Source organism: Salvia hispanica, chromosome 1 (assembly GCF_029641045.1).
Source record: "Salvia hispanica isolate PSC_SH4W2 chromosome 1, Shi_PSC_v1, whole genome shotgun sequence".
Lineage (NCBI taxonomy): Eukaryota > Viridiplantae > Streptophyta > Magnoliopsida > Lamiales > Lamiaceae > Salvia > Salvia hispanica.
In genome coordinates this window covers 20,336,718-20,580,003 of record NC_142692.1, presented here as the reverse complement: position 1 = coordinate 20,580,003, position 243,286 = coordinate 20,336,718, and the positions used below count along the sequence as shown (strand labels likewise).

General features: G+C 36.4%; 27 protein-coding genes and 2 pseudogenes across 41 annotated transcripts; 11 read left to right on the top strand and 18 right to left on the bottom strand.

Annotated features, from left to right (window-relative positions):
• Positions 1-3,366: 3,366 nt before the first annotated feature.
• LOC125218383 (putative WRKY transcription factor 70) lies at positions 3,367-5,139 on the bottom strand. The gene is made up of 3 exons (XM_048120035.2): positions 4,796-5,139; positions 4,271-4,375; positions 3,367-3,945 (listed from the first exon to the last, which is right to left on the bottom strand). Exons 1-3 carry the CDS (start codon positions 5,074-5,076, stop codon positions 3,576-3,578), a joined length of 756 nt encoding a protein of 251 aa, XP_047975992.1. The 5' UTR covers positions 5,077-5,139; the 3' UTR covers positions 3,367-3,575.
• A 3,457-nt stretch (positions 5,140-8,596) lies between these two features.
• LOC125222325 (phospholipid-transporting ATPase 1-like) lies at positions 8,597-14,959 on the bottom strand. Of its 2 annotated transcripts, none has more exons than XM_089062561.1 (9): positions 14,781-14,959; positions 14,520-14,618; positions 12,422-14,224; positions 11,454-11,799; positions 10,435-11,227; positions 10,092-10,215; positions 9,670-9,889; positions 9,072-9,530; positions 8,597-8,990 (listed from the first exon to the last, which is right to left on the bottom strand). In XM_089062561.1, exons 3-9 carry the CDS (start codon positions 13,734-13,736, stop codon positions 8,789-8,791), a joined length of 3,459 nt encoding a protein of 1,152 aa, XP_088918687.1. In that variant the 5' UTR covers positions 13,737-14,224; positions 14,520-14,618; positions 14,781-14,959; the 3' UTR covers positions 8,597-8,788. The 2 variants fall into 2 exon arrangements, with proteins under 2 accessions (XP_088918687.1, XP_047980812.1); XM_048124855.2 differs by having other exon boundaries at positions 12,422-14,077.
• A 2,270-nt stretch (positions 14,960-17,229) lies between these two features.
• LOC125222333 (uncharacterized) lies at positions 17,230-18,054 on the bottom strand. Its single transcript, XM_048124864.2, has 3 exons — positions 17,603-18,054; positions 17,464-17,526; positions 17,230-17,386 (listed from the first exon to the last, which is right to left on the bottom strand). The coding sequence occupies exons 1-3, from the start codon at positions 17,924-17,926 to the stop codon at positions 17,354-17,356; spliced, it is 420 nt and encodes a 139-aa protein (XP_047980821.1). The 5' UTR covers positions 17,927-18,054; the 3' UTR covers positions 17,230-17,353.
• A 122-nt stretch (positions 18,055-18,176) lies between these two features.
• Positions 18,177-20,455, top strand: STN8 (Protein kinase superfamily protein). Its single transcript, XM_048124860.2, has 4 exons — positions 18,177-18,778; positions 18,841-19,014; positions 19,096-19,500; positions 19,995-20,455. The coding sequence occupies exons 1-4, from the start codon at positions 18,260-18,262 to the stop codon at positions 20,343-20,345; spliced, it is 1,449 nt and encodes a 482-aa protein (XP_047980817.1). The 5' UTR covers positions 18,177-18,259; the 3' UTR covers positions 20,346-20,455.
• A 13,688-nt stretch (positions 20,456-34,143) lies between these two features.
• FER (Malectin/receptor-like protein kinase family protein) lies at positions 34,144-37,528 on the top strand. Its single transcript, XM_048124859.2, has 2 exons — positions 34,144-34,302; positions 34,649-37,528. The coding sequence occupies exon 2, from the start codon at positions 34,690-34,692 to the stop codon at positions 37,318-37,320; it is 2,631 nt and encodes an 876-aa protein (XP_047980816.1). The 5' UTR covers positions 34,144-34,302; positions 34,649-34,689; the 3' UTR covers positions 37,321-37,528.
• A 1,812-nt stretch (positions 37,529-39,340) lies between these two features.
• Positions 39,341-41,220, bottom strand: LOC125222332 (thioredoxin H9-like). Its single transcript, XM_048124863.2, has 5 exons — positions 41,071-41,220; positions 40,953-40,983; positions 40,757-40,879; positions 39,760-39,882; positions 39,341-39,675 (listed from the first exon to the last, which is right to left on the bottom strand). Exons 2-5 carry the CDS (start codon positions 40,971-40,973, stop codon positions 39,520-39,522), a joined length of 423 nt encoding a protein of 140 aa, XP_047980820.1. The 5' UTR covers positions 40,974-40,983; positions 41,071-41,220; the 3' UTR covers positions 39,341-39,519.
• A 2,746-nt stretch (positions 41,221-43,966) lies between these two features.
• Positions 43,967-46,695, top strand: LOC148933412 (uncharacterized; annotated as a pseudogene).
• A 1,421-nt stretch (positions 46,696-48,116) lies between these two features.
• LOC148933411 (uncharacterized) lies at positions 48,117-48,614 on the top strand. The gene has a single exon (XM_089059988.1). The coding sequence runs from the start codon at positions 48,117-48,119 to the stop codon at positions 48,612-48,614; it is 498 nt and encodes a 165-aa protein (XP_088916114.1).
• A 1,843-nt stretch (positions 48,615-50,457) lies between these two features.
• Positions 50,458-55,207, top strand: LOC125222331 (Mitochondrial ATP synthase D chain-related protein). 4 transcript variants are annotated; one of them, XM_089065232.1, is made up of 14 exons: positions 50,458-50,586; positions 51,232-51,474; positions 51,592-51,636; positions 51,731-51,793; positions 52,079-52,141; positions 52,271-52,333; positions 52,468-52,530; positions 52,728-52,790; positions 52,976-53,038; positions 53,165-53,227; positions 53,769-53,828; positions 54,183-54,293; positions 54,440-54,532; positions 54,612-55,207. In XM_089065232.1, the coding sequence occupies exons 2-14, from the start codon at positions 51,250-51,252 to the stop codon at positions 55,041-55,043; spliced, it is 1,407 nt and encodes a 468-aa protein (XP_088921358.1). In that variant the 5' UTR covers positions 50,458-50,586; positions 51,232-51,249; the 3' UTR covers positions 55,044-55,207. The 4 variants fall into 4 exon arrangements, with proteins under 4 accessions (XP_088921358.1, XP_088921367.1, XP_088921361.1 ...); XM_089065241.1 differs by having other exon boundaries at positions 54,682-54,832; XM_089065235.1 differs by having other exon boundaries at positions 50,473-50,586; positions 51,235-51,474.
• Positions 55,208-59,637: 4,430 nt separating this feature from the next.
• On the bottom strand, positions 59,638-62,322 carry LOC125222330 (26S proteasome regulatory subunit 6B homolog). Its single transcript, XM_048124861.2, has 6 exons — positions 61,755-62,322; positions 61,056-61,286; positions 60,761-60,919; positions 60,310-60,462; positions 60,099-60,182; positions 59,638-59,892 (listed from the first exon to the last, which is right to left on the bottom strand). Exons 1-6 carry the CDS (start codon positions 62,238-62,240, stop codon positions 59,758-59,760), a joined length of 1,248 nt encoding a protein of 415 aa, XP_047980818.1. The 5' UTR covers positions 62,241-62,322; the 3' UTR covers positions 59,638-59,757.
• Positions 62,323-70,337: 8,015 nt separating this feature from the next.
• On the bottom strand, positions 70,338-76,993 carry LOC125222326 (helicase-like transcription factor CHR28). Its single transcript, XM_048124857.2, has 12 exons — positions 76,862-76,993; positions 76,185-76,499; positions 76,019-76,093; positions 75,519-75,940; positions 74,809-74,880; positions 74,653-74,727; positions 73,656-74,544; positions 73,345-73,475; positions 72,312-72,533; positions 71,295-71,831; positions 70,747-70,956; positions 70,338-70,674 (listed from the first exon to the last, which is right to left on the bottom strand). The coding sequence occupies exons 2-12, from the start codon at positions 76,333-76,335 to the stop codon at positions 70,570-70,572; spliced, it is 2,889 nt and encodes a 962-aa protein (XP_047980814.1). The 5' UTR covers positions 76,336-76,499; positions 76,862-76,993; the 3' UTR covers positions 70,338-70,569.
• A 12,290-nt stretch (positions 76,994-89,283) lies between these two features.
• Positions 89,284-92,887, top strand: LOC125217764 (RING/U-box superfamily protein). The gene is made up of 9 exons (XM_048119291.2): positions 89,284-89,540; positions 89,616-90,199; positions 90,747-90,823; positions 90,918-91,086; positions 91,174-91,262; positions 91,372-91,536; positions 91,668-91,745; positions 92,323-92,426; positions 92,604-92,887. Exons 2-9 carry the CDS (start codon positions 89,647-89,649, stop codon positions 92,707-92,709), a joined length of 1,341 nt encoding a protein of 446 aa, XP_047975248.1. The 5' UTR covers positions 89,284-89,540; positions 89,616-89,646; the 3' UTR covers positions 92,710-92,887.
• A 1,503-nt stretch (positions 92,888-94,390) lies between these two features.
• On the top strand, positions 94,391-96,133 carry LOC125222398 (uncharacterized). Its single transcript, XM_048124977.2, has 2 exons — positions 94,391-94,609; positions 94,817-96,133. Exons 1-2 carry the CDS (start codon positions 94,466-94,468, stop codon positions 95,942-95,944), a joined length of 1,272 nt encoding a protein of 423 aa, XP_047980934.1. The 5' UTR covers positions 94,391-94,465; the 3' UTR covers positions 95,945-96,133.
• On the bottom strand, positions 96,096-100,160 carry LOC125222611 (Auxin efflux carrier family protein). The gene is made up of 11 exons (XM_048125320.2): positions 99,953-100,160; positions 99,631-99,847; positions 99,456-99,535; positions 99,084-99,208; positions 98,274-98,395; positions 97,758-97,961; positions 97,204-97,278; positions 96,941-97,041; positions 96,771-96,823; positions 96,469-96,663; positions 96,096-96,399 (listed from the first exon to the last, which is right to left on the bottom strand). The coding sequence occupies exons 2-11, from the start codon at positions 99,820-99,822 to the stop codon at positions 96,278-96,280; spliced, it is 1,269 nt and encodes a 422-aa protein (XP_047981277.1). The 5' UTR covers positions 99,823-99,847; positions 99,953-100,160; the 3' UTR covers positions 96,096-96,277.
• A 6,847-nt stretch (positions 100,161-107,007) lies between these two features.
• Positions 107,008-107,931, bottom strand: CML42 (calmodulin like 42). The gene has a single exon (XM_048122111.2). The coding sequence runs from the start codon at positions 107,762-107,764 to the stop codon at positions 107,210-107,212; it is 555 nt and encodes a 184-aa protein (XP_047978068.1). The 5' UTR covers positions 107,765-107,931; the 3' UTR covers positions 107,008-107,209.
• A 2,962-nt stretch (positions 107,932-110,893) lies between these two features.
• Positions 110,894-111,808, bottom strand: LOC125221056 (uncharacterized). The gene has a single exon (XM_048123186.2). It carries the CDS (start codon positions 111,683-111,685, stop codon positions 111,062-111,064), a length of 624 nt encoding a protein of 207 aa, XP_047979143.1. The 5' UTR covers positions 111,686-111,808; the 3' UTR covers positions 110,894-111,061.
• Positions 111,809-112,828: 1,020 nt separating this feature from the next.
• On the bottom strand, positions 112,829-118,796 carry GAUT7 (galacturonosyltransferase 7). Of its 2 annotated transcripts, XM_048121213.2 has the most exons (10): positions 118,493-118,796; positions 118,373-118,404; positions 118,231-118,278; positions 117,920-117,979; positions 116,959-117,004; positions 116,806-116,846; positions 116,419-116,717; positions 115,089-115,440; positions 114,427-114,972; positions 112,829-113,713 (listed from the first exon to the last, which is right to left on the bottom strand). In XM_048121213.2, exons 1-10 carry the CDS (start codon positions 118,647-118,649, stop codon positions 113,435-113,437), a joined length of 1,860 nt encoding a protein of 619 aa, XP_047977170.1. In that variant the 5' UTR covers positions 118,650-118,796; the 3' UTR covers positions 112,829-113,434. The 2 variants fall into 2 exon arrangements, with proteins under 2 accessions (XP_047977170.1, XP_047977171.1); XM_048121214.2 differs by lacking the exon at positions 117,920-117,979.
• A 1,346-nt stretch (positions 118,797-120,142) lies between these two features.
• Positions 120,143-122,776, bottom strand: LOC125221573 (bifunctional protein FolD 1, mitochondrial-like). Of its 4 annotated transcripts, none has more exons than XM_048123712.2 (6): positions 122,650-122,776; positions 122,121-122,305; positions 121,295-121,611; positions 120,870-121,106; positions 120,619-120,786; positions 120,143-120,543 (listed from the first exon to the last, which is right to left on the bottom strand). In XM_048123712.2, exons 2-6 carry the CDS (start codon positions 122,266-122,268, stop codon positions 120,361-120,363), a joined length of 1,053 nt encoding a protein of 350 aa, XP_047979669.1. In that variant the 5' UTR covers positions 122,269-122,305; positions 122,650-122,776; the 3' UTR covers positions 120,143-120,360. The 4 variants fall into 4 exon arrangements, with proteins under 4 accessions (XP_047979669.1, XP_047979668.1, XP_047979670.1 ...); XM_048123711.2 differs by having other exon boundaries at positions 122,121-122,365; positions 122,650-122,762; XM_048123713.2 differs by lacking the exon at positions 122,650-122,776 and adding an exon at positions 122,625-122,640.
• A 945-nt stretch (positions 122,777-123,721) lies between these two features.
• Positions 123,722-129,505, bottom strand: LOC125221572 (retinal-binding protein). Of its 2 annotated transcripts, none has more exons than XM_048123709.2 (15): positions 129,047-129,324; positions 128,843-128,970; positions 128,628-128,760; positions 128,272-128,428; positions 128,114-128,192; positions 127,902-127,942; positions 127,659-127,775; positions 127,485-127,565; positions 127,309-127,371; positions 127,181-127,232; positions 125,575-125,649; positions 124,916-124,963; positions 124,742-124,777; positions 124,590-124,664; positions 123,722-124,034 (listed from the first exon to the last, which is right to left on the bottom strand). In XM_048123709.2, the coding sequence occupies exons 1-15, from the start codon at positions 129,204-129,206 to the stop codon at positions 123,963-123,965; spliced, it is 1,317 nt and encodes a 438-aa protein (XP_047979666.1). In that variant the 5' UTR covers positions 129,207-129,324; the 3' UTR covers positions 123,722-123,962. The 2 variants fall into 2 exon arrangements, with proteins under 2 accessions (XP_047979666.1, XP_088918571.1); XM_089062445.1 differs by lacking the exon at positions 123,722-124,034 and adding an exon at positions 129,488-129,505 and having other exon boundaries at positions 124,584-124,664; positions 124,882-124,963; positions 129,047-129,259.
• Positions 129,506-132,848: 3,343 nt separating this feature from the next.
• LOC125223238 (hAT dimerization domain-containing protein) lies at positions 132,849-137,061 on the top strand. 2 transcript variants are annotated; one of them, XM_048126285.2, is made up of 8 exons: positions 132,849-133,035; positions 133,427-133,834; positions 133,895-134,817; positions 134,921-135,607; positions 135,720-135,803; positions 135,908-135,983; positions 136,063-136,379; positions 136,691-137,061. In XM_048126285.2, exons 2-8 carry the CDS (start codon positions 133,501-133,503, stop codon positions 136,901-136,903), a joined length of 2,634 nt encoding a protein of 877 aa, XP_047982242.2. In that variant the 5' UTR covers positions 132,849-133,035; positions 133,427-133,500; the 3' UTR covers positions 136,904-137,061. The 2 variants fall into 2 exon arrangements, with proteins under 2 accessions (XP_047982242.2, XP_047982241.2); XM_048126284.2 differs by having other exon boundaries at positions 133,427-134,817.
• An 838-nt stretch (positions 137,062-137,899) lies between these two features.
• On the bottom strand, positions 137,900-140,177 carry LOC125185449 (pyruvate dehydrogenase (acetyl-transferring) kinase, mitochondrial). Its single transcript, XM_048081983.2, has 6 exons — positions 139,861-140,177; positions 139,143-139,401; positions 138,852-139,032; positions 138,582-138,729; positions 138,275-138,488; positions 137,900-138,197 (listed from the first exon to the last, which is right to left on the bottom strand). The coding sequence occupies exons 1-6, from the start codon at positions 140,101-140,103 to the stop codon at positions 138,139-138,141; spliced, it is 1,104 nt and encodes a 367-aa protein (XP_047937940.2). The 5' UTR covers positions 140,104-140,177; the 3' UTR covers positions 137,900-138,138.
• A 1,945-nt stretch (positions 140,178-142,122) lies between these two features.
• On the bottom strand, positions 142,123-146,695 carry LOC125194538 (uncharacterized). The gene is made up of 7 exons (XM_089063100.1): positions 146,437-146,695; positions 145,702-145,843; positions 145,505-145,578; positions 144,954-145,427; positions 144,305-144,838; positions 143,958-144,170; positions 142,123-143,208 (listed from the first exon to the last, which is right to left on the bottom strand). The coding sequence occupies exons 2-7, from the start codon at positions 145,784-145,786 to the stop codon at positions 142,573-142,575; spliced, it is 2,016 nt and encodes a 671-aa protein (XP_088919226.1). The 5' UTR covers positions 145,787-145,843; positions 146,437-146,695; the 3' UTR covers positions 142,123-142,572.
• Positions 146,696-166,339: 19,644 nt separating this feature from the next.
• SCPL33 (serine carboxypeptidase-like 33) lies at positions 166,340-169,216 on the top strand. Its single transcript, XM_089066834.1, has 9 exons — positions 166,340-166,714; positions 167,080-167,187; positions 167,252-167,347; positions 167,440-167,621; positions 167,708-167,989; positions 168,094-168,254; positions 168,340-168,435; positions 168,683-168,788; positions 168,862-169,216. Exons 1-9 carry the CDS (start codon positions 166,474-166,476, stop codon positions 169,009-169,011), a joined length of 1,422 nt encoding a protein of 473 aa, XP_088922960.1. The 5' UTR covers positions 166,340-166,473; the 3' UTR covers positions 169,012-169,216.
• A 996-nt stretch (positions 169,217-170,212) lies between these two features.
• On the bottom strand, positions 170,213-172,518 carry LOC148933409 (Pentatricopeptide repeat (PPR) superfamily protein). Its single transcript, XM_089067633.1, has one exon. The coding sequence runs from the start codon at positions 172,234-172,236 to the stop codon at positions 170,233-170,235; it is 2,004 nt and encodes a 667-aa protein (XP_088923759.1). The 5' UTR covers positions 172,237-172,518; the 3' UTR covers positions 170,213-170,232.
• A 1,164-nt stretch (positions 172,519-173,682) lies between these two features.
• Positions 173,683-175,124, bottom strand: LOC148933408 (F-box family protein). The gene has a single exon (XM_089057827.1). The coding sequence runs from the start codon at positions 174,936-174,938 to the stop codon at positions 173,850-173,852; it is 1,089 nt and encodes a 362-aa protein (XP_088913953.1). The 5' UTR covers positions 174,939-175,124; the 3' UTR covers positions 173,683-173,849.
• Positions 175,125-199,118: 23,994 nt separating this feature from the next.
• On the top strand, positions 199,119-207,225 carry LOC148933407 (uncharacterized; annotated as a pseudogene).
• A 3,317-nt stretch (positions 207,226-210,542) lies between these two features.
• Positions 210,543-212,416, bottom strand: LOC125219751 (sequence-specific DNA binding transcription factor). 2 transcript variants are annotated; one of them, XM_048121800.2, is made up of 3 exons: positions 212,262-212,416; positions 211,521-212,102; positions 210,543-210,743 (listed from the first exon to the last, which is right to left on the bottom strand). In XM_048121800.2, the coding sequence occupies exons 2-3, from the start codon at positions 212,061-212,063 to the stop codon at positions 210,654-210,656; spliced, it is 633 nt and encodes a 210-aa protein (XP_047977757.1). In that variant the 5' UTR covers positions 212,064-212,102; positions 212,262-212,416; the 3' UTR covers positions 210,543-210,653. The 2 variants fall into 2 exon arrangements, with proteins under 2 accessions (XP_047977757.1, XP_047977756.1); XM_048121799.2 differs by lacking the exon at positions 212,262-212,416 and having other exon boundaries at positions 211,521-212,252.
• A 21,974-nt stretch (positions 212,417-234,390) lies between these two features.
• LOC125222018 (Pectin lyase-like superfamily protein) lies at positions 234,391-236,218 on the top strand. Its single transcript, XM_048124400.2, has 5 exons — positions 234,391-234,730; positions 234,807-234,969; positions 235,220-235,426; positions 235,501-235,751; positions 235,831-236,218. The coding sequence occupies exons 1-5, from the start codon at positions 234,483-234,485 to the stop codon at positions 235,982-235,984; spliced, it is 1,023 nt and encodes a 340-aa protein (XP_047980357.2). The 5' UTR covers positions 234,391-234,482; the 3' UTR covers positions 235,985-236,218.
• LOC125222017 (uncharacterized) lies at positions 236,173-241,814 on the bottom strand. 4 transcript variants are annotated; one of them, XR_016134458.1, is made up of 14 exons: positions 240,986-241,814; positions 240,308-240,728; positions 239,574-240,231; positions 238,999-239,039; positions 238,648-238,716; positions 238,200-238,300; positions 237,909-237,987; positions 237,480-237,578; positions 237,331-237,399; positions 237,194-237,243; positions 237,036-237,117; positions 236,863-236,957; positions 236,401-236,695; positions 236,173-236,322 (listed from the first exon to the last, which is right to left on the bottom strand). XR_016134458.1 is itself a non-coding variant. In XM_048124396.2 (14 exons), exons 2-14 carry the CDS (start codon positions 241,390-241,392, stop codon positions 236,575-236,577), a joined length of 2,292 nt encoding a protein of 763 aa, XP_047980353.1. In that variant the 5' UTR covers positions 241,393-241,412; positions 241,616-241,814; the 3' UTR covers positions 236,173-236,574. The 4 variants fall into 4 exon arrangements, 3 of the variants coding, with proteins under 3 accessions (XP_047980353.1, XP_047980355.1, XP_047980354.1); XM_048124396.2 differs by having other exon boundaries at positions 236,173-236,695; positions 240,986-241,412; positions 241,616-241,814; XM_048124398.2 differs by having other exon boundaries at positions 236,173-236,695; positions 240,986-241,381; positions 241,616-241,813.
• Positions 241,815-243,286: the final 1,472 nt, after the last annotated feature.

Here is a 243,286-nt window from a genome sequence, read left to right as displayed (position 1 = left end):
ATGATCTAAAATTTGAAAACTTTTCTCTAATAATAAGTGTAAGGTTATCTTATTTTTAAAATAGTAGTATTGCTTAAGCACTTGTTAACTTTGAGAGATCTTATTTTTAAAAATATATTTAGAAACTTTACTGAATTTGATATATTATAATTTTATAAGTATAAATAACTAATAGGTAGCAAATTAAAATAGATTTTTTTGACATTGCAATTACAGATTCTTCTATTGTGACAAAGTTTAAAAGTAAATTACAATTTCTGTTATTATTAATTAAAAATATAATTGAATTTAAAATTATTTATGGTTTTAACTTTTAACTTTCCATCTACTTTTATTATTATTATTATTATTATTATTATTATTATTATTATTATTATTATTATTATTGTTATTGTTATTATTATTATACTCCTATTTAAAAGTAATATATAAATTGTTTAGGCACTTTAAAAGACTTGAACTTTACATGATCTATATTCTATACTTTAAAAACTTGTCTCCAATAATAAGTGAAGGGTTATTCTATATTTAAAATTAAAATAGTAATTCTTAAGAACTTTATTGACTTTAAGATATAAATTTATAAGTATAATACTCTAATTGATAGTGACAAAAATTAAAATGGACTTTTTTGATATTGATTTAGACAAAATTTAGATATAAGTTACACTTTCTTCCATTGTGACAAAGTTTGAAGTAAATTATAATTTATTCTAGCATTAAATAAACATATAATTGAAATTAAAATTGAATTTAATTCGGTTACCGGTTATAACCGATCGTTATCGGTTATAACCGATAACCGATCGGTTATAACCGATAACCGACTTTTAGCAAAACTTAAAACCGGAACCGAACCGATAACCGATAACCGATCGGTTTCGATTCGGTTCTCGGTTAACCGATTAACCGAAAATCGTTTACCCACCCCTAGTTGCAGGTGATATCTTTTGAATAAGAGATGAAGTGAAAAGTAGTGTGAGCCAGTGAGCCCCATGAATAATGTAGTTAAGAGATGGATAAGAAATAGATAAGAGATTAGGTTGTTGGTGACTCCTACTCCACTTCTCACAATGCAATAGAATAATATTATAATTATGACCAATTTTAACAAGTGATGGTAGATTATTTGAGTAAAGGCCAAAATTGGTCGTGAACATATTGCAATTTTACCTTTTTGGTCATAAACTTTATCTCTTGGATTTTTTGGTCCTGCACATATGGCAATTTGATCATTTTGGTCATCCGTCAATAGCTCCGTTAAAAACTAACGGTCAACGGATTTAATCCCGATTTTGACCAAATTAAACTCTTAGTTCTGATTTGTAAGTCACTAATTAATCTCCCAATTATTTTAATAAATATCCATTTAAAATTAGAATTAAATAAATAATATACAAAATTAAAATGAAATTCTCAATCACTCCTTCTCTCAATCACTCTTGGATTCATCAAATTTGGGGAAAGTTTGAAATTAGGGTTGGGAGGCAAAGTGGTGACCGTCGAACCCCTGATCTACAACTCCGAAGCCACTGCTGCCGAAATCGAACTCTGTCGCGCCTCCTCCTTCGATTTGGATGGACTTGCTGAGATGAGGATCCTCCACAACACCCATCACCCAACGGAGGAAGGCCTGCTCCTGGCTGGCGGAGTCGGACAACACGCTCTCCCAGTCCTCCATGGCGAATTTCTCCGGGTTGGCGGTGGCTGCTGCTGTTCCGATCTCCAGATTCAGTGGCGGAACGGGGAGGAGTTCAGAGTGAGGAGGTCCGGCATTGGAGCTGGTGGCAGTGGTGGAGTCTTGGTGCCAGTTAGTGTCGGAAACAGCCGCCACGCCAGCCGTGTCGCCGAGAGAGGAAGACAGAGTTGAAGAGGAAGTAGGCCTACTCGGAATTCTTGCGGAGTCGAGGACGGATGTAGGCTCGCCGAAATCTAAGAGGAAATCTTTGTTCTTCGCTGCAAAATCGAAGTCTAACGTCCCCTTCCCCTCAAAATCAAAAGGTTAGGGCATATTATTTAATTCTAATTTTAAAAGTATATTTATAAAAATAATTAGAGAATTAATTAGGGAGTAAAAAATCAGAATTAAAAGTTTAATTTGGTCAAAATTGGGATTAAACCCCGTTGACCGTTAGTTTTTAACGGAACAGTTAGTCTAGGACCAAAATGATCAAATTCTCATATGTTCAGGACCAAAAAATCCAAAAGATAATGTTTAGGACCAAAAACGTTAAATGACCATATGTTCAGGACCAATCTTGGTTCTTACTCTAGATTATTTTATTGGATTGTGACTTGTGAGAGGTGGAGTAGGAATGGAATGGGAGGAGTGGATTAGGAGATTCTCTCCGCCTAAGATAACGAACACAAGGATAATTTTCTAAATTAAAAACTCATTCCACGAATCTGATCTGAACCTTAAAAAACTAGGTTGCACGAATACTAAACAAAAAAAACAACAAATAAACATTTAAGACCATCAAAAAGTAAGATCTAACACCAAGCACCAAATAACAATTTTTTTCCAAAACAAAACCTTCAAAATTACTTCCAAATATTAAAAGTTTAAAACTATTCCAACGATTGCAACAAGATTATACTAACTGAATTCAACCAACACAATAATACTAAATGACAAATCTCAATGTGTGAAACAGAGTATGTGTTTTAAAACCTAAGAATAAACTAAAACAAAGAATGATTGTTTTTTTCCAAATGCTATCCCATGGTTCTTTCTCTGCCACAGTTGAATAATTAAAGAGATGTTGGAGTGAATATTCTCCCTGCTCCCAGGTGTGAGAGCTCGAGTGACAATGTTATGTTGCTATTCAGCTAGTGTGGTTTTCATTTCTTTAGATTCCAACAACCTTTATATATTTAATTTTCTCATCTGTTCCAATTTCCAGTTTCACACAAAACATACCTCAAATGCACATTATATCCCATAAAAACAGGTAAACATATACCAAAATCCAATGTACTAAACAAGTCTTATCAAGTACCATAGCCCTTGCAAGTAATTCGGTGTTGCATTGACGGACAAAGCACATAGAGCTCGATTGTTCACTTTGTGCCAACGTTTGATCAAATTGAGGATGTTTCCAATATGAAAAGTTATCAATTATTCTTGAATTAAGCTAATTAGGAATAGCCTCGGTATATGTCCTTTATCTTCGTTCGAATTGAGGGGCAGTGTTACTGCTTCATGCTTGAGCATCCAAGGACATGAATTTAGGAAGCCCGTGATCATGGCAATGTGAAAGCAGATGAATCGTCGTCTCATAAAGCCACATCAGTTTAGAATCAAGAATTCATTTGCAACATTCAAGAAATTAAATGTAGCAAGATTGAACTAGATGTACGAAATGTAGAACTTGAAAAGTTTCATAATATGTAAAGATCTTGTGTCTAGCTATGTGCTACATGGATGCTCTATCGAAATACACAGTCTAAAGTAGTAGGTTATATATTTACATACACTAAAATTGTAAATAAGTAGAACATGAGTAGCCTAGCTAGCATGATCTCAACTAATTCTAAATTATTCCAAATCTAGAAAATTGAGATAGACAGATTCAACTCAAGGGTTGAAATTCAAAAAAATCTTCAATGGAGCCCACAACATCCTCAATGCTATGAGTGCTTGCAGTGCAAGAGTACACATCTCCGGACAAATCAAGGAAAGGTGACATGTAGTCGTCCTCCGGTGGTGATTTTATTTGAACTTCTTCTTGCTTGACCGAATCCGCAGGCCGATTGAAGCTCCAGATGATAGAAGAATCGGGTGGCGTGGGAAGGATGTGATGATGATTCAGCGGCGATTTTTCACACGTGTGCTGACCGTTGTACGTCGTCCGATACAAAGGTGGATCGTCTTGAATTTGTTGGACTTGTTTAGATGCTTGGCATCCTTGGTCGAATTTGTGAGTGCATCTAAAGTAGCTTCTGCACAAAAACACACACATATATATGTCAATGTCGAACTAATTATAAAGACCGAACTAGAGACCAAATCTCAATCATTCATTTTTCTAATCTAGTGGATAAAATAAATCAAGCAAATGATTTACTTCATGTTTAGATAGTTTTACTTCATTTTTTACGGATTTATTATTAAATCATTTTATTACATCGCAGAAAGTATACTATTTTGGTTCGATAGTTAGGCATTAGGAAAGAATTAGTTTTGCCTTTATTAATCAAGTAAAATACAACTTCCAAAGTAGTAGTAGTAGTAGTAGAAAAGGGAGTAAATTAAAAGAATCAAGACCTTGGATGTTTGGCGTTAAGGATGGCCTTTTGCCCGTATTTCCTCCATGCATGCCCATCCTCACACAAATCCGAGCTCATTTTTATTGTTGTCTCTGAACTTCTCCTGTAACAAATTAATCAATTTTTTTGTTAATTAATAAGTAATCTTCATCATATGTCTAACAAGATACCATACCATTATTAGTCGATTGGGTAGGACCATAGTCGCCTTTCACAATTAAATCCAAACAAGGGGAGTATAATACTACTAATTGCCTTTGTTAATTACAAAAGGACCACATCACAACTCTTCACTTTGTCAATTCTATAAATTACTATAGATCTTAAAAAATTGTTCAGCTTCACAAAATAAAATAGGTAGATTTAGATATAGAAACGAGTTAGTTAAATCTGAAGTCGAAATGAAAAATTAATTTTATATTGAATATACGAGTAAAATGAGTTAGTTAAATCTGAAGTCGAAATGAAAATTAAAAGTGTGACGGTATTTAATAAGTTACGAAGAGAGTAATTATGAACGAACTTTCTCTTGTAGCATCCGCGGCGATCCTTGGGCGGCCGCGGCTTGCAACTATCTTCCGATTTGGCAGCCTGCGAAACCTCACCGGAGTCGGCGGCGGCGTGAGTGAGCATGGTGAGGGAGTGATTGAAGGTGTCTAAGAGCTGCCTCACAAGGATCTGCACCGAACCACCCGACCCGGTCTGCCGGAGCATGACCCGGATCCGGTCCGCTATATCCCTGCCCCGGCTCAACTCGCTTATCACTTGCTCCACTCTCTCACTCTCGCTACAAGAAGATGCCATCCCTCTTTCTCTCTCTCTCTCTCTTTTTTTGAAGTTTTGCTATTCTAAGTATTATCACTAGTGCAAGACTCCTTTTTTATACGGTGATCAACTGTGTAATGGTTTTAGAAATGTCGGAAATTTGTAGGAAATTCATGGGATTTAATATCGCACGCGCTCTTTGGATTCGTGGAATCGAATAGCGTGCGTGTGCTTCAATGGGAGGAGTCGTGGTGTGGACGGTTGCTTGGGCGCGTGGGTTATTACTGTCGCGCATTCGAGGTGACGAATGGCTGCTTTGTCATGGGGTATGTCATCACCATGTGCAATTACGGCTGGCTCCTTTTTTTTTTTTTTTTTTTGTTTCGTTTTAATTAGTTGACTAATCAGCATATTTATGTGTGAACAGATCCACTCTTAAAATTTGATATTTTTAGTGATTTTAAAATAAGTTATTATTGTAGCATAGATTCAATGATAATCATGTCTTATTTATATATTTTTTTATAATATTTTCTTTTTATAAAGTTATTTAAGGGTTTAGACTGATTCATTTCTACATATATTAGAATTTATCAACGTCAATATGGATCTCTGTCTGTGTGTGGGACTCCAATCTGTATTTAGTTCATACGAACGAGGATGTATTAAATACCTTTATTATTATTTCATATCGACTTGATGATAATTCTAATACATCATCCTATCTTATGAATTTTTTATAGGGATGAGTGACTCAATTATACTAGCTCATAAATTGAACTTAATTAAAACATAATAGTCATTAATATTTTAGTGCCCGCCAAAGACCACTTTTTAATTTGTTAGTGTATCAATCATATTTTGATGTTCTGGTTTTGTTTGAAATTGGATTAAAGATGGTGGTTGGGGTTATCCAATAAAAAGGTTGGTTTGTTGTGAGGACCCATCAAATTGAAGATCCGGGTTGATGGGTTCAAAATCATGAAAGAATTAATTTTATGGGATAATATTTAAGTACATTGTTAGGTTACATGTGATAAGACCCTTGAGCTTCAGAGTTATGACTTATGTGTGCTCTAGCATACTTACTTTTTTTTCCCCACATTAAATCGAAGATAAGGTTTCTTGAAGGAGACATCAACGTCTAAAATCTAATTTATGTTTATTCGATTAATACATTATTAACTTGTCTGGATAAAGACGAATAATGTGGGGCACAATCTAAATTTTCAATTTATACAAATCAAATAAGTATATTAAGATCTATATATAGATTTTCAATTATATACATCAACTAAATATATTAAATGCCCTCTCTCAAATACATAATATAGAACTTTCTGATATGTTTATTTTTAACCCTCCTCAAGCAAAATCCCGATTACATCCATAGTACTCCCTCCGTCCCACAAAGATTGTCCCATTTTTCTATTTCGGGACGTCCCACAAAATTTGTCCCATTTCACTTTTTACCATTTTAGGTAGTGAGCCTCATATTCCACTAACCCATTCTTACTCACATTTTATTATAAAACTAATATATAAAAATAGGACCCACATTCCACTAACTTTTTCAACTTACTTTTCATTACATTTATTAAAACTCGTGTCCGGTCAAAGTGGGACAATCTTTGTGGGACGAAGGGAGTAATACTTAAAAAAAATTGTAAAATAAGAATTTTAGAAAGTTATACAACTTTTCTTATTTTAAGATTCTTATTCTAATCAAATAAATATCAAAATTTTAAAAAGCAACAAATCATACTTTCTATTTTACATTAAATATAAAATATTTTCTTTAGGTGTTCCATTAAAAATGAAATATTTCCTAAAATGAAACATCATTTCTACTTTTTCATTCACAAAATAACACCACAGAAAAATCTTATATTGAAAAACAAATATTTCGTATTTATTGTGACAGAGGGAGTATGCAATATTATAGCAACTGAACGGGATATCCTGAATTTTCAATATGTGATATTGTTTTAGACAATACATTTGATGTTTCTATACTTCACCCTTTTGTAAAATGTAATTTCATTTTAATTTTGGGTGTCATAAAAAAACCCTTCTCACTTTTAATCACTTGATTAGAGTATTATAAGCCACAGATGATGGAGTGTTAGTTGGGATGGAAAAAAGGTGCGTTCACACCCTTGAGGCAGAATATTATCATGAAATTTACAAATTCCATGTGCACAAAAAAGGTTGCATTCACACTGTCTTCTGCGTGGAAAGTTGGGGCAAACGACAAGCATTTATATCTTTTTCATTATAAAAGTATTCTTTATTAATTAATGTTATAAAATTTGTCACAATCTCAGACAGTTGGGAAGTGTCCTTGCCACTCAAGTATCTAGATTTTATAGTACTCCCTCCGTTCCAAGATAAGTGACCTACTTCTTTTGAGCACGGGATTTAAGGAATGGTATTTAAATAAGTTAAAGTGGAGAGAGTAAAGTATGAGAGAGGGAAAAGTAGAAGAGAGAAGAGAGAAGAGAGAAGAGAAAAGAGAGTAGGTGGAAAATAAAATAAGAGATATGACTTTTTGCTAAAAATAGAAATAGGTCACTTATAGTGGGAGACCCCAAAAAGGAATACAAGTCACTTATCTTGGGACTGAGGGAGTAAGTATTAAGATAAAATATAGTAGTAAAAATTTAATCAGATAAAAAAAAAGTACAGATAAAATTTAGTAGTATTACAAATTTAATCAGAGGACGCTGTTCCTCACATTCCAATTTTTTAAAATTTTTGTCTTTTTTTTGGTTAAGTTTAATCCCTCCGTCCCGGGTAATTCGGGTCACTTTAACCGGGCACGGGTTTTAAGAATTGTAATGAAAAGTAGGTTGCAAAAGTTAGTGGAATATGAGTCCTATCTTTATATATTAGTTTTATAATAAAATGTGAGTAGGAATGAATTAGTGGAATATGAGGTCCACTGCCAAAAATGATAAAATTGAAATGGGACAAATTATGTGAGACAGACCGAAATGGAAAACTGGAAAGAATTATCCGGGACGGAGGGAGTAAATTTTAAGTTTAAAAAATTATAATGTGAGGAACAGCATCCCTTGCTGTGATTCCTCCACAGCAGGGGATCCAAGCCCAAATATAGTAGTATTAAAAATTTAATCAGATAAAAGAAAAAAGTAAAGTACTTTTTTGCTCTTAAATATATGGCCGAAATACGAAATTGGTACATAATGTTCAATTTTTGAAAATTGAGTCCTAAACAAATGAAATTGTTGTCGTCGGCCAATTTTTTACGATTCCGTAAAAAAGAACGGTCAACGGACGATTAGTAACATTTTGACAAATCAGAATATTAATCCATGATGAATTAAAAAAAAATAGAAAATTAAAAAAAAATAAGAAATTCACTTTACCTCTCTTCTTCTCTCCCATCCCATCTCTATTTTTATTTTATTTCAATTAATCATAAATATTTTATTTGAATAGAATGAGTTGGTAGAAGAATGAGTTGGTAGAATATGGGGTCTTTTGCCATTTATGATAATTATAACCGGGACTCCTATTCATGGACGGACCAAAATGGAAAAACGGAACTCTTATTCACGACCGAGGGAGAGTAGTACTTTAGCAAACAAATTTTCATTTCATTCATCTAATCAATAGTAGTTGCCTAAAAATACCTATCCTCTATAGTAACACTATACAACAGGCAGGAACAAACTAGAATCAGCTCCACTGCTGTCTTCATACAACCAGCAAGCAGGCATGTATATCAGCTTGAATCCTGATCTGAATTCGACCCAAAAAAAGGTCTCCTTTTTCTCAATATCTCAGCTTCTCTAGCAATCTGGATATCAGAGGGCCAGAACATCTGACGGCAAACTTTGAAAATAAACCGGGGGAGCAATCCTATAACCGTTATCAGTAAGATAGAGAGCCAGTAAACCGGTGATTTCATAAGTTGGTATATTGTACTGCAAAAAACAACGGCAATTTCTTAGTGGTCGCAATAAACGATAATTTTCAAAAATATGAGGCTTGTGAAGTGGACTAACCCATAATTTGGGAAGACGGGTACAGAATCGAGCACCACCATGCAGCCATATGTCACAACGATTGAGCCCCATATAGCAGCATGAGTAACAAATACCCAACGCTGAATGTCCATTGCCAAGTGCATATTGACTAATATGACCACTGCTATTGTCCATAAGCTACCCATACTCCATATGTCGATACTGCTCTCTCTGTAGGTGAACAACGGTACATAGAAGAGAACAAGGCTCTGCCATAATGTGTCCACCATTGTAATCCAGAAGAGAGGCATATTGTAACTCTCTTGTCGGTGCCCTGCTGCATAGAGCTTTGGATATTTGAGTAATGTCTTGTGACTTAAGTCCTTGTCGAGAATACCAACAACAACGGTAGGTACTGAAGTATATATGACAGAGTAAAACACACTGCTCCAATCTGTCAATGCAGAAGTAGTAGAAAAGGCTGTACATAAGATATACCTGCAAAACCGATAGGAGAAAGCACTAGTTTGAGCAGGGAGATATATGTAGTTAAAGTATGCAAGCATATCAACTTGGAAAGCCTGAGATTTGTACGGAAACATTGTGCAATACATATAGATCAAGGATAGTTTCATACCAGAAAAGCATTAACACAAAAACAGCATTGCGATAAAAGTTGTAGAGAATGAGATAGCCAAGACGCTGGTAGTTCCAGTGCCCATGCACCAAAAGCAATCTTTTTAAAAATTTGAACTGCCCCATAGCAAAATCTGATGCCATCACTGCTTGGCGCCCTTCTTGACCACAAATTCCAACACCAACATCCGCCATTTGGATCATCGAAACATCATTAGCCCCTGTGCAAGCATTATTCATCAGCTAACGAGATTTTCATAAACCTTCAGGAATCATGTACTAGTTCATAAAGTTTACAGGCAGAAAATATGAAGCATGATGTGTTTTGAGTCACACTAGAGTACCAGCGTACTGGAATAACAAGTTTAGATTTACAAGCCAACTCAAACAAAGCTGATTGAACTGAAAAGATATCTGACTCACCATCACCTATGGCTAGTGTAAGATCATCAGTGCGTCTTTTAATCATGTCCACAATTCCAGCCTTCTGCAAGGGAGCAACCCTACAGCAGAGCACCACCTTACATGAAGTGGCAAGGTTGAATAGCTGAAGACATTGACAAATATAAGTAGTATGAGGTTCGGTCAATCTTACTACTTCAAAATAGCTTCCACTAAGATATCAAACACAGCTAAAAAATGCTGAGTTTAATCTTAAAAGTAAAACTAGTTCAGGACAGCTACACAAAAATTAATAAAATACATATAAAGAAAGACTCAAGAAACTGTTAAATCAATAAAAGCAATCGAAAAGAATGATACATGCCTCGTGCTCCAAGTCTTTCTCTAATATGTAAACCAGAGTGTTCCCATCAATAATAAGGGCTAGTGGGCAAAATGTAGGCCGGTCTTCCTTGCCTGCTATCTTTTGAGGCATATTGGAAGACTTTGTTTGGGAAGGCATTTCAAGAAAATTCTGTTCAGTCTTCCCCTGCAATTTTGTCATATTATCAAAGCAACTTGCAGAATTGACATTGTATTTGGCCTTGGCATCACATAGTAGTTTTCTGCATTCATGTTCTGAATTTCCATTGATAATGATCTGGTGCATATCTGCAGTCAAGAGTCGGCAAGAAAGTGCAATGGATATTGCTGTCTCTTGCTTATCACCAGTGAGAACCCACACCTTTATTCCAGCCTGCCGTAGGGACTCAATGGCCTCAGGTACACCCTCTTGTAATTTGTCCTCAATAGCAGTGGCTCCAAGAAGGGTCAAGTTGCATTCGATGAGAGCTGCAGTTTGGTGTAGTTTTACAACTCTATCTGTCAAAGATGTGCACGCATCTTCGTACATGTGTTGCCACTTTGCAAGGAGTTCACCATTAAGGTCCCTAGCTGCAACAACCAGGGTGCGTAAACCTTCAGATGAATAATCATCCAGATGTACTTGCGTTACATCTCTCATGTGATCATCACATGGAAGATGTTTTTTTAAGATGCTGAACATCGATGTATCAGCCCCCTTCACCAACACCTTCACACTACCATTGGGAAATCTAATGACAACAGACATTCTTTTACGCACACTATCAAACTCATGCAAACCCAATACATCCAACCTGCATCGCACAGGGTATATACTGTAAGCCACAAAAAACAACTTAAAGACTTACACGAGTCTAACCATGATAATAACTGCATATGAAAAATATTCATGTACTGAATTCAGCAAAAGAGGAAACAGTGAATAACAGATATTATATCGCTTATCAAGAAAAATATGCTTATTGGGGATCAAAAACATTTGAGGGGATTAAAACAAAAGTAACAAGGAGAGCTTACTACCTTAATTTCTCACCATTGGCATCAATCACAATATGCCCAGATGTCCGCTCAAAAAGTGTATAGCCGTATGCAGAGGCTGCTGCAACCAATGCCTGTTCATCAGGAGACTCACCTTGGTAGTCTATAGAGGTAAGGCCATCACTCAATGAAGTGCAAGAAATACTTGAAGGATTTCCAGTAAGAATGGGTATCACGGTGTTACAAGCTGCTAGCGTAAGAAAAAACTCATGCGCAGCAATTCTTTCTTCTCCATGAAGATCTTTGTACAATAATTTGATGAGTTCAGGATCTGTGGTGGTTTCAGATTTGAGCTTCCATTTTCTTCCACCCACCATAGGCTCTTCCACTGCACATATTATCACAAGGTTAAGACAAGATCATGAAAGAGAAAATGACACGACATGAACAAATGATACTATCTAAGTTATGCAACATGAACATGTACACACAAAATACAGCAGGTCTTAAAAAACATAGAGCACTACTATTGCATCATGTGCAGTGGAAAGAAGCCATAGGAGAAAAGAACAGAGCAGAAATAAATGATTAGACGATATCAGATTGACAAGAATATTAAATTGTGGCTCTCTCTTGGAACTCACGATGGAGGGCATTAAAAAGAATAAGGTGTGAATATAAAAAACAGGACAGGTGAACTGGTGAAGGGTGTCTGTTCTGAAAATATAGCAATGAGCTAAATGGCAGTCCTTTCGGGAGCATGTCAGATACAAGAAGCATGCAACTTTTTTGTCAATACACTATACGGTCAACTGGACTTCTACAAGTTAGATTCATAAAATTACAAAAGAATGAGTATCAACGGTAGACTCTTCTGATTAGCTATAGGAATACCCATAGATTGTTTTCCTAATAGATAAATGCATTAATAATTGAATTTATGCATAATAAAACAGTATCAACATAAATTCACATTATCATCCAAGTAAAGCAAGACATTCATATTATACCTCCAGCAACTGTATCATGTGAACCAGCTTTAGTGTCACCATAACTTTTCCCCCAGATACTTGCTTTCTTGAATTCCATCTTGTTTTCTGTTAGTGTGCCTGTCTTATCAGACAGTATGTATCGTATTTGTCCCAAGTCCTCATTAATATTCAGAGATCTGCACTGAAACCTAGAATTGCTCAAACTGCTGTACATATGCTGATCACCAATCATGAAATATGATTGCCCCAACCGCACCAACTCCATCGTAATATAGAGGGATATCGGAATCATTATCTGGAAAACTATGATAGAACTCAAGAACGAGAAAAATGTCTCCATAGGAATTCCATAAAACTTGTATTTCTTGCCATCTTTTCCCTTTTGGAAGTAAACTTTTCGGTAGTAAGGCAGTGTATCAAGCTGAGACTTGTGGCGGTTTAACCATAAACCCATCCCTAGGCCAACAACAAAGCACATGATTAAAAGGAAAACTGATAACCATAATGTCTCCCTGTTCATGTAGGTCTCCAGTCTGCTTCTTTTAGAAGGGGAAATTGCACTGTTCATCATAGCTTTCGTATCCTGCCCAGCATAAACCACAACCCCAACTGCCCATTCCGTGTTCTTAAGTTGACAGCCACGCAGAATGATATTGGATTGGCTAAGAGGAAGACAATGCCCATTCAGCTCCATATTAGCCATGAACTCATAGATATTCCTGTTTGGCTGCTCACAAGTTATGGTACCAGATATCATAGTCCCTCCAAGAAAAAGTTTATTAGTTTCTTGTCGAGCATACCTTGTTTTCAAGTTTGACTCACCATCCAAATTCATCGTCTGTATGTAGGCGATTCCACTAGGATCACTCGTTCCTAGCAGCACCATATCACAAGGAATAGTTTCATTGGAACTGATCTTCAATACCTCGCCAGCCTGAATCATCTTCCACCTTTTGGGAAGGAATCCATCTGATTGTAGCACTAGTGCCTCCCGATTATTCTCATTCCTGTCAGACCTGTGTCTCCGCCAGTCCTCATAGCCATCTTTGACAGCTGTGACAGTAAGCACAAAAAGAAGAGGGAACAGGGAAACAGTTCTGCCAAATACTGCAAGAGGTGGAAGTTGGTTCAAAGCGGCAATGGCTAAAAAATACAAATAAGCCAACCTGTGAAACTGAATGAAAAGGTTTTTGGGCAAGAAGTTAAGCAATGTGTACTTGCTCGTCCTAATCTCGTTCCCAGAAAATTGAGAGTTATCACATGTCTTCTTTGAATCATTTATATGTATCAACCTGGGGTTATCATGACGTGCTATATTAGCTTCAAGATGCATGCTTAAGTCAAGAAACCCCTTAGACCTCTGAGTTGCCTGAGGTTTCTCACTGCCTGTAATCAAGAAATGGGAGATGAAGCCCCAGAAATTTCAATGGCTTTATAGTTCTCTGCACATCTATTTCACCACCCCCTGAAGCAAAGCGTTCCCGTGCTCTCAGGGGGCATTGCTGACGAAGATCAAATGACAAAAATCCCTTTTTTCCAGGATGGAAAGGAGGGTGTTCCGGCCAATTTCCTGAAACAGCTTCACCTTCGATTAAAGCAGAATCTATGTCGAACTCCTTCAGATGATACAAATTACAATCTTGTGTGCCACCAGAAACCCAGGACGAGAACGATCTGCTACAATGCAAACATCGTAATGAGCTGAATCTCTAGGACGAGCGAATGCGCCGATTTAGGGGCTAGGAAATGGCTCAAACTTGGGCAGCGATAGCTTGTCAGAAGGCATAAATAATCCATCAATGGCATAAAGAATCCCCAAACCTGAACAATTTGCTAAAACCCTATAAAACCCAAACTACAAATTGACTCCCCTGACTGCAATAGTGTCCCCCAAGGATAAGATTAGAGGAGAAGATATTCCCTTGGCAAATTAACAAGACAAGAAGAGGCCCAATAAATGCATTACTTCTGAACCATTCGGATAATTCCAGAGTCAATTAGAAGACTTGCTTAAAACACGTCAAAATCAAAATTGATGCAAATTTTCCCCCTCAAAAAACTAATCTTCCTACAAACCTTAAACCCTAGTAGATATGAGGGCTAAACAGTAACACACCTTCACTTTAACAATTCAGTGATGAAATAGAAACTAAAGGCCAGCAAATGCAGCACAAGAAGAGCAACCCTCCACAGCAAATGCCAGAACTTCAAAATGCTAGTAGAAAAGAAATAGAGAAAACAAATCAGACACGAGATAAAACAAAATCGAAATTTAGAATCAGGAAATCATTGCCACATTGCTGTCAACAGAAATGTAAATAAATGCCAGCATGAATTAGTAAAAAAAAAAAAAAAAAAAAACAGAGAGAGCTCAGACCTGTGGAAGCGCAGAGGCGAGAGAGAGCGATGGGGCGCTAATTTATGGCCTAGGAAAGCGTGATTTGATGGAAACAAACGCATGAATGCACTGAATTCGAAATTATGGCAGTCGAAAATTTGGCAGATTTCAGATCTCAAATCCCTTTCTCTGTTTTTCGGTTTTTCTTTTCCGCCTAATCTCACTCACCACAATTAGCTAAATTAAATTGTCAATAATTATTGATTAGTCATAAGAAAATGTTTTCTTTTACAATCAGATTGATATTTTTACTGTATTGTCGTAATACCCCCGTTCTTCCAGATAATTTGGAACACTTTAACCCGTCACGTATTTTAAGAAATCTAATGAAAAGTTAGTGGGACGTGGGTCCTACTTTTAAAGTATTAGTTTTATAATAAAATGTGAGTAGGAATGAGTAGGGAAATATGGGGCCCACTACCAAAAATAGTAAAAATGAATGGGACAAATTATGTGGGACGATCCGAAATGAAATATTGGATCAAATTATCTGAAACGGAGGGAAGAGAGTAATAAATTTTTCATTTTTTCAGTTTGACTTATTTTACCCTTTTAAGTTTTAAATGCCAGCATGCCGGAGTTTATCACATCGAAAATACCAAATAAGCCTAACTTTTGTTATACTGTGTTTTTTATGGTACAGTGTGATATATTGTATGTGGTACCATACACTATAATAACATTGTATATCATGAATACCGAATATATTTATGTATAAATATATTTTAAATATGATATTATACTGTGTTATACCTTTCCCATATTTGGTATGTCGTTATAATCCAGTATACTGAATTTCGTTTAGGCATATAAAAAATTAATGCAGCATCAGTACTGAAATTGGTCATACCAAAAATTTGGTATACCCAAAGAAAATTTCGTAAGATAAAGGTATGGTTTTTACTCATACCGAATTTTCGGTACAATTATAGTAAGGAGAATATGACAGTTACATCATAGTACAATAAAAATAAAAAAATCACTAATCTTGACGTATCAAATTTGCAATAAGAATTGTTGTGTACAAGTATAATGATATCAAATGTGGAAAATTAAACCTAAAATATAGAAACTTTCCTCAATTTTTTGGCAATAATTTAAACTTTGTTAACATACTGTATTATTTAAGTAATTACAGTTGTTATTATTTTTTCTAACATATATAAAATTAAAGAAATATTCAAAGCAAGAAAATAAAATATAAAATACAGAAGAAACTTTTATTTTATTTACTTCGAAAAAAATTAAATGCACCAAAAAATTCAATAACATAGTTCAATATTTAAGGTGCAAGAAAACATTTTTTTTTATAACTATTAGTCAATTAATGAATGAATATGCTAAGACAATTTAAGATCATCATTATCCATTAATATACTAACAAAATGGTACATTGAAAAATAAATTTTATATGGATCAAAATATTTAATAAAAGAAACAAAGGCAAAAAAAAATTAAGGAAAGTTTTCTTATTTTACATTTAGGTTTTACATTATACTCCCTCCGTCTCACTTTAGGAGTCCCGGTTGATCAATTTCGGGCGTCCTGTTTTAGCCTTTAGGAGTCTCGATTGGGATAAACTAATAAAAAATGCCCACAAAATAAGTAAAAAAATGTTAAAAATAAGTCTCAACATCCACTACGACATTTATTTATTACACATTTAATTAAAAGTGGGTTCCAACATCCAGTACAATATTTATTTATTACACACTCAAACACTTTCTTAAAACATGTGCCCAACTCAACCGAGACTCCTAAAGCGAGACGGTGAGAGTATATAATTTCACTTGTCAAGAACATATTAGTTGGGACAGAGCAACTCATATTGCAAACTTAATATGTCTAGATTAGGAAACTTTTACTCATGAAATTAAGCTAATTGACAAGAACTAATCAAAACTAAAATTGGAAAACTAACTAATTAGTACTTAGTAGATATCGCTTCGGACTTATTATTTATACGGTTTGATTATTAACGGGTTGATCTGGTAATAATCCAACTCGTTAAATTCACACTCGAATACGACCTGTTAAGAAAATCCTCAATCTGAACACGATGTCGACATGCTAGATTCAAACACGAATATGAGTCACATACAACACTAACTTGTTAGATGTATGCTTTTATTTGAGCGAGAGACAAGGTTTTGCCCAAAAAAAAAAATAACTCTAACTTCTTACAGATAACCCGTAAAGAAATATGACTCAAGTACTTTGAAATTGAAATAAGTGAACATTAAAACTTTATTTTATCGATTTTATATTAAAACTAGGTGATACTCACTTAAACTATTTATTCATTTCCCGTCAATTGTGTTTAAATCTTGAGTCAAATATAAAGTGCATACATAGGTCAAGAAAAGAACTAAAAGTAGGCCCAATAAGATTTTAACGAAAGTATAGTGGAACATATGGAACTAATTAATAAGTCTCATGACAGTGAAAATTGAATTTCATTTCTCAAATGAAACAAGACAAGAAAAGAAAAACTCAATTACTCAACACAACAAATAGATTGATTCGAAATTGAAATCAAGCATCTTGTGGACTCAGACTCTCCCCGCCTTGAATATAAATATATGCTGAAATATTAAAAAAAAATAGGTGAGAAACTATTGGTGTAAAAAAGAAGTTGAATGCAGCACTTAAGAAGTTTTACCTTGTTCATTTTCATCTTCTTCTCTTCTTCCTTGTCTCTCAGTGATCGAAGACGAGATGTCATCTGCAGTAGCCACAGATATATATTGACAAATTTGTTTCGAATGTGATTGAAAATGATCAAATGAAATGGTTATTACCATGCAAGCTAAGTTGATTTGGTTGAGGCGATAGAGGCGGTCGAGCTCAAGCTCGAGCTGCTTCTGCGCCTCCCCTCGATTTAGAATCTCCTTGATTGCCGAATCCAGCATCAGGGACTTGTCTCTCAGTGCCTCCTCGCACCTTAGTGTCTCGAGCCTTTTCAAAGATGGATCAACCGCCTCCTCGTTGAGTTGGGCGGAGGGAGGAACATTCTCTTTGTTGGAGATGGAAATATCGACGCGTGGCTTTGGATTCGTGTCACCGGAGGAGGATCCATTCCTCGGTGCAAGTGCTCTCCGGTGGCCAGAGAATGTTAGAAACATTTTGATTTGCTATTGAGGTTTGGAATGTATTCATTTCCCTTAAAACAAGTTTTTTTTTGGAGGGAGAGTGGTTTGAAATATTAAAGTTGTGATTTGCAAAGCTTGGATTTCTACAAAGCAGTCTTCAAAATTCAAACATTTACCCATCCTTTTTCCTTTATTAACAGTAAACAAAAAGAGATGATTTTATAGGGGGGGAAAATAAGATTGAAAATGGTTAAAATTGAATGTTGGAGGAAAAGCATTGTTGTTTGAATGAAGTCCACAAACGGAGACATGTAAAGGATAAACTGATTGAGGCGCCAATTCCAAACCAAACAACGCCCAATTTCCATGGCCTCTCTCGTATCCCCCACCGCCACTGCGCTTCAATTCCGCCGCTCAAACCCTAATTTGCCTTTGATTTGGTCCATTACCAGAAGGAATTTCTCCATCAAATGCAATGCGCTCTTCAACGACAATCTGTTGACTTATAACTCCATCCAATTGGAGCAATCCCTCACCCAATTCCAGCAACTCGCCGCAGATCTCCCGGAGGTCGAGAAATGGGGATTGCTAGTTTTCGCCGGGGTTTCCTGGCTTTACTTGACGGCGAGGCCCGGGGTCCTCGTCGGAGCCATTGACGCGTACCTTTTAGCTCCCCTGCAGGCGGGAGTGGACGCGCTGAGCGGGCGGCGGAGTTTGAAGAGGACCGATTTCTTAGTCGGCGATAGAGTCGGCGAGGGCTCGTTTGGGATCGTCTACTCCGGAGTAGTCGTGCCCAAAAATTACACCGTTGATGAGAATCTCCGGAGTAAATCGAGACGGAATCGGATTGACGAAAGCTTTAAGGATAAGGTTATCCTCAAAAAGGTAATAGTTCAATCCGCCATTAATGTTAAATCGTTGCTCTATTGATGATCATCAGAATTCAGGTCAAAATTGGGGTTAAAGGCGCTGTGGAGTGTGGGGAGTTTGAAGAGTGGTTCAATTACAGGCTATCTCGAGCTGCTCCAGAAACTTGTGCAGAATTTCTTGGTAGCTTTGTTGCAGACAAAACCAACACTCTCTTCACAAAGGGGGAGAAATGGCTTGTTTGGAAATACGAGGTGATCATTCTTAATTTCCTTTGTGAAGATGAAGAATGATAAATTAGTTTTTGATTAATTGATTGAGTAATTTTGATTTAGGGAGATTTGGACTTGGGAGATTACATGAAAGATCGAAACTTTCCTTTGAATTTGGAGTCTGTGATGTTTGGAAGAGTTCTGCAAGGGGTGGAATCAATGGAGAGGAATGCTCTGATAATCAAGCAAGTAATGCGACAGATAATAACATCGTTGAAGAAGATACACAACACGGGAATAGTTCACCGTGATGTGAAGCCCTCCAATTTGGTGGTCACCAAGAAAGGGCGGATCAAACTGATTGATTTTGGGGCAGCCACGGATCTCCGCATAGGGAAAAACTACATCCCTAACCGTGGTTTGCTTGATCCTGACTACTGCCCGCCCGAGCTCTACGTGATGCCTGAGGAGACTCCCATTCCTCCGCCAGAGCCCATCGCAGCCCTTCTCTCTCCAATCTTATGGCAGGCAGGTATACTACATAGTACATTATTGGCAAAATTCTCAAGTAGATGGATATAGGCAAAGCATTCCGTGTTTGCCACTTTTTTTTCACTTCCGAGAAAGGGAAAGATGATCTCAATTTCGCGGAAGATGCATATGGATAGCACGTCTCTTAGTTCAAGTAGTTAGTGAAGTAGACTAGTGTTACTTATTACCCTGGGTTGGAGTCATCTTAGAGGCAAAATTTTACTAAAAACTTTAGAACCGACATGGATTTTAATTCGCAATTGGTAGAGTAAGAGAGATGAAAAAGTCTGGTTCTCCAACCACTTAAACATTGTTTGTGAAGGGATGCGACGCTATCCATATGCGTCTTTCCCTTTCTCGAAATTGAAAAAGAATTCCGCCAAACACAGAATGTTTAACCTATATTCGTCTACTTTGAGAATTTTGCCACACATCATTCAACACCGCAAACCCTATTCATTTCATTCTAATAGTAATCTTGTGGTTGGCAGCTGAATAGTCCAGATCTATTCGATATGTATTCTGCTGGGATAGTTCTGCTTCAAATGGCGACACCGGGGCTGAGGTCTGCAGCGGGGCTGAAGAATTTCAACAACGAATTGAAGGGGGCTGGATATGATTTGAATAGATGGAGGGAGAAGACGAGGATGAGAGCTGATTTGAGCATTCTAGATCTTGATTCTGGTAGAGGCTGGGATTTGGCAACCAAGCTTGTGTCGGAGAGGGGCGTGTTCAAAAGAGGGCGTTTGTCAGCAGCAGCTGCGCTCAGACATCCTTATTTTTTGCTAGGTGCTGATCAAGCTGCTGCTGCTCTCTCCAAATTCAATTTCATCAACCAATAGGCTTACTGTTGATATTGCCATGTGATTGTGAGTCACTGCAACTTTAAACAATCCAATTTTTCGTGTATATTGGCCTAGTATATATGTCTATTTCTTTTGTACCGCCTAAATTTTGAAGATTCCTTTAAGTAAACCAATGCAGCCACCTTATGATCGTGAACTTAGGGGTGGGGAAAAATATCGAAATATATTACTTATTGTACCGAAAAAAAATACCAAAACAACGGTTTTTCGATATACAGTAATTTTCGATATGGTGACGGAATCAATTTTTCTATACTGTGGTATACCGTGACATATTGAATTTTCGGTATATACCGTATATTCGATATATCGCGGTATACCTATCCTCGATACATACCGAAGATTGGTGTGTATATTGAAATATTACACATCCTCCGTGCCACAAAAATATGGAAATTTGAGATGCCACATGAATTAATATACAATTGGGAAAGTAAGAAGAGATAGAAAGAAATAGTATTTATATATATAGTATTTTAGTAAAGAATGTGGCCCACCATATTAGAGAGAAAGAAGCTACTCCCTCTATCCATGATTAAGAGTCTCATTTTAGAAATAAATCCCCTCTCTTATCTCTTTATTAAAATATTTAACTATTTTTTTTCTCTCTACTGACCACACCTAACAACTCCTCCTAAAATTACGTGTCACTAAAAAATGTGGAAATCCTGAGTGGGACGGAGGAGTAGTAATTTAAGAGAATTATCTAGATATGAAATTCTCTAGAATATACTCCCTCCGTCCCAAAGAAGATGACCCCTTCCTTGGGCGGCACGGGATTTTATGCATTTTTATTTTGTGTGTAAAGTGGAGAAAGGAAAGCAGGAGAGAGAGAATAAAGTAGAGATAAAGGTGTTTCCAATTTTAGTAATGAGTTATCTTGATTGAGACAAACCAAAAAGGAAAGTGGGTCATCTTTAGTGGGACGGAGGGTGTAGATATTATTTAAAAAAATATTTAGATAGTGAAAAATCTGTATATAGAATATTAAAGAGTTAGGTAGTTGAACCCCAAAACTGTAGTTCATAGTAGTTGGTAAGTAACTAAATGCTCAAACAAAGGTTTATAGCACGCTTCCATGGTAATCTCACACACTCGGATATGCCATACATGCTAGGTAGGCAGTGGTGTTGCTCAAAATATCGTTAAAGCAAGGCTCCGTTGCATTGTGTGAGCAACCAAGACAGCTGGTATTTGAATGAGCCGCCGACGAGAATCACATCTAAGCAGGGCTAAATCTTGAAGTTAAGTTCACTAACTGTTTCCTAGTTTACCATGTTTGCAGAGAGGCTATGGGACCTTATAGAAAACTAGCGAATGATTCATAGAAGGTCAAGAGTCTATTGTCGTATTTTCGATGTCTGCTGAATTAAAGGGGGAGTAGCTGCAACTCCATTGGATGGACCTGAGAGGAAAGCGTCTGCTTCATGTTAATTGTATAGTTTTGTTACACTCCCTTCGTCCCATAAAAATAAATTAAAAAAAAAACAATCACTAATTTGATTTGAACCATGGAGTAGTTAATTCGAAATAATAAAAATGAATTCAGGTAATTGATTACTACTAGTACAAAGGGAGTAGTAAAACATGGAGCTGCTTGGTAAAATTAATGAAATTGATAATCACATATTTTTAACTCATTTACTGCATATATTATTTTAAAGTTATATAGTTGATATTTTTTTTGTTTCTAAAATATTAGAATTTTTAGCCCAAATTAATATATCACGTAACAAATTAAAATTTGATATATGATATATTAATACAATTGAGTTTATGATTTAATTTTAAGAATTTTATATTTTTAATTTTAATACTCCCTCCGTTTCACCATAGTTGAGGCGAAATTTTTCGGCACGGAGTTTTAGTAAGGAATATTGGGTGTGTTAAAAAAATAGATAAACAAGTAATTAAGAGAGAGGAAAAAGTAGAGAGAATAAAGTATAAAGTGAATAAAGTAGAGAGAATAAAGTAAGAGAGAGTAAAGTAAGAAAGAGAAAAAAAGTTACTATATATAGAAATGACTCAACTATAAAGAAAATTCTTGAAATGGAAAAATGAAACATAGGGAGTATTTACTTTTCAATTTTTTTTCAATTCTTAATTTGAAAGTTACAATTGAATTCCAATGCGTAGGTGTTTTTTTTTTCAGCATCCTTAATTTCTTTAAATTCATTATTTTTCTTTAAAATTTAATTTCAACATCTTATATCCAAATTTAAAACACAAAACTCAATCTTTTTAGATTAAATCATAAAACCCTACATAAATTAGACTATAAATCTGATGCATAGTGGGTTTTTTTTTACACATTCTTATTCTCAATTTTTATTTTTTCTTTATTTTGTTTAAAAATATCGTTTTTATTATGGAATACATTTTCCTTTACAAATTTAAAATACTACTATCAAACTTAGTTGTATTAAAATACCGAAGGAAAACAAATGAATGCTGCAACTTTTATTCTCTTAACTTAAGTATTAATTTTGACAAGATTATAATTATTTAAAGAAAAAAACATCCCGTAATTAAAATAACCTTATTAAGTAAAATAAAGAAAAAAGGAAAAGAAAACTTACCTATGCGTTTCATTCTCAGCATTGCTGGGAATCTCCTCCCCTATAATTTTTAGAATCGTCCAATTAGAATAACGAATATGAAAATCATGAATATCTACATATGTGTATAAGCATGTATAAAGATTTTTATGTTATGTGAAAAAATCGTATTCTAAAAATAAAAATCTACTTAAAATAACATGAGTATATTAGTTCAAATATAAGTATACAATTATGGAAAATAAAAAAAAAGAGGATTATTATATAGAGACATTATGTCCTAAAATAATTGTGAAGAAATACAAATAAAATTGTAGGCCTGGAGATTCCATCCCAAAATTATTACTAGTACTTTTTTCACATTATTAGCAAATTGTGTTAACCTTGAATGTCACTATATAAACTCAATTGAATCGCATAACATTTTCATTTTTCTGCAAAATGTATCGGGGCGTGCGGAGAAGGTCAGACAAGTATAGAGCGCAGATAAAAGGGTTGGAGGAGAAGGGTAAGCAGAGTCACCTTGGGACCTTCGACACGGCCGAGGAAGCCGCCATGGCCTACGACTATGCAGCCCGCTCCCTCCGTGGCTCCAAAGCCTACACCAACTTCGTCTATCCTGACGGCAGGCAGAGTGGCTCCCTCACCAACATCCCTGCCCCGAAAGCTCTCGCCGGAACACCCCCCCGCCCCAGCCGCGGTGGATACAACTATGGCGGCGGCGGCTACAATGCCGGCCACCAGCAAGGCTACTACGGACAGGTGGATTACGGGCAAAACTCGGGGTTTGGGCAGGTGGAGCACCCGCAATGGGCTGAGCTGCCACCGCTGCCGCAGGACCTCACGAGCACCTCGGCGGTGGAATACGGAGGCCAGTATATGCCGCCTCCGGGGCCGGGCAGTAGCTACTCCGGCGGCGGAGGGTATGGGTATGGGTATGGATGGTAGTGAGTGTTTGGTGGTTTAGGGTTTATTAGTATTGCATGGTTTTTTGTTGCTTATTGAGTTATCAATTTTTGCGATTTTACTTAATTAGATTTACTTCCGTTGGATTTTTATTTAGAATCGATGTTTGCGTTTTTCTCCAGTAAACTTTTTTGTCTTTCCTTTTACCTAATCTACATTATATTGTCATCAGTTTAAATAATAGTAGTACTACGCAGTACTCCCTCCGTTTCTTTATAGTTGAGTCATTTTTCCATTTCGGAAAGTTTCTTCATAGTTGAGTCATGTCTATATACGGTAACTTTTTTCTCTTTCTTACTTTACTCTCTCTTACTTTATTCTCTCTAATTTATTCACTTTATACTTTATTTTAGGGGTGTCGAAACGGGTACCCGCACCCGATTTTAGCCGAAATGGCAGTCCCGATACCCGTCCCGCACTAAGTCGGGTATAACCCGATACCCGAATCGGGTATCCCGCACCCGACGCTGCGGGTACCTGACCCGCAACATGGTTTTTTTTTTTTTTTTTTTATAAATATTCTTCTCTTTTATTATTTATTTATTTTATATAATTTGCACACTTTCAAAATTCCAAAAGTTCATATGAGCATTTGTACAACTAATATGTTGTATCTTGTATATGTGCGGCTGCATCACATATTAAGTTTATGCATAAATGTAATTAACAATAATACAGTATATTAGAAACTGAAATATACTCCAAGACCAAGACAATAAGTATATTATAAAACATAGTACAAATTATTCATATGAGCCGCATAATAAGTATATAATAAAACATACAAATTATTCATATGAGCTTGCACAGATACTCATTTCTTAACAAAATATTATGAAATGCTCCAGAAACTAAGATATCATAAAAGCACGATGAACACAAATTACTAATAAAAAATATAGTATATTCTAACTGGAGGTAAAAAATAAAAAATAAAAAATTATAAATACTTATATAAATATCGGATATTTCGGGACAAACGGCTATACCCGAGCGGGTATTGGGTATACCCGATACCCGCAAAACCCAAAATATGAATACCCGACCCCGCCCCGTTTCCCGATTCCGTCGGGTAGCGGGTACCCGATACCCGCCGGGTATCGGGTCGGGTTGAGAATTACCCGTTACCCGCTACCCGTTTCGACACCCCTACTTTATTCTCTCTACCTTTTCCTCTCTCTTACTTTTTTATCTATTTATTTAACACACCCAATATTCATCTCTAAAACTCTGTGCCGAAAAGTTTCACCTCATCTATGGCAAAACGGAGGGAGTACTATTCTATAACATGTTTGAATGGTTTTTGGTGAGAGATATATGGCTATGTGAGTGGAGAATTCCATGTATAAATGATATTCCATCCGTCCCCGATTAAGAGTCACACTTTGACCGGGCACGAGTTTTAAGAAATGTAAAGAAAAGTTGGTTGAAAAAGTTAGTGGAATGTGAAACCCATTTTTTATATTGGTTTATAATAAAATGTGAGTGAATTGAGTTAATGGAATGCGGGACCTACTTACTATTTTATGGTAAAAATGAAGTGTGACTCTTAGTTGGGGACGGACTGAAATAGAAAAGTGTGACTCTTAATCGGGGACAGAGGGAGTAGTACTTAATAATTACTCCATAATTAAATTAATAAGATGTTTACTCTTTAATGCCTAAGTTTTAATGAATAAGTTTGAATGTAGAAGTTTTCGTGACCATAAGGGTATCTCTAACCATTTATATCAAATTTAAATTCATTTCTGAGTATATATCACACTAAAAAGTTACTACTATTTTTTTACTTCAATTATTTATACCAAATCAAATTTTACATTATTTTTCTACTATATGTCACAAATTTTTTGCAAAAGCTTCATATTTGGACTTTGGTATTGTTCCACAAAACAACACAAAAATGAGTTTGGGTTTATTAATATATATGATTAGAGAAGTTTTCTGCAACAAATTAAAATGAGAGTTGGTGTATGGTTAATTGTGAAAAACTCAAATGTTGAACATGTATTTTACATAGGATATATCATCATTTAAACGTTAAACTATATTGATGCGTTTAGATTTTAAAATATTTTTTTTTCAAATTATTACTGTTTGAGTTTGTATATAATAGAAATCACGTTTCGAATGATTGAATACTGTAAAACTCTTATTTTATTTTTCAAGGAATAAAACATATTATTTTTGTCATAATGTTGTTATGTTTTACATTTAATAGATGTTAATTGCATGTTTAAATGTATAAGTTATTAACTTAACAAAGTCTAAGTCTTTGTTTTAGTAGACTGGTTGTGGGCGGCGTCCACTTTAAGGTAACACGGTCAGTTCTAAACAAAGAGAAAGAAGAATTTCACAACCTAGATGGAATTAGACTATCCATCGTGAAAGGTTGCAATGTCAGTCCGCATATTTCTAAGCTTTACTGAAATAAGATGACATTGGTGTGGTATAGCACTGAACGGATCTAATAGCAAGACTTGTCCTTGGGCTATCTACTGGAAGGCGAGGTCTTGATAAATGGAGTATTTGTTTTTTAATCAATGTAGGTTAGCATTGAGCATACGGTATTGATTATGCATTACTCTGACTTATCAAATAGTGCGAGTTTTTCGTAACCCAATAATCCTGATATATTGGGTAGTGGTGATTAATATCTAGCGGTGCTAGGATTGCTATTATATTGAATCGTGCGCGAGGTGAGTCTCATTTGATAATGTCCTCATGAAGAGGAGCGCGAAACAAGGCTTTATTATTCGGAACCTAGCTAGTTGGAGTTTGATCACTCTATGAATAATAAATAAGCGTTCCATGCTGAGTCCACTCTTGGAATTAATAAGAAGTTAATTAATTAAGTCCATAGCAGACATTAATTAATTAATGGACATTTTTATTTTAAGCGCGGGAAATGAAAGTTAAAACGAAAACCCGGATTACTTATAATTTCGGATTTGGATGGGGAGAGTTCAATATTACTTCTGTAGTGGGTTGCTTGTAATATTCCAATTAAAGCTTATATTAAATTGTGGGTTCAATTTAATTAGTAAATAGTAAATTGGATGAGCCCATACCCAAAACCTTCCATAGATCCCTGTCTGGGCCCAAAAGAACTTAATATAAATAGGAGAATAAAGGAGACAAAAAATATAATTTTTACACCAAAATTTTCGTCCCCCCTTTATAGAGTAGGGTTCGAATTTTTCATCTCCTCTTAGGAGTAGAATTTCTGTCTTCTTTATTTAAGTCTTAGTATTCCGGTGAGATCAGCCCACACTGATATTGGAGTATAGTTCGGGAACCAGATAGAAGATCCGTGGTCTAGTATTCAAAGTAGCCATCATCAATTCTTTGGAGAATTAATTAGGTATTATTTCTGTTCCGTAGAAAAGCATGTTTTAGATTTCAATATTCTTAAAGCATGATTAATTCAAGTTATGAGTATAATACATATGAGAATTACGCGAATAGATTTTGTCTAAATAATCTGCTAAATAGATATGATTATTATGTGATTTATTTGCTCGATTAATAATTGTTAAATTATGATAATCAATGCATGTAAAAATCCGCTCGCTTCCGCTGCCAGTTCCTTCAATTACTTTGTCTCAAAATATTGCGTTTATTTTTGGTACCTGAAATCTTGAATACTAGTAGGAATATAATGTTGCCTTTTTCTGAAATCTAAATCTAGGTGGGATTCAACTTTTTTCTTGCCGGGGAAAATACTCTTTTAGTCGATAACTTAATAATTTTGCCATATTTACAAGGAAATAAAGATACAATTTTCCAATGATTCTCAACTTTTCCTAAATATATTTTTTTCCAATTTTATAATTCTGGTATTTAATGAAGTAAGAGTATAATTTAATTAATGATATGTTAACTATTTAATGCATAAATTTTTAACGAAAAAGTTGAAGATATAAGTATTTAATGAAGTAAGAGTATAATTTAATGATATATTAACTATTAATGAGTCATATTATAATGCTTATAGCACCCTAATCCAAAATTAAGACCAAATCTCTACCCTTAGATTTTAAAATAAATGAATGAGATTAAATCTTACGAATCTCAATAAATAGTAAATAAAATATCACCAAAAGGATAATATCGTCATTATGTTATCATATGATAATTTCTGTGAATATTTTTTCATATCAACATAGTGTATTACAAATATCAACAATATGACATAAGAATATATCAACACTAGTACAAGAAAATATCAACACATATTTATTGAGAGTTTTACATGGTTTTATTGAGATTTTTACATGGTTTTATTGAGATTTTTTGATGTATTTGTTGATAAAAATCTGGTTATCAACGTTTACGAAAACTAAAATAAAAAATATCAAATTTCATCATCCGAACGTCGTCGGAACATATGCAATTGAGATCTCGTTGGAATCCTTATAAAATATCTTTAATTTGATATATTTTTTGCGAAAAAAAAATTAAATCGAGAGAGTTACGTAAATTTAAAGTTTTAAGATGATTTTAATGAGAGAGAATTGACATTAATACCCTTTAATTTTATTTATTAATTTTCTTAATTAAAAATATAATTCATGTGACATTATTTCAATCACTAGATCTTCTAATCTTATAACTAAGATTTAGTTTTAGTTTTAGATTGCTAATTAGTTAGCAATTGATCACTCATAGTTTAATGCATAAATTTTTAACGAAAAGGTTGAAGATACAAGTTTTCATGGCATATTGAACGTGGATGTGTTTAAATAGGATATATCATCATTTTAAGCGTTAAACTATATTCATTTTATTAATAATGCGTTGAGATTTCAAAAATATTCTTTAAAATTATTTTTTATTTTTGTCTCAGAGTATGTTCTTTTTAGTATCTCAAATCTTGAATATTAGTAGGATTCTATTGTTGCTTCTTTCTTTTTTTTTTTTTATCGAAATCAAAGTGGAACTCAACCCTTTTATAATTGTTGGAAAAATACTCTTTAAGTCGACAACTAAACAATTTGGGCATTTTTATATGAGGGAATTCTCTTTGGAAAAATAATCTTATTTTTAAAAATTTAGTGTTTGCTTTTATTTTTAATCAAATTAAGAAAGTAATTAAAATTCTAAAAATAAGGAAAGATATACTACAAGTTTATAGAATTCTAATTCCCATATTTTTCAAGCTGTTATTTTTACCAGTTTTAGGATGGATTCTTACATATTTATGTATGCAATGCAGTATAATTTTTTATCATTTTATACAACAATTATTATCTTATAAGTTAATAATTAATTAATTTAATTTTTAATATAATTTAAAATTTTAATTCATACTTACTTATCGAAAAAAAAATAATTATTATATTATTATTTTATTGTTTAAATTAAATTTTAAATTTAGAATCTTGATAATATGTTAAACACGGGAAAGTGAAGTTGTTAGAAATCATTTCCCACGATTCATTTTCTCGAGAATCATATTTCTTGTCGAACTTTACTTTCTTGTAAAGCAAAGAAGTCATTTATGTATATTTTAATATCTCTTCAAATTAATAAAATCCTACTTTAAATAGATAACTTAACAATCTTTGTATCATTAATATCTCACAAAATTAATTGTAACTTGAAAACAATTGGCCCCAATAAAAAAACATTTACTAATTTGGGCTGCAAGTCTCAACTATAGCATGTACTAGTAATTGTTTCCATAAGTGTAGAACTCAAGATACAAAATTAGAATTAAGAAAGCTGGTAGACGTATTCATGTATTTCAGTTTCATACAAGAAATATAAATGAAAATTGTATAAAATTGTCTGGAACACTTGAGGTTAAAAATCAATACTAAAGTAGGAGTATATGAGGTCTCTTAACACATGAAAACAATAAGAAGTTGAACAATTTGCTAATAAAATGGTAAGAATATCTTACATAAAGGCAGAAAGAGAAAATAGTGTATCTGATCAAACACAATCCAAACTACCAGCTGTAAACTAGAGAAAATCCAAATGTTTATTAGTAAATTCTGCAACTAAGATTAATTACTAAGTCGAGCCGTAGGCCTTCATGCAATGTTGAATCTCCACACCAAAGTAGGGGCAACGTCTTCCAACTAGGACCAACTATCGTATATATGTAATGAAATAACACATGTTATGAAAGCCTAAGATCGGTTATTTACAGCCTAATACAAGCTTTCAGATCGTGGAACATGTGTGATGTGAAATCGGGTGTCCGAAAGAAGAATCGAATAACCGGATAACAAAGAAGGAGAGGATGATGTGAATCCGGGTGTTATCAATCATAGAATACAACGATATCGAGGGTCATGGGTTGACGAGAAACCAAGTGGAACTGGAGCCTGATTTCGAACAGTAATTTTCCTATCAATATGTCCAAATTCGATTCTACAATAACCATTGTCTTCGTCTTCGAAAGGGCTTCGCATGAGTACCTTGCACGCCCCAATCAAAGTCCGAGAGAAGAAGTTATAGCCAATTTAAGAAAGTCGCGCAGTGCAGAAAGAAATGCGCTGTCGGGGCTTTTATCCAACTAGAAACGCCCGATCAGGCGTTTTTGTCGAGTATCATGTTTTTTGTCTAGAAAGTTTGCGCGGGCGGACGTCAGGCACCTAGCAAAACGTTCGGTCAGCCGATTTGCCCAAAATGGCTCATTTTTTACCAAAATTTGTTTTATTTTTCTCTTTTTAGATTTCTAGTATAAATACCCATGTTAAGATTTTTACATGGCAACTTTGAATAATATTGTAAAAACACTCATGTTGAATATTATGTGGACTATTTGTGTTTTGGACCTGTATATTAATTATGTTGGGCTTGCTCATTTAATTAATATGTGGCCCAATGTTAATAATAAGTCCAGCCCGGTTTTGCAGGCCTGTTACTTATTTGATGGCACAGATGCATGCCACGTAGCAGCTCCACAAGGATCGTGCTTCTGAGCCGTTGGATTAATGTGTGTGTTTGTTATGAGTCTACTGACTCTTCGGTTACACATTATTCGATTCCAGAACTCCCTCTCTCTTGCGCCTTTGCTCTGCCTTCTCTCTAACCTCTCTCTAGATTCCGGCCTTGTTCGCCGGCTATCTTCTCCAGTCTTTTGTTCTCACCGTTGATACTTGGTTCTAAAGCTGTTCATCGGTTCAGATCTTGAGTGAAGTGAGACTTAGTGTATTCCTTCTCAGATCTAGGGTTTCATCCAACTTCTGTGTTGGATGTGGTGGTGACTGGAGGTTTCTTCGAGGTTCTTGTGTTGCTGAGTAGTGATCCAAGAGTTTGGTGTTGATCCTTGTGTGAGGAGGCTACGTTGGTTGTGTACTCAGTGAAACTGAGGTTTCTGGTCCCTGAGTTCTTTCGACTGATTCTCTCTTTGTGACTTGTGGTAGAAATGAGTGGGGAGGTCCTTGGCCTAGTGCAGTCACCGTTGTGACCTGAGCCATATTCCTACTGTTTCTTTCTTAGTTGCTTAGTTCTGTTCTGGATATTAGATCCTACGGGATCGTTTCTTGTGTTACTAATATCTTTACTTAAGTGTGCAGGATTCATTGAAGAAGATGAAGACTCAAGTTCTGTGTGATACTTGAACTTAGTCTAGGGTTCTTCCAATTGTAATTCCTTGTACTAGTGTAGAGTGTAATCTTAGTATCACTCTTGTATTGGCTTGTATCTCTGAGATTAGCCATCTCAGACTCAATCAAATAAAAGAGGTCCCGGTAATTAGCGAATCCCGAGTGGTCTGATCCCTACAACTCCAATACTCTTTTGAGAGCATTCCTCTTCATTTTTGAAGATCTATTCAAAATCTTTTGTGGTTGCATTTTAATCTATTGTCGACTTAGATTGGATATTAAGGAATGCAATTCTAGTTCTTGTGTTGTTAGTTTTGTGGAGCCATTAGATTCTTGCTTTGGTGAAAGTTGTCGTGGGTTGCCTTTAGTAGCGGATCCAAAGTAACGAATCCAATGTATAACAAGGGGATATAACTGTACACCCAAATATTTCTATTTTATTATATATGGAGACACTTCATACAAAAATCGAACTGTGCAGTGGTACGGAGTGGATCTCCTAATCCATTTTTCCTACTCCATTCCTAATCCACACTCACAACTTAATGAAATAATCCCACTATCACTTAACCATCACTTACATGTATAAGATTATTTTATTAAGTTGTGAGAGGTGTAGGTGTAGGAAAAATGGATTAGGAGATCCGCCCCGATGAAGGCGGTGGCCCAACACTTATCCTTGAAGCGGTCGCCGAATATCGCCTATGGATTTGGCATGCATATTTCGGTGTTGCCGGATCCAACAACGACTTGAACGTGCTCTATTCTTCACCACTCTTCAATGATGTTTTGAATGGTGTAGCACCGGCAACCGACTTCAATTTCAACGGAAATGCATACCACATGGGTTACTATCTAGCCGATGGTATCTACCCACTGTGGTTGACTTTCGTGAAGACGTTCAGCAATTCGCAAGACCCGAGACAGATTCTTTTTGCGCAACGTCAAGAGGCTGCTCGGAAAGACGTCGAAAGAGCTTTTGGGGTCCTTCAAGCCCGATTCAACATTGTAAAGGCCCCGTCTCGGCTGTGGTACGTTAAGAATATTGCCGACATCATATACACGTGTATTATCTTGCACAATATGATTATAGCTGATGAAGGTCTGAGGGCGGCTAACTTTAACGACGAGGATGAAGCCGGAAGCTCAACCACGAGGTCTCCCCCACGCCGAGGTGTGCATACGACGGTGGGCGAGAGGATCGAAACAAGACACACAATGCGCGGTAGCAGAATCCACAATGGGCTACAAGAAGACCTAATCAAACACATTTTGACGAAATTCGGCAACGCGTAGTGGGTTTTTTTAATTTTATGAATTTAATTATGTAATTTTAAATTTTTAGGATTTTAGTTATGTAATTTTAAATTTTTAGGATTTTAATTATGTAATTTTTAATTTATTTTAATTTGTAATAGTAATCCGGGTAACTTTAATACATTTTAATATTATGGTAATGTTTTTCTTTAAATTAAATAATGGAATGGTGAGACCCTTGAGCATGTCCTTGCGGAAGAGCATGGATATGAGTGTTGTGCTCTTGTCTAAGAGCAGGGAGTAAAAGTGGGTTTGGGCCACGTCCGTGCTCTTACCAAAGAGCACGGATGTGGATGCTCTAAGACATTCAAATATTTTAAATTAGTAAAATAGAAGAAAACTGATCGATTTTACACTTTAAAGCTTTATGTCACAGTCATACCCCCGAATCAAAATTCCAACAAGCTCAATTCTTTATATTTTACTTTATTTTCATTTTTTTCTCATTTTTATTACATTTTTTTGTGATTATTTAATTATTAAATAAAAATATATATTAAAAATTCTGCAATCAAATATGATACATCAAAATTGTGACCGAGCCATCTAGTTCTATGGAATAAGTAAATAAGGAAGAGGCGGTGAGGGTGGTCCCATGTATGGGAATGGGACCCACATCACAACGTGAGTTCCTTCACTTATCAGGGCCCACTTAACAACCATTGCACAACTCACTCTTACCTAAATTCCACTCATTTTAGACTTTATAAATATACCTATATAAATGTTTTGTTTAATTCATTTTATAATTTGGGTTTTCTTTCATATTTGATCTAAATAAAAATTGGTGTACACAAAACAAAAACCGCGTTAATCAAAACTGGGCCCACCCTTTCTTCTGTTTTTGACGCGTTCGCTATTCATCCAACCACAATCAATTTATTCCATTTTTTAAAAATCATAATGCCGAACTCTAAAATACTCCATTAAACTAATATTTTATAATGAAGTATACAAACTACAAAACTTGAAAATAAACTAGATATCAATTTGCTCTTCCACTTGCTGCAATAAAGATAATTTACCAACCCAATAAATACACGACTCCAAAACATTTAATATCTATGTCAATTATTTCAACTGCTGTAAATATAAAATAAGCTTACACGTCATCGCTTAAACTAATTCATTAACTGCTAATCCTGGGCGGAATGGATTTCCTGATTCATTTTTCTTACACCATTCCTAATCCACATTCACAACTTAATAAAATAATTCTACTATTATTTAACCATCATTTATATATATAAGATTATTTTATTAAATTATGACAGATAATGTATTAGGAATTAGGAAAAATGAATTCTATAGCGCTAACTGTCATCTCAAATCTCAAATATAAAAACATTTTTGTATTTAACCTCTCTCTATCCTGTTTTATTGTAATCATATTTCTCTCTCTAAAACGTCCACATTCAACTTCAGCATCTGCAAGCTCAGATTATCTCTGCTGGTTTTTTAATTTTTGTCACTTTCCATTTCTTGCCGAATGCTCGCATTTTTGGAGTTCTGCCGCTGATTTTTCAGGTATTTATTATTGCTTCTTCGTTTTTAATTTGCTTCGAGCTTGCTTTTGAGCTGGATTTCTTCTGGATCTGTGAAATTACGCTACATATCCTTTTTTTTTTATTTGCGAGAATGTTTTAATTTCTTGTGGAGCTGACCTGTTGTTAGATCTTAAAGTTGTATTTTAAGTTTAATGTATTGAATTTTATGCTTGTGAAGTTGAGAGCTGAGTTCTGAGCATTGCAGTAATGTTGAATTATAATCAATAATATGTTTATGTTTGGGATGATTTTGAGCAGTTTATAGATCTATTGGTGTGGTTGGAATAGAGGTTAGGGATTGATGTAGTTCAATTTAATTTTTGCAGAAAATAGGTGGCTAATTTCTAGGCTTTTCCAGCCATCATCTATGAAGAACAGCAATAAGCTTGTGGTTGTGTTGGTGGTATTTTTGATTGATGTAGCTTCAGCAGCTGATTACTCACCGACGGATAAGATCTTCTTGAACTGTGGAGGTCCTCCTGATTCGGCGGACACCGATGGCCGGAAATGGACATCGGACATTGGGTCAAAGTTTGCTCTGTCAAGTACCAAGTCTCAAACTGCAACCGCATCGGTACAGAAACCGTCTGTGCCGGAGGTTCCTTACATGTCTGCGCGGATTTTTCAATCCTCCTTCACCTACAGCTTCCCAGTGGCCTCCGGTCGCAAGTTCTTGCGCTTGCATTTCTATCCTGCGTCGTATAATGGCCTAAATGCTTCGGATGCTGTCTTCTCAGTAACTTCTGGAGAATATACCCTGATGAGGAACTTTAGTGCTGCTCTGACCACGGAGGCTCTGAATTACGACTATTTGATGAAGGAGTTCTCTGTAAATGTCCCGGATCAAGTGTTGAATGTCACATTCACCCCATCTCCGAATGCATCCAACTCGTATGCATTCGTCAATGGGATTGAGGTCATTTCTCATCCGGATATTTACAGCCCGGGTGAGACTGCAATTGTCGTTGGTCAGTCCACTGGGTTCAATATTGACAACAGCACAGCGCTGGAGAACGTTTACCGGCTGAATGTGGGTGGAAATGACATTTCCTCATCTGGTGATACAGGTCTGTTCAGATCATGGCGTGATGATTCATATTATATCTTTGGTGCAGCAAATGGGGTTACAGAGGTTCCTGATAACACGACGATTGCATATCCTCCTGACACCCCAACCTACATTGCCCCTCTTGATGTATACAGCACCCTGAGATCAATGGGCCCAAATTCATCTATCAACCAGAATTACAACTTAACTTGGCTCTTCGATATTGATTCTGGATTCTCTTACCTAGTTAGGCTTCACTTCTGCGAAGTTACAGATGTCATAACCAAGGTAAATCAAAGAGTTTTTAGTATCTTCATGAATAATCAGACTGCAGAGGAGCAGGCAGATGTGATTGCTTGGGCAGGTGGTAATGGAATCCCCATACACAAGGACTATATTGTCTTTGTTCCTAATGGGGCTCCCCGGCAGGACTTTTGGCTTGCATTGCATCCTTTCACTTCTATGAAGCCCCAGTACTATGATGCTATCTTGAATGGAGTCGAAATATTTAAAATAAATGATACAACTGGTAATCTTGCTGGTGTCAACCCACAACCTCTTCCACAGACACCAGATGATTTATTGATTAACCAGTCCTCTGGATCTGGTAAAGATAACAAAGCTATTATTGGAGGAGCGGTTGGTGGTGGAATTGCTGCACTTCTTGTTCTTGGTCTGATTGTCTGTGTAGTTGTCCAACGCCGGAGGCAGAAGAAGGATTCTAGCACTAGTGATGGCTGGCTTCCATTGTCCTTGTATGGAAATTCTCATTCTTCCAGTTCTGCAAAGACAAACACCACAGGCAGTTACGCCTCCTCCCTGCCATCAAATCTTTGCCGACACTTTTCTATTGCTGAGATCAAGTCTGCCACTCACAACTTTGATGAGGCTCTCCTGCTTGGGGTTGGAGGTTTTGGAAAAGTCTACCGTGGAGAGATTGATAGTGGCACGAAGGTGGCAATTAAGCGTGGGAACCCTCTTTCGGAACAAGGTATTCATGAATTCCAAACTGAGATTGAAATGCTGTCAAAGCTTCGCCACCGTCACCTGGTTTCCCTCATTGGGTACTGTGAAGAGAACTGTGAAATGATCCTCGTATATGATTACATGGCATATGGAACCCTTCGTGAGCATCTATACAAGACCCAGAAGCCCCCCTTGCCGTGGAAACAGAGGCTTGAGATTTGCATAGGTGCTGCTCGTGGCTTACACTATCTGCACACTGGCGCCAAACATACAATCATTCACCGTGATGTCAAGACAACTAATATTCTCTTGGATGAGAAGTGGGTGGCTAAGGTCTCAGATTTCGGTCTCTCAAAAACTGGCCCGTCACTGGACCATACACACGTCAGCACCGTTGTTAAGGGAAGCTTCGGTTATCTGGATCCGGAGTACTTCAGGCGCCAACAACTGACTGAAAAATCTGATGTTTACTCCTACGGGGTTGTTCTGTTTGAGATCATATGTGCTCGGCCAGCTCTAAACCCTGCACTTCCCAAAGAACAAGTCAGCTTGGCCGAGTGGGCTCAGCACTGTTACAAGAAAGGCATCCTCGACCAGATAATGGATCCCTACCTAAAGGGAAAGATAGCTCCAGAATGCTTCAAGAAATTTGCTGAGACAGCAGTCAAGTGCGTGTCCGACATTGGAACGGACCGGCCTTCCATGGGGGACGTCCTGTGGAACCTTGAATTTGCGCTGCAGCTGCAGGAGAGTGCAGAGGAGAGCGGGAAGGGTCTTGGCGAGATAGATGTCGACTCATACGACATCACATGCAAGGGGAAGAAGGACCCTGATTCATCCTCGGGCTTTGATGGAAACATCACAGATTCGAAGAGCAGCGGATTGTCGATGAGCATTGGTGGGCGCAGCCTTGCAAGTGAAGACTCGGACGGGCTAACTCCGAGCGCTGTATTTTCTCAGATAATGAATCCCAAAGGGAGGTGATATGATATGAGCAACAACTTTGCTTTGCCCTTTACTCATGGTATTCCTATAACTGCGGGAAGAGGTTTTCTTTATTTGTAATTTTTTTGTTGTATCTTATTTTTAATCTTCTACTTGAATATTTATTTATATTTATATCTCGTGTATCTGTTTGAGCCCAAAACATTTTACAAAACTTTATCCATACTGAAAGATTGTGTAACAATAATTTGTTCCTTTGTTTTCGCCCAATATAGTTGTGTTGTAATAATAGAATTTAGATATAAAGTGGATTTGGCAGAGGGGGAGTGTTCTATTGCTAACTCAATACCTAATTGCTAATTACAACTAAATAATAGTCATTAGATATTCAAATTAAGGGTCTAGATCATCAATCAAGAAATCTTAATACGATCAACAAAAAACAAAAAACGTAAATAAAGCCATAGGATTAATTTCATAAAATATCAATATGGGTATTAATGTCAACTAACTACATGTTTAGTTATAACTAACTTTTAAAAGAAATCCCAAAACTTTAAATTCATATAACATATATCAAATTAAAGATAATTTTATAAGGATTCCAACGATATCATATATGCATATGTTCCGACGTCAAAATTTGAAAAAAAATTTGAAAATTTTTCAATTTTTTCGTAAAGCAGAAATGTCAACATACTATATAAAATATGTCAATATAATACATGTAGAATGTCAATATAAGCAATGGGTTAACATTCTTAAAGCATCGTGTTGACATTCTCACAGCATTGTGTTGATATTTCCGAAACACTATATTGACATTTTCATCTAATACTCTAATTTGGCGTTTTTTTTAATCTTTTTTTATTTTATTAATAAAAATGAAAATTACACGTGGCAAATTGTAGACCGCACATTTTCTAAAATTCTATGGCCTTAAATTAGTTGTAGTTAGCAATTAAATGATGAGTTAGCAATTGATCACTCCCCTTTGGTAGAGATTGTATGTTATTATATGTGATGACGTGCCTGAGTGAAAGTTGTTAAATATGGGAACAAGTCATCTAATCGGAAATATAGGATCACATTATGGTTTTAACCTGATATTTAAATCTAATCGGAAATATAGGATCACATTATGGTTTTAACCTGATATTTAAATTTAAATTCATTTATCCATAAAAAAAAAAAAAAACTATAGGATAAGATGAATACTGAATCATTGCAATTTCGAGAATTTTTCTCTTTCGTCATACGTCAAGGGTTTGAAAATTAGCAGCAAAAACACATTGTTTGGCAGATTGAATAATCTTGCAAACACTTCACATCATATATATATACATGACATATTATTACCGAATGTCATGTTACCTATTTGCAATTAGAGTACAAAATATTCCAGTTTGTAAGAAGGGGTGATGCAGTGTTGTTAAAAGCGCACCCGGAGAGCAGGCACACTGGGCTCGGCAGCCATTGTCCCAACCACCTGGGCCCGGGGAGGCTGGGACGAGAGAGGTGCACACTGGGGCGAGGCTTGGGGGAATGAGGGTTTTCTGCTAAAGAAGATGAAGTAACTAACCTAAATATGTTTATATGTTTGAAAAGTTTCAGTCTGTAATTGATGCACAGTTTTAGGTCTTCAAGATGCATTTATTAGGATTAATTGAAAATTCGAATGTTTTTAAGTGCATGAATTACTTTCTTTTTAATCCGCCTCTAAAAATTATGAACTTTTTAATTTTAAAATAGTTAAACAACACTTTTCCCCTATACATTATTTTATTTACAATTTATGTCATTAAATTACACCACGGATGATATGGACCTCACTCACCACTAACATTACTTACAATACTCTTTATCTTTTTCCCTTTACCAATTATACATTACGGAACTAAACGTTCATACTTTTCTAGGACGGAGGGAGTACATTAAATAAGTTGGGGTGTGCAGTGTTCGAACTATTATTGGCTTATTGCACCCCGGGATTTTACATACTCGCCTCGGCGCACCCCGGACCCCTAACAACACCGGGGGGATTGATGGGACGTTGGGATGACAAAATACACTCTTTAGGAGTATGTTATAATAACCAAATCCTGAATATCTCACACATACATGATTCTAGCGGTACATAAACAAAATATACCTCTTTTGGATTTACAATTTATATGTCGAAAATGACAAGGAAAAGAGAAGGTATACCAATTCCTTGAGCTTAATGGCAGGAAGAAACTATGTTGGGCATGGTGGTGCCAGTGAATCTAGTATGGCAATCAATTTCTTCTCTAGTTCTGGTTTATTTGCACCCACGAGTTTGTCGATTTGCTGACCGTCTTTGAGGAAGAAGAAGGTCGGAGTTGCCTTTATATCCCATGATGTGCTGAATTCCTGAGAAGCAAACAACAAACCTCATACCATATCAGAGCTATTGCATGACCTGTCATTTTTGATCATGTAGGAGCAGAAACTTACTGTTAGTTCATCTACATCGACTGTGAGACACATTATTGAAGGGTGTTTCTCAGACAGCTCGACGAAGAAAGGTGCAATTATTCTACAAGGGCCACACCATGTAGCGCTGAAATTGGCTACCACCTGTCATATGATTAAATCCATGTTAGGAACCACAAGTGCTCCGAGCTTCCACATTTAAGTCAATTATGGTGGTTGGAGTAAAACCACAGATACTAAAACTAGTCACTTCTGCCATTTATGTTTACATATAGTCCTAATTTTTAGTGACCATATGGATGAGTTGCACTTGTGTATCAACACAAATAAAGAAGCTATTTCAGTGATCATTATGTGCCAAACAACAACGTAGACACTAACTAACTGCATCCTTCTTATACATTCTGTAACCCAAGCACACCATTACTAGGGAAGACGACGAGGAAGTTGATACTTGATACTACTACAATAATGTACGAGGCGTGATTGTATTAGATTAATTAATCAATCCTAAGCCAAAAAAAAAAAAAAAAAAGCAAGAGCAAGTAAAATAATAAGTATGGAGTTGTTTGTATGAGTTGCACTTTTGTATCAAGACAAATAAAGAAGCTATTTCATTGATCATTATGATCCAAACAACAACGTAGACACTAACTAACTACATCCTTATTCTCCTTTGTGTAACTCAAACACACCATTACGAGGGAAGATGACGACAACGTTGATACTTTATACTACAACAACAACGTACGAGGCGTGATTGTAATAGATTAATTTATCACACCTAAGCCAAAAAAAGGAAGCAAGAGCAACGAAAATAACAAGGATGGAATTGTTTAGGGAATAAAGTCCTACTTAAGGAGATTAAAATTAAGTAGTAGCAATTAAATGATTGTTTCTGTTAATTGAGAGCTACAAGATGTTAACTGAGAGCTAAATGATGTACAAAGGCAAATAAAAAACCTAAAGCCAAATTCCACATATGGATGGAATTTAGTGAGGTGAAGCAGATACTCACAAGCTTTCCATCTTTGTTTGCTTCATCAAGCTTTTGTTCCCAAGATTCCTTGGTAGTGATGAGATGCACATTTCCACCAGTGAATTCAACATTGTGATCGGACTCATCCCCATCATTATAACGCTGCAAGATTACATTTTTAGATTAAAAAAAAGGAAAGAGGAAAGCATAGAAACCTAATTTAAGAAGAGCATACCTTAGCAAAGCAATTCCCCATAAGGCTTTATCTGAGAGAAGGGGAAGAAGTATTATTAGGTTAAACAATGCAAAAAATGAAGAAGATGAGAGGGTTTTAGTGAGGAATATGGTTAAACCTTTGCCCACGACGACGGCTACGGCCTACGGAGTGGAGAAACAGAAGATTCCTATGAAATTGAGATGGAGATAAGCCAACCTAATGCGGCAGGGTGGGGCTATCTCCCAGCACCCTACCAAACGCAATTGCAATAAACAAACCTTTTTTAACTTCCGATAAACAGCTAATTATATTGGGAATTCACCACTTAAAACACTTCATTTAATTATTTTATACGCAACTTTTATTCTAACATCCAGTTGTATTGCTTTACAACTCATAATTCTCCTTTTCTCTCGACATTAAAAATAAGAAATACGTAATTATTGAGATAAATACGAGAAAGAATAAAATCCAAGAAATTAATAAACTGAAAAAGAGAGATAATAATGTAGAAGAGACGATGAAGTAATACATAACATAATATTCTCTCTTTTTTATAGGAATGGAAACTTTGGAGACCGGCTTGAATTTTAATTTGAAATTAGTAAAATAAGAGACAAGTAGAAGAACAAATAATTTTAGAATTGTTAGTGAAGAATGAGGTCTACCACGTAAGAGAAAAAATGTCAAAAAATAAAAGTAGACTAATTATATTGGAGGGACTAAAATAGAAAGAGAAGACTATTATGTGGGAACATGGGAAGTAGCTCACTTTTACCAAAATATGAAATGAGTCATATAATTTGGGACGTTATGAAATGTAATACTCCTATAAATCAATTAACTTGGAACGAAGGGAATATTAGTTAATGAGAGCAACAACAGCCAACACTGTCTCTCGTGACATATTCATGTGTCCAAGTCCCACTAATATATACTTATACAACTTAATTAACTTAGAATGGGTTCATCTTCGAAGTAATTAATCCCTTCCAATATTTTTCTATTGGAGCTCCCCTCGTTCCCTTTATTGAACATAATGATGCGAACAGAGCTTTAGTGAGTTCTAATATGCAACGCCAGACAGTTACACTTTTCGGTTTGAGAAATGCATTATTGGAACTAGATTGGAACGACAAGCAGCTCTATATTTGGGGGTTCTTGCTATAGCTGAACGCGGGAGAAAGATCATTTATGTAGATAATGACAAAATCCTTTTCTCAAGGAATAGAGATACTCCAAACATTTCATTAGTTTTGTTCATCAAAAACCCCATGTTCGGCAGAGGGAGTTTGATGTATTTTATAACTATATTTTAAATTTATAAAGATTTTTTTCAAAAAGAAAACTAGAAACCAAACATGTGGGATCATCTGAAAAGTAACTACAATTCCTAACCAGCATCATTTTAACGTTGAAGTTTATGTATAGAATTAGGAATGTGATTTAGAGTTTTAAGGCAACTTTTATAGAGCTCAACTCCAGTACCTACACACTATGGATACCTTACTCTCCTGCTTGTGTTTGTGACATCAACTTTCACCTACCTTATAAGATATTCTTACAATCAGTTTGATGGAGTAAAACAAAACATAAATTTCTTAGATTGAAAAAAATAGAAAGCATACACTTTCCAAAATATCAATCAAGATGCTTCCATTGATGTTAGAAGGGGAAAACTAGGGATTTTCATTATGAGCCTCCACTAAGTAGAATTCAACCTAGCTTAATTACATGGTAAGAAAACAAAACCTAATCTTCAAGAAGCATGCAAACTCATACTTAACAATAACTCAGGAAGACAACAACGAACTTCAATACTTAGATACTTCAAATCAAACATATAACTGCATTAGCTCACTTAATCCAACTATTTACTCAGTATGTCCAACTTAGGACCAAAAGCATGTTTGGAAAGCTGAATATAGAAACAATTATTGGGCGTAATACAACCCAAAATAGAGAAGGACGGACTACAAAAATAAAATAAAATACAATAAATTAAAACAGTCCATAAGGCGAGATGTGCTCTGATAATGCTATCAATTTAGGCAGATCGTCCCCAAAGATAAATGATCTCGTCTAGTTCATAGCAACACCTCAGTCCAAACGAGCTCTCGCAAGAACAAGGTTTTGACGATAAAGGATGCAAAGAGCTTTTGTATAATATGTTATGTAAACGAGGTGTGCAAACTGAATGCAATACTACCGTATATGTAAGCGTAGTCCACTGCAGGAGGGGCATTCAAAGAAATGGTCAGTCTAGTCATGTCACCTCATCATGGTTGGTGTGACCGTCGGGAGTTACAGATTTGTGTGGACTAGTTACGCACACAAACATGTACACACACATAGCGCACACTCATTTCACTATACAACCAAACACATAATGCACACAACGCACACTACCACACTACACACACAATACAGACATTTTAAACATACACACTATATATACACACACACCACCTAATGAAATTTTATGTAGATGACAAAGAAAGAAATAAATAATCAAATTAATTATTTACAATAAAGAACAAAGACGTAACAATAAAAATAGAAAATAATAATAATAATAATAGATTGACGTAAAATATATGACTGAAAAAAAAACACAAAAAAACAAAAATATTAAATACTAATTGAAAATAGAAAATACATAACATTAGAACAATGAGAAGAAAAAATAAGGAACTAACATAAGGGAAATGTGAAAAAAAAGAGAGAAAACTTCAATTGATTTAAGTGCATATAGTATGTATTGCGTGTATGATGTATGTGTGCATGTGTGCAATATGTATACTGCGATTTGTCTGATGCATGATAGAAGAAAGTAAGAAAATAGGAAATAAATGCTGAAGTGTTAAATGAAATAAACATGTGCATGGACACATGCACACGCGTGAAGTATGTTGCGAAGCTGAATACCAACACATAGCATAGAGTTTGTTACATCTAGATCTTTAATTAGTTGTAAATGCAGCTATATAAGTTGTTTTCCATTTCATTTGTAAGCTCATGAATTCGAATTAATGCAAAATTCCCCAGCTTCTCCTCTCCTATCTTCTCCGTGTACTTCAATTCGTGTGGGTGCAATTCCGGTGGCCGTTCTCTCTTCCGGCAACCCCAATTCTGCACCAAGTGGTATCAGACTAACCGATCCAGCTCCTGTGATGGTGGAGACTCGCTCTAGCGACTTCCGTCGCTTGGAGGAGATGCTCACGGCCGTCATGGCTGACTTCTCTGCGAAGGTGGCGGAATCCGATCGGAAGCGTGAAGAGCTTGATAAGATCCGCGATCACTCTAATGATGCGCGTGATCTCTCTATGAAGGAATTTCGAGAGGAACTTCTCGCTCTGCAACTCCAACAGAACGAGATCCTGACTCGTTTTGCTTCGGCTACTAATGGTGTTCCCGCTGGGCAATTCGTCGGGGGAGCTCCTGCAGGGCAATTCGTCGGCGGTCCTCCACCGCGACAGCAATACTTCGCTACGAGGCAATCGAAGGCAGGCTTTCCTATCTTCAACGGCGAGGATTTGGCTGGTTGGATCCTGCGTTGCGACCATTTCTTCACTGTAGATCTGACGCCGGAGGAATCGAAAGTGAGGCTGGCGGTAATCAACTTTGAAGGTCGTGCTCTGCAGTGTTTCCAAAATTGGTCTATGTATCAAGATCGAGCTATGTCTACTCCATGACCTCTGTTCCTTCAAGCGTTGGAAGGCCGATTTGGAGATCAATTGCTCGGCGATCCAATGACTGAGCTCCTTGCACTGAAACAAACAGGTGCGTTTGCTGAATATCACGATCGCTTTGAACTACTGCTTGGTCGTGTATCCTTATCTGAATCGTATGCTATTAGTCACTTCATTAATGGCTTGAAACCGTTTGTTCAAAAGGCTGTGAGAATGTTTATGCCTCAAACCTTAGTGCACGCATATGCTTTAGCTAGGCTACAAGATATGTCTGCCCCGGTCAGAGAGGGATTTTCTCAGCCTACTAAGAAATTTGTTCATAATGATGCTAAGTCTGCTTACAATACTAATCCTCTGCTGCCTACACCTACTGTACCTGCATTTAAATCTAGACGTTTATTGACTGATGAAGAAATGGCTGATAAACGGGCTAAGGGCCTTTGCTATGGTTGTGATGAGAAGTTTGAGCGTGGTCACCGCTGCTTTGGTAGGAAAATATTATACTTATTAGAGATTGATGATGGTGTGAATCCTGTGGAAGTTGAGACTGATTTGAACAATGTGGATGTATGTGATGAGGAGAATCCTCTTATATCAATTCATGCTATCAATGGCTCTTCTTCAAGAGGCTTTAGAACTATGAGAGTTGCTGGCCGGATGGGAAGGAAGGCACTCCATATACTTATTGACTCAGGAAGTACTCACAACTTCCTTGATCTGCAAGTGGTTAAGAAGCTGGGGCTATTACTCACTAGAGTGAACCCGGTATTTGTAGATGTGGCTGATGGAAACCGGTTGGTGTGTAATTCTATGTGCAAAGGGCTGAAGTGGTCACTGAGGGGAACTACATTTGTCACTGATGTATTGCTCCTGCCCCTTGGAAGTTGTGATATGGTGTTGGGAATTCAGTGGTTGGAGACATTAGGTGATATCCAGTGGAACTTCAAGAACTTAACCATGGATTTCACTTTGAATGGGAGGAGACACTTACTGCGGGGAGGCCACAATGAGCAGGTTGTACAGGCTGTTTCAGAGACGGAAATGAACAAAATCCTTGCTCACAATGAAGGTATTCAGCTGTGTTGTATTCAAGTGAATAATGAAGGGCATTCTGAGCTATTTACTGTCCAGAAAACTAGCAAGGAGAAGAAGCAAATCCCTCAGGCTATCCAGATGCTCTTGGATGAGTAGCAATCTGTTTTTGCTGAGCCAACTACTCTGCCTCCTATGAGGTCACACAACCATAAAATCATCCTTGCCCCTGATGCTGTTCCAGTAAATTCAAGACCTTATAGGCACTCTGCCTTGCAAAAGAATATCATTGAAAAGCAGGTCTCTGATCTCTTACAACAAGGTTTTATTCAACCAAGCTCTAGTCCATTTTCCTCACCGGTGGTACTAGTCAAGAAGAAAGATGGAACATGGAGGATGTGTGTTGATTACAGAAGGTTGAATAAACTCACTATTAAGGATAAATATCATATTCCTCTCATTGATGAGCTCTTGGAGGAATTGAGAGGGGCTACTGTTTTTTCTAAAATCGATTTGAGGGCTGGTTACCACCAAATCAGAATGGAGGTGCAAGACATTCCTAAAACTGCTTTTAGGACTCATGATGGCCATTATGAGTTTGCAGTAATGCCATTTGGCCTTACCAATGCTCCTGCAACATTTCAGAGTTTAATGAATGATGTATTCAGACCTTTTCTGAGAAGTTTGTTCTAGTCTTCTTTGATGATATTTTGGTGTATAGTAAGGATGTAGAAGTTCATCTTGGTCATCTTCAGCAGGTCTTCCAGAAGCTACAGGAGCATTCTCTATTTCCTAAAGCCAGCAAATGTGAATTTGCTAGAGACCAGATTGAGTATCTTGGCCATATCATTTCTGAGAAGGGTGTTTCTACTGACCCAAAGAAGGTGCAAGCTATGCAAGATTGGCCTATACCCTCGGATGTTTCTAAGCTTAGGGGTTTTCTTGGGCTTACTGGATATTATAGAAAATGCATAAAGAATTATGGCATCATTTGCAGACCTCTTACTGATCTACTTCGCAAGGATGCCTTCAACTGAAATGAGGATGCTAGTAATTCCTTTATAGCCTTGAAGCTGGCTATGATGTCTCCACCAGTACTTGCCCTGCCAGACTTTTCTATTCCATTTGTAATTGAAACCGATGCCTCAAGCTACGGAATAGGAGCTGTTTTGATGCAAAACAATCATCCTTTTATTAGCAAGACACTTTCCTCAAAGAATAGGGGATTATCTGTGTATGACAAGGAATTGCTTGCTATTGTCTTTGCAGTGACATACTGGAGTCATTACTTAAGCTCAAAGCCTTTTGAAGTGAGAACTGACCATAAAACCTTGGGTCATTTGCTGAAACAGAAGTTGACAACACCTGGGCAACTTAGTTGACTATCAAAATTGATGGCTTTTGATTTTGAGATCACATACAAGAAGGGTGTGGAGAATGTGGTTGCTGATGCACTCTCTAGAGTGCATTCTTCTGACTTATTCTGTATGGCCATCACTACTATTTCTACTGATATATATCCTTTGATTCAAGCTAGTTGGGATACTGATTCTTCACTAAAGGCTCAGATCACTGAGCTTCAGCAGAACCCTGCAGTTCAATCTAAGCAGAACCCTGCAGTTCAATCTAAGTTCTCTTGGCTGGGAGGTCAGTTGCAAAGGAAAGGGAGATTGGTGGTGGGAAATGATCAACCTCTAAGGCTAAAAATCATTGAACTATTCCATAACTCAAGTGCAGTGGGACATTCTGGAATTCTTGCTACATATAAGAGGTTATCTTCTCTATTTTACTGGCCTAATATGGAGAAACAAATCAGAAACTACATTCATAAGTGTGATGCTTGCCAACGTTTTAAATATGACAATAGTGCATCCTCTGGTCTTCTCCAACCACTTCCCATCCCTGAAGCTGCCTGGTCTCAAGTCAGCTTAGACTTTATTGAAGGCCTCCCTTTATCTCATGGGAAATCCACTATTTTGGTGGTGGTTGATCGCCTCACTAAGTACGCCCACTTTATGTGTCTTACTCATCCTTACTCGGCCTTAACAGTGGCCCAAGCCTTCCTTGATCATGTCTTTAAGCTCCATGGACTTCCTACTATACTCATTAGTGATCGCGATAGAGTCTTCATCAGCCAATTTTGGACGGATTTCTTTAAACTTCAGGGTGTGGAGTTGCATTTGTCGACTGCTTATCACCCTCAGTCCGACGGCCAAACTAAGGTGGTAAATCATTGCTTAGAGACTTATCTCCGTTGTATGTATGGGGATCAACCAGCCAACTGGAGCAAGTGGATCAGTTTGGCTGAATTCTGGTACAACACCTCCTTCCACACGGCTATTGAGACGACCCCTTTTGAAGCTTTGTACGGGTACCCACCTCCCCTGCATATTCCTTATTTTCGTGGCGATTCTTCAGTGCACGATGTCAATGAGAGCCTACTAGCGAGGGAGCAGTGATGGATGTCCTCAAATTCCATCTCGGTCGTGCACAACGCCGCATGAAGCAGCAGCATGATAAACACCGCTCTGACCGACGTTTTGCTATAGGTGATTGGGTTTATTTGAAGCTCCAACCTTATCGCCAGAACACTCTCTGTGATAGACAATTTCATAAGCTCAGCCCGAGATACTTTGGCCCATTTAAGGTGGTTGATAAGTTTGGGGAGGTTGCGTATAAGATCTCCTTGCCGACCAATGCTAGGATCCACTCCGACTTCCATGTGTCTCAATTGAAGAAGAAGATGGGCCCTTTGTCTCAGCTGCATGGCACATTGCCCACCATGGGTAACTCTACCTTCATTGAGCCGATTCAGATACTTGAACGCCGCTTGGTTAAACGCGGTAATCAGCCAGCCACCCAGGTTTTGGTCCATTGGTCGAACTCTTTTCCAGAGGATGCTACTTGGGAATTCCTTCACGATGTCCAGGAACGTTTTCCTCAATTCAAACCTTGAGGACAAGGTTATTTGAGGGGGGGGGGGGGGGGGAGATTTGATGCATGATAGAAGAAAGTAAGAAAATAGGAAATAAATGCTGAGGTGTTAAATGAAATAAACATGTGCATGGGCGTGAAGTATGTTGCGAAGCTGAATACCAACACATAGCATAGAGTTTGTGATACGATCATGGAAGCCGTGCGTCAAGGATTTCAACTACAGTTGGATTCAACTGGAAATCGTCCTATTGAGATTACATCCGAAAGCTATGAAACTACCACCATTGTCTTCGTCTTGGAAACAGCTTCGCGTGGGTATCTTGCACATCCCAATCGGAGTCCGAATGAGGGAGTTATGGTGGTTTTACGGAAGTCGCGCAGAGAAGGCCGAGAGCTTCGGGAAAAACGCCCGACCGGGCGTTTTGCTTGTGAAAATCGCCCGGGGACAGAGAAAACGCCCGGGCCGGGCATTTTGGCATGTGAAAAACGCCCGACCGGGCGATTATGCCGCTTTTTTTAGATTTTGTGGGCCAACTTTCTATTTTTGGACCCATAGTATAAATACCTCTTGATGTCATTTCTTTTCTTTAGATTTTGATGAAATTAGATGCTTGAGAGCTTTGTTTCCTCTTGGAGAGGGTTTCTATCCAATTCCTAGATTTAGGTTGCTTGAATCCATCAATTGCTAGTTCAAGCATGGGATTTCCATCAATTGATAGTTCAAGCATGGATCAAGTAGAGGTATGCTTTGAGGTTTGTGGTTCCCTTGAAGATCTAGCCATGGATGCATGTTAGTTATGTTGTAAGTGTCTTAGCTTGCTTCATCAATGACTATATATCTCAATTTCCACCCTATCCAATGTTATTTCCTTCTTTGTTTATCTTAGTTTCCTTATTTCTTGTTGGGTTGCCTTTATTGATACAATTGAAAATCTACTTCACAAAAATATTAGATCAATCACCTACAAATTGGGTAAATCCTTGGGAAATGGATCACAAAATACGTGGATCCATATCAGTTTGCTACATAGATCTTTAATTAGTTGTAAATGCAGCTATATAAGCTGTTTTCCATTTCATTTGTAAGCTCATGAATTCGAATTAATGCAAAATTCCCCAGCTTCTCCTCTCCTATCTTCTCCGTGTAGTTCAATTCGTGTGGGTGCAATTCCGGTGGCCGTTCTCTCTTCCAGCAACCCCAATTCTGCACCAACATTTGTGTGTGTTGTGCATCCACAATTTTTTCAAATTCAACTCTGTATAGATTACACCATTTCACCAAATGAAGGATTTGAAAGAATGGAATCAATTCCGATCACAATTTCAGTTGCATTTCTATTTGCAGTTAAATTACAATTACCAAACGAATCCTAATTAAAACTTCATAATATACTCTCAGTTCCATAATAAAATGGAGATGATGGAAGATTGCATAAATAATGTTATTGTACCGAAAACCCTCTCGATTTATCAATGTCTAGATTGCTATTTTATTCTCAATTTTTGTTTTGTAAGAACATCTTCAAGAGGAAAGGTAAATTGAAAGTATATGTTTCTCAAACTTTAAGGGAATAAGGTAAATTTAAAAAGGCAAACAAAATAAGTAGGAGTAATTTTTTACTTTTTGTATAAAAAAGAGATAGAAAAACATTTTTAAATTTGAAAAGGGTATAATACCTCTATTGAAAATTAAATTTTATAAAAAAATTAAATATAGTAGTTATTTCTCAATAACTATCCATTTAATTTAATAGATTCTCTTGGAGAAGGAAAAATAAAGGCCAATTTGAAAAAACCAAGGCAAAAAAAAGAAGGAAACAGTTTTCTTCTTTAATTACAATCAAGTGTATATTTTTTGATGTGGGAAATAATATCTCTAATTTATTAACACTGCGCCCATTTTGAAGCAAAATCTCAATATCACTCCATACAAAATCTAACTCGGAATTATTCAGATTTCAGAGACCTCACTTTCATAGCTTCTTCATTTGGTGTGTTTTTCTCCTCTTCTTCTTCTTCTTCTTCTTCTTCTTCTTCTTCTTCCTCCTCCGATTTACATCATGCTTGTTTACAAAGATCAGTACATGTATTACATCGATTTAGCCTAATGTTTCTTCATCGGATCTGATTATTGTTCAATTAGGCTGTAGAAACACGTTATAACCGATTCTCTGCCAAAACTGAATGCTTCTGTATGCTCATTTTGATTTACATTTCAGATAAATCTTAACTAAATTTCGGATCTTAATTTGTACAAGTTTTGTCAACATTAATCTTGAATAGTTTTGATGATGAACGCTATTGTTTCCTCCTACAGCCATACAAATCTTGAATAAACTGGTAGGTTTAGCTTTTATTTGGATTTTTGGATCTGATTCTCGTTCAATTAGGTTATTGAAACACGTTCTTAGCTCATTTTAGTGCTCTGCGTGGCCATTGAAGTGCAATTTCGTATCACATTTCTGTTTTTGTTCACTTAAATTTTTTGACATTTTATGTCTACATTCGAGAGGAGAAAATCTTGAATGGTTTTGATGTTGGCTTTATTAGTTTGTTCTTGAACACTATTGTTTCCTAATAACTGTTTGAGCATGTATGAATTCGGTTCGGATCGTTGACCCTTTTTAAAAATTCAGTAGCAGACTTATCCACTAATGGAGGATGACAAGAAGAGGAGGAAGAAGAACAAAAAGAAGAAGAATAAGCAAACAAACGAACCAACTGAAACCGACAAACTTGATGATAAGGAATCAACTTCTGATAGCCAGATAGGAGAGAAGTCTGATGTTAAAGTATCAGAGATTGCAGATGCGCCAAATGATGATATAGGGCACATAACTGCGGATGGGGATGGAGGTCTTGCCAATGGCACTGAAGTTGTAAGTTTGTTTGGATCTCCACATGTGATGTCATGGGTATCCATTATATCGAGTTGCTGAAAATGTGATTTTATTAAGTTTTTCATCTATCTTCTCTCAAACCAACTTTGTTTACAGATAAACCTGGCCGAAGTGGAGAAACAGAATTGTCTGGATAGAGAGGTAAGGACATGATTTTGCTTTCTATTGCTGTGAGTCACTTTCGTATGTGATTTCTTGTATTCAACATTTTTATTGAAGAACTGCTATCATACAGGGCATTCTTGAAGGAAAAGTTAACAAACTTCAGTCTGAAAAGGACGCTCAAGTACAGAAAGAGGTGGTCCGAACTTAGATGTTTTGATGTTTTAGTACTTTTGAAGTTTCATTTTTCTCTGTATCTAATCAGTGATCACTTAATTTGGTATATGTACATATGCTTGTCTTTTGTATTATCTCATGTAAAAATGTCCAGTTGATGAAGGAACAAGATGGATATTCACAAAAAGTAGTATTTGCATTTGGGTTACTTGTGAATGGAATTGTTTAGAGTTGTTATTATCTCTTTCAGTGGTATCCAATCCCTTATTCTTTTCTTGAGTTAATGACTATTTTTCTTTGCCAGGCTAGTCAAAGTGAAAAAATCAAGCTGTTAGATGACGAAAAGAACGCATTGGTGCAAAATGAGGTAGTGGAATTTTCACATAAATTAGCTTTCTTAATTATTTTTACTGTGGACGCGTTCAGTTTCAAACCTTTTTATTTAGACAAGAAACTCAATAGGGTAGTAGTATTTTGATCGTATTCTCTTTTACAGGCTAGGTTAAAGGAGAGACTAGCAGAGTTGGAAAAGGAAAACAATGCATTGATCCAGAAAGAGGTAATTTCATATTATAAAATTTAGGGATTTTGGTAAATTCGTTGAATTTCTTGTACTTACTCTGTTTTAATGTGTGATTTTTATAATTCTATGATAATTGATAGCCATTGATATAAATTTTGTGCTTGTTACAGGGTATCTGTGAAGAGAAAATTCAACAACTACAAAAGGAAATGAATTCTCAACTGCAGAAAGAGGTAATTCTACCTTGTTAGATTTTTCTAAGAGTGAAAGGTTTGTGAAGCCTCAAGTACATGTTCAATTAATGTTATTGATTTTTCACTTTTTCATGGAGTTACAGAGTTGAGACTTGACATTTTCATCTGGTTTATTTTGGGGTTTCTGCAAGGAGTTTGATACATCTTGATGATTTCCCGTAATTTTTAAATTTTAGGTTGGTCTGGAGAAGGAAATTCTAGAACTGAAGTCTGAAAAGGATTCCTGGGCCCAGACAGAGGTGAGGTGATCCTCATTAAAATCTTGTACTATGCTGATTTCTTAACGATTGGGACTATGCATAGTGAATTATTAGTAGCAATTTTATTGTTCAATATTTTACTTTCTAATTGCCACAATCACTTCTTTGCAAATAAATTTCACTTCTTAAATTCTATATGCTGATTTAAAACTTCTTCCATGCAGGCTGGTTTTGGGCCAAAGATGAATCAGTTGGTGGACGAGGCTTCATTATTAAATTTAAAAGTGGTAAAACTTAGTCTTGGTTGACATAGAAATTAATGATAGTTTTCCAGCCACACTTGAGATATTAGCTCTTTGTCTGAAATTAGTAGAGTTGTTTCAGTATACCAACTTACAGCTTCACCACAACAGGTGAGCCTAGAAGAAACAGTAAAAGAGATGGAAAGAGAGAGAGATTCCTGGATGCTGAAAGAGGTTCACACTGTTTTTATCTCGACTGTTATACTTGCAATGTGTTTTAGCTGTTGCGTTCTGAATATTACTTTGCAAAGAAATGCTCCTCGACACCTGTAAATATAAGCAAGGATGAAACTAGCCTAACCTTACAGTTTTAAATTAGTTTGGTAGCCGTGAAGCTGAAAGATTCTGACTGTGGTTGTTTTAGTGATACATCAATCAGTGTCCACATTTGCTGTACAGAAACCCTATCTCTCTAAAAGCACTAGACATGAGATGGCATTTATCAACTTTTTCTTGTGTAAATACTATAATTTATAAAAAATTGTCCAGAACTTTAAGAATTACTTTACTTAAACCCCAAACAATCACTTTTATATCAAAAATGTCTGGCGTCCATTATTCAACCCCTTAAATTGCAATATAAGTTTGACTCGATAAATTCTAGATGTCAAGTACTGTTGCTTCATTGACTTGTCCATTGTATCGTTCTTCCTTCCTTCCATGGCGATAAGTTTCAAAGGCATTAATTTTCATTGTGGTTATTGCAATGTGACAGAACTCAGCAAGGGAATCTATTTCCAGCCTGACCGCTGATAACACCAAATTAAGAGCTCAGGTACCAACTGGAGAATGTTTTCTCATATTATTCTCCGCTGATCTACTGCTTTTTTTGAATAGTTTTCAAAATCAGTAGGCATTTATTGAATTTCGTTCACTTATGCTTTACCTAAGGTGGCAGAGTAGTTTGGAAGAGAAAAGACGACTTCTTACTGGAACACTCTAATGCATGTAATGATCTGTGTGAAAAGACTAACATTTTCATGTTTAGTATACCTCATAGTATTTGATAAATTTATTTTGTGGAATTCCTGCTAAAGACTATAATGTTGCTACTTAACGAACATGGCACTAATTACTCATAAAAGTCCAATTTATTCTGATAATAGAAATTAAAATCAGAGTATTGCAGGTGGAGGAGCTGGAGCTATCCAGGGACACTCTCTTTAGCGAAACACAACAGTTGAAAGAATTCGTTTCAAGTCTACAGTTACAGATTAATAACCTTGAGATGGACAAACAGGTAGCAACTAGCAAGATGTTTTCTCTAATCTTGCTACTCATTATCTGTTTCCTACCTTAGTATCTCAATTTTCAAGAAGGAAGTCATTTTCTCACTTCGGTTCTGTAAATACTGTGTTTATTGGTGAACTTTATTTTCTGATTCAGACTCTAGAAAATGGTCATGCAAACTACGAGGCAGAAGCTGCTAGTGCACTGGTTGAGAAATTGGTTGCAGAAAATGCAGAGCTTGTTGAAAAGGTGAGTTACCTATCTATCTGAAATTATGGCTATGGTTTCAGCCGTGGTAGGATAATTTACGTCTGTGGCTGTTGTTCAGGTTAGTGAATTGCATGCTGAGCTTGAACAGAGACGTGTAAGAACTGAACAATTTCCCAATGTTGGCTCAGTTCCCGGTGCTGTAAGTGCTCAATCTGCTGAAGTATCTGGTGCTAGTGAGACAATCACTGTCTCAGGCGGCATCCAGTCTTTGGAAGATGTCATAGTCAAAGATGAGAGGGATGACGAGCTTGTGAACGTGAAACCTGGTGTTGCAAATTCTTCAGAAATAATAGAGGAAGACGAAATCGTGCAAATTCCATTGGATGAGAATGAAGCAGTGAAGGAAAGTAATATGGATGCTGCTCAAAATGATGACAATGTGGATGTCTCGCTCACTGATTCACCGTTGGTTGGCGCTCCGTTCCGTTTGATATCATTTGTAGCTAGGTATGTTAGTGGAGCTGATTTAGTGAATGCCAACACTGGCTGATCAGACTAGGCAGACTGAAACAGAGATTTTTGGAATAGATAGAGAGAGATACAGCCATAGAAGTTTTCTAGAAAGAGCTAGTTATATTTATACAGTTTTCTGTTATGTAGATTAACAATGTAGATTGATTAACGATTGATAAAACTACTGTTACTGACTTGTTACATACGAATATTTAATATAGAAATTGAATTGAGAAAATGTCAATGATGGTTACTGTGTTCTAAGCAAATCAAGAATCTTTCCAGTTTATTGGTGTAAAATGATCAGATAATAACTAACACTACCATGAACTCAGGTGGGGATGATCATCAGATATTAGAGAGAGAGAAAAAAGATAAAAGTGGGTAAAATATTAGAGAGGTTTAAGTAGAAAAAGAATAGGGCAGTAGAAAGGTGAAGAAAAAGAATAAAATAAAGTAGGAGAAAGAATAGAATAGAATAAAATAAAATAAAATAAAATAAAATAAAAAATTGTGTTTGATTTTGCTAAAAAATGATATATCCCAAAAAGGAATATGAGTAGCTTATGGTGAGACGTATGAAGTATGTAATAAATTGGAATTAACTTTCCATTTGTAGCACGAGACTAATTTTAGTGGGTGAACAAATAAAAATATGAGATTATTTTTTATCGACGGAGAAAGTATTATTTTTAAATTTACATATAAATATAAAAGTAAAATAAATAATGAATCAAAATAGATTTTCACTTAATAAAAATTTGAAAAAAATTACTAACGAAAATTGAGAACTAAATAACGAGAATTAACTTATTTTGAGTCAATCCCATAGGGCTCGAGTTAATTTTGGTTCAACCTTATTGAGTTGTGACGATTCGGTTTAAGGTCAATCGGATTCATAAACTTCTAATCATAACTCTATCACATTATCGAGCTATTCGGGCCAATTCGTGAGGTTTCGACCGAATTGATATCCACGGTTGTGTTTGTATAGAGATCGGTCGGGCCTCTTCACGACAACGGAGTATGTTAACGCCAATTTGTGGGGTTCATGCTCAACTATACCAATCTCAATATTCCATGTGTTTTTATATATCTGTTGATAATTAGTGTCAAAATAGGATGCAACTATTACTTCTCACAAATGTTCATTAGATTGCTATTATCATTAACTAGTATCAGTATCTTACAGGTGTGATCACCCATTTTATTTTATTCGCATTAATTTTTAATTATTAATTAAATAAAATTAAAATAAGTTTAGAAATAAAGTAATACGGACACTCATGTTGATTAGAATGTTGGATCACAATTACTAAGAAAGTGGTCATACATAAACAACATATACATCTTATCTTTAAATTATACTCCAATAAATTAAAGTAATATTATATAAATAATTCTTATTTTGATTTTGGTTTAATTTTGAAAAACAAAGCCACTTGATCCATATCATTCGAATTTTTTGAAATTAAATTTGAGTTGAAATGGAATTTTTTTTTTCAAAAAGTGAACTATATTTAACATTTGATATTCTTATTTAATTTTTAAACTGAATTTTAGTGTCCAAGTCTATTAATAATTCAATAACACATCCAAACTTTGCAAAAACCAACTAAAATAATTCGTAGATAACAATCTGCAATAGAATAAAAAATTATTCCTACACAAAGTATCCACATCATATATTATACTAATTGTAGCATCATTTGTACTAAAATGTAGAAGGCATATTTCATGGGAATTCAGTTGCAAAGATTTAGGAATGGGAAGTGTGAAACTTCATTTCCACGTTAGATTTTCAAAAATAAATACATGGACATTTCTGATTTTTTCCCAAAATTAAAGCTGATGCTTGTTTACCGGAAAGTTATGGCAGAATTTCCGGCAATCAAAACAACGTCATTTATAGTAAACGAATTAATTTGCTTGTAAATACACAAACATTTAAGATATTCTACTTTTTCCCTTAACTTTTAAAACTTTCTTGCATTTCCCCAAACTTTCTTAGCTAAATTCAATGTCTCCATGTTCATGCAAAATACTCTCTCCGTCCACAATTAAGAGTCTCATTTTTAAATGACACAGGTTTTAAGAAATGTTAAGAAAAGTGATGGAAGAAAGTTAGTGGAATAGGGGTCCCACTTGTATATATTAGTTTTAAATGATATGTGAGTGGAATGAGTTAGTGGAATGTGGGGTCTTTTTACCACTTAGGGCTCGTTTTGTAGCATGGATTGGATATAACATGATAGATAATTTGGGATAAAATTTTCGGGCCAAAAGCAGGATAGTGTATGGATATGGTTTTTATGATGTTGTTTTGTAGATTGGATTATTTTTAAGGTTAAGGTATGCAATGACAAAGTTGCCCTTCCTATAAATATTCTTATTTAGAAAAGAATTAGAAAAAGTGTAACCGAAAATTCATCAAGATTGTTCCTGCAATTCATCTTTGATTCTATTTTCCAACCCAAACTTCATCAAGGATCTTATATTCTCCAGAAATCAACAAAATTCACCAAAAAAAACCCAAAAAATTACTAAGAACCAATTAATAAACATAAAACTTAGCTAAATTAATTCATAGAAAATTAACATAGAAGTCAAATATAACAAGCAACACTGAAAAATTGATGCAAATATAGGTACAATTTTTTAGCAAGAATTAGATAAGGGCGAACAGCCGCTTGCTCGAAGATGATATGGCGCAAAGGTTGCAGATTACGTTGGGGAGGCTCACATAGAGAAGAAAATGGAGGGGAGTAAGGAGGCTGGAATCTCCTTTGGAAATTCATCACAGCCGGATTTTGCAAATTTCCAATTTGAGAATGAAACCCAGAAAATCGACTCACAAACTCAGGAACGAACACAGGAAATTTTCAGAGCAACAGTCGCCACCACTACAGCCCGGTCACAAACGACGGCGGATGAGGCATCAACGACGGTGGCTGATTCGTTGGGATCTACAACTTGGTGGTCGAGGCCCATCGCCGCCATTACCGTCGGCAGCCATGGTACGGATGAAGGCGAGGGAGATATGAAGGAGAGAGGGTTGCTGCGTAGAAGTAGCTGGCTGTGGCGGAGAAATCATTTGGGAGAGAAAGGAGGAAAGAGAAAACTCAGAAAAGGGTAGGAGGTAAGAGAAAGGGGTAGGAGGCGGAAACCTACTGAAACAGTGCATAAACCCATAAAATTTTTGGGATTAATTAACCAAGCCCAACAGTGAAAAATAGCATTATTCACGCGGGCCTAGCGGGCCGCCGTCATTTTTTTCGGGCCTTAGATTGCATTTATCCAAGCTACAAAACAGAGGTTTAATCCTGATAATAAACCTTTTCCATAGAAATCCAGTCTATAAAACGGACCCTTATGGTAATATGAATCGGGACTCTTATTCGTGGACGGACCAAAATGAAAAAACGGGACTCTTATTCATGGACTGATGAAGTATTATAAATAATTCATTCTCCTAGGGAAATGTATTTAAAAAAGTATTATACATTTTTTTTTTCATTTTAGAGATATCTTTACCTCTTTAGGAGATATGACTTCTAAATATAAAATGGATTTTGGTGTACAGTAGGAGATGCTTAGTTATTTCACATTTGAAATTATGCTTTTTGATTCGCCAAAATAAAAGAAATTACTTTGCCCAACACACGGGATGCAAACTAATTTATTCAACTGTCCGACTGCAAAGCAGACGTAGTCAAGCTTCTTGTGGTATGGCAAAGTTGAGGAATTTTTTAATCACTCTTTGACTTTGACGGAATGGGTGTTCAAGAGCATTAGCTCTAAACTTTTGTTGAGTAGTGGTATTAGATGGTGCACGATTTTTGGAGTGGGTTGTTGGTTCATTTGGAGGAGAAGGTGCCAATTTATTTTTAAAGGAAAAACGGTAAGTCCGGAAGGAATTATGGCTCAAATTATGAACATGGCCAAGACAATTGGGGAGCTCAGCTTGACAAATGGTATACGCATTGGAGCCGCACGTACGCCTATGCTGATTGGATGGCATCCTCCACACGATCAAGTTGAATACAGATGCTTCCATCGAAGGGGGCCTTGGACGAGCTTTTGGCGGAGGGCTTTTTCGAGATGAGAGGATTGGAGACTTGGATTTGTTGTTAATATTGGGAGCTGCTCCATCTTGATGGCGGAAATTTGGTGCATCTTCTATGGATTAGAGCTGGCCAAGGCTCGAGGATTTCAGAAGCTAGAGGTGGAGAGTGACAGCTTTGTTGGTGTGTCAATGATTATGGGTAGGTTCGAGATCTCAACCAATTGTCGCTTTTTAGTACAAAAGGTACGTGACACTCTTCAAGACTTTGACTCAGTCGTGGTTTGGCATGTATTGCAGCAGATTTTTAGTCCCATTTTGCTTATAACTTTTCTAGAGGAGTAAATGTTTTAGATACTCCGCCATTGGGGTTACGTAGTTAGTTGATCAATGATAGCATAGGTGTTTCTTACATCCAAACTAATTTATTCAACTTGCAAGTCCGATTGTTTTATTCCTTTTCGACTTATAAAAAAAAATGAGTGGTGAGTGAGATTAGAAGACTATTGTAGAAGCAACTGCATCTTTTATTATTAGCAGGAGGTGCATGCATTGTTGGATTACAAAATTCACACCAAACCCAACCAATTCTTCAACTCATCAGTTAAATAGATAACAGTATCCATAGTAACACAATTAAGTACTAAAGCCATAGATACAAATCCCAGCTGAAGAAAATAAAGTGCAATTACTTGTAAAACTCAAAATCAGTATCTGGCTTCTTGACATTGCCTCTGTATCCTTTCTCAAAATCCTTGGGAAGTATCACATACCGGTTTTTCCTCACCGCGTGCAGACCTGCCTCCTGACATATAGCTGCAATCTACACATTTACCACCAACAAAATTAAACTTAGCATGCTCTCTTTCTCATTATATATAGCACATAACTAAGCCTAGACATTATTTTTCACCATCTACTACTGATCAGTAATTAAAAGCACTTTCCATATCATACATACATTGATAAGTCAGCAAGTTGTAGACACTGTATATAAAACCAGAAATTTATGGAATCCAAGAAACAAACCTCAGCAGCACTTATTTTATCAGGTCGAGAGACATAGTCTTCCAAGTCAACTTCATCACTTAAGTTCATCTTAGCAGTACAAACCTGCCCAAAATAAATGGAGAAGATATAATATACATCCCAGTAAAATCATTACAAAACATTCAGGAATAGGATGTTCATCCATTTAAAGCATTTAGTGAATGCTGATATAATTTTCTCAAATACTAACCTGAAAAACAAGTCTCTTCTGGCGCCTATCAGGCAAAGGAAATTCTATTTTACGATCAAGTCTACCAGGACGGAGAAGTGCAGGGTCCAAAGTGTCCGCACGATTAGTGGCCATGATGACCTTTACATTCACAGTTTGATCGAAGCCATCCATCTACCAAAGCATAGATCAATGCACATAGATTAAGAAAACTGAGGAATTAAAATACTACCGCCAGTCCACCACTATTACAACTAATAACGATAACAATTATTAAAGGTGCACGCGCCCTTGAACTATATTGCTATAGGCACTACGCAAAAGGCACGCGGCGTGCGTTTAACAACAGTGGTGATAGAAGTATAATACCCCAAGTTCATTGTACAGGACATCATTAACTTATTAAGTTAGTGTATATACAGAACTTCAAATCAAAAGTGCTATCATGAAAGACTTGCTCTAAGTTAGATACCTGATTTAGAAGTTCCATAAGAATCCTCTGAACCTCTCTATCAGCTCCAGTTTGGGCATCAAAACGGGCTGTTGCAATGGCATCTACCTCATCTATAAAGATAATTGCAGGTGCATTCTCCTTCGCCAGACGAAATACATCACGGACCATTCTAGGCCCCTAATTTCCAACAGCAACATTACCATATTAGTTAATAATGCATACATCAATTGTTGAAATGGAAAGCAAAAAAATAAAGACTTTCAATATCACATTGAACCAAACTATAAGAAAGGGCTAAAATTCTTAAAAGTACCTCTCCAAGATATTTTTGAACAAACTCCGAACCCACAACTCTAATGAAAGCTGCAGTTGTGTGGTTTGCTACAGCCTTTGCAAGCATGGTCTTCCCTGTACCAGGAGGGCCATAAAGTAACACACCACGAGGAGGATCAATACCAATCTGCTTGTACAGTTCGTGGTGAGTGAGAGGTAACTCAACAGCTTCACGAATCTCTTGCTTTTGAATATCACATCCACCAATATCCTGATTACGTAATAAACAGGAAGATGTCATTTGAGAACATTGTTGAAGCATAGAAGCTAGAATGGAAAGAGGCAGCCATTAATTATAAAAAGTGTCAAAGTATCTTACTGTTAAAAAAGTGTTACAGCCAATAGCTATTTGATCTTACAATTCTCAATCCTAAATATAAGACTTCATAAACAGAATGAAGTAACAAGTTTTTCAGTTCTAAACTGTCCAGTCAAAAGTGTTTAAGAACTAAGAATCTGATTAAGTCTAAATTGTATTATCTGAAAGGCTCAATTATAGTGTTATCACATTTTTTTGATGTTGTAAAGGGAGTTCCCTGACCTAATTGTACAACACTCAAACAATACCAATTCCACCAGTTAAGAAAAATTAATCAAACAGGATAGCCCTAATTCACCAATCAACCCCTCAAAATTAAAACTCAACATGAAAACCAACATAACAGCAGAAGATACTGACAGTGTATGTGACATCAGGCTTCTCAGATTGGCTGAGAAGCGAGATGCTGGAGTCAGCTTCCGGGGGCAGGACATCGACCAAGGCGTTGGAATGGCGGTGGAGCGCGACGGAGGCAGAGGGTTTGAGTAGTTCGCGGTTGATGGTGCTCAGGATCCGGACGTAGTAATTCGAGCCGGTGGTGGAGCCGACGATGCCGTTGTTCTGATCAACCATCTCCATGAATTGGCCGATAACCAAGGGCACGGATTGAATCCGCTTCACTTCCTCCTGCGCCCTAAGAAGCTCCCGCTTTAGGTTTTTCAATTCGTCCTTGACGTACTCCTCCTGAATATCGATGAATTCGATCTGCCGCTGCAAGGATTTAAGCCGTCCGTACAAATCTTCATCGTCGACGGCGGGAACATCCGATTTGACGGCCGGATAAGACGGCGGAGGTTCGGAGATCGGTACAGGCTTAGGATCGAGCACCATTGCCGAAGCTGCCATTGCTTCTGCTCTGCAATTAGGGTTATGTTTCAAAATTGGATTTGGTACTTCTCTTTTAGAAATGATGACTTGATGCAGACGAAATCAATGGGAGGTGAAGGTATTTATAGGATTTGGGCCCTATATATGGGCCTCTGCTTCTTCTATATTTATCTCTTAAAAATATGTTAAGTTTCTATTTTAATTAAGGAAATTTTTGAATAAAACTATTCATTTATAATTAATATCATTAGAATTAACACTTTACTAATACTCTATAAATAAAAATTATCAATAATGTGAGCTACTAACACTAGGATTAGACTTTGCCCCCTTTTTGTTATAAACTTATTATCAAAGAATGAAATTTTAACAAATCAAAAGAAAAATAGTGAAATTTTATGTGATCAATGCAATTGAACTTAAATCAGAGCTGCATCACTCCAATGTTGATAATAATTTGAAAGGGCCTCTCTTGATAACCAGCATATACAGCAATCGGATTTCCCATTAAATAAACAAAAGATAAATTAGCCTTGAGACAGTTCTAACAATAATAAAGCAATTCAACATATATATACACTGCCATATATACCAGTTGCTACTTAATCAAGATTTTAACTAGTACAACTTTAGTAGTACTTCGTTACATGTCCCACTTTATAACACTGACTTCAAACTTTATACTGTATAAAAGATTAAGTGAAAGAAATTAACATAATATACTTTTATTAGTATCTATCTATACATATATAAAAGGCGAATTTTGATCTTCTTTTGAAATATTTATAAGTTTTGTCCTCATTTGGGAATATTAATAAGATATGGAATCAATTTGAATATTCATGAAATAACTAATTCCTTCCCATGGCTATTACATGCAGAAACATATAGTTATCACCATATTGTATATATGTATTTACATTACATTGTCACCACACCAAAGAGAACAATTTGTGCATTATTTTTCAAAAACGTCTAAAATTCCACCTCAAAAAAATATTTCCAAGTGTTAAGGACCAAAAATGATAGTTTGGGAAAGTTCACGACCTAAAAAAAATGTCCCCTCAAAAATCTAAATAAATGACATAAAAGGCAAGTTTTAGCCTTATTTTGAAATGTTTATAAGCTATGAGATGAATTTCAATATATATAAAATATTTTATAATCAATGTAGAAATGAATGAAATTATACTACGGCCAATATAATAGATGCTAAATATGAATATAGCTACGTGATTTCAGTTACAATGTAAGAGTGATGAGCGTTGAAACTCATTTTAATTTGGCCGTTACTTTTTTTTTTAATTAACTTGGCATTCAATCCACAAACAATATAATTTAGGGGTGTCGAAACGGGTAGCGGGTATTGGGAAACCATCAACCCGACCCGCTATCCGCCGGGTAATGGGTACCCGCTACCTAACGACAATGGGAAACGGGGCGGGATCGGGTAGTTTGTTTAAATTTTAGCGGGTATGGGTATACCCGCTACCCGCTCGGGTATACCCGGCTAACCCGATAATACCCGTTATTTATAGGGGTTTGAAATATTTGATTTTAGTTAATTAGCTTCAAATCCATATATACTCCCCGATGATACACTTTATCTCCAATTATTTATCCGCTACCAAACGAAGGATTGCAAGGTTGGTGAAAGTGAAACTTTTATTAGTTTAGTGTCTTTATATTAAAGATTTAAAATTTATAGACTTTTAGTTGAAGTTATATACATTTAGACTTTTGATGAAAGTGAATTATTTTTTATTTTATATTAGACTTTTGAATGGTGATTTAATTTTAGACATGCTTGATGTTTCTATCATATTTGCTTATTTGAAATTTGGATTTGCATTATATTTCATACATAGTCATATTATATTTAAGAGATGAGAAATCATCATATTTGTGCATAGTTAATAGTTGAAAATTATGCAAATACAACAAAGTAAAAAAAATATAAATCTAAAAGCGCAGTGTAGCAACTAGCAACAATCCCAAAATTCTATAATTTCAAATATGTACAAAAAATTATTGTATTAGATGACTAGCATTGATGATAAGTGAAAACTAAAAGCATAATACCGTTGAATAATATAATACACAATTCAAATTATGTGTGCGGGTTTGGGTACCCGCAACTGCGGGTTTGGGATACCCGATGCGGGTATGGGGTTACCCGTTTAACTATACGGGTCGGGATTGGGTAGTATAATATTGAAGTTTTCGAGTACGGGTACCCGCAAAATCGGGTTTGGGTACCCGCGGGTACCCGTTTCGACACCCCTATTCAATATATAACAAATGCCCATTATTCAACCATTGGATCCTTGAGTTGGATGGTTGTGATCAATGCATTATTAGTCTATAATGTTGCATTATTAGCCGTTGTGCATTATTAGAATGAAAATGTGCATTATTAGTCTATAATGTTGCATTATTAGCCGCTGTGCATTATTAGAATGAAAATGTGCATTATTAAATGACATGTGACATTAATCTAACCGTCAGATGACAAAATCGTGGGGCTAGGATTAAGAAGGAAAAAGGACAAAAGATATGAAAAGGATTTGAATACATCCATATATATATATATATATATATATATATATATATATATAGGTTTGTGTTAAAATGACAACCCCTCTTAAAATGACAACGTGACACCGCTTATACAACAACATTATAAACACTACACAACAATATTACAAACACTACATAGCAATCTATAGATTGTTGTATAGTGTGTCGATATTGTTGTTCAAGAAAAATTGTTGTTTAAAGACCAGCACATTGCTGCCCGTCTTTTTCCAGATTTTTTTTTTTTTTTTGCCACGTGACATCTTATTATTCGTCCACGTGTACAAATGATTGGCTAGAAATGGTGGTATGGTGTTATTTTAAGGGGTGGTGGCACCCTAACATGCCCATATATATATATATATATATATATATATATATATATATAGTTGTGATCAATGTCGAACCAATTTTAAAGACCGAACTAGAGACCAAATCTGGGCCACTAGATCTAGTTTTTTTGATGAGATGTGCTGCTGTGAAAATTTTTTCTGCTTCATTACTAGCCCATTTTACTTCATTGTATAGGTTTATTACTTCATTTTGTACATAATACCTTGAAACTACAACATGTTTTTACTTGTTTCCAGTAAGTTTTGAAATGATTCAACATATGCTTCATTCAAATTCATTGACGTAGGTTTTTGCTTGATTAACATTTAAAAATGCAATTTATTCAAGTGAGTTTATTACTTCATTCAGAAACGTTATTACTTCATTGGATAAGATTTTTACTTCATTCCAGTAGGACTTCAAATGCTTCTACACATACTTCATTCCAATAATTTATTACATTATTTCATGTGTGTGTTAAACCATATTAGCGTCATGGCGGTGGTGATAGATATTGTAGAGAGAAAGAACGGCACGCGACGGCAAAACCACATTTACGTACAGGAATGAAGTAAAAACCTACTGGAATGAAGTAAAATCCTACTAGAATGAAGTAAAAACCTACTAGAATGAAGTAATATATTCTGGAACGAAGTTAAATCTTCGTAACATGTTATTATGACTTATTTACCTTCGGATGAATTAAAATAGGCTCGTGATGAAGGCGAAAATAATTTATATCTGTATCTTATCCATAAAAAACTAGATCTAAAAGCCCTAATTTGGTAGGGTTCGGTGGTTCGGTCTTTAAGAGTGGATTTGTGGATAATGGGACTCTCTCTCTCTCTCTCTATATATATATATATAGGTTTGTGTTAAAATGACAACGTGACAACGTTTATACAACAATATTATAAACGCTACACAACAATATTACAAACACTACACAACAATCTATAGATTGTTGTATAGTGGTCAATATGGATATTGCTGTTCAAGAAAAATTGTTGTACAAAGACCAGCATATTGTTGCCCGTCTTTTTCCAGATTTTTTTTTTGCCACGTGGCAGTTTATTATTCGTCCATGTGTACAAATGATTGGCTAGAAATGGTGGTATGGTGTTATTTTAAGGGGTGGTGGCACCCTAACATGCCCATATATATATATATATATATATATATATATATATATATAGGGGTGCACTATGGTGCCACCATAGATAGGATAACACCATACCACCAATATAGTCCGTTAGATCTCATTTATGGACGCCTAGGATTATGTTTCGTGAAAAAACACGGGTTTGCAGTCTACTGTATTAGATATTGTAGTCTACTGTATTAGATATTGCAATCGTGGTAAACTGCAATATTGTTGTGGTAAGATTGCAATATTCAATGAACAGCACTGCAAACTGGTAACGTAAAATTAGAAATTTCCTATTTTACCCCTCCGTGTTTTTACACATGGCAGCATGACAAGCACACGATTTTCAGATCCAATGGCCTAAAATGGTGGTATGGTGTTACAATAAATAGGGTTGTCATCTTAGTACATCCCTATATCCATTTTAGGCCATTGGATCTGAAAATCGTGTGCTTGTCATGCTGCCACGTGTAAAAACACGAAGGGGCAAAATAGGAAATTTCTAATTTTACGTTACCAGATTGCAGTGCTGTTCATTGAATATTGCAGTCTTACCACAACAATATTGCAGTTTACCACGACTGCAATATCTAATACAGTAGACTGCAATATCTAATACAGTAGACTGCAAACCCGTGTTTTTTCACGAAACTTAATCCTAGGCGTCCATAGATGAGATCTAACGGACTATATTGGTGGTATGATGTTATTTTAACTATGGTGGCACCCTAGTGCACCCCTATATATATATATATATATATATATATATATATAGGATTGTGTTAAAATGACAACATCTCTTAAAGTAACACCATACCACCATTCCTAACCAATCATTTGTACATGTGGACGAATAATAAGCTGCCATGTGGCAATCATAAAAATTGCTCAAGGATAAATTTTCACGGACTGCAATATCCAATACACTAGACTGCAATTTTTCCCGACTGCAATATCCAATACGCTAGACTGCAATCTATAGATTGCAGTCTAGCGTTTATACTATTGCAGTCTAGCATATATAATATTGCAGTCTAGCATGGTGTCACAGTATCATTTTAAGAGTGTTGTCATTTTAACGCACCCCTATATATATAGATTGCAGTCTAGCGTTTATACTATTGCAGTCTAGCATATATAATATTGCAGTCTAGCATGGTGTCACAGTATCATTTTAAGAGTGTTGTCATTTTAACGCACCCCTATATATATATATATATATATATATATTCAAATTTATTCTTCAATTTAACCTTTCATTCTCTGTATTGATTATGACATGGAACTATACGATCCGTACTTTAAAAAATAAACATATCGATCATAGAAGCAAATATACTATTTTTTAATGTGCATCAAAATTGCACCTAGCTTATAATTAAACAAAAATTAATACTTCCAAGAAGAAAAGAAAGTACAAATATTAAGTTATATCTTATTATAAGAAATAAAATGTGTCCCCTATAACGTCTTGATCCCACCAATCAATGAAATTAATTATTCAGTTTTTTTAACATTTTTTTATTTATTTATAGGTTTTGATTGTAGGAAGTTAATTCCATTTATTTTAATTATAAGTGGAGGAAGTGAAAGGGACTTCTATTTTTCTACTATAAATATACGGTATTTGATAGCTTATAATCCATACATTTCTCTCTTTTTTCTCATTACATTCTTTGTTGATTTTTTTGTACAGATATGATCCGATTTTAGGTATTCTCTTGGATCTCCATCGATATTGTTTTAATATGAAGTTAGTTTTCTATATGATGATCTCCATCGGAGTATTATCTATCGTTTAGTTATATTTTATTACTATATATTGCATGCCTATTTTTTAAATTTGTTGTTATTAAGTGTGTTGTATATAACAAAATAGTCATAAGTTAAAGTGGTCTAATATTGATTTAAAATCTATTTATTTACATTATACAAATTCTCATAAGTTAAAGTGGTCTAGTATTGATTTAAAACCTATTTATTTACATTATACAATTTTTATATAGAAAGTAGTTCGTGAGATGTTATTGTTTCGACTGATTCTAATATATATATTTTATATTATTATGTTATATTTATTTGAGCATTAAATTAATGTTGTAACTATTATAACTAGGATATTTTGTTATAGGAGATGTGAGTGGATTTATTTTTTTCTTCTTAGAGCTTAATCAAATGATGTTTCAAATATCTCAATTCATATATTGTAAATTAGAGCTCTCCAAATTTTTATAATTTATTATTATTTATTTCAAGTTTATGGTATGTTTTAGTTGTATAATTCATAGTTATTTTATTTACAATTTTCATATAATGATATTGTTTCTAATTTTATTAATTAATTTACAATCTAAAATCAATGTTATTAAAATATTATAATTTGTGCATCGCACAAGTGTGGTATTAGTTAATTTTATAATATGCAAGTAAAATGAGTTATAACTTTAACACATCCACAACGGTTGTCTTTCATGACACTGATGTTCCGTGCTCAAGAAAGTTCCGCCATGAAGAGTTTATTTGTGCTATATTTTCCTTTGGCTATTTATAATTTTGTAGGTTTCACAACTAATACACATGTTTAGGCTATCTCAAACCATTTATATCACAAACTCATTTTTAAATATACATTACATCGAAATATAATTATTCCAATCATTTACATTAAATTCAAAATTTACACCATTTTTGAATTTTTGTCTCACAAAATTTTTACAGTAATACCATGTATGATGTTGTTCCATAGAAAAATCCAAAAATGGGTTTAAATTTGGTACTAATATATGTTTAAAGATACACCAAAAGTCATTTTTTATGTATGGTTGGAAATGCTCTTAGTCAAATTAGTTCGGAGGTGGTATTGGGTTTGAACCTAGCCAACTACAAACCATGTTTTTAATTTTATTCTGTTTGGTTTTAGTTTTTTTTCCCTATTTTTTTGCTTTCTTTCGCATTTTTGCTTTTTGAAATACTATGAATTAAATTTATTAAAATATATATTAAATGAAGGTAGTGTTTATGGAAAATTAATTTGATTGGATTTCATAAAATCAAATTGAAATAAAAATATGAAATCCACAAATAGTTAAGAATTAATGGTTAATTGTAAAGTGATGAATATGGTAGAAAGCACTATGAGTTCATGAATAACGTAGTGAATGAATGGTTTAAGGAATATGGTTGTGGATGCTCTTTAATGGAATGTGGAGTCCGGCCCCGGTTAGGGTTGTCACTCCGACCATCAATCCTCACTAACCAGAATAAAATAACCATTAATCCGCAAATTCGGTCGAGCAGGATTAGTCGGATTCTGCCAAAGGCGAGTTCAGTACACCTGTGATTAGGGATGTCAACGTAGCCCGTAGCCCGTGGGCTGGCCCGAATAGCCCGCCAAATTTATAGGGTTAGGGCTGGAAATTTCTAGCCCGATAAAATCAAAACCCAATTAGCCCGCACTCGATTAACCCGCAACCCGTTAGGGCCAGATCCGAAAATCCGATGGACTAGCCCGAAAACCCGATAAAATTTCTATTATTCTATATTTTTTACTCCTAATTCAACACTTCATTAATTAATTTTAACTAAAAATAACTTTTATTTTTATATTAAATATACAAATCATATATTAAATTTTTATTAATATAATAATTGATAAATAAATTAAAAACTTCACATTCACTAAAAAAATATTTAAATTTCTAAAACATGCATTAAAATTCCACGAAATATCTCAAATATTAGTATTTGATCATGTTTATGATTGAGTTTAAGCACATATCTCATATATATCATAATAAAATGTTTTCATTGTATGAATATTTGTCATTTTAATCATTATTTATTGAATTGATCGCATATTAATATTATTGGCAGCAACCCGATTAACCCGCTGGGCTAGCCCGAAACCTGAGCTTTTAGGGTTAGGGTCGAACTTTTATAACCCGAAAGATATCACAACCCGACTAACCCGTGCCCGATTGACCCGCAACCCGAGTAGGACCGGCCCAAAACCCGACGGGCCAGCCCGACTAACATCCCTACCTGTGATCAAACCAAAATAAAAAATAAAAAATCAACCCTTAATTTGGTCGTTTAAATTAGGGACAACAGGAAATTCTGCAAATACACATCCTAATATCCTAGCTTTAGTCAAGGATCATCCATCTGTGATCTGCCCCACAACCATTTGCAACTTCCCACTTGAATTAATATGTACACCACACATTGGGGTGCAATATAGCCTCAAAAATTGCCCATTGCAAAAAAAGAAAAACAACTTGTTCAACGTCCTCAGCCCTCAAACAAAAATCTCAGGTCTTCCATTGAGAGGCGAGCACCGTGGCTACCACTTTGATCTTCCCCAAACGCCGATGCAACCATCTTTCTCTTGTCATCCTGAAAACGCATCCACAATCCTTATAACCCCAACCCGAAATTCACAAACATCAACAAGGCATGAGGAAGTACCTGAAGACTCAGGATGCGATCTTCAACTGTGTCCTTGACAGTTAACCGTGATACAGTAACTGTACGAGTCTGCCCTATTCTGTGAGCTCTATCAACAGCCTGATCCTCTGTTGTCGGATTCCACCAAAGATCCAAGAGAATTACACGGCACGCAGCAACCATGTTGAGTCCTAGATTCCCGGCTTTTAAAGACATTAACATGACATCAACCTGCAGAGTTGGACAACAGCAACTTATAATTTAAAGAATACTCCCTCAGTCTCCTAAAAATAAAAACTTTTGAAATGACATAGGTTTTAATGTAAAATTGGTCAAAGAGATAGAAAGAAAAGTGTGTTAGTGGAAAATGGGTATCACCTCATTAGAGAGAGAAATTTCCTTAAATGGAAAGTTTCTATTTTTAGAGGACTGACCAAAAAGGAATGAGTTTCTATTTTTAGGGGACGGAGGGAGTATAACAAAGCAACTATTACAAGAAACAAAACTGGAGGATTCTTGAAAAAAATAAGCCAGATAGTCTTAACAAGAAATGGTATGGGGATCCCCACCTCAGGGTCAGTGTTGAAATCTTTTACGGCCTTGTCTCGAGCAACTATTGACATAGTACCATCAAGCCTCCGATAACTGATATGGTTGTTCTTCAGTGACATCTCGACTAAGTCTAGCATGCTAGTCCATTGTGAAAAAACAATAGCCTTTTCAGGTGCTACACTTGCTGCCTCAAACTCATGATCAGATGCAGAAACATCCTCGTCAAATATGAAAAAATCCTGCGACTCTGAACTCTGGCCTTTTGATATGCATGACTTGAGAATTTCAAGAGCGGACTTGATCTTTGATGATACGTAGTTTCTCTGTAGAACTGCAGATTCATCACGCAGTTCGTACTGAACAGGGCTATCACCATCCACATCAACACACAGGCATCTCCTCAGAGTGGATCTTGAAAATATAACATCGGCACCGAGTTGTTCTTTACATTGATGGGCAGGACATGTATTGTCTTCACCAGTTAACTGATCTGAAACACATTGATAACAGAAAACGTGCCCACACATTGTGACCACTGCATTTTCAGGAGGATCCTGTAGCACATAAAATGTATACATCAAATCCTTATAACCGACAGCACCATGAAAAAAAATATTAACCCTCAGATGGGGACTTTAATCCCAAACAATATAATTTTCCAGTCCCTTCCCTTATATGGACAAAATTTATCCGCAAATCAACATTAATTCTTGCGTTTTCTGTTAATTAAACCAAAAACTTGAAGAATTTGTGATGAATAAGGGAAAAAGAGGATCCCTAATGAAGATAACTCATAGGTACTACTTTCTTGTTCTTCTGGATAATCAAGTCAATATTTTTGAGCTATGAAACATATAATTGGGATACTACTTCAGGCAATCCGTTGCTACAATTAATTTTGGGCAGGTTATGTTAGCAGGGAGCAATACTTGAAGACTCTCATGCTTAATCAAACCTCGACTCCTTTGAAAAAATGACAGTTACCAAGAGATCAAATTAAGCAGCAATCAAAAGAAGTACAGAAAAGAGTGTACTTTGCACACAAGACATATGGCCAGGGAAGCTTCCAATGGTTTCAATAAATTAACTAGTAGTTCTCTGGGAAGAATCTTAGCCATCTCAGACGAATCCTTTCCAACAGGATCTGAGCTGAGCCCTTTGACAAGTAATGGGTGATCACAAGCTTGGCGAAGACGCAAAAGCATCAATAGGATATTTGCATAATTTTGACTGACGGTACCAGCAGCAGCATAAGCCTGCAAATATCAAAACCACAGCTCTTGTAACATATTGCAATCTCAACAATGACATGTTTTTCACATTTCAAGTTCTGGAAACATAATTCCCTTTTCACTATTATGGGGCATTTCTCTACAAATCCAGTGCAAGAACCAGATCCAGAATCAGTAAAACTGAAATTTTCTTGTACTAGTAGTATTCAGTACTTAAAAAGCATGCTAGTGGAATGCTGCATGAAGTTTTCCCTATTTTGATTCAGCCTTCTCCTTGCTTAAACATCTGAAGCCAATTTATAGGTGTATGTAATTGGTGGCTGTTCAGACTTCAGTTCATAAGGTAGATACTCAATAGTTCTAAACTAGCACAAGGAAATAAAATCCTCGAGATAGCAATGGTTACAACATCAAATCATTAATGCAAACAATAACCAGATATCAAACTAAGAAGTAACCACCCTGTAAACCAGAGTAGCTTAAAAAGATAGTATCCGCAGCAACAGCAACTGCAAATACAGGTTTTCATTATACAGGTATTGCAAGGTGCTAGCAACTGACTTCTATCATGGACAAGACTGGTAGACCAAGTCTAGGAAACTATAGCGGTAAGAGAAAACTTGACAAAGAAATTAACACATGAACTGATGAAATACCACTCCTAAAGAGGAAATACTGAATAAAGTAGCACATTTTGACTACTATCTTCAGGACTGAGTGACTGACCCAGTATCACCGGCACCGCCAGTTGCAACATTCATCTGCACCTACTACCTAGGCAAACTAAGATGGTACGGGGATATACGGATTGGGGAGACTGAATAAGGTGACAGACCTTGAATTGTTTGCGTGAGTCAAACTCAAGTTTCTCATAAAAAGCCCGTTCTTCCAAGGAAAAATCCACCCTTGTTAAGTGTACCTTTTTGGGAGGTAGGTTGATGATAGGCTTACCATCAATTAAGTCACCTATCACAGCAAGAAAAAGATTATGATGACCCTTAAAACATGAATCAAAATAAAATATTGCTGAAGTAAGCAAGTGAATCTGGAAATACAAAATAAGAAGTTTTAGGAAACTAGAATTTCATCAGTTACATAACACAAAAAAGGGAAATGAACGAATGGCCGAATAGTGCATAAAATCACCTTTTGTTCGGCGCAACATGATATTCCTTAAGACAAATTGAAGCTTCTTGTAGCCTTTAACAGAGTCCCTCAAAATAAGACCCTTGATAGAAGAACCAAAGGTTTTGTAATTATCATATGGTTCGTATTTTAAAAATCTGAAATAGCTGAATAATTCATCTATAGAATTCTGTATTGGAGTTCCAGATAAGCACCATCTTCGTTTTGCTTTAAGGCTACAACAGGCTCTAGCTATTTGAGTTCTGTGATTTTTTATGGTCTGGGATTCATCCAAAACAACCCTAGACCATATAACCTTTGCTAATGTGCCACAATTTCTATCCAAAGCATTCACATCATCCTTTTTTCCCTTCTTGAACTTCTTATTAACGGATGACTTTTTCTGCTTCTTCTCCATGGAAAATGCAGAAGATACTGCAACTCCATCCTTTAAATCATCATCATCCCCTTCAACCAAAGGTTGTTTTGGAAGTTCATTTGATACGATAGCATATGTTGTTAAAACAACATCATATCTTGCCAATGTAACAGGATTCTTGGTCCTATTGCCTCCATGATATACTAGAACACGAAGTTTAGCCTTTTTTGGGACTTTCTCATCCAGCTCCCGAGCCCATTGTCGAACCACGCTGGCTGGACAAACAATCAATGTCCCTGCTCTTGGCCTACTTTTGGGGGTTGAATTACTCGATTGTGGAAGCATTGCTAAAGCATCAGATACTTTTACCTGGATTGCATCATCAAGAGCAGCACAACCACTAACTCCATTATCATCATCCAAGTTAAAGGCTTCAGTTTTGGTAGAAGACGACTCCTTTGCTTTAGATTTGGCCTCCAGCCTCTTTTGCTTTTGTATGAGGGCAATCGTTGAAATAGTCTTGCCCAGGCCCTGGGGGTGTGAAAAATTATAATGTATATTGAAGGAAAAAAGATCCAAAAATGAGGAATTTTATTGAACTAGACGTGGGGAAATAAATTTGCTGACTAACATGCCCACCTGATCATCAGCTAAGATTCCCCCTATGCACAAACCAGACGATTCTTGACGAAGCATCCATGCCAAAGCAATTCTCTGAAAAGAGAAAATGCCAAAGCTTTAAACCATAAATACCCAAACGCAAGTAGAAAAGTACCATGAATAAGCAGACAGGACCTGGTGCCTAAGAAGAGAAACTGACAACAGTCCATCAGGCAAATCAGCTTCTTTTTGTTGTTGATGAAGATCCTGCAATAAAAACATATAAACTCCAATACACTAAAAATGAACAACTTTCTAATAACATATAGTAAGGCAATCAAGAAAATGAGAGTAAAATGAAACAATGATCTGTTCAGTATACACATTGAGCTTTAGCTTGAATATTTATCAGAGTTGAACTTGAATTGGAAGTTCCCCTGAAAACTAATATAGAAAGGATACAAACTAAGTGTTGAAGAGTACTATTGATGCTTGGAAAAAAAGTATTCATACTCTGCTGCTCAAGGTAAGCTAAGGAGTTTTGGTTATGGAAGGTTCATTACATTATTGATCCAGATAATTAAAGTTGTAAACCAAGTGATGCACTAGTGTGTTATTAATGTAATTTGTCCATGACTGCGCTTGTATGCCCAAGCACAACATGACTCCACTTCAGATTAGAATGAACATAAAAATGTTCCACTTTGGAGAGGAACATCAGAAAAAATATTATAGAAGCTAGAATAAACAATAACCCAAGTAAGATACTTTGGCTTCTGAGAGTTCAAGTAAATTACTACAAAAATAAGGAAATCCATGCAGTTTTTTTAAAATGCAAATTCATAATTGAGCACGGTCACAAATAAAGAAAAAAACAATAAAAATGTAAAATACACAGACAGTACCTGCACAGCAGCTTGAAAAACCAATCTCTCATCAGGTCCTACAGGCCTCTCTTCGCCTACCCCGGTTTGATAGAAAGGATCATTTAAAGCAACCAATGAGGTGGTTGAAGAATGTTTTCCAGGCATCATAGCCGGAGGTAATATTCTACTTCCATTAGAAGGATTTGACCACATTGATTTCCCATGTGTTTCGCGAATTTCACTGGCACTTACATTTTCTATTAGATTGTGTGGGTTAGAGGTAGAAGACTGAAAGCCAGGAAGGACTCTCTTCATAGAATGAGTATTATTGTCTATCCTTGAACTTGAAGTACCGGCAGTCTCTGCAATAGTTAGTCGCTTTTGTGGTCTTGATGGGATTTCATCAAGAGCAGTTCGCCTCTTAGAAGAAGAAGGGTCTTTAAGAGAAGGACCACTGTTACCTGCAATTGTGGAATACCTGACATATGCCACACGTTGGATTGCAATAAGTGACTTAGGACAAATAGTTTAGGCGGTACCTCTCAAATTAAGATGAGGGGTGGTGTCCCTCACTGGAGATTCATACTGAACAATTTGACTCTTGGAAGAAGGATCTTCACAAGAGAAAACAGTGTGAGCTGCAACTGGAGGATATCTAATGAGCAACACCAGAAAGTGACTAAGGACCAATCGTTTAGGTGCTACCTGTGGAGTTAGGACGAGATGAGGATGCTTGCGATGGAAGGACCCTATCATTGATAGTAGTGGCAGTATCCCTAAGTGGAGAGTCATCTCTATAATTATCTATTTCCCGGAAATCTGAATCTGAATCCGAATAATCACTATCTGAAGCCATTGAACGATTATCGGGTGTAATTGATATGGTCAACACCTATTGAGATGCAAGTGGCAATCTTGTGGGAGAAACATCTTGGACTTGCAACACACAAATAACGCCTCACCAACTACTGTAGGTCTCCAGTTGAATCCTTGTAATGTACCTCAATATACTGAAAACCCCTTTGGGAGTGGAAATGTAAAACAGTAAGAAACTAACAAAATTATACTAGTAGAATGTTTTTCAATCAATTAACACAACAACCTGGTACTATCGAATTAAATGAGGAAATGAAGAGTGAATACAAACGTAATCAAACTACACTAAATCGACATGCATGGAGATGGTGGGGAGCATAATTAATTGGGAAATGAGGGAGCATCTTGACGGCAACTCAGCAAGTAGCAGCCGGACTAGATTTTGATTTAGCGAATTTCGCCGTTGCTTTTGAAGTAAATTAGCAATAATTGGGCGTAAAATGAAAGAAAAAATTTCCTTGTGGATTCGGAGTTTGGAAAGTAGGAATTTTTAGGAGAAAACATACCTGGTTCGCGAATCTGCAGAGTGAAAGCGAGAGTCTTGGAAGCCCTAACCAGCAATCTACGCATCCTTTTTAGAAATTGAGTTTAATTCCTCGTAATTATATTTCCGTTACAGAAGTCGTCACCTTCAAACTCTCTAGGGAGAGGTAAATATATAACCAAATTTATTATGCATTAAAACCCGTGTCGTTTTAAATAATTCTATTTTTCAAGGACGGTAGTACTATATTTTTGAATATATGTCTCATAAAATTTTTGGAGTACCACCATATATGGTACTCCCTATGTCCCATTAGAAATGAAACGTTTTCCTTTTTGATCTGTCCCATTAAAAATGAAACGTTTCTAAAAATAGAAACAATATTCTCTCTACTTTTTCTTCTCTCTTACTTTACGCTCTCTTCATTAACTCACAAAACAACACTACATAAAATCATGTGCCGAAAAACAAATGTTGCATATTTAATGGGACGAAGGGAGTACTATTTCATAAAAAAAAAACTAAAAAAATTCACAGGTCAACCTGCACATTTAGAAATACATGCAGGGCTAAGTACATGAGTACTCAGCGGACATATTGCCCAAATATACAAATATACATTTGAAAAAATTTTGTCAAGCCATCATCCCTGTAATAGTCGAGAGTTTTTCTTAAAAGGCTCAAGCTTACTAAATTCTTAGCGAGCTAAAGTTCAATTGAGTAATCTAAGGTCTTTCTGGAATTCGTTATATCTGCATATCTTGTGTCGGGAAAATGACATAGTCAACTTTCCACGGTCACCAAACTAACAACCCTTACGATGACATAGTCCACATGTACACTAGTACGAGTAAGGGCTCTCCCCTTGCTGGGATCTGAATTCAACTTATACCTTTTGGTATAGCACATTCGGTATAACCTAAACAAATATGCAACATCACATAAAATACTTATGGCAAGACAACATAATTTGCATAAAATAAATATTATCTCAAAAATATTCCATATTTCTATCCACATTTTTATGTAGGATATAAAATTTCAGCTTATGCGCTTCCAAACACCGTAAAATAATATTAACTCATTTGGAGTTAAATTCCGTGCGATGTACTTATCCAATAAAAGATACTCCCTCCGTCCCAAGGTATTAGACCAACTTTCCTTTTTGGGATGTCCCAATATATTAGACTCATTTCTTTTTTTAGCAAAAAGCATCTATCTTATTTTATTCTCCACCTACTTTTTTCTCTCTTCTCTCCCCTACTTTTTCCCTCTCTAATACTTTACTCTCTCCACTTTAACTATTTAAATATCAATTCCTTAAATCATGTGCCCAAAAGAAGTGAGTCTAATACTCCGGGACGGAGGGAGTACTAATACTACCTGCGTCCACTAAAAATGTACTAACTTGTAAATGACACGAGTTTTAATTCATAATTGGTAAATAAGAAAGAGAGGGAGAAAAGATGGTGAAAGTAGTCTTAGTGGATTGTGAGGTCCACATTATTAATAGTATTTAATTAATTTAAACTTTTCATAGTTAGAAATTGGTCTAATTTTGGTGGACGACCCATTTTTGTGGACATATGCAGTAATCTATTAAGCTTTGTGAAATAAATAAAAGTGATAATATGCAGCCATCATTCAGCCTCCGTCCATGCTGCTTAACTATTGATGCCGCTCTTCCCTCTCGCTGGAGTCGAGCTCTACCCGAGCTCGAGTTCGATCTCGGTCCCCACCTTTTCCTCACGTCACAAGTAGCCCAACGTCCGGAATGCTTCCTGCTCGGCTTGAGCCCCACTGCTATAGTTATCTCCCTCCCCTCTCTCTCTCTCTTTATTTCTTTCTCTGCACTAAAGTTGATCCCCTCTTCCCCACGTGGTGTTATGATGTTATCAGACATATGATCTATCTGGTCGATTATAAGAATAATTAATTCATATGCTAAACAGTTACTTGCATTTAATAACATACATAAATCATGCTCAAGGAAATTTAAACCCAATGACATATTTGGATTTTACATGATTTTAGAAGGTGGTTTTGCATGAATTTGATCATATTTGTCTATTATTGGGTGTGTTAATATCTACTTCTCTATTATGTTGGTATGTTGACCATTTTGTTAAGAATGTATAGAAAAAAGGTACAAAATATGTGGATATGCAGCAGCCTTGGTTTGAGACAACTTTTACTAGAGATTTTGAAATCCAATGAGCCTAATGCATATTAATCTCTTCATCTTTGAAAGAGTTTCGCGTGGGTATCACGCACGCCTCAATCGGAGTTCGGTGGAAGAAGTTATGGCCGTTACTAGAACACTGCGTTGTCCAAAAACTTTCAAGCGGCCGGGTGAATTATTACACTGTAAATTCACCCGGCCGGGTACGGTAAATCTGCGCTGAAAGAGTCAGAACGGGGTCGAAAATCTTCACGCGGCCGGGTGAATTTATAGTGTATTAATTCACGCGGTCGGGTGCACTGTTTTGACGAATTATTTTTGCAGAAAACACGATTTTTGAGAAAAGAAAAAGAAGAAAAAGGCTAGGGTTAAGGATTATTCTACACACTACCGCAAGAACACTTTGAAGAGAGACTTGAAGATTGAAGACTACAAATCGAGAGATTGAAGTCTCTAATCCATAGAATCATTCCACGGGAGTATTTATTTGCTTTCTTTGATGTATTTGATTGAATCCATTATTTTGGTTTTCATGAAGAACATGAGTAGCTAAATTTATTGTGGAGTTTTGGTGAAGACTACAATGGATGTTTGTGATTAATTCAAGGACTTCTTTTGATTGCTTAGCTCTTGTGGTTTCTTTGTTCATTCTTGTGTTTTTTCAATTCAATTTCTTAGCTACCAATTGGGTTTGTTTACCTTTATAGTTGTAATTGAGAGATACCTATCTAGGTTTGATAAAAGAGTGAGCATTACTTTGACAATCTACACTCGAGAGAGGGGAACCTTAGTGAGAGCTTGGGTCTTTGTTCTATGGAGTTAATCTAAACATATTAGAAGGAGACTTCAATATTAAGGGTTGATCAACGTGGTGAGTACACTCGCGAGGGGGCTCAACCTAGACTAACGACTTTCCTAGTAATTCTAGAGACATAAAATGAGTAATCGAAGTTGTTGAATCAATCGCATGACAATTCTATTGTAGTTGGATCCAAAACTCTACTCTCATATTTGTGGTATCTTTTCACTTGAGTTGGATCCAAAACTCTACTCTAGATAGTAGTCGACATTTGTTCGTGGTACTTGAGTTGATACAATCTTGTCTCTGTGGGATACGATACTCTTGCTTGTTAATTGCTACACTAGCCCCGTACACTTGCAGGTATTACTTGTGTTAAAATAAGTCGAGTCACCCAAAAATATGAATTGCTACGGTCAGTGGCAGACGCATGATTTTACCGATGGGGGTCCAAAAAAAACATAAAATAAAATTAAAAAATAGTGTTTAAATATTAAAGTCAAATACAAGCATAATATTAACATTTATCTTGTATTCTCTATCTTCTGGAGTCGCTGCATAATAGTTTCATTAGTAACATTATCAAAAGACATTCTTTTTAATGTAAGGAATTAAGAGCATCTCCGGTGGCGGACTTCCCACTAGGACTTCAAAAAATCTTCCTGCCACGTCATCACTAGGACTTCCCATCCCACTGCCACATCACTAGGACTTCCTCTGCACTAGGACTTCCCACTAGGACTTCCCGCAATAAAATTAAATTCAAAATTATTCAATTTACGAATTAAAATTTAAGGAATTAAAATTTCGACACGAATACGAACGGGGAAATGTGAATATTTCATTAAAAAAACATACATTATTCGGGAAAAAAAAATTAACCACATCAACGTCCATCCCTCCGCATCCAAACCTCTTCAATGATATCCTCCTGAAGTCGAATATGGGCATCTCTTTGCCGCATGTCAGCAAATGCGCGCAACCGCTCAACCTCTCCATGAGGTACCCCCATGTTCACATTCGCGCTGGCCACGTCGTGGCTTGGACCGGCACCCGTATCATCTTTGTTGGTCCACTGAGTCAGTTCGTCACCTTCACTTTCGACAATCATGTTGTGCAAAATGATACATGCATACATGATGTCGCTGTGAATGCTGCTTGATCGAAAACAAAAGAAGAAATAACAGAGGCGAATTACGTGGTTCGGCCTTTGGCCTACGTCCACGGATGAAAAGATCTGGTGTTGATTGATTGATTCTGGGTGAATTACAAGATGTGAACTAGCTCCAGACTAAGCAACAAGAACATTCATCTCTCAAGATCAAACTCTCTTTACAATGGAAATGACCTCACACAATGATGGATGAAACTCTCCTTTCTTGATCCTAATCTCTCTCAGCTTGATGTTCTATATTGCCCCCTTTCTCACACACACCATCTATATATGAGAATGCATGTGTGTGAGTGACGGTTACTCCTCTACCCTAACCCAGCTCTCGATGAGCTCAAGTAGTTGTAACTGCCTCCAACAGAAATTCAAACCTCAGCTCCAACGGCTAGTTCCCTTGAGTTAGTTCTTGGCTTCTTCTCACTTGATCAGCCACACACTAACAGTCGCCGATGTTGGGAATATACCACATCCGTGAAGGACCCTTCACCATCGCCCATCGACTTTGGAGCACACCAAATGCCCGCTCAACATCCTTGCGCGCTGCCTCCTGACGGCTCGCAAAGTAGGACTTCTTTTGTTCGATCGGATGCTTGATTGTCTTCACAAAGACGAGCCAGTTTAGGCATATCTCATCTGCCAAATAGTATCCCATATTGTTCTGGTGACCGTTGGTGACGAAACTGATGGCGGGACCAACGCCATTGCACTGATCGTTGAACAGGGGCGACGACTGGAGGACGTTGATGTCGTTGTTCGACCCGGCCACTCCAAAATAAGCATGCCAAATCCACAGCCGGTAGTCAGCTACAACTTCAAGGATCATGGTTGGATGCTTGGATTTGAAGCCGGTAGTGAAGATCCCTTTCCAGACGGCGGGGCAGTTCTTCCACTCCCAATGTATACAATCTATGCTGCCCAACATTCCAGGGAACCCGTGCACCGACCCGTGCATATTTATGAGCTGCTGGCAGTCTTCGGGGCTCAGACTCCGAAGATAGCGATCCCCGAATATCACTCTAACGCCCGCGCAAAAATTCTGCAGACACTCGACGGCTGACGACTTGCCAATGTGGAGGTACTCGTCGAACATGTCGGCCGGGCCTCCGTACGCCAGTTGCCTGATTGCGGCAGTGCACTTCTGTAAGGGCGTGTGTCCGGGTTTGCCAGCCGCATCCTCTCTGACCCTGAAATACTTGTATCTTCTCTCTAAAGCACCCACGATATGCATAAACAGCGGACGATGCATCCTAAAACGTTGCCGGAATAAGGCATCCCCAAAACGCGGCTGCGGAGCGAAGTAGTCCTGATACAACCGAATATGTGCAGCAATGTGGTCCCAGGGTACATGATGTCGCCGATGGATCGGCCGAGGTACCGCGGCCTGCTGCCACCGCTGCTGCCTCTGCCGTAGAAATCGATCAATCGCCCCTTCCACAGCGACATCCAATTCATTCTCACTATCACTATCACTATCACTAGCGCCCCCACCACTACCACCCGCACGACTACTAGCCATTCTAGATATACTTGAAAATAGAGTTTAGAGAGAGAAACTTGTCAACACAAGTGGTGTGAATGAAATGAAGTTCAACGAGCCGTATTTATAGAGTTTTATTTAAAAAAAAAATTGAATTTTAACTCAGACGTCCGACCGTGACGTCCGACTGAAGCCACAATGACGGACGTCCGGTCGGACGTCGCGCGGATATCCGAGGATATCCAACGTCCTCACGGGACGTCCGTGTTCGACCTTTTCCTTCACAACAGCGGTCGTCCGGTCGGACTTCCGCGACGTCCGACCGGGACGTCCGCCGGTGGAGATGCTCCAAGCACTCTTGTAACAGTTTGTCTCCCGTACTATTATGTAGAGAACTCTTAATGACCTTCATTGCTTAAAATACTCTTTCCACTTAACAACCGACAAGATCAATGACGACTTGACTAACAAATAATTAAATAAACCAATGAGAAATTTTCATGCCTTCTAGTAGAAACTATCTTCTGAGCAAGACCACCGATCCTAGATACTTGTGAAAAATTTTCATCCATCCGCACATAAAAAATAAAGCTTTCAAGCTCATTCAAAACAACTCTAGAAAATTCTGATGGATAATAACTAGCAAGACAAAACAACTTCTCAAAATCAAATGCAAAAAATGAATCTCTAGGATCGAAACATACCATGCAATCATGCATAAAAATAAGTATGTGTTAATTTCACCAAAACAATAATTTAACTCTTGAGATTGCATGTCAATCATTGAATAAAATATCTCAACTCGATAATAGTGGAGATTCTTCATTTTATGCGTTCTACATACTCTTCCTCGAGGTACACATTATCCATGTCAAGCACTATTGATTTGGATTGAATTTTGCCAAGAAGTTTAGATTTGGAATATTAATTATCTAGGTTTAGCTTTAATTTAATATTCCATCTGTCCCAATAAATTGTCCACTTTGGTTCCGACACGAGTTTTAAGAAGTGAGTTGAAAAGGTTAGTGGTATATGAGTCTCACTTTTGTTTATTAGCTTTAAAATTAAATGTAAGTGGAATGAGTTAGTAGAATGTGAGACCTACTTACCATTTATAATAAAAGTGAAAGTGGACAATTAATGGGGGACAGACGAAAATGACAAAAGTGGACAATTATAGGGGACGGGAGGAGTATTCAATAATATTTAATTTAATTTTAATGCGAAATTACTAAAATACCCCCTAGATTTTTAAAAAAATATTGGGGGTTCTAGGGCTCCCAATAGCTCTTCTTATGTCCGCATCTGGCTACAGTATAGAATTACCGAATAGATTCTCCAAAGAATCGAAGATTGCTTGCGCCTTTTCTACGTGATGATGTAGTACTCGACCACGAATCTTCTAATCTGTTCCTGAACTCATATGAAAAAGCTTGTTAGAACAAAAAAGGAATAAGACAAAACTTCAGTTATGTGAAGACTGAAATTTTCGTCCACTTCTTTACTAAGGAGCATGACATTTTGTGTTAGATTAGATCACAAATCTTTTGTCTATTCTACTTTGTATAGAGTTATAATGAGTCATATTAGGGATTCATGGATGTTGGCCTTGGGTTAAACATGATGGTCTTTCATTAAATTAAGCCGAATTTAATATAAGCCCACAAAATATTATTATCAGTCACTTGTCACACTACAATAAAATGATATTAATTGTCCATCCAATCCCAAAGTACAAATAATCCGAACTTGCCACTTTAATTTAATATTTAATGTGTTTAAAATATAAATATTCATTAATTAATTTAAGTGTGCTATTTGACTTTAATCAATTAGTATTTTTTTTCTTAGAGTTTTCTAGTTTGAAACCTTTATTTATTATTTTGGAATAGATTCCAACCGACTGGATTTTTAAATAATAAAGTCTTTTTCTGAACATCTTTTGAGGATATTATCAAATTGAACTCACCCAACATATATTTCATTGCAATAACAATATTAGCACCTCTAAATATTGATCACCACTATCCAAGATATAAGTATTATTGGATTACGAAAAATCAGTACCATTTGATAATCAAAGTAGTGCATAATCAATATCGTATGCTCAATGTTATGTCAACAATGATTGAAAAATTATAATCACCGAGACCTCATTTTTCAGTACTCCCTCCGTCCCATAATAGATGGCATACTCGGGGAATGACACGAGAATTTAGAAAATGTTGTTTTGTGTGTTAGGTGGAGAGAGAAACTAATATATATATATATATGTGTGTGTGTGTGAGGGAGAACTTTTTCCTAAAAAGGAAATGTGACATTTTTTGTGGGACAGACATCTATTATGGGACTGAGTGAGTATATAACAAGACAAACTTATCTCAACTGTTAAATCCTTCAGTGCTATATACCACACCGATGTTGTTTATCACCAAGTGGCACGACATTGTCGAATACTCTCTCCGTCGTCATTTATAGTCACATTTTGAGTCAGCACAAGTTTAAGAAATTACTGACTTTGTGAAGAAAAATGAGGAATTAAGTTAGTAGAAGGTGGACCACACTTTTATATATAGATTTTATAATAGAATGTGAGTGTAATGATTTACATGAATGGTAGGATCCACTTACTTAGAATGGAAAATGATAAATTAGACTTTAAATCGTGGACACCCAAAAATGGCAAAATAAGACATTTTTAACGGGAGAAGGGAGTTTAAGTTATTCCATCAAAAGATTTCATCTATTACTGGAAGTTATCAATAAAATAAGAACAAATTCGGACTCAAGTTGCAAAATTTATTGCTCCAAATTATGAACAAATTACTTTCAAAGAAGAACATATTATTGCATCAATTATATTTGTATTTTGTAAAATAATTTATGAAGATTCAATAAAATAAGAACAAGTCATTAACAAATTGACAAAACTCTTTCAGGTCAAGTTTCAGCCCAAAATTGCAAGAGTTATCCAAAAAATTGACAAATAGCCAAATGGTGAAGGGACTAATCCCTGCTTTTGGGTATATAGCAGCTTTAAATCTTGGGTCAGTTATCTCACTCATTAAAGTGTCCACAAATCAGCTTGAGGATTAGTCCATTGGCACACTGGTGGATATTACTACAAAATACAGTTAAAAGAACATGACAACGAGTTTGCAAAAATTGGCCAATCTTAGGTGATAAAAGAACATGTAAATTTCAGACATTCACGAAGAATTCAAGTTAATCTATAGTATAGTGGCGATGAGTTTCTTCGATCTATAATGGACAGTGAAATCGAATCAAAACCAAAGTTGAAATCTAAATCTAAATAAAAAAATGAAGTTACTCACTCGAAGGAGCTGGCCATAAACTCTAGGGGATGATGATTTTCTGGAGAGTAAGGCGAGGATTTCGGGAGAGAAAGAAGATTGAAACCGAAAAACACATTAAAAAATGAAGGATTACGAACATCACTTACTTACTCGATGTTGGAGCTGGCTGAAAACTCAAAGGTACGACGACTCTACTGAAAGCAAAAACAAATTTCTAGAGAGCAAATCGGCGTTTTAGGAGAGGCACTGCAAGACTGTAATGAGAAATGAGGAAATATACGATGTGATTCTTTGTTTAGGGCCTGGGGCATGTCAATGAGAAATGAGAAGAAGAGAGTAACTTAGCAATTTGATCAAATTAACGGTCCAATAAATAGCTTAATCTATAAAAAAAATTGGGTCAATTACCCTAGTCAAATTTTTCATGATGTAACATAGGCTTCAGGCCGGACTCATTTCTATTACTCATATATGTACCAAACAAATAATTAAGAGCACATAAGATCTCTTTTTCTTAAAGTAATGCCAAGATATGGATTTGTATATGTGTTCCATTTGTTTGATAGCAAAGATACTCCTATCTCATAGCCCGCATTAAAGCACGAAGCCCATCTAGGCCCGACAAAATCCCCCTATTTCATAAGTTTATGTATCTCATCAAATTGGTGAGATATGGAACTATTCAACCTTGTTTTCAACTATGCCCTTTTATTAATATTCTTACCCACTCAATCTCCCCTCACCATTCCAAGCAGAACTACCACTGCCCCTCACTGTCACCCGTGGCAGTGCTCTAGTTGAAGGAGGTGGGTCTTCCGTCGGTGTGTCGTCGGCTTGCTATCTATTCCTGAAACTTCGCCTCTCTCCTCGATGTGTGTAGTAGTTAGTGTGTGCGACTGGAGTTTGTGGCCTCGGCGATTGTGAGGATGTCTCTCAACGATTGCCGCCGTAACCTTACCAATGTCGCACCATTATTTTCGTTGTCAATTTCTTGTGGTAGTGACGAGTACAGTTCTAGATCTATGTGATATGTCCTTTGTGAGGCAGAAAACGATTTAACAACTGCTATGGCTCCCCATTTGTGCCTAAATCTGATCTAGTTCATATGGATTTTAAGTTACTATACATCATTTTTGGATTACTCAGTACATTGATATCTTGTTGAATTGTTGACGAAGAATTTGAATAAACTGCCCACTGATTAAGCACACATGGACACCAATGAAGAATTTTATGAAATTACTCCTTATTACCTTATGATAAGGTGCAAAGATAGCTGATTTTTTAGACCAAGGACAAGTACGTATTTTCAATTGTATCCGTGAGTTTCATACCTTAATATATCCTGCTATGTACATATCACTTGCGATGGTTGAGATAGTTTTTAGAGCATCTCTAATGGTCGGCTAGCGACCGGCTAGTCGATTCTTCGCGCTGGCCGATCGGCTAGCCGAACCATTGGAGGCGGCGAGCGGTATACCGGCGAGCCGATCGGCGTGGGCTGGCCGATTGGTGGGCGCTGGCCGATGCGCTAGCCGATCGGCTAGCAGCCATTGTGGCGGCCCGATCGGCCAGCGCCAATTTTTGTTTTTGTTTTTTTTTTTAAAAACCTATATAAACGCGATTTTCGTTTCATTTTCATTTGCACCACTTGTTTTAACGAGTTTTCTCTCTCTCTAGCTTTCTGTACAAGAGCATCATCGAGCGATGGATCACAACAACGAGTCCAGTCCAGCGACGAGTGGATCTCAGACTCCCACGGTACCTGTGGGATCTGGATGGGGGCAGATGGGCCCGGGGTTTAACATCCCTTGGAATCAGATGATGGGGATGATGGCCGGTGCGCCGGGGGGGGGGGGGGGGGGGGCGCAGGGGGGGGGTATGTCGTGGGGGATGCCGGGCGGCGGGCAGGGGAGCGGCAGGCAGTCAGCGCCCGGGTGGGGGGGTATGCCCCAGATGCAACAGCAGATGATGCTGCAGAAGATGATGGGGATGATGTGGCAGGGCGGGATGCAGGGGGGGATGCAGCACGGTATGCATCTCGGGATGCAGGGGGGGTGCAGGGGTCACCGGGAGGGGACACGGTATATCGGCCCTCGCTCCCTCGCTTGATTTTTTGACGGCTTCGTCTCACACGTCGACCCCAGTGGAGACGCAGTTCTCTGGCGATAACCTTCTGTCATTGCATGATATGGGGATCGATATCGGGGATCCGGATACTCCCGTTCCAGCGAGGCGGGCCGCGCCGAAGAAGAAGACGAGGGGGAAGGCCAAGGCGGTCGGCGAGTCATCACAGCCCGCTGTTGACGACACCCCTGGCCGGAGGAAGTGGACGGAGGATGAGTACGCCGGGGTGGCCAGGGGGTGGTTGGAGGTGTGCGACGATCTGCTGGTTGCGAACAACCAGCGGATCGTCAACATGTGGGCGAAGATCAGAGCTGCCTATAGGAGGCACTGCCCGCACGGGAAGGACTTCAGCTCGGAGGAGGTCCGGAAGGGGTGGGAGCGCACCAGGGCCGCGTTGGGCCGTTTTTCGAATTTGTACGCCAACGCCCTCCGTCAGCTCAGTAGTGGGCAGAATGAGGACGACGCCCGGAGGATCGCCGCGAGTCAGTTCCCCCTGCAGGGGAAGTATAAGGAGTTCACCTTCTGGGAGTGCTTCTTGTTGCTGAAGGACTCCGAGAAGTTCCGGGCGGGTGCGACGCTGGGTGGCCGAAGAAGCAGCGACTACAGCGGCAGCAGCGGCGGATCCCACGACCTCCCCTCGGATGTTGAGGAGTTTCCATCCCCTCCTTCATTTACTGGTCGCCCCCGCCCGGTTGGACAGAAGCGGGCGCAGCGGGCTGCGAGGGGCGGATCCCCCCTATCGCCCCGCGAGGTCCTGTCCTCCGCCCTCCCACCCGCCCCACTCGAGTACACTCTCCATTCGCGTAACCATACGCGGGATCAGATGTACAAGGTCTTCCAAGAGTAGAAGACCGCCACTGACCCCACGGAGAAGATGTTTCTTCACGAGATGCTCGAGAGCATGCGGGTTGATTTGGAAATCGCGAGGGCACGACTAGCGGGTTCCGACGTGGGCTCAGATATCACGGGCGGCGGCGGCGAGGACGACGGCGATGAGGAGTAGAGAGCGGCGGGGCTCGTGTGTTGAAGCCCTTTTTTTTAAAAAAAAATCATGTACTTTTTTTTAATGGAATGGATTAATTTTCCCGTATATGTGTCGTAAATTTAATTCCGTATTTTAATCGTAATTTTAATTCCGTAAATGTAGTATATTTTGAATTATTTTTATTGCGGCTGACCTAAATCTGATTCGGCAGGTGGATTTTTTAGTGTTGCTGACGTGGCAGAGGAGAGAATGGTTGGCCTATTGCTGGCCTAAGCACCATTGCAGATGCTCTTAATGGGAATACAAAATATTCAAAAAAAAAAAAAAAAAAAATGAGCCGCGAGAAATAAATGGTTAGTTTTGGAAGTGTGTATAAACAGCAGGGGTGATTGTCCGTACCACCCTTGTTTCTCTCTCTTCTCCACCATACCCAAACAAACAGAGAAGAGAGAGACACAGAGACAAAGAGAAGCTCCACAAAGGGAAAATCGCCTCTTCCTTGGACTCGCAGCCGTGATTCTCTACGTATCCCGCTTCTGATTCTCCGCTGCGGGACCGACAACACCACCGCTGCCTCCCGTCAATGAATCAGCTTTCCCCTCTTTGAACCGCACCGATCATCCACGGATTTTCGATCTCCAAGGTAGTAATTTTTTGCAATTGCACGCACCTTCATTTTCCTTGCCATTCTCAATTCAATTTGTATCTGCTTGATTAGGGTTAGGTTTAGGTCTGCGACGCCCTCACAAATGGAAGCGTCCGCTGCAAATTCGGACGCTTACAGGAGCTCCTCTTCTTCTAATTCAAACCATTCCCGAAGAAATGGGGTGCATATTTCTGCTTCCACCATCCTCCGATCACCCCTCTCCACCTTATTGGAGTACACCGGCTTCATCCGAACCAGGAATTCCAATGATTCCGAATCCGATTCTCTATTGAATACCACAAATGACTCTGCACCGGGAGAGGTTTCCATTAGGATAATTGGCTCTGCAGAGCAAGATCATGACAGGGCTGCCTCTTCTCTGCATTCGGGGCCATCTGCGCAGACCGAGCCCCTTTCGAGGTCCCCGTCTGGAGCTTCTGCACTGTCCTCATTGGAGAGTCAGGTTGATTTGCGAGAGTCCGTAGATGGAGCTACAAACTCAGATGGTGATAATGCAGATGGTGCTGCAACCAATAATAGGGATTCTTCCTCCTCTTACCAGAGATATGATATACAGCAGGCTGCCCGGTGGATCGAGCAGGTCCTTCCGTTCTCCTTGCTTCTGTTGATTGTATTCATACGTCAGCACCTGGAAGGTATTATTCTCTGCTTCGTCTTACTTTAAGTATTCGTCTTATTCATGTTGCCTTCTTCGAGTTTGCTAGTGTTCTGATTTGTGCCAATGGTAACGAAGCTGCTAATACTTTAATTGGCCTTGTATTTTACTCTTTATTTCAAAATTTTCCATTATAGATGCATATTGACTTTAGCCAGCCCCTGCCCGCATGCGCCATATCTTTTTATCATCTAATATGACGATCTAGAGCTGATCTACATAAAAGCTTGCAATAACTTTTGTTCTTTTATCGCTTTGTATGCTGTTTCTTTCTCCTTTTTAAACTGGATTTTAGTATTTCCGTCAATTTGTTGAAATTTTAATGTTGGCTTAATTTCTGTGCGAAAGCCCTTTGTAGAAAGTTCTTTGCTGCATTATTCGATGAACTCTTTATTATACCTTCACCATCGATCGTATGTAAAAATTAAAATTACTTGATTAACATTATTCGAAAAACTCTTTGTTATGCCTCTTCACCATCTATCGTATGAAAAATCAAAATAATTGATCAACTCCTATTTTGGCAGGATTCTGTGCTACTATCTGGATTGCTGCAATCATGTTTAAGTCAAATGATATTGTACGGAAGCAGACAGCACTAAAGGTACTTGATGTAGATTTTCATCTCCTTTGAGAAACTTTTTTTAATCCATTTTCTGTGAAGTCACTGCTAACAAGGAACTGCCATCCCTCTCCAGGGTGAGAGGAAAATAATGACTCTTATTGGCATTGTCGTTCTTTACTCACTTCATGTTTTCGGGATGTACTGGTATTATCTGAAAGATGATGTGCTCTATCCATTGCTGATGCTGCCTCCAAGAGCCATACCTCCCTTTTGGAATGCGATATTCATTATCATGGTGAATGGTGAGTCCTTTTAATTAATAACTGCAAATTCGTAGAATTACATGTCAGTAATTTGACCTTGGTCTTTGTCATGCACCATTTTCTTAGATACACTTGTTCGTCAGGCAGCAATGGTCATCAAGTGTCTGCTCTTGATATATTACAAAAACAGCAGAGGTCGGAACTACCGTAGGCAGGTAAAATATGTCTGTGCGGCTGTGCCTTCTTTTAACTAAACATATTTATAGTATTGTGCAATTGTTTTACGAAGTGCATACCTGCTAATCAAAGATTGTCGATTCACAGGGTCAATTGTTAACTTTAGTTGAGTACCTGCTGCTCCTTTACCGAGCACTACTCCCTGCCCCTGTCTGGTACCGTTTCTTTTTAAACAAAGAATACGGGAGTCTTTTCTCGTCGCTTATAACTGGATTGTATCTAACCTTCAAGCTTACTTCTGTTGTTGAGAAGGTATTAACATGTATCTCAGCCATTTGTAGTATTATTCACTATTCAGTAGTTATTTGCAGGAATCCCTCTATTTCCCATATTTATGTAAAACGCATACCTTTACACTCTACTAAATTAACTGATGTTTTTAGGTCCAATCATTCATTACTGCTTTGAAAGCACTGTCAAGGAAAGACATCCATTATGGAGCTTATGCTACAGCTGAACAGGTTTTCATTTTTCCTTGTATGCCCTTGGTGTCAATATATTTAAAGATTGTTTGAGCTGCTGTTAAGGAAATTCAGTGGCTAAAACTGTTTTCTAATTTATCCAGTCAAATGATATGCACATACATTGGTATATAGGGGGTCACATAACTTGCTTCCACTTTAGCACAAACAGTTAAATTGCATTAATGTCAACGTTTATTTACACCTTGCATGTGAATGCGCCCTTTACCTTTACATGTGCACTTAAAAAATGTCTGATGTCCTTTGGGAGCATTACTAACCACTTAATTCTACCTTGCAAACGGGCCTGGTATGGAACTTACAAGATAAAGATTGGGAAAATGCTTAACGAGCTGAAAGATCTAAGATCCCCCACAAAGAAAATAAATTATTCCCCAAAATCTTTATGCTGCCATAGTATTTTATGATGATGTATTCTTGTCACTGAACTTTACTCTACTGCATGTTCTTTCGAAGTATTGTAGTATTAATTTCCAAACTAAATTGATGCTGCTCCTGTTGTGCTTCAATTTGATGAGAAATCCTATTGCTAATTCATTATTTTGATTATATGCAGGTCGCTGCAGCTGGAGATTTGTGTGCTATTTGCCAGGAAAAGATGCACTCTCCCGTCCTTCTACGCTGCAAACACATATTTTGTGAGGACTGTGTTTCTGAGTGGTTGGTTTCTCTTCCTACCTTTAGCATAATTCCAAAATATGTTGAGCATCGTCATTTCTTCTGGAGCTACAAATATATCGGCATTAGCAAAACATATCTATATGCAATGCGGTTCTCACCTTTGGTTTAGCTCATTGTGCATTCTCGATTTGAGCTATTGTTATCTTGTGTTACCAGGTTTGAGAGAGAACGGACTTGCCCTTTATGCCGGGCATTGGTGAAACCTGCAGATCTTAGATCATTTAGTGATGGCTCAACTAGCCTATTTTTTCAGTTATTTTGATCCAGGAAGTTTTCTGCTTTGAAGGACTCAAAGCATCCCTGTCCTGATCACACCGTTTGCATAGAAAATCTTGATTGTAACTCTTATGTTGCCATTGACACGGTCCAACGTTGTAAAAAGAAAATGTATGTCTCTGTCAACAGTATAAGCAATATAGCAAAACCACAGTTTTGATGAACTCTCATGTCCACACTTGTTTATTGCACCTTTTCTTGTTCATCGACTTCGATTCAGAATGATGATCCTCTAAAGCTGGTATTGCCGGCCGCCATGAACAACTCAAATCTCTAGCCATGGGTGTGACTTTCTTGTCTTGTTCTTCCATAGTTCCATGTCCCAACTTTGCTGTCTTCCCCGTCTCGTGGTGAGATCAACTATGTTGGTTGGTTGCTTTGATAACCAGTTCTAGTGTTGCTCCCAAATCCTCTACATAATTAAAACTTCCTCCGTTCCGCCATAGTTAAAATGTTTCTTTTCGGCATAGAGTTTAAGAAAAATAGAAAAAATGAAATAGAAAAATGAATAAATTAAGAGAGAGAATGAAGTAGGAAACAAAAAGTGAGTTAATTATTACTCTCCCCGTTCCGCAGTAGTAAAGTTATTTTGTCATTTTGGTACGTTCCATAATAGTGGAGTCATTTCCTTTTCTAGCAAAAGACAATTACATTTCTTCTCTCTTACTACTAAATACCATCACTTGTACCTTTTTCATTTCCTACTTTATTCTTCATATATTAAACTCACTTAACACAATATTTTTTAAATTGAATGGCGAAAAGAAATGCATCCACTACGCAGAACGGAGGGAGTATCATATAGGATAATGATGAAACTATGATGAAAATTTCCAAAATCAAAAAAAATGACTCAAGTATGGTTGAGCGGAGGAATACAAAACTAGTTTGGATTGAGCTTATTAGTTGAAGTTATCTCCAATTTTCTTTCTGCCTTGTTATAGAAGATGATTATTGTAGGAGATGGTATAAATGATATAGTAAGTGTTGCTTGAAGAGTTTAATTAATTTATGGTTTGGTTGTCATGAAACATGAAAACTCCATATGATTTCCATAATAAGGATGTATCTTGGTTTTAGATGATTTTAGAAAAAAAAAAAAATATTCGTAGAGCATGTTTTTTGAAATTAGCCAAAACTAGAATGTACAATAAGAGGTAATATTACAACTCTTGAGTCTTGATATGAAAATGAACAAGAATTGTGTTAGAGCGTCTCCAATGGCGGACGTCGCGATAGGACGTCCGCCGTAGTGAAGAAGAAGGGCGCCCACGCCCGTCCCCAACGCCCGTCGGATGGGCTCGCACGTTCGCCCCACGTCCTACCTGACGTCCGCCACTGTGGCGTGGGTAGGACGTCGAGGTCGGACGTCCGACCGAAAATTAATTAATTTTAAAAAAAAAAAAAAACTCTATAAATACGGTTCGTGTCAAAATTTTAATTCCGTAAATTTTAATTTTAATTGTGAATTTATTAATTTTATTGCGGGAAGTCCTAGTGCAATGAGAAGTCCTAGTAAAATGGGAAGTTCTAGTGATGACGTGACATGAATTTTGTGTGGAAAGTCATAGTAGAAGTAGTGGGAGGGGCGCGACGGAGACGCTCTCAGCAACATACAACAACATACAACATGCCTTCACTAAATTCCTAAACAACTGAGAATCCAACAAATCCACATTACATTTTGATTCTAATATTTGTTTTCTGGAATTTATAACTTGAATATACTGATATTGATATTGATGATTAATAATAGTGACGTGTCACACCTCAACGACCTTTTATTCCTTAAATTGTCGCTGTTTTTCCTCTTTATCTATTCGCCCTTCACCGTGCTTTTTGGTCTTCCCTTGCCCACCGCCGCCGCCGCCGTATCTACGAATCAGGTACATCACTCTCTCTTTCGTTCTCAATCGGATCCTCTAACCTCGATTTTTCTTCAACGCTTTACTCTTTCCGATTCCGATTCTTAATCGTGAAAAAAGTGTTGGACTGCATTAGGTCTATTTTCGTTGAATTCGAATCATGTTCCTATCAAATCTGGAACCTAGATGAATCTATTCATATCTGTTGTGTTGCGTTGTGATGTGCAGTTGCAAATGGATGTTGAGTCCGTGAGCAATTTGGGGGATTCACCCTCTTGCGCTTTATGCCATACAATTCTCACATCGGAGAATGAGGCCGACGAGCTTGACGCATTCAGTGTATGCGGCGATTGCAAATTGTTGATGGAGGATTTCGATACTGCCTCGCCTGAAGTGTATAATAGAAGGGGTGTATCGAGGAGGAGATTCGACAGCTCTGAGTCCATGGAGAGCATGTTCTCTCAGCATTTTTCGCACATGATCAGCCTTGCAAGGCAAAACCCCTCCAACGACGATGCTCATTCCGCGGATGGAGTGCGATCGAGGAGGTGGCGGAGAGTCTTGTCCGATAACGAAAGTGATGGTTTTGATTCTGTGTATGGCGAGTCTGAGTCCCTCAATGGGAGATATAATAATAGGCTTAGTGACTCTGATGAGCTTGATACCGATAATGATATCGACCCCATGAATGCTGGCACGTTCCAATGGAATTCCGACGACAGTGAATGGGATGAAGCTCAGCCAAATGTCTTGATTAATTGGGGGAGTCAGCTTGTGATAGAAGCACACATTGGTGACTTGGAAGAGTCTTATGTTGGGAATTCGGGAGATTATCTCGATGCCAGGGGTTTCGAGGACCTTCTCGACCATCTCGCTGAAAATAATCAAAGCTCGAGACGAGGGGCACCTCCTGCTTCTCTATCTTTCGTAAACAATCTGCCATGTCTTACGATTAACGGAGACAAGCAGCAGCAGGAGTGTGCAATCTGCAAGGACTCCTTCACTCTTGGCACTCGTGTCAACGAGCTTCCCTGTTTGCACCTGTATCACCCTTCCTGCATCTTGCCGTGGTTAGCTGCAAGAAATACGTGCCCACTTTGCCGCTATGAGCTTCCTACGGACGACAAGGAGAGAAACGAGAATCAATTGATTGATGATACGGATGCTGCTCCAGTGGATCAAGTTGAGGTTGAGGATGATGCTCCAAGAAATAGATGGTTCTTCCTTGCTGCTCCAATTGTCAGTATTCTTGGCATATCCCTCATTCTGTGGCTTGGCGATTCATCTGCGGCTAGACTGTGCCGACCTCCTTGCCGGAGGGATAATAACCAGAGGAGATGGTACTCATTTTTCTAGCTATGCTTCAATTTGTTTTTGACTAGCATGGTTAAGGCTGTATATTCTGTTTCCATCTTTAGATAATAGTACATTGCTACTTCTGTATTTACATTTCCTCTACTCTTTTGTATTCTCAGTGTTATTATATGCTGATCTAAGATAACAAATGTAGAGTTTGGAATCTTTAATCATATAATTAAATAGAAAGTCGATGCTTAATAGTACAATAAAATGAAGCATTTACACTGCACAGGGATCACTTGTGCCTCTACTGCTCTACATATACATCCTCACAATTGGGGCAGTAAACCAACTAGTCGAAGACCGAGGTTGCTTTGTGTGTTGTAGACCTCAAAATAATATGTTGATGTAAAGAATAATCCAACCAGCCATTGAGAAAACAGCAAAAATGTGAACCCAAAACAGGACAGATGCAGCCTCCTTCCCACATCCTCGTAGATTGGCAACAGCCCCTGCGAATACGAATGTCTCAAACACGAACAAGAATGTAATATTGATATACTTTACGAAATGAGACTTACCTGCAAGCACAGAAGTAGGCATCGTGTGTTGGAGTAGGAGCACGAATCTGAACATTTTGTCACCAGCGGGCAGGAATCCCAGTTTATCAGCCAACATGACAACTCCTAGTCCAGTTGGAGGAACCAAGCACAATCTCCCAAAAACAATGGCTGCAGTTGTCCGGGCACCAATTTTCGCGCTCCCTCGCCCTGGCCCTGCATAGAACAAACACTCATTTCTCATATCATGGAGAAGCAAGGATTATGCGATGACGATGGGAATTGGACTAGGCAAGTTACAGAGAGCTGATGTAGAATCTTACCATCGACAAGGTTGCCTCCTAAAGCCAACAATATACACGGGATCATTGCTTCTCTGATAACAAAAATAACCCATTACAATACAATCATCAATAATACACGTATACGCTGGCCTCATCCATCCCTAACCAACAGATTAACAAAGATTATGGAGGGAGAACATACAACATACCCAAGAATCATGCAGCTGTCTGTAAAAAAGTATAGAGGAGCATCTGCGGTGAATATTAATTTCTTTAAGAAAGGAACACACCCAATGAATATTGCGACAACCTGTAAAAATAATATTATTGTGAGGAAGCTGTGAGATTATTCCAAATCAACTAGACCCTTGGCAAAAAATCACACAAGCCAATACACAGTAACCTTTTCTTGGACGATTACTTGAGCTTCAGTTATTCATAAATAGTGAAATATTTAAAGAAATAGACGTACCGAAGCAATAATTGGTGGTTGAACGATTTGCTTGAGCTTCAGTTTTTCATAAATATATTTCAGAAAATCTTTGACCTGCACGAAGGGTTGAGATCAGAGATGCACATTAGTAAAGTAAATGTGATTGCATCGTCTAGTTGCTCAATCAGTATCTATGTAGTAGGTAGGTCCAACATAGTGCAACTTAGGCCCTGGTAGACCAAATATCTTATATGTGGGCTAGACTGTTATTGTTGATATCCTCTTGTAAAAAAATTCAAAACCGAATTAGCAATTCTTTAACAGTAGACAAGTAGGAATTACAGAAAACTGCCTGAATGCATATCCTTCATCCTAGAATTTCGAGAGACTATGAAGTAGTGATTAAACAGGACCAATAACTTCCATACCTAGTAACAACGAAGTTTTTCCAAGCCACCAACATGGAACTTACATAATGTTCATAGACATATATCATACATGAAGTTCCAACATAGTTCTGTATATCAAATTTAACAGAAGCTGATTACCAACCAAAGATTATATGCAGAACTGGAATTCGTTAAAGTTCTTACTTTGTCTTTATTTGTGGAATTTGAATAAACTGGTGTCGCCTCAGCAAGCAGAGGAAGTCGCTCAGGAGAAGCATCACTAGCAAGTGCACTGGGGCTATTTCTCATAGAATTCTTCAAGGGCATATTTCCCTCTTCGCCATCATATCCACCAGGGGGAGGGGCAAGCATTTGAAAAACATAGGTGTACAGGATAATTGCGCCAACCTGTGATAGAAACAAATTATCCTTTGCAAAGAAGTTTGAAGAGAGGTCGTAAAAGAGCATCAGGTGAGTAACAGTTTGCCTTCTGTCAGATAAATAACCACCTTGTACTATTTCAAACAATACTAGAAGAATGATACCCCGGAGGCTCTTTAAACAAAGCATAATGTATGATATTGACATGCGTAAAACTGTAAAAGGCATATAAGAATGTACATCTCTAAAAACTTGCCAAATGTATTGACTTTCTAGGTGGGAGACTTGCTAAATATGTGACCTGAAGTGATCCATAGATCCTTAACTGTGAGAACTTACCCATTGGCCAAATGAGATGTAGGCATTTCCATCTTGAGAACATTTATCAGTGTCACCAAATGGGTTTGATTTATCTCGACATAATGCAGCAATTAAGACGAGAGGAACATTCCCAATATTCCCTGAAACAATGGAAATTATTTAGAGGACCCAGGTTTTATGCTGAAATCCATTACCTAGGCGAAGTGTACCAAGCATAAATTATCAGAAATCCTAAATCGAAGGAGAATAAAATTCAACATCTAGCCAATATCTGTCAGGAGAGAGAGAGAGAGGAGAAACCACTGACATCCATCATAATTGAACTTTTGATGTAGTTGGCTTCAAGCTTGCAGTTTTAAATTAATTCCTCTTGGTAAGTAATAGAATCACAGTATTGTTTGCTCGCTATTAGCTTAAGTTAGTTACAACACAGATATTAGGACTTCTTTGGCTTTGTTTCCAAGATATGGTTCTCATGTACTGTATTACTACTTGTGAAGCCAATCATCCTGAATTTTAAGCATTACTTTTACTCCAACAAAACAAACGGGCTACCTTCATGCATCAATGTATTATCTTTTCTTGAAGCATATATGTCGAAAACTTAATCTTTATCTAGTACACTAAAGAGGGAGAGTGCAGTATGTCCTATGTTGCATCTATACTACCACATTTATCATGCGACCATCACAAACATCACATAAGAGGATAAGATAGCACACTTGAACCAGAAAATAACTAGACATACAACTATTTCCCGTTTCCTCCGCATAATTACAGAAAGGCGGGTAAATAGAAAGGAACTCAGTCAGTCCTGTTGTTTAGTACCTATTCCAATTTGCACTATCGTAAACTTGAAGTATGGGTAAGGAGGACGGACAATGGCCGCAACAACAAGACCTATAATGGAGCCTGTTATAGAAGCAATCACCACATTGACAGGAATGAACCACCTGCAAAACTGGAATGTCAAAAGAGCAGCACTAATACTAATTGTTTCTTCGTACGATGAGACACTTTCCTTTATAGTTTGTCACACATTTCTATTTTTAGAAATTTTCTCCGATTAATACACTCAAACCACTTTTTCTCTCCTCAATTAAATATGTAACTCTCTTTCTCTATTCATTTAATACTTACACCCACTTTATCCATCTCCAATTAAACTCATAAAATTAGTTGACAAGCTCAAACTCTTACCATTCAATCATTTTTTCAAAGGTTATAGCTTGCCCCAATTGCGAAAATATCAAACATGGGAGAAGCAGTGAGAAGACCAACTGCAAGTAGTAGATGATGATGTGAATTGCATAGTTTAAAGCATGAGAAGTGAAGAATTGGGAAAGAAACAGAAACAGAAACAGAATATGATTACCCCATTCAAGAGCTTTCTGCCATTAGAAGGCAAAATATTGACATACTTGGAAGCCATAAGAAGGCCAAGAAAGCACATGGTAAAAACTTTGGCTATGGGAAGAACCGCAATTTTTATTGTGGTGAGAACTGATTGGCCCCCCTTTTGGGGCTCGATTAAAACCTCGATCAGTAACCTCTGCACTCGATCCATCTATTATTGCCGAGGGAATAAATCACTACCAATAAGGTAAACAAACAATAAGGAATTATGATCTATGAATCAAATAAACCAGAGAAAGGGGGGAAAATGAAAAGGAAAAGGAAAGGAAAGAGGTAGTTACAGAGGATCCAATTCCAAAATCGAGTAGCGGAAGAAAAGAATTTATGAATTCACGATGGAGCAATTGTTGTGTTGTGTTGTGTTGTGGTGATTGCAAGACGATGATGGCGTTGAAGATGTTCCTCCTCCTAGTAGGCCCCACCAACCCCTTTTCCAGAATTATTCTGAAACCAATCGAATCAAATTAGACTTGCAAAAGCTGAGGCCGTTGTTACTACAATCTTCAACTATTATTCTAATAATAATAATAATATTTACGTAAGAAGACAATTTGATTACGACAACATATTTATTTTACGCAGGATAGCTCTCTTAATTAATTTGCACTATAATACAAATCACTCCGAACCAACCATCACAGATGTCATCTCATACTTGATTAATCATACAAGACTTGAAGATACTCATTCTGTCCCATGTTAAGTGAAAATAATAAAAAATATATAAATATATAATAATAGTATACTATCCTGTTTCTAAAAATAACATGAGTTTTAATGCAATTGGTAAATAAAAGGGAGAAAGAAAAAATTAATGCAATTGGTAAATAAAAGGGAGAAAGAAAAAATGATTGAAGTATTGTCAGTGGAGATGAAACCCATCTCATTAGAGATGGAAAAAAAATTAGTCTATTTTTAAGGAACATACAAAAATGACAAATGTGGTAATTTTTAAGGGAAGAAGTGAGTATAATATAAAAATGATATATACAGTAGAGGTGTGATCAATTGCTAACTTTTTAAGTTGCTAACTTACTAACTCATCAATGCAGTGTATTAAAAATGTCAACACGATGACATTAAAATGTCAACACATATTTTTGTTGAATTTCAATATAATGTGTTGACATTTTGATGTCACTGTGTTGACATTTTTAATACTATGTATTGATGAGTAGCAGAGTTACCAACTTAAATAGTTATCAATATAACGCACCTCATATACAGTAAATACGAAGATATTTATATATACTATTAGTTGATGGGGAGTGTATATTGTTAACTCAATGCTCAATTGCTAACTATAATTGAATAATAGCCCTTAGATATTTAAATCAAGGGCCTAGATCATCAGCTCCGGAATGTCAATACGATAAAAAAACGTCAATAAAGGTATTAGGTCAATTTACAACAAATTAGTTGTAACTAACTTTTGAAAAATATCACATAACTTTAGAATGCATATAACTTTCTCGATATAAATTAATTTTTTGCACAACATATATCAAATTATAGATAATTTCATAAGGATTCTAACGAGATCTCACTTGCATATGTTCCAATGTCAAAATTTAAAAAAAAAATCAAATTTTTTTTTCAATTTTTTCGTACAACAACAAATGTCGACATAGTATATAAAATATGTAAATATAATACATGTAAAATGTCATTCTTAGAGCATCTCCAATGGTACTTCGGCCAGAAATCGGCCAGAAATCGGCCAACAGTTTCTCCCTCTGCCACGTCAGCAGCACTAAAAATCCACCTGCCACATCAGCCATAGGCCAGCCGCAATAAAAATAATTAAAAAACAACTACATTTACGGAATTAAAATTACGATTAAATTATGGAATTAAATTTACGAGACATATACGGGAAAATTCATTAATTGCATTTAAAAAAGGTACATAGATAAAAAAAATTACATTTAAAAAGGTACATAATAAAGAAAAAAAACTATCGCCGTGCAATCCTCCGTGCCCACAACTCTTCAATTATATCCTTTTGGGGTTGAATATGAGCATCCACTTGGCGCATGTTGGCAAATTCCTTGAGGCGGCCGCTTCATCGAGAGGTACCCCACGTCGTACACTAGGGGTGGTCGTTCCGTGGCTTGGACCGGCTTCATCATCATTGACCCAGCTAGTCAGTTGTACGCCTTCGTCTTCGACGATCATGTTGTGCAGGATAATGCAGGCGTACATTATCTGGGAAACGCATCCGACATCCCACAAACGCGTTGGACCCTTAATTGCCGCCCATCGAGACTGGAGCACACCAAATGCGCGCTCCACGTCCTTACGCGCCGACTCCTGTCGTTCCGCAAAGTAGGCCTTCTTTTCATCACTTGTTTGCCTGATCGTCTTCACAAAGACCGGCCACCGAGGGTATATCCCATCCGCCAAGTAGTAGCCCATATCATGCCGGTTGCTGTTGGCCACAAATGAGACGGTTGGACCGACGCCCTAGCACTTCTCGTTGAAGAGGGGAGACAAGTTCAGGACGTTGAGGTCGTTGTTCGACCCGGCTACCCCAAAATACGCATGCCAGATCCACAGCCGGTAATCAGCTACGGCCTCGAGGATTATTGTGGGATTCTTTGACTTGTAGCCGATCGTGTAGGCCCCCTTCCAGCCAGTCGGACAGTTCTTCCACTCCCAATGCATACAATCTATGCTGCCTAACATCCCGGGGAACCCATGCTTCTCCCCGTGCATCTGCATCAAATTCTGACAATCTTCGGGAGTATGGCTTCGAAGGTACTGCTCACCGAAAACGTTTATCACGCCCCCACAGAAATCCTTCAGACATTCCAGGGCCGTCGACTCACCGATGTGGAGGTACTCATCCCACATGTCTGCCGCGCCTCCGTAGGCAAACTGCCTGATTGCCGCCGTGCACTTTTGAATATGGGTGTGGCCGGGTCTGCCAGCCGCATCGTGCCTAAAGCGGAAACACAGATATCGACGCTCTAATGCGCCAACGATGCGCATAAACAACTCCCTGCGCATTCTAAAACGCCGCCGGAACATGTTGGCGGGAAACCGCGAGTTCTCTGAAAAGTAGTCGTCGTATAGCGCTGATGTGCAGCGGCGTGATCCCGATCAATCACTGCTCGGCGGTGGATAACCCGTGGAGGGCGAGGTATCGCCTGCTGTTCCACCATACGCATGTACCGCTCCATCTCGCGGTTCATGTAGGCATTCATAGCCTCGTTCATCCTCCGTTCGTACTCCTCAGCATCCCCACCACTACCACCACTACCACCACCGCTACCACCCGCGTTACTCATCGCTCGATGATGCTCTTGTACAGAAAGTTAGAGAGAGAGAAAACTCGTTAAAACAAGTGGTGCAAATGAAAATGAAACGAAATTCGCGTTTATATAGGGTTTTTTAAAAAAACAAAAATCGCCGCTGGCCAATCGGGCCGCCACAATGGCGGCTAGTCGATCGGACAGCGCATCGGCCAGCGCCGAGCGATCGGCCAGCCCACGCCGGTTCGCTCGCCGATTTCGCGCTGGCCGCCTCCAATGGTTCGGCTAGCCGATCGGCCAGCGCGAAAAATCGGCTAGCCGGTCGCTAGCCGACCATTGGAGATGCTCTTAAAGCAATGTGTTGACATTCTCAAAGCATTGTATTGTTCATCTAAAACCGTAATTTATTAGTTTTTTTTTATCTTTTTCGATTTACTTAATAAAAATAAAAATTACACGTGACAAATTATAGACCACTAGATTTCTAAAATCCTATGGTCTTAAATTAGTTGTAGTTAGCAACTAGAGAGTGAGTTAGCAATTGATCACTCCCATTAATTAGAGCATCCATAATGGGGCAAAGGATGTGACGGACGATGCATCCTCCGCCCCTTAGTCCACCACTGCAGCACCACGGACTATGCACATTTTATCCTCCGCGCTCTATGCATCGTCCACGGACTATGACACGGAGGATGCATCCTCCAGCCTATCCTCCGCCCCTTAGTCCGCCATTGCAGGGGGTGCGGACTATAGGACGGAGGATGCACACATTTTTATTTTTATTTTTTTTTGTATTTTTTTCTATATAAATCACCAATTTTTTTACTTCATTTCACACCTTTCACTCCACTCTCTTCCTAATCTCAATTTCTCTCTAAATTCAATAATGAATTCCGACAATTTTTCATTTTTGCAAGCACATAAAATAAAAAATAAATATTGACAATAGGATTTGCTTTAATTTATAGTGTTTTTATATTTATTCTTGCTAATTGATATGTTTGCAAATATAAAAAATAAATATTGTAGTGTTTAAATATTCAAATAATAAATAAAATACTTAGGGCGGGGCTTAGGGCGAGCTATAGTCCGCCCCATTGCAGGTAAAAGGGGCGGAGGATAAAATGCTGATGTGGCAGCGCATAGGACGGGGCTTAGGGCATCGCATCCTCCGCCTCATTGTGGATGCCCTTATATTTGTAATATGGTACTATCTCCATCTATAGAGAAATTGTAAATGACATGAATTTTAATATGTACTCCATCCGTCCCCGAATAAGAGTCACACTTTTCCATTTCGGTCCATCCTCAATTAAGAGTCACACTTCATTTTTACCATAAATAGTAAGTAGGTCTCACATTCCACTAACTCAATTCACTCACATTTTATTATAAAACCAATATATAAAAATGGGTCTCACATTCCACTAACTTTTTCAACCAACTTTCTTTATATTTCTTAAAACTCGTGCCCGATCAAAGTGTGACTCTTAATCGGGGACGGAGGGAGTAATTGATAATATAAAAGAGAAATAGGGAAAATGTGGTGAAAATAGTGTTAATAGATTGTGAGGTCCACATTACCAACTAAGTATTGTTTAAAACATCCCATTTTGTTTAAGATTTTTCTTTGCTTTATTCTCTACACTTTAACTATTTAATGTTATTTTTCTAAACATATGAAAAAAAATGACTCGAGTGATTGTCAGTATTGAAATTATTCATATCTAAATCACGGTATATCAAAATTTCAACAAAATCAGTATGAATTTTATTAATCTAGAATATTCAATATAGTTATACTCACTGGCGGATCCAGGCGAGGGCAAGTGGGGGCGGTTGCCCCCACCATGCGACTAATTTTTCCTTATTCCGGATGTATATTTTCCATATCCGCCCCCTCTGTTGCCTCCGACGTCGCCCCGTTGACCGAAAAAATAACCATTATCGCCCCATGCTCAATTGAAATAACATCCACAGACTTGCTAAGTTGTATGGCATGCTTCGATCCAAAAAATGATTTCGCTGCTTTTAATATTGATAAGCTTGTTCATCTTGCTACTCTTTACCCAAAGGACTTCACATCGACTCAACATACTGAATTGTTTACAACTTGAAACTTTTGTTGATGTTGTGAGAAGAGATGCGCGATTGAATGCTATTGTAGATTTGGCTAGCCTATCTCAGAAGATTGTTGAAACCAAGAAAGATAAAGTTTTTTCGTTGGTTTATCGTCTGATTGAGTTGGTATTGATCTTACCCGTAGCGACTGCATCTGTTGAAAGAGTATTTTCAGCAATGAAATTTGTCAAGACTGACTTGTGGAATAGGATGAGAGATGAGTGGTTGAATGACAGTTTGGTAGTATATAATGAAAGATCCATCTTTACTAGTGTTTCTAATGAAAGAATCTTGAAACGTTTTCAAGATATGGATACCCGTAGAAATCAGTTGTCTCGGTTAACAGATGCTAGAGCTATTTGAATTGTAATAGACTTTCATCTCGCTAAAAAAACATATAAAGTATTATATTTATTATTTTATTATTTTATTATTTTATTCGTCCCCTCTATTTTTTTAATTCTGGATCCGCCACTAGTTATACTATAACCATTTCGATACGATATATTGTAGGTGTCAATTAGTTCCATTCCGTATTGTTGTAACGAAGGGGAAAAAGGAAAGTATGTTAGCCTTATTGACCAAGTTAATATCAATAATGTATCAAGTTACGAATTGAGCACTCCATTAATACGTTTACATTTGTCAACTCAACAAATTCCCAAAACAAAGCAATAATGTTTGATGACTCATACGGCAAGTGATTTCAATTATTTTAATATCTATACCGAATGTAAAACCAATTCCTTCAATTAATATTTGGTCTACATATTTTGTTTGGAAGCGTAGATGTAATTAATTTAAGTTAGATTGAATTGAATCATTGGGACAAAATTGGGGCTCTGAGTAGAATGTTACGAGGCTTAGATGAATTCAAATTAATGTTTGAACTAGAAAATTGTGTTTTTGTTGGGACGAAAAAAAATAATCTCAAAATTCGTAAATCCCCCTAGTATAAGCAATTTACAAGATCAAACAAGTAAAAAATATGCAACAAAATTAAGAACATCAAGATTTACAATTAGAAAATCCAAAATTACTTGACAAATACTGAACAAACTATGAATCAATTATGAATGAGATGGTCTTGGTATACAAAAGATCAATGGTTGAAATTCTAAAATATTTATCTAACAACCTGACCATTCAATCCTTAACTCGATCGTCAACAACTAATTAGATCAACGTGTTCACTTGGTCGTGTTGTTAGATAAATATTTTACTAGCCTACCATACACATCTAAATCCAGACTCACTACTAGCCTCGACTTCTCTTCCAAAAGAATATTTGCATATTGAACGCCATCATTTCTCTCTGTTTTTTTACCACTTTGTACTGCATTGCCACAAAGTGATAGCAGTCTTCTTCAAATGCAATTTTCCATCAAATTTTGTTCTCAAACCAATATGTGTCAGCTTCTCTCCATCCCTATACCATGAGCCCCCTTCACAGCCATCATTGTAACTCGATTCGTATGGAGAGAAGGAAAAATATTCTAATCCACGATGCAAAAATTGTGGGAATAAGTTGTTCTCTACTGACTGAGAGCATACAACCTTGGTGCCTCCAAAACTTGTTCATCAGAAAGGTCAGGATCTGATTTGTCACTCATATTTTCTTCTCCTTCAGATTTTTCTTCAGACAGTGGACTACGTAAATCAGGGCCATCATCTTCATCAAGCATGTCTGTTACATTCTCTCACAAATTCATACCACATCATATGTGACGATTGGCTAAGATTATTGTTGTTAATTTGAGGATACTTCAACATACAATTATATTAAATGAGAGGTACAAGCCTCGTCACATAAAATAAAGTTGTATAAATTCTCGTGTCGCCCAAGGAAAGAGTATTTTGTAACAAAAGTGAGAATATAGTTTGATGCTCCATACACAAAGTAATTCAAAATGTAGAAACATAGTTTGGCTATCTCTATATCATCTTACAAAATGTAGAAAAACACACACATATATATACGAATAGGTTACCTCTTACAAGTTACAACATATATAGATGAAATGAAATGGATGCAAATTCCTTGCATTAGCATTACCAACAAGGCATAAAACAGAGAGAGAAGGACACATAACTAAAGCATCAACATAAGTAGTATCATAGTTTATTAGAAAAAAAGAAGAAGAAAAGAAATGAAGTCTAGGATGAAGGGACAATGACGCTGCGCATCATATCCTTAAACTCTAAGAAATCAACCCGGCCGTCGTGATTCTTATCGACGGAGGAGATCATCATCTCGACCCGATCGAGCTCGGTGCCCTCCTGCAGGCCGAGCTTGCTGAGCACGACCTGCAGCTCCCTAGCGGAGATGTAGCCATCCCCGTCCTCATCGAAGACCTTGAAGGCCTCGGTGAGGTCGTACTCCTCCTGCTTGTCGTCCACCTCGGCGGGCTCGTCGGCCAGGCCGAAGAAGGCGTCGTCGAGGGAGCGGTGGAGGGCCTGGAAGTCGTCGAAGGAGAGGCCCGTGTTGCCAGGCTGGACATAGCTCTGCACCATGGAGTCGAGCTGGGCCTGGTCCGTCTGGAGGCCCAGGAGGGCCAGGGCCTGGCCCAGCTCGTCCACGGTGATGACGCTGTCGTTGTTCTTGTCGAAGATGTCGAAGATGCGCCGCAGCCGCACCGAGTTCAGGCTCGGGCTGCGGAGCCGGAAGGATCGCCCGCCCTCGCCTGCCTTGCACTGCCCCTCGTTTTCCATTTTTTGTTTGGTTTAATTCTTCTTGGATCTGAGATCGATGATATTATCGATTTCTAACCATCACACGCATTCTACGCCAACTATTTCTCCGATTTATTCTCTACTCCTTTGCATTTTTATCACTACCACTTTCCTATATTGCTAGCGGTCAACGCTTCTACAATTATACTACATGACAGGGTCGCACCGTGTCGGCGCCCGCCACCTTCAATTTCATTATATTAGTATTACCATACACATAACCACTTTAACCATAACTATCAACTGGATTCTCCTTGTCAAACCCCATTTCTATTCGGACCAAATCAGCTCAATATAATAATAACTCCGCTAGAGGCCCATCCAATTTAGGCCATGGATGTCAATCGTTGCTGCTTAAACGTTTATTTGGATCTTGGACTAGCCCAACGAGTTTAAACTCAAACATAATTATACACTCCATCCGTCCCATAATAAATACAACACTTTGATAATGAAATGAAATTTTATGATATGATGTTTTGTGTGCTAAGTGTAAAGACAAATATTATATTTATATTAATGTGAGAGACTAACTTTTTTTTAAAAAAAGAAATGTGACATTTTTTATTGGTTAAACTAAAAGCAGAAGTGTGACATCTATTATTATGAAATGAATGGACTATTTATTTTTTAACGTGTTTTAGATTTCAAAATATTTCTTACAATTAGTTCGAATTTTAAATCATTTATTTATTTACTATATTAATAAAATCTAAACCATATACTACTAAAATGGAATCATCGAATTGTAGGAGGGGGCACCTTGAGGTTAATTTTTTTTAGTTAGTTATATTATATAAATTATCAATAAAGTGTCGAATTAGTTGTCAAATAAGACAAAAGAATAAATAATAGTCACACCTAAGTCAAACCCATTAGGTTTCATGTTAGCCCTACTTAGATCTTAGGTTGTGGGTTGCACTGACGTTCCTAGTTGCACCCCACATATAATGTCAGTTAGAGCAACCCCAACTCGGGGTATCCATTTCGAGCCAAGGGGACGGTACCGTTGCGGCACGTTGCAAACAGTGACAGAAGCATAAATTTAAATAGGTCGGTACTAAAAATTTTTAAAACAAAATAGTTATATTCTTACAACTTTTACACTAGATGATGGAGTTGTAGTTTTTTTCGATGAATCGTCATGCCTTGAAATCCTCGAAAAATAGTTTTATTGTCTATTTTTTAAATTTCTCATTATATACAATTAAATTATCACTAATTCAATTGTCTATAGTTCTATTTCATAAATTTATCATAATATATTTCATTGCAAAAATACTCTCTCGATAGAAGTTATCACAACCGAAAAGATTAGTATCATCTCAATCAAACAGATCGTTAACTTCAACATCATAACTAGCAATAGATCTTTCCTAGCCGTAGGGTCATTATTTAATTTACAATTCCAAAAATTGTACTACTCCATAAAACTAAAAATTAATTAAGTTCGAATTGTAATAAGCATAGTATTATTATACTCCCTCTGTCCCATTAAAAATGAAACGTTTTCCTTTTTTGGTTGTCCCATAAAAATGAAACGTTTCCTAAAATAGAAACAACTCTATCTCTACTTTTTCATCTCTCTTACTTTACTCTCTCTTCATTAACTCACAAAACAACACTACATAAAATCCTGTGCCGATTCTCAAATGTTGCATTTTAAGTGGGACGGATGGAGTATTTATTAATTGTGAAATTTGAAATTTGAAATTTAAAATTATGAAAGTTCTTGTGCTCTTAGTGGTTCAACCTCACGGGTTATACAATCACCAAGACTGGCCGTGACAGCATGAACTTGAGATATTGTCTTTGTGTGAGGTTAAGAGTGTAAACTGTTTTTGTGAGAGTTATTTATGTGAGTTCTGGTTGGTCGTGGAAGTGATGTTTGGTTTGGCCAGACCTAGGGTGTCTAGGGTCGTGTGTTGGTTCTTGGTAAAAGTTACACTTCTTACTTGCGATCTTTGATAAAAGTATGTATCACTCATGAGATCCGTTGTTGTGCTAAATTGATCATATTGATCTCATTATATTCCCTGGTAATTGTTTTGTACTTTTTCGTATCTTTCTAAATGTGTTAATTCTTGTGGTATTGTTCGTGATTTTGTATCTTACTCCCTCCGTCCGTCATTAAATATCTCATATTTGACCGGTATGGGTTTTAAGAAATTGTTTGACTTTATGAAGTAAAGTGGGTAAAAAAGTTTGTGGAATGTAAGGTCCACTTACTAAATATGGTAAAAGTCAAATGAGACATTTATTGGTAGACCGACAAAAAAAAGAAAAATGAGACATTTAATGGCAGACGGAGGGAGTATAAAGTTGTAACAATATGTTGGTGGTAAGGGTTGACCTCCTCTTGGGAAAAATAGCTCTCGATTGCAAGTGTTTAAAAAAAGACTGGAGGAATCACAAAGACTATAACGTAGTACTTCCTTTGTCTCAACTTAAGTGATATATTTTTTAATTGGCACTTGTTTTGTGAAAATGATACTCCTTCCGCCCCATAATAGATGACATACTTAGGGAATGACACGAGATTTTAAGAGATGTTGTTTTGTGTGTTAGGTGAAGAGGAAAAATAGTACTTATATTAATGTGAGAGAGAGTTTTTTGATTTTTTCCAAAAAAAAAAATGAAATGTGACATCTTTATGTGACAAACTAAAAATGAAATTGTGACATCTATTATGGAACGGAGGAAGTAATAATTAGTAAGAATAAAGAAAATTTAAAGTACGAAATTAATATAGATGAGACTCTCATTAACACTATTCTACTTGTTCATCCACTTTAATTATTTATTATTTTCACAAAACACATGCTGAAAAGAAATGTATCGAGTTCAATTCTAACTCTTTAATGCATCTAACTCTTTATATCGAGTTGAATTCTACATGAACATAGAAAGTAAACAATTTATTTATGACTTCCTTTCAAGGTATGCTCTTGATTATTTTCTTGAATCATACATATTCTCTTCATTCCTTTCCAACGCGTACGAGCACAATGAAGGCATAAAGCTAGCGTGTGATTAAAGATAGAGGAAAAAGATGGTTGCGCAATTTGCAAATGACGATTGCAATAATAATTGCATCAACAAACACACTTAAAGGGGAAAAAAACAGTATATATCATTAAATTGGCATATAATAAAACAAGGCCGTCCATCTTAAATCCACTAGAACAAAATAGAGAATGTAAAGTAGTATAACCTATATTATTAACAGTGTATCTCAATCTAATCTATATTATTATAGCAAGAAAAACAGAATAATCAGAGCTTGGTCCTGTAATGACACTTGAGATTCGAAAGAGTCCGATTGCTGAGTATGACATCCACATCACAGGTCGTGTACGTCGCCACATGAATGCTGAACACTATCCTCACCTTCCCGGATAGCTTCACGTAAGCCTGGATTGGCAAAGTCCCGGAAACGACGTCGTTGAACAGGGTCGAGTCCGAGACGATGCGGTCGGCCATCAGGGCGAGGGTGAGGTTGAGGGAGCGCGTGTCCCTCGCCCCGATCCTCCCGGCCGGGACGGGGACCTCCCCTATTTCGTTGCCGCGGTGGCGGAGGAGGGCCGTGCCGTCGTGGTACTTGAAGCCGACGCGGTTCGGGTTGTGGACGGTGAGGCCTAGGGCCAGGCTCACGTTCACGACCACGCGGAGGCGGGCGAGGTCCACCGAGAAGTCGAGGTCGTCCAGGGCCACGGAGTCCATCCGCGTGGTGGGATGCCGGGCCTTGAACACGGTGAGGCCGAGGATTAGGAGGAGGAGGCCCAGGGCCAGAAGGGCCGCGGTCACGGAGAGGCAGATGCATCTGCCTCTCCGGATGCGGCCGGGGGATTTGGCCGAGTCGGCCTCCATCAGCTTTCTCGAGGATGATTCTGTCTCCATCAATTGCTACTACTATGATGATGAATTGATGATCAACCTAACAAGTAATATCCATTGGATTGGATCGCCTACTAATACGAGATCGCAGATCTTAATATTTTGACGGCTACTCCCACCTACATCTATTTAATACGACTATACTATCGTGTTTTAAATTCATATTGATTACTCCCGAGGGTGGCAGTCCATCCTCGGGAGTGTTATTTGAGTTCGGCACGTGTTTTAAGAAATATAAAAAAAATTAATTGAAAAAAATTAATGAAATGTGAAGCCTATTTTCATAATACGTAAAATGAGTTGTGCTTATTTCCAATGACGAACAGTGTACCAGAGCAGAGGGAGTAATACTTTTCGTTAACGTGTAATCTCTAATTATAATCACTAATGACAGAAAGGTTCACACTATTTGTCAATCAATAAAATTAAAATCTGGGATGATGTGTTTATTTATTAATTTGAAATGGGGTAGGTGTGGGTTTGGCTGTATACATGAAGATCGCGATTTCAAAGTTGCTATGTTCACGCTTTTCTGCACAAGTCCCGGTCAAACTACAGGTGGCGGGCTAGGTGGTTGATAGTTAGAAGCTGAGTATTAACTCTCCTCTCTCTCTCTCTACCTCTAAATTTACATATTCCTTCTAGATAACCGCCCATCTATTTAAATCTCAGATGGTTGCCTAAACCTATCTCATTTTTATTGCTCAAGTAGGGGGGACGTCATTATCTCACTTTGCCAACATTTTGCTAGTACCACTTACTCTCTATGCAATATTATAAAATCCTCTCCTTACTTAGACTCTGTGCCATTTTCGTTCATCCACAATTAGAAATCATGATTCACTTTAACTATAAAGCCACCAACAACACTGTTTCTTATCCTTCTATTCTATTCATTGTTAATAGTCCCACAACACTTTTTACTCCATCTCTTAATTAAGAAACAACACATTCATAGCACGCTGGCTCAACAGCCTTTCCCCGGCGCAAGCCCCTTGGCAAGATGGGGCACCCGCAATGCTGGCTCATCCCAACAGGACGAGACCAAGCCAGCTTAGGGCTGCATTGCAAGTGCCCTAACAACTACTCCTTATATCATCAATTATAATACCCTTCCAGTCCGACTAAACATAAATCAAGTTCCCGTGCACAGAATATATTCTGCCAATTCATAATCAGTAATAAAGGAAGTTGAATCTATGAATCCATATTACAATTGCTCAAGAATAATAGTATGCATATACTACATCCTAAGAGCATTAACCCTAGTCCGCACGCTACAGACTTAACCCAAAACCAAACCAGTGCTTTCTCAAAACAGTAATTCAAATATAATACGTGTACTTGTTTTCAGCCGGCTTCCCGGTTTCATGAATGCTAATCCTTCCACAGGCAAAGAAAGAAAGAAATTCAATGTGAAAAATACAACTTAATACCGCTCTCTCCCAGTTACCACAGCTCGACTCTGACGTTAACTCTATGCTCACGCTAATAGATAGGCATGAGTAACTTGATTAATTGTTCTTCAACTTAGCAACTCAGAAAATTTATAGACTCCTCTTACCTTCAGCAATGGAGCCACCTAAGTTAAAAACAAATGTTCTTCTTTTGCAACCCAACTCATCAGAAAAAGCATGCTCTTGATATTTTGTGCTGCTTTTCAGCACCTCATTAAACTGAAATCTGGTTTTGCTATATGTACTCTCAAGTCTTTTCACCTCTGGTTTTCATAAGCAAGCAGCAATGTCACTTCTATGGATTCACATTACAATCACTCAAGAACTGATTCTGTGGGTCCAGAAACTTCCTCCAATATCTTTTGTACCTGGGGATGCCAAGATCAAGCCACGGCTTCATGCTCCCGTCAAAATGTAATATTGCTGCTGTTTTCAGGTCTTCCAAATCAATTCCATAGTTATACCCAAGACCTGGTAAGATCCAACTATCCTCAAGAGGATATACTAGACTATCAAAGGTGAGTAGGCCAGCACTAAGACCAGTAGTTTCAGATAAATGTTCATCTTCCTTCAGCTGCTCCCAACATCAAAACAGGAAAATTGTTTAGGATACTCCCGGGTCACGATAAAGATAAATGCATGCATGTGAAAATGTGTTATTCAAGACATGATAGAACTACCAATTGTGAAGGGCAGAATTTGGTACACCACCCTTGTTAAAAAATCAGTTATTATCCTAATTCACCTACTAGAATAATAAATTAGAAATAAGGTGAACAATATTTATATAAGCAACTATATTTTCAAAAGGGGGAGGCTAATATTCCAAACCCATGTAAGCACACATTTTGGACACCAAAACTTGTATTTACAGACAGACACTTAACATAAATTATGGTTGTCATGCTAATGACATCTTGCAATTTCTCCTTGTTTTCTTTTTCATTGATTCTCCATCTCTATACTTTCTGTCCCCTTCACTCATGTACTTCCTATTTGGCAAGTATTTGTCAAAATTATAAACCTAGCCCTCAGTTTAGATGTTCAGTTGCTTGGTTTTCTGTCATGAGTAAGGAATTCACTCTAGACAAGACATTATGATGCAAAGCAGAAAATCATACTACTACTTTTTTATGGATTCTAGTTGGTGCATTGGCCTAACACTATTTTCTTCATATATATTAGTCATATTTCTAAATTGTTGTCTTTTTATTAGATAACCATGCATTCTGAGGTGAAGCAATACAACAAAGTAATTCAAACAAATTAATACATCTAGGCACTCACCTCATCCATCAACCTCCGATATCTTCCAGTAAGATTCTGCACCCTCCACGTCGATAAATCAATAATATTTACTCCAGATGTCCAGGCACAAGAATTTTCATCAAATTTACGGCTTAGCAAATGAGATTTCAGGTCAAAGAGCTTCACTGCACACAACTGCACAGCACCATTCACTTTCTCCCCCATGTCAAGGTTCCAGAGGGCTGACAAGTCTCTCTGAACAATAACATCATCACTCAAGACCACAACCTTTTCTAGTGATGGAAATATCTCAGGAAGGAAGTAGAATGATTCCGAAAACATTGATATGTATTGTGTTCTAAAATGAGTAGAAGATAGTTTATCAACCCTACGAAATGAAACTCGAAAGTCTTCAGGCAATGACAGATGTAATGGTGCTGCCTTGTGATAATTATAGAACTTAAGGTCCTCAATGTTCAGAACCTGAACAGCAGCATCCGCATACTTGTTTCTGAAAAACCATAACTTCATAGCAAAAAAGTTTTCCTTGTCTGTCAGTAGATGGAAAACCAGTTTCTCACTTCCCTGCAAATTTATAACGCCTTCAGTAACGAAACAATAATCCATACAAAAGAAAGTATGGAATTAAAAAAAGGGAGAGAGATACAAAAAGGAGATAGAACCGAAGATGGAAGCTGTACTTGTGCATGTGCTACAGTTGAATTGATAGCTACAGATGATGCAAGTACATTCTTGGAGAAGATGACGTAGTGGTGCAAGTCTGGATTGACAAATTTCTCGATCATTTTGTCATCAATGTCAAAAGATCTGAAATACTCGACCGTTAATCTCATCGATAAACAATGGAGACTCTTTGGCATTGTTTGAACTGCAAGTTTATAGAGAAAGGCACTCTGCTTCATGTGGAAATTAGCTTCATCTTCTGTCAAGTCTACCAGCTGTCTAAACTTTTTATCAACATTATTACAGTCCACAGGGCATGCCTTAGCTTTAGCAATTGTAGCCTCCATCATCTTTATCTTCTGCTTATTCCTGATTAGACGTCAACCATTTTCTAGGGTGAAAAGTCAATTTGTATTCATAGCACAAAAACTAAGGGCATCAAATAGCTTAATTTTTCATAAGAATAGTTCAATTGGTAAGAGCACTACTAGTTTGCATTGAATGTTAACCGTCACATGTTCAAGAATAAGTTTCTCATGATGGTAACAGCACCGGTAAACTCTCAGAGGTTACAGGTGGGTCTACTTGCAAATATATCATACAGAAGCAACGATTTTAAGAATAAGCACTTGTTGACTCAGTGTGCTCCTTGATGATGAAAAATAGTCTGCACTGTCCTATATAATAAGACATATGACAACCATATGCAAACGTATATGTAATATAGTAACTGAGGTACAGGCATTGGCTATCAAGTAAAATGATGGAGGAAGTTCACTAGAAAGTGACATTGTTTTAGTGACTACTCTTATTGGAACATATCACACACCAAACTTTACCCCAATTAGTATCTTAACATTACTTAAGAGGTCATTACTATGTAGGTCAGCATATAAGAGAAGTGATCCATATCCCTGCCACATTTGTATGTAATGAATTATATCTATTGTCAATAGAAGACAGCATCTGGGGATGCTTTGTCTGCAGGTTTTCCGGCATATTTCCTACCGATGAAATAGAGTATATAAGACATATATATATATATATATATAAAAGAGAAACATCAAAAGTAACATAAAACTGCAGTGAGAAACCAAATCTCCTTGCAGTCTTGCAGATCGAGAAGATTAAGACGAAACCAACGAAATAGACAACCAAGTTCAGTTTTAAGGACAATTTAGTTTTAAAGCGAAATGCAGTCCAACACAGACAGGTAATCAATCAAGGATGTATACAAAAAAATGGGAACGAATCACTTCCACAATATGCGAAATCATTAGACAGAGTGCATCAATAACAGTGACCAGATACGCATGCTTTATATTAAAGGGTTGCATTTCAACATACTGAGGGGGGAGATCTTTGTCTGTGGTAGCTTCGCTAAGAATGCGTTCAAAATCCTGAATGTTTTGCTTCATTTCCTGAGACAATTTATCAAACTTTGGAAGTTTTGCAATACTTGGATAGTAAGCGCGAGCAACAAAAAGTAGGTCTTTCATCGTCTTCACAACACTGTCTTCCATTTTCACCCTCTGTTCTCGGCGCCACAAGCAGTAACTCCCGAATTTCAATTGACAAATCATTTCACTCTCGTCCACAGCAATTGTATTGTCACGGACTTTGTCTCTATCAAGAGATCCACTTGTCTGCAATACAACTTACGGTCAGAAGATATTAACCAATTCAGCAACAATAATGCAAGATTTAGGTTCTTCCAGTATCAAATGTGTATACCTTTTTGGCTGGTATTGGTAAATCAATTGGCACGGGATATCCTGTAGGCAAGCAAAATGATAAAAATAAATCAGAACACACAACTTTTGGAGAATAATGACACGGGTACAAAAGAAGATATTCCTTTCCTCACAATACATACAGGAACCGTACCATTTGTGCCATTTCCAGTTGCCTTTAAAGATGCATTCCCAAAACCCTGCAAAAGAGACATAAATCAAATGAGGTCACTGGATAACCATTTGTAAGAGATAACTGTTAGCTTCACTTGCTACGGAACAATTTTTTTATGCGAGTAACATTCAGTCAATTGGCTGAAAAAGGTTGATGGGATAAAGCATTTCATTAGCTCAATAAAATGTGCAGAAATTAACAGATGCATGATAAACCATTTTATCCAGGTCGACATAAGACCATGCTTCCAGTTGGAACATTTCCCCTAAGATCGCTTTAATTTGATGAACTTATAGCAACACACACATCTATATGCTGCAATAGTGCTGCAGAGTTAAAATTCCAGGGAAAATTTGCACTTGATAAATTTGGTATGCATACATTTATACATGCATACATACATATCAAATAGGGGTTACTTTTTATAAAGTAGCAGGTGCAGTGATTTATGCAAACCCTTATAACATAGTGGTCTTCCCATGTGCAATGAGAATAGGCTACTAATTTAAATTTTGGAATATCATTGATGTGAACAACTAAAATATTTTGTGCACCACTTTTATATTCAGCTTCAGAGCTTATGAAGTGACCAGTAGAAACAACATGAACTACTGTATTTTCTGCTTTATCTCTTGTAGTTTTTCCTCTAGCCAAATTCATTGACAAAGAGATTCCGGAAGCCTCAGTATAAACTAGGTGAATCAAACACATCAACCGAAAGTGCTGATTTCAGAGCATTTTAGAACTGTAAAAATATTAACAGGCACAAACATGAAAGAGCATCTTTGCTCTGCTAGATACTTTAAGTAGTACTAGATGTTATATGTTCTTCAGTTAGTTAAGTATCTTTATTAGTACTATATGTTTGCAAGGCCTAATCTTAAGAAGCATCAAGAGTTAAATGTATTCTTTACAATCAAAAATAGTACTAGGAGCTAACCTTTGGAAGAGTTGGAGTAAATCTTTTTATAATAGCATCCACGTGATTTGATTTGTCTTCCTATTGAAAAATAGTAAATAATATAGAAATGAAATGAGGTGGGAATGAAGTTCAAGCAGGATGAAAGAAATAACAACATGATCTGATGTTTGAAAATATGTGCAATCTTGTGGCAACTGAAAATAAGAGAGCTTGCAGTACATAGATACACAAGTATAGTTTGCAAATGCATCATCTAAGTGGATTGATCTGTTGTATTATGCAATTACAAAGTCAGGATGAGTAACCAGTTAGGGCAGAGCGCCTCATACCTTGGGTTGATTTGTTGTATTATGTTGATCGAACATTTTAATGCGAGTCTGATAGCATCAAATGAGAAAACAAAAAACGATGAGTTCCAGTTGATGAATTATTATTGAAGGAGAATTAAAAAAAAAAAAAAAAAGTTGTTACCGGGGCTGAGTTGCGGTGGTCAGTGCCATAACCTGCAGAAGTGATGAGAAATGAGAGAAATTAAAAATAAAAAAAAAAAGAGTTGCACATCGAAATCGAGATCCAGGAGATCTAGAATACCGGAAGTGGAGTGGAAGCCGTTGTGGAGGCCGAGGAGGAAGACGAGAGGGAGGAGCATTGAAAGGAAGACTAAGGCGAGTACCGCAATGACGAGACCTCTCCATCTTCGCTTGGCCGGAACCGGAATGGCGTACGACGATGAAACGCCACTCTTCATATTCGTATTGGAATCTGCCTCGTTTTCTTTCTCTTCGATCTCTCTATCTCTATCTCTATCTCTATCTCCACATTGTCAATTTCACTTTACCAATTTCCCAGATTTCTCCCTCCAACCCAAATCAATTTGACCAGATTTTTCACTTTGCCCTCTTTCTTCGCCCAATCATTATTCATTTTATTCCACATTTAATTACCCCTTTTTTATTTACTTCATTAATTTAATATTATTACCGCCGATCCCAATTGTTTTGTTTGAAATTCATTAAATCTATATCTACTAGTATTTTCTAGATATATAGTGAACTTTGTCGATGTATTAATTTTAACAAGTAGTATAGAAAAATATCTTCTGAGTGTATCATGAAATATCATTTGAGCTATTTATTCACACGACAGAAAATTTCTTAAGTCCATGAATGGTATTTCAGGCATCTTAGAAGGCCATTTTAAATTAGTTATACGTTCATTCATTTTTATTTTATTTTTTTTAATTATAAAGGGTATCTACTATCCACTGGCAGGGCCAGTGACTAATCTCCACATTAATTTATACATTCATTCATTTTTATTTATATTGTTATTTCAGACAAAGAGAGATCGAGAAAATGGAGAAGAGAGAATGAAAAATGGAAAAGAAGAGAGAGAGAAAAAGAAGAATTACATATACAAATCAAATATTTTGATAAAGAAGAGAGGTAAATAGACTGAAATGTCTTTTATGGGCTTGATAGTATTTTCGTCCAAAAAAAGTGAAACAGTGAAAACATAGCACAAATGATATTACGTCGAAGTTAATGAACCTCAGAATATACTTTAAAATGTTACAGACCAAAATTAATACATTAGCTTAGTTCACGGACCAAAAAAAATGTTCCCTCTATTTTCAAATAACATTCCTCCCCAACCAAACAATACTATTAGTTTTTCTTCATTTCAAGGTAGTTGAATCGTATCTCTTTGTTGTCGTCCTAAAATAATTAAATAATTTCTTTTGGCTAAAACTTTATTCTTTGCGCTACTTTCTCCAATTGATATTACACTTATCTATTAACTGATGGCCTATTATTTGGTCTATCATAATCAAGATAAAAATACTAGTACTATTATCCACTCCATATAGGCAAATAAATAGTACTCCATAAATTTAGATATTACCGTTCTATTATTAGGTCAACTCACACACACTTATCTATTACTCCTTATCTATTACTCACATCCATCTTTTAAAAATAAACTTTTGAAATAACATAAATTTTAATATACAATTGATAAAGTATTGGATTTTGGATTCTACATTATTAGCAGTACTACTCCTAGTATTTATTCATTAGTATTAGTGGAATTTATAAAATATTAAATTATTAATTACTATAATTGTATAAATTGTAAATTAAATAAAATTACGTGTAAGGTTAATATGTTAGTTCAAAAGTTTCATACGATAGAAATTGCATAGCTTTAAGTGATGGATCAGATTGGAAATAATGGCTATTTTTAAAAAAACAAAGAGAATACTATATTTATCATCTAACCACTATCTACCTAACAAGCAAAACAATGCCTAGACATACTCCAGGAAAGAAGTCATCTTCAAATGAAACCTAGTTAAGTCAATTAGATACATACAGACACTAATCTGAACTTATAAAATAGCAATATGTGTAGATATATTCATAAACAAAATATTGGAGGATATAAAATGACAGTCATTAGCAAGTAGTAGTAGTAAAATTGAGGGCGCGTTTTGCAGCCTCAAGAGTGTTGCAAAGCAGCATAGCAACGGTCATAGGTCCAACTCCTCCCGGCACAGGCGTGATTGCAGAAGCTACTCTTATGGCTTCCTCAAAGCAAACATCTCCAACTAGATGATACCCGTGCTCGCTCGTGCAGTCCTGCAAAATGAGTAATTAAGATGACGTTTCTCTCAACCATTGTTTACCGGATCTAATTTATAGTCCGCCACTCACCTCGATGGGATTTGTTCCAACATCAAGAACGACTGCCCCCGGCTTTAACCAACTGCCACGGACCAAATCCGGTACTCCAGCAGCCGTCACTAAAATATCAGCTTCACGGGCTATCTTTTCTGGGTTCTTCGTTAGTGCATCAAGAACAGTCACAGTTGCGTGGTGCCTCTGGCCAATTCATAGTAAACGGATAGCATTCAATGACAGGAGGAAAAATGAGTCAACAAGAAATCGAAAAAAGTTGATCTTACCTGCAGCAACAAGGACATAGGTAATCCAACAATGTTGCTCCTACCGATCACCACAGCGTTCTTCCCCATAATCTCCACGCCAGACTGCAGAAGCAACTCAATACAACCCTTTGGGGTGCAAGGAATAAATAGTGGCTCCATTCCTTGCATTGCTAAATGTCCAATATTAAGAGGATGAAAACCATCTACGTCTTTCTCAAGACTGATGAAACTCAGTATTTTCGCCTCATCCAAATGCTGTTTAACTCAATCTATCAGTAACTTATTTAAAATCAAACATAACCTTCGGAATGCAAGCCAAATATACCATTATAATCTATAAATGATCATTTCAGTCTTGCAATTAAATTCATCAACAGGAAGCTGAAGATCACTAAAAACAGATCAATTTGTGAATATAGAGTAGTCAAAGATGGGCAAATCACCTGCGGCAAGGGAAGCTGCAAAAGAATACCATGAACTGATGGATCCTCATTATATCTACACAAAGCATTGCAAACTTCAGATTCCGTACAATCTTCACGAAGGGATGTCAAGTTAAACTTGATGCCAACCTCTTCACTAGCAATTGTTTTGTTGCGTACATATGTTAGAGAATCTCTTCGTTGACCCACTAATATGGCAGCCAAGCTAGGAACCCGTCCAATCGATTCCTTCATTCTTCTTACCTCAGAAGCTATTCTGGACCTTATCCCATCAGCAATTGCACATCCATCTATTATCTTCGCAGTCTGATTCTTTGCTGTCACAAACAAATTACATTGGATTTATTTTTTAACGAAAAAGCTACTCCCTCCGTCCCACAAGAGTATGCACTCTATACTTTTTAGTCTGTCCTACAAGAATATGCACTTTCTAATTTCAGAAACTTTTTCACTCTAATGAGGTAACACTCATTCTCTACTAACAATACATTAATTACTTTTTCTTTCTTTTAACAACTACTCCCACTGTCCCATTAAAAATAAACGTTTTATGGAAACAACATCATCTCTACTTTTTCATCTATCTACTCTATTCTCTCCTCATTAACTCACAAAACAACACTATCTCATGCCGAAAAGCAAATGTTTCATTTCTAATGTAATGGAGGGAGTATATTCTAGATGACGACTTCAATGCTAAAACTTCTTAAAGCGTCCCAAAGTAAAAGCTAAGTGTCCAGTGATGCAATAGATATCAAATTCTAGCATGCATCTCTCATTGCTCGTATCAAACATTTTTTAGTGTTACACGAAAATGAGTACTTACACAATTTTTGAATACATGGTTGTTCAGGTAGCTTGGAAGCAGAATCCCATGAATCTACAATGTCAACCGATGAAAGGGCAGGTGACTTTATAGTTTTGTAACAAATTGAGTGCAAAGCAGCTCCAAGTGGCACAGCTCTCCTTTTCATTCCGTCTCAAAATGCTAACAACAGTTCCTTATGCTACCTGCTTTTCGAATTCAGCTCTCAACAATTTAATTTCAGCCTAATTGTAGCAGCAAGTCAACTGAGAAAAGGAAGAAAAAACAAATTGAAAGCACTAAGATCATTTTGCAATGTGTAGCAGAGAAAGAATACGCGAATTCAATTTACATCACTTGTTTCCATCAAATCAATGATTCAGAAACATAACCGCCTCTAAGAAATGGAAAATTCAATCATCAAATTGACCACGCCCTGATTGTTTGAAGCCCTAATCAGTTCAAGGGATACAATAGTACTCCTATATCTAATCGCAACACAATGGCAAATTCAAATTTACAGACGTGATGGGATAGAAGATATGGATACCCTTCTAGGATCGCCTCTCCTTCTACACATTTTAATTCTTCATCTGAAACACAAATTTTACAGGCGCTCTAAAAAACAAAACACTTGTTCATTCCAAAAAAAGAGTACATTTAATTTCCACTAGTATCTTGGATAATTTTCGTATTTAATATTTTTTTTATATTAAATTGATCATAATATTTTAATATATACGAGTACTAAAGAGGGTACCATTTTCAAATTTAAATTGCTCATAATATTTTAATTTATATATTAATTCTCCTATTATCCCAAATGTCCATATTTTTTGGGACGGAGAGTTTAAAATGCTTCTAATTTTGAACCGCAAATGCACAAACCTCTAAAATAGGCCACTAATAATGATTGAGTTGAGGATGATATGTTAAGCTAAACCAAATTAAATTTGTTTCATTAAGTTAATCAAATAGCAAAATGAGAAATGAAATTGTGATGTAAAAGCACCATTTAACAAAAATTGTTGAAGACTAATTTAATTGATAAATTGGGGCGTTGAATGTGATTGTGAAGGTCATTGGTATTATTTTTTCAATAGGTTTTGTACCGTTGTCGGCCGACCATTCTTGGCTACGGTAAAGGCTTAGAATTCCACTCCCGTTTGATAGTGAATTTCATCTTTTTATTATTCGAATTTTTACGTTTGCAAAATCAAGTAAAATTAGATATTAACCCTCTTCCAAATGTTTAGATAGTGACTCAGATTGGTTGGAAGTACATACGTTGAATACCATAGTCCATGTGAATACGACACTCTTACTTATCCTTAACTACATTGGCTTCGTACACTTGAAGATACAACTCGGTAAAACAAGGACGAGTCACCATGTTATAATGCCACTCCTCTTCGTGTCAATGCTCACAAAAGTTTTTTCTTTCTGGAACGATGCACATTTACCATTCACCTTCACTTTTTATACATCATGGAGTAACAAAGTACTAGTTACAAACAGTTCCTATTCGAAAGTATTAACCACACACTTCGGAGGCAATGCTCCAGAATTAACACATAAATGCTCAACATTCTTCACAATAAACAACTTAACTTAGTAGTATGTAGTAGAAGCCATTCATGAATCTTTTCATTTATACACAACTTTTAACCATGAACCACCCATGAGGGTCAAATAACTGATACAAAACAAAAAAGGTTTAGATAGGTGGTGGGGGTGATTCACAAACTGTTAAATTACAACTTTGACAGCCTAAAACCAGTAAAACTGGACCAACGTTTATAAGTAGAAATAGAACGATTTCCAGCACATCCCGGCCCAAAAGAAACACTTTGATGAAAAGAACTAGCATTTTACAATATACTGATCCGCAGCAGGTACAACTGGAGGAATACAGTCCACCTTGTATCGTATGACCTGTTCAAGCCCAAGCCAAAAATATCGGGATAAGTTCAAGTTGTGAATACACCAAAAAACTGGTAAGAAGACTCCCAATGAAAGGCTCAAAGGAGGTCAGGGATAGATGGTCAGAAAAAACATTTCAATTCATTTTGAACTTTGAAGAAAGTATATGTTATGATAATTCATCAGAGTAACAGGTAAATCTTATGTTAAGTTGATGGCCTAATTTAAAAAATTATGATTGAGCTATTGAAGAATACAATATGAAAACAGAGAACATTAGATATGCTGAAATCTGAAAGACCATAGATTCAGTTTTGTTTTTACATAGATGCCAGTGTTCTGGAGCTGCCCGAAATTACAAATTGGTTCTGTATAATATTATTATTAGCAGCATGTGTCCTAAGATGCTTCAACAAGACATCATATAATGTACATGAAGTAAGGTACTCAATCAATTTAGCATGAGAGACTATTATTTGAGTAAATTGTATTCAGTTACAAAATACGGAGTACTAACTATATAAAGGTGGCACCTGGGAAATGTTTTGACGCAATTATGTTACAAACCTTTTTAAAGAAACTTGAAAATGAATTATCCCATACAAGCTTGTAGTCTCCGGACACACATGTGCAGAAGTTACCCTGCAATGAAGTTAAAAACTTTTCAAACTTTCAGAAAGCAGAATTTAAAATGATTAAAAAAAGAAAGCAAGACTCACTTGATCAGCTTCATAACGCCGATAAGGCAAGATCAACTAGAGTTCAGCAAGAACCAAGGCCAAACAATAAACAAAGTCAGAATGAAGTTAGCAATGGAGAAAGTAACCTAAAACGTAAAACAAACGGTGGAATAGTAGACCTTAAGAATGAGTTATAACAACAAATGAGCTTACAGTTTTTCTCCCAGAGAGATCAATGCATTCTACACTGAACCCAATGTCCTGCCAGACAATTATTAAAAGGAAAAACACAATATTATTGACACTTCAACTGCCATAGTCTACGACTCTAAGCAAAGCATAGTTGTGTCTCAATTACAGTTAGAGTGGTATAGCAGACAATCATCTAAAAGATGCAGAATATTATGCATGAAGCCTTGACTCCTTGTACAATTAAAATCAAATGACCACAGATGACTAATGTCCCATCTCGTATTCCAAACATTAAGATTTAGTATGAGACAGCACCATACATGTAAAGATGTCCCACATCAATGATATATTAAAGGTTTCAAGGTTTTACATGGGTATGATACTCTTCTTATAGCAGTACTTCGAAAGGGAGCGATAAGCACCATATGCAATAGTTGAAGGGGGGTAAACAGCAGTATTATCCCTTCTAAGTTCAAAATGATATTTTTTTGAAACCTTTCAAACAAACACCAATGTTTTACACTTGCTCGGTTCTGTTCATGCTCCAAATTATATAATCATGGCTTGTCAATTTCCAAATTCCGAGGAAGCTTTACAAGAAACCATTAAATTAAACACAACTTACGAAAATGCTAAAATGAGTTAACATCAACAACTAGCCAAAGATTGAAGAAGAATACCTGACTCAATTTTCCCTGCACCACTGAAAAATCCCAAGCAATGTATGAATTCATCGACTCCACCGTTAAAGTCACCTAAAAAGAGCAGAAAACTCCATTCAGGCATAAAACAACAGATAATTCACTAATTAATGTACCAAGCTAAATTTTAGATTCAATTTTCATTGGAGTCATCATACTCGTGCAGCGCAACTACGTGTAAACGAGCCGAGCCGAGCCGAGCTGAATATTAGCCAGCTCGAGCTTTGCCATTACTTGATTACCAAATAATCCAATAAGTGATGTAGTGTTCTAACACATTAAGCTCATTTTAAAGATGTAGAAAATCAGGACCGAAATATTTCTTTTTCTTTTTACATCTTTAGTTCAAAGCTTATCAGGAAATTATTTAAAACATTCGTTTACTTTTCCAGAAAACGTATTCAACCACAATTGCCTCGACCACAACCATCTTAAGACCTTGAACAAGTTCCAGTAAAATTTGTAGGCCAAACAACGATGTTTTTGGGTCGAATAGGCCTCACAAAAATTTACCAGAAACGTATAACATAAAACCTATGTTATATTATAATCAACAAATCACCTTTTAACCAAATCAAAGACATAAGCTCAATATTATATACTTAGCTTACGCATCGCAACATATTGATTCCTTGAATGAAGCTTGGCACATACTGATTTAAACTATTTGACTCATAATTATCAGATTCGGTAACAAATAACTTTGATAGCTACATATGTTCTGTTAACATGATTCAAACACACATGTATATGTAACTTAACCAACATAACAGCAAGCATAACTTACAATATACAAGTATTAATACTATGAATATACCTCATGTGTGTAGGAGATATACAGTATATTGTTCAAATGACATGACTGGTGTATGTTGGAACAATACAAACATGTGATTAAGATATGCTGACTATGTTCTTCATACAAAAGCTTCTTTGTGATTTCACTTTGTTATTTGAATAAGTTTGTTAAATTGATTTCCTGAGTGTCTGATAGATCAAAATATAAGTGTCGTGGTGGTATAAAGTATTAAGTTGTGAGAATGTTTTGACACAGTCATTTCCTCTTTGTTTTTTATTTAAGGAAGTTTGGAAAAGAAAAAAATTACGCGTGTTTCATTGTCCCTTTCTGGAAACCATTTCCATAGTGACGTCACTTATTTGATTATTCAATAATCTGAGTAAGATGTTACAAGCTCAGCTCGTTAGGGTGGTTGAGCATGTGTTGTGCACAGTATTACCGTAGGGCTCTTTCGAGGAGAGAGTTATCGAAATTCTTATTTGTCTGTGTTCTTTCCATTCACTATATCAGTTTACTAAGGAACCGAGCTACGAACAAGCTTTCTTTGAGTTGGAATAACTTGCCATCGTTCATTTAATCCCTAACCACCAAGACATGTGCACCCCCTCTCTTTTTAAGGGGTATTTTTTTTCTTATTGGTGGCTACAACAATATTCGGTGTGATGCAGTGGTAAAATTCCAAATTAAGTTGTAGAGACTGAAAAAAAAAATCTAGATGAGATTATATGATGCATATGGTCAGTTCTCGGAGAATCATAGCTCCAGAGAATTTAATGGACAAAATACCTCGTGAGTTTCCCCTGCGGGAACGCTTATTTCCTTGTAGTCATCATGTTTCCTGCATACATCAATCTGTCAATGCTACCAAAAAAGGATTTGCACAAATTTAAACAATGGCACATTTTTAGGCAGACCTAGCTGCTAATGCACCAGCATCTTCTGCCGTGATAAAAAAGGGGGAATTTGAGAAAACTTCCCTGTAAAACAGATATCAAAGAGCCAAAAACTGTTAAATTGGCTCAAATTTAGTTCTCTTGAGTACCATAAAATCAGATTTAATAGACTGATCAGGCAAAAGAATACACAGTACCCAATAAATTTCAAAAAGGCTTCTAACTCAGAAGTATAGACGTTAGCTGCTTCTTCCAAAATAGAAATTTGATCTTTCTGCCTGTGAATTACAGAAATGACACAAAAACATAACCAGACTTCTAACACAATATAAGCTGAACAATTGAATGCATAAGAACCTTAGCAAGCTCACAATTTTCTAGTTTCATAACGCTCCCAAAGCAGAGAAAGGAACAGTCTAATATTATGCACCATTCTTGTAAGACTATAAAGAGGTGGTCCATATCGCTGTCGCTGCTCCTCCATGGGCCTGGTGGTAACTTGAGTTCAGAACAGAATTGGATCTAATGCTATTTGATGAAGTTAACTTCAAAATAATTGGCTCAGTGATAAAATAATAGTATAAGAACTTATTTCTTTAGATGCAAGAATATACCCTTGATCATCGTTTATTTGCCTCACAAAGTCCATCAAAACCTGCAACACTTACACCATGGTGAGACCGTGAAAGAAAAGAAAACCCAATGAAATGCTTTGCAAAGATCAAATACAAAAAGAAAAAGTCACTGAAAACAAATGACACGAACTCAACATAAAAAAAAAGGATAAACAACACTTTGCGGTTGCATTGAATAAACTGAGACCTACTTCAGGTACTCCAACCAAGTACTTCATAAGCGTTTTATAAACACCAGTTGCAGAACCAAGATCGGCTAACTGCCTCCTCCTGCATAAAGAAGAATTGAAGATGGAATCAGTCATTTTCAGGTCCCAGTAAACAGATGCACGCCACCAAAAAATCTCACCTTTCCATCTGCTGTTTCCACAGCATAGCATATTTATCACGTATGCTTCCACCAGAGGTGATCAAAGCATCAACAGCAGCCTGTTTGTTTCTCTCGGATCGCTCTTTCTGCTGCCTGATTATAGTACCCCTAAAATCTTGCGGCATGTACGTCATAACTGCATTCAACAATCAACACACACGAGTCTCTAAATTGTCACAAGTTCAAGTCCCTTCCAAACAACTACATTAATATGCTTGTGATCATGTTGATTACATTAACCCGTCACATCATATTAACTACCAAACAACTAGGATTCAATCAAAATAGCCATTGTGACTTTATTCAGTGAAACCTAAATGATAAATTTGGTATACCTGTGTTGAATACGAAGTCCGAATTCCTGGCTTGGAAAGCTTCGAGGGAGCTGAGAGTAGACTTGAACTTGTCTTGAATTCTGGGAAGAAGAGAAGCAAGTTCGTGATCCTCAACAGTTGCTTGTTGCTGAAGCTGTAAGATGCAAAAAAATCATGAGCATTGAGTTTCAAAAGGGGGCAAGCAAGCAGGGAAGAATTGACATCTCAATTCTCACCGCTCTAGGCCAGCGAGGGGCTTCCAACAAATAAACAATTTCTTCAATCTGTTCCCGATTCTTCCACATGTTTTCATCAACTTTATGCGGAGGTTCGCTTTCAGCTTCCTGAAGCAGCAAGCGTTCTCCTGGTAGTAGAAAAAGAGTTGAGACAAATCGAATTTTCCAAAATTGAGGAGGATCAAAATTGAAAGAGGGTAGGACCTTGGGAAGGCGGGGAGTCCTTGAGAAGATCGGTGGCCGCGGCGTAAATCTGATCGGAGAGACGGGAGACGTCGGGAGAGAGCGGATTGAAGGGATACTTGTCGTAGTAGGAGGCAAGGAAGGCCCTTGTGATCGGCACCAATCCCTCCGTCGATACCATTTTTGGAGACCTAACTTTGCAACTCCCGACTTTATGAGTATTGCTCTTTACTTCTGCGTAGACCAAAGCAAGGGAATGTTGACGGCATCATTCTTTTGTTCGGTGCATCTATACTAGATGCTTTCATTTATTATTCCAAAAATGTCCTATCGTTTGGGGTTTTACCTATTCACCTTTCAGGCAAGATTTTGAATTTAAATTTTGAATGTTAGTGTACAAGATTTATTTCTGTTCAGTCTTAGATTTACCGCACTGTTGAGTGTTAGAATAGGGTGATTTACCAAGAACTGAAGGCAAAATTCTGAATTTCATTTTCCCCCAAATCCACATCTTCGACCCCAACTGAAATTCATAAGCCCTACTTCTGCGTTGCCGCTTATCGATCATTTGGAGAATCAGATGCGCTAATTAAGTGGACCACTTCGGTGCTCCGTCGTCAGGTAACTGCTGTAGGAGGCTACTAGTAGTTGCAATTGTGTTCCTAGGAATCGAAACGCTATTGTCCACTAAGAGCATCCACAGTAGGTTTAGGCTAGCCACAAACTACTCCTGCCACATCATCAACACTAAAAATTCCTCCTGCCACATCATCATGACAAGCAATAGACTAGCCACAACAAACAAAATTTTAAAAAAAACAACTAAGTTTACGGAATTAAACACAAAATACAGATTTAAATTTACGACACATATACAGGAAAATTCATTAATTTCATTTTTCTAAAAAAAGTACATTAATTAAAAATAATTACATAATTAAAAAAAAAAACGGACATCCACACACGAGTCCCCGCCTCACTCTACTCCTCACTAATTTATTAAAAAATACATTAAAAATGCATTACAAAATACATAAAAAATACATTAAAAAATGCAATAAATAAAAAATATATATAAAAAATACATTAAAAAAATGCAACCGGCTAGCCGAAATTGAGCCTACTATGGCGGCTAGCGCATCGACTAGCGCCCGCGAATCGGCTAGAGCTTGCCGATCGGCTAGCACCCGCGATCAGCTAGCCTATCCGCTAGCCTCCATCGTGGATGCTCTAAAGGCGTCATTACTATTCTATTTTTAATTTGTGTTCCTTAACGATGGTGGGTGGTAAGCCATTTAAATGGCTCAAACGTATTCTGCCTTGCAATTTCTTCAATTCCATGCTAATGAGATGCCTAACCTTCACAGGAAATTTGTATTGGTCATACGCAGGTCAACTACAACAAGCTCTCACATGACGCCACGCGTGTTCCATATTGATTTCCATAAAATGCTTACGGTACTCTCTAACTCTGTTTATTTTGAAACATTCCTCATACAGAGTTTTGATCAATGTCGAACCCTTCTTAAAAACAGAATTAGAAACTAAATTTGGGCCACTCATTTTTCTTTATCTTATAATTATGATTAATTTAGAATTAATTTAATATTTTATTAAATAAAAACGTTTTTAATTTAATTTTTTTTAATTTTTTTTAAAAAAAAATTAAATTTTTTTAATTTTTTTTTTCGATAAAAACTTGCTGGAGTAAATAATGAACTATATTCACTACATAATGAACTAAATGAATGTATATTATGAAGTAATTTTTCGCATTCATTATATACTGAATTTACTTCAACTGAAAGATAATTATATCATAACACATTGTGAAGTAATAAAATAATAAAATGAAGTAATAAACTAATGAAATGAAGTAGTAAACTAATGAAATGAAGTAATAACATAACTGAATGAAGTAATAAACTAACGGAATGAAGTAATAGCATGACTGAATGAAGTAATAAACTAACGGAATGAAGTAATAGCATGACTGAATGAAGTAATAAACTAACGGAATGAAGTACTAAACTAATAGAATGAAGTAATAACATGATTGAATGAAGTGATAAACTAACAGAATGAAGTAATAACCCTAAACCCAACTTAAAGATAATTATGTCATAACACATTATCAAGTATTAATAAACTAATGGAATGAAGTAATAAACTAACAGAATGAAGTAATAGCATGAATGAATGAAGTAATAAACTAACGGAATGAAGTAATAGCCCGACTGGATGAAGTAATAAGCTCATAACAATAACATGACTGAATTAAGTAATAAACTAACGGAATGAAGTAATAACATGACTGAATAGAGTAATAAACTAATGGAATGGAGTAATAACCCTAAACCCAACTGAAAGATAATTATGTCATAACACATTATGAAGTAATAAACTAATGGAATGAAGTAATAGCATGACTGAATGAAGTAATAAACTAACGGAATGAAGTAATAAACTAATAGAATGAAGTAACAGCATGAATAAATGAAGTAATAAACTAACGGAATGAAATAATAGCACGACTGAATGAAGTAATAAGTTTATAACATACATTCATTTAGTTCATTATGTAGTGAATATAGTTCATTATTTACTACAGCAAGTTTTTATCGAATAAAAAAATAAAAAATAATAATTTTTTTTTAAAAAAAAAACTAAAAAATCTAAAAAAAAAAATACACATTTTTATTTAATAAAATAGTAAATTAATTGTAAATTAATCATAACCATAAGATTAAGAAAAATGAGTGGCCCTAATTTGGTCTCTAGTTCGGTATTTAAGGGTGGATTTGTGGTTAATAGGACTCATCATAACTATATACCAACCGATACCTAATGATATAACTTGTAAATAACATAGTGTATTAGGGTTGGGTAAACGGTCGGTTAACCGACCACAAAAAATAGTCGAAAAACTAATCGGAACTGTACCGAACTCTAATTTGATTACTTCACTAACCGACTCAGTTAGAACCAATCGATTATGATACTAACCAATTGGACCGCATTTTTTTTATTCTAACAAAAACAAAAATAATAATAATAGGTTAAGACCAAATCAATACACCAAATTTTGACCTAATAAGAATGCTTGATTTTCAGTTTTTCACCCACCAAAAGTTAAAAAAAAAAAATCATAATCAAGTGCTTGATTTTCATGTTCATACTTCATCATACAATATTTTAAGAAAATATATATAATCAAGTGCTTGATTTCACCCAATAAAACATAATTTTCAGTTTAAATTTAAATGATGGTATTTTAATTATTAATACTAGAACTTATAAATTTTATTATTTACAAATGACAAACATAATATACTCTAATAAATTCAAACTCTATTGAAAATTAATATACAAATATAAAATTTATAAATATATGAAAAATTTAAAATATTCAATCTAAAGTCAATGTAAGTTTTTCTTGACTTTTTGATACACCGAACAAAGAATTTAGAATTAATTTTATATTGAAATTAAAATGAATTTAAATTTGAATTTAATTGCGGTTGTCGGTTCTAACCAATAATCGATCGGTTAGAATCGATAACCGACTTTATTCAAAACACAAAATCAAAACCGACCCAAACACCGTTAATTTCAGTTATCGATTAATCGATAATCGATGAACCGTTTACCCAATCCTAATTGAATAGGAATAAAAAAATAACCATTTCCTACTTCCAAAAAATAATATTTCAATTAATTTTTATTTTTTATAACTTTATCGATTATTTATTAAAACTCTATCGAAATTTATAAGTATTTTTAACTAAATGTTTTTTTATAAGGTGGGGCAGCACCGCGTCCACTCAGAGAGTCACGATTCCCAAATCCGAAACCCTAGAAACTGAGAAAAGCTAATCCCGTGTCCACTCAGAGACTCACGATTCCTTCTCCCTCGACTCGTTTCTTACTTCCGATCCTTCCCAGTTTAAATTTTTTTTTTCCGAATTCAACATTTCCTCATCAATTACTCATCATCGTCATTCATTCAGGTATGCGCAATTCAAGTTAAAATCCATTAAATTGCCTATTTTCTAGCTGATGCCACAGCTTTTAACATTTGTTCTGATCATTATGCTATTTGGCGGTGATGATATTAAGTTTTTAGTTACCTTCAACTGACTTATGATTTCCTGAAATGTTGCTGGTAGCTCCTTTTGCTCTTTTTCTTCCCCCAGTAGCTGAATATGGTGGTGGATCGATTTATTTTGTTGTTTTGCTTTCGATTATGTGACTGTATAATTTATATAACCTGTGTTGAGACTTGGTGGTGTACAAAAGTTGGTTATTGAGTATATAAGCATTGTATGTTGAAAGATCCCTCTTTTAGTCTGGACTTTGGTTTCTTGTCTGCTAATGCTGAATGCTATCTCGCTTACTCAGATTGATCGTTGCATGTTTGGCGTGTTACAAACATGGAAGTAGTCGGGTGGATTTCATAGTCGAATGGTCTGAAGATGGCGACGCATCGCTCTTCCGGATACATGGACCCGGGTTGGGATCATGGTGTTGCACAAGATGACAAAAAGAAGAAGGTTAGATGCAATTACTGTGGCAAAGTTGTTAGCGGAGGAATCTACAGACTGAAGCAACACCTTGCCCGGCTTTCTGGTGAAGTAACTTATTGTGATAAGGCTCCGGACGAGGTGCGTCTCAAAATGAGGGAAAATTTGGAGGGGCGCCGTGTTAGTAAGAAATCAAGGCACAGTGAGTACGAGGAACAGTCCTATTTGAACCTCAGTGCTGCTGATGATTTGGAGGAAGAAGAGCACTTTGGATATAGGAAAAAAGGTAAGCAATTGTTGATTGACAAGGATTTAGCAGTGAATATGACTCCACTTCGTTCATTAGGATATGTTGATCCTGGTTGGGAGCATGGTGTACCTCAGGATGAGAGGAAGAAGAAGGTGAAATGTAATTACTGTGAGAAGATTGTGAGTGGAGGTATCAACCGGTTTAAGCAGCATCTAGCTAGGATACCCGGTGAAGTTGCTCCTTGTAAGAATGCACCGGAAGAAGTTTATCTCAAAATAAAAGAAAACATGAGATGGCACCGTACCGGTAGAAGGCACAGGCGACCTGACACTAAGGAAATATCTACATTTTACATGGAGTCAGAAAATGAGGAGGAAGAGCAGGAAGATGAAGCTGTTTACCCAATGGGTAATGATAGGCTTATACATGGTGATAGAAGATTTGATAGAGATTTCAAGAGGACTTCCAAAGGGTTGTCTGCCTGTAATGGATCTGAGCTGACACCGAAAAGGCCAAGGTATGATGCAAATGTCCTGAAGACACCAAAAACTCAACCGGCAGTAGGTGGAAAGCTAGTGAAAATGGGTCCATCCAAGAGGTCCCGGAGAGAAGTCATTTCTGCAATATGCAAGTTTTTCTACCATGCTGGTGTGCCTTCTCAAGCAGCCAACTCCTCTTATTTTCATAAAATGCTAGAGCTGGTAGGTCAGTATGGCTCGGATTTGATAGGACCATCTAGCAATATGTTATCAGGGCGGTTTCTACAAGATGAAATACTGACAGTCAAAAACTACCTCGAGGAGTATAAGTCTTCTTGGGCAGTGACAGGGTGTTCCATTTTAGCAGATAGTTGGAGAAACTCTCAAGGCAGGACACTGATCAACATTTTGGTATCCTGCCCTCGTGGAGTATATTTTGTTTGTTCAGTTGATGCGACAGGTCTAGTTGACGATGAAACCTATTTGTACAAATTGCTTGACAAAGTGGTAGAAGATATGGGGGAGGAAAATGTGGTGCAGGTAACCAACGTACTATTGTTTTGCATGGTTGTAAATCATAATACTTCTGAGTATGGTAACATTTTCTTGTATACCAACTGACTGATACCATCTTTGAGTGTAGGTAATCACTCCAAGTACACCCAGTTATCAAGCTGCTGGGAAGATGATTGAAGAGACGAGGAGAAATTTGTTTTGGACACCTTGTGCCACATATTGTATTGATCAAATGCTCGAAGATTTTAAGAAACTAAACCGTGTTCGGGACTGTATAGAGAAAGGGCAAAAAATTACAAAATTCATTTACAATAGGATCTGGTTGTTAAATTTGATGAAAAGAGAATTCACTGGAGGTAAGGAACTTCTGAGTCTGTCTGCCACTCAATCTGCTTCAAGTTTCAGTACATTGCAAAGTCTTCTTGACCACAGGGTTGATCTAAGAAAAATGTTTCAGTCAAACAAATGGCTTTCATCTAGATATTCTAAATCAGATGAAGGTAAAGAGGTGAAGAATATTGTGATGGATTCCTCATTTTGGAGGAAGGTACAGTATGTCAAAAGATCAGTAGACCCCATACTTGAAGTCCTTCAAAAGATCGATAGTGATGAGAGCCTCTCGATGCCATTCATCTACAATGATATGAACAGAGCGAAGCTTGCTATAAAAATCAATCACAGTGATGATGCACGTAAATATGAATCTTTTTGGAGTGTTATTGACAATCACTGGGATTCGTTGTTTCACCATCCTCTCTATCTGGCTGCTTACTTCCTGAATCCTTCATACCGTTATCGGTCAGATTTTGTCCTGGTAGGAGACTGTTGTCCTTTCTGGAGATGTTTGTCCATAGCAATCAAAATTAATTTTGCTCTTTAAGATTCTAGGTTTTGCTAGTGTTATAATATCAGTGTGCATCTTTTAGCATCCCGATGTCGTACGTGGTCTGAATGCTTGCATTGTGAAATTGGAACCAGACAGTGCTAGAAGAATTTCAGCATCTATGCAGGTGAGGGTTTTCTTGTTATATCTGTTATACCCTTTTCCAAATCAAGTAATTTCCAATTGTATATTTGCATATTTTCCCCAAAAAGTTGTAATATTGTATTTCAGATTTCTGACTTTGGTTCTGCAAAAGCTGATTTTGGAACTGACCTGGCAATTAGTACCAGATCAGAGCTTGATCCAGGTTATACCATCAACATACTCAAACCAAACTACTCCTACAATCTGTAATTTACACTGAGAGCCATCTCCTTTCTCTATAGCTGCCTGGTGGCAACAACATGGGATTAATTGTTTAGAGTTGCAACGAATTGCTGTACGCATACTGAGTCAAAGTTGCTCATCTTTTGGGTGTGAGCATAACTGGAGTGTACATGATCAGATGCACAGACATAGACAAAATCGGCTATCACAGAAGAGATTGAATGAAGCAATCTATGTTCACTATAATTTGAGACTAAGGGAACGCCAGATGAGGAAAAGGTCCAGTAAGTCAACGTCCCTAGACAGTGTTCTGCAAGAAGATCTACTGTATGACTGGATCGTGGAGACAGAGAAACAAGCATTACAAGAAGACGAGGTACTACTTGAGCACGAACTAAAGACTTATTTAGTGGATTTCTTATTAGTAGTCTATAGTAGTGCCTATGAGTGTGAGTTGGGTAAGAAATTCAAAATGCATAGTTGTCTAGCTTTTAAATAATGCCTCATTCTTTCTTTGATTTCCTTTTATCTTATGCAAGGAATTAAGAAATAGTCCACTTTACTATTAGAAAGGCTCTGATAAAATCACAATTGGTGTGAATGTCAGTTACTTGATGATGATTCCTTCTTCATGTTGGTGCTTGTGAGTGGAGTTGTCAACATTCTTACTGTAACTAAACTTTGCAGGAAATCCTTTATAGTGAAATGGATCATGGTGATGGATATGAAAATGAGGTCCACGACTTCGATGATGGACATGGAGATTCGAGAAAAGGATCAATGGAGATGGTGCTAGCAGATGTGGCAGAGCCACTGGATGTCGATGACAGCGCTCAGAATGATGCAGCTTCAGGCGATGATCAAGATCTCGACTTCATTGAAGAAGATATGACTGACTAGTCGCGACGGATATAGGTACTATACGATCTAATTGGGTGTAAACTTTACTAGGGTTTTTCATGTCGTTTCTTGTATACACTGTAATTGTTGCCCCAACGTACATATCACATTGTGTTTGCCCAGTTTTGTAAATTCATAAAAAGTAACCTTGGTTCCTAGGTCTTGCAACGGTTATGTTTTGAATTGAAAATGCATCGGCTTTTGAATTGTAAAGGTATCAACGAGTTTCAAATACATTTCCCGATGATGTTTGAATCGGAATACATATCCTTCTAACCAGGGAAAACCAGCAGATCATTTCTTATTAATTAATACTTCCTCCGTCACATGATAATTGAGTCGTATTCTTTTTTAGGCCGTCTAAAGTAATTGAGTTGTTTACTTTCTTGTTAAAAACTTTATTCTCTTTCATATACTCCCCCCGCCTCCCACTAATTGGCACTGTTAGATTGACACGTGTTTTAAGAAATATAGTGCAAAGTGAGTGGAAAAAGTTAGGTGTGTCCTACTTTTATATTCTAGTAATTTTATAATAAAATGTGAGTGAGTTAGTAGAATGTGTAGTCCATTACTAAAAGTAAAAAGTTAAGGATGCCAATTTATTGAAGCCGGACGAAAAATGAAATTAGTGCCAATTAATAAGGAACAGAGAGAGTATTTTACAATTTTCTATTAGTTTGTTCTCTTTCCTATATGATTCTATCTCACTTAACTTCTAAACATTCATTTCTTAATTTCCATGCCAAGAAAAATGCTCCAACTAAGGTGAAGTGAGATGGAGGGAGTATTATTGATTTGTGCGGTTAGTTGGTAATATTTCATTTGATATACTCCTTCCATCCCACTCAGAGAGTAGCATTTTTAATTTAACACGAGATTTTATGTAATGTTGTTTTGTGAATAAAGTTGAGAAAATGAAGTAAGAGATGAGAAAAAGTAGAGAAAATGATGTTTCTATATTTAGAAATGTGTCATTTAGTGTGAAACATCCAAAAATGAAAAATGTGTCGCCTAGAATGAAACAGAGGAGGGAATAGTATACATCTAGTTACATATTCAGATACATACATATAGAGGATCCAACCAAAGATTTGGGCATGAATCATCTTTTGTTGAAAGCACACATGCGTTTTATTGCATAAAAAAAAATAACAACACCACATACAAGAAAATGTACAGTTGGAAGAATAGTGAACCTGTGCCTCTACATATCATTCTCAATAATGGTTTAAAGCTCAAGGAAGAGGTTCTTGAGAATCTCCCAACCGTGACAGATGGAGGTAAGCATCGGTCCCTGTAAAGCCCGGGAATACAATTTCAGATCAAATCAATACAACTTGACACTGGGACGCATAAGTGGATAAAGCGTACCGTATCCTTCCATAGAGATAATTTGCAGATCCCCTCCAAAGTACCTGGCATACAAACGGCTTATAGGAAGACCATAACCATAACCTGCCATAGTTGTCGCTGTTTCAGGGTCAACGTCTGACTGATCATCGAGGGGATTCTTTGCAGTGCTATAAAGATAGGTGAAAATCTTTGAAAGACCGCTTCTGGCTATTCCACCTCCTTCATCCGATACCTATAGGCATAAGATAATCAAACAAAATAAAAGCGTAATGAATGGTACGTATATCTCAATCCCATAACGAGAAGGTATCGAGACTGAGCCTGCCTTAATCGTTACATCTTCCAATCCATCAGCAACTATTATCCTCATGGGAGGTGCAACATCGTCTGAGTCCATATATTTTTCTTGAACAGCACGCAGTGAATTCTTTACCAACTCAAACACCATTAGATGCAAGTGAGTGGGAACATAACTGCCGTAGAAACAGATTGCAGAACATTAAATAAAGGCTGCAAATCCAAGAACGGATGATGATTTAATTTGCAACATCATGCGGCGTTAAATATATTGAAAGTGGAAAAGGAAAATACTCACGGAAATGTGAAATTAGGGTCTCCGTAGATGTTAATATCTGGGGCGCTGCCATATTCTCGCAAGCAAATGGAACGGGCGTCCTCGCTAGCATTTCTTGCAACCTCAACCGGGGACATTTTAGTATGTATATATCCAACACAATCGGGAGGAGGATCCGGATCATGCAAGGCGACGTGCTGCCCTGAGTTACCCATAATTGTTTTTAATGGAATAAGAAAATGGTTAAGCTTATGTCAAAGATCAGCGTACCAACCAAAAATAAAGAAATCCAACAAAGGAAGTTGTGCTAACCAATAAGCATGCGTATCCCAATTCTAGACATGTAAAACCGATCCAGAAATTGATGAATTTCATCCAGATCTTCGTAAACAATTTTTGGATTCAGATCTTTTTTCAACTGTTGCACTCCCAAAGCCATCATAGGAACCACATTGTTGTGTCTGACTTTAACCATCTTAATCATTTGTGTGAAATCCAACTCATCGTTGTTATCTTTGATTTCTGGAAAGGATCTAATATCGCGGAAAGACTCCAAATACCAATCTCTTACCTAGAATACCAAGAATTTGGGTTCAAATAAACACAATCACGAAATTAGACAGTTTCTAACCTTCAAATATATCATGAATTATCATACAAAACAACTCAAACACAATCAGAATCTGATTGTTCTAGCAAAAAGAATCTCCTTAGTATGGATATCGAGAATCTAATCGACAACTCGGATCTTGTTTTTCACTAATATTAATAGCAATTAAAAAAGAGAGTTAGTACTCTTTTTATTTTCTTTTTTTATAGAAAGAAACAATTTTTTAGTCAAAGCCACTGTAGATCGGGGCTGAATAAGTAATCCCATCCTTCCCTCAATTCATCAATTACAAAACACCAAACTCCAATAAACCTCACTATTACTTCAGATTCAAATTGCCCACATCAACCACTTCTATTATTATTCTTATTATTATTATAAAAATAAAAAAAACCGGAAATTTATTTAGGGAAAAAGTACCTTTAAAACAGCGGGTTTAAGGGAGAGGCCGTAGGGGAGAGATTCGAGCTCGACGGCGCGGCGGGCGACGCGAATTGGGAGCTCCTTGTGGAGGAATTGAGCAGAGATGAGGAGATTACGAGGCGTGGGGCGGGAGCCGAATTCGGTCATGTAACGGAGGCTGACGCCTGTTTGTTTCATGGCAGCCCATCTCCGAACCTCAGCGATTAGATCTTTCGACGCTTTTTTGAACGTCGCCGCCATCAAAATCCACCCACTCTCTCACTCACTCACTCCTCTTTTCTTCTTCAGTTTTATCGTCCACTTTTTTTTTTGTTTTTCATTTTATTTCTGTAAAACATAATAGTAATAACCCGCTTTTTCATTCCGTTTTTGTCTTTTTCGAAGACTTGTACTTGCATTTACATTGAGTATCGTTGTAGAATAACATAATCATCTTTCAAATTCTACTCAACTCAAGTGGAGTATATTGAATTTCCATTCAATTCTTTTTTTTACTATATCTGTTTAATCGGACCACTGCCATTATCCACAAATCCACTTTTAAAAATCGAACCACCGAACCCTATCAAATTAGGGCTTTTAGATCTAGTTTTTTATGGATAAGATACAAAAATTTATAAATTATTTTCGTCTTCATCATGAGCCTATTTTAATTCATCTGAATGTAAATAAGTCATACTAACATGTTACGAAGATTTAACTTCGTCTAGAATATATTACTTCATTCTAGTAGGATTTTACTTCATTCCAGTAGGTTTTTACTTCATTCCTGTACGTAAATGTGGTTTTGCCGTTGCGTGCCGTTCTTTCTCTCTACAATATCTATCACCACCGCCATGGCGCTAATATGGTTTAATACACACATGGAATAATGTAATAAATTATTGGAATGAAGTATGTGTAGAAGCATTTGAAGTCCTACTGGAATGAAGTAAAAATCTTATCCAATGAAGTAATAACGTTTCTGAATGAAGTAATAAACTCACTTGAATAAATTGCATATTTAAATGTTAATCAAGCAAAAACCCACGTCAATGAATTTGAATGAAGCATATGTTGAATCATTTCAAAACCTACTGGAAGCAAGTAAAAACATGTTGTAGTTTCAAGGTATTATGTACAGAATGAAGTAATAAACCTATATAATGAAGTAAAATGGGCTAGTAATGAAGCAGAAAAAATTTTCACAGCAGCACATCTCATCAAAAAAACTAGATCTAATGGCCCAGATTTGATCTCTAGTTCGGTCTTTAAAATTGGTTCGACATTCATCACAACTCTACGATTGTATTTGCTAGTTATTCACTTAAATAAATGAGCACCAGTTTTGGTGCATATAAAACCATGTTAAACAAATTTTTGATTTAGCTATGCATATTCTAATACATTTTGGTCCCATTTATAAATTATAAAACATACTAATTGAATTGGCAACAAGAACAATAACACGTGGAAAAAAGTCTTGGGATACTTAAAATCAATTAAGTGCGAGAAGTGATAAATAAAATAAAAAAAACAAATAAGTATATATTCTTTCTATTTATAACATGCCCCACACTCTAGCTGCTCTCGACTTTAAATTTCCACCTTATAAACAAGGAGAACCACTTTCTCTACATTGTAGGAACCATATCTATATGACATTTATCTACTAAATAACATATCCATCAATGATATCCGTTCAATGTTGCATATTTTTGTTGATGAAGAGTTTGTAAACTATGCAACAATTCAGTTAGTACTTAGTAGAGTTAGAAACCATGATACTTTTCCCATTTCCATATTTAAGTTGCACTACTATTTCTTTCATCCTTCCATTATATAATTGAACTTGATTTGTTCACTAAAATTTTAAATTCTCATTTGAAATAATGCCTGGCATTGAATACGCTATTTTTCTTCTTGTCTTCTACAGTTATCATTCATAATTATCAACTGTCACCAGAGCCTAATTAAAATTTCAATTTCATCTCTTTGATTTAAATCAATACTCCAGTGTATATCCAATTGTGATCTTGTTAGTCTTAGTATAATCTGACAACTTGCTCATTGCTATGTTCATTAAATAAACATGCAACTCAAATAAAAAACATTAAATAAATATGCAACGAGACCGTCGAGACATAATTCGTGAAATGAGAAATTTTAAACTTATCTTCTTATCTCAATTCTCAAACATAACTGGAACACAATCAGCGGCACTAAAATTTAAAGAACAATTCTTTTCAACACAACGGAATCATCTGAGAGACAAGCAAGGAGTAAATGTAAATTTTTTATTTTCCTTTTTCTTGGATATATTTTCTGTAAAGATGACGCCAAAAGGCCAAAAATCAATGAGTTAAACGGAAACGAAAGAGCAGCAGCACCCTCGGCTTAAGACCAATGTCCCTACCCCGACTCCGGCTAGAGAAACCGGAAAAACGATAACATCAGTATTTAACATATCAATTTAGTTAAAATAAAAATTCTTCCTTCTCATCCAGACGAAAGAGGGAAAACTGCGAGCTATCCTGCCCCTGGATGTTATACCACCAACATTCCGAAACAGAAGCCAAGATCGAGTATGGCTACACTCAATTGTACCAATAGAAATGCATACCTCTCCCCCAGGAATTTGTCAACAACGTTTCAAATGAAAAAACAAACCATCCAAATCCATCTTCACGAGCCGTAAACCTCTCTTCTTATGCACTGTCCCCTCTCTATCTACTCATGAAGGAGAGTTCTTGGATCCAATGGAATTGTGCCGACTGTCAAAAAACCAGAAGATTCGGTATCCACCACTTTGACAGGCATTGACCCTATCGTGACAACATTTACCACCTCACTGTTAGTTTTGTTAGATACTGCCCTAGTAGGGAGCGTACATCCTGAACCTGGCTCATCTGAATGTAGCTTCAAACCAGTAATTTTAAGTTCATCAACTGCATTTGGCACTCCATCTGCTGAGCCTTTACGGCGTCCAGGGACACTAGCTCCGTTTATTGGATTAGTCCCCAAGGAAATCTGCCCTTTGGGCTCAGCATGGTCGCTCGCGGAGCAAGTTAATACAGCCCCTGAGGGAACTTCCCCTTTGTTTGCCATACTTGAATTATTGGTATCATGTTTGGCAGCATTTGCATCGCTAATAGGAGGAAAATCGTGAACAGGCTGATGCTTGCAAGGGGGATCCAATAATGGAACAAGATAAGGATTTTCATAGCTTTTCATGAAAAGCCTGGCTCTCTCTCCCTGTAAAATCCGCTGTCTATTTTCGTAGTACATAAAGTCATCAAGTAGGGATGTCTTTGACGTGTGGCCCTTGAATATTTTAAGCATCTCCAAGCCTTTCTTGAAGCTTATCTGAAAATATTCAAAAACAAATTTATGGCATGCTATTTTTCCCAAAAAAGAAAACTAAAACAAAGTATGCCTGCAAAGTGACAGCAACATTATTTAATAATCATCCATTTCAAGTAGCACAATATTTTCTTTTTCCAACACAGTAATTATGCACAGTTCAGCACAGTAAAATAGCCAAACATAAGTTAAAAAAAGCATGGCTTATTATCTGCAAGTAACTTATGATACAAAAAAAGCTAGGAACACTGACCCTAAGTACTAATGTTGCACCTATCTCTATGACCGATAAGAAGGAGGAATGTGACTTAATATTCATCATCAATAGAATCAAAAGCTTTAAAAAGAGATCAAATAAAAGAGAATATATTTCCCACATAAATGGTGCTTGCATGCATACTTGATTTTAACAAGAGATGCATAATAACTAATACTAATTACTTCTCCCTCCGCCTCTAGTCCTTTTTTAGTTTTTATGATTTTGGTACTCCCACAAATATAGTGTCTTTCCATTTATAAACACTACCCAACAACAAATCACCCTCAGTATATCAATTTATTTACCCTTTCTACCACATGGCTCACCACTTTGTCCACTCGCAATACATTTCTTAATCATTAGTCATTACTAACACTACCTTCCCTTTCTCCACTCACAATATACAAACAAATTTTATTAAAACTCATGCCACACCCCATTAGAAATTTTGGCAGGGAGTAAGGCATGAAAAAGAAAAGACAGCTATAAATACCTCTTGTGTGTCTCTGCTGTTAGTCACTGACTTGTTCTCATTGTTCTCCAATATGATGTGCCTAAAATTTGGGTTTGGCAAATCTTTTATGATGTGCCATTTTACAGGAAAGCTTCCACTCCATTTGTCTTGCTGCCAGAAATCCATATCTCTGTTGAAATCCACTGGGCCGGTCATTTCTGCAATACCACAGAACTGGCCACTCGCATTAACCTTATTTTCACAAAGAGAAAAAAGCATCAGTCAATACCACTACATGAACAAATGGAAATAGCATGCTCAAGCTAATGATAACATAAAATAAATCATCGATGCAACTACAAAAACATGATGAAACAGTTACTGACAGAAAAGAAGAGGAAGATGGGGCAGCCTCTTGGGTCTCCAGCAGATATTCTCTTGGCATCTTCATATACAGCACTAAGCTTCTTGTTTCCATTGGGAGTGGATGACCACACATTATACTTGATACTCTTATGCACATCATCCTCACTATATGACTTAATCACGAAAAACTTTGCATTTGAATATTCCACTGGAAAATCAACTCTGTTATACTGATCTCTAGAGATAATGATGTTTCCTTGTGCATCAGGATTTCCAGCCCTTAATGTATAGGCTTTAACAATCAATTGGTTCTTTGATTTGCTCATCCTAGACCCTCTATCCTGGTCGCTAGATATATCAGAACCAGCTCTTTCATCATCAGGAGCCCTCCCACTAAGCATGTTGGGCTTAACTTTCTTTACAGATGCATGGGAATAATTGATCGATTTGAAAGTAGATGCTCCGTTTCCAGAAGTAAAAGCAGTCTTTAACTGGATACCGACAGCTGATGCTTTCCCACGTAAAGAGCTCTCCATGCCTCGAGGGCCTCTAATCTAAAAAGAAAATATGTGTAGGAGAGGTATAAGAAATGGCTACAACAACAATCTACAAAAATAGAATCTGTCCTCAGAGACGACTAGTTCAATGAAACGAAAGATAAATTCTAACCTGGGAAATCTGCGGTGCAGCTTGACTATTAATACTACCAGAAGTAATACTTGATGAATGCTGCTTGCCAGTCCCCATATTAACCCTACCTTGAGACATCTTTACAAAAGAGTTTCTTTGACAAGAGGCATCACCCATTGCAGTCAATGAGGAATTAGGAGTATTCAGAGCCAAATTGTGTTTAGAACCAAGGCCATCAGCCTTGTTAAAAGATCCACTAGTATCAATAAATGAATCTACAATCCCATTAGCAACAGCATCAGGCCTTGGCTGGAAAACTACAGGCAGGTATGACGCCGATGTAGCAGGATCCTCATACGAGGGAAGGGCATAGAACTGTTGAGCTGGTATAATTGATCCATCAGCTCCTACCACAGCACCAGGAATATAAGGATTGTATGGATTAAAAGGTGACTGCCCATACCCATAATTGGGAGAATAATATACATAGGGTGTGTTCTCATTTGTCGCAACCTGCCAGAGAAGAACTAGATTTAATATCTTCAAACCAAATAAAGTATAAAAATCTGTCTTAAAAGAAAAATACTCACTGTGTAATGAATATCTTGACTGTCTACACCGGAAAACCTATGCTGGTCTTCCCAATCCATGGTTGGTTCATATCCTACAAAAATAAAGGAAATGTCATTCAAGCCAAGGTACCTAAAACCATTTATTATACTGCCAACTAACCCTGGAGTGAGTACTAAAGTATCATGCATGTAAACATAGATTATACAGCTTATACCTGTACAGATGTATCCATAGCTGGTGCCAGTAGGATAATACAAGCCCTGGTCAATTATATAGTCAGGTGCTCCCTCGTTGTACATGGATCCGTATGGTTCAAACTAAGCAGTAGGCTGTGGGTTTGACTCAGCACCTTGAATCTATGGAATCCAAAATCGGTTTTATAAGAAGACAGGAACAAGGATATCCAAAATATATGGAACAAAATGAAGCAGAAGTTAGAACAATGTTGCCCCCCTTTACCAACTATAGGATCAGACGATCATTCATAAAGGAAGACTGAACAACTCAACTGTAAAAATTAACCAGATTCATATCAGCAAGTCCGTCACATTGATTTGATAGTGCAATAAAACCTTAACACTGCTATGATTTCTTATACAGAGTATGTGAGGGAAAAATTAACTTTACCCTCAACCAACCACCACACATCAGTGCCTAAACTCTGCAATCACCGAAAACAAAATCCTAATACATATCCCCTCCGCAAAAAACCCTAACACCATAAGCACATTGTTTTACTGGAAAAAATTATAGAAAAAACAACTTGAATCAATCCATACAAAAGTAAACAAGGTCAACGCTCACAACTCCTCCAAACTATCGACAGCAGCACGATCCAAACAGAAAGATACATTCGCGCATGAAATAAATACGAACTGAAATTAAATTGAGAACACATGAATAAACCTAAGAAAATCACAAGAAAAGTGAATTTTTAAGCGAGACGAACCGAAGAAAGGAGCGGATTTAATCCATGACAGAGTGAGATAGGAGGTCAAGGATCGAAGTAGAAAGAGGCGGGATTGAATTGGTGTGAAAATCCCCAAAATGTATCTGCGACTGCGAGAATCCCGATTTCTTCACGCGAATAAGAGAGAACCCTAGAGAGAGAGAGAATGGCGGTGGAGTGAGGAGAAATGGAAGCTTGAAAAATATGGAGAGGGAGAGATTGGGTGGCATAGGGTGTACAACGTCTACACGAAGACGAATCTTGTTCGCATTCTAAAATATGGTTTAAATAAAGGTTAATTGCGTGAATATACATTGGATTAAATTTACACTAATTATTCAGATTGTATTTAAGTGATATTAACTACACATGAATGAATATGGTATGACTAATTGATGATGTATTCAATACTTTATTTTCAATGAAATTATTCAGATTGTATTTAAGTGATATTAACTACACATGAATGAATATGGTATGATGAATTGATGATATATTCAATACTTTATTTTCAATGAAATTACTCCCTTTGTTCCTGCCTAGAGCATCTTCAACCATTCCACTAAACTCAAATCCATTTTAGTGTAAATTTTATATTAAATATTGATTTTGCTCAAACCATTTACACTAGACTCAAATACAAAAGAATATTCCCCGTCCACTGACTTTTTATACTTTTCAATCATACTTATAAAATATTTTATGTTAATATTACATACTAATCCTACTGCACTTTGTCAATATATTTAATTAAATTAAGTAATATAATATAATATAAGATTTATTAATTTATATAACTAAATATGAAATCGAGTATTCATTAAATAATAAATTACAAAATTTAGTATTCATTAATTAGATTATGTTTTTATTAGTTGTTGTAATTTTAATTATTAGTCTTCTATTTTTAGTTTATGTATTTGGTTTATCTTTCTCTATTTTAGAATTTCTATATTATGCGTCGTTTTAATTACTAATGTTTAACTATTTTTTTTATATTTGATAGCATATTTTATTTGAATATATTAATGTCCGTATAGTATTTAATTAACTAATAAAATAATTGTTTTCATACTATATGTACGATTAGTAATTAAACTATATAGTAAAATTGGGTTATGTAGTATAAAAGTGACTGCTCTTTGTATTATAAATAATAGTATATCTTTTTAAGTATATTAAATAATATAATATTAATATGAGCCAGCCCATTATTTAATAACTAAATCAAATATTAATAAGATTAGAATATTAGGTTAATTCACAGTTTCATATTCTCCAAGCCGCTCTCTATTCGCTGAAAGTTTTTTCTCTGTATTTTAATTTTTCTTTCTTCACTTTTTCTATTTTGATAAATATAAATTGATTTGGACTTGAATGCAATAACTCAAACTATGAATAGTATTTTTGTTATACTTTTAGTGCAAACCTAAAGATAGATATTTTTTCTTCAAAAACCTATAATGGGATTGGTTTTGCAGTACTATTGGAGGGATTATCGTACTGCATTTTAGGTTTTGAAGTGCCGTTGGAGATGGTCTAAGTGAAACATTTTCCTTTTTGCTACTAAGTGAAACGTTTTCTCTTGGTAATAATTAATTCACTCATTTTTCTACTTTATCCTCTTATCTCTCTTACTTTATCATATCTTTTACTTTTACTGTCTCTAATAATTTGTCAATTATTTCCATTTTTTCATCCGTTCCTAAAAATTTGTCATATTTCACTTTTACTATTTTTATTAGTAGACATCTGTTAGGAATTCTTGTATTCTTCTAATGAGCGCAATGGAAATAACCTACAGGAATAAAGATCTAGATTTGTAATCATATTGCAAGTTGAGCATGTAAAACACAATGGAATTAAATCTTACTTGTTGTGTTGTTTTCTTTTGATTGGTTGAATCCTGTAGGTTGAATCTACTACTATCGAGGTCCACATGCAATCCAATCCGATGCAGGAACTATCCCGGTACAATTGCTATTAGAAGAAAACTAAAAATTCTCTTTATAAAACTTTACGTATTTTCTATCTTGTGACTCTCTTGTTCTCTCTACGCTGTTTCTCATTCCCCACAATGAAGAATATATAACCATTAAGCAGATGAAGAGTTAGGCAACTGAAAGGTCACTACAGCTCTATGATTGTTGGGCTCATGGATTAATGTAATTGTAGCCCAACTATAATTACTTAATCCATATTAATCTAATTTTAGTCCATTTTCTTTCAATTCCACATTACACTAACTCATTCTCACTTATATTTTATAATAAAACTAATCTACAAAGGTATGACTCACATTCCACTAACTTTTTCAGCCCACATTATGTTGCATTTTTTAAAAATCGTGCCGGGTCAAATGGTGATAAATTATAAGGGACGGAGGAAGTACTTATTCTTTCACTTTATTCTCTCTTTCTCCTTCTCACTTTATTCTTTGTCACGCACACCCTTTCTATGGATATAAAGAACGGTAGATCGCAATTGAGGGAGGATATAAGAAGCGGGGAAGAAAGAGGAATTGAAATAATATTATAGTTGGACAACATTAGATAACCAAAATAATTTATTTAATAATCAAAAGATGTATAGGAGTAATCGAGTTTAAAGTATCTTGGCGCAAAGTGCATTATTCAAAGCAATAAATAGTTTTAGCGGAAGCAATCAAGAGAAAAAGAATGACATCATGTGTGAAGACGTGACTCATTCGATACAAGATAACGAGCAGACTTCAGAGGCTCCACTCAACATCCACCACAACTTGTCATAGCTCAACCTGTACATAAGGAAAACACATGAAGGGATGAGTACTTGATATACTCAGTGAACACTTGCCGAAATAAAATTTTCATAAAAATAATTGTCAAGCCTCCGTGAGTGCTCTCGGTTTTTGATACTTTTCAAAAGTCCGAAACATTAAAACATTTCCATTTACATCAAAGTCGGTTGATCAATCATTTTCCGTTGTCCATACACAATTTGAAATAACTCGTGAACCGGGAATGTAGCCACATTGCAAACGGTCACTGGATCGGCCAAATGCGCAATAAATAGCTCACGGTCCCCACATGATGTGCACTAGCCTAAGCAGGGTTTGCGGCCCATAGTCAGACCCGAATTCGATTAAACATCTCTCAAATCTAGGCAACCGGTATTCCACAAAATCTAAAACATGGCATGCCAATTATTCATTTCACGTCAAAGCATTTAAGCATCATCGAGAACAAAGCCCAAAATATTTCTTGAACGGTGGTATTTCTTAAATTAAAAGAAAGCCCACCTCGTTCGCTTAAAAAAGTATCGTAACTTGAGTATTCCTCATTCCGAATTTAGAGCCTCACGGAATAATTCCCTTTAGATAAATAAAATAGTAGCAAAACCATTAGCGCGAGAAAACCAATAATTAGAACGCATGCACCCTAATTACAGTCTTTTATCTCGTTTCTCGAATTTTTCATATTTTTTATTCTTCGGCGGCAACCCAAGACTTCGCGCCCATAATTCCTCCGTTGGCTCCTCGTATTTTCCACCACGATGATGAATTAAATTCCAAAATTTAATTAAACGCGTACTTAAATTCTCACAAATTAATTCCCCTTGAATTAAATTATTTCGGACTTGGGATAAAGTTATTCACCCATCAAATTATTCTGAGAATTAACTAAATAATTCCCCACAATTAAATTATTGGCCCAAGAATTATTTAATTAGAACGGCCCAAGGATTTAATTTAATTGGCCCAAGTAGAAGTTAATTCCAAGCCCAAAACAAATTATTTCACCCACCTTATATCTCCAATTAATTTAGTGAGCCCAACTATTAATTATACTCCCTCCATCTTGCCTCAATTGAGGCACTTCTTTTCGGCACAAGATTTTAGGTAGTGTTATTTAGTATTTTAACATGAATTGGTAATAAAGTAGATTAGGTGATGTGATGGATTCTCTTTGTATTTTTATTTTACATATTGCTTCATTTGAAGTATTTTCAATTTTAATATTAATAATTTCATTAAATAATTTATATTCTTTAAATTTACTGATTAAATTTTATACAGTTTAATAAAGTAAATTTGAATTCTTCTAATTAATCTTTATGCATAATTTAATATTTTTAAAATTTTAAAATTCTAGTATGTTCATCTCATCAGAAAATTTGTCTTTGGCAGTTGGAGACATAACGTTCTCACTGCTTACTTCCACTATCACATGCAAACTCAATCCTCACAATATAAACAATGCATAAAAATTAAATCATCTCTCATTTTCTTTCAAGACAAACATAACAACATCAACTTTAAGATAAAAGAGGTATAAAGAGAGAAAGAAAGAATTAGTCTTAATTTTAAAAAATTCCCAAACTTAACCTTTTAATTCGAAATCCTAGATTTAACAAATCAAAAATTAAAGTTGGAGGCAGGTGAGGAATATGGTTTTTTTGCCGACGGGAAATTGGAGGCCGACCTTGCTAGTCCGAGAGGACAGCACCGCAACGGAGTTTGGGAGCGACGGAGTTTGGAGGACAACATCGTCTTCTATGAGAAATGAGGGAGATGGTGGGTTTATCCATCCACCTTCGGTGTGGTTGCCGGAAAACATGGAGAAAGATGTGAGTGAAGGGTTGGTGGGAAAGAGAGAGAGAGAAGGTGGTCGACAGAAAACATGAAAGAAAGATGAGAGTAAAGGGTTGGTTGGGAAAAGAGAGAGAGAGAGAGAGGAGGCTGAGTAAAATGAACAGATCTTGTACAATTTATTTCTAATTTGAGTTAATGTTAATAAGGGAATAAGTAGATCTTTAATTATGGCAGTTTAATTTATTGTTTAAAATTCTGAATTTTTTTCTATGAAAAGAAATGAATCATGTTAGTTGGGACAACCGAAAAAAGAATGTGAATCACTTGAGGTGGGACGAAGGGAGTAACTAAAAGGGTGGCCCAAATTAACTACAAGAGTTGCCCAAATTATACTCTCCTCCTCCCCCATTCGGTCTTCCTCCATCTCTCTCATTTCACTTCCCATTCACCCCAAATCCGCCGCCCCTTCCAAACTCACAACCACTGGCACCCTTCGCTCTTGTCTGTTCGCCAGTTTATGTAGATCTGATTTCGTTTCGTTTTAGTTTTAGTTTGTGTTTTCCGAGTTAGATTGATGCACTATTTATTAGCACTAAATTTACCTGCAAGTATACATGGTAGATCTAGTATAGCTAAAGGTCAGTACCGGGTTGTCGAACACGGGGAATAAGATCACCGACTGGCTACCTTCTACTAAGCTTTTTCTACTATTTGGAGAAACAATGGATTTTGAAAACGTTTTGAAAAACAATTAAATTGAAGGCAGTAAATAGCAGATTGCAACAAAAACTAGAGATAAGATATATGAGATAGGAGAGTTCCGGGGATGTGCTTTCACAATTATGGTCATACAAATTCCAACTACAATACCCTAGCACAGTTTATACTTCGATAGAACGAGTCACACTAGTTATGCTCATGCGGTACAAGCGTAGATCACTAACACTAGGGTTGTCAATCCTAGATACGTAACTCCTAAAAGCTCCTAAACCCTTGAAAAGTCCTTACTCTCAATTAATAGTGTCGTTTTAAGGGAAGCTAATTGTAGTGTCTATTAAGTGGATCTAACTCACCAACCTCCTCTCACGATTATGTAGCAAGTTATATCAAATCAGCATCGAATGTGTCACTCAAACATGCAGTATTACGGAACAATTTAAGGAAGAAACGAAGTATAAACAAAACGGATACTAAATAGAAAAATGAATTGTATAAACCAATAAAAGTTACTAACACATCCCTAGAATCCTATGAATTTAGTTACACATGATAGAATAATCTAAAAACATAGTTTGAAAGCAAAACAATGCAAAAATAAGAACTAAAGTGATAAAACCCAAAGGTAGAATCCTGTAGCCTTGATCTTCACGTGAATCCGTCTTCAACCTCTTGCACAACGAAGATCTCTCAAATATTATACTCTAGAATTATGAAGCAAAAAAAAATGTAAAAACGGTCTATGAATGAAGAAGTTTGAGGGGGTATATATAGGGAGAATTTCGAATCCTATGGATATAAGGAAAATGTTGGCTAATTTTGGTAAAATCTGGAGAGTATCTACGTCAAATCGTGCGCCGCGTTTTTGAAGCGGTCCGCTGCGCCTTGGCCAGCGGTCGCTGTGGGTTCTCCGTAGCTTCTGCCCATTTGTGCAGCGGTCGTTGCATGAGTTGTAGCGGTCGCTGCAAATTAGTCCAGTGGCTTCGGGACCTTCTTGAGCGGTTGCTGTGCACTCCCCAGCGGTTGCTGGGTGTCTTCAGATTTTTAGCACAACTTCTTCCGGAGCGGACCGCTTCAGGCGTAGCGGTCGCTGTGGGCCAGCGGTCGCTGCGACACACGCAGCGGGCCACTCGGCGTCTTGAATGCTCCAGAACTCCATCTTCAACTTTTTCCTATCTTTTAAGCTCAAATATGCACAATTCTCAGAAAACATGTCAAAATACCAAAATGGATAAAATATGTAAAATAAGGGTCTTAAAATAGTGCAAATTCCGAGCGTATCATAGATCCATGGAGATCGTTGTTAGTTGTTAGTTAAACTTGTTGGAGATGAAAAATACCCAAATCCAAGAGTAGAACCAAAAATGTGCTTTATGCTTTTTGTACCTTTTGCCTTTTTCAGCTTTTCTGCATCAAGGTAGTTAGTTAGGATCAGTGGTGTCTTGTTGCTTTTACCTTTTGTTTAGTCTAATTTTAGTAAGTTCTGTTTAATGTCTGTCTGTTTGTTTCAAGTGCACAGATAGTTAAGTTTCTTTTTTATTCTGCACTCGTTTCACGTAATAATATATTTTGAGTCACACCCGACCTCTTGGCCAGTTTAGGTGTATCCTCTATTTTCAATTCAACACACTTTAGTTGGTCTCAACCCCCATAAATCGTGGTAGCAAAACAAACCATTTCAAAATGTCATCGCAAATATGCATGTGCTCTCAATCTCTGTGTGATTGATCCTTACTCCTCTATACTAGCAAGTAGAAGTGGGTTAAGGTTTTGATTACATGGTTTAGGCACAACGACAAGACTAGGTCTAGGTATCCTCCTGACCAGTTTAAGTGGACACACACACATGCATATAATGTATGAAATATCTGCATGAAAACCGTTATGTATTAGATATTCCCTTATTACATATGGCACATGGCATGCTAGAAATTGATTTCATTCGTACGGACGATGCCACCATGCATTCAGGCTAGATGAAGCACAAGAAGTAGCATTTGATGATCTATTGTTCCTTTACCATTCGTACATTCACGGTCAGAGGCGTTTCCGACATCATCGAAAAGTTTGTGTGGATTCATCTCTCCCTTTTGTTTACCTGCGGCTGGAGAAGATTGCCCAGTGAAACGTGGCTCTTTGAACGCGTTCTTAAAATGTAAAGTAAATTTGCAGACTGGTCAAGCAGACCGACTGGACCAAACTGGTTAGGCAGATTCACTAGACCCACAAGGATGGAGGTGAAGAGCGTGTGTTCGGGACATTTTGGGAGGTTTTTTACTGCTGCCACGCAAATTAAGTGGGTTAAGAATCTACTTGACTCGAAAGATTAAATAAGCAACACTACCTAACTGGTCAACTAGACTGGCTACGTACGGAAACATGCGTAACGACTAAACTTGCAACAAACATTTAAATCTAAGAGTAAACAACCAAGAGCACCTGCAACTACTAGACCATGTTGGAACTTTCCTAAAATAGTCAGACAAAATGCAAAAGTAAAGTGGAGACCAAATTTCCTAAACTAACAAATCTGGCAGAAAAGCTGCCAAAGTAAAAAGCATAAAGCAAGATCAGATCTGATTCTAACTACCACTACTTTATCTCTTCATGTAATCAAGCTGAAAAAGAATAAAAACAGAGCATGAAACAACATTGATAAAGGAAAAATAGAGCATTCTTTGAAATGAGTCACGAACTAGAAATTTAAACTAAGAACTTCTAGATCTACGCTACTTGGTCAACCAGATGACAGATGAATAAAAGCAAACCATGATCATGCAAATCTAAATCAAAGAGCACCAGATCTATGAAATCAAATCACGAACTAACATGGATCTACGAAATCAAGCATTAACAAGCTAGATCTAAATATTCTAACAACTACCAATTGCGAAAAGCATCCAACAAAACACAAATAAAACTCATCATCACCAAATCTAACAAGAACTCAAACGCTAGCTTCCATAACTTCGAATAAAAACAGATTCAAACTCCAAAACAACAATATCCAAAACCAATTACAAAATTACTACGAAATTCTTAAGCTAAGATGTTTAAAACACCAACAACTTGCAAAATAAAACTAAAACGAAGCAAGACAGAAATTAAATTGTATCTTCTCTCCTCGAGCGGTGGAACCACGATTACAAACTAGAAAGCCGAAACTAGGATTTTCCCTCCCCCCTCCAAGTGTGGAGGCAGAGAGCTTGAAACTGGAGTTGGAGTGGATCTTGTGAGCTAGGAGAGCTCAAAAGAGGCTGGAACTGAGAAGTGCTGGTGAGCTCCAAAGAAGGCTGCTTCATTCTTCATTGTTGGTCCCTTTATATAGGGAGAATTGAGGCCCAAATTCCTAGGATATGTCTCCCATGATTTGACATTTGTGTCCTTAAAGTAGGGGTGTCTTCGAGTTCCTTCCCTTTTTCTTATTTATTGCTTCTGCCTTTTTCTGCTAAATTTCTCCTTGGTCAGTCTGGCGGCTTTCAGCAATTTTTACTCAATTCTGCTCAATCTGCATCTACTTGGCTAGCCAGCACGATCTACTGGACCCAGCAGCTGCCTGCACACCTAAACTCAAATCTTCATTATTGTCCTGCTTCAAACTTTCACCACTAAACGACATTTCCATCTGTTTGTATTCGGGTTCGCCATCAATAGTATATGCTCCAAGAAATTCAGAAGCCTGAAGAGAACAAAGTACATATGAAACATGATACCTTATAATGTGAGAGTGTGACAAAGGTTTGTTGTTTGTGTGTACGAATGATATTCTGAATAAGCAAAAATAATTCCTCGTTCGACGATAAACTTTGTACTCATTGTAAGTAATTAAGATACTTCGTATTGGGTGTTGAGTAAAAAAGGAATAAAGTACTCCATCCGTCCCATAAGATGTCACATTTGGGCAACGACACAAGATTTTAAGAGATGTTGTTGCTGGGAGGAGTGGCCTAATTCTAAGTCGCAGCAGATAAACAAACCTCCTCAATTGCAAGAATATGATATGAGGACAATACAATAACACATAATATTGACGAATCAATCAGTGGCGGACGCAGGATTTTAGCGATGGAGGGTCCAAAAATAATTTTTGATGTGCAGATAGATGAAAATCAGGTTTACTTTTGTCTTTACTCGGTAACTCTTGTGCTTGGAGAAGTGTGGGTTCAACCTCTAAATCAACTTTATTTTATCTTCACTCGGTAATTCTTATGGTTGGAAAGTGGAGGGTCATTCATTGACGGAGATAAAACCTAGATAACAAAAGAAACTTTTATAAGAAAATGATATATGTGTTTACCTACACATATTAAAATGCACAATAAGTAAATGTATATTATAAAAATATTACATAACTAAATGAAAGACTGCCATTTACAAATCACAAGGAAATGCATATTAAGAGTATCTTCAACCATTTACACTAAACTTAAACACATTTTAGTGTAAATGTCATACTCCCTTCGTCCCACATAATTTTACACAGTTTGACTTGGCACGGGTTTTAAGAAATGTAATAGAAAGTGAGTTGAAAAAGTTGGTGGGATGTGGGTCCTACTTTTAAAGTATTGGTTTTATAATAAAATGTGAGTAGGAATGAGTTAGTGAAATATGAGGTCCACTACCAAAAATGGTAAAAGTGAAATGGGTAAAATTATGTGGGACGGACTAAAATGGAATACTGGGTAAAATTATGTGGGACGGAGGGAGTATCAAATACTCCCTCCGTCCCACTTTAGGAGTCCCGATTGAGTTCGGCACGGGTTTTAAGAAATGTAAAGGAAACTTGGTGAAAAAAGATAGTGGAATATGAGTCCTAATTTTTTATATTAGTTTTATAATAAAATGTGAGTAAAAAGAGGTTAGTGGAATGTGAGGCCTAATACCATTTATAGAATATTCCAACCGGGACTCCTAAAGTGGGACACCCAAAAATGGTAAACCGGGACGGAGGGAGTATTATTTTACTCTAATCATTTACACTAAAATCAAACTTAATAGAATATTCTCTATATTATTTATTTTATACTCGTGAAATTTTAAAAGTTTTTGGTTTTGGTTGTGTAAACCTAAAGATAGATACTATTTTTTACTCAAAAACCAAAAATGTGCTTAGTTTTTAATACCATTAAAGCTAATTACCTATCCTATTTTAGATTTTAGTGAACTGTTAAAGATGGTCTAATAGAAAATGGCTCTTTGTTAAATGAAAGTCTCTCATTAAATTAAATTAAATTAAATTGGGAGATAACTAGGGCTCTTTGTTAAATGAAAGTGTATCACTAAATTAAATTGGGGGATAACTAATTAAAACAAGAGTAGTAATTTAGAGACATAATGTCTCCATGCCATAATGCCTTTATGTTTTTTTGCCATAAGAATAATTCATATATGGACTAATATACCCTTATTTCAAAAGAAAGGAAATTATATCCGTTTGATTATAAAAGGAAACTCCAATCAAAGCACATTAACTATTAACTTTCAATAACTTTGGAGAATTATAATTAAGTCATTAATAACTCTCTTTAATTTTGCATAATATAAAAGGATTTGAATTGGTTTACCTTTAAATGAAAATTATTATTTTATTTTATTCAAATACTAATATAAAAATTAACTTTTCAATTGAATTTGTTCATCTAATAGTAATCAATAGCAACTAATTATTTTATTATTAGATAATTCTTAAAATTCTAAATTATAAAAATAGTTATATACATATATATTAATTTCTTAGTATTATCTAATTATTTTATGAGTATTAAATCTATACATATATAAAAGGGGAGTTTTGGGAGTATTTATGGAATTACACTTTTGAACTCTAGAATGATTAGAATAAATTTAATTTTGTTAATTAATTTGTAGTATATATCTCAAACGGCAGATTGTGGACTATTTATTATTGCACTTGCACATTATTATTTCAGGTGTATATTATAATTAAAAGGCTCCAAATGAAAATGAATATAAAAAGTCATTATTCACAAAGAATATGGAAAGCCAACAGACTCCAACTAAGCAAGAAACGCATGCACTATTATTTTGGGAATTAAAGCTAAAACTTTTAATCTACACCATCTTGGCTCTATATAAATAAATGGATTCAGTATTGAAACAGAGAGTACCCAAGAACAAGCACAAGTAGATAAAGAAAAAAGATAAATGGCGAATTCTAAAGTGAGCAGAGGCAACCGAAAACAACCATGTTTGCTCATCCCTCGACCACCGGCTTCATTCCGAAGATGATGAAGATCAATTTGTTTTCTTCCATTTGTGTGTGAATGTGCATAGCCGGATTGTAAAGGCTTCAATATTATTAGTATGTTTGTACAAGAGTTGTAATACTATTCAAATACGTTGTTAGACTGTTATAGACTTGAATACTATTCAAATACTATTAAATTTTTGTAGATTATCATTTTAGTTAATCAAATTCAAATACTATAAATTTGGTCATTTTTTTTTTTAACATTTATATATTTAAACTCAATTTCTTGACACTAGAATGAAATTCTCACGAAAATTAATTAGCTTCTGCCACATGAAAAAGTGCTATAATTTCTTATATTCTTTGACATAAATGACATTTTTTAATTCTTAGTTTGCTTAGTTTCATTCAGAATGTGTAGTAATAATAGTTCGCTCTTTTTAATTATTATTTCATTTTTTATTTGTGGTCATTTTTAATTTTAATGGTTAATTCTGATTTATTGTAATAAGCAACACATTTTTATTAAATTTATGGTAATTCATGTATTTTGTTCAAATAATACAAGGGAAGTTTTGAAAATATTTACAAAAACTGTCTAACTAAATTTAAAATTATAATCTAATTGAATATATTTCAAAGTTTAGGGTTTATGATTTAGGTTTCAGGGATTGGGTTTTTAGTGTATAGGGTCACTATATTGCAATGAAATGAAGCTCGACTAAGAAGTGTCTCACCGGTACAATATTATTAGTATGTTTGTACAAGAGTTGTAATACTATTCAAATACGTTGTTAGACTGTTATAGACTTGAATACTATTCAAATACTATTAAATTTTTGTAGATTATCATTTTAGTTAATCAAATTCAAATACTATAAATTTGGTCATTTTTTTTAACATTTTTGTATTTAAACTCAATTTCTTGACACTAGAATGAAATTCTCACGAAAATTAATTAGCTTCTGCCACATGAAAAAGGTGCTATAATTTCTTATATTCTTTTACATAAATGACATTTTTTAATTCTTAGTTTGCTTAGTTTCGTTCCGAATGTGTAGTAATAATAGTTCGCTCTTTTTAATTATTATTTCATTTTTTATTTGTGGTCATTATTAATTTTAATGGTTAATTCTGATTTATTGTAATAAGCAACACATTTTTATTAAATTTATGGTAATTCATGTATTTTGTTTAAATAATACAAGGGAAGTTTTGAAAATATTTACAATAACTGCCTAACTAAATTTAAAATTATAATCTAATTGAGTATATTTTAAAGTTAAGGGTTTATGATTTAGGTTTCAGGGATTGGGTTTTTAGTGTATAGGGTCACTATATTGCAATGAAATGAAGCTCGACTAAGAAGTGTCTCACCGGTGCAATCTTAAATTATATCTTTTGATACACAATATCTTAAATTAATTTTACATTTCATATGCTACAAAGTTGGGGATTTTCAGTTTTTTGGTAGTATATTTTAGTCATTTACCAAAAAATGTTCTAATTTTTGAAATAATTTTATAAAATAATTATTATTGTTGGATATTTAGAATATATCTATATATACATATATAAAATGGTAGTTTTGGAAAATTTTAAAATAATGTTGTTTTAATTAAAAATTAATTAAAATTATTTTTATTATTTGAAAGGTCAAATAATTATAACTCCATATATAAAAGGAGAGTTATATTTTTTTTAAACAATGTCATTTTAATTACAAATTTATATATCAATTAAAATTATTTTTATTATTTGAAAGGTCAAATAATTATAACAATGTATGATTTTAGCCCATATAATATTATTATTATTTTTTATTTCAAATCAATATTTTATATTTTGAAGAAAATAAAATGGACCGTGCATAGCACGGGCGTAATACTAGTCACTTTTAAAATTTGACTTATTAGTAGTCATCCATATCTATTTATTTTATTGGTATTAAAAACTTACTCATTTAATAGTCATTCATAATAAATTATTTTATTATTAAAGAATTAACTTTATACCATGAAATTACTACGATTAAATAGACGGAAAAACTTGTGATTATATTTTTTCATCGAGATTCAACGTAATGTTCCAAAACTTAATGAATAAATTATGAAAGAGAAAGAGAAAAAATTAAGAGCAAATTTCCATAAATAAAAATGATACTACTAATTACAGTGAATGGACCAAAATGAACATAACCAAAAGAATTAGTATTTTTATAAAATTACTAATGCATTAGAATTTTTAATTTTTGAAAAATATTTATTTTATTATATTTTCTTTTTCAAACAAAAGAATAGGTGAAATTGATAAAATTTTTCTTATACTTTTCTCTTTTGTATTATAAACGGATTACAAAAATTTGAAGTGAATTACATTTAAAAAATTATAAAAGTGTGTAACAAAATGTGGGTCCCATTTCTCTAATATTCTAACTTCTTTAGGTATATATTTTAATTTTAATTCATATCTTCCATATTTATATATATTCCATAATTAAGCTTGCACATCCTTATTTAAGATCATAATTAAAATTTGATTATGCGCATAGTTGCTTTTTTAAAGATGTAGGGGCAAAAAGGTAAATGTAAAAAAGTGTAAATTTAATAAAAAATATGATATAATATAAGATTACAATTTTAACCCCATTATGGCATTATGACTTGGAGATATTATGTCTCTAAAACATTTTTCTTGAAACAGTACAAAATAAGTTAAGTACTCAACATGACAAGCATAAACAAACAAAATATTATTCTATACCTAGAACTAGAATTTTTCTCTCTCCTTTGGTTTTGGAACTGCCGAACAGCAAGTCTGTTAATCTAAGTATGGAACAACAATGGAAATTGGAAGTATTGAAACAGCAATGGAACTGCTGTTGATTACTTGATTCTGGAAATGAAGAAGCAATATTAATATATTAAATAATACTCTTTCCGTCCCGCTTAAGATGACACGTTTTCCTTTTTTGTTTGTTTCAACTAAGATGACACATTTCCTTTTTTGGTAACTTTCTCTCTCCAATTAATACACTCAACCACTTTTTCTCACTCCTATTAAAATATCCATCTTTCTTTATCTCTCTACTTTAATACTTACACCCACTTTCTCTCTCCAATTAAACAATTTAACCAATAACTCCTAAAATCCCGTGCCGGCTAAGCAATGTGTCATCTTAGCCGGGACGGAGGGAGTATAGTATTGGAGAAAGACGGAGTAGTAGCATGGCGGTATTGGAGTTTGGAGATGCCGGGAGTTTGGATTTCACATAATATTAATTATCTAGGTTAACTTTGATTTAATTCAAATATCAAATTACTAAAATACCCTTGGAATTTTATAAAAATGTTGGGGGTTCCATGGGTCCCCCATGTCCCTTCTTATGTCTGCCTCTGGAATCAATAATATGATAATGAGAAGCGATAATAGAAAATATCAACACCAAGATTTTACGTAGAAAAACTCTCTTCAATGTGAAGAGACGAGACCCACCGGTTTACCACATCTACTATCACAAAGGAGTATAATACAACCAAGAAGTTTACAATGATATCTAATCCTTAACAACACAAAGAAGACACTAGATAATCAATACAACTTCAAAATAGATGAAATAAACATCTCAAGAAACTGCGTCACATTAAAAAATTTATAACTGGAGATCTAACCATTCAAATTCAATTTCCTTCGGTCAGAATGAAGCCTACGAGTCTTCTACATCGAGTTAAAATATCAAGTCGATCGGACAACGTTTGGACCTCTGATCATGACAGAAATCGAGACTGCGCAGTGCAAAAACTTGGAAAACACTCTTTTCTCTCTTCTTTCCTTCTACACGTCTCTCTCTCTCCTATCAATATGGACTGCTCCTACATTTTTGGTAGGTATTTATAGGTTCTTCTTTGACCTATTTAAGTTAATAAATGGGCCAATACCATATGTGTCTTTTTTCCACAATTTGGGAGCCCTAACCCAACAGATTTTTTATGTGTTAAGTGGAGAGATAACATTCATTAAGTGAAAAACACAAGATCCGTGCATAGCATGAGTGGTGATACTAGTTATAATAAAGGTTTAGTTCGTTCTTGAGTTTTATTCTTATTTCCCGATTCCAAAATCTCATAGCATTGTGCTCATTTTGGAACAATTTATCGACTTATCAATCGAACGTTCATTTTTTTATTGTGGTGTCATTTGCTCAATGTATTCCCATCCATAGTCCATGTTATTCATTCAAATTTAGTCTTTTCTATATTGTTATTCCATTCATACAAATTTTCAAAAGTTGTCTCGAGCCTTTAGATTGATTTCAAATTTATTTCGAATTGTTTAGGTATTTCAATTGGATTTCTTACATACTATCCTATTCTAGGTCACGCGTTTCGTTATACAGATTTGTTCTTAAGAAATATGCAATAGATTTGGTCTTACATCACTTTCCCTCTGACTATAATGTGGTGGCAACAGATTTGTTCTTAGAGTCTCCACTATAGGAGAGCCGCGGCTCGTGGCTCGGGCGTGGCCCGGCCGCGGCTCCTATAGTGCACTGGATGGGCGGCCGTGGCGGGGGAGGGCGCCCACGAGAGCGCCACGATTGTGGCCCGGCCGCGGCGCTTGGGCGTGAGCCGCGGCTCCCCTTTTTCGATTTTTTTTATTAATTCTATAAATATACCAATTTTTTACACCATTCCAATCTCCACTCTTTTCATTTTATCACCAATTCTACTTTTGAAAAATGAGTTCCGACGATGAGTTCCAACAATTGGTGGATAGGGAGTTCGATGAACTCGTTCAAGAGGTGCAACGGGAAGCAGAAGAGGAGGAGGAGGCGGTGGCGTTCGTTCGCCCGTTCTATCATCGGCGGATGGCGTGACCATGTGGGGGCACACCAGCGGTTGATGGAAGACTACTTTGGCGACAACCCCCGTTACCCAGCAGAGATTTTCCGTCGCCGCTTCAGAATGTCGCAACGGCTATTCATCCGTATAGCGACTACATTGGCGCAGCGGTACAAGTGCTTCACACTGCGCAGTGATGCTAGCGGTCGACTCGGGTTGTCGACATATCAGAAGTGTACCGCTGCAATTAGGCAGCTTGCCTATGCCGGACCCGCTGATATGTTCGACGAATACCTACAGTTGGGTGAAACATCTGCCCTAACGACGCTGAGGCAGTTTTGTAATAGTATCCAGACCATTTTCGGTCCGGAGTATCTACGGAAGCCAAATGCCGATGAGTGCCAGAGATTGATAGATATGCACGGGAGAGTGCATAATATTCCGGGGATGTTGGGCAGCATCGATTGCATGCACTGGGACGGGAGGAAGCTGTTGCATGCCCGGTTGCTTGGAAGGGGCAGTTCACATCTGGATTCAAAGGGAGACACCCAACATTGATACTGGAAGCTGTTGCTGACTACCGATTGCGAATCTGGCATCCATATTTTGGTGTCGCAGGGTCGAACAACGACATCAACGTACTGCATTCGTCTCATCTCTTCAATGATGAGTGTCAGGGTGAGGGTCCGACGGTCAGATTCATGGCCAATGGGACGCAGTACAACATGGCATACTACTTAGCCGATGGGATATACCCTCGTTGGCCCGTGTTTGTCAAGATGATCCGGCAGCCGGTTGGGCCCAAACAATCCTATTTCGTGGCCAAACAAGAGAGTGCTAGGAAGGATGTTGAGCGTGCTTTTGGTGTCCTCCAAGCGCGATGGGCCATTGTACGGTGCCCGGTTCGACAATGGCACGGAAATGATGTCGCCTCCATTATGTAAGCATGTATCATATTGCACATTATGATAATAGATGACGAATGATATTATGCAGAGAACTGGGCAGCGGAAGAGGGTGCAAGTACGAGTCACGGTATTGCAACCGCCCCACTGCAGATGGGTGTACCGCTTAGTAATGCATACTTGATCCAACGGTTCGCTGATCTGCGGAGGGAAACATCACATACGACATTGCAGGCTGATATGGTCGAAGAGGTTTGGAATCGTAGGGGAGGAGGGGGTAGAGTGTGATATGCGTTGGGAATGTAGTTTATGAGATGTCAAAAATTTTCGTTGTATAATTTTACCCCTTTGTATAATACAACGAAGATTTTGTTTTAATTTTAGTTCTTATGCATTTTTTCAATTATTATAGTCCAATAACTTTTATTGTAGTAGAATTAAAATATAAACAAAATGAAAAAAATTAAATTATTTGGTGGCTTGGCCATGTCCACTATAGTGGGAAACATGGGCATTGGTGGCCCGACCACGATGGCCAACTACAGTAGACACTCTTAAGACATGGAAGCCGGCTTGCGCGTACTTAAAGCCAAATTGGCAAAGGACACTACTGGGATGAAGAGTTAGGCCAACAAACACAACACCGACCATTCTTTCAACGATTGGGTGCTTCTAATTAAGTACTTTGGCCCTTATCATGTCATGATTCATTATAAGGATCACTCAGTTAGTTAGCAACAAACTCACCTTGCCGTATGATGCTTTAATACACATGTTCAATGTGTCGTAACTTTCCTCCTCTTGGTCCTATCCCAACTCCACCTCAGATTTACGAGTACCCTAATTCTATTCTCGAACATCGTATGGCTCAATATCACAACTGTACCAAGGCTCCATTGTTGTTTCACAACCCGACAAATGGACATGAGGATTTGCTGTCAAATGAACATTTTATTTTAAAATCAATACTCTCTCCGATTTTTAAAAATAGCAATTCTTTTCATTTTAGTCCGTTCTTTAGAAATAACAGCTTTCAAACTTTCTATTTTAGAAAATCTTAACACCCCTATACATCAATTTATTTACCACTTATACCACTAATAAAGTGGACCCCGTAATCCACTAACATTAATTCCATTACTTTTTTCTCTCCTCTTTCTTACTTTACCAATTTTTCTCTTTCTCTCTCTTACTTTACCATATTGTGCATTAAAATCCGTGCCATTTCAAATGTTTCTATTTTTAAAAAACGGAGGGAGTATATAAAAGGACTCACATTCCATAACTTTTTCCACCCAATTTCCACTATATTTCTTAAAAACCATGTCAAGTTAAATGATGCAAATTAATGGGGACAAGATGGAGTATTACACTAATAATAAGGTGAGCTCACTATTTACAAACACCATTTTAATTACTTTTCTCTTTAGGTCTTATAAGTACTTTTACCAATTTCGAATTAAAACTCATGTCGTCCCTGGAAAGGGGAGTAATATACAAAATAATTCCGAATATCCATTTTGGATGCAAGTCTTCCACGCGAGCAAATGTAGCTTGGGCAATATTTGCAACTCACATTTAGAGATGAGGCCAAACTATTTGAGCATGAGTCTAACATTTGTTGGGGCAATGCTAACGGTTGTTACCTCAAATTATTGATTTGTAGCTTAATGCATGTGGTTCACGAGTGACACTCGTTTAGGTAACATTAAAAATGAAGATAAAAAGAGCATGACTGTGTATGCATGACAAGCTTTAAAAAAAGAACATCAAGTGAAGAGAAAAAGGTGTGGTTAATAGTCATTACAAATAAAAAGACAAACCGTTTGCATATCTCTTGTTTCTTGCAATTTGAAAACACGAGACCCAAATTTTATTTTTCCAGCACATTCGACAAAACAAACTTGTTGCCAGTCAAAAGTGTAGGCTATTGGACCACCACAAAATTATTATCTTCAACGCATATATAGTAATCTTCTGGCCATTAAATTTTAGTCAACTTTCAATATTATTTCAATATTATTGTTCGATAAAATGAAAACTCATAGTATATTTTATAAATTCCAAAGTGTTAATACAATGACAATATATTATAAAATTCAAAAATTCTGATGTCAATATAGCATTAACCGTTGAATTGTGTTGACATTTTTTGTTGATGTAATCTATTGACATTCTAACGATTTAGATCATAGTTTGAAGTTTGTACAATACAATATATAAAGTTTGCGTTTAATTACATTCCTTGTTGGGGTTGTCTATAATTCTTTGATCTAAAAATGAATTTACAAAATTTTAGCAATAATACATATACATAATTAAAAGAAGAACCATTATGCTTAATTTCTTTCTAATTTGATCTTTCCCTTTTGAGATACCATGCATATGAGCTTGCAATAAAATCCACAATGAAATCATTTCAACATGAGATTGTCACCAACCCTTTTATTCAAGGACGAAGATCGCAATTACTAATAATATTGAGTCATTCCAAATTAACCTCACCAAAAAAATTTAAATAGTTCACATGTGAAGATTAACATTCCTATATAACAGTAACATGTGACAAAAAACTGTCAAATTTCAGAAAAAAATTTCACGTGCAATCATTTAGATATTTGTCATAAAAAAATTCCACAACTGCACAGCTTGTATTCCTGGTTTACTATTCCATCACATCAATCCTTACTAGTCCTTCTACTCTCTCTCTCTCTTTCCCACACACACACACACAAAAACTGAGGAAAATTGATTAGTATGAAGTAAAAGAAAGAAAGCCCACATCCAAAGATGATCTTTTTATTCATAGTATTAGCTTTTGTTGCAGCATTGAATGCTGAAAATCTGCAAAAACATGAATATGAAAGTGATAGAATAGTGAAACTACCTGGCCAACCAAATAGTCCACATATATCACAGTTTTCAGGTTACATCACAGTTAATGAAGCTCATGGAAGAGCCCTTTTCTATTGGTTCTTTGAGGCCCAATCTCTCCCTGATAAAAGGCCTCTTCTCCTATGGTTCAATGGAGGTCTATCTCCCTCTCTGTCTCTCTCTCTCTCCGTGTGTGTGTGTATGCATATAATGTTATACAGTGTGTGTGTGTCTATGTGTGTGTGTTTTGATGGACATTATGTATGCATAAAATGATATAGAAATGTGTTTGTAAGTAGCCCTTTTTTGTGTGTGATAAAAACCCCATCTTTTTTTTTTGTATGCTTTTATATATTCATGTGTAAGAAGGTTTCTGGATTTCCTTATCTTTTCTTGAACTGATGTGTGTTTGGCATTGTGAAAAGCCCATGCCCTTTTGGTCCAAAGGAAATATATATGTATAAAATAAACACATATTGATTATATTTGAGATTGATTAATTTGTTTTGTGATGTTGGGAAGGCCCTGGTTGTTCATCAATTGGATATGGAGCAGCTGTGGAGTTGGGGCCTCTTAGAGTTGCTAAAAAAGGAAGCATTCTTGAATTCAATGAAAATTCTTGGAATAAAGGTCAGTTTTTTTAAGATTAAATTTGATACAGAGAGAAAAAGGTAGAATAATTTTGATACTACAGAAGCAAATGTGATCTTTGTGGAATCTCCAATTGGGGTGGGATTCTCCTACACCAACACTTCCTCTGATTTCGGCAATATAGATGACAAATTTGTAGGTAATGTCTCCACTCATGAATAGTATATATACAAAACAAAAGCTTCCTATTTGAGCTGAAGAGAGTCAACAGTAATTACATGTTTCCCTCAGCCAAGGATGCCTACACCTTTCTAGTAAAATGGCTTGAAAGATTTCCACATTTCAAAGATCGCGACCTCTTCATATCGGGGGAGAGCTATGCCGGTCATTACGTGCCTCAGCTTTCCGAGCTAGTGTTTGACAACAACAAGGATACACACAACTATCCCTACATCAATCTCAAAGGCTTCATTGTCAGTACATATTCACTATCCTATCTTTCATTTTTATGGTCATTTTGGCGGGATAAGACGTTAACATTTGCTTTGCAAAATTTGAGGTTGGAAATCCGGAGACGAACGACTACTATGACTACAAAGGATTGCTAGAGTATGCATGGAGCCATGCAGTTATATCAGACGAAGAATATGATAAGGCGAAAATAGCGTGTGATTTCAAGCTCGAAAACTGGTCTAGTGTCTGCAATGCGGCCATGGCTCTAGTGTTCGATCATTACAACGAGATTGACATCTACAACATCTACGCCCCTTCTTGTCTCCTCAACACCACCTCCTCGTTTGATAACGTTGTATCTAGGCCAACCGATTCCTCACTCACTACCGTATAATATCTGCCCTATTTGAAATGTCTCATTTTCCATTTTAGGATCAATTTTGTGGGTTGTATCTCATCACAATCTAATATAAACCTTCTCATGTCCTAAAGAAATTACACATTTCAAATGGGAGAATGAGGCCGGGGCCGGGAGGGTACGACCCCTGCTTCTCTAGGAACGACGAGGTGTATTTCAATAGGAAGGATGTGCGAGACGCGCTCCACGTCAGCACCGGGGGACTGGCTGATGGGGTGAAATGGAAAGAATGCAAGTGAGTGATAAAGCTATCCTTTTTTTAATTTTATTATTTTGGACATTGTTGTAGTAACTTAGGATAAATATGTGATGTGTTGCAGTGATTCATTGTTTAGAGCATACAACTACAGTGTATTTTCTGTCTTGCCAATATACAAGAAACTCATTCAAGGAGGCCTAAAGATTTGGATTTACAGGTAACAAAACTTAACATTCTTGATTTCTCAAAGTGTGTTACTCCCTCTCTGTCCACCATTTAAAGAGTCATTGTGCCATTTTGGATTGTCCACGATTTATAGAACTATTACTTTATTTCACTTTCCAGTCCCTTTCTCCCTTTACTTTTATTTTTACAAAATCAAACAATTTTTCAAAATCCGTGCCTAGTCAAAAGGGGCTTTTAAATAGTGGATAGATGGAGTACTAAATTTGGGATTGTTACAGTGGTGATGCAGATGGGAGAGTACCGGTTATAGGTTCGCGCTACTGCATCGAAACTCTCAATTTGAGCGTGAAGACGCCTTGGACCACTTGGTTCGATGACCATCAGGTTAGTCCTAAACTAACCAGAGTCATGAGGTCCAATCTCCATAAAGTCTCAATCTTTAATTTGTGCATTGTAGGTAGCAGGGAGGATAGTGGAGTATGAAGGTGGATTTAGCTTTGTGACAGTGAGAGGGGCAGGCCATCTTGTGCCTCTTAACAAGCCTAAACAGGCTCTCTCTCTCATCCAATCCTACTTGTATGGTCACCCTCTCCCTACACATAGATGATCAAGTATTTGTATTATCTACCTAGATTTCAGTTTGGGACATGTTGTCACATGGTTTATTTCAAACCTAGTTATTTTAAGGATAGTGAATAGGTGCTATTCAGAAGAATATGATGCTTATGAGAAAGGGAATGGAATGATGACTGATATATGATACTTCATCTCATTTCTCTGTTTTGTATATATATTTTTTACATGACTTGTTAGACATACTTCATATGATCCCAATATACATATTGATATACATATAAATCGACCAACTTTACATTTTAGGCATCCAGCGATCCTGTTCTATTTGAAACTGGGTTCATTCGGGTTTGATTGTGTCATAGCTCTATAATTCGGGATTAGGTCCCACGAGCCTCTTATCCATTCTCATTGAATCACGGCGAGGGGCAAATCCAAATAGGATTCTTTTCCGATCGAGATGTATACACACCGCCCGTCACGCTATGGGAGCTGGCCATGCCCGCATAAAAAACCCCAGGTTCACCGGGGTAAATGCATTAAAAAGGGATTCTCCGGGGAAATATGTTGGTCTAGCAGAAACCATTAAAGGGTTTCAATTGATCCTTTCCGGAGAATTAGATGGTCTTCCTGAACAGGCCTTTTATTTAGCCAATTTTTCCCGACGTAGAGGCAATCAAGAAAGCTGCATAAGTGAATATATAACCTACAGAAAAATGGGCTAATCCAACCAATCTTGCTAATACCCATTTTTAGTAATCCATTCGTTCCTCTGTAGCTGAGCCATGTTTCTTTTTTGGCAAAACCATTTTTTCTGTCTATACTTTATATTCTATCCATCACTTGTATTTTTTCCTTTATACTTTATTTTTCATTTACTTAGCTTCACTTGAATCAATTTTTCTTAATCCCATGCCGAAAAGAAACACATCTATTATAGAGGGAGTATCAGTTCTATAATAGATTGTGAGTATAAAAAGTTAGTGGAATGTGGTACCAAAAGTGGAAAAAATAGTGAAAAATATGAGATGTAACGAAAACCTTTTCTAGTTCTTAAGCCTCAAGGCACCAACCGAATATAATTTTCCAAAAATCAAATGCAAAAAAAGTTAATATGCCAACAACCAAGAACCACAGAAACACACAATAGCTACCAACTCTGCAGCAGATTTCATTGGTAAAAAAAAATAATCAAGAAACTCTAACTACATACAAAATGAACAAGAAAACATATGTACGTTTAAAGAGAGAAATTTCAAAAATGTAAATTGCTATCCAACACATCATTCATATGTTGGGCTGCTTTAATTACTCCAATCCTACTAAACAATCTTCTAACCAAGAAACTCCAAAGTGAAAAATTTGGCATAATCCCATCACTTATCATTCTATCAATATAAACACTAGCTTCATCTAAATCAATATACTCACACACCCCACAAATAAGGCTACTATGACCGACGATATCTGGTTTCAACCCGATCTTCCTCATCATCTCCAAAACCCGAGCTGCAGACTCAATCATACCTCGCTTGCAGTAGCTGTGGATGAGCATATTGAACGTAAATTCATTGGGTCTCAATCCCTTGACCACCATTCTCCCGACTAGTTTCCACGCCTCCTCGAGCTTCCCAGACGTGCACAGCCCGTGAACAATGGTGTTGTAAGTAACCGTGTTGAGCTTCACGCCCCGTTCCTCCATTGCAGAAACAAGCTCAAAAGCACGCCTGTCATTGCCGGCCTTGAATAAACCGTCCAAGAGCTCGTTGTATGTGGTCACATTAGGTATGCAGCCGTGTGTCTCCATCTCATCGAACAACTCCATAGCCCAATCAACTCGGCCTCTAGCACATAAGCCTTTGATCAAAACGTTGAAAGTAACCGTGTTGGGAGAGCACTTGTCTCTCTTCATAGTTTCAAGAAGATCATAAGCTTCGTTGAACATGGAGTTTCTGCAGAGTGCATCCACCATGCTCGTGTACGCCACAACATTGGGACGACATCCACGAGATACCATCTTGTTCCACACCTCAGACGCACCAACCAAATCCCCCATTCTTGCACACCCGTTGATTAGGGTTGCATATGTTGTGACATTCGGGCAACACTCATTTGCCTCCATTTCATCAAGAAGAGAGAATGCATCTCTCATATTCCCACCCAAGCATAAGCCGTGAATGAGCGTGTTGAATGTAACCTCATTCGGCAAAATCCCATCACTCAACATACGACTCAAAACATCATAAGCCTCAAGAAATTTGCCCCTCAATGACAAGCCCTTTATCAAAGATGTAAACGTTTGAGTATTCGGATCACACCCTCGAACAAACATCATGGCTAAGATAGCAAATGCAGCCCCAAAATCACCCGAATCAGACAAGAAATTCAAGACAACACTATACGTCCTAACATTAGGCCTAACACCCCTATCCACCATCTCATCCAACAACTCCAACGCCACCTTGATCTTCCCCTCTCGACAATAACCCCCAATCAACACATTATAAACAGGCAAACATGGAACCAATCTCAAAACCAAATCCCTAGCTTCCCCGACTCTACCATCTCTACACAAAAACGACACAACAGTCGTGTAACTCACATCATCAGGCTCGCACCCTTTACCAGACATCTCCTCAAGCAACCTACGAGCACCACTAAAGCTATTGCTCTTGCAGAGCACCTTCAACAGTATGTTATACGTATAAACATTAGGCTCCAACCCATCCCTCTTCATATCGCCATACAACCGAGTAATCAAACGAAACCTATCCTCACACAGCAATGCATCCAACAGATGATTGTAAATCCTAACCGTTGGATCACAACCAAACTCACAAACCCTATAAAACGTCTCCAACGCCTGCTCAGATGCCCCTACTCTACTATAAGACTTGATCACACTAATAAACAAATCTTCAGAACAAGCAATACCTTCCAATTTCATCTGTTCCAGAAGATATTGCACAGCATCTATTTCCCCTTTCAGCCCTAGTTTTTCAATCATAGCTCTATAAGTTGAAGGGGTGTGCTTGAAACAGTTGGAATTGGATATATATTTGAAATAATCCAATGCCATCATGATATCCTTTTCATTATTCAACCTTTTCAACACCTCACATTCCTCAATAAAATCTGAATCTTTGCTATGAGTATTGTTTTGTGATTGAAAATCAAATTTGGGGTTGGAGCTGAGAACAAAAGGAATTGAGGGTTTATGGAGTTTTAACAGAAGAGAACGGCCCTCTTTCAAATACATTTTTCCGAAATCAAGTTTAAACTGAAGAAAAGGTTAGCAAAATTGGGGCAAATTCAATAAAAATTGGAATATAACTTACGTTTGCCCTGCGAAAACAAGCAAACTCAGACTAAAATTATCGACAATAGAACTAATTGGGTTTAAAAAAAATAAAGAGTTCGTGAAAAGATTGGTTTTTAAGCTGCAAACAGTGAAATCGAAAGAAGATGAAAAAGAATAAAAGAAAAATGAAAGCAAGAACACACAGACTGACCTCAGTCGCGAGAGCAGAAGCTTTGTTTCTCTATTTCATTTCATTCATTTAAATCACAAACTTTTTATTGTTAAATTCTAACACACTCACAATTTTTAAAATGTTAACGATTTCATAATGGTCGAATTACTATTATTTGTGAAAAAATAATGTTAATAATTAAATTATTCAAAATAATTTGATTTTATATCAATTTCAGTATTGGTTATATGTGTTTTTACATTTAATTTAAAAAATAATGGCACAAGTGAACGAAAATCTATAATATACATGACAATTAGTACTTCTTCAATTCTACTAAAAATAATTTTATTAATTGTTTTTCCAAAATCGGAAACTATTTTGTAATAATATATTATTCAGTTCTACTTTTGTTGATACATTGATTTTGTTTACTCCATTCCTCGGTTCATAAAAAATCGTTCCATAAATAGACAACTCGGGAAGGAGTATCTATTGTTTTATAATTCTAGCTTATTGTCTTTCTTAGTTTTAACGATTAATATCACATCAAAAAAATACAAACTAAAATACAAAATAGCATGTAAATTGCATGTAAATTTTAACGATTAGTATCTATTGTCTTCCTTTTAGGCATACTACAAAATAGCATGTAAATTGCATGATGAAATAAAATACAAGATAAATACTATGATTACGATTATTGACAAACTAAATACAGTATCTACGTTAAAATGAAGGTTTAGCATAATAGCTTTATAATTCATAGATAAATTACTCCATTTAACTATTGATATTTTCTCATTTTCATGACGATATGCTCAAGCGACAGACATTAACCAAAACAACATCAATGTAGGTTGGAAAATAAAGTAATGTTAGTATTAAATCAAATATTTTCATTTGTTGTACTCCATTCTTTATCGTTTCTCATTTTCACACTTCCATATAATTTCTTTTTAATACTCATAAAAATCAGAACAAATCAATTACTATTACTACAAATTAGAATAAATTTGGTGAAAATTAGAAGTCTATTGACAACATATCCTAAAATGAAATAATTCTGACCGACTCCACAAATGTTGATAGATTTGAAAAATGATTAGTTTAAATTATAAGTATTTTGCATTTAAGAACAAATTTAGACAAGCAAAGTTCTAATTAAATGAATATATAAAAAACAAAACACCAATACAAATACAACCTAAAATCTAAAGCACACATACAAATGAAAGAAATATAATAATCAACCAATTTTTGGAGACACCAAAATCAAGAAGCATTACAAATACTAATTCTGCAGCAGATTTCATTAGGAAATTTATACAACTGTACAAACTTTGATTCACAAAACCAGATTTCAATTCACAAAATGCTCAGTAACAGACAAGAGTCGCTAGCAAGAAACAATAGTGCTTTTAAAAGCATGAGCTGAGAACCACAACGGCAGCGTCGCAGCGTTCTTCAACGCGTACATCTCCATCCACACGCGTGTCCTCCGCTGGTAAACCAAGACCTGCTTGTGAGTCGCGAGGAACACACACTGCTCTGTTTGGCTAATAGGAAACACTCCCGGCACCATCCCCCTTATGCACCGGAGGCTAACCTTATCCACCAACGACCACTCCTCCTTCCCGTACTCCTCCATCACCCATATACTCATCCACACATCCGAGATCTGCACAACCGACACCCTCCCATCTGACTCAAGCAAATAAACCCGATTCCCACTCCCACACACCATTTCCCCGGGCAAGGAAATCTTCCTCCACGACTCACAATCCAAATCAAGAACAAGCAAACACGAGCAGCTCGCAGTGAGCCAATGCAACGCACCCTTTGCAAACACAACTTGGTTCCGATTCATATGAGTGAAGTGATCATCCTGCAACGAAACAAACTTCCTCCACTTGCCCGTCTCCGAATCAAACACCATACATTTAAAAGTCCTCTCCGGCCTATGCCCGAACGAGCGGTGGTAACCGGCCAACACCACGTTGTACCTCCCCGTCCCAACGTTGCAAGCTAAGCCCACAAGCGTGGCCTCTCCATCGGGGTAAAATCGAGTCAACGGCCTCTCCCGGGTTCGCGGGAGCTGCCGACACTCCCTCGTCATCGGATTACACACATAATAAACACCCTTATCACGAATACTAGAGCAGCATAGCAATCCATTGCAAGATGCCTTAACCCTAACTCTATCCTTGATGAAATCCAATGAGAATTCGGAGACACCCCTCAAATTGTCAACAAGAATCAAACTTGGCCTCGATTCCGAGGTGGGATCGGTGATTTCTACGAGCACATTAGGGTTTCGAATTGAAATCTCGTTATAAATCTTTGTGAAGTATTTATCAGAGATTAGGTTATGCCAAGTCTTGGACACGCATTTGGTTCTAATTAGGGATTTAATCGGCAATCTTGCGAGAATCTGAATCACAACCTCGTCCGGGAAGAACCCACTTTTCGAATTAAATGAATTCATCCAACGATATTACAGAAAAACAGATAAATTCATGAAAACAATCAAGAAATGGAAGGAGAAATACTTACTCAATATAAATTGAATCCCAGCATAAATTCCCAATATATTTAATTTGGGAACTGGTGAAGAGGAAGGGGTTATTTCTACCGATTAAAATCAGAAGAGAACGATCTTTCTCCCCTTTGCCTTTGGATTAAGGGTGAACTATAAAAATTGTCCCTGTACTATGAGTTTATCTCGCCCATAGTCTCTGGACTTTAAAAATATCGCTAGTGGTCTCTGGACTAAGGGTTTATCTCGAAATTGGTCATTTCGACTTTTTTTTTGGTACGAAAATGCCCTTTTGAGGGGTTTTGGGGGATTTGGGCAATTTGATCTTTTTACACTTTTAACATTTTAAATATGATATTATTTCAGTTATGTACTAAATTTGATATTATTTTAAAATTATCAATTCTTCTTTCTTTTTGTCATCCTTCACTTTGTTTCTTTATTTCAATATTAGATTTAATTTTACAAAATTTTAAATTTTAACTTTTAAATATCAATAAATTTTTTTAATTACAAAAATTATTAAATAAAAAAAATTAATAGTCATAATCAATATTTGAAAGTGTATAATATTTAATCAATATGGCAACGACTTAGTTTTAATCAATATTTAATAGCTTTAATCATAAATATATCATATAACACGATTTATTCTGAAATAAATATGCATCTAATGTAAGACTAATATAATTTTTGTTTATTAATTTGACAACAATCAAAATTTACTAGTAATTTTCAACAAAAATACTCCTATATAAAATTTTTAGTCAACTTCATAATATTCAATCACAAGCAATTATAACAACCGAACGAAGGCTAAATAGAATAGCTCTTATTTTTCCATCATGATTAATATTATTTGTGTGTACTTCAATTCAGCTGAATATTATATTAAATAATAAAAATTAATAGTTTCAATCAATATTTATAGTGTCCATGAATTAATAGTTTAATTAAAAATTTTATTGATATTTAAAAATCAAAATTTAAAATTTAATTTTATAAAATTAAATATAATATTGAAATAAAAAAAAAAGTGAAGGATGACAAAATGGAAGAAGAATGATAATTTTGAAATAATATCAAATTTAGCACATAACTGAAATAATATCAGATTTAAAATGTTACAAGTGTAAAAAGACCAAATTGCCCAAAACCCTCCAAACCCCCCAAAAGGGCATTTTCGTACCAAAAAAAGACAAAAGGACCAATTTCGAGATAAACCCTTAGTTCAAGGACTACTGGCGATATTTTTAAAGTCCAGGGACTATGGGCGAGATAAACCCATAATCTAGGGATCCTTTTTGTAGTTCACTCTTGGATTAACGGGGAATTAATCGAAGAAATGGGTGATTGGGTGTTGAAAATGAGCTACACATAATTACTGTGAATATGAACAACGGGCCGGGCCTTTGGTCAAAATACAGCTGGAAGCTTGCTTGGGCTTGAAAAGGGCTGCGCATAACGGGCCTTCGACTTTAAGAAATAGTATATATGTACTAGTATTGATCTCATTTTTTTTATCGGTCCATTAAAATTAATGCCATTTTTATGAAAATTTTCTTTTTATTTATTGTTCCACATATTTCACCTATTTTATCTCTATTTTGCATATTTTACAAATTCAATATTAGAATCTATGTTGTCCGAAAATGATAAATTGGCGAGGTATTAATCAAGGTACAGTATAACGACACTATTTTCTTATGGGATATCATCGACGTATAAAATGGATAAACACGTTTGCATTATTTATTCAATCGAAATTGGAAATTGTTGGGATATTGATTTCAAGGATAAGTCCGGTGGTCGATGACGTATTGATTGTTATTAATAAATTATGAGATATTACAAAGAACTAAGCATTACATACATACCTGCATAAAAAAAATCATATCATTCAGAAATGAATATGTATTCTAATTTTGGTTTTATTGGACGTCAATACATCAAAGATCCATCTTAGGTCACATATTTTTGTTGGTTGGGAAGCCATTTGGAGAAGTGTTGAAAAGACACTTGTACTAGAAACGCGTCGAACCTTTCACAATTGCCCATCGCGATTAGAGCACCCCAAAAGCCCGCTCCACATCCTTCCGCGCGGACTCTTGCTTTGCCGCAAACAAGACTCTCTTCTCACCAATTGGGCAGCTGATCGTCTTAAAAAAAACAGGCCACCTTGGGTATATGCCATCGGCCAAGTAGTACCCCATATGATGTGTGCGGCCATTGGCAGTGAACTGGATGGCCGGACAGCGACACCCCTGCACTGATCGGCGAATAGGGTGGACGAGTTGAGGACGTTGATGTCGTTGTTCGACCCGGCTACACCAAAGTAGGCATGCCAGATCCAGAGGCGGTGGTCAGCGACGGCTTCTAGGATCATCGTCGGGTGGCTGCCCTTGTAGCCGCTAGTAAATTGGCCTCTCCACGCCGTCGGGCAGTTCTTACACTGCCAGTGCATACAGTCGATGCTCCCTAGCATCCCAGGGAAGCCGTGCACCATCTCGTGCATCCGCATCAGGCTCTGGCAATCATCAGCAGTCAGGCGTCGTAAATATGTGTCGCCTAAAGCCTCCACAACTAACTTACAAAATTTCTTAAGACATTCGCGGCCAGTTGTATCCCCGACATGAAGGTACTCGTCGAACATATCCGCTGTTGTGCCGTAGGCCAACTGGCGGATCGCAATCGTGCACTTCTGCAACGGCGTAAGTCCAGGTCTGCCGATCCCGTCTTCCCAAAACTGGAAGTACTCATCACGTCCCTCCAACGTGTGCACAATGCGGAGAAAAAGATCTCGGCTCATTCTAAAACGTCAGTGAAAAACATTTGGCCCCCCCCTTGGATTCTCGGCAAAATAATCTGCGAACAGACGTTCGTGCACTACGTCGTGCTCGCGGGGGACATACGTGCGACGTTGTATCGGGCGAGGGACCCGCGCCACCGCCGCTGCCTCCTCCGGCGCCGCCTGCTCCCGCTGCATTTGTGCCAAGCATTCCACCTTGGCTTCATTAACGGCATCGAACATCGAACAAGGCTCGAGTCAAGGCCCGTCTGCAGCCATCCGATGTACTCAAATCATAGTCGTCGGGATTCATTTGTGAGACGATGAGAGAGAATAATTGAAGAGAAATTGAAGAGATGTGAAATTGGAGTGTGTGAAATGGTAGAGAATTATAATGTTTAAATAAGAAAAAAATTTGGAAAAAAAAAACAAAACGCGTGAGCATCGTCCGACCCATCGTCCACGTCGTCCACAGTGGCGGACGATGGGGTATCCTCCGCGCATCGTCCGCGGATGATGTATCGGGCGCGAACGATGGTTAACTCATCGTCCGCACCATTGCGGATGCCCTAAGAGACTACCACCCAAGATCCTTCGCAGGCTTTTAGCCCAAATGGGTATTACGTTATTTAATGATGCTTCTGTTTAGTGAAAGTAGTTTTAGTTATTGCTCCATGTTATGTTTTGAAGAGTAGTTATAAAACTCATGTTATTTTTTGCAGCAATAAAGTACTCCCTTCGTTCCACGTTCGTCGCATATTTCTATTTCGGCTCGTCACAATCTACTAATACAATTTTTTATTTTAAGTAAAAATATAGGTATTTAATTAATATATTAGAATTAATTAAATGTTCCCTTATTAAGTGTCTCTCATTACACTTAAAATACTAATTTAATTATACTAAAAATTCAATCCCAAATTTATGGTAAAAAGTGAAAAGTGCGAGTAACATGAGACGGAAGGAGTATTATGTTTTGTCCATTACTTGTTTAATTTGGTTTTGGTTAGTTCGAAATAGGCATGACGAAATTACCATGCTACCCTCTATAATTGATCCGTTGTTGATTGTATTTGCATATGATTACTGATGTGCATAATCATGAAAAATATTGTAACTACCTCTTTAGTCATATGCTATATGGTTAATGCTAAGATTATTTGATGCAAGTATAACTAAAGGTCAGTACCGATATATCGAATATAAGGAATATGATTGCAACGATTTATTATGTACTAAGTGTCATATACTATCTAGAGAAACAAGACATTTGGTTGGATTAATTAACTAGGCAAAAGTAAATAAATACTTCACCCCTCACAAACATAAAATATGATGGTGGACCCTTCACTTATGTTTGTGAGGGGTGGAGTAGGGGATATAGTAGGAAAAGTATAGGTGATCCAAACTGATAAAACAAAGCATGCAAATAACCAAAGTAAATTAGACAAAGAGTGGAATTTCAAGGATAGAGATTTCACAATTATGGTTTGCACAAAACACAACTATGATACCCAAGCACAGTTCATGCTTAACTATAACGAGTCAAATAAGTATTTCTCATGTGGCACAAAGTAGATTACTCACTAAGGTCGTCAATCTTAGATTAGTAACTTCAAAAAGCTCAATTACATCCTGAAGATGTCCTCACTTTCAACTAAGCTCTTCTAATATACAAATCCTTTCTCGATTACTTTGCAAGTCAATAAATCATCACAGAATGTGTCACTCAAACCAGCGGCGGAGCTAGGTGGGGTCGAGTGGGGCCGACCCCACCACCGGATCCGAAGAATCGCCGGGAGATGTCCTCAATCGGCCACCGACCCCACAGTCTCTGCACCTCTTCCCCGCCCTCAATATTTAGCTCTGCGGCGCCTACTTTGGCGGAGAAGAAGGGTTTAGTTCCTTGTACATTAGTTTTCTATTAATTGAGCTGCCATCACTTATTATACGTAGTAGATTAATTTTGAAGCCCAATTCATTTTTACCTTATAATTTTAATACAACTTCCAATATTAAATCAAATCTTCATAATAATTGAAGTTAGAACGAAAATATAAAACTATTTATAAGTTTCAGCCTTAACATTAATAATATTTTACTTTCTCTATAAGACGACTACTATTATTTTCATTTTTTCAACTTTGTAGTGCTAATCAATAATTGGTATATTCGCTGGTTTTTGCTCTTATTCATAAATTTATTTGTACCCTAATTTAAATAATCATAACAATTAATGTTGATTATTGATTTCAATACTTTAGTTTTTAATAAGACTAGATTATAAAGTGCTATAGCATATCATAAAAGATTATTAGTTGAATATATTTTAACTTTTAGTAGTTTTATTGAATTTATGTAAAAATAAAATAATATTTATTCATTTTTATATATTTATTGAATAAGCTAATTATTATTTACTGCTATATAACTAGTGCTATTTATATTTTAATAGTATTTTTTATTAAAAATTAATTATTTAAATGTTGGACTACTAACTAGTGCTATTTATATTTTAATAGTATTTCTTATAAAAAAGTACTCCTTTCGCCCCATAATAAGAGTCACATTTTGTCATTCAGTCTGTTTCATAATAAGAGTCGCATTTCACTTTCACCATAAATGGTAAGTAAGTCTCACGTTCCCCTAACTCAGTTCACTCATATTTTATTATAAAATCAATATAAAAAGTACTAATTTCACCCCATAATAAGAGTCACATTTTGCCATTTCGGTCTGTCTCATAATAAGAGTCACATTTCACTTTCACCATAATTGGTAAGTAAGTCTCACGTTTCACTAACTTAGTTCACTCATATTTTATTATAAAACCAATATAAAAAAGTGAGCCTCATCTTTCAATAACTTTTCCAACCCACTATTCTTTACATTTTTTAAAATTTGTGCTCACACCTAATGTGATTCCTATTATGGAACGGAGGGAGTAGTTATTTAAATATTGGAGTCCTAGTTATCTTGTTCGTTCCGACCCCACGATTATTAGTTCCTGGATCCGCCATTGACTCAAACATGAAGCATTATCCAATACTTAGAATGAATCAAGCAATTAACAAGAACGGATATAAAAAACTGAAATTATATAAACCAATAAAAGTTACTAACACATCTCAAGAATTCTTATGGTTTAGCTACTTATAGACAAATAGTAAAAACTACAAATTAAAATACAAAACATAAAGAAAAAGCAAACAAAACCCAAGGATGAATTGTTGTGCAATCTTTAGTCTCTTGCCTTGCTCCAATCTCCAAGAATGCTGGATGGAATGATGGATGAAGGAATTAGGGTTGGAGAGTGGAGGAGGAGCCTTGGGGGCTCCGTAATTTTAGAGGCAATGAATGGTTCCTATTATAAGTTAGGTTATGGGGTATTTATAGGCTTGGAAAAGGTTTGGAGAAAGTAAATTTCGTGCTCCATAGGTTAAGGACAAATTTGGCTTCACAGGATAATATCTTCTTTCATTCCTTGAATTTTCGCCTAAATTCGCCACTTGACAACATTGCGTGACCTTCGTAGAATGACCATTACTTTCTCCACCGAATTCCAAATGAGATGATCAAGGTACCAATGTGAATCTCTTTCGAAGACAAAAATAATGGTATGTAACACGCCCTGATTGGACTTCAGAATCGCTGGAAAAATGGGATTAAACTGAGGCTGTTGTGCCCGAACAGGACCATCGGGCCGCTGGAAAGTGTCAAAACTCTCTGTGCAACTCTCAGCGACCGCTCGCTTGGGTCCATCGGGCTGATGGGTTACGGTTCTTCTCTAGCTTCCAGATTTTGACCTTTTAATGTCATTTTCAGGTCTATTTTGCATGTTTCTCACAAAAACACGTAAAATACAAAATTGTTAAAATATGCTAATAATGGACATGTAATGCAACTTTGACACTCAGAACGGACCAAATAATGATCTTAAAACAAAGCAAAATCCGAACGTATCAAATACACTGTGTTATAGCATATTTGAGTGTTCATTCGGTTTTTTACACATTTATGTGGTGTCATATGTTGCCCAAGTGAAAGATTGTTGGAAATTTGGGCTTCCATATGACTAATTTAATGTGTTTGACTATTTTTCAATTGCTCAATTAAAGTGATTCAATAAATATGAGATTTTTTTATTTGTTGGGGGACTGAATATAAAAAAAATGGTTTTATATTTATAAAAATATACTAAGGTTATGGTCTCTAAACGTTAGAAGAACGATTTGATATTTCTATATTCTCTCTACAATATATTGTGAAGAATGTCTCTGATAGTCACGAAGATTCATAACTATTGTAAAGTAATTCCGCTATTCAATTGAATATAAGACAAGACATGCTACTGCTCTATGGCTTATATTCCTTTTCAATTGTTCTTGATTATGATATCTATTATTCTTGATTACTCATCACAGAAAGCTTTATGTAATTATTCTTTCAGGTATTCAAACATTTATTCCATAGTGTAAACTTCTATTTTCAAGATATTCAAACATTTATTCCACAGTGTAAACTTCTATTTTCACCAGGATTCTTATAATAACAATGATTTGTTACATTAAATGAAATATAGGAATACTTATTAGTGCTTTTATAGACGCCATGTCTAATAAAGTAATAGAGAAATGCAGATTGGATAATTGTGATATAAGCATTATTTATTTTATGATTTTTGTAACACATGGTTGCCCACTAAATGTTGATAGTGAGTGGAGCCCATGATCCTATTTCTTGCAGTTTCCGTTCTTTGGATTTTAATCATTCTTTTCAAACTGTCAAACTTTATTTTTTTAACCCTATTGATTTTGGGACCCAATTTTGGGATGCCCCAAGTACCTAGTTATCTCTTGATGGAAAAAAATTAAAAACCCTCTATATAGGGTTTTCAAAGATACTCTTTATGTTAAATTTATAAATATCATAATTATGCAGCTAATATCATGTCAAGTTGGGGTGTGGGGCTAAGCAAAGGTTTAGTGATTATGTCTTCTTAACTTTTGTGATTAACAAGTTTTATTTTGTCTTTAGTCAAGGGCATGCTACATTAAATATAACTAATATATAACGAAGAGTTATTTAAATATTCACACTTATTTACAAATTTACATTTATTTATCACCCGAATTGGGAATGATCAACGCTATGCAAAATAAACTAAAACATGAAAAAATGAAATTCAAGAAAAATGAGACAAACTAAAACCAAAATAAAAAAAAATGACACTCTCACCGGAATTTGTGCTCATTGTTTTAGTTTTTTCTTTGTGGCATGAATTTTTTCATTACGAATGTGATATGTTTAGCATGCATTTACATATTTTGTAATTTTATTATATAAAATTTCAATTTTTCTATGCAAAAGTAGAAACACAAAACTAAAAAGGTGGGAAGATTTAGCGATGCACATGGGAAAAATGATGCATCATGTGCTTGTGTGGATGTTGAACGTGCACATGTTAAAGTAGTTATGGGATTTCCCTTCTCTCTCCCCCTTCTTTTTCATTTGTGTAAATCATCATTTTACAAAGAACCCTAATCCAATCTATTGATGAAATCCAGATTAAATGAAGCTCTTTTAGAGTATTTTCCATACAAAATATGTACTTGGCTGATTGTGCATATCAAAAAATTACTGAAAATACAGAATTTCCAGCACACCGTGATTTTCGATACAATATGATATGTTACCGAAAGATTTCAGTACAACAACAGTTTAAAATTTCATATACCATTGTACACTGTCACATAATAAATGTAGTCCATTATACATATACAAAATGTCGATATACAAAATAAATTATACTTTTATTATTTATATTTATTGATACACACTCACATGGCGGACCCACGACAAGGGCCATGACGAGGCGGCTTCGGGATGGGATTGCTACATTCATTCAAAAGTCCATGCGGGAGGAGCCTAGGATGACGGAGGAGCCGAAGATGAGGATCATGGTGAAAAACGAGGGCCGACCGAGGAGTCCAGAGAGAACGCCCGGGTCGGGCAATTTGCTTGTGAAAATCGCCCGACCGGGCGAATTGGCGATCCCCTCCCATTGAAGAATGCCCGGGTCGGGCGTTTCGTTTGTAAAATCGCCCGGGGACAGAGCAAACGCCCGGACCGGGCATTTTGGTCTGTGAAAATCGCCCGACCGGGCGTTTTTACCGATACATAGATTTTGTGGGCCAATTTGCTATTTTTGGACCCTTAGTATAAATACCTATGAGGTCATTTCATTTGCTAGATTTTGCTGAATTAAAGTTTCTACCCTAGAGAGTTTCCTCTTTGAGGATTGTATCCAATTCCTTCCTTGAAGGTTGCTTGTTTCCTGTTAGAGTTTGTATACTAGAAATCACGTTTCGAGTGATTGAATACTGTAAAACTCTTATTTTATTTTCCAATGAATAAAACAGATTAGTTTTGTCATAATGTTGTTATGTTTTACATTTAATGGATGTTAGTGCATGTTTAAATGTATAAGTCAACTTAACAAAGTCTAAGTCTTTGCTTTAGTAGACCGGTTGTGGGCGTCGTCCACTTTAAGGTAACACGGTCAGTTCTAAACAAAGAAAAAGATGAATTTCACAACCTAGATGGAATTTGACTACCCATCAAGAAAGGTTGCAATGTCAGTCCGCATATTTCTAAGCCTTACTGAAATAAGATGACATTGGTGTGGTATAGCACTGAACGGATCTAACAGCAAGACTTGCCTTAGGCTATCTACTGAAAGGCGATGTCTTGATAAATATTTATTTCTTAATCAATGTAGGTTAGCATTGAGCATACGGTATTGATTATGCACTACTTTGACTTATCAAATGGTGCAGGTTTTTCATAACCCAATTATCCTGATATATTGGGTAGTGGTGATCGATATCTAGCGGTGCTAGGATTGCTATTATATTGAATCGTGCGCGAGCTGAGTCTCGTTTGATAATGTCCTCAAGAGGAGCGTGAAACAAGGTTTTATTATTCGGAACCTAGCTAGTTGGAGTGTGATTACTCTATGAATAATAAATAAGCGTTTCATGCTAAGTCCACTCTTGGAATTAATAAGAAGTTAATTAATTAAGTCAATAGCAGACATTAATTAATTAATGGACATTTTAATCTTAAGCACGGGAAATGAAAGTTAAACGGAAACCCGGATTACTTGTAATTTCGGATTTGGATGGGGAGAGTTCAATATTACTTCTGTAGTGGCTGCTCGTAATATTCCAATTATAACTTATATTAAATTGTGGGTTCAATTTAATTAGTAAAAAGTAAATTGGATGAGCCCATATCCAAAACCTTCCATAGATCCCTGTCTGGGCCCAAAAGGAACTTAATATAAATAGGAGAATAAAGGAGACAGAAATACACAATTTATTTTGCTCAAATTTTCGAAAATCATAGAGCTCCCCAGCTGTAGGAATTTTCGATTTTCTCTCCTATTTCAAAAAGGATTTCTTCTGTCTTCTTTATTTAAGTCCTAGTATTCTAGTAAGATCAGCCCACACTGATATTAGAGTACAGTTCGGGAACCAGAGAGAAGATTTGTGGTCTAGTACTCAAAGCATCACGTGGAGAAGTCGCTAGCCATCTTCGATTCTTTGGAGAATTAACAAGGTATTTTTCTGCTCCGTAGAAAAGCATGTTTTAGGTTTCAATATTCTTAAAGCATGATTGATTCAAGTTATGAGCATGATACATGTGATAATTACGCGAATAGCTTTTGTCTAAATAATCTGCTAAATAGATCTGATTATTATGTGATTTATTATGCATGCGCTTCCGCTGCCGGTTCCTTCAATTGGTATCAGAGCCAGTCTTTGGCTCTGATTATTTGGATTTAAATTTCGCGAAATTCATGTATGCATGTCTTATTTGATTACGAAGCATGTTCTTGTTTTATTATTTATGTTTATGCAAGTTGAACTCAAGAACATTCGAATCATAGAACTTGAATTATTCGAACGTGTGAGATGTGCGATTCGTCGGCGCTTGCGCCGGGACGAATCGCATTACGTACGATCGGAGTAGGGTAGTCGAAAGAGGGGGAGCCGAGGGTCGACGGAAAAGGGGCTCGTGCCGGCCGAACCCGTCGAACCCTAGCCGGCCTCGATCTAATCGACGAATACGTCGATTGAGTGGGAGCGAGGGGCGCGATCAGCCGGCGACGTGCAGACGAGGGTGGACTCATGCACGCCGCCGGGAAGACCGCCGTTCCCGGCGCAATCCACGAACCATGACCGATCAGTGGGAGCTTCGGGCGATCATCCGGTGACGTGAATGCGTGTGAGGGCACGTCTACGCCGCCGGTGAGACCGCGGCGCCGATTTTCTCACAGCTTGAACGGTGATCAACGACGCGACATGGTGGCGAAGCCACCGGGAAAAATCCGCGATGAACCCTAACCCTAATCCTAAAGACCAGAACCCTAGTCGACCGCGCCGGTGGTACGCGACAGAGAGCAGCCGCACCTAGCGCGACGGTTGCTGGCTCGCGTGAGACCGCCGGAGCAGTGGAAGAACGCCGCAGCTTCGCGGCTAAAGCCGCGCGGTTGGTGATCGACGATGGATGGTGACTTGGCGGTTTTACCGCCGGGAAGAAGGGAGTCGCGGAAGAAGGGAGGAAGCGACGCGCCGTTCGGCGCGAACCCCCGGCGGCTGTCGGGCGGCGAACACGCCGCTCCGGCGAGAGTCTCCGGGCGGCGTCTTCAAATCTTCGTCATTGATGATTCGTGCGAACCTCGAATCACTAGATATTGACGAAAGATTATTTTAATGATTATTTAATTCATTAATTAATAGATATCATTAAAGTTCTCTAGGGTTGTTTCCATCCTTTTGGTTAAGGTCCTATGGTTGTAGCTCTCTTATCTCATCCTTATACACATGCTTTTCATTCCTAATCTACCATTTTTTCTTGTTTAGATTCAATTTTTGTTGGTTGGATCATTTATTATCTTTTGCCTTGTGTTGATAAATTGAAAATAGTCTCACAAAAATATTTTAGATCAAACATCAAAGGGTAAAATTCTTGGGAAATAGATCACAAAATACATGGATCCTTATCATTTGGTATCTAGAGCCTAGTACCCACTAAGTGTTTGATCTATTGTTGCTTTGGGTTGGGTTATTTTTCCTTTTGTTTTTTGTTTTGTTCTGTTTTGTTGGGATGATCGGATTGATCAATTGTGCTTAGATTAAGCTGAAATTTGGTGTGTATGATCTATGTTATGTGTCTTAGCTACCTGTAGAATGACATTGAAAAATTCCTTCGTTTAATTGCGGGGATTAACATCATTGCCCTGTTTTGGCATAGTTGGGGAAAACCATACAAAACATATCCAATTATCAAATCTGACTACATATGGTTATTTTCCCTTGATCTAGAGTTGTTTATGAATCTATCCACCAAAATTCATCCAAATTGGGCGCGGGGATCAATACCAAAAAATATTCATAAAGATCTGCCAGATTTCGGCAAAAAGCTTCATCCCATGTCTTGTGTTCTTTAGTGTGTGTGTTTTCTCTAGGCCTAGTTTTCCTTGCTTTCATATGTTTAATCATTATTACTTTGGTATTTACTACTTGGTGTCCATATGTTCTTGAGGTGTATATCTTGATTGAGTTGTCCGGGCGCCAACGAGTGGGAACTGGATCGAGAGTGTGTGATACTAGCCCCACTATATTCTAAACCTACCGAGTGACATTGGCGAGTGACTTGGGGGGGGGGGGTGTTGGGATACTACATTGGGGTGAGTTAGCTTCTTAAATCTCTCTTTCTTATTTTACTAATCTCTAAGGCTAGTTCCTAGTCTTTGTTTTTTGTCTTTGTGTTTGTAGGTAACTTGGATGCCTCCTATTACTCGATCTAACAAGATGGGGGACATCCATGAGGAGGAAGTAGGGAAGGGGGCGGGCTCAAGTATCTCCAAACCCGAAGGTGATCTTGTGAGCATGATGACACAAATGATGAAGGAATTCAAGCAAGAGGTGATGACCCAAATGGATGTTCGGGCAAGAGAATCCATTGCTCGGTCAAAAGAATCCGAAGCTCGCATGCTTGCCGCCCAAAACACTCTATTTGAAGAGTTCAACACTTGGAAGGGAGAGCGGGGGACGAGGCCTCCCACTCCTATGGGCAACGTCGTGCCCAATGAGGTTCCGGAGGAAAATGTTGAAGAAGAGGAGTATGAGGGGTGGCTGTTGGGGTTTGGTGCCCCTTGCACAGCGGAAGACTTGTACAAAACAAATAAATCAGACGTAGGATCTATTTGACCGATTATGCGATTAATCAATTCACATGTTAAACAGATAATTGCATGCTAGAACGCAAATAATTCATGCTCATAGAAAATAAATCCTAAAAATGATTTCTACGGTTTAGAGTTACCGATTTGATTCTCCAAAGAATCGTCGATTGCTCGCGCCTTCTCCACGTGATGATCTTCAATACTAGACCACGGATCTTCTCTCTGGTTCCCGAACTGTATCTCGATATCAGGGTGGGCTGATCTTATCAAAATACTAGGACTCGAATAAAGAAGACAGAAGAAATCCTTCTCTAATTGGGAGAGAAATTCGAACTCGTCTAGGTAGAGGGGAACAAAAATTATGAGTAATAATAATAATGATTTATGTCTCCTTTATTCTCCTATTTATATTAAGTTCCTTTTGGGTCCAGACAGGGATTTATGGAAGGTTTTGGATATGAGCTCGCCCAATTAGCTTTTTACTAATTAAATTGAACCCACAATTTAATACAAGCTTATATTGGAATATTACGAGCAGCCACTACAGAAGTAATATTGAACTCTCCCGATAGGTAGCCAAAGCCTATCTAGGTTGTGAAATTCTTCTTTTTCTTTTGCAAAACATTGCATAGATTTGACCGTGTTACCTTAAAGTGGACGACGCCCACAACCGGTCTACTAAGCAAAAGACTTAGACTTAGTTTACTTCTTATGCATTTAAATGTTTTTAAAACATCTTATAAATGCACAAGCAAACAAAATATAATAATAATAGTGATTCTATTCGTGCGAGACTGCTCGAATAATACTGAATCGGGTTAAAAGTGGATTGTAGAGTTTTACGTATACAAGCAAGATTCTATTCGCGCGAAACTTGCTCGAAACATGCTTTGCAGTATATGAAGGGTAGTCTTTTTTCAGGTTGGTTCCTCGGGTTTTCGTATGTAATTTGGAGTGTATCCAACTGATCAGGAAGAGATTCCTGACCCAGCTGAGTCGTTGGTACGACAACCGGGACCTGGCTTCAAACAAGTTTCCTCAACCCACTTCTACTGATTAGTATGCGTGAAAATAACAGGCATGTGGTGGTGTTCGTGAAAATAGGGGACAAGGTGTCTCAGAGGCATATGAAAAGTAGACAGTTACTAAAAGAGGAAAATTAGACAACAAGGTATATCTGGTGGCTGGGGGCTCTCTGACAGGTCTGGATAGTACGACTGAAAAGTAGGGAACAAAAGCAAAAGTAACTTAAAAGTAAAAGTGGTCCAAACTAAAGTTGATTTTGACGTTTTCTTCTTCACCAAGTATTGACAAAAATCATATGAACACAAACACCATAACTGAATTCAGATTCATAACCTCAAACTCAAGATCCATTGATTAAAATGCTCAACTTAGAACAACGATGAAACTGCAATTTTACTTCTACTGACTGACATGCAAGGTGGTAATCACGGCGCAGAAAAGAAACTCATGCACGGAAATTTGACTAAACATAACTGCAACTTCAAATCGATAACTCCAGATAAGAAAATACTTAGAAATTAAAAGCAACAACTAGATCTAATTTTCCTAGGCAGAATGAAGCAAATTCGAACCAAAACGACATACAAAATAGAAACTTCATAATTTAAGCGTTGGAACTTCACAAGTACTTCAAAAGGCAACAACGATGAGTGTTTGCAACAAAACCAACGACGAGAACAAGTAAAGATTAAACTAGAAAGCAAAATAACGATTGTTTGGCCACTCCGGGCGATGATACTGCTATACTACTACGATAACTGGCTGGAACGGTGGATCGATGACTTCTCCGGCAGACTCTTGGACGTCAAGTGACCATGGCTGTGGTGAGGAATGAGAGATTGGACAATGCTGAAGGAACTGATCTTATAGAGAGAATTCTAACTAAGTGTGGTGGCTGGACTTTTTTTTCGAACTCTAAAAGCCAACTCTTCTCTCTCTCCAAGTGGCTTCTTTTATAGGGAGGCTTGCCCTTGCTTTTAGGGTAGACTTCCTTCAAGTTTTGACTTTTATGCCCTTGTTAATGATCATCCCAGCTATCCTTCTTCTCCATCTCGAGCCTTTTCTCTGGCATGCATCCTGGTCAGTATTGCACCCTTCTAGCGCCCTTTTGCACTTGCGTCACCTGAATCATCTCCTACTGACTTGGATCCTTTAATCCTGCACACTTGAGCAACTGTTTTGCAGATAATACATGCATTTCACTACATACTAACCAATAACCAAGGCTTAGAATACGACTTATCAGTATACCAAACCTAACAATCTCCCACTTATACTCAAAACATGCTTTCGAGTATACCCACTGCCAAAAACTCTCCCACTTATACACAAAGCAGGTATTGATGCTAGATATATCGAACTACCATTCATTTCACAAGGTGAAAGACGAATCTGCTTGGTTGTTCTCTGATTATATATTTTTCACCATAATGTCTTTGCTGCGTACTCGATCTTTAATTAATTTCATCCCCATATGTGATTGCTTAGCTTAATAAACTCGTGTGTCCCTTGAGTTAGCATTTACTAGAGTAATAAAAAAAATAATACTCGTAGGCGTACTCAAACTTACGATTAAAGCTATTAGGAAGATATTCCTAAGGTAAACACATATTCAGAGGATGACTTACTCGATCACTGATTAGTCATAAAACTAAGACAGTGTAACCCCAAGGACATTACATGAATGACTGGTAAACTAGAATATAGTTACTAGTCTTTCTCAAGCATTAGGGTATATTCATTACCTCAGTCAAAATCCTTTGCCATGGTTAATATGATATATACTTGCTATGCATAAGCACAACTAATATCAAACTTAGTACACATTATAGCATACATGAGACAACTATCTCCGAAACTAGTCTCATAATTCTTGATCTCACTAAGCGTCAAACGACACTTGACTAGAGACTAAACAATTCCTTCTTGAGAGGTATAAACTTTTTCATGGAATTTCTAATGCTTAAATGTTCCAAGCAATGCTTAGATATAGGATTCCTAAGAGAATCTCAACATTCTTTCTAGCATCTTAAAAGGACTTAGATGCTAAGAATGTAAGTAGTTTCTCTTAGATCATTTATCTTAAACTGGGTAGACAACCAGTTTCCTACGCCAGATGCCAATCTTAGTTGTTTGCAACTTTTGTAGATTTCATCATCGTACAGTACCAATAATACCATACGTAATGCACTTTCAACTTCCTTGTGCTTACAGCACTGCTAAGGACACAAGTCAAATTCCAAATATTTTACAATTTTGATAAAACACATATATTCTGATTTAGATGCTTGCCTAAGACCACGAAGGTCTATATAAGCTTCCAATCATGCGTTTCTTGCCCTTAATTACATATCTGATTAGAATGTTCTAGTAGATGATTTCCTTAAGACTTCTATTTATAGAAGGTTGTCTTGACAATCATAATACATACATTCTAATTTATGTAAGCTCTAATAGACAATATGATCGAATAAATCCTGGCACAACGATAGCGAGAAGATAATTCTCTTTGGGCATAACCCATTGTCATTGTCTAGTCATTTGAGATTCATATTTACACTTGCAAAGATACTTGCTCACACTGACTGACACAGCCTGTAGGTAGTATTGCAAGTCTTGTAAAACATGTTGTCTATCTTAGATTGTAATGTGGAATCTATCACCTTTTCAAGGATGATTATCCAAATTAACCAATACTACATTGTAGTTAAAGGGATTATGTTCAAGTTAATCTAAGACTGAGTCTTACGACACTCTTAGACCCATGAACTTGTTGTGTTCCAGTGGAACGCTCCCACTACGATATGGTTCTTACAATCTTAGGTACTGAAGTTGATTTTATTAGTGCAAAAGTTTCTTATGGTATGACTTCTTGGTAATGTGGAAAATTCGATATCTCTCTCTTTATTTTGAGAGTTATCACGCTGTTAGGCTTGTAGTTCATCTCTTGATCTTCATACAAGAATTATATCTTTGAAGATTACAGAACTTATAACCTTACATCATTTGAGAAAAACCTTAAAACATGCCTCAATACTCAACTCCAATTTCTTGGACACTTATCCAACACGTGTTGGAACAACATTACACCTTGAGATGTGCTAGACTAGAGACGCTCTAGTCCACAACTCGTGTTTTGTAGAAGGTACTGATGTTGGTAGTTTCTTTAATGTTTATCCATCAATGATAAGATTTTGATGAGTACAACTCATCTCTTAATCAAACTTGTCTTAGAAAGACTTCGATTCCTTCTTACATAACTATCCCATTCATTAGAGGAATGCTTGGATTCATTAATGGAGATTAGACTCCCACTACTGTCATAACCCTTTGCTTGTCTTCTTATGGTGTAAACCATTAAAACTCGCTAGTCTTTCTATATTGCACTTCTATTAGTATTCTGAATCAAACGATTCTAACTCATAGTGCATCAACCAGACATTCTCGACTTTCAAGCTATTTAACAAACAAATTGTTAAAATCTTGATAGTCTAGATCAGTTCGAACAATTGCTAAGTATTTTCTTGGCCTTAAGACCAAGAGCCATAAATATTTATCATTTCTCATTTAAGAAGTTGATGTGTTGTTTAATACTCAACCTTGTTGCAATTATTATTTTAATACTATGATGCCTTAAGCATCAACCATAAAACAATAGTTGAGCATTAATAGCTCCCACTGCAACAAAACCTTAACTGGATCAAGATCTCTTACTTAGAAGTTGCATTGTCATGTAAGTCATTGTCCTTCTATAAAATAGGTCAATTCAACTCACAAAACATCTTTTCTCGCTTTAAACAAACTTCAATGACTATCCAGGCTCTCCCATTTCCATATCTAGTCTTTTGTTCAAATGAACTAGGACTTAAGAAAAATGCAGCCTTTATGAATTCGTCATCTATCATGTTACTTTCCTCTAATAGTAATACAACGACTATTATTCTGAAGATTTTCTACTTTTCAGTTAAACCTTCTTATAGTCATTTCTTGTTACTTTAGGCGATGACTTGTGTCAGAAACTATTTGAGTGATCAAAAGATCCTCAAAACATTCTGTCACTCTAGGATATTCCAATCGAATCATCTTGACAAATTCTATTGATATCCATCTTTCATCGTCATTAACCAAGACTTGTCGAGCTACTTAAAGGAAAATAGCTTGATCTTATTCCTCAAAGAACTTGTCAAGTACATGCATAATGCATTCTCGAACATTCTTCGTGGAATTATGTCGAGGAAATGGAGGACATGAATAATTGAGTATAAACTCCAAGCTTTCAGCGATGAGAATTTTATCCATTTTCGTTTCCGGTCTACATAATTTAGGCATTCGAGTTTTCTCTCTTTAAGGATCGCAGACAAATATTAAATGACATAATGAAGATTTGGCAAAGAAACTTATTATCACATACTCATGCTCAATACATAATCACAAATAACCACAAAACAATTATGTATCTTACAACAGCAAAATTAATAAATTGTATCCTCCTTTGGAGGTTAATACGCATTAAAATTTTGACAAGTTTATTGGTCACAACACCGATACATTAAATTGTATCCTCCTTTGGAGGTTAATACGCCTAATGTTGCCTAAGCACGACCATCAGATTTAGCATTACAAAATTTTATTTCTACAACACACTCCCATAACAATGTTCATGTGCTGATAAAAAAACCAAGCTATCTCATAAATTCTGATTGAACCCTAAAACTCGCAGTTCCTTAGGATTATTGTCCCTACTTTGCAGGTGGCAATAATATTGGGAACCACTTTCTAGTTCATTCTATTTATTGTGTGAGAAGTCTGCCCTTATGAACGTACTGTTTTCGTAGGATTATTGTCCCTACTTTGCAAGTGGCAATAATATTAGAAAATCAGCTTCACAAAATTTGGCAGTCCAATCGATGGAGACCGTATACAACGCACTTGTTGTAATCATCACTTAGATATTTTTATATGGTTTTTGCATAATTATCACATCAGCAAATAAAGCAGATAATCCACTTAAAATAGATAAACACCAAATAAACAGATAAATCCATTTAATGCATGGCATTTAAACACACAGGATAATTATCGACAATTATTTAATCTAGTCAAGGTAGAATCAATTAAATAATTAAGTTTTATATCGGATCATAATTATCCAATTACTGATAGGATTTATCAAGATAGAGTTAACTATCTAAATTCATTTAGGATTATTCAAGATTTTATTTCGATAAAATCAAATCCTACAATTCAAGATAACGTTGATCTAGGATTATCATTATTTAAATTGTACTAGGATATTACTAGATAGAAACAATTCCACCATTATCCATAAGATAAAAATAAAATCCTATCAACCAAGATTTATACAAATCTAATTCTATTTAGAATAGACATCCAGAATATATCAAACATTTCTTAGGATTTCTTAGATAAATAAATTTATCTAAATCCAATTGAATAAGGATTTCTTATATATCATCTTTATCCTTATCTATCTAGGATATAAATCCAAAGGATAAGGATAAATTGGATTAATACTTATAATAATCCATCTAAGATTTGGCTTAATAGAATTAAATCTATTCAAATCCATAGGATAAAATAAATTAATATAAATGTTTATCCTAATTCATCTAGGATTTATCTTGGAATAAATCCATAAGTCCATAGAATAAGATAATATTATATTATAATTATTAAAATCTATCCAAGATTTATGTAGGAACAAATCCATATAAATCTATATGATAAGAATAAAATATTATGTTATCACTATCCAAATACATCTAGAATTTATCTATGAATAAATTCATATAAACTCATAGGATAAGAATAAAATAATATTTTCATTATCTAAATCCAACTAGGATTTGTCTAGGGATAAATCCACATTAATCCATAGGATTTAGATAAAAATTAGATTGTCATTATCCAAATTTAATTAGAATTCACCTAGGAATTAAATCCCTACAAATCCATAAAATAAGGATAAAATCTATAATTAATCCATGATTTAATACAAAATCAAATCATATATAATATATAAAATCTACAAGATATATTCAAATCTAATTTCTAAAATAATCTTGAATACTTTCCAAAATTAATTTAAGGGTTGGAAACCCTAATAATTTTGGAAAGAATCTTTACCGCTGCCCTTGCTGGTCGGAGATGTCACAGCTGCCTTCACGATGCAGCCATCTCGGCTGATGTTCCGCCACCGGTGTTTCCCACGAGCAAACCACCGTTCTAGACCACAGGACACCCTGCGCAACACCGAATCACGCCGTCGCTGCTGTGCGAAACTCCTTACGTCGTTGCCTCATCTCCGGCGCTGCTGCTGCGACGGTGGCTTCGCTGCGACTGCTGCGCCGTTGCTGCATCAGCAGAACTTGACGTCAACTGCTCCGATCAGTGCCCTTGTTGCGCTTCCGACGCTGCTGCGTCGTTGCCTTCGCAGCGGCACAACTCGCTGCGCGCGGAGCTCCCACTGCTTCGCAGGCGCTGCATGTTCACCGCAGCTGCTGTCACAACAGCCCGCCGTCGCTGCTGCCAGCATCCGGTCGAGACAGCCCCAGCCCAAGGGCTTGGGCATCCTTCTCTCCGGTCTCCGCTGCTGCTGCAACGGACTGCCGCAGCTTCCCCCGTCGGCCATGGGAGACTAGCTCCCAATCAATTTGAATTCAATTTTAAATCACGTAACATGAAATTTGAATTCACAAACTGTACGTCTTGATTAGAAAAGAATCACGTACATATTTTGTAATCATTACATGGAAGTAATGATAACATATTATCAATTAGTTGCCAAACTAGGTCAAAGCATCATAAAAGATTTGATTTACGCAGCAGACGTATTCGCAAGCATTTTATGTCATTCGACAAATACACAATGAATAAAAACATGCATTCAAGCAATTCACATAACATGAAATTAATACACATAATCAGAGCCAAAAATTGGCTCTGATACCAATTGTTGGGGTTTGGTGCCCCTTGCACAGCGAAAGACTTGTACAAAACAAATAAATCAGACGTAAGATCTATTTGACCGATTATGCGATTAATCAATTCACATGTTAAACAGATAATTGTATGCTAGAACGCAAATAATTCATGCTCATAGAAAATAAATCCTAAACATGATTTCTACGGTTTAAAGTTACCGATTTGATTCTCTAAAGAATCGTCGATTGCTCGCGCCTTCTCCACGTGATGATCTTCAATACTAGACCACGGATCTTCTCTCTGGTTCCCGAACTGTATCTCGATATCAGGGTGGGCTGATCTTATCAAAATACTAGGACTCGAATAAAGAAGACAGAAGAAATCCTTCTCCAATTGGGAGAGAAATTCGAACTCCTCTAGGTAGAGGGGAACGAAAATTATGAGTAATAATAATAATGATTTATGTCTCTTTTATTCTCCTATTTATATTAAGTTCCTTTTGGGCCCAAACAGGGATCTATGGAAGGTTTTGGATATGGGCTCGCCCAATTAGCTTTTTACTAATTAAATTGAACCCACAATTTAATACAAGCTTATATTGAAATATTACGAGCAGCCACTACAGAAGTAATATTGAACTCTCCCCATCCAAATCCGAAATTACAAGTAATCCGGGTTTCCACTTTGTTTATTATTTATTTCTCGCGCTTAAGATATAAATGTCCATTAATTAATTAATGTCTGCTATGGACTTAATTAATTAATATCTTATTAATTCCAAGAGTGGACTTAGCAAGAAACATTTATTTATTATTCATAGAGTAATAAAACTCCAACTGGACAGTTTTCCGAATAATAAAACCTTGTTCGAGCTACTCTTGAGGACATTATCAAACGAGACTCACCTCGCACACGTTTCAACATAATAGCAATCCTAGCACCGCTAGATATTAATCACCACTACCCAATATATCAGGATTATTGGGTAGCGAAAAACCCGCACCATTTGATAAGTCAAAGTAGTGCATAATCAATACCGTATGCTCAATGCTAACATATGTAGATTAAGAAATAGTATTTTATCAAGACCTAGTCTTTCAGTAGATAGCATAAACACACGTCTTGCTGTTAGATCCGTTCAGTGCTATATCACACTGATAGTTCCAGGTTCTTTCCCTAGTTTTACGTATGTAATTTGGAGTGTATCCAACTGATCAGGAAGAGATTCCCGACCCAGCTGAGTCGTTGGTACGACAACCGGGACCTGGCTTCAAACAAGTTTCCTCAACCCACTTCTACTGATTAGTATAATGGAGGTAAGGGTCGAATCCCACGAGGATGGACACGTTTTGATAACTGCGGTGACTTTCCTGGGTGTTTTGGTTAGCTACCACGCTTGGGTTGAGATTTTACCTAGGCGAGAAATAAAGGTGGTACTCTACTGACTAGTAGGCGTGAAAATAACAGGCATGTGGTGGTGTTCGTGAAAATAGGGGACAAGGTGTCTCAGGGACATATGGAAAGTAGACAGTTACTAAAAGAGGAAAATTAGACAACAAGGTATATCTGGTGGCTGGGGGCTCTCTGACAGGTCTGGATAGTACAACTGAAAAAGTAGGGAACAAAAGCAAAAGTAACTTAAAGGTAAAAGTGGTCCAACTAAAGTTGATTTTGACTTTTTCTTCTTCACCAAGTATTGACAAAAAATCATATGAACACAAACACCATAACTAACTTCAAATTCATGAATACAAACTCAAGATCCATCGATTAAAATGTTTAAACTTAAATTAACCGGTGAAACTGCAATTTTACTTCTACTGACTGACATGCAAGATGGTAATCACGGCGTAGAAAATAAACTCGTGCACGAAAACTTAACTAAGCATAGCTACAACTTCGAATCAGCAACTCCAGATAAGAAAGCACTCAGAAATTAAAAGCAATAACTAGATCTAACTTTCCTAGGCAGAATGAAGCAAACTCGAACCAAAGCGACATGCGAAATAGAAACTTCATAACGTAAATGTTGGAAAATAACAAAGTACTTCAAAAGGCAACAACGATGAGTGTTTGCAACAAAACCAACGATAAAAACAAGTAAAGATTAAACTAGAAAGCAAGGTAACGATTGTTTTGCCACTCCGGGCGATGATACTACTATACTACTGCGATAACTGGCTGGAATGGCGGACTGATGACTTCTCCGGCAGACTCTTGGACGTCAAGTGACCATGGCTGTGGCGAGGAACGAGAGATTGGATAATGCTGAAGGAACTGATCTTCTAGAGAGAATTCTAACTAAGTGTGGTGGCTGGACTCAAAGGAGAACTCTAAGTGTGTCCTCTCTCTCTCCAAGTGGCTTCTTTTATAGGGAGGCTTGCCCTTGCTTTTAGGGTAGACTTCCTTTAAGTTTTGACTTTTATGCCCTTGTTAATGATCATCCCAGCTATCCTTCTTCTCCATCTCGAGCCTTTTCTCTGGCATGCATCCTGGGTCAGTATTGCACCCTTCCAGCGCCCTTTTTCACTTGCGTCACCTGAATCGTCTCCTACTGACTTGGATCCTTTAATCCTGCATACTTGAGCAACTGTTTTGCAGATAATACATGCATTTCACGACATACTGACCAGTAACCAAGGCTCAGAATACGACTTATCACACACCAATGTCATCTTATTTCAGTAAGGCTTAGAAATATGCGGACTGACATTGCAACCTTTCACGATAGGTAGCCAAAGCCTATCTAGGTTGTGAAATTCTTCTTTTTCTTTTGCAAAGCATTGCATAGATCTGACCGTGTTACCTTAAAGTGGACGACGCCCACAACCGGTCTACTAAGCAAAAGACTTAGACTTTGTTTACTTCTTATGCATTTAAATGTTTTTAAAACATCTTATAAATGCACAAGCAAAAACAATATAATAATAATAGTGATTCTATTCGTGCGAGACTGCTCGAATAATACTGAATCGGGTTAAAAGTGGATTGTAGAGTTTTACGTATACAATCAAGATTCTATTCGCGCGAAACTTGCTCGAAACATGCTTTTCAGTATACCAAACCTAACAGTGGCAAGGAGGGAATGTACGGGATATGGTTAACAGTTTGGAGAATGGAAGGTTTGGGGAGGGGGGGGGGGGGTAATGGAGTCAATAGGCGTTTTGGAGGAGGAAATGAGGGGTATGGTCGTTTTGGGGTAGGAAACCAACATGGAGGGACGGAGCCTTATGGGGATAGATTTAGGAGGGATAGGTACTATGAGGAGGAACCCCGACCGAGGTTTGATGATCCGACCAAAACCTTGAAACAAAATCTACCCGAATTTCATGGCAAGTTTGATCCCGAGGCCTACTTGGAGTGGGAATCTCAAGTGGAGAAAATCTTCTCCCTCCACAACTATTTCGAGGGCGACAAGGTAAAGATTGCATTGGCCGAATTTAGGGGTAATGCTAATACTTGGTGGAATGATGTGTTGAGGAAAAGGAGGATAGCTAGAATTGGGGATGTGCGTTCATGGGATGAGTTGTACCGAATCATAAATGAATCCTTTGTACCTAGGTCCTATTATCACCATCTTCGAGGGGAACTTCAAGACCTAAGGCAAGGATCCATGAGTGTGATGGATTACTACTATGAACTTCTTGCCTCTATGAACAAGATTGGAGTGAATGAATCGGAGGAATCCACTCAAGACCGATTCATCCATGGTCTCAACACTTCGTTGAAGTATAAAGTCCAAATTGAGGCTTTAAGGGGAATCACTTTGGGGGAAGTACTAAGTTTTGCCGAAACCTTTGAGAGGCAAGGAAAAGAAGTGGCTCTTAGCAAGGCGAGGGTGGCCTCTAACCAAACCGGGATGGGAGGAAATAAGTGGAGTACCCCTTCCAAGAAAATGGAGAGTCCACCTATTACTCAAGGCAAGACACCATACAAGGCATCGCCAAGTCCGAGCCCACAAACTACCAAAAATCCTTCTTTGACGGAGAGTATCAAGGTGCAATGTTTCAAGTGTAAGGGCTTTGGTCACTACGCACGTGAGTGCCCTAACTAAAGAGTGATGGTTATTGGGCAAGATGAGGGCGTGCATAGTGAGGATGAGGCGAGTGTGGAGCCGTGTATGTCATATTCTAGTGGAGAAGAAGAGGATGAGGGGTCGAAGACACTAGTGATGCTAAGGATGCTCAATGTACAACCCCGACCTTGAAGAGCATAAGGAGCAAAGGTGCAACATCTTCCATATGAATTGCAAGGTATGAACTAAAAATTGTTTGGTGATTATTGATGGAGGTAGTTGTGCTAATGTGGTAAGTGAACAATTGGTGGCCAAGTTGGGGTTGAAAGTTGACAAACATCCCAATCCTTACAAGCTTCAATGGCTAGGGGAGTCCGGGGAGCTAAAGGTGAAGGCTCAATGCTTAGTTCCTTTGAAGAATGGTGTCTTTGAGGATGAGGTGATGTGTGATATCATTCCAATGACGGCTTGTCATGTGTTGTTGGGAAGGCCTTGGGAGTTTGATAGGAGGGTGTACAAGAATGGTTTCACCAATAAATATTTCTACATGGTGAATGGTTTGAAGGTTAGGTTGAAGCCCCTCTTACCTAAGGATGTGTTTGAGGCACACCAACATCTACAAAGAGAAAGGGAAAGGGATAGAGAGAAAAGACTTGTGAGTGAGGGTGAGCTAAAAAAGCCAAGTGAGAGTGGGGGTGGTGAGAACAAAAATAAAGTACCTAAATAAGAAAAACCACAAGCAAGGGAGGGAAAATGTTGCTTGTTAGCTAAGACTCCCGACCTTGGGTGGGCACTAAAAAGCCGTTCAACCATTCTCCTCATGGTCCTGAACGATTTATGTTTAAAGGCTAACACTAACCCTTGTCCTTTGATGATTGAAAGTGTTTTGCAAGGTTTTAAGGATGTCTTCCCGGATGAGCTACCCGATGAGCTTCCACCATTGAGGGGCATTGAGCACCAAATTGACTTTGTGTCGGGTTCATCTCTTCCCAATCGGGCGCCGTACAAGGCCAACCCAAAGGAGACTCAAGAGCTTCAAAGGAAAGTCGAGGGACTCCTTGCCAAAGGTTTGATTCGAGAATCTCTTTCACTTTGCGCCGTACCCGTTATTTTGGTGCCTAAGAAGGATGGAACTTGGAGAATGTGTGTAGATTGTAGAGCTATCAACAAGATCACCATTAAGTATATGCACCCCATACCTAGGTTAGATGGCATGCTTGAGGATCTATGTGGCTCTAATTGTTTCTACAAAATTGATTTAGCAAGTGAGTATCACCAAATTTGCATGAAAGAAGGGGATGAATGGAAAACCGTTTTTAAAACAAAATTTGGCTTATATTGAATGGCTTGTTATGCCTTTTGGGTTGACTAATGCTCATTCCAATTTCATGCAATTGATGAATCATGTGCTTCACCCTTTAATTGGAAAATTTGTGGTGGTATACTTTGATGATATCTTGATTTATAGTAAAAGCGTGGAAGAGCATGCTAGTCATCTTAAAAATGTTCTTGAAGTGTTGAGAATGCATGCTTTGTATGCCAAGTTATCTAAATGCACTTTTTGTGTTGATGAGGTGGTGTTTCTTGGATTTGTTGTGGAGAGGGATGGTGTGAAGGTAGATGATGAGAAAGTGAAGGCGATTAGGGAGTGGCCTACACCCAAGAATGTGAGTGAGATTCGATCTTTCCATGGTCTAGCAAGCTTCTATAGGAGGTTTGTGAGGGACTTTTCCGCTAAGGCCTCCCCCCTAAATCACCTTGTGAAGAAGAATGTAGAGTTTAAGTGGGGAGAGGAGCAAGAAAAGGCCTTTAACACTTTGAAAAATGACCTTACCCATGCTCCTTTGTTAGCCCTTCCCAACTTTGACAAAACCTTTGAATTGAAGTGTGATGCTAGTGGTGTGGGGATAGGTGGAGTGCTCATGCAAGAGGGAAAGCCCATAGCCTACTTCTCCGAAAAGCTTGGCCAAGCCTAACTAAACTACCCTACTTATGACAAGGAGTTGTATGTCATAGTGAGGTGCTTGGAGAATTGACACCATTACCTCATGCATAGGGAGTTTGTGATTCACACCGATCATGAGTGCATTAAGTTCCTAGGGGGTCAACATAAGCTTGATAAGAGGCATGCCAAGTGGAGTGCGTTTCTAGAAACTTTTCCTTATGTGATCAAATATAAAAAGGGGAAGGAGAATGTCGTTGCCGATGCCCTTTCGAGGAAACCTCACGTGCCTTTAGATGATGATGCTTTGATTGATAATCATTTGATGCATGTGAGAAAACAAGTGCTTGTTGTGTGTGCTTCAAAGTATGTTGGTTTTGAGTTCATTAAAGACTTATATGAGCATGACCATGATTTTGTCACTATCTTTGAAGCATGTGAAAAGGGTTCTTTGGATAAATACTATAGGATGGATGGTTATTTGTATAAGGAGAATAAGCTTTGCATGCCTAATTGCTCTATTCGTGACTTGTTGATTAAGGAGTCTCATTTGGGAGGATTGATGGGGGCATTTTGGAGTGTTAAAAACTTTTGATATTTTGAGTGAGCATTTCTTTTGGCCTTGCATGAAGAAGCATGTTGAGAGATTTTGTGGTCAATGCATAGAGTGTAAGCAAGCTAAGTCTAAGTCTAATAACTTTGGGCTTTATACTCCTTTGCCTCCACCTACACACCCTTGGATAGATATCTCCATGGATTTTGTGCTAGGCCTACCCATGTTTTCTAGAAAGAATGATAGTATTTTGGTAGTAGTGGATAGGTTCTCCAAGATAACTCATTTCATTCCATGTAGGAAGACAAATGATCCTAAGAGGTGGTCAAATTGCATGGTGTCCCAAAAATCATTGTGAGTGATAGGGATGTCAAATTTTTGAATTTCTTTTGGAAAACCCTTTGGGGAAGTCTTGGAACCAAACTTCTCTTTTCTACTACCGTTCATCCCCAAACGGATGGGCAAACGGAAGTAGTGAATAGGTCCTTAGGTACCCTCCTTCGTGCCCTAGTATTTGAGAATAAGATGTCTTGGGAGGAGTGCCTACCTATAGCCGAGTTTGTATACAATAGGACTTTGCATTCTACGACTAAGTTGTCTCCTTTTGAAGTTGTTTATGGATTTAACCCCCTAACTCCGTTGGATTTGTCCACGGTGGATTTGCCTTTGCCATTTATGCTTGATGTAGGGGGAGAGGAGAAAGCTAAGTTCGTGAAGGAGTTGCACATGCAAGTGCAAGAGAGGATTCGAGAAAAGGGAGAGCTAGTAGTGCGTCAAGTGAACAAAGGGCGCAAGAAGGTGATTTTTGAACCCGGTGATTGGGTTTGGGTGCATCTTAGGAAGATCCGTTTCCCCGACAAGACCAAGGGCAAGCTTGCCCCTAGAGGAGATGGACCCTTCATCGTGTTGGATCGCGTCAACGACAATGCCTATGTGATCGACTTGCCCGGTGAGTATAATGTTAGTTGCACGTTCAATGTAACTGATTAGAGTCCGTTTGATTTTGTAGGAAGCCTGGATTTGAAGACAAATCCTTTCCAAGAAGGGGAGGATGATACGCACACACATGGCAGACCCACGACGAGGGCCATGACGAGGCGGCTTCGGGATGGGATTGCTACATTCATTCAAAAGTCCATGCAGGAGGAGCCTAGGATGACGGAGGAGCCAAAGATGAGGATCGAGCTGAAAAACGAAACCCGATCGAGGAGTCTAGAGAGAACGCCCGGGTCGGGCGTTTTGCTTGTGAAAATCGCCCGACCGGGCAAATTGGCGATCCCCTCCCGTAGAAGAACGCCTGGGTCGGGCGTTTCGTTTGTAAAATCGCTCTGGGACAGAGCAAACGCCCGGACCGGGAGTTTTGGTCTGTGAAAATTGCCCGGCCGGGCATTGTTTTTACAGATACTTAGATTTTGTGGGCCAATTTTCTATTTTTGGACCCTTAGTATAACTACCTATGAGGTCATTTCATTTGTTAGATTTTGCTGAATTAAAGTTTCTACCCTAGAGAGTTTCCTCTTTGAGGATTGTATCCAATTCCTTCCTTGAAGGTTGCTTGTTTCCATCTTTGATTGATTCAAGTAGAAGTATGCATCAATGGAGTGTATCCACTAGGTAGTGGAGCCAAGGGGTGATAGAGCTAATGAAAGTTTCCTAGGGTTGTATCCATCCTTTTGGTTAAGGTCCTATGGTTGTAGCTCTCTTATCGCATCCTTATACGCATGCTTTTTATTCCTAATCTACCATCTTTTCTGGTTTAGATTCAATTTTTGTTGGTTGGATCATTTATTATCTTTTGTCTTGTGTTGATAAATTGAACATAGTCTCACAAAAATATTTTAGATCAAACATCAAAGGGAAAAATTCTTGGGAAATGGATCAAAAAATACATGGATCCTTATCATTTATGTTCAAAAATGTTAATTAACTACAGGTCAACAAAAAAGCTACTACTCCTATGTAAGAAAAATGTGAGGGAAATAGAAAAGTCTCATGCTTTTCATATGGCCAAGTCTTTTTGGCTTTTCACCTTAGGTAATCTCCAATATGTTTATGAGGTGCCTTAATGCCGAGACCTCTCGTGTGGCCACTCCTATCCTATAAATAGATGAGTGTTTTGGAGTAGAGAACACACACCAACAATCATTCTCTCTTATCTCTAAGCTCTCAAGCATTCTAGTTCGCATCTTAGGAGCATTGCATTGCTCGGTTCTTGCCTCCAATTCAAGTTCGCCGGAGCCTACGAGTTTGAGGTGCTTCAACTCGATAGGAGGAATGTCGTTTCATCTTTGGGGACGTTGCGCCAATCCGTGAGCACTAGCCAGGGCGTATCTCGTCTTGCGGAGAAAGGGATACCTCGACTTGACTTGAAGAAGACTATAGTTTGCATCTCATTCTTTTATTGTATTTCTTTTGTTTTATTTACCTTCTAGTTTTTGGTTCTTTTGTAATAGCAAGGGTTTGCCCGTGTAAAGGCTAGACTATTTCCAACTATCGCTGACGAGATAGTGTACTCTTGCTATCATCATGTCGACCGAAGCTGGAGGAAACATAAAATTCAAAGCTGGAATGAAGCAACAAATAGGCGCAATGACGATGCGCAATGAAGTGGTCAATTTCTTGAGATCCATTCTCTTGAGAATTGTGTTTATCGTTTGTCATTTGACAAGCAAAACCAGTTTTGACTTGGTAGTAATAATACATGTGGTGTTGAATATAACAATGCACATATGGTTGAAGATAATTGTGTACTTATTGTCGGAGACAATATTGTGCAAATTATTTGAACGTGTTGTTATAAACAACAAAGATCACACAGTGGTCGCGATGGTTTCCGACGTGAACCATGGTAATAATCCAAATGAATGGTTTGTTGATACGGGTGCCACATGTCATGTGTGCTCTGAGAGAAGCATTTTTTCTACTTACAAATCTTTTGGAGGTAAAAAAGTATGCATGGGAAACCAAGCCTCTTCTGAGGTGGTTGGCGTGGGTAATGTGTTCCTAAAATTAGGATCTGGAAAGGTTCTTACCCTAAAGAATGTGTTGCATGTCCCAGACATCCGAAATAATTTGGTGTTAGGCTCATTTCTAGTAAATCATGGATTTTCACTAGAATTTGAGTGTGAAAAGGTTATATTGACCAAGTATGGAAAGTTCATAGGTGAAGGTCACCTAGTGAATGGCCTTTTTGAGCTGAATGTTACGATTTTTCACCGTGGAAAAGGAATAAGCAATAAGGAAGATGACACATCTTCTTATTTGTTTGAGTGCTCTGATTTATGGCATAAAAGATTGAGACATTTAAATCTAAATGCTATAAAAAGATTAGGAAATCTTGATTTACTAAAAGTTAATGAGTTTAATTCACAAAAGAAATGTGAAGTTTGTGTTGAAGCAAAAATGACCAAGTTGTCGTTCCGCTCGGTAGAACGGAGCACCAAACCTCTAGAGCTGATCCGTACAGATATATGTGATTTAAAATTTGTGCAGACTAGAGGTGGTAAAAATTATTTCATCACATTCAGTGATGATTGCACAAGGTATTGTTACATTTACTTATTAAGAAGTAAAGATGAGGCAATTGAAGCGTTTAAAGACTTCAAAAATGAAGCCGAAAATCAACTTAATTGTCGAATTAAGTGTGTTCGAAGTGATAGAGGGGGTGAATATGTTGCGCCGTTTGTAGAATTATGTCATGCAAATGGTATAATTCACCAAACAATAGCTCCATATTCTCCTCAGTTGAACGGTGTTGCTGAAAGCAAAAATCGAACACTGAAAGAGATGATGAATGCTCTGTTGATTACCCCAGAACATGTGGGGGGAAGCTCTGCTAACCGCGAATTACATATTGAACAAGATTCCACTCAAAAATAGGGATGTGACTCCTTATGAATTGTGGAAGGGAAAGAAACCTTTATATACATACCTCAAAGTGTGGGGGTGTTTAGCAAAGGTACAAGTGCCGCCTCCAAAACAAGTCGCAATTGGCCCTAAAACAGTCGATTGTATCTTTATTGGATATGCATTGAACAGTAGCGCATGTCGCTTCTTAGTTCAATAGTCAGCTATACCTGATGTAGCTGAAGGAACAATAATTGAGTCAAGGAATGCTATATTCTTTGAGAATGTGTTTCCTTGCAAGAAGCACAATGATCATTCTAGTGAAAGAATGATGGATGAAACCACTAGTTCTAATTCTCCAAAAGTGACGAGGACAAGTCCCGATGATGTAGAACCAAAACGTTGGTAAAAGAGTTAGAGTTGCTAAGACTTTTGGTCCAAACTTCATAACTTTTATGTTGGATGGTGAACCAAAGTCATTATCAGAAGCACTGTCTGGCCCAGACGCGGTGTGGTGGCTAGAAGCTATCAACAGTGAAATGGAATCCATCATGCTAAATAACACATGGGTGTTAGTAGACTTGCCAGAAGGTTGTAAGGCCTTAGGATGCAAGTGGATTCTGAAAAAGAAATATAAACCCAATGGTACTGTGGATAAGAACAAAGTCCGCCTAGTAGTCAAAGGTATTAAATAGAAAGAAGGGCATGACTTCTTTGATACTTACTCACCTGTTACGAGAATAGCTTTCATTCGGGTGCTTCTTGCAATTGCTGCGTTGCACAATCTTGAGATTCACCAAATGGATGTGAAAACTACATTCCTGAATGGTGATTTGGAAGAAGAGATATACATGGAGCAACCTTAAGGGTTTGTTGTGCCCGGACAAGAGCGCAAGGTATGCAAATTGGTAAAGTCTCTTTATGGGTTAAAGCAAGCGCCGTTGCAATGACACTTGAAGTTTGACAATGTGATGTTGACTAATGGATTCACTATCAACGAGTGTGATAAGTGTGTTTACATTAAGAACATAGATAACAGATTTGTTATTGTGTGTCTTTATGTTGATGATATGTTGATAATGGGAAGCAATAGTGTCGTTATAAACGAGACTAAAAACATGTTGAAAAGAAATTTCGATATGAAAGATATGGGTCTAGCTAATATGATTCTCGGAATCAAAATATTGAGGACTAATGAAGGAATTGCCTTAACACAATCTCATTATGTTGAGAAAAGGCTTAAGAAATTCAACTCGTTTGATTGTAAGTCAGCAAAGACTCCTTTGGAGCTCAATGTCCATCTAAGAAAGAATAAGGGTGAGCCTGTTGCTCAAGAAGAGTATGCAACGGTTATAGGAAGTCTGATGTTTATCACGAACTATACTAGACCAGATCTTGCTTGTACGGTGAACAAGTTGAGCCGATTCACGAGCAATCCAAGCAAGGAACTTTGGAAAGCTCTGTGCAGAGTTTTGAGATACTTGAAGTAGATTATTGACTTTGGACTTCACTACACAAGATATCCCCAAGTACTTGAAGGGTACTGTGACGCAAATTGGATCTCTGATTCAAAAGACTCATTTTCGACAAGTGGGTATGTGTTCACTGTCGGGGGTGGTGTTGTTTCGTGGAAGTCAGCGAAACAGACATGTATTACTCGTTCCACCATAGAATCCGAGTTTATCGATTAGATAAAGCAGGGGAAGAAGCCGAGTGGCTCAGAAATTTCCTGGAATGTATTCCATGTTGGAAGAAGCCAGTGCCCACAGTAGTGATACACTGTAATAGCAAAACAGCTATAGGTAGAGCACACAATGGCTTCTATAATGGTAAGTCTCGACACATTCGTCGACGACATAATACCGTAAGGCAGTTGATCACAAGTGGTGCTATCGCAGTTGACTATGTTAAATCAGTGGATAACAAAGCGGATCCATTAACACAAGGTTTAAACCGTTATCAAAAGCATTAATTGCTAAAAGGAATGAGACTGAAAACCACATCTTAAAAGATGAGTATAGTGGTAACGCAACCATACGATTGGAGGGTATTGGTTCAATGGGAAACAAAGCTATACAAATCTAGTTGTAACACTCAGAAGATTTTAATCTTCGCCCATTCTTCAGAAAGCATTGAGTGTTGTAACCACGTGATAAGAGGTTAAGTCTTTTGACTTTTAATGATTCTTGAAATCTCAGGGAGATGAAGTATGGCAGGATACTCATGAAAGAATCACCTATGTAAGTGAGAAGTGGGACCGCTTCGTGTGTGTGAGTCACTTATGAATTCCAAAGAGGTGTTCCACGGCCGAAACGGACACAAACATGAGAACTGATAGAGTCGAGACAATATTGTGTTGATGCTATTGACTAGGCATACACCAAGGAGGAATAGTTCAAGGCATCGCGTCCACTAGCCCGCCGGTATGTCCGATAGTATTGACTATGGAAGGTTCAAAACCACAAGTTACCTCTCCAAAGACAGTATCGTTTCTCGAGAACTGAGCAAAGAGTCTGCATACATGCATTTGTGTCTGGTGTTGGTTTGAGTAGCGCTCTAACCAATGTGGGGGATTGTAAGAAAAATGTGAGGGAAATAGAAAAGTCTCAAGCTTTTCATATGGCCAAGTCTTTTGGCTTTTCACCTTAGGTAACCTCCAATATGTTTATGAGGTGCCTTAATGCCGAGACCTCTCGTGTGGCCACTCCTATCCTATAAATAGATGAGTGTTTTGGAGTAGAGAACACACACCAACAATCATTCTCTCTTATCTCTAAGCTCTCAAGCATTCTAGTTCGCATCTTAGGAGCATTGCATTGCTCGGTTCTCGCCTCCAATTCAAGTTCGCCGGAGCCTACGAGTTTGAGTTGCTTCAACTCGATAGGAAGAAAGTCGTTTCATCTTTGGGGACGTTGCGTCAATCCATGAGCACTAGCCGGGGTATATCTCGTCTTGCGGAGAGAGGAATACCTCGACTCGACTTAAAGAAGACTATAGTTTGATCTTGTTCCTTTATTGTATTTCTTTTATTTTATTTACCTTCTAGTTTTTTATTCTTTTATAATAACAAGAGTTTCTCCGTATAAAGTCTACACTATTTTCCAACATCCTATAAATTAACACATCTGATATAAATGAGTATATCTTTTAGAGAGCTCCACATGAAACAGCGTGGAGTAATGATTATAAGAACATGCCGCAAAACAAATTTCTTAACCGACTCTACTTCTCTTCACCTTCCCAAATACACATGCCCACAACCTACATTTTCATCATTACACAATAATATTATCCATGTCACTATTCGTCGAATTTTATTTTGACATATTCTATCAAGCATTTGATTTGATTTTAAAGATTTTAAAAGGAATAAAAATTCCTCAAATTCCGAGTTCTTTTCTTAAATTTGATTTGTGTCAGTTAGTTATGTCAAATATTTAGTTACGTTATTAATCGAATAAAGATTGTTACATTATTTAGATAGTTATGTTTATAGACACAAGATAAATACAAACTAGAAAGAGAAAACTAAAATGAGATCAAAAGTGGACGAGAATATGTTTGACTAGCAAATTATAATAGCATTATTACACCAAAATGATTAATAGGAGTATTTATAAGATCATAAAAATTAAACAATTTTATCTTTTGGGAGCTTATAAAGTTGTTCAAATATATTTTTACTGATTATAAATTAATTAAAATATTACATTTGCTTTTTTACTGTTTTTTTAATGGACAACACATTTCACTATAGTACCATTTTTTATTATTTTTACTATTTTTTTAAAATCTGCGTCAGGTCAAATTAGCTTTATATTAGTGGAGAGATGAAGTACCATTAAAAAGTAAAGTGGTAAGGACTCGAAATCTAACTATTACAAATGACCCCATTGCAATACATAAAGGCGGAGACCACGTGAATAAAGGAGATGGTGACTTGATTCCTTCCAACTAATCCACATTAGCCTATCCTAATTATCTCATTTCAAATACTAGTACTCTAGTAAACAATATTACCATCATTATCATCTTTATTAAATTAACTATTCTAGGCACAATGTTTACCCAAATATTCCATTTCTTTGCAAAACAAAACTAATAATCTCATTTTAAATACTAGTAGTAAACAATATTACCAGCATTATCATCTTTATTAATTTAACTATTCTAGGAACAATGCTCACCCAAATATTCCATTTCTTTCCAAAACAAAACTAAAATCAGAGAAATATAATTCACATTAGGATACTAGAATATCTGAATAGTCAGAGAAACCAAAAGAAAAAAAAAATCATAATAGCTGCGTGGGGTCCGCATAGGTGCTGCTAGAAGATGAGCCTGAAACGGTAAGTAGCTCGGCTAATGCACTCATGGCTCGCACCTACAATGCACCAAAACCATAATTCATTAAATTAATTTCACAAATAGCTCATGTACATATTTCTTTTGAGCATGGGAGTCCCACATAATGCGTGGATATATCCATCCATTCTTTATTAATTGACATCATTTGACTTGTCACGCCTTTTAAAAGATACAATAAAAAAGTAAGTAGAAAATTTTTTGGAATGTGAATCATGTTTTTATGCCTAGAGTATTAATTTTATGTGAGTTGAATTAGTTAAAATTAATTAATAAAAATAAGTATGTGAATTAATTAAAAAGAAAAATTAATGTTAATTAATGAAAAACGGAAGGAGAGAATATTTATTTCAAAGAAATCAAAAGAATAAAGGATTAAAGAGCAAAACAAGAGAATAAAATATTTTGCTAAAATAATAAGAAATCGACACCAATTAAATTAGTAACATTAATTATTTAATATAAACAACCCAACAACTTTTTTACGAAATTAAATTTAAAGACAGTATCACGTTCAAAACTTAGACCATCACACTGAAAATAGTATTGGTGCAGTTTATTTCTCCAGTACAGTGTTGCTGCAAAAATTTTGTGAAACAAAAACTGAAAAATGGCGTAAAATTTGAATTTGGTGTAAATGATTGGATTAAAAGTACTTTTTAATTTGACATATATTCAAAAATATATTTAAATTTAGTATAGATAATTGAAGATGCCGTTGATTCTACCGATCAGTCAACTCATATACACAACGACTCAACTAGTGTGAGATAGGTGCATGTATGTATGTATATACCTGCATTTGGAGCGCAGCAATGTAGTCTGTGGTCTCCTCCAAAACCACCGGCAACGGTTGCTTCCGGCAGCCGGGGACCAACCGGCTCAGCACCCGCGCCTTCCGCTGAAACGCGGGCAAGCACTTCGACCTCAGCCTCAACACACCAACCTTCGACCTCCTCCGCTGCCGATAATTCCCGGCTGTGGCGATCACCGCCATCACCTTGCGCTGCCGCCTCGCCACGCTGTTCTTCTTCATGAACTTCAGCTTCAGCCGGCTCGTCAGGATCGCGCGGCTCCACCGCGTCCGCCCCCGTGCAGTCGTGGCCAGGGCGCCGTCCGCGGCCTCGCGCACCGCCCGCGGCCCCGACGAGCCGAGCCGGACCTGCTGCAGCGCGTGGAGCAGCTTCGAGGAGTAGATTTGCTGCTGCGCCTCCGATTTCCATTCAATTTGGGGGTTTTCGGGTTGGATTTGGGGATTGTGGCTGATTTTCTTCTTTTTCTTCCTTCTCGTCGATGGATTTACTGCTGGATTCGATGATGATAAAATCGACGACATCATCCTTTTTTAATCAATTGAGTTTTGATTCCAGAATTCGAGCTGCAGATTCAATTGATATGATTACAATGAAGAAAATAAGAGAAATTAATCACAAATCACACCAACATTTCCTCAATATTTCAAAAAAAAAAACAAAACAGAATAAGTATGCAAATATTCTCCAATCAAACAAATAAAATTCATAGAATTGAACGACACCTTAAGAAATTGAGAAGATGATTTCTGTGATTGCGTTTTCGATGGAGATTTCAGTTGGTGTGTATGAATATATTGAATAGAAGAAATGAAAATTGAGTATTTTCAATGGAGTGGAGAAGAAATGGTGGGACGGTGAGTGGAGGAGCTTTGGGGAAAATGATTAAGCAAAATACGGTATTTATATCCTTTACAGAAATTGCAGCGCTTTTATTGTTTTTTACACATACTTTCTTTTTTAATTTTCATTAATTTCCTAAAGAGTGAAGTACATAAGCTATCCTACAATTGTTTGGTATTTTTAAAAAATATATCATAAAAAACACACTTTCGTGGTACTTCATAAGTAGATAATTTCTCTTAACTTTGTACTTAGAACTTCCGCATTTTTGTAAAATAACTAGTACTACTAAAATACCTATAAAACCATAAAACACATTTTAATACTTCTTTATATTTTAAATAAATTTTAAGTACCTAAAATATACAATCAGGTATCCGTAGACCGTGGACAAAATCAAGATTATACATTATTGCTAGTAATAAAATCGTGATTATCATGTATTTTTATTATACTACAATTTACCATAAACACGGAACTAATTCTATGAAATATGCAAATTTCTTCTCCAATTACATCGGTTTATATTTATTAATTTATTTTTCCAATAGAGTTATCAAGAAAAATAAAATTTAAATAACAAATTAAAGTAGTCGATCTGTTAAATATAAAATATTTTGGAGAATAGATAATCTTGCTTGTATGATTGCCATAATTATTGGCTTAGAAAACTATTTTTGTGTTCTTATCTATATATATGTCGAATCTAGTATTCATTATTTATTTGAATTAGTTATATGTAGATCAATATTGATTCGAAACCTAAATATTCAAATTGAGACACTTATTGAAAAAAATTAAAATCATTTCGTAAGAAAAATTAAGTCAAAGTTTGTGGTATTAGGGACCTGATCACATGAAAAATAATACATAAGATGTAAAATTTGTGATGTATGAAAATACTTTCAAAATTCGTATGAAATATCAGATTTGGGTCAAAGTTCATAATATTAAGTACCAATCATATCATAAACTTAGACAATTTTATTTCAAACTGAAATTAGAGTGAAACCAAAATTATGTCAAAACATAAGTATTCTTGACTTTCAATCCATGAAAGAAAGAGCTCAGGTAGTTGAAAGAAATTAAAATAAGACTTGACGCATTTTACATCCAAAGAAGTATGAACTATTGTATTTTTAAAACAAGTGCAAAAAATATATGCTTCTATTAACATTTCTTGTTCATAACTATTTAATTGATATAACTAGCTGTATAGATAAATGATTGGTTGAATAGCTTTGGGGATTTGTTGATGCATTATTTAGACTACTTTTTTTAGTATTTAGTTTATTAATGTCAAAATTGTGATTAGTCCTTTAATGGCTTTTTTAAAAGCTAGACAGGCTGTTTAATAGCTTTTAACATCTAAGAACATGCAAAGAAACACTTTTGCTTCTTCATTTGCATAAATAAATATTTGGTTGGTAACGACGTGTGTCTGCGGCCTTCAAATTGAATTGGGAAATCATTTTCATGCTACCTTTGTCCTTGATAATTTGATACAGTTTACTATTTTGATTCGTCCCTGATACACTTCACTTTTACCATTTTTGGTAGTGGACTCCATATTCCACTAACTCATTCCTACTTTCATTTTATTATAAAACTAATACTTTAAAAGTATGACTCACATCCCATCAACTTTTACAACTCACTTTCCATTACATTTTTAAAACCCGTGTCGGATCAAAGTGTAGCAAATTTTGGACGACGGAGGTAGTATTATTTATCTACTAATCTTGAACACATATATCGAAGACTTTAAAGGTTTCTTTATTGCAACCATGTGTTTTCATATCCAATAATACCCTTAAATTTATATTAGTCTCGTTAGTTATTTATTTTATTAATATATAGACAAAACAAAAACTAACAACTAGTGGATTTTCTCAAGAATTTCATCATTTAACACATCGTTAGATTTTTTTTAAAGAATTCGGATTTTTCTAAGACTAATTAAAATAAACTTAGTAAAGTTAAATAGCAGAGGTTGAGCTATTGGTGTGGCTGTTTATTAAGGGTTGTCTTACGTGTCGGGGTGTTATTGGTAAATGGTAGCACAAAAAATGCCATTTTTAGATGTTCAAATAAATAGTCTAATTTCTAAAAATAAAATATTTCTCTCATACTTTACCTACTTTTTCTTATTTCTTTCATGTTTTATTTATTTTTTTTTCATATCTCTATTACCAATTTCTCAGTAAACTAGTGATGTTCACGAATGAGGCTATTTTTTGTAGATGACTGGAGTATTACTTTGCTTAGCATGGTATTTTTATGGTTAAAGGTAGGTTCGAGTGATAGCTTACAACGTGTTTTTAGCTGATGTATGTCGTTTGTATGTTGACGACTCTTCGGTTCGTCATATTTTTAGCCGGTATATTTCTTTTGTATAAAAAAAAAATCAAACTTTGAACCCTGAGAAAAACAACGTCTGTTTTTGTTAATTCTTGTGTGATAATCAATAGGAAGCCAAATCAATTATTAGCCATAAAAGGGAATTAATTTAAAAGGTCACAACATTCCATGCATGCATGTGTTGCTGTATCGCACCTCAAGACTAATTTATAGTAGTATGATAGTATAGATAAGGGATAGGCTTTGGCTTTTTGTGCTGTGTTCGGATAATATTAATTTGCCATCACACCAATAATATTTCATTCAATTATTATGTCAACATGCCATTCCTATACATTATCATCGATAATAAATCATATTTTTAGTGCAATCACAGGCCAGAGGTGAATGCCCCCTACCGTGAGACATCATTAAACAATTCAAAATTTGGGATATGGGCACCGTCCAGTGAGTTCTTTTATTTGTTTAATTTTTGTTTTCTAATTTTCATTATATATGTTTGTGTCTATATTTGATAAATTGACGTGAAAAATAGAGGTGCGAAGTCATAAAGATGATTATATCTGTGTATGTTTTTATAAAAGTAAAGACTAAAATTGGTCCTGAACATTATGATCATTTTACATTTTTGGTCATAAACATTATCTTTTAGATTTTGTGGTCCTGAACATATGGAAATTTGATCATTTTGGTCCTCCCGTCAACATTTCCATTAAAAATTAACAGTCAACGGGTTTAATCCCGATTTTGACCAAATTAAACTTTTAATTCTGATTTTTTACTCTCTAATGAATTCCCTAATTACTTTTACACTTCAATTTCATCTTCTTCCTTCCTCACAGCTTTCATCTTCTTCCTTCCTCTTCCTCTCAAACCCTAACATTAATAGAAACTTGACAAAACTAGGAAATCCTAATAGATAACAAGATAACAATAGTTCAGATGTAGTAATTTTTAAGATAAGATGGTTTCTTGATGGAGCGAGTGGGGCGAGCTGTCGTTGGCTGAGTCTAAACAGTTGGAAAAGTAGTGGTGGCATCAGTCATTGCTGTTGAAATAGGAGTTGTGGGGTGAATAGGAGACACGACCTGCTGCTATGGAGAAGAACGAGTAGAAATTGTAACATTGAAACTAAAGATTGATTTAAATCATGAATAATACCTGGTCCGTTGGCAAACGAAACAGATCAAATATGTCGTCTGCCCACTCTGATCGCATTTCATCAATTTTAGTCGTAGAATAACTGCGTCAGGTAAACTATAAAATGCACACACACACACACATCTAATGTATTATTCAACCTAGGGTTTGAGAGGAAGAGGAAGGAAGAAGATGAAAGATGAGAGGAAGGAAGAAGATGAAATTGAAGTGTAAAAATAATTAGGGAATCAATTAGGGAGTAAAAAATCAGAATTAAAAGTTTAATTTGGTCAAAATCGGGATTAAACCCGTTCACCGTTAGTTTTTAACGGAAATGTTGACGGGAGGACCAAAATGATCAAATTTCCATATGTTCAGGACCACAAAATCCAAAAGATAATGTTTAGGACCAAAAACATAAAATGATCATATGTTCAGGACCAATTTTAGCCTTTACTCTTTTTATAATTGATCAATTGTGAGTGAACGATTCGGTTTCTAAATTCATGGTTTTCTCTGTAAATAAAACACGAAATTTTACGGCGTGTTTTATTTCCATCCACATGCTTCCTAAGCAGCTTCCTTGGTGCCCACTCCCTTTATAATTACCCTAAGCTAGGAAAAGAAGAACGCTTATCAGTCTATTAAACTCTTCTCAAATATCCAATCTCATACATGCATATCCTCAAACTATCTATTTTTTTGGGTGTGTTTCGGTTCATTCACGTCCTACATTTTAGGTGTAGGGGTCGCTCCTTATTCATGCCTCTGCTTCAGCGTCACTCCCTACTCTTGCCTAGGACTTTACATTGAGTTTTTTTCTTTCTAATTCATTTTTCCTGCTCTATGTCATCCTATGCAGATATAATCAAACAAATCACACAATATGATTTGCTTTTTAACAAAAAAACATGATTGAGATGATTAGTGTTATTTTGATGGGATGTCTTTGTATAAGAGAGAGAGATTATGACTTCTAATTATGTTTTTAGCACGAACAAACATGATTTAAGAACATCAACTATAAAATTAGGTTCACATGCCTAAAAAAATTCTACTTCCTCCTTTATGATAGATGTCACATTTTTTTTAGTTTATCCCACAAAATATGCATATTTTAATTTTTAAAAAAATTCTCTTTTACAATAATATAAATGTATTATTTTCTCTTTTCACTTAATATACCAAACAACATCTTCTGAATTCTAGTGCTATTACTCCAAGTGTGTAATTATTATGGGGCATAAGGCATATGTAATTTGCCACATTACTTCTAATATTACTTCTTCAATTAGGTACATATATGTGTATCTGTCACTTTTCAACAACACTTTAAATAAGATTATCTACTACTACTACTAATAAAGGTAGATGAATACAAATTAAGAAGCAAAAATCGAAAATTTCCGACCGTGTTAAAATAAAATAAAATAAAATATATAATGTAAAAAGTTGAGTAATTATTTGGTTGGGACTACTATTTTTCACTGTTTATGAGCAAATTGACATGTAAATTAATATTAGCATATACACCACGTACATGTTAAATAGAACATCAAATCTTGAAAGCTACCGCAACAAAATACACTAGTTGAGGCCATCCCTGTTGGATAAAATTTGGGAAAATTCTCGAGCCGTTTTCAGGCAGGAGGTAGTACTATATCTATTTTAACCGCTGAACATGAACAAAAATAATTGGAATGAAAATTACAATGAAAACAGTAAAAACAAACTAAACTAGTTGTAAGCCGAGTCGAGAAAATTCCTCTTTCTGCAAGACAAAGTACACCCCGACGAGTGCTCACGGATTAACGTATTGGTCCCAAAAGTAAAACGACTTCGTCCTAACGGGTAGAAGTACCACAAATCCACTAGGCACCGATGAACTTGGTATAGTTTTGAAAATTGAGGAGACATGCTCCTAAATGATCTAAATGAAGTTGTGTGATCTAGCTTAGAGAGGAAGAAGAAAACATGTTTGATGTAGATCTTCTTTTCTCCTTCAACCCTTCACACACACATATATATATAGACTTAGAAATGGATGAAGTAGTAACCAATTTGGATTTTTCTCTTTTCAAGAAGTAATCATCTTGAAGTTTTCTTCCAATAAGTGATCTTGATCTTTGAATTTTCTTTTTCCTTGTAGAGATAATTTTGGATTCTTCATCTTCCAAGTAGTTATCCAAATTGATATTTTCAAAAATCCCTCACATTAGCTAGAGCTTTCTATGCTCAAACCAACATTTAATTCACTAATACAGAACAAAAAACTAGCATGTAAAGAGAGAGAGTCCATTTAGTTTATATACTCCATATCAGTTGTTCTCACAACCGATGTGGGACATTAAGTTTGTAACATCTAACTCTTCTTTAAGGGCCAACATCTTCGTTGGTCATGGCCATGTTGATCATGACTAGTTCTTTGCCACCATTCCGAGTTCTCATTGGTCACGTAGAGTTCGTCGCCCGACCACCACTCTGAGCCGTTTGGGCTTTCAGTGAAAGCACCAATTATTAGGGGTGGGTCGATACGATATATCGTATCGAAAACATTGTATCGTGTATCGTATCGAAAATATCGATATGAAAGAATTTCATATTGTTATCGTGTCGAAAGTTTTGATATATCGAAATTCGATATATCGAACTTTCGATATAAAAAAAATTCATATCGTTATCGTATCGATATTTCGATATATCGTTAAATATCGATATATATCGAAAATTTTGATATATATCGATATATATCAAAAATAAAATATCGATATATCGAAAATTTTCGATATATATCGTATTTTCGATATAAAACGATATATCGCGATATAAGAAAATTCATATCGTTATCGTATCGAAAACTTACGATACGATATCATATCGTATCGAAAATTCGATAATTTTTCGATATTTTTCAATACGATACGAACGATATATCATTTTTTCGGTATTTTTCCCAGCCCTACCAATGATATAGGCCAAACAGGAAAGCTCAACCCAAAACATTAGTCTGTTAAGAGAGAAAAATCCATTTAGTCCATATACTCATACCAGTTGTTCTTACAACCGATGTGGGACATTGAGTCCATGACAGTCGCACCTCCAAATGAGGAATGCAAGTGTATGTACATAGAAACTAACCTCAATTCTCAAGAAATAATATTGCATTTGGAGTTGTAGCTTGGGTTTTGAACTTTCCTTAGTTAATACAATCGGGCATACCGAAGGTTTGGTGGACGTGATGCCTTGAGCCATTCCACCTTTGTGTATACCGAGACAATAATATCGACACAATATTATTTACAAACTCGTCAGTTCGCACGTTTATGTCATTTTTCGTCCATGGAACACCACTTTGTATTCATAAGTGATTTACATGTTTCAAGCGGCCCTCACTTCTCAGTTATATACTCAATTCTTTCTTGATTATCTTTCCATACTCCACCTCCTAGAGGTTTTCCGGAATCATTAAAAGTCAAAGACATAACATCTTACCACGTGCAGGCTACAACACCCAATGCTTTCCAAGTGTTACGACTAGATTCATATAGCTTTGTTATCCATTGTACCAAACCCATGAGATCTCTGACTGTATGGTTGAGTTACCACTATAATCATCTTTTAGTGTGGTTTTAAATCCCACTCCTTCTAGTAGCTTAAGCATTTGTTCACGACTTAACATTTTGGCTAACAGATCCACTAAGTTATCTTTTAACTTTACATAGTCCACTGAGATAACGCAACTTAAGATCAATTGCATCACGGTATTGTGCATCAACGTATATGTCAGGACTTGTCGTTATACAAGTCATTGTGTACTCTCCCTATAGCCGCTTGACTGTCACAGTGTATTACAAATGTGAGAAATTCATCCAATAAATGTCATCTAAGAAATTTCTAAACCACTCAGTTTCATGCCCTACTTTATCTAAAGCGATAAACTCAGATTCCATAGTGGATCAAGCTATACAAGTTTGTTTCATTGACTTCCACAAGACAACACCACCCCCGCAGTGAACACATACAAACTTGTTGAAAATGAGTATTTTTTGAATTAGAAATTCAATTTGCATCACAGTACCCTTCATGTACTTCGGGATATCTAGTGTAATGCAGCCCAAAATTAAGAATATACTTTAAGTATCTAAAAATTCTACGCAGAGCTTTCTAATGTTCGTTGCTTGGATTATTCATAAATTGACTCAACTTGTTCACCGGACATGCAAGATGAGGTCGGGTGAAGTTTGTAATGAAAATTGAACTCCCTATGAACCTTGCATATTCTTCTTGAGTCCTAGGCTCACCCGTGTGCACGCTCAAATGTACATTGGGGGTCCAATGGAGTCTTAACTGGCTCACAATCAAATGAGCAGACCTTCTTGAGCACTTTCTTACCGCAATGAGATTGTGTCAAAGTAATTCCCTGATGATCAATTACAATCTTGATTCCAAGAATCACATCAACTAAGCCTATATCTTTGGTGTCGAAGTTTCTTTTCATCGGATTTTTCGTCTCGTTGATAATGCAGCTATTGCTACCTATAATCAGCATATCTCTATATAGAGGCACACAATAAGCAATCTGTTATATGTGTTTTTAATGTAAACACACTATCACACTCATTAATAGTGAATCTATTTGATAACATCACTTTGTCAAACTTCATGTATCATTGCAACGGTGCTTGCTTTGATCTATATAGAGATCTCACAAGTTTGCATACCTTCCTTTATTGGCTAGGTACAACAACCCTTCAGGTTGCTCCATATATATCTCTTCTTTCAAAACAACAAATGCAAAGCGTCGGAATAGAAGTGATTCTCGTAACCGGTGAATATTTATTAAAGAAGTCATATAATTCTTTTTGCTTCAAGCCTTTCACAACTAGGCGAGCTTTGTACTTCTCAACAGTACTATTAACTTTATATTTCCTTCTCAGGATCCACTTGCACCCTAAAGGCTTGCAAACTTCTAGCATGTCCACTAACACCCATGTGTATTTTTTCATGATCGATTCAAGTTCACTATTGGTCGCTTATAGCCGGAATGACGCATCTAGCCCAAATAGAGCTTTAGCTAATGACTTTGGTTCATCTTCCAACATAAAATTAATAAAAGTCGGGACCAAAGGTCTTCGCATCTCTGGTTCTTTTCATACGTCTTGGTTCTGCATCCTCAAGACTCAGCCTTATCCTTTTTATAGAATGAAAACTATTAGCTTCATCCACCATTCTTTCACTAGAATGATCTTCTTGCTTCTTACAAGGGTAAATATTCTCAAAGAATATAGCATTGCTCGACTCCATGTCTTTCCTTCAGCTATGTTAGGCACATTGATGCACTATTTATTAGCACTAAATATACCTGCAAGTATACAGGGTAGATCTAGTATAGCTAAAGGTCAGTACCGGGTTGTCGAACACGGGGAATTAGATCACCGATTGGCTACCTCCTACTAAGCCTCTTTTACTATTTGGAGAAACAAAGAATTTTTGAAAACAATTAAACCGAAAACAGAAAGCGGATGATTGCAACACAAACTAGAGGTTGAATAAATGAGATAAGAGAATTCCAGGGATGTGCGTTCACAACTATGGTTATACAAATTCCTATTACAATACCCTAGTTGTGACATTCCTAACCCGAAACGTGCATTATTTACATATTATCATATTGTCATGGCATATTTTATTGTCGTTTATATTATAGAGATATGAAGTGTGTTATAGAGAATATATTTATTGTTATGATCGACTCAATATAGTCGAATATATAGATAGTTTTGATTCATGAGAATTTTAAATATGAATATGTATATATAGTATAATTAAATTAGTGTAGATATGCCATTATTTAAATATGTATGCATGTGTACCATAAAGTACTAATAATTATATACGTACTTATAAATATAATATATAAATACATGTTTTTTTGAATAGAAAGTTACATGCAAATTGTTTATGTAAGTTTTGTTAGTATAATGCACTAGGTTCTTATATTATAATTTATGTAGTTGACGTGTCACATAGTTAGCAAAGACATGACACTTGTAGTTATGAAATTCATTTTAGTTAGTATGAGAAGGCAAAATAGCCGACGTACATATATTTGTGTACAAATATGTATATAGTTTATCATTTAGAAAAAGGAAAAGGGTTTAAAGGAGTTTAGAGAAAAACAGAAGTAAAGAGAAAATTTTGGATCGAGAGTTATAAATCAAGAGTTGGAATCAGAAATTCAATAAGTTTATCTATCTTAACCAGGTGTGTATAAATCACACTTTTAATTTTACATATTTTATGTGATTGATTTCTATGTGTTAAATTGGAGTGAATATTTAAATTATATGATGTGAGCTTAAAATGGTTATGTGTTATTTGATATTGATGGTGAAATATGATGTGGATATGTGATTTGTGCAATGAATATGTTTATCTATAGTATTGGAATTAATTGGTGGAATATATAGAGATGTAATTGGTGCAATGAATATGTTTGATGTATCATTTGGAATCATTTGAATCATGGGATTAAAGAGGATATGTGACAGTCTTGCTATGGATCTGATATACAATGGTAATGAAAATAGACCTACGGGTCATATTTAATGATAATGAACCCACGGGTCAAAGAAAATATGCAATGAGGGACCTTCATGGAAAGGTCAAATCAAAGAGGGGCCTTTGTGGAAAGGTCAAAATGCAAAGAGGGGCCTTCGTGGAAAGGTCAAATCAAAGAGGGGCCTTCGTGGAAAGGTCAATACAAAGAGGGGCCTTCGTGGAAATGTCAAATAAATATAAGGGACCTACGGGTCGTATACAATGGAAATCCCGAGCAGATACCAGGCTTGATGTATCACAGAATAATAAAAAGAACGGAGAGGCATATGCATATGAATACTAAATTGTTTATGATATTTATTACTTCCGGTGATATATGTTGGTTAAAGAATATGTTTGATTTTTGAGCTGTGGAATTAAAGGTAAGGTTTATATACATTGAGTTGTGGCTCATATAAACTACTAATATTTTTCAGGAATAAGATATCAATGGTGCGTGGGTTGATGTGAGTTACAGTTATCATAAGGGTCGGCGGCTGACGCATTTTGACAATCTTCCCATCCTCATCATTTCTGCATGTAGATAAATGTACAATATACAGAGTGGTGAGAGGGTCCCACTACGGTTTAGAATGTTTTTAAATATGTACTTGATAAATGTTGATTTTTGAAATGATATAATATGTGCGTTTTATGCACTTGAAGCGTGGGTTAATTTATTTAATATTTAAAATTTATTTATAGTAAGTGCATATGTCATAAGGGTTGAGGTGTGACACTAGCACAGTTTATACTTCGATAGAATGAGTCACATAAGTTCTGTCCATGCGGTACAAGCATAGATTATTAACACTAGGGTTGTCAATCCTAGATTTGTAACTCCTAGAAGCTCCTAAGACCCTTGAAAAGTCCTCACTTCAATTAAAAGTGTCGTTTTAAGGGAAGCTAATTGTAGTGTCTATTAAGTGATCTAACTCGCCAACCTCCCCCCACGATTATGTAGCTAGTTATAGCAGATCAGCATCGAATGTGTCACTCAAACATGCAGTATTACGGAAAAACTTAAGGAAGAAACGAAGTATAAAAAAAACGGATATTAAATAGAAAACGCAATTTGTATAAACCAAAAAGAGTTATTAATACATTCCTAGAATCCTATAAATTTAGTTACACATGATAGAATAATCTAAAAACATAGTTTGAAGGGAAAACAATGTGAACATAAGAACTAAAGTGATAAAACCCAAAGGTAGAATCATGTAGCCTTGACTTCACTTGACTTCGTCTTCAACCTCTTGCACAGTGATGAACTCTCAAATATTTTGCTATAGAATTGTGAGGCAAAGAGTGTAAAAAGTGTGTCTGAATGAAGAGGTTTAAGGGGGTATATATAGGGAGTAAGTCGAATCCTATGTATGGAAGGAAAAGATTGGCTAATCTTGGTAAAATCTGGAGAAAATCTAATTAAATTCGTGCACCGCCTTTACGCAGCGGACCGTTGTGCGTTGTCCGAAGCCTCTGCGGATTTGGGTAGCGGTCGATGCATGTCCTGCAGCGGTCGCTGCAAATTAGTCCAGTGGCTACAGGATTCTCTCGAGCGGTCGTTGTGGGCCAGTGGTCGCTGGGCGTCTTCAGATTTTTCAGCACAACTTTTTCGGAGCGGACCGCTTCAAGCATAGCGGTCGCTGCGACACACGCAGCGGGCCGCTCGGCGTCTTGAACGTGCCAGTATTTCATCTTCGACTTTTTCCTATCTTTTTGGTTCAAATATGCACAATTCTCACTAAATATGTCAAAATACCAAAATAGATAAAATATGTGAAATATGGACATGAATTGCGATTTAGACACTAAAAAACATACCAAATAAGAGTCTTAAAATAGTGCAAAATCCGAGCGTATCACACATCTGGCCTTTGGACTAGGAAACAATAGGTGTATAGCTATTGAGTGCATATCTAATAAAGATACAATCGAACAATTTTAGGGTAAATTGCAACTTGTTTTGGAAGAGACACTTCCACCTTTGTTAAACATCCTCAGTCTTTGAAATATGAATACAATAGTTTCTTTCATTTCTACAACAAACTAAAATACGCCTCCACATAAACATTAGGGTTCATCTCTTAACCTTAGTATCACAAAATTCATGGGAATGATGAAGCAATCTTCGAATTGAGTATTACCACAAATTCATAAAAAAAAATTGATCATGAAAGGTCAACATGGATTTGTATCCTCAAATTTTGAGATATGAATACGATGGTTTCTTTCATTTCCATAACAAATTAAAATATGCCTCCACATAAACATTAGGGTTCATCTCTTAACCTTAATATCACAAAATTAAGGGGAATGGTGAAGTAAGCTTTCAATTTAGTATTATCACAAATTAATAAAAAAAAAATTATTCATAAAAGGTCAACATGCATATATATATATATCCAATAGTCAACTACAAATAATATATCTCAATGAAATATTTCGCATGCAAAAATAAATTTACTCCCCAATATTCAAAATGTATTTGGCCTCTAGCCACAAATCTTAGATTCTGTCATGGATTGCAATTACTTAAAAGCAATGAAATAAGTTGTCAATTGAGTTGTGGTTATTGTGATTCAAATGATGGTCATGTGAATATATATTTCTGGCGATATTTACAAATGGATGATGTTGATGTTTTGAAAATAATTGTACGAAACATGTATCCAATTTCCATGAACTATCGACAAGTGAGTTCTTATTTTAATAATCAAGCCATAAATTAAACTATATAAGTTCCATTTTTCACTCCCCAACTATTTAGTTCAGCCTATATATGTTGATAAACTGTTTCTTCCCTTGTTCGAAAACAATGATTCATATTAATTTGTTGCACTACAAAAAAATGTCAGTTTACCGACGGAATTACTGACGGAAAATTTTCGCTTACCGATGGAACATTCCGCGGGTGAAAATATTTCCTTTTTTAATTGATGTAATTTCCGTCGGTAATTACGTCGGTAAAAACAAAATTACCGACGAGCTCTTTACCGACGGATTAGGGTCTTGGGTAAATTTTCCGTCGGTAAAAAAAAATATTCCGACGGAATTACCGACGAAAATACATTTATTAAAAAAGGAAAATTTTCACCTGCAGATATTTCCGTCGGTAATTTGTAGCGAAAATATTCCGTCGGTAACTATGTCGGTAATTCGTAGCGAAAATTTTCCGTCGGTAATACCGTCGGTAAATTGACATTTTTTTGTAGTGTTGTTATTGAAAATGTCTAATCTTTATGAAAGATATACATACTTTAATTTGAATCGCAGATTTATTCTCATAAACAAACATATGATAGTTATTAAATATAAAATATATAATTCACTATTTTTTAAAAAAATGGGCACAAGTAAAGTCGTGCATTGCACGAGGATTATCCCATTTGATAGTGTAATAAGCAAGATCACACAAAATTAATTTCTTAGTTAATTTAAAGTCAGTGCTCCACTTAAATCATGTTTTCATGTAGTGGCATTACGAATTAATATTGGCCTGCCACTAATAAAAATCACAAAATAGTAACTTAATTTCACCTATATATATATAACTTCATTTCTGTGATATTTTGTATAACATGCACTAAATTATATTCCATCTCTTACTAATTATATTGCTTCTCATCATGAAGAAAAACTTCCCGGTCATAATCCTCGCCTTTGCCTTGATCCTTACGGCTATGCAATATCAAGCCGAAGCAAGCGATTCTATGAAGAATCGGCGGTTATTAAGCGATGTGGGTGGAAGTTACTCAACTGATATTCATCGCAAAATCCTCGAGGCCAACAACGCTGGAGAAGAGGGAGACTCCGCGCCAGATAATAACACTCATCGAGTGTTTACAAACCAGAATAAGCCTCCACATAAACATTAGGGTTCGTGTATTAACCCTAATTTCTCAAAATTAAGGAAAATTAGATGAAATAATCATGTATTATATTATAGTTAAGTTTGTGGTGTGTACGAATATCCAAGTCAGGCCTCAGGCCGTATGTGCTTGCTTGTAACAAATTAATGTGTGGAACCAATATGAGTTCGATTATTCTAAAAATATTTCTGTGTGTATAATTATAAGTTTTTTATTTTAATTACACAGCTAAAGTGAACATTTTCCTGCTCTCTCTTATTTTTATTTTTGCACCTCATGATAGTTCCAAAAAAATCGTTATTCAATTGTGCCAGCTTTATCTATTACTCATAAATCCTTCATTATGGTACGATCGCCATTGAAAAGTCAATATCATATTTTGCTTAAGTTTTTACGATTTTATTGATAGGATCATTTGTATATGCAATGGATTCGAACAAACAATACAATAGGAAACCATTCCGTCTCACTTATATAGTTAATACCAAAATCATACTTATAACATACTCCCTCCGTTCCACATTTGGAGTCACTTATTGTTATGGCTCGGGTTTTAAGAAAAAGTTGAAGTGTGTAATAAATGAAGTAAGATGGTGGAATGTGTAATAAATGAAGTGAAATGATAGAGTTGGTTGAAGGTGGGTCCCTTTTGACTTTTGATTTTTGTTTTGGTTTATTTTAATTTAGATAATGGCATTTTGATGTAATTTTGATGAAGAATGGAGTAAAATTGTATGACCAAATATGAAAAATTCTAAAAGTGACTTTTAAACTGGGACGGACTTTTATGGCAAAAAGTGACTCTTAATCTGAGACGGAGGGAGTATAAAGTATTACTTTTATTGAACTTCGATATAACAACAAATCAATAATACACTACGTACAAAAATTACATGTCTCTTAAAGCTTTAATTTGTATAATAATATAAAACATAAGATCGATTCGCTGAATAGGAAATATCCAAAGGGTTGTATTCAAATACTTCCTTTTATCCAATGGGATGTATTCAAATACTTCCTTGTTCCACTATAAGTGAGACATATTCTTTTTTAGAGCGTCTTATTCTTTTATGACAAAAAAAAATAACATTCTATTTGACTATCTCTCTTTTATTTTATTCTATTTCCTACTTTTCTACTTTTTTCTCACTCCCACTTTATCCTCTTTTCATTTAACCACTAAACACCACTACCTAAGGGTGTCTCTGGTGGCGCTCCTTCCACTAGGACCTCCACTAGTCATTCCCACAAAAACTGTCTGCCACGTCAGCACTAGCCCTTCTCATTCCACTGCTACATCACTAGCCCTTCCCACTGCACTAGGACTTCCCACTAGGAATTCCACTAGCCCTTCCCACAATTATTCAATTTACGGACTAAAAAATTTACGGAATTATTAATACGTCGAAATGAAATACGGGAAAATTCAAAAACTTCATTAAAAAAATTACATTAAAAAAATTACATAATTAAAAAAAATCTATATATGGCCGATACACAAATTCCCTAGGCGTCCTCGGGCTCCGCCTCTCCATCGACCCACCCACCGACATATTTGGCGGCGTACCGCCCATCCCACTGCCCCGGGCATCATCCCTCCCACCCCCGCCATATTTGGCGGCATACCGCGCATCCCCGCTGCCCCTGGCATAGTCCCACCCATCCCCGACATATTTGTCGGCATACCCGCTGCCCCTGGCATCATCTGACCCATCTGACTCATCCAAGTGTACATATTGTAGAACATTTGGGGAGTCATCGCCGGCATACCGCCCATCCCCGCCATCCCCGCCATCTGGGGATTCATCGCCGCAAAATTTCCCTCCGATCCGATGGGAATCGAGGGTAAGTTCCCTCCGCTCGTGGTGGGGGAGTTTCTATTGTACTCCATTGTAGTAGAAATGAAATTTGTAGAGAGAGAGAGAAACTTGTCAACACAAGTGGTGTGAAAAAAATTTAAAAATGTCGGACGTCCGACCTTCGCCACAGTGGCGGACGTCCGGTCGGACGTCGACGCGAGGGGCGAGCCCATGGCAGGGGCACTCGGGACGGGCGTGGGCGGACGTCCCGCTCACTACGGCGGACGTCCGGTCAGACGTCGCCGACGGGCGAACGGGACGGCCGCCGGTGAAGACACCCTAAAATCATGTGTACAGAAGAAATGTGTCCTATATAACGGGACGAATAAAGTAGAAAACAATGAAATCATATAACAATAATATTGATGCAATTATCAATTATATTTAACAATAAAAGAATTAATATTTTATTATATGATTCCCTATAAAATTCGTCACAGAGACAAAAACAATCTAAAATGTTAAACATTTTCAAGTTGTTAGCATATAGCAATTATATTGAACATGTTATGTACTCACGCCGTCCGGGTCCTATTCTAATGCTTATAGCACCTTAATCCAAAATCAAGACTAAATCTCTATCCTTGGATTTTAAAATGAGTGGATGAGATTAAAGCTCACAAAATCTCAATAAATAGTAGACAAAATATCAACAAAAGGGTAATATCGTCATTATGTTATCATATGATAATTTTCGTGAGTGTTTTTTTATATCAACATTGTGTATTACAAATATCAACAATATGAAATTAGAATATCAACACATTTTTTATTGAGATTGGACATACATAATATTGAGATTTTGCCTACAATATATTGAGATTTTTTGTTGCATTTGTTGAAAATAGCTGCTTATCAACATGTACGAAAATTAAAATATAATTTATCAAATTTTATCACCTGAACATCGTCGGAACATATGCAATTGAGATCTCGTTGGAATCCTTATTAAATTATCTTTAATTTGATATATTTTTTGCGAAAAAATAATTTAAATTGAGAGAGTTACGTAAATTTAAAGATTTGAGATGATTTTGAGGAGAGAGAAAGTAGTTAATTATAATTACTACATATAGAATTTGACATTAATACCCTTTTAATTTAATTAATAATTATTTAAATTTAAAATATATTACACTTGACATTATATTAACCACAAAATCTTTTAATCTAATGGTTGAAAATTGGTCTCAATTTGGGATTGGTAATTAGTTAGCAATTGATTACATCCCCACACCGTCCTATTATAATTTTGTCGTATTTTTTTTTACTGTCCTAGGTTGAGTAATTTTTTTTAATACCACTCATCTCACTTATTTTATGTTACTTTTCATCTCTCTATTTAATTTTGTTTCTATTTTTTTTTTCTTTCCATTTAACTAATTTAACATAATTTTTTAAAATATCGTGCCAAAATAAATGGTTCAATTATAGTGAAAGTGAGACGGATAAAGTATATTACTCCTTCTATCCCTTAAAAATATGATTTATTTTCATTTTATTTGTCCACTAAAATTATAAAATTATATTCTATGAATTATTTTCTCTAATGAAGCTCACATTAAAATTCATACCCCTCAAAAGTTTATATTTTTAAGAGATAGACAGAATAATACTATTCAACAATAATATTTCCTTCGTCCCATAAAAATATGAATATTTGAGAAGGCACGAGAATTAATGCAGAATTGGTAAAGTATGAGGGAGATAGAAAGAAAAAATAATTATCGTATTATTAGTGGAGACTGAAGCTCACCTTATTAAAGGAGAAAGAATTTTTAAAAAATAAAAGGGAATATTTTTACGCGGACATCCAAAAAAAAAAGTCTTTATTTTTTTGAGAATTGGGTGTGTGCCCCATGCAAACTGGGCTCTCCTGGAGCAGCATACTACTAGTATTTTGTAATTTTCCTTGTACTTTATATTCTTATTTATTAGATTTGTTATATTTATAATATTAGTAAAATAAATTTAAAGCTATGCTTGTAAATCATTTGTTTTTTTTTTCTTATCAATTTAGTAATTTTTGTTAATTTTCTCATATATTTTCTTACATTAGAACTTTTATTGATTTCTTTTCACTAATAATTTTGTATAAATCATTTTAAATTGTATTCATAAAAAATGATTTTTTGTAATTTTAGAATAGAAAATAATTCTTTGATTTTATAAATATTTTAAAATATTACCCCATCTGTTCCAACTAATTTGAGTCAAAACTTTTGGGCACGAAAATTAAGAAATTGTGTTGAAAAGTATAAGAGAGAGGAACAAAGTAGGAAAGGTAAAGAGAGTGTAAACTGTAAAGTATGTGATGGAATAAAGTAAAAATACATGAAATGGCTCGACTTAGTTAGAACATCCAAAAAAAGAATACGATTCAACTTAGTTGGGACGGAGGGAGTATATGATATTAATAAAATCAATTTTAATGTGATGTCCTTTATTATAAAAAATCTGGAATAAAAAATAATTCTTTGATCTAATAAATATGTACAAGGGAAGTGATCAATTGCTAACTAATTAGCAATCTCAAACTAAGACTAAATCTTAGCCATTAGATTAGAAGATCTAGTGGTTGAAATAATGTCACATAGATTATATTTTTAATTAAGAAAAATTAATAAATAAAATTAGAGGGTATTAATGTCAATTCTCTCTCATTAAAATCATCTTAAAACTTTAAATTTACGTAACTCTCTCGATTTAAATTATTTTTTCTCAAAAAATATATCAAATTAAAGATAATTTTATAAGGATTCCAACGAGATCTCAATTGCATATGTTCCGACGACGTTCGGATGATGAAATTTGATATTTTTTATTTTAGTTTTCGTAAATGTTGATAACCAGATTTTTATTAATAAATACATCAAAAAATCTCAATAAAACAATGTAAAAATCTCAATAAAACCATGTAAAAATCTCAATAAATATGTGTTGATATTTTCTTGTACTAGTGTTGATATTCTTATGTCATATTGTTGATATTTGTAATACACTATGTTGATATAAAAAATTATTCATGAAAATTATCATATGATAACACAATGACGATATTACACTTTTGTTGATATTTTGTCTACTATTTATTGAGATTCATAAGATTTAATCTCATCCACTTATGCTTAGGGTGGAGATTTGGTCTTGATTTTGGATTAGGGTGCTATAAGCATTAGAATTTGACCCAAGGATTATGATCAACATAGAACCAATCTTAAATGCAGAACATAGAACTATATGAAAATAGTTCATTGTAGGAGACCATTAAGGTCATTGTTATTTCATTATTAGTTCAATATAATAATCTGATTCTTAAAATGAACTAGTTCATTTTTGGATTTTTTTAGTGTATTTTAAAATGCAAATTTCCTATAATGAATTAAAAATGATCTTATAATAACCTTATGTTCTTTTATAATGATCTATTTTATTTGGTTCTATGTTCTACATTTAAAAGGGGTTCTGCTTTTAACGCTACCCTATGCCCCAATATGTATATATATCATATATTATTAGTAAAATCGGTGTTATGCTCTAAAAAATCTATTCATTAATTAATTTTCTCATTATCCATTTCTCACGCGTGCTTTTATTATATTGCTCACCTCTGGACTGTGTCTGTGTCGTTAGCACTGAACCCAATCATATCAACAAATTTTAATGGTAGTTCGGGCCCCCACCATAAAATATTTGGCTCCGCAATTGATCGTAGGCGAAGATATGTATAGTTTAAAAAAATCCACATGTATAGAGCTTCAAATATGTATTGATTTAAAAAATATTAAGATGGAACTAAATGGAGTTAATTTATTTTTTACCGTCAAATTAAAGAACAATCAATATAATAATTAGTTGTCAAAATGTTTTTATAAACAACCTTGATATTGGATTGCTAGTGTTGAATATATCATCACTATCACTTTAAATTAAGAGTTTTTGTCCGTAGATGTTAATCTCAATCTCTATAATTATAACCATGAACTAAATTGGTGTGAAAATGTTCTTCTAGTGGAAATTTGGTGATTAATTTTGAGTGTTCCACAACAATTTATACCATTTGCAGCAATGCTTTCGATTATACTTGCTTTGACCATTCTAACCCAATCAACACCAATATAATTTTCTAATGAGATATACTGTATTTATTATTTCAACTAGATCTAGGAAATCTAAAAACATTTTGCATATCTTAGATACCCTCTCTTATTGTCGTGGATTTGCTTGTAGTAAATCATCGGCAGTAAAGAGATGATATCATATTTGGATGTTCACAAAAAAGTACCGAGATGGTATCATATTTGGATGTTCACAAAAAAATATGTGAAATTGTTTTATTCTTTTTAATGCTTAAAATTAAAAAAATACTAGTAAAACAGTAAAGTTAAAAATAAATTTTTTCTTTACTTTTTTTTATTCATTAAACATTAGATAAACTCAACATATAATTTTTTTTGGCTTTTCCTATGCATCAAACACAAGTTAAGATATCAAGATCTCATATTATATGCAAGTGCATATTAATAATCTCATCGAGTAACTTGATAGGAATTAATTTGGGCCCGCGTCGTTACAAAGTGGAAAAACACTCCATACAAGTTTTATAAAAAAGACATAATCCACAATTTCACATGATTAAGAGTAAGAAAGTTAATCATCATGGTTAATAATCGCAATTACTGGACAGTTGTTTCAGTGCTCCACTTCTCCCATATTATTAGTGATGAACTATAGACATGGTTAATAAACCAATTGTAAGTCAAGTAGAGGAAAGACCTTTTTCCGAGACAGATTACACTCCGACTACCTCTTGGATTGCTCAATTGTGCCCAAAGATAAAAATAACTTTCTCATAGCATATAAAAACTTCTCAACCCACTATGCACAAGTGAACTTGACTGAATTCCAAGAATTGAATAAAAATGATTTGTAGATATGTGTTTTTCTACACAACTAGGGCTGACAATTTTCAATCCGACACGATAATCCGACACGAATCCGCACGAAGTTAACCCGACACAAACACGCACGTTTAAGATATGAGTCCTTATAGGGTCGACCCAATAAGAATTCGAAAATTTTGGATTGGGTTGGGTCAGATGTGGGTCGGGTTGGGTTATCCGTTAAGGGAAAAAAATTATTTTGATTATTTTTATTAATCAAAATAATATATTAAATTTTAATTTTAATTATTTTATTAAATAAAAAATATTATAATTTTAATTTTATTAGTAAAAATATGATTAATACTATTATTAATTATTTTTTATGATAAAAAAATATTACTGCATACTTAAATTTTATTAAAAAATAATTATTTTAACTTTATTTGTTAGATTTAATTTTAATATACTTTAATTTTATTATTTGGATTTAAACATTATCTAAATTAATTATTTTAATTTTGTAAATATCTTATTTTATCGTGTAATATCAAGTTTTAATTATATAATATCATATGTCGGTCGTTATCGTATAACGTTTATATTGTGTAGTAACTTACTATCATTAAAAGATGGTCATTATGTTTTTGGATGACACGAAATCCGCACGAATCCGACATGACCGATATTTTTTTGGATAACACGAAATCCGCACAAATCCGACACGAATCTGTTTGGGTTGAACCCGATAAGAGCACGATGATTTGAGTTGGGTTGGGTTGGAACCCGATAAGATTGGGTCGATATTGAGTTGACCCGATAGCGACCGAATCCGCACTATTTGTCAGCCCTATACACAACTATGCCTTTTGTAGACACGATAGGAGTACATAAAATATCAAGAAATTAAATCATCATTAAGCCACTACTAAACTAATACTGATTACATCGAAATGGAAAGACAAACGGTCCCCACTATCTAACATTTCATCCCTAATCATATACGTTTCCAACAAATTTTTTTGGTGACTAGTTTAGACTCAAAAAATACTTTGATTAACGATAAATTGCGTTCTGTTAAATTTTTGTGAAAAATATTCTTAATATGTGTATATTTAAAGTCAAAATGTTTCTACATAAAATATTAACCAAAACGATAGGGCCATCCATATATCAAGGATTGTACAACCAATCAATCCTTGGTGTATATTCCACAAGACCTGATGTCAACACATGATATAGCAAAAGCTGGACTACAAAAACTCAGAAATTGATGGATAGCCTCCATTTTCTTGATGATTTCCCCCATATAATAGTTATTGATGAAATTTGATAGTCATTTTCGAGTTGTTTAGAGAGATGTGAAAAGGAAATAAAAGAAAAAGACAATGCATTTACCTCGGCTCTCTCTATTTATTATCGTCACATTGTTCATATTGTTGGATTTTGTTCATGGCTTCTCCAACAACAAAGTAATTGATTCACAAACCTTGACGGACGATATTAGATCCGATCGAACGATAACCGTCGATGCAGATGGAAATGGGGACTTCAAATCTGTGCAGGCTGCCATTGATCATATCCCAAACAGGAATGCTAAATGGATTATGATTCATGTTGCCAAGGGAGTCTATAGGTAATTTGATTGAAGAATTGAAGAATTGAAGAATATATATATGTGATGTTAAAATGGGGAGTGTTTTATTGTTTAGGGAAAAGGTTAAAATACCTCGTAGCAAGCCTTATATATTCATGAGAGGTGAAGGAAGCGGGAAGACATCAATTGTGTGGTCCCGAAGCTCAGCCGACGACTACGAGTCAGCCACGTTCAAAGTCGAAGCCAAAAATTTCATCGCATACGGTATCACCTTCAAGGTACGTTTGTATCGTCTATAAGGTCATGATCGAAGGTCATTTTCAGATAACAATTAGGTCGTTTTTAGATTAGTTCATTAGTTCAGTTCATAACACGAAGATCATTTTTAGATCGTTTTAGTTCATAAGAGGTCATGCCCCTCGTATAGACTAAAACAGTCTTAAAATTGCATCCTTCAAATTTTTGATCTAATGGTTAAAATTTGGGCTCTAGTTATGAAAATTCTAACAATCCTCTTCGACTGATCAGAACGCAGCTCCAACGGGCATCGATCGCACCAAACAGAACAAAGCAGTGGCGGTCGTGGTGGGCGCAGACAAGGCTGCATTCTACCATTGTTCATTCATCAGCAACCACAACACCCTCTTCGACGCAAGGGGCCGCCACTACTACGGCGCTTGCTACGTCCAGGGCTCTGTCGACGTCATCTTCGGACACGGCCAGTCCATGTTCCACGTAAGCATTGCCTTTTCAGCTCATTTCACATAAGAACCACCCCTGCCCTAAAACAGGGGAATTTTTTGTTGCAGGAATGCGAGGTTTTCGTGGTCCCGAACATGAGATCGGAGATTAGGGGTTCGATCACCGCTAGCCACAAGCAGAGAGGGAACGCGACGGGCGGATTCGCGTTGGTGAAGAGCAAAGTTTATGGTGTTGATAATAATGTGTATTTAGGAAGGGCTAAAGGGACACATTCCACTGTAGTTTATGCTGACACATATTTGTCAGACAGTGTTGTCTCTCATGGATGGACTGATTGGAGCTATCCACACAGTAAAGAGTAAGAAAGGCTTCTCTCTAATCTCAGATATGTGTGTGTGTGTTTGATGAAATTCTGACATTGCTGGATTTTAAAACAGAAACCTGCACCTTGCGGAGTACAACTGTCACGGACCGGGTGCTGCTACCCACAAACGGACCAATTGGTCGAAGCAGCTGAGCTATGAAGACGCTCTGCGCTTCATGACCGTCGATTTCATCAACGGGAAGGATTGGCTTCCTGCGTGGCTGTGAAACCGAGCAAACAAAACGTTGTCAGATCGAGTAACTAAAACACGATCATCATCCGTTAGTGAATACAACAAGGATATGGCGCTGCTCTAATTAGCTAAGCAGTTAGTATGTACATTTCATTCAGTTATTTTGTACTATTTTCAGATTGTTCACTTATTAGTAGTATATTTGTATATAGTATATTACCATAGGCATAAATTTCATATATTAATATCAATATATTTCCATTCCATACATCCAAAATCCCACCATGCTAATTTCACTATTTTACACCTCACTCTTCACCACAATTTCAATATTTCCAACCTTGAATGAGATTCGTGCCCTCAGATTGCAGCCTGTTTCAGATAAAAAAGGCGAACATGAAATCATGTAACATACAAAATCATCACCAATATGTCTAAGTCGAGACAGACCGCGAAATAAAGGACAAGAGACAGCGACGATATGGTAGGTAGGTAGCTGCCTTGGATATGTTGTAATCCGACATCACAAGCAAATGCAGCGTGGCCACTGGCTGTGGTATCATCGTCTGCTTGGGATCGTACAAGCAAAAGTTATGTGTAGACTCACTTGGACTGCATCTACATTTATTTCTGGGCGGCATCTCTGGCACCAGCACGCTCGGCTTGATGTTGGATTGCACATCGTTTCTGCATCTCTTTTAGCTTGTCGACTAGTTCTTGGAATGAAGGGCGCGAATGCGGTTCACTGTAAATTAGAACACATTGAAATATCAATTTCAATTTCAGTTATTGCATCATCAATACTAACATAATACCAACAATTCTTCTTCAGTTTTAAACTCATTTTATTATACATGTAGTTCAATAGTATTCGGAAAAACCGTATGCATTTAGAGTTGAACGAAGCCACACCTGTCCCAGCAGCTCTGTATAATAGAAGCCCATTCTCCATCGACGTTGTCTGGTATATCCAAGTGTTGGTTCATGAAGCCAACAGCTCCAATAACCTGTATTTTCATGCCTATGCTTTAACAGAAAAATATCTAATACAATAATTGTATTTCTTACGAATTGAATGCCCATACCTGCATCGAATTGAGGTTCTCCCATGGAATCTTTTGAGTTATGAGTTCCCAGAGTATCACACCGAAGCTATATATGTCAGACCTGGCATCTCAAATAGAAGTAGAATACGTTAGGGTCTAATTTAAAACATATATAGACTGCATTGACTCAGCCATACTTTTCGTCTGCAGGTTCGTTACGAAGAACTTCAGGAGCCATCCACTGAGGCTGCATTATGAAAGAAGTGTGAAAATTGTGGACTAAAGAGAAAGGTTTGATAACGGGGGCAAAATATTGTGTGTGTTAGTAACATACCGTTCCTTTTCCTGTCTTTGTCAACAAGTAAGTCTCATTTTTTAGACGTGAGAGACCAAAGTCACCAACCTGTCATATTCGGTTGGAGTCATTTTAATTACTACAAAACACGGTAACTGGAATCCACACATATATTACTAAAATCAGACCTTAACAGTCCAGTTCCTATCCACAAGAAGATTTGAAGATTTCAAGTCACGGTGGACGATAGGAGGATTGTGATGATGAAGATAATTCATACCTCGTGCCTGTAAAATACACACATTTTTCAAAAAATAGCAGAAATGATTGTGTTGAAGTTGTCCATCGAGATAATACATACTACCAGATTATCAGAATTTAAATGACACTCCCTACATCACAAGTTACTTGAGTCTAAAAAACAAAATACTCCTACAACTTTACTCTAATCTCACTTACTTTTTTCTCTTTCCTACTTTACTCTCTCTTCTCCCTCCTACTTAATTTTCTATCCTATTACTATATTTTTTCTCCATTTAACCCATCAACCAGAACTTTCTTAATTCCTGTATTAAAAAGAATCGCCTCCACTAACATGGGCCGGAGGGAGTACTTACTATATCCAAAGCCATGTGAATGCGCCTTCTCCATTCTAATTTTGCTGCACTCTTCTGCAAGAGCCGGAACAGACTGCCACTGCACAAAATGTAAAAAAGGAATTAGCATACATGTTGCCTTTCTTAATAGCAAATGGGATAACACAAAGTAAAGACGCCCTGGGCAATACGATTAAATGTTTGGAAAGAGGGTGCCATAATAAGCTCATATCAGATTGCCTTTAGTAACTACTGACTAAAATACAAATTTAGAATGAAAATTAGGTAAAGCACAGCACAAATAGAATATACCGTGGAAGAAACTCTGTTACAATTCCAAGGCATTCTGGAGACATAACTGCACCCATGAATAGGAGGATATTTGGATGCCGAAGTCTTTTCATAAGTGAGACCTTCAAAAACATAGAGTCGGTATTACGAACATGTTTGACGGATAGAAATATGTAATTACTCACGTCTCTTTTCTCTTTAATGGTTTTTTTGCTCAGTTGTCTACGGGGAACAAGAGATCAAATGGATCTTCAACATCTCTAGTACAGAGAGTCGAAAATTTAAAATAAGTTTCTACTGGATTGGCAACTTACATCTGAACATTTGTATTATCAATCACACTGTCCATACAAAAAAGAACATGAATAATATCGTTTCATGCTAAACAAGTATATTACCGAAATCCTAGCATTTATTTATTTTTTGCAGCAAGAATTATAGTAAATTTTTAAAACATGTAGATACAGACCTCCTGTCTGAAGGATGATATCACTTCATCAGAATATTCTAGCCTGGAGAACACCTTGACAGCAACATCCTGAGAACATAAAGATCATGCCATTACTTCAGGAGATCAAGAAGACAATTTTGAAGGTAAATCCAGAAGAAATATTAGGAAGTGTGTGTTTGATTATGTGTTCACTGCTAAATCTTTATCCATGACTTGTTATTTTGTGCTCGAGGTAGAGTAGAAGTAACAGGTACCACCACGAATCATACTACTCATAACATCTATTTGTATATTCTCTCTCTCTCTCTGGAGGAGTTGGGGAAAAAGGGATTGATAGGAAATTTCTACAAGAAGAGCAAAAGAACATACTGATCCATACCACAGAGCATGATAAACAGTTCCGCAAGAACCTGCATTCAGTTTAATTAAAAAATGATGTGAGATGAAGGCATGAAGAATGATACTCCCTCCGTTCGCGAATAGGAGTCCCGTTTTTCTATTTTAGTCCGTCCGCGAATAAGAGTCCCGGTTCACTTTTTACCATAAATGGTAATAGGGTCCCACCTTCCACTAACTCATTCCACTCACATTTCATTTAAAATTAATATATACAAGTGGGACCCCTATTCCACTAACTTTTTTCCATCCACTTTTCATAACATTTCTTAAAACCCGTGCCGCCCATAAATGGGACTCCTAATGGCGGACGGAGGGAGTAACAAATTAGCGAACATAAACAGATTAAATTATATCTCGTTCAATAAGAAAACTAAGCATCGTAAGAACATCAAAATTGGCTACGAAGGAAGCCGGTCTGATGTGAAGTTTATGTTATCTCTTTATATACATGCAGATTATGCAGAGCATTCCTGACAGTATGATGATATAAATAAGCTATGCATATCACGTTCCAGAGTCGAGATCCCATATTTAAGATAACTAACCTTGTCCAACTTGTTCTCCTATAGTCAAGTCCTCCCACAATATTTCATAATCCAAAGAATCGGTATCCACATCACGTTTATTAACAGTACCGCTGCTTGTGCTACCACCACTACTACCACTGCTTGAGCTGTTAACATTAACAGAAGAGCACCAGGAAGCTGCCGCCGCGTTATTAGTCGTTCGATTGGTTTCAATACATGGACTTTCTTGCTTGAATGTGGACGATGCATTGTTTTGCTGCTCCCTTCCATTCTGCTGGCCATCCTGTTCCCATGGCCAAACAAAACGGGAAACCTTCGGATTCAGATCTGTGCTCTCACGTTCTTTTTCTTTCCATGGCAATGCCAAACCCTTCTTTTCCATCCACGCCTCCGCCTTTGAGGAAAGGATCTTAGAAATCGAAGGTTTTCTCTCATTCTCATCACCAGAATCTCTCGATTGTTTACTAGGAGAGTCTTCCGGACGAGAGAAAACTCCAAGTGGATCTCCTCTTGGAGTACTAGCACCACTGGAAGCTCCATCGTCCCGATGATCAAACATAGCTGCATCCGAGAAGCCTTGATCAGGATGATTACCTTCCCAGATGCCAGCATTGTAATCTGAGCAGCTCTCTGCAGGCCTCATTTTTGACTTAACCTTGTTGCTCACCTTAGTAGCCTATTAGATATATCAAAGGAGTTAACACATGCAATGAAAATAATATTCACACATAGCATAAAAGTGGAATACGAACCAAATTCGAAATCTTGGAGGCAATTGCTACTTGCAGAGGCTGCTGAGAATCATGACTGAGTTTCCCAAAAGTGATGCCTCTCGGCCTGCTAAAATTCGAAGGATTGTCCCAGCAGCCCCTTTGAGCAGCCAACATCACAGCCTTTGCTTGTTCATATGGTCTAGTTTCATTCGAGACACATATAACTCCAACAAAGAGACCGGTATCATCATACATAGGGGTATTAGTTGCAACTATCGAAAACCTTATTCCTGACTTGGTCTTTACCGGAAACAGCCCGGTCCAGTTTTCACCCATCGCCCCACGACGCAAAATCTCATTAGCCGCCCCATGGTCTTGAGGATCTGTTATTATCTCGAGAGCATCACTCCCAATAGCTTCTTCACTAGAATATCCATAAAGTTCTTCAGCCCTTTTATTCCTGCACCAAATCAAAGACAATTGAGTATGCATCAAAATAAGCACAACTTCTCTTCAACTTTGACAGGCGAATTCCATCTACTTGTAAACTCAAATCCAAACTTTCTCAAATTATGAAATTCTAGTGCAACGACTTTTTACAATCGAAATTCAAACACAAGCACATGCCAATCATTTGTAAATTATTTCACATTTCTCAATTTATCAAAATACTTATGTATGCATGACAATTTTAGCACAATTCCAACATAAACTAACCAGTAAATCAGAAGATTATTTGGATCCATTATATGGATAGACTGCCCCATTGACTGCAATATGTTCAAATACTGCTTATCCGTAAAATTAACAGCCGAAGGGGGCGGTGGCCCCCAGTGACGGCTGCTCTCTCTATGCAGTGGAGATGAATGCCGAAACGACGCCCTGGTTACTACTCCATCCTCGACTCTCCGCCGTGGCACTCTCTGTGGCGAAATTGAGTGCGGCCTCTGCCTCTGACGGTGATCAGAGGCCACAATTTGAGCCGCCGCCGCCGGTGAAGCCATGAGCTGCGACATCTCCTGCTGCAAGCGCACCTGTCCCACTTCCAATTCCTGAATCTTCTTCAGCAGCTCCTCCGTCGCCGCCGCGGAAGCTGCTGATTCAGCTGCGTTGCTGCTCTTCATAGCAGCAAATTCTCAGAAACCTAATTCAAAACCTCCACAAAACCTTAGCAAAGCGGAATTCATCCGCAGCGGCGAAAATCGCACAAAACTATTCGCAATAGCGTCAATAATGGAAATTTCATTGCGATTTATCCCCTTTTAAATGTACGGACTACGTGCCCATGCGAATTAACATCAATTTAACGCAATGCACAATTTGAATTAAGCAGAGATGAATTGTAACCTTTAGAGGATTAAAGCATCAATCTGTTCTCCTTCTTTGCTTGATTAGCTCAATTGCTTTGAGCTCGAAGTTGTGACGGTTCTCGAGTTAGTTGTCGTAATGTGAAGAATCGACCGCCAATGAGATGTCCCACTCTCGTATCAGGAGCGTGCGAACACGGTACGTAACCGCCATTCTTGTCTTCAGAGATTTCAACCAAGATGTATTGGCGTGAGAGCCACCAACGGGTATTAGCGAGCGGGGTTAATTTCTTTTGCCTCCCTTTTCTTTTGGAGATGTAGACAAATGGTTAATTGCTTTAAAAATTTATCATAATTTTCTAAGTATATTCTTTTTAAAATTTTAAATAGTCAAATCAAAAATTGATTTCGTGATATAAAATTTACTTACATTAACACACATATGGGATATTCCACAAGATTTTAGAAGATTTTATTTTACGTGTCTAGCGCATAAAAAATATATATTTTCATCCATTTTAAGGAAGATGATCGCTTTCTTAGACGATGCAAAATTTTATGCAAATTAACTGTGTGTTAAGTGGAAAGAATCAAGTAAAAGAGAGAAAATAAAGTAAAGATAAAAATGTTTTTATTTTAACTGATGAGTCATTTTGGTAATGACAAGAACTAGAAAACTTAGTGGACCATGTCCGGTAGAATGAAAGGAGTAATGTTTATATTAATGCGAGATTGAATTTTTTAATAAATAAATTTATAAAATCATGGGAGTAGTATATTTACGTAAACAAACTCGTATGATTAGACTGAAAATAAAATCATTTCATACTTCATCCTTGTAAACTTATTAAAAGACACGCATGGAATATTGTGTATTGCCTATGTTCTATTAGTCTTGAGACATTTTATTGTGAATGAATGTTATTTTAATAAGTTAGATAGAATAGAAAATAATAGAAAAAATTAAAATATTAGATTTTGCTAAAATTGATCAGCTGCAGTAATTCCATTTCAAAAACAAACATGACTAAATATTATAATGGGACGATGGAGTATTGGACTACGTATATGAGCAAATGGCGATTTTTCTACAAGAATATACTCTAAATATTCTCTGTTTTCATAAACCATGACATCATAATAAATTGAGGAAAGTATGATTGAAAAAGAAAGGAGGTCTTTGTCACCATTAAATGTTTTCTACAAATAAAAGATAAAATTTTCATACGTATTACTAAAACTTTAAAACATCTGTTTATTTATTTTCTAATTTCATTAGGGATAATGTGGCGGAATAAAATAATTATTGAAAGACTATTGCAAAGAGGTATGATAGCATATACTACCATCTAAATATTACCCCCTTCATCCGCCGTAATAGTCCTATTTTATTATTTTCATCCGTCTACCAATAAATATTTCATTTATATTTCACTAGTTTTAATAAAGACCTCACATTACATCAATTAATTTTAACATAATATTGCTTAATATATAAAAGTAAGATTAGTGTTCTATTATTTATTTATTTATTTTTATTATATTTCTTAAAATATATGTCCAATTAAAATTAATTTATTATTAGTGAACGGAGCAAGGATGAAGTAATAGAGAATGAAATAAGGAGAGAGAAAAGATAAATATAAATTGTACGTGTATATATTATCTATAATTTTTAGATTTTGAATTTAATTAAAAATTTATTTCGTTA

Excerpts from the sequence above, each read along its gene's own strand:
- LOC125185449 (XM_048081983.2), bottom strand. The coding sequence starts at position 140,103 with ATGGCGGCGACGTTCAAAAAAGCGTCGAAAGATCTAATCGCTGAGGTT. Across the intron at positions 138,489-138,581 it reads TGGAAGATGTAACGATTAAG|GTATCGGATGAAGGAGGTGG; the intron begins GCAGGCTCAGTC and ends TTATGCCTATAG. Across the intron at positions 138,198-138,274 it reads TATCTCTATGGAAGGATACG|GGACCGATGCTTACCTCCAT; the intron begins GTACGCTTTATC and ends CGGGCTTTACAG.
- CML42 (XM_048122111.2), bottom strand. The coding sequence starts at position 107,764 with ATGGAAAACGAGGGGCAGTGCAAGGCAGGCGAGGGCGGGCGATCCTTC.
- LOC125222325 (XM_089062561.1), bottom strand. The coding sequence starts at position 13,736 with ATGCATCTTGAAGCTAATATAGCACGTCATGATAACCCCAGGTTGATA. Across the intron at positions 9,531-9,669 it reads TTTGTGTTAATGCTTTTCTG|GTATATCTTATGTACAGCCT; the intron begins GTATGAAACTAT and ends TCGGTTTTGCAG. Across the intron at positions 8,991-9,071 it reads CCCGTCTTCCCAAATTATGG|TACAATATACCAACTTATGA; the intron begins GTTAGTCCACTT and ends TGTTTTTTGCAG.
- LOC148933411 (XM_089059988.1), top strand. The coding sequence starts at position 48,117 with ATGGATGTCCTCAAATTCCATCTCGGTCGTGCACAACGCCGCATGAAG.
- LOC125221573 (XM_048123712.2), bottom strand. The coding sequence starts at position 122,268 with ATGAAAAGGAGAGCTGTGCCACTTGGAGCTGCTTTGCACTCAATTTGT. Across the intron at positions 121,107-121,294 it reads TGCAGCTTCCCTTGCCGCAG|CATTTGGATGAGGCGAAAAT; the intron begins GTGATTTGCCCA and ends TGAGTTAAACAG. Across the intron at positions 120,787-120,869 it reads CTATGTCCTTGTTGCTGCAG|AGGCACCACGCAACTGTGAC; the intron begins GTAAGATCAACT and ends TGAATTGGCCAG.
- GAUT7 (XM_048121213.2), bottom strand. The coding sequence starts at position 118,649 with ATGAAGAGTGGCGTTTCATCGTCGTACGCCATTCCGGTTCCGGCCAAG. Across the intron at positions 117,980-118,230 it reads ATACAACAAATCAACCCAAG|GAAGACAAATCAAATCACGT; the intron begins GTATGAGGCGCT and ends ATTTTTCAATAG. Across the intron at positions 116,718-116,805 it reads TACCAATACCAGCCAAAAAG|ACAAGTGGATCTCTTGATAG; the intron begins GTATACACATTT and ends GTTGTATTGCAG.
- LOC125222333 (XM_048124864.2), bottom strand. The coding sequence starts at position 17,926 with ATGTTTCTAACATTCTCTGGCCACCGGAGAGCACTTGCACCGAGGAAT. Across the intron at positions 17,527-17,602 it reads AAATCAACTTAGCTTGCATG|ATGACATCTCGTCTTCGATC; the intron begins GTAATAACCATT and ends TGGCTACTGCAG. Across the intron at positions 17,387-17,463 it reads AGAAGATGAAAATGAACAAG|CATATATTTATATTCAAGGC; the intron begins GTAAAACTTCTT and ends TTAATATTTCAG.
- LOC125222326 (XM_048124857.2), bottom strand. The coding sequence starts at position 76,335 with ATGGCTTCAGATAGTGATTATTCGGATTCAGATTCAGATTTCCGGGAA. Across the intron at positions 75,941-76,018 it reads CCCTCATCTTAATTTGAGAG|GTAACAGTGGTCCTTCTCTT; the intron begins GTACCGCCTAAA and ends CCACAATTGCAG. Across the intron at positions 70,675-70,746 it reads ATCGCATCCTGAGTCTTCAG|GATGACAAGAGAAAGATGGT; the intron begins GTACTTCCTCAT and ends ATGCGTTTTCAG.
- LOC125222017 (XM_048124397.2), bottom strand. The coding sequence starts at position 241,392 with ATGAAGAGCAGCAACGCAGCTGAATCAGCAGCTTCCGCGGCGGCGACG. Across the intron at positions 238,717-238,998 it reads ATGCTCTGTGGTATGGATCA|GATGTTGCTGTCAAGGTGTT; the intron begins GTATGTTCTTTT and ends TTATGTTCTCAG. Across the intron at positions 237,579-237,908 it reads TTCACATGGCTTTGGATATA|GCACGAGGTATGAATTATCT; the intron begins GTAAGTACTCCC and ends TGTATTTTACAG.
- LOC125222398 (XM_048124977.2), top strand. The coding sequence starts at position 94,466 with ATGATTAATAATAGTGACGTGTCACACCTCAACGACCTTTTATTCCTT. Across the intron at positions 94,610-94,816 it reads CCGCCGTATCTACGAATCAG|TTGCAAATGGATGTTGAGTC; the intron begins GTACATCACTCT and ends TGTGATGTGCAG.
- LOC125217764 (XM_048119291.2), top strand. The coding sequence starts at position 89,647 with ATGGAAGCGTCCGCTGCAAATTCGGACGCTTACAGGAGCTCCTCTTCT. Across the intron at positions 91,263-91,371 it reads GTCGGAACTACCGTAGGCAG|GGTCAATTGTTAACTTTAGT; the intron begins GTAAAATATGTC and ends GTCGATTCACAG. Across the intron at positions 91,746-92,322 it reads CTTATGCTACAGCTGAACAG|GTCGCTGCAGCTGGAGATTT; the intron begins GTTTTCATTTTT and ends GATTATATGCAG.
- LOC125222018 (XM_048124400.2), top strand. The coding sequence starts at position 234,483 with ATGCATTTACCTCGGCTCTCTCTATTTATTATCGTCACATTGTTCATA. Across the intron at positions 234,731-234,806 it reads GTTGCCAAGGGAGTCTATAG|GGAAAAGGTTAAAATACCTC; the intron begins GTAATTTGATTG and ends TTTATTGTTTAG. Across the intron at positions 235,427-235,500 it reads ACGGCCAGTCCATGTTCCAC|GAATGCGAGGTTTTCGTGGT; the intron begins GTAAGCATTGCC and ends TTTTTGTTGCAG.
- LOC125222611 (XM_048125320.2), bottom strand. The coding sequence starts at position 99,822 with ATGGATCGAGTGCAGAGGTTACTGATCGAGGTTTTAATCGAGCCCCAA. Across the intron at positions 99,209-99,455 it reads TTTGAAAAAATGATTGAATG|GTGGTTCATTCCTGTCAATG; the intron begins GTAAGAGTTTGA and ends CCAGTTTTGCAG. Across the intron at positions 96,664-96,770 it reads AGGAGGCAACCTTGTCGATG|GGCCAGGGCGAGGGAGCGCG; the intron begins GTAAGATTCTAC and ends TGTTCTATGCAG.
- LOC125219751 (XM_048121800.2), bottom strand. The coding sequence starts at position 212,063 with ATGATGTCGTCGATTTTATCATCATCGAATCCAGCAGTAAATCCATCG. Across the intron at positions 210,744-211,520 it reads TTGCTGCGCTCCAAATGCAG|GTGCGAGCCATGAGTGCATT; the intron begins GTATATACATAC and ends GGTGCATTGTAG.
- LOC125218383 (XM_048120035.2), bottom strand. The coding sequence starts at position 5,076 with ATGGCATCTTCTTGTAGCGAGAGTGAGAGAGTGGAGCAAGTGATAAGC. Across the intron at positions 4,376-4,795 it reads CGCGGATGCTACAAGAGAAA|GAGAAGTTCAGAGACAACAA; the intron begins GTTCGTTCATAA and ends AATTTGTTACAG. Across the intron at positions 3,946-4,270 it reads CTTAACGCCAAACATCCAAG|AAGCTACTTTAGATGCACTC; the intron begins GTCTTGATTCTT and ends GTTTTTGTGCAG.
- LOC148933408 (XM_089057827.1), bottom strand. The coding sequence starts at position 174,938 with ATGAATTCATTTAATTCGAAAAGTGGGTTCTTCCCGGACGAGGTTGTG.
- LOC148933409 (XM_089067633.1), bottom strand. The coding sequence starts at position 172,236 with ATGTATTTGAAAGAGGGCCGTTCTCTTCTGTTAAAACTCCATAAACCC.
- LOC125222331 (XM_089065232.1), top strand. The coding sequence starts at position 51,250 with ATGGAGGATGACAAGAAGAGGAGGAAGAAGAACAAAAAGAAGAAGAAT. Across the intron at positions 52,142-52,270 it reads ACGCATTGGTGCAAAATGAG|GCTAGGTTAAAGGAGAGACT; the intron begins GTAGTGGAATTT and ends TCTCTTTTACAG. Across the intron at positions 54,294-54,439 it reads ACCTTGAGATGGACAAACAG|ACTCTAGAAAATGGTCATGC; the intron begins GTAGCAACTAGC and ends TTTCTGATTCAG.
- LOC125223238 (XM_048126284.2), top strand. The coding sequence starts at position 133,501 with ATGGCGACGCATCGCTCTTCCGGATACATGGACCCGGGTTGGGATCAT. Across the intron at positions 135,608-135,719 it reads ATCGGTCAGATTTTGTCCTG|CATCCCGATGTCGTACGTGG; the intron begins GTAGGAGACTGT and ends TGCATCTTTTAG. Across the intron at positions 136,380-136,690 it reads AAGCATTACAAGAAGACGAG|GAAATCCTTTATAGTGAAAT; the intron begins GTACTACTTGAG and ends TAAACTTTGCAG.
- FER (XM_048124859.2), top strand. The coding sequence starts at position 34,690 with ATGAAGAACAGCAATAAGCTTGTGGTTGTGTTGGTGGTATTTTTGATT.
- LOC125221056 (XM_048123186.2), bottom strand. The coding sequence starts at position 111,685 with ATGGAGACAGAATCATCCTCGAGAAAGCTGATGGAGGCCGACTCGGCC.
- STN8 (XM_048124860.2), top strand. The coding sequence starts at position 18,260 with ATGGCCTCTCTCGTATCCCCCACCGCCACTGCGCTTCAATTCCGCCGC. Across the intron at positions 18,779-18,840 it reads ATAAGGTTATCCTCAAAAAG|GTCAAAATTGGGGTTAAAGG; the intron begins GTAATAGTTCAA and ends ATCAGAATTCAG. Across the intron at positions 19,501-19,994 it reads TCTCTCCAATCTTATGGCAG|CTGAATAGTCCAGATCTATT; the intron begins GCAGGTATACTA and ends TGTGGTTGGCAG.
- SCPL33 (XM_089066834.1), top strand. The coding sequence starts at position 166,474 with ATGATCTTTTTATTCATAGTATTAGCTTTTGTTGCAGCATTGAATGCT. Across the intron at positions 166,715-167,079 it reads TCTCCTATGGTTCAATGGAG|GCCCTGGTTGTTCATCAATT; the intron begins GTCTATCTCCCT and ends GATGTTGGGAAG. Across the intron at positions 167,348-167,439 it reads TATAGATGACAAATTTGTAG|CCAAGGATGCCTACACCTTT; the intron begins GTAATGTCTCCA and ends TGTTTCCCTCAG.
- LOC125222332 (XM_048124863.2), bottom strand. The coding sequence starts at position 40,973 with ATGGGGAATTGCTTTGCTAAG. Across the intron at positions 39,883-40,756 it reads CAAACAAAGATGGAAAGCTT|GTGGTAGCCAATTTCAGCGC; the intron begins GTGAGTATCTGC and ends ATCATATGACAG. Across the intron at positions 39,676-39,759 it reads TCGATGTAGATGAACTAACA|GAATTCAGCACATCATGGGA; the intron begins GTAAGTTTCTGC and ends TTTGCTTCTCAG.
- LOC125194538 (XM_089063100.1), bottom strand. The coding sequence starts at position 145,786 with ATGTACAACGAGGGAGCACCTGACTATATAATTGACCAGGGCTTGTAT. Across the intron at positions 145,428-145,504 it reads GTCAAGATATTCATTACACA|GTTGCGACAAATGAGAACAC; the intron begins GTGAGTATTTTT and ends CTTCTCTGGCAG. Across the intron at positions 143,209-143,957 it reads ACAGCAGAGACACACAAGAG|ATAAGCTTCAAGAAAGGCTT; the intron begins GTATTTATAGCT and ends GAATATTTTCAG.
- LOC125222330 (XM_048124861.2), bottom strand. The coding sequence starts at position 62,240 with ATGGCAGCTTCGGCAATGGTGCTCGATCCTAAGCCTGTACCGATCTCC. Across the intron at positions 61,287-61,754 it reads AGCCTGATGTCACATACACT|GATATTGGTGGATGTGATAT; the intron begins GTCAGTATCTTC and ends TTACGTAATCAG. Across the intron at positions 60,183-60,309 it reads AGAAGAGACTTGTTTTTCAG|GTTTGTACTGCTAAGATGAA; the intron begins GTTAGTATTTGA and ends TATTTTGGGCAG.
- LOC125221572 (XM_048123709.2), bottom strand. The coding sequence starts at position 129,206 with ATGGTATCGACGGAGGGATTGGTGCCGATCACAAGGGCCTTCCTTGCC. Across the intron at positions 128,971-129,046 it reads GGACTCCCCGCCTTCCCAAG|GAGAACGCTTGCTGCTTCAG; the intron begins GTCCTACCCTCT and ends TTCTACTACCAG. Across the intron at positions 128,429-128,627 it reads GGACTTCGTATTCAACACAG|TTATGACGTACATGCCGCAA; the intron begins GTATACCAAATT and ends TGTTGAATGCAG.